This window comes from Trachypithecus francoisi, unplaced genomic scaffold, assembly GCF_009764315.1.
Source record: "Trachypithecus francoisi isolate TF-2019V2 unplaced genomic scaffold, Tfra_2.0 Lachesis_group12, whole genome shotgun sequence".
Classification (NCBI taxonomy): Eukaryota; Metazoa; Chordata; class Mammalia; order Primates; family Cercopithecidae; genus Trachypithecus; species Trachypithecus francoisi.
This window is the reverse complement of record NW_022681457.1, coordinates 69,566,581-69,850,190: the sequence shown is the minus strand read 5'-3', so window position 1 is coordinate 69,850,190 and position 283,610 is coordinate 69,566,581. Positions and strand designations below refer to the sequence as shown.

Below are 283,610 nucleotides of genomic sequence, written 5' to 3'. Positions count from 1 at the left end.
CAGAAAAACCCCATGAGGATGGTTTCATCACCCCCATGTTTGTCACAGGAAGTGAGGTTCAGACAGGGGAATGACTTGTCTCTGGCCATTCACCTAGGGAACAGCAGACCCGGAACTGGCAATCAAGTCTTGCTCCAAAGCCCAGGCACTTATCACCTTACTCTCAAGGGCAAAGGTCACTCCATGCCAGCTTTTAACAGGACAGAGGGATCCTCAGAAAAGTGAAGGGACTTGCCTCAGGCCGCCTGTATTTGTCAGGGTCTGGCCAGCCCAGCCCTCCTGCCTTGCATCCTGGAGAAGGCTGCATGACCTTCTCCAGGATGCCCAAAGCTCTTCTTGCTCCCCGGTCCGCTTAAACTCCTGGATTCACCATGGAGCCCTAGAATGAGGGGGGAAAGCACAAAGGCTGACTCCTTATCAATGGTGTGACTTCCTTCAGAACATCTAGGGAACTAAGAGTCCTCCTTTGAAAAGTGGGTTCTGGTGGCCGGGCGCGGTGGCTCAAGCCTGTAATCCCAGCACTTTGGGAGGCCGAGACGGGCGGATCACGAGGTCAGGAGATCGAGACCATCCTGGCTAACAGGGTGAAACCCCGTCTCTACTAAAAATACAAAAAACTAGCCGGGCGAGGTGGCGGGCGCCTGTAGTCCCAGCTACTCCGGAGGCTGAGGCAGGAGAATGGCGTAAAACCCGGGAGGCGGAGCTTGCAGTGAGCTGAGATCCGGCCACTGCACTCCAGCCCGGGCGAAAGAGCAAGACTCCGTCTCAAAAAAAAAAAAAAAAAAAAAAAAAGAAAAGTGGGTTCTGGCCGGGCGCGGTGGCTCAAGCCTGTAATCCCAGCACTTTGGGAGGCCGAGACGGGCAGATCACGAGGTCAGGAGATCGAGACCATCCTGGCTAACACGGTGAAACCCCGTCTCTACTAAAAAGTACAAAAAACTAGCTGGGTGAGGTGGCGGGCGCCTGTAGTCCCACAGTCCCAGCTACACGGGAGGCTGAGGCAGGAGAATGGCGTAAACCCAGGAGGCGGAGCTTGCAGTGAGCTGAGATCCGGCCACTGCACTCCAGCCCGGGCGACAGAGCAAGACTCCGTCTCAAAAAAAAAAAAAAAAAGAAAAGAAAAGAAAAGTGGGTTCTGTCCCAGAAGGTGGCTGGGAGACTCCATGAGATGGTGGAGGCAAAGGTAAGTGGCACTGACCAGGTGCTCAATGGAGGCCGGTTCCCTGCTTCCCTTCCTCCTTTCCTCTCCCTCCCTCCTCTTTGTGGCACTTTGGCCTTGAGGTTAGGCTGGGCCTGATTAATGGGCTGACAGGAAGCTAGGTCAGCAGGGGCTGGAGGAGAGCTTTGTCTCAAGTTCCTGTTTAGAGGCAACGTTCATTTCCTGGGGGCTCACGCCACTTGAGTTACTCACTCCTATCTCAGCCTCCAGAAGCCCAGACTGTCTGTCCTGGAGGGGCATGATAGCCTCTCCTCGCTGCATAGTCAGGTGGGGAGACCAAATCAGGGCCTGGGAAGGCCTTGTCCGAGCTCTGGCAGAGCAGTCACAGGGGAGGGCCCACCCCAGGCCTGCCAGGGTCTCCCCGCCACATGGGCAGGCCACCCACTGGCTGAAAGGAAGGTGAGCCAGAGGTGGTGTGAGAGCCTGCCTTGAAGCCAGCGAGCACCCCCTTTCCTCAAGTCAGTGCTTATTTAGGGTGGCCCAGGGAGACTGGTGGATCCAAAGCTGGACCAAGCCCCTCACCTCAGGGTTTCCTTGGACCCCCATTGAAGAGTCTGTTCTACCTGCTCCTAGCCCCCCCCACTTAGTCTTAAAAATTAAAACCTTCGGCCGGGCGTGGTGGCTCAAGCCTGTAATCCCAGCACTTTGGGAGGCCGAGACGGGCGGATCACGAGGTCAGGAGATCGAGACCATCATGGCTGACACGGTGAAACCCCGTCTCTACTTTAAAAATACAAAAAAAACTAGCCGGGCGAAGTGGCGGGCGCCTGTAGTCCCAGCTACTTGGGAGACTGAGGCAGGAGAATGGCGCAAACCTGGGAGGCGGAGTTTGCAGTGAGCTGAGATCCGGCCACTGCACTCCAGCCTGGGCGGCAGAGCGAGACTCTGTCTCAAAAAAAAAAAAAAAAATTAAAACCTTCAAATTAGGGGCGAACCTTCTCCTTAAGTTGCCTCTGTGTCCAGCTGGATTGATTCCTGGGCCTCCTGCTGAAGACGCTCAGGCCCTTTAAAAATAAATAAATAAATAAATTGAAGACCAGATTTAAAGTCTTGCCTGAACGCTCCCAGCCCAGCTTCTCCTTCTCTCCCTCCTCCCACTGGAACTCTCACGGCCCCCACTGCCTGAGCCCCTCCTGGGCATTCAAGCCTTCCACTAGAGTGGGAAGAGCAGGGTAGGGGGGAGTTGGAAATCTCCTGTTCTTTGAGGGCCTCTTGTGTGCCTGGGCTATGCTGAATGCTTTTCCTCTCTTGTTTCAGCCTCCTGACAATCTCACCAGGCAGGCAGTCGGTCCCCATTTTTACAGGACCTGGCAGCGGAGAAGAGTCAGGCTGAGAGAGGGTGGGGAACTTGCCCTGCAGCCACACAGAGGCAGAGCTGGGACTTATCCTCTGGTCTTGCAAGTTGTGTTCATTGCCAGAGCACCCTGCCCAGGGTCTCCAGGGTGAAAGTGCAGGTTGAAATGGCAGGCATCTGCTGGAGGGGGCCTCCCCGACCAGCTCTGATGACCCCTCTTCATATGGATGGGAAGACCGAGGCCCAGAGAAGGCAATAAGATTATCCTGGGTTCCACAGCAAGTTATTCTCAATGCCACATGAGGTCCTAGGGACTGGGGAACCACTGTGAATAAAAGGACAAGATTCTGGTCTTGTGGAGCTTTTTTTTTTTTCTTTCTTTCTTTTTTGAGATGGAGTTTCGCTCTTGTTGCTGGAGTGCAGTGGCACAATCTTGGCTCACTGCAACCTCCGCCTCCCAGGTTCAAGTGATTCTTCTGCCTCAGCCTCCTAAGTAGCTGGGCTTACAGGCATGCACCACCAAGCCCGACTAATTTTGTTTTTTTTTTTGTTTTTTGTTTTTTTTGAGACAGAGTCTCGCTCTGTTGCCCATGGTGGAGTGCAGTGGCTGGACCTCAGCTCACTGCAAGCTCCGCCTCCCGGGTTTACACCATTCTCCTGCCTCAGCCTCGCGAGCGGCTGGGACTACAGGCGCCTGCCACCTCGCCTGGCTAGTTTTTTGTATTTTTTTTAGTAGAGACGGGGTTTCACCGTGTTAGCCAGGATGGTCTCGATCTCCTGACCTCATGATCCGCCCATCTCGGCCTCCCAAAGTGCTGGGATTACAGGCTTGAGCCACCGCGCCCGGCTAATTTTGTATTTTTAGTGGAGATGGGGTTGCTCCATGTTGGTCAGGCTGGCCTCAAACTCCCAACCTCAGGTGATCAGCTCGCCTCGGCCTCTCAAAGTACTCGGATTACAGGCGTGAGCCATTGCACCCGGCCTCGCGGAGCTCTTATGGATGGGGGACCAGCAGTGCAGACCACCTAGGACTTCAATAAAGGAATTATGATAGCTTCTAATTACTCAGAGCAGCCCTTAACCCCACCTATGGATATTTTGGAAAGCTTCCAGGAAGAGGTGATTTCTGATAATTGAAGGGTAGCAGGAGATAGGCAGAGAAGTACCGGTGAGGGAAGAATGCTCGGAGCTTATGGGAGTTTTGCTTATCCTCTGTCTCCCAGGAAACCTCTAGAGAGTTCAAGTGATGAAGTTATTGGTTTAAGATTGCCAGGTGAAATACAAGACACTCAGTAAATTTAAATTTCAGGTAGATAGCAATAAATAGACTTTAATATAAGTACATCTCGTATTGATATGGTTTGGCTCTGTGTGCTCACCACCCAAATCTCATCTTGAATTGTACTCCCATAATTTCCCACATGTTGTGGGAGGGACCTGGTGGGAGATCATTTGAATCATAGAGGCGGTCTCCCCCATACTGTTCTTGTGGTAGTGAATAAGTCTGACAAGATCTGATGGTTTTATCAGGTGTTTCTGCTTCTGCATCTTCCTCATTTTATCTTGCTGCCGCCATATAAGAAGTGCCTCTCACCTCCTGCTATGATTCTGAGGCCTCCCCAGCCATGTGGAACTGTAAGTACATTTAAATCTTTTCCTTCCCAGTCTTGGGTATGTCTTTGTCAGTAGTATGAAAACAGGCTAATATAGTAAATTGATACAAGTAGAGTGGGGTGCTACTGAAAAGATACCCGAAAATGTGGATGCAACTTTGAAATTGGGTAACAGGTAAAGGTTGGAACAGTTTGGAGAGCTCAGAAAAAGACAGGAAAATGTGGGAAAGTTTGGAACTTCCTAGAGACTTGTTGAATTGCTTTGACAAAAATACTGATAATGATATGGACAATGATATCCTGTCTGAGGTGGTCTCAGATGGAGATGAGGAACTTGTTGGGAAGTGGAGCAAAGGTGACTCTTGTTATGTTTTAGCAAAGAGACTGGTGGCATTTTGTGCCTGCCCTAGAGATCTGAGGAACTTTGAACTTGAGAGAGATGATTTAGGATATCTGGCAGAAGAAATTTCTTTTGTTGTTGTTGTTGTTGTTGTTGTTTTGAGATGGAGCCTCACTCTGTTGCCCAGGCTAGAGTGCAGTGGCGCCATCTCAGCTCACTGCAGCTTCTGCCTCCCAGGTTCAAGCGATTCTCCTGCCTCAGCCTCCTGAGTAGCTGGGACTACAGGCACACACCACCACGCCTGGCTAATTTTTTGTATTTTTAGTAGAAACAGGTTTTCACCATGGTAGCCAGGCTGGTCTCCAACTCCTGACCTCAAGTGGTCTGCTCCTCCTTGACCTCCCAAAGTGCTGGGATTAAAGGCGTGAGCCAACACTCCCAGCTGGCAGAAGAAATTTCTAAACAGCAAAGCATTCAAGAGGTGACTTGGGTGCTGTTAAAGGCATTCAGTTTTAAAAGGGAAGCAAAGCATAAAAGTTTGGAAAATGTGCAGCCTGACAATGCAATAGAAAAGAAAGTCCCATTTTCTGAGGAGAACAAGGAGCTTAATGTTAATCCCCAAGACAATGAGGAAAATGTCTCCAGGGCATGTCAGAGAACTTTGTGGCAACTTCTCCCATTGCAGATCTAGGTCTAGGAGGAAAAAATGCTTTTGTGGACTCGGCCCAGGGTCCCTGTGCTGTGTGCAGCCTAGGGACTTGGTACCCTGCATCCCAGCCGCTCCAGCCATGGCTGAAAGGGACCAGTGTAGAGCTAGGGCCATGGCTTCAGAGGGTGCAAAACCCAAGCCTTGGCAGCTTCCACATGGTATTGAGCCTGTGAGGGACACAGAAGTCAAGAATTGGGGTTTGGGAACCTCTGCCTAGATTTCAGAAGTGGTATGGAAACACCTGGATACCCACACAGAAGCTTGCTGTAGGAGCGGGGCTCTTATGGAGAACCTCTGCTAAGGTAGTGTGGAAGGGGAATGTGGGGTTGGAGTCCCCACACAGAGTCCTTACTGGGGCACCACCTAGTGGAGCTGTGAGAAGAGAGCCATGGTCCTCAAGACCCCAGAATGGTACATCCACTGACAGCTTGCACTGTGCACCTGGAAAAGTCACATACACTCATTGCCAGCTCCTGAAAGCAGCTGGGAGGGAGGCTGTACTCTGTAAAGCCACAGGGGCAGAGCTGCTCCAAACCATGGGAACCCACCTCTTGCATCAGCATGACCTGGATATGAGACCTGGAGTCAAAGCAGATCATTTTGGAGCTTTAACATTTGATTGCCCCACTGGATTTCAGACTTGCATGGGGCCTGTAGCCCCTTTGTTTTGGCCGATTTCTCCCATTTGGAATGGCTATATTTACCCAATACCTGTACCCCCATTGTATCTAGGAAGTAACTAGCTTGCTTTCGATTTTACAAGCTAATGGGTGGAAGGGACTTGTCTTGTCTCAGATGAGGCTTTGGACTGTGGACTTTTGGGTTAATGTTGAAATGAGTTATGACTTTGGGGGATTGTTGGAAAGGCATGATTGGTTTTGAAATGTGAGGACATGAGATCTGGAGGGGCCTGGTGGCAGAATTATATGGTTTGGCTCTGTGTCCTCACTGAAATCTCATCCTGAATTGTATCTCCCATAATTCCCATGTGTTGTGGGAGGGATCTGGTGGGAGATAATTTGAATCATGGGAGCAGTTTCCCCCATACTGTTCTTGTGGTAGTGAATAAGTCTCGTGAGACCTGATGGTTTTATCAGGGGTTTTGCATTTGCTTCTTCCTCATTTTCTCTTGCCACCACTATGTAAGAAGTGCCTTTCGCCTCCTGCCGTGATTCTGAGGCCTCCCCAGCCATGTGGAGCTGTAAGTCCAATTAAACCTCTTTTTCTTCCCAGTCTTGGGTAATTCTTTATCAGCAGCATGAAAATGGACTAATACACATGTGACATTTGGGATATACTTATACCAAAAAATATTTATGGCTTATCTGAAATTCAAATTTAGCTGATTTGAAATTTAATTTAAATTTTATTTTATTTCATTTTATTTTATTTTGAGATGGAGTCTAGCTCTGTTGCCCATGCTGGAGTGCAGTGGCATGATCTTGGCTCACTGCAATGTCTACCTCCCAGTTTCAAGAGATTATCCTGTCTCAGCCTCCCGAGTAGCTGGGATTACAGATGCCCACCACCATGCCCGGCTAATTTTCGTATTTGTATTTGTATTTTTATTTTTATTTTTTTATTTTTTAATTTTTTTTGAGACGGAGTCTTGCTCTGTCGCTCACTGCAAGCTCCGCCTCCCGGGTTTACGCCATTCTCCTGCCTCAGCCTCCCGAGTAGCTGGGACTACAGGCGCCCGCCACCTCGCCCGTCTAGTTTTTTGTATTTTTTAGTAGAGATGGGGTTTCACCGTGTTAGCCAGGATGGTCTCGATCTCCTGACCTCGTGATCCGCCCGTCTCGGCCTCCCAAAGTGCTGGGATTACAGGCTTGATCCACCGCGCCCGGCAAATTTTTGTATTTTTAGTGGAGACGGGGTTTCACCATGTTGGCCAAACTTGAACTCCTGACCTCGTGATCTGCCCGCCTCAGCCTCCCAAAGTGCTGGGATTACCAGCGTGAGCCACCAATCCTGGCCTAAACCACCATGCCCAGCCTAAATTTTATTTTAGCCTGTATTCCCAACACTTTGGGAGGCCGAAGCGGGCAGATGGCTTGAGCTCAGGAGTTCAAAACCAGCCTGGGTAACATGATGGAAACCCTCTACATGGTGGAAAGTCTCTACAAAAAATACAGAAAATTAGCTGGGCCTTGTGGTACATGCCTATAATCCCAGCTACTCTGGAGGCTGAGATGGGAGGAACACTTGAGTCCAAGAAGTTGAGGCTACAGTGAGCCGTGATCGTGCCCTTGTACTCCAGCCTGGGCACCGAGAGTGCGATCCTGCCTCAAAAAAAAAAAAAAAATTGGCCGGCTGTGGTGGCTCAAGCCTGTAATCCCAGCACTTTGGGAGGCTGAGGCAGGCAGATCATCTGAGGTCAGGAGTTCAAGACCAGCCTGGCCAAGATGGTGAAACCCTGTCTCTACTAAAAATACAAAAATTAGCCGGGCCTGGTGGTACACGCCTGTAATCCCAGCTACTTGGGAGGCTGAGACAGGAGAATTTCGGTTGAACCCAGGAGGTGGAGGTTGCCGGAGCTGAGATCGTAACATTGCACTCCAGCCTGGGCAACAGAGTGAGACTCTGTCTCAAAAATAAATAAATAAAATACAAAAAGTTAACTGGGCATAGTGGCACATGCCTGTAATCTCAGCTACTTGGGAATTTGAGGTCAGAGAATTGGTTGAACCTGGGAGGTTGAGGTTGCAGTGAGCTGAGACCTTGCCATTGCACTCCAGTCTGGGTAACAAAAGTGAAACTCTGTCTCAAAAAAAAAAAAGAGGCCTGGCGCAGTGGCTTATACCTGCAATCCCAGCACTTTGGGAGGCTGAGGTGGGTGGATCACAGGAGTTTGAGACCAGCCTGGCCAACATGGTGAAATCCTGTCTCTACTAAAAATACAAAAATTAGCCAGGCATGGTGGTGCGCGCCTGTAGTCCCAGCTACTCAGGAGGCTGAGGCAGAAGAATCACTTGAACCTGGGAGGTGGAGGTTGCAGTGAACCGAGATCATGCCACTGTACTCCAGCCTACATGGCAGAACAAGACTCCGTCTCAAAAAAAAAAAAAAAGAAAAAGAAAAAGAAAAATAAAAAATATCATTTTAATTTTAATTTGGACTCTGTCTCCTACCAGCTTGGTGATCGCTGGGCAAGTTACCTCTCCTTCCTGAGCTACAATGTTCTCACCTGTCAACTGGGAATAATTCTGCCGGAGTCAACAAGGAGGCTAGCTGGGTTCCAGGCCAGAGAAGAGGGGCTGGGGTAGGGTGGTGGGCTGCAGAAAAGATCTTAGAGGAATTGGGAGATTGAGTTTGGATGCATGGGTGACAGGGAGAAGAAAGGGGCATGACTAGCACTTTTACTTCAGAATGGACTAGTGGAAGATGAAGGTGGCACTCGAGGGAGGGTGCTGGGAGGCTGGCAGGGGGTATGGTGAGTTTAGTTCAGGAATTTAGCAGTTCTCCAGGGGTCTCCAAGTGGAAACGTTCAGGTAATAGTTGGGGACAGGGTTAGAGGATAGCAGTTGACATATGCTGTTGGCAGACGGGGGAAGGAAGATTCCAATGGCGGGAACAGCAGGGCCTGAGACATAGCGTTGTCTCCTCCCAGCGCCCCATCATGTGCCCCAGGTTTAACTACCGACTCAGGGAGGAGTTTGTGGGGGCAGGCGCCTGGCTGCAGCTGGCCCCCGTCCCTGGTGGTACCACCCCAGGTCTACCTCTGCTAGTCTGTTACAGCCTCAGTTTTGAGCACTGGAATTCCACTTTATCTCCCCAAAGGTCACCTTGCCCAGGGACTTGCCCTGGGGATGGACATTCCTCACATTCCGTGGCCCTCACCAGGATGGTAGGCCCAGGTTTCCAACTATCCTCAGCCCCTCTTGGCAAGACTCATGGAAGGCCTACTGTGGATCCCTGGGATCTGAGCCAGGGGTCTAACCAGCCTGAGTTTAAATTCCTACTCTGCCTCCTACCAGCTGAGTGATCCTTAGGCAAGCTACCTTCCTGAGCTACACTGTCCTGTCCTCACCTGCCAAGTGGAGATAGTTCTGCCAGGTTGTGAGGGGCATCTTATGGTGGAGTTTTTGAAAGCACCGAGCTCAGCGCTTGGCATTCAGTAGCTGCTCTACACTGTCACTCCTCCTTTGCCTTCCCTCAGGCTCTATTTCCTCTATTTTTTTTTTTTTTTTTTTTTTTTTTTAGACAGGATCGCACTCTATCACCCAGGTTGGAGTGCAGTGGTGTGATCTCCACTCACTGTAACCTCTGCCTCTTTGGGCTCAAGCAATCCTCCCACCTCAGCCTCCCAAGTAACTGGGACTATAGGCATGTGCCACTATGGCCAGCTAATGTTTTGTAAATTTTTTTGTAGAAACAGGGTTTCCCCATGTTGCCCAGACTGCTCTTGAACTTCTGAGCTCAAGCGGCCCGCCTGCCTCAGCCTCCCAAAGTTTTGGAATTACAAGTGTGGGCCACTGTGCCCGGCCTGTTTCCTTTTTTTTTTTTTTTTTTTTTTTGAGACGGAGTCTTGCTCTGTCGCCCAGGCTGGAGTGCAGTGACCGGATCTCAGCTCACTGCAAGCTCCGCCTCCCGGGTTCACGCCATTCTCCTGCCTCAGCCTCCTGAGTAGCTGGGACTACAGGCGCCCGCCACCACGCCCGGCTAGTTTTTTGTATTTTTTAGTAGAGACGAGGTTTCACCGTGTTAGCCAGGATGGTCTCGATCTCCTGACCTCATGATCCGCCCATCTCGGCCTCCCAAAGTGCTGGGATTACAGGCTTGAGCCACCGCGCCCGGCCTGTTTCCTTATTTTTAAAGGAGAATTATTAATATATTACCTCCCATGACAAGTAAGGGACTGGGCACATGTGGGATGTGATGGCCAGGAGGTAGTTGTGTGGGAGGCCTCAGGATTCCATCTTCCCCAGGGCCAGCAGAAGCTGGCTGTGGCTGGAGGCAAAGATTGAGGTGACCTCAGCTGGTCAAGGAGGACACTTGGCTACAGCCTCTGTGATACGGCTGCTGGGAGCCATGGGCTGGCCAGAGGCCCTTGGTGGGAAAGGCTGATAGGAACAGAGGCAAGGCGGAGCCCATATTCCCAGGTAACTGGGCTCCTGCTCTGAACTCTATTTCATAGAGATCCCCGATGCCTTCCTCCAGCTCCACCACTCCCTACAAGGTGAGGTGTGCCCCCCTTGAGGTGAGGGGATATGCCCACCTGGGGCCCAAGCTCACCATTGTAGATCACATTTCGGGTATCTGAGATCTGGAATTCCCTGCCCCAAGGGCTGTGAGCCTGTTCCCAGGACTAGGGTCTGTCCTCCCAGTGGACTGTGCTATAGGCGTGTGCAAACCTGCACCAAGGGGTGCACCAAGAAGCTGTTGGGGGACAGGAGGAAATTAGCTCAGGAGCTTGGATATGGGGGCTGGGGTCCAATGCATGCACACAAGGACGCTTGTGGTAAGGGATGAGGCAGGTGGGAAGAGACGGAGGAACCTGGTAGGAGGACTGCCATTTGACTTTTGTCCCAGGCTGTGATGTTAGGGGTGGGCCATCTGCTGGAGGGCCTGGTGCCAGGGGAATCCCAGGGTGACAGTTGGAGGCTTTGATTCAATGGTGGGCAAGTCTTAACAGCAGATTCCCAGACCCTCCCTTGGAAATGCATATTCCTGATTCTTAGGAGGGATCCTGGAATTTATGTTTAACAAGAGTGCCTTCCTTGTGCCAGAGGCCATGCTGGGAGCTTTGTGTCCAGCATCCCATTTAATTATGACAGTAATCCTGCATGGTAGGTTCCAAGGAGGAAACTGAGGCTTGGTGAGAAGACTTGCCTAAGACCTCACACAGATAAACATCCTCCTTGTATATACTATCTCCTTGTATCCTTCTGCCCTGCTCTGACTCCAAAACAGCCCTCTAAAACCCCAAAAAGCTCAGAAACCCAATGGCACACATAGAGTTTGTGTCAGAACTCCTGAATTTCTTTTGGACAGATTCCACTTGGACCCCTGGGAAAGGATACTTAGAGCTCAATCGGAAGACTGGTCCTCCTCTTTTGGAGGACAGAAGTCTTCTCAGTTGGACAGCACCTCCAACTCTTGCTATACACATACAACTCCTCATCTTCCTCCCCACCCCAGACCTGCCCCTCTCCCTGCCACCCTCCCAGTGCCCAAGCCAAGCACCTGAGCGTTCTTGTCCGTTGCTACATCCAATCCATAGGTCACCATTCTGCCATGTTACTTCCTTAGTAGCTCCTAATTTTGTCCCCACCTTCCAGTGATTTTGCATCTCCCCTTGTTCAGGCCTTATCTTTCAGAAGGACCACAGGTCCTTCCAAGCCATTCCCCATATGGCAGCTAGAGTGGTCTCTGGGAAAGGAAGGGGCCACATCACACCTCTGTTCAAAATCATCCATGGCTCTTGTCCCAGGGTTCTCCTTCTAAAAGTCCAGTCCTTCTACACTCCCCAGCAACACTCAGGGGCTTTGCCCATCTCCCTCCCCACCCACCTACCCTCCCATACTATTTTCCACCTTTGTGCCTTTGCTGATGCTGTTCCTCTTCACCTTGGCTTCCTCAGTAACTACTACTTCCAGCCAGCCTCTCTTGCTGCCCTAGGCTACGTTAGGGCACTCCACTTCTCCCTCTTGCAACACTTGCCCCTGCAGTAGTAACAATAACTGACATTGATGGAGTGCTAACTCCATGCATTTTTCTTTATTGACCCATTTACTCCTCCTCATAAGCATTCTCTGAGGCAGGTTCTATGATCACCTGCATTTTCCAGATACGTAACAGGTTAAGGGGAATGCTTGCAGTCACACTGTTTGGGGACTGGAACCCAGGCCAGCTGCCTCCAGAAAGCTGGCTTCTAATTCCAACATGCTGCCTCCTGCCGCAATGGGTGGGGATTCGGGGTCTCTCTGCCTCCAGGGTTAGAATGTGAGATCGCGGAGGGTTGAGTGGCTTCTGCCCCACATCCTGCGGCCAGCAGCCAGTCATGGCTAGGAGAGGTGCCCGACGGCTGGCGCTGCCCGTACGGGTCTCCGGCCGCTAAGAGGCTGTGAGGGCCCCCGGCAGGACCGGCCGCGGGTGGCCCAGCTGGGGTGGGCTTGGGGCCAGATGGGCTGCGCAGCGGCGGGGAGGCAGGGCCGGCAGGCCCAGGCCGCGCGTTGCCATGGGGACGGGGGGGGGGGGTTCGGCGGCCCCGCCTTGGCGCAGGGGGAGCAGGTGGCGGGACGGTGCGCAGGCTGGGGGAGGGGCCGGAAGGGGCCCGCGGGGTCGGGGCGCACCCCCGGCTTCTCCGCCTCCTCCCAGCCTAGCGCCTCCGGCTGCTCCCTCCGCGATCCGGACCCGCCGTCGTAGAGCGGAGGGCTGGGTAAACAGGACATCCAGGCTTCAGTCCCGGTTTAGGCTCTGATTACCTGAGCATCTTGGGCAACTCACCACCTTCCCCCGTCCGCCTCCTAGCCTCAGTTTCCCCGACTATGAATGGAGGGGTTGGACCAGGTTTCCAAGGACATTCCCAGCACACACTACTTTTTATGGCTCTGGGGTAGGGCGGGGAGGACTCAGGGCTACGTAATTTTTCACCCTCTTCCCAGGTGAAGACTTTATTTTTTCAACAGATGACACCCACCATTGTATCCTGAACCGGGGAATGTCAGTTGTAAGAGCGGAGAGAGTCTCTGTACCCACCACCTCCATTGTACAGAGGGGGCCGGCAGCTCAGAGACAGTGCGGACCATGTGGGTCACACAGCGCATGGGAGGCAGGGGCGGGGTGAGAAACCCGGCTGGAACCTCACAGCACCCCACCATCAACTCCTGACTTGGAGCCGAAACCGGGTTTGGGCGTGGGGGAGGGGCCGTTGCTGTGGGAAGAAAACAAACACCCCTGCGCTCCGGTCTGCAGGCGCCAGCTGCCAAGATGGCAAGGAGACTGCCTGAGCACAGAGCCGAGGCAGGGGCTTCCTGTCTGCGAGGAGGTCCCGGTGGATGTTCTCCCACTGCCCATACCCTTCTGGTCTCCATCAGTGACTGCTACAGCGCCATGGCCCTGTTGCCAGCCTCCATAAGAGGTGTGGAGGTGGTAGCCTCCCTCCACCCACCCTAACCCTAGTAAGCGGACAGCCAGGATCCCAACCAGACAGTTTTGCCCCAGTGCTGGGCCTCCTCTCTTCCCGGCCCCCAGTTCTCAGGGGAGGCCCAGCTTTCCTGAGGAATAAAACCCCTTTCTATTTCCTCCTCTTGGAGGACCCATTTTTGAGTTCTCAAAGCCTTGGCTGTGGAGGCGGTGGTTCTGAGAGGGCTGGGCTTGCTTCTCTGCCCTCTGACTGGAGTCGCTGGGGACTGGCTCTGCTCGGGTTCCCAGCTGAGGGTGGTGGGAGGTGCTGCTGGGGATGGGGGATGGTAGAGGGGAGCAGGCAGAGGCAGGGTCTGTCCCTTTAAGGTACAGCTTGCTGCTGAAGCGCCACACACACACACTCCCCACACGCCAGTCTCTCCCTTGCACACAGCCACACACACACACTCCCCACACGCCAGTCTCTCCCTTGCACACAGACACACACACACACTCCCCACACGCCAGTCTCTCCCTTGCACACAGCCACACACACACACTCCCCACACGCCAGTCTCTCCCTTGCACACAGCCACACACACACACTCCCCACACGCCAGTCTCTCCCTTGCACACAGCCACACACACACACTCCCCCACGCCAGTCTCTCCCTTGCACACAGCCACACACACACACTCCCCACACGCCAGTCTCTCCCTTGCACACAGCCACACACACACACTCCCCACACACCGCCAGTCTCTCCCTTGCACACAGCCACACACACACACTCCCCACACGCCAGTCTCTCCCTTGCACACAGCCACACACACACACTCCCCACACGCCAGTCTCTCCCTTGCACACAGCCACACACACACACTCCCCACACGCCAGTCTCTCCCTTGCACACAGCCACACACACACCTCCCCACACGCCAGTCTCTCCCTTGCACACAGCCACACACACACACTCCCAGGCTCTGTTCTCTTTCCCTCTCCCTCTCTCCACACAGGATATACACACTCAGCCACACACACAGAAGCATCCACACGCTCTCTCTGCCTGTCTCCCCAAGGTCTAGTTTTGAAAAATATAGGCAAGGGGAGGAAGAGCAGGGGCAAGGAGTTCTGACCTAGAAAATGGGCCTGGCCTCCTTCTGTCCCTCCCACGCCCAGGAAAGGGGGCTTATTTTTCCATTTGGTTTCACTGCCCTGGGTCAAGGCCGCAGGGAGAAATGGAGGCCCCCATGCAGAAGGTGGGGGTCATGCTCCTGGAGAGGGAGGGAAGGGGGCTCCTGGGCTATGGGCCCAGCCTGTTGGACACAAACCCAGGAATCAGGGAGGAGCCTCCCCCTTCCTTCCCTACTCATGCAACATGGGGCTTGTTTCTAGCACAGAAGAAGCAGGTTTAGAGACAAAGTAACGAGGGTAGCTTAGCCACAGAGGGATGGACCAGTTGACCTTTTGACCTGACTTATGACGAAAGGGCCCTTGACCCTTCTCAAGTCATCTTACACCTAGAGTCAAATCCTGGACTAAAATTCTTCCCAAACCCCTGGGATAAGTCCTTCCTTATTTTTATTTTTTAGAGACAGGGTCTCACTATGTTGTTCAGGCTGGCCTTGAATTCCTGGCCTTAAGCAGCAGTCTCCCTGCCTCACCCTCCTGAGTAGCTGGGACTACAGGTACAGCACCACCAAACCTAGCTCCTCCCTTCTTTTTAACGAACATTCTTGCTGTGGTTCCCTGTAGGGGCTGGGAGTGTACTCTGTGTGTGACTCTCAGCCTCCTCATTTCATTTCCTCTGACCATGCTTTAGTTCCTAAGCCTCATGGCCGACTCAATGGGGAAACTGCTACTAATTCTTTTTTTTTTTTTTTTTTTTTTTTTGAGACGGAGTCTTGCTCTGTCACCCAGGCTGGAGTGCAGTGGCCGGATCTCAGCTCACTGCAAGCTCCGCCTCCTGGGTTTACGCCATTCTCCTGCCTCAGCCTCCCGAGTAGCTGGGACTACATGGGTCCGCCACCTCACCCGGCTAGTTTTTTTTTTGTATTTTTTAGTAGAGACGGGGTTTCACCGTGTTAGCCAGGATGGTCTCGATCTCCTGACCTCGTGATCCGCCCGTCTTGGCCTCCCAAAGTGCTGGGATTACAGGCTTGAGCCACCGTGCCCGGCCCTACTAATTCTTCAAAGCCCAACTCAGAAGTGCCCTGGAAGTAGAGAGCTTTTCCTGCTTCAGCCCCTTGGGCAGAATGAGTTCCTGTTTCCTGAAGGCATCTGGGCTTTCTGTGCATTCTGTAGTTGGAACGCTTGCATAGTTTAATAAGCAGCTGTGTATCTCACCGGTGGGTGTTGCTATTCTCACAGTATCTAATTTATCCATCAGAGCCTTTCTATCTCTGTTCGGGGGGGAGGATTAGGATCACTACTTAGCACACAGGAATACTCTGGCTCAGCTAAATCAGCTAAAGACTCTGGTTGAACAGTGAAACAGGATCTGAACTCATTTCTATCTGGTGTTAGATCCGGCATTTCCATTGCCTCTTGAAATTCTTCATAAACACCTTCATCTACAGGAGACTTGATGGAGGAAGAAGAAAGATCAGATGGGAACTGATAGCACCACAGTGCCTGCTAACATGTCCCCTTACCGTCTTCAATTCAGGAAAGGTTTTTTTCTGCTTTGAAACCTGATGAGAGCTGCTCTCCACTCTAGGGGCGTGGAAGTCCCAGATTCTCTCCTTAGGGCCCCCAATATCAAGTGAATGAGGTTGATAATGGCCTAAGACCAGCCATCCCAGCTTGGGGTTCCTTCCTTATCTCCATTTCACAGGAGATGTGGCCAAGGTGTTGCAACTGGCACAGAAGTGTGCTAAGGGAAATTTAATTGATCCCATCAGTAAATGCCCAGGGAGACACATACCTTCTCCTGTTTTTTATTTTATTTTATTTATTTATTTATTTGTTGAGACAAAGTCTTGCTCTGTCGCCCAGGCTGGAGTGCAGTGGCACGATCTTGGCTCACTGCAAGCTACGCCTCCCGGGTTCACACCATTCTCCTGCCTCAGCCTCCTGAGTAGCTGGGACTACAGGTGCCTGCCACTATGCCCAGCTAATTTTTTGTATTTTTAGTAGAGATGGGATTTCACCGAGTTAGCCAGAATGGTCTTGATCTCCTGACCTCATGATCCGCCCGCCTCAGCCTCCCAAAGTGCTGAGATTACAGGTGTGAGCCACCACGCCCGGCATCTCCTGTTTTTTAAAAAAGATAAACAACAGCACCTAGACTCTTAGGCAGTTTCCTAGAAAAACAGTGATGTTAAAACTGAAGAGTCATAGGTGCTTAGGATCCGACCTAGGACTTCCCCAAAGCCCGGTCATTTGTACCCCATCCATGAATTTTGCCATATCTGCTTACCTCACTTCCTGTTTTTCTTTGAATTAACTCACTTTGCAAAACTTCAGTAAGGAAACTTTATCGGTATTCTAAATGGAAAACCAGTATTGCTTTCCAGAAACAGAAGGTAAATATAAAATAAATGTAATGAAAATGAACCAGTGCTGGCTTAGATACTCTTGCTTGCTGGGAGGTCTCTCTCTTCTATAAAGGGAGATTCACAGGTGTTAGAAAGGCGTTAGAGACCTACCAGCCCCAAACTGAGCCTTTTTCCTTCTCCCAGACTTAATCAGAAGTAAGAATTGAAAAAGAATAACTTTCTTTCTTTCTTTTTTTTTTTTTTTTGAGGCAGAGTCTTGTTCTGGCGCCCAGGCTGGAGTGCAGTGGTGGGATCTCGGCTCACTGCAAACTCTACCTCCTGGGTTCAAGTGATTCTCCTGCCTCAGCCTCCCAAGTAGCTGGGATTACAGACACCCGCCACCACGCCCAGCTATTTTTTAGTAGAGAAGGGGTTTCGCCATGTTGGCCAGGCTGGTCTCGAACTCCTGACCTCAGGTGATCCACCTGCCTCAGCCTCCCAAAGTGCTGGGATTACAAACATGAGCCACTGCACCTGGCCGAAAAGGAATAACTTTCAAGAAGATGAGATAGAGGTTCCATTTTGGTATGGCCAGGCCTGTGGACTCCCTGACCTCATCCCTCATCCCGCTGGATGTACCTGTCCCACACTTTGGGAGACACTGCCTTAGCCTAAGCCCTTTGGTCCAGAGAGAGGAGGAGAAATACCCAAGGCCGTTCATCAAGGGAGGTGCCAACCCAGGAATGTCTGACAGAGGGTGGGTCCAGCAGGGAGCTGAGGGGCCTGGCACCGGGAGCAAGCATTGGGCTGTGCATTGCCAAGTACCAGCTCTGCTTTCCTACATGGATGTCCTTGAGCAAATCCCAACATCTCTCAGAGCCGCAGCTGTAGGGTAGAATGAACCGTTGTTCTTGAGGACTCCTCTAGTCCAAGCTCCAGTTGTATTACTTGATTACTCCTGAGGAGACATGAACCCCTCTAGACGTCCCTGTAGCTGGCAGGGCAGAGTCCTGACTCCCTTGCAAGACACACAAGCCCCTCCCCATCTCACGCCGGACACTGCCATGGTCTGGCCCCTGCCTACTCCTCCAGCGTGAACCCTTTCAATCCAGCACAGCAATCTGGTGAGCACGGTGCCTGGAACATCACAGGCATGCCATCACCATTCGGGTGCATGAATGAGTCAGTGAAGACTTTGCCATGTGCTCCATGCTGCCTGCTCTCTGCATCAGCTGTTCCTTTTGCTTGGAATGCCCTTTCTCCCTTTCTTGGTCTCCAAGGTGTTACTCATTTCTTAAAACCCTGCTTAGATGCACCCTTCTTCTAAGAAGCTTTCCCTGAAATTTCCCAGAAGAGCTAATCACCCATTAATTCAACAAATATCTGTTGAGTGCTCATCATATGCCAGGCATGATGCTAGGTGCTGAGGAGGCAAGAGTGAGCAGGACAGACAAGAGTTCTTCTCTCTTCAAGCTTCTGTTCTCGAAGCTTTCCAGCATCAGCTCTGGTTGCACCGTAGCAGTTATTTGTTTGTGCCCAGAGCTCCTAGATTGTACAGGAGCTCCCAGCTTCAGACAAGTTGGTGCCCCAGCTCACGGCCCTCAGCTTGACAAGCTGGGTTGCATTGTCAACCACCAGACAGCCTTCCCCACCCCCAGAACTGGGATTTATGGAGCAACGTGAGCAAGAGCAGAAGCAGTGCTGGCCACCATTTGCTGAGCCCCTGAGAGCCCACTGTGTGCCAGGAACCTGACCTACATTCTCCACCGCCCTGACAGTACACTGTAAGTCGGTGACCGTGAACTGGGACTCCACCCTGGCCCTGCAGGCCACACTTCTTCCCAGCGGCCCCCCAGCCCTATGGGAGCCTCTTTCCGAGGCTGAGGCCGGATTCCAGGAGCCTCCTCATTCTTAGTCCTGCTCTGCGATCCCCCATCCCCCCAGCACTGGCCTGGCTTCCTGGAATTTGTCCTCCTAATTGAAACCAAACACCAGGGCTCCTCAAGGGCTGTGCCCCAGAGGCCCGGTGGGTTTCTCTTTTCCTCCCTCCTCCCTTCCCCAGCTGGGGGTGGGGTGCTCAACCAAAGGCAGCATGTGGGGCGGCGGGGGTGGGGTGGAGGGGCACTTCCCCTGCAGAGTGTGGGCTGAGGTGCACTCCCTGCCTCTGGGGTCTGAGTTAAACTCTGCCGACTTCTCAGAGGCTGAAGAACTAGAGACCAAGCTTGTCCAACCCGTGGCCTACGGACCACATGTGGCCCAGGGCGGCGTTGAATACAACCCAACATAAATTCGTAAACTTTTAAAAAACATTATGAGATTTATTTTTGCATTATTTATTTGTTTTTGTAGTTCGTCAGCTGTCGTTAGTGTTAATGTATTTTATATGTGGCCCAAGACAATTATTCTTCCAGTGTGGCCCAGGAAGCCAAAAGATTAGACACCCCCAGTATAGATGAAGGACAAGGCAGCAAAGGAGGGGGAGAGAGTAGGGGTGGGCTGGTCAACTAGGATGGCCCTAGAAAGCCCAGGACTGGCTGTGTCTCAGGCTGAAGGTCTGGGAACTAGAGGATGGATTTGTGAAGGTCCATTCCCCCCAGACCGACTGTGTGAGCTTGGGCAAGTCACTTCACTTCCCTGAGCCTCAGGTACAAAAATGGGGATACGTGGAATCTATCTCACAGGATTATGGAGAAGTTTAAACAAGATAACCCACGTAAGTGTCATGTGGTCTGTGGTCGGTGCTCAAAAAAGGAAACCCAGCCACTATCACTGTTACCCACAGAAAAATGGGTCAATAACGTTGGCAGAAGGGTCTGTAACATTGCAGTTGTGGAAGGACCTACTTGGAAAAGATACTCAGGGTCAATAAATGTTTGTTGAACAAAGAAATTCACTCGATTTTCAATAAACATTTACTGAACTGAGGGTCTCTCCTGCCCCAAGCCCTGGAACACAGCCTGAGGAAGCAAGGCAGGCACTGCCCTCAAGGCCCGGAGTCTGGGCAGGGAGGGGCGGATGGGCACACCCTTTAAAGGCGGTGACAACTCAGACTGCTCAGTGCTGTGGCAGGGAAGTAGAGGGGGTTCGGGGGGCTCCCAGGAGGGCCTGACCCAGGCTGGGCAGATCCAGGGTGGTCAAGGACAGCCTTCCAGAGAAAGTGATGGGGTGACAGCTGAGCCTGACCTTCCCTGACGCACTGACTTCAACAAGTACTTGTCATTCTGTGCCATTTGGACTCAGGTACTGCCTGAGGCATTCAGCTATGCTAGGAAGGCTGAACTGACCAGCATGGGAAGGAGGTAGCTGCCTGCCCCTCCCTCCCCGACCCTGCCCGTGCCTCCAACACTCTTGTTTCTCACCATGCTATCAATGCTCCTCTCACGTGACCATTGCTCCTACTTGTTTGCATGTCTGTGCTGCTCACAGCACTGTCCCATAGCATATAATACAAGTCACAATGGGAACCACATCTGTCATTTTAATTTTTATTTGTTTATTTAGAGATGGAGTCTCGCTCTGTCTCCCAGGCTGGAGTGCAGTGGCACGATCTCGGCTCACTGCAACCTCCGCCTCCCAGGTTCAAGCGATTCTTCTGTCTCAGCTTCCCAAGTAGCTGGGACTACAGGTGCCCACCACCATGCCCGGCTAATTTTTTGTATTTTTAGTAGAGACAGGGTTTCATGATGTTGGCCAGGCTGGTCTCGAACTTCTGGCCCCAACCTCCCAAAGTCCTGGGATTACAGGCGTGAGCCACTGCACATGGCCGTCGTCTGTCATTTTTAATTCCCTAGTAGATACATTTAAAAAATAAACATGTGAAATTACTTTTTTTTTTTTTTTGAGACAGGGTCTCATTCTGTTGCCCAGGCTGGAGTGCAATGGTGCCATCACAGCCCACTGCAGCCTTGAACTCCCAGGCTCAGATAATCCTCCCACCTCAGCTTCCCAAGGTGGGACTGCAGGTGTGCACAATCAGGCCCAGCTTGCTTATTTATTTATTTATTTGTTTATTTATTTATTTATTGAGACGGAGTCTTGCTTTGTCGCCCAGGCTGGAGTGCAGTGGCATGATCTAGGCTCACTACAACCTCTGCTTCCAGGGTTCAAGAGATTTTCCTTGTACTTTTAGTAGAGACAGGATTTCACCATGTTGGTCAGGCTGGTCTCCAATTCCTGACCTCGTGATCCACTCGCCTTGGCCTCCCAAAGTGCTGGGATTACAGGTGTGAGCCATCATGCTTGGCTTCAGGTCTAGCTAATTTTTATATTGTGTGTAAAGATGGGATTTTACCCAGTTGCCCCAGCTGATCTCGAACTTCTGACCTCAAGAGATCCACTTGCCTCAGCCTCCCAGAGTGCTGAGGTTATAGGTGTTAGCCACCATGCCCGGTCCTTGAAATTACTTTTAATAAGTTATATTAAACTCAATATATCCAAAATATCATAAACATCCAATATATCCAAATATCATAAACATATAATCAATAATAATAATAACAACTTCTTTATATTTTTGAGACAAGGTCACTCAGGCTGGAGTACAGTGGCGTGATCACAGCTTACTGCAGCCTCATCCTCCTAGCAAACCTCTCGCCTCAGCCTCCTGAGTAGCTGGGACTACAGGTGTGCACCACCACACCTGGGTAATTTTTTATTTTATTTTTTTACAGAGATGGAGTCTCACTATGTTGTCCAGGAAGGTCTTGAACTCCTGGCCTCAAGCCACTCTCCCACCTTGGTCTCCCAAAGTGCTGGGATAATGGGTGTCAGCCACCATGCCCGGCCTAATATAAAGAAACTATGGGCCAGGTGTGGTGGCTCACGCCTGTAATCCCAGCACTTTGGGAGGCCAAGGTGGGTGGATCATCTGAGGTTGGGAGTTCGATACCAGCCTGGCCAACATGGAGAAACCACATCTCTACTAAAAATACAAAATTAGCCGGGCATGGTGGCACATGCCTGTAATCCCAGCTACTTGGGAGGCCAAGGCAGGAGCATTGCTTGAACCCGGCAGGTGAGGTTGCAGTGAGCTGAGATTTGCACCACTGCACTTCAGCCTGGGCAACAAGAGCAAAATTCCGTCTCAAAAAAAAAAAAAAAGAAAAAAAAGAAACTATGAAGAAATTAATCTATGTTTTTTGGTACTAAGTCTTTCAAATTCTGGCACGTAGTTTACACTCACAGCACCTCAATTTGGATTGGCCGCATGTTGTGGGCTCATTAGCTACATGTGGCAAGTGGTTGCTATACTGGAGAGTGCAGCTCTAGAATATGGGCTCTTCTTGGTCAGGGACTCTGTATTTCTCATCTCTTTCTTTTTTTTTTTTTTTTGAGACGGAGTCTCGCTCTGTCGCCCAGGCTGGAGTGCAGTGGCCAGATCTCTCAGCTCACTGCAAGCTCCGCCTCCTGGGTTTATGCCATTCTCCTGCCTCAGCCTCCCGAGTAGCTGGGACTACAGGCGCCCGCCACCTCACCCGGCTAGTTTTTTGTATTTTTTTTAGTAGAGACGGGGTTTCACCGGGTCAGCCAGGATGGTCTCGATCTCCTGACCTCGTGATCCGCCCGTCTCGGTCTCCCAAAGTGCTGGGATTATAGGCTTGAGCCACCGTGCCCGGCCCATCTCTTTCTTTTTTTTTTTTTTTTGAGGCGGAGTCTCGCTCTGTCGCCCGGACTGGAGTGCAGTGGCCGGATCTCAGCTCACTGCAAGCTCCGCCTCCCGGGTTTACGCCATTCTCCTGCCTCAGCCTCCCGAGTAGCTGGGACTACAGGCGCCCGCCACCTCGCCCGGCTAGTTTTTGTATTTTTAGTAGAGACGGGGTTTCACCGTGTTAGCCAGGATGGTCTCGATCTCCTGACCTTGTGATCCGCCCGCCTCGGCCTCCCAAAGTGCTGGGATTACAGGCTTGAGCCACCGCGCCCGGCCTCCATCTCTTTCTTTAGTGGCTAGAAGGGTGTCCTAGGTAGAGAACACAGCATTTGCAGATACAGAAGCATGAAAGAACAGAGACTATTCAAGGAACAGTACACTGTTTGGTGTGGCTGGCGTGTAAGGTAAATCAGTGGGGAGGCTGTGAGCTGTGGGGGCTGCATGTGTGCCTGGAGCCAGGTGAAGAAAGGCCTTAAATAATGTGCAAAGGAATTTGGACTTAGGTTATATGGGCAACTCAGGTCATCGTTTATAAGCAGAGGCATGTTGCATTCAGGTTAAGGCTTCAGAAAGAGACTTCTGGTAGGCAGCCTGGAGGGTAATTTGGAAGGGATGGTGAGGAGGCAAGGAGACCAGCTAGAAAGCTGATGCAACAATATACGTAGGTGAGGAGTGATGAGGCAGCAGGGAATGCCTGGAGAGGGACTAAGAAGGCAGAACCTCAGGACTTGGAGACTGGCTGCCTGGAGGTGGAGTGGGAAGTCAAGAATAACTCCCAAGTTTCTAGCTTGTGGTGCCAGTTTTCCTAGCCAGGACACATAGGAGGAACGGGAGGAGGAGCAGGTCTGATGAGGACATGAAGAGTTCCATCTTGGTAAATGCTGACTTTGAGATATTAGCAAGACGCCGGGCGCGGTGGCTCAAGCCTGTAATCCCAGCACTTTGGGAGGCCGAGACGGGTGGATCACGAGGTCAGGAGATCGAGACCATCCTGGCTAACACGGTGAAACCCCGTCTCTACAAAAAATACAAAAAAACTAGCCGGGCGAGGTGGCGGGCGCCTGTAGTCCCAGCTACTCCGGAGGCTGAGGCGGGAGAATGGCGTGAACCTGGGAGGCGGAGCTTGCAGTGAGCCGAGATCCGGCCACTGCACTCCAGCCTGGGTGACAGAGCAAGACTCCGTCTCAAAAAAAAAAAAAAAAAAAAAAAAAAAGAGATATTAGCAAGACATCTTGGTGGATACCAGCAGCAGTGGTTAGGATAGACTGTGCTAGAGTTCATAGATGGTAAGTGAGCTCTCTGTCACTTGTGGCATTCAAGCGGGGGATGGACACACACTAGCCTGTGATGTTGTAGAGGGCCTTTGTGTATCTCAGGTGAGCTGGGCCCCGTGATTTCTCAGCCTGGACAGTTTCTGACCTTAGGGTTTTGTTGCATGTGTGTAGGGGATGCTATCTATCAGAGCTTGAGCATGTCTGTAATTTGGGGACCTCTGTGGTCTAGAGGTGGTTTGTTTTTTTGGACCTTAGCTCACAATTGAAACTGGGGCAGGATTACAGGCATGACGGCTGCACCGGGGCAGAGGCTCCATCTCAACAGGCCACAAGGCACAATCACCCCACAGTCCTGTTGGACACATATCTAAGAACCACAGAACATGAAAGATCCTTGATCTTCGAATAGCCTTCCTCCACCCCAGTTTGATTTGTGGGCAGACTGAGGTCCTCGCTCAAGGTCACAGGACAGGGCATGGCTTCGCTGAGGTGGATTCATGCTAGATCCTGGTACCATCTCCTCAAACCCCCAGGGACCTCTAGTGTTTGCCTCTCCTTGCCTTTCCTTAGCATGAGAGATGTTCTTTAACACACGTGGAAAGAGATCCTAATTCTTTTTAATTAGGAGGATACAAAGGGAGAAGTCAGGAGACTGCCCCCACCCACAGTTGGGAGACTAAGTGCTCCCCAAATTACACAGCAGATGCCAGGGCTCCGGCAACAAGACCCAGCTTGATAGCTTTGCGGTAACCACAGCCAGCACAATTTTATTTTATGTTTTAACTCCTCAGTGATATATAGACCTCTCACAAGCAGGAGAAATGGCATCCAGAACTTCTCCCTTTAAAAAAAATAATTTTTGAACTTGCGCAACACACGCCCAGTTTAATTAACCCTTTTGTCAGGAAGCTTGGTCTGCCCCAGGCGGTGTGAGAAAACTGTTTCTGCTCTGTGCGGTGGGAGTAGTACAAAAAACATGTGCCAGCTTGGGCACTGCCTTGCCCTGGGACCCATGGCTGCCCCTCTGGGTCTCTGCGCCCTCTGGGTCTTCACTGGACAAATTACTCTATGGGCAGTTTTATGTGCCTCCTCTGGGGTTTTATGTGCCTCCTCTCTTATTTTCTTCTGCTTTTAAAATTTCAGTCTCAGTTGTGCCACTGCTCTCCAGCCGGGTGACAGAGCAAGACTCCATCACAAAAAAAAAAAAAGTCAGCCTCTGGTGCCTGGGTGCCTGTTCTGTAGGAGACTCTGCATCGCATCTCTGCACCCCTCAATCCCTATTCCCACACAGCCTTGCTATTCAGAACTAGAACCACAATGTTTCTTTTTTTTCTTTTTTTCTTTCTCTTTTTTTTTTTTTTTTTTGAGACAGAGTCTGGCTCCGTCGCCCAGGCTGGAGTGCAATGGCACAGTCTCCGCTCACGGCAACTCCCACCTCCCAAGCAGGTTCAATGGATTCTCCTGCCTCAGCCTCCCAAGTAGCTGGGATTACAGGCGCCCCCACCACTCCCAGCTAATTTTTTTTTTTTTTGTATTTTTAGTAGAGACAGGGTTTTGCCATGTTGGTCAGGCTGATCTAGAACTCCTGACCTCAGGTGATCCACCCGCCTCGGCCTCACAAAGTGCTGGGATTATAGGCGTGAGCCACCCCACCCGCCAGGCAACCACAATGTTTCGAATCAAAGCTCACTTCTGACCCCCTCCCACTCCCTCATCTGCATGTACTAAAGGGACTGAGGAGCCCCCACCCCACCACACCCCACCTCACCATCTCTGACTGTGTCCATTCCTCCCTGGCCGCACTAACTCTGTTTAACGTTGCTGGTTTTACTGCACCTCTCTCTGCCCTCTGGTCTCTTTGCTTTTTAACACTCAGCTCTGTTCTGTCACTTCCTTGGCCAGAAAGCTTCAGGCTCCCCACTCCCCAAATTGGCTGAGGGATAAAGCCTCACCTTCTGCCCCTCCTAGGCCTGGGGTCCCAAGACCTAGCCTATTCCCAACCCCTTTCTGTTTTCCATGCTCCATTCATTCAATGTGCAAATATTTGTTGAGCCCTTACTATGTGCCAGGAATTATGTTGGGCATTCAGGAGATTGTTGATGCACAAATGCACAGAAACCAAGTGTGTTTTGAGAGCTCAGGGGTTCAGGGGCTCTGAGGAGGGGCACCGACTTGAGAGAGGGACTGGGCTGCCGCCAGCTCTCTTCTCACTGGTTTCCTGTTTACCATTAGCAGCTGCCCATCCCTCCTTAGCGCACAAATACCCAAGTGAACCTTGGTATGTTTTCAGACCCGCAGCTCAATCACAAGCACGAAGCAGGCGACTTGAAATCCATCTTTAGCTGCCTTGAAAACCTGCACAGGACCCCCTTTAGATTCTCCCTGCCCACACTCTCCCCAAGTTCTGTCTTCCTCTCCCCCTTTTGAGGACATATGGCTCCTTGAAATTTTTGTTTGCTTGCAGTAGGGGAAAAATATCTTTAAGTGTAGAGGATTTTTCCTTTTTTTAATTTTTTTTTTATTAAGCATCAAGAGACACAGCAATCTGCTTGGAGATACTGTACGTGCATAATTAATAAAATCGCATTATTTATTTATAAAGAGACACACGAGGAACGGGAGAATTAGGGCTATCCCCATTATATATGAAGAGAGGGAGAGAGAGTGGAGAGGCAAAAATACTTCTTGAACATTAGATCCTTCCAGAGAAGTGTCTCGTAATAGGCAGTGGATAAAACGGCCTGTACTCCTCATCGAAGCCCTGTGCCCAGAAGGCATCAGAAAGCAGAAACCTGGTTCAGGGGCTTAAAAAAGGAACAGGATCGATGTGGCGCTCGCAGTGCCCAGCATGCCGGCGTTGGGTAGTTGGCAGGAGAGCAAGAGAGAGAGGAGGCGCGGTTGAGGGTTTGGCCGCCGGGATAGAGGCTTGAGAGCCAGTCTGGGGCTTCCAAAAGAGGGGGCCTTGGGCCACAGAATCTCTGGCAGGTGGGGGAGAAACGGCTACCCCACTGGGCACCGCATAAATAACCCAGATGCCGGCGAAGGGGAGCCCCTGGTTTCGATGAGACCACTGCAAGCCAGGTCACATGAACTTGGTGGTGGTGAGGGGGTTCTAGATAGCAGCTTTGCCCTTGGACCTCTGCATCCCGGATGCCCGGGCAACACCGCCAAAATCAATAACCCAACTTATTATATAACAGCCTCGGAGACCGGGAGGCAGGGGTCAGGTCCTCCCAGGCTTCTAGAGCTGTCGGTGGACCTTCTTTCTCCTTGTCTCTCTCCCTTTCATTTTTTCTTGAGACATGCTTTAAAATAGAAAACAGGCTTGTGTAGGAACCAAACACATAGAAAGGGGGTGGTTTGTAGGGATTTTTCCCCCCATCTCCCTCGAGGGCAAGCAACTCCTGCAGCGCCACTCTCGGCCTTCCCCGGGCTGTGGGCTCGGCGCGGGGGGCGGCGTCGGCCGGGGCAGCAGCCTCCGCAGGGTTACCCGGGCGCGTGCAGGGAAACGTCTCAGCAATTCCAGCGCCCGAGCGGAGCGCGCGGGGGGGTGGGGGCGCGCGGCGCGGGGCACCTTGAAACCGCCGGCGGCCGTGCGCTGATTGGCCGAGCCGCCACCTCGGCGTTCCAGCCCGGCTCCCCTCCCCCCGCGCCGTCCACCCCGGAAGGAATTTCCTCCTCTGGCGGCCGCTATTGTTGTCCACCTTCGCTGTTTGGGTCGGATGGCGTAACCATAGTATCCAAACTGTGACTGTGCGGGGCCCCAGCCTGGGACCCCTGTGCCCCCATCCCCCAGCCTACCCCCCACTTTTTTTTTCTTTTTGCAGCCTACTTATCATGACTTCATCGGACTCCCGGGAGCGGGAAAGGGGGTTGGGGCGGGGAGCGGGGAGCGGGCCCGCTTCTGGCGGCCCTTCGAGATGTTTTCAATTATAATTTTTCAAAAAGTCTGCTTTGTGGGTTCGGGGCTTAAAAATTCTTCCTATTTGCCCCCCCCCCCATGAAACCGTTGGACCAAACTTGAATGGGGGTTTCCTCCTTTTCCCCTTTACGGTCTATGCTCCAGCCCCTGACTTCACGGCTCACGGCTGGGGGTGGGGGGAAATTCGCAGCAGGAGTCGCCTCCCCCACCAAAACGCTACCCTTCAGATCGTGGCTGTCCTAGCCCCTGGGCCTGGGTTTGAGCTGGGGAAGCGAGGCTAGTGGTGGGTGGAAACATCACCCACTGCAGCAACCCCCACTCTGGGGCGCTTCCTGGCAGGCTTGGGGGATCCCCGGAGATGGATCTGGGGTAGGTGGTACTGGGTGGATGCCCATCAGACATCGGGGAGGGGTGACAGGGGGTTAAAGGGGAGACAGGGGAAGCAGCTGACAGGTTATTGGAAGAACAAGCCCCCTCGCCCCTCGAATTTCTCCCACGAGTCTCTGAGCTCAGACATCCTAGTCCGCGCAGGCAGCCCGAGCCGAATGCCTGCTCCCAACCCCGGCCAAAAAAAAAAGGAAAACCAACCCCAAAAACCCTGTCCCCAGAAGTACATTCGGCTAGGAGAGGTGGGGAGCCAGCAGCAAGTCCGCACCGAGCCGGCTGCGCGCAGCGCGGGAGCCCCCGGGCTGGGGCCGGCAGCGGGGGGCGGTGTGTGTGCGGGGCGGAGGGGGGGTTGTCCAACGTTCCCAGAACTCAAGTATTCTCCCGGCGCTGGGCCGGGCGGGGGCAGTGGCGGCAGCGGCCCAAGTTCGGGGCAACACTGCCCCCTAGGGGCTGCCACGGGAGGTTTGCAGCTGGGGCGGCGAGGGGTCTGGAGGTTTGGGTCTAGCCCTGGGACCAGGCACTTTACTTTTTGGCCCACTGTGTTTCACCGGCCAGCGGAGCCGGGGAGTACCTGGGCGGGGCTACCGTGATCCCCTGGCAGACCACTGACAGGCCAGAGGAGAGTCTTCAAGTGCCAGTTCAGGGAGCTGAGGAGATACGGTAGTAGGGTTTGTATTTTTGCTCTAGAATTTAAAACTTCGGCAGTTTCCCATATGCTCTCAGTGATGGATGGGAACTTAAGATCATTGACTGAGTCCCTTCATTGTGCATTGGGGAAACTGAGGCCCAGAGAGGGGAATGATTTGCTCAGGGATATGGAGTTTGAATCTAGTCCTCCTGGTTGTCATCTGGGGCCCTGTGGCTTTTTTTGTGCTCACGGAGCCCTCTTTGATTCCTCTGACACTGATGGCTCCCTGTCAGAGAGGCATCACCGCTCTCATTTTACAAATGAGAAATCAGAGAGGTCTCGACTTGCTCAGAATTTCTCCCACGGTTCTCTGAGCCTGCTATGCTCCCTGGGCTCACACAGCCCATCTTTTTTCTAGCCCTGTAGACCATAGGAACTTGGGGGACTTGAACCTTAGGGTCAATCAGCAGGCTGGCTTTCTGCTCTGGGGCCCTATGGTATTCTACAGTCATCCCTGCCAGACCCGGGTGGAGGTGGCTGCTCCAGACTGGTGGTGGGGCAGGGGTAATCCAACAGTAGGGTTGAGTTTGCTGAAATCTGGGCTCTTGGCCTCTAAACAGCTGCCATCTCTGGGCCTCAGCTTCCCCATCTCTAGAATGGTTGGTAGCAAGGGGATGGAGAAGGCGTCTGGCAACTCCCAGTCGGGGGTGACACTGTACGGCCCCGCCTCTTTGGTCTGCCACGCCCTCTCCTCTCCTTCCCTTCCAGGTTGGAGGTCTGCAGGCTAGCTTCCTCCTGCCCTCCCTTCCTCCCTCCCTGCAGGGCTCCTGCGGCCGCCCCTCCCTCCTTCCCCTCCCCTCTCCCCTCCCCTTCCCTCCCCTCCTCTCTTGGCAGGCGCAGAGCTGACTGCGGGAGGGAGCGTTGGGCACGGAGCCAGCAGAGCGTCAAGTCAACCCCTGGGGAAGACGGGGCGTGGGGGGCTGCTGGCTGCTGCTGAGGCGCTGTCAGAGGCTGCAGCTCTGCGCTGGCGGAGGCAGAGTCTCTAGGGGTTATTTGTGTCCAAGATAACTGGTGTCCGAGCTTGCTGCTAGCCTCCTCCCTGTCCCTAGAGACCAGGGGAATTGCTCTGGGAGTCATCTGGAGACCTCCCTCTCCCTCACTGCCCATGAGCAGTCAGGCATCAAGTCTGGGCCTTTCTCCCCTTAAATATCTCTCATCCGGTTTCCTCAGCCACTGCCCCCTGATCTCCCAGGGGCTCCAAACTGTCCTCTCCAGGCTTTCCTCCAACACTGGGAACCTCTCCTGTGAAGCCTGGCCTCCTGCTGCCCTCATGGCCAACCCTCTGGCACCTGGGCCTGCCCGCCTCTACAGCCTCATTTGGATTATCTCCTTGATACAGATGTGCTGTCCTGGTGACATTGCATGTGACTTCTGGAGCCTGCCATGCTCCCTGGGCTCACACAGGTCATCGGTCAGGTCCTGCCCGGCCTTGGGGACACTGAGGTGGGTAACTCCAGTCCTTCCCTGCAAACAGCCCACAGACCCGTGGGGGAGACCCCTGGCCTGGTCACGGAATGATTATTGCAGAATGGGGTCTTAAGAGGACCCTTATCCACCCTGGGGGGAAATCAGGGAAGACTTCCTGCAGGAGAGGGGGCTTGTGCTGAGTGCAGAGAGAGGAGTAGACGTAAATGGGGAAGACTCCAGAGAGAGGGAGCGTGGTGGGTAGGCATAGTCCTGAGAGAGCATGACTCCTAGGGCAGTGATAAGACAGTGTAGCTGAGGTGTAGAGAGAGATGAAGCTGGAGGGAGGCAGGTCCAGGTGGTCCCTGTGTGTTGGCCTAAAGCACCGGGACTTCCGTGTGCAGGTCACCGGGAGCCACAGAGGGCCCTGAGCCCTGGGCTGGACTGCATGTTGGGAACACTCTCCCTCTTGAAACCAGAGGGAGTGTTCTGGGGATACAGAAATGACTTTTTTTTTTTTTTTTTTGAGGCAGAGTTTCGCTCTTGTTGCCCAGGTTGGAGTGCAATGGCACGATCTCAGCTCACCGCAACCTCCGCCTCCTGGGTGATTCTCCTACCTCAGCCTCCTGAGTAGCTGGGTTTACAAGCGATTCTCCTGCCTTGGCCTCCTGAGTAGCTGGGATTACAGGCATGCACCACCATGCCTAGCTAATTTTGTATCTTTAGGAGAGACAGGGTTTCTTCTTGTTGGTCAGGCTGTTCTTGAACTCCTAACCTCAGGTGATCCACCCACCTTGGCCTCCCAAAGTGCTGGGATTACATGCGTGAGCCACAGCACTGGACCTTTAATTTTTGTATTTTTAGTGGAGACAGGGTTTCACCATGTTGCCCAGGCTGGTCTTGAACTCCTGACCGCAAGCAATCCACTCGCGTCAGCCTCCCAAAATGCTGGGATTATAGGTGTGGGCCACTGCGCCCCGCCCAGAAATGATTATTTTTATCTACCCAGCCTACCTTCTTATTTCCTGCCTCATTCCAGAAAGAATCTAAAAGGCCACCAAAGAAGAATCAGATCTGGTTCTTGCCTTCAAGGAGCTTGCAGACGGGGGTAGGTAAAGAATAAGGTGGCTCAAGGCAAAATGAAGAAATCACAGAGAGAACTTTCTATAAGACGTACCTGGGTCGGGTGTGGTGGCACATGCTGGTTATCCCAGCACTTTGGGAGGCTGAGGTGGGAAGATTACTTGAGGCCAGGATTTTGAGACCAGCCTGGGCAACATAGTGAGACACTGTCTCTGCAATGATAAAAACAAAAAAGAAAATGAAAAATATACCTGGAAGCCCTGTTAATCACTCCTTTAAATCTCTTCTTTGGGATGGGTGTGGTGGCTCACGCCTATAGTCCCAGCACTTTGGGAGGCTGAGGTGGGTGAATCACCTGAGGTCAGGAATTGGAGACCAGTCTGGCCAACATGATGAAACCCCGTCTCTACTCAAAATACAGAAATTAGCCAGGCATGGTGGTGCACGTCTGTAATCCCAGCACTTGGGAGGCTGAAGCAGGAGAATCCTTGAACCCGGGAGGCAGAGGTTGCAGTGAGCTAAGATCGTACCACTGCACTCCAGCCTGGGGGACAGAGTAAGACTCTGTCTCAAACAAACAAAAAAATAGCTTCTTTGGCTCCTATCCGCTCTGGCGGCTGTTCCATCTCCTCTCAGTCACACCCCTCTCATTCCCTTTACTCCAGCCAATTGAGTTATTTGCAGTTCCCCCAATATAGCACATTGCCTCCACCCAGCAGGTCTGTGGCCAGTATTATTTGTTCTGCCTTGGATTCTGTTCTCCAGGCCTCTTGCCCTTTCTTCATTCAACCGTGGCTCTTTCAAGATGCCACTCAGGCATCACTGCCTTCAGGAAGCTCTTCTTGATGCCCAAATTTGGGTTTGGTTTCTCCTTTGAACTGCCATTGTCCCTTGTGCTTCCTTTGATCATAGCACCCATCCTAATATAACATAGTTTAATCATCCTCAGGAGACTGGCAACCTCCATCTCTGATTCACCCTAGGTCTCCTGCAGATCATACATGCCTGGGCTCAGAGTAGATGCTTGGTTAATTTGTTGTTGTTGAAGACTGTGCATAAGCTGCTGTGAATAATAATAATAATAATAATAATAGTAACAGACATTTATTGACTGCTTGCTGTGTGCCAGGTACTGTACTAGCCACTTGTCATATGTTGTTTTTCCTCCTTATTTTTTTTTTTTTTTTGAGACGGAGTCTCGCTCTGTCGCCCAGGCTGGAGTGCAGTGGCCGGATCTCAGCTCACTGCAAGCTCCGCCTCCCGGGTTCACGCCATTCTCCTGCCTCAGCCTCCCGAGTAGCTGGGACTACAGGCGCCCGCCACCTCACCCGGCTAGTTTTTTGTATTTTTTAGTAGAGACGGGGTTTCACCGTGTTAGCCAGGATGGTCTCGATCTCCTGACCTCGTGATCCGCCCGTCTCGGCCTCCCAAAGTGCTGGGATTACAGGCTTGAGCCACCGCGCCCGGCCCTCCTCCTTATTTTTTTTAGAGATGAGGTCTTGTTATGTTGCCCAGGCTGGTTTCTAACTCCTGAGCTCAAGCAATCTTCCTGACTTGGCCTCCCAAAGTGGTGGGATTACAGGCATGAGCCAGTGTGCCCAGCCAGTTTTCCTCTTTTACAACAACCCTGTAAGGTTGACAATACCCCATTTTGTAGATGGGGAAACTGCAACTAAGGGAAAATGACTGTCAAAATGACAAAGGTTATTTGTCAAAACTCATTGAATTATCTAAAGTTAAGATCTATGGATGTACATTATACCTCAATTTTTTTTTTTTTTTTGAGACAGAGTCTTGTACTGTTACCCAGGCTGGAGTGCAGTGGCGTGATCTCAGCTCACTGCAAGCTTCGCCTCCTGGGTTCACGCCATTCTCCTGCCTCAGCCTTCCGAGTAGCTGGGACTACAGGCACCCACCACCTCGCCCGGCTAATTTTTTGTACTTTTAGTAGAGACAGGGTTTCACCGTGTTAGCCAGGATGGTCTTGATCTCCTGACCTCGTGATCTGCTCGCCTCAGCCTCTCAAAGTGCTAGGATTACAGGCATGAGCCACCACGCCCGGCTATACCTCAATTAAAAAAAAAAAAGAGCCAAGAGAGCAACTAAAGCTTGTAATATTCCTTATGTCTGAAAAAACACTGAGAAATAGTTATTTCGTTATTACAAAACAAAAAACAGAAGCACAGTTGGTGAGGGGCGGGCCAGAACTTGACACATGTAACCTGTCTGTAAAGCCCTTGTTGGCCAGACCTGATTCTAGTCCCCTGTGCCATCTGGAGGGTCCAAGGAGGCCTCCTAGGGAAATGTGGTCCTTACAGGATGGGGGGCCCATCATGCTGAGAGAAGGCGTTCAAGGAAGGTTTTGTGAAAGTCCACGGTGTGCCAAGGCCAGAAGCTTAGTCTAACGTGGTGTCATGGTTAGAAGCATGAAGGGGAATAGTGGTGAGGCGAGACTGCCCAGATCAGCTGGGTCCATTTGTGGAGGGCACTGAATGCTCAGATAGAGTTGGTAGTGTCCAGAGCCAATGACTCCCATAGAGCACTGACCTGAGCTGGTTTTAGAGGAATCAGTGCTTTGGGGGTGGAGGGTGCTGGTTGCTGGCCAGTATTTGTTGGTCTTGATTTGGAGGGGCCAGAGCTGAAGGTGGGGGGCAGCCAGGGCACAGGGGCTCACAGCGGAAAGGTGGAGGCTGCAGCAAAGGCTGGGGTTCGAGTCCCAGCAGGGCCAGTGGGCACCCGAGGCCACAGCATCCGATGGAGAGGAAAGGCTGGCTGGTGTAGCCAAATCCAGCATTCAGCAGAGATGGTATTGGGGTGAACTCAGGTAGGGAGGAGGCCAACAAAGTGGCCAAGGCCCGGGTCAACACCTGGCCCTTCTGCTCACTTCCACAACTGTGTGACCTTGGACAATATAAGCCTGTTTTCTCTGAAAAAGTGGACATACTAATAGTACCCACCTCATAGAATTATTCCAAAGATTAAATGAGCTGATACAGAGCTCTAAGTGCTATGCCTGGCTCATATAAATGCGTAACACATACTGGGTTTTTACCTCTTCTCACCCCCTCCCATCCCTAGTCTCCTCTTTCCATGAGCACTCACTCCAGCGAATCTCACTTATGACCTTAAATATGCATGCATCCTGGTAAAAGATGTTCTGTTGTTTTGGGTGCTACAGGTCTCCTGCAGCATTTTCCCCCCGACTCAGATCCGTGTGTTTGAAGATCTCAGTGTTGCTTCCCGTTGCTGTAGAGTTTCCCGCTTGCACATTCACTGCATTTTACTCATCCATTCTCCAGGTGATGGACATCTCGGCAGGTCACGGTGGCTCATGCCTGTTATCCCAGCCCTCTGGGAGGCTGAGGCGGGTGGATCACTTGAGGTCAGGAATTCAAGACCAGCCTGGCCAATACCACAAAACCCCATCTCTACCAAAAATACAAAAATTAGCCAGGCGTGGTGGCATGTACCTGTAATCCCAGCTACTCAGGAGGTTGAGACAGGAGAATTGCTTGAACCCGGCAGGCGGAGGTAGCAGTGAGCTGAGATCACGCCATTGCACTCCAGCCTGGGTGACAGAGCGAGACTCCGTCTCAAAAAAAAAAAAAAAAAAAAGATGGAGATCTCTGTTGCCTCCAATGTCCTCATCTCACTTGGCAGAACACCCTTGGACGTGTCCCCTGCGGACCTGTGTGAGAACTGCCCTGGGATATGCAGGGGTGCAATTGCTAAGGGTGGGACACGCACATACTTAATTTTACTCAATATTGTTAGGCTGCTTCAAGAATGATGGAATCATTTTGCACCCCACCAGGAGTACATGATGGTTCCCACCACCCCACATGGCTGTCAGCACTTAGTATTATCCACTGTTCTAATTTCTGCCACTGTGATGGGTTATAAAGTGCTAATACATTAATTTGTGTTTCTTGGTTTATTACTGAGTATTGCCCAACAAGTGTATGAAGAGGCACTTACACTCACTAAGAATCCAGAAATTGCTTGTTATTCTGTGAATTACTTTTATGTCCTTCGTCCACCTTCTGTTAGGTTTCATCATGTTTTCCTGTTGGGTGCTCCACAAACAATTGCCATTGAAGGCAGTCTCTGGCAGCTGCCTCAGAGCGGGTCGGTCCTCTGGCTACAGGGTGGTCAGGTGGGCTTCATGGGCCTGAGGTCGGGCAAATGATCCACCTTGATCCAAATGGCATCTGCCATCTGAATTGCTGTTATTTCATAAACCTTTCCTGAGTGCCCTGTGTAGGCCCCCAAGACCCAAATAAGTCAGACTGCCCTGCTGCTATGAATTCACAGTGCAGTGAGGGAGCAGACTAGACAGAATAGAGTTATTCTAAAGATTAAATGAGATGATGGATCCAAAGCACTTCCCCACTAGAGACCCTGTCCTACTAGATGGTCCTGGCTTGGGCAATGGAAGAAAACATGTATCACTGCACCAGGGAGTCCACACCAACCTACTAAGGAGACTAAGGAGGCAGCTCTGAACTTGGAAGACCTTCGGTTTATGCTGAGCATCCTGAAGGGTGCCTGGGGCTGAATTCAGGGCAAGGAACCCTGGAGAACTGCTTAGCTTAGCTGATGATAATTTGAATTGGGGTTGGAGTTGGGAGGAACAGGTGGAGAGAGGAGATAAGAGCTAGGGTGAGGTATACCAAGTGAAGAGACCCAGGCATAAACCTCGGCCATGAACAGGGATGTCTAATATTCCATTTCAAGTCACTTGAGTTGCTCCTCTGTCTCCTTAAGTCCTTAGCAGAGCCCACATGCCCTCATTTGCCTTAGGTGAACATTTTGTGGAAACCGAGGAAGGGATTGAGTTTCTGTGGAGGGCATGTAGCTTGTGACAGAGTCAGCCCCCACAGGATGGTGAGAGAGTCCAAAAATTGATCAAATACAGCAGAAGTAGGAATTTGGAATCAGACGTGATCATGGAAATATAAGTCAGACCCTGGGGGACTTGCAGAAATGGGGAGGCGTTAACTTGTAAAGGTGAAGGGAGGGTTTGAGGTGGTCTTATTTAGATCTAAGCGGGTTTTGTAGCAAATTGTATTTTCCCAAAATGGTCACAATAATGTCTCTCATCTCACATGGCTCCTCTTTCAATGTGACTTTGACACCACCATCAAATCAAGAGGCCGGGGCTGTATCACCTCCCTTTGAACCTGGGTGGAACTTTAAGGTTGCCTTGACCAACAGAGTGTGGCAGAAGTGGCACTATTTTTATGACTGAGGCTAGGTCATAAAAACGCTCTGTACTTCTGCTTTGTTCTTTTGGGAAATTCACTGTGGAGGAAGCCAGCTGCCAGGGAAGCACTTTGAGTACCCTGGAACTGCCATGCTATGAGGAAGCCCAAAGGAGTTTAGAGAGATCACATGGAGAAGCCCAGAAGCTAACCAAAGAGACAGTGCCCAGCCATCTCCAGCTGCCCTGGCCTCTGCTGTGCCGTCTCCAGTCACTGTCTGACTGCAGTGCATGGGAGACCCCGAACTAGGGCTGCCCAGCCATGCCCTTTCCCAATTCCTAATCCACAGAAATCATGAGGGATTCAAAAACGACTGGCTATTTAAAGCCACGAAGGTTTGGGATATTTGTTACACAGCAGTAGATAATCCAAATATGTTTATATGTATTCTATTATCAGTCTTTCCTGGTATTCTGGTTACTGTTTTCCACTCTATTTCTAGCACTTAGTTTGAAACATACTAGGTGCTGCACCTATATGTGTTGTATAAATGAACGAAAGTGAACAGACTATATCACATGGTGTTGGGGGAACCAAGGGGGCTGTGGGAGCCATAGGAGTCTCCTAACTTGCTGGAAAGATCCAGGGAGGCTTCCTGGAGAGAGTGGTGCTGCTCCAAGTCCGAGCTGGCTGCCCTGGGTAGGAGAGGCACACAGGAATATCTGTTCCTCTTCTCTAGGTGCTGCTTGTTTGTTTATGGCCCACATGACACTGCCCAGCGTGGTGTGTGTCCAACAGGCCGGTCCCCATGTCCCCATGTCCACTGGGGGCTCTCCTTCCCTGTTCCTTCTCCTGCTCTCTTTTCTCCCTCCCTCTCTGGGCCTGCAGCTCACTCCTCCTGCCTCCTCTGACTCTGGGTCTGGCTAGAGAAAATTAAGTCAATGGGGAGGGAGGAGTTGACAAATAGACGTCCAGTAATTGAATTTTTTTCTCTCTCTCGCCCTCTCTCCACCCCTCAGAGAGCAGGAAGAATTAGCTCTCTAGACAGTGGTTTTCCCTGCATAAGGAGCTCTGGTGGTTGCACCACCCCCTCCCCCACCTAGACCAGCAGGAAGGAGAGTAGAATGGCAGGCAAGAGCCTTCTTAGGCTCCTCCAGGGCTAAGCCTTGTACAGAGGAGGAAACTGACGCCCAGGGAGGGGCGAGACTTGCATCAGGCACTCAGGAGTTTAGAATTTGGTTGGGACTAGAAGGGAAGGGCCACCTAGGCCAGCTCTTGCACGGCCCCGGGAAGGCAGGGAGCAGAGACTGGGAAGGGTTCACTGTCCCGCAGAGACACAGGATTTGGCCAGTAGCAAAGAACCTGGGGCTCCTGAGTCCCACGCAGGAGGCAGCCCTTTTGCCACAGCAATTGGTTGGGGTTTCCTTGGCTGGGAGCCCTTGGATTTGGTAGGCGCCAGCCTGTTGCTCTGCACATCCAGCTGCCCTGCAGCATCTGGCTGTGAACAGGTCTTTTTTTCTCGCAGAGCACCCTCTGGGGCACAGGTGGGGGCAGCCAGCTCGGTACTAACCATGGGCAGAGGGTACCAGGACTGAAAAATAATTGGCCACAGGCTCCAAGACTCATTATGGTGAAAAATGGAGATGGCAGTTTGGATCTCACCGGGCTGCAATGAGTCAGGGAGGGCATCGGCACTTAGTTGGCCCTCAGTCAACAGTGTGTTATTGGTTCATCGTGGAGATGAAGATACCGAGGCTCCGAGGAGACCCCAGTTCTAGGTAGCAATCTAGCCAAGTGACAGTGCCGGGATTCCGGCGTCCTGGGGCTCCCAAGGCCTCTCTCCATATAGGCAACTTGACTCGGAGCGAGGAGGTGGGGGACGAAGGCGGCGGCGGGATGGGGGTGCAAAGCGTGGCTCCGCAGGGCAGGAGGGAGGAGGCCTTCTGGACCCCCAACCCCAACTCCACCTCCGCCACAGGCCCAGCGGGAGTGGGCGCCGCGGCCCCGCCTCGCTGAGCGGCGGCGGCTGCCGGGCTCCGGGAGCGCTTGATTTATTAAGCTAATGTTCTAGCACATTTTCTCCATCCCGTAATGAGCTGTTTCCACCAGGGGGTGTCTGCAGAGCGACTGCGGCTTCCGGCTGCTCCAGGAGGGAGCAGGGCCGGAGGGCGGGCGGTCTGCGGGAGGCTGGGGGCGTCTGGTCGCCCGGGGAGGGTTGGGGTTGCAAGGTCTGGGTAGAAAAATCACCCCTGGTGGGGTGCCTGTGAGGGGAGGTGGGAAGCGGGATGCCTGTCCCTCCGCGCTACAGCCTAGGAGCGAACCCCACACTTACCCCTCTGCCAGCTTCCCACTAACCTCAGGGGACCTGAGAGGGACCCCTGCCGGCATCCTGGCCTGGTCCTTTCCGCGCCCCCTCCACTCCAACGACCCCTCAACTTGTGAGGATGCCGAGCTCGGCCTGCCTGCCGCGTGCTTGTTATCTCCCCAGAGCTGGCATTTCTGTGGCTTCAAGCGTCAGTTATGTCCTTTGCAGTCAGACAGATCTAGGTTCAAATCCCAGCCCAGCCACCTGTGACCTCTGGGGAACCTGTAACTGTGACCTCCGGGGAATCTCTGGGCCTCAATTTCCCATTTGGTGGGGTTGTTGTGAGGATCTGTGATAATGTATGTGATAATGTATGTATGTGATAATGTATGTGATAATGCACAGTGATAACCCTGTGTATGTTGGTTGGGGTGGATCTGCTGGGTGCATAACTCCGCCCTGGCTCATGGGGTGCACAGCAGAGACAACTGGGGACCGTATCCCGACACAGGCAGCCTGCACCTACAGCTCTTACGTGCTGACAAGCCCCACTCCAGAGGCTTTGCTTTCTTCATGCCGGGCAGGGACAGTAGGTGGTATTTGGGCTTTAAAAGACCAACTTCATTTTTCCTCAATAAATTCACATCCCCCAGAATCTGGACTTGCTGGTGGATTGGGGATCTGCTCAGCAGTAGAACTATTGCACTTAGTGCTCGTTCTTTTTTTTTTTTTTTTTTTTTTTTTTTTTTTTTTTTTTGAGGCAGAGTCTCGCTCTGTCGCCCGACTGGAGTGCAGTGGCCGGATCTCAGCTCACTGCAAGCTCCGTCTCCCAGGTTTACGCCATTCTCCTGCCTCAGCCTCCCGAGTAGCTGGACTACAGGCGCCCGCCACCTCGCCCGGCTAGTTTTTGTATTTTTAGTAGAGACGGGGTTTCACCGTGTTAGCCAGGATGGTCTCGATCTCCTGACCTCGTGATCCGCCCGTCTCGGCCTCCCAAGTGCTGGATTACAGGCTTGAGCCACCGCGCCCGGCCTTTTTTTTTTTTTTTTTTTAAGAGGGAGTTTCACTCTTGTTTTCCAGGCTGGAGTGCAATGGCGCGATTCTCGGCTCACTGCAACCTCCGCCTCCCGGGTTCAAGCGATTCTCCTGCCTCAGCCTCCTGAGTAGCTGGAATTACAGGTGAGCACCACCATGCCCGGTAGTTTTTTGTATTTTTAGTAGATGGGGTTTCATCATGTTGGCCAGGCTGGTCTTGAACTTCTGACCTCAGGTGACCGCCCGACTCAGCCTCCCAAAGTGCTGGGATTACAGGCACGAGCCACCATGCCCGGCTGGTGCTCTTTCTTGTGTTTTTAGTTTTTTTTTTTTTTTTCCTTTTTGAAATGAGTCTGGCTCTGTCGCCCAGGCTGGAGTGCAGTGGTATGATCTCGGCTCACCACAGCCTCTACCTCCTGGGTTCAAGCAATTCTCCTGTCTCAGCCTCCCAAGTAGCCTCCCAAGTAGCTGGGACTACAGGCACATGCCACCACACCCGGCTAATTTTTATATTTTTAGTAGAGATGGGTTTTACCATATTGGTCAGACTGATCTTGAACTCCTGACCTCAGGTGATCCACCCACCTCGGCCTCCCAAAGTGCTGGGATTACAGGTGTGAGCCACTGTGCCTGGCCTGTGTTTTCTAGTCTTTATTGCTGTGTTTTCTTTAGCATGTGCCTGACACCTAGAAGGTGCTCAGCAAGGAGTAGCTGTCACTGCTCTTCTCATTGGAGAACATACTGACTGTCCTACTGACCCCGTCCCCCAAGAAGGACAGAAGGATGACCATGGGCCTCTTGGGATTCATACCCCATTACACAGTGCCAAAGTCCACTCACCCTTCCTAGGAACTGTCACTCTATGGTATAGGGCAGGGTGGTTGAGTGCCTTGCCCAAGCACCCAGGATATAAATGGGAGAGCAAGATTGAAACACTATCTGCTCAACTGACGCCCAAACCAGTGCTACCCCCACTCCTCACTGGAGGCCACTGAGGGAGACTCCTGGCCGTTAGCAGGCCCTTAAGACAAAAGTGACTTCTCTCAGCTTCTTCCTTGCAGAGGGCTAACCAGTCTTGGCCCCTGGATGAATATGGACTTTTGTGGAACCTTTTCAGGAAGGGCTGAGATTGGAGTCGGATGGGCTTGCAGGGACCTGCCCGGGACCCCTCTGTGTACTCACATCTGTTCTTTGGTTTTTGTTCTTCACTGAACTTCTCTGACTCCTTTCCCACAAGAGAATTGAGCCACCCAAAAGCATTAATGAGCAAGTGGGATGAACTGAACATTAAAGCAAAGATGGACAAGGCCATTTCTGTTCATGCCCTACAGCAAAGAACCTAAAGATAGCCACCTTTTCTTTTTGTTCTCCCATTCCCCTGCTCAGCTGCCTGTCCTGGGGTGGCTCCCCTGACCTCACACACCACTCCCTGCCTTGCTGGGCTCTTTCTCTCCCGCCTCCCTCTCCAGCCTTTGGTCTCTCCTTGTGGCTTCCCTCTGCATGGCTGGTGCCTTTAAGCATTTAATCCTCTCTTGGCGACCTCCTCCAGGAGGCCTTCCCTGACTGCCTGATCCAGAGAAGCTTCCAGCCAGCCCCCATCACATTACCAGCATCTGTTGTCTTTGTGGCATCATCTGAAGGTTCCTTATTTATTGCCTGTTCCCCTCTGGGATTGAAACTTTGCTGCCTGGTACCCAGAACGTGCTCTGAAACACAGTAGGAGGAATATTCCACTTTCAAGCTCTTTCTTCTCAACTTCACCTGTGCCTCAGCTCCTGGCTTCAGACTTGCATGCCTCAGTTTCCCCCAGGACTCCAGTTAACAGGGATTGTATGTCAACAGCGTTTTCTGACTTTTGCTAACACTTGGGTGTTTGCTAGTTAACAGGCACTAAGTACTTCCCATCTACTAACTCAAGTGAATCCTTTCCACAGCCTGGTGAGGTGGGTACAATTATCATCGTCCCCACTTTACAGATGAGGAAACCAACACCATAAATAACCAGCCCAGTCTCCAAGCACAGTCAGTAAGTGGCAGGGGTGTGGCTGAAACTGAGATGGTTGGTTCTCAGGAGCCCCCACTCCAGACTACTGTTAGAAGCAGCACAGTGCCCCTGTCTGCCTCTCGGAAGGCAGCCTCCCCACTTTGTGGAATGTGGACAAGCCCTTGGAACTTGTTCCCCCATGTCCCCACCACACTCCAAATGGCTTTTCAAAGTATTTCTTCCAGATACATATGGTGTTTCTTCCAAACTAGACATGTTTGGGAGAACAAAGTTTTCTCCATTTTGTTACACGTTTAACAGAAACCAGCTTAACTGGCCAGGCATGGCGGCTCACCTCTGTAGTCCCAGCAACTAAGGTGGCTGAGGCTTGCTTGAGCCCAGGAATTCCAGGCTGCAGGGAGCTATGACTGTGCCACTGCACTCCAGCCTGTGTGAGAGCAAAACCTTGTCTAAGAAAGAAAAGGAAAGAAAAGAAAGGAAGGAAGGAAGAAAGTGCCAGAGGCGTGTGAACCAGAGCAACTCTGTCTTGAACAGGAGCTGGGTAAAATGAGGCTGAAACTTACTGGGCTGCATTCCCAGACGGTTAAGGCATTGTAAGTCACAGGATGAAATAGGAGGTCAGCACAAAAGGCAGGCCATAAAGACCTTGCTGATAAAACAGGTTGCAGTAAAGGAGCCGGACAAAACTCACCAAAACCAAAATGGCCACGAGAGTGACCTCTGGTCATCTTCACTGCTACACTCCCACCAGTGCCATGACAGTTTACAAATGCCATGGCAACATCAGGAATTTACCCTCTATGGTCTAAAAGGGGAGACTTGAATAATACCCCCCTCTCCCGTTTAGCATATCATCAAGACATAACCATAAAAATGGCCAACTAGCAGCCCTCTGGGCTGCTCTGTCTATGGAATAATCTTTTTTTTTGAGAGAGAATTTCACTCTTGTTGCCCAGGCTGGAGTGCAATGGCGTGATCTTGGCTCACCGCAACCTCCACCTCCCAGGTTCAAGCGATTCTCCTCCCTCAGCTTCCCAAGTAGCTGGGATTACAGGCATGTGCCACCACGCCCAGCTAATTTTGTATATTAGTAGAGACAGGGTTTCTCCCTGTTGGTCAGGCTGATCTTGAACTCTCAACCTCAGGTGATCCGCCAGCCTCGGCTTCCCAAAGTGCTGGGATTACAGGCGTGAGCCACTGCACCCGGCTGCCATTCTTTTATTCCTTTACTTTCTTAATAAACTTGCTTTCACTTTGCACTGAGGACTCGCCCTGAATAATTTCTTGTAAGAACCCTCTATTGGGGTCTGGATGGGGGCTCCTTTCCTGTAACAAAGGAAGTCAGGAAGGAGGGAGGGAGAAGGAAGGGAGAAGGAAGGAAGGAAGAAAGGAAGAAAGAAAGAAAAGAAAGAAAGAAAGGCTAGGTGCTGTGGCTCATGCCTGCAATCCCAGCACTTTGGGAGGCTGAGGTGGGCTGATCACTTGAGACCAGGAGTTTGAGCCCAGTCTGAGCAACATGACTCTACTAAAACCCCATCTCTACTAAAAATACAAAAATTAACCAGGCATGGAGGGCATAGGGTTTGTAATCCCAGCTACTTGGGAGACTGAGGCATGAGAATCACTTGAACCTGGGAGGTGAAGGTTGCAGTGAGCTGAGATCACACCACTGCACTCCAGCCTGGGTAACAGAGCTAGATTCTGTTAAAAACAAACAAAAAAAAGAGGCTGGCCGCGGTGACTCACCCCTGTAATCTCAGAACTTTGGGAGGCCAAGGCGGGTGGATCACGAGGTCAAGAGATCGACACCATTCTGGCTAACATGGCGAAACTCCATCTCTACTAAAAATACAAAAATTAGCTGGGCATGGTAGTGTGCATCTGTAGTCCCAGCTACTCGGGAGGCTGAGACAGGAGAATCGCTTAAACCCGGGAGGCAGAGGTTGCAGTGAGCCAAGATTGCGCCACTGCACTCCAGCCTGGCTACAGAGCAAAATTCCGTCTCAAAAAAAAAAAAAAAAAAAGAAAACCAAGCTGGGCGTGGTGGCTCACACCTGTAATCCCAGCACTTTGGGAGGCTGAGGTGGGCAGATTACGAGGTGAAGAGTTTGAGACCAGCCTGGCCAACGTGGTGAAACACTCGTCTCTACTGAGAATACAAAAATTAGCCAAGGGTGGTGGCAGGCGCCTGTAATCCCAGCTACATTGGAGGATGAGGCAGGAGAATTGCTTGAACCTGGGAGGTGGAGGTTGCAGTGAGCCGAGATTGCGCCACTGTACTCCAGCCTGGGTGACAGAGCAAGACTCCATCTTGGGGGGGAAAAAAAGAAAGAAAGCTGGGCATAGTGGCTCACGCTTGTAATTCCGGTACTTTGGGAGGCCAAGGCGGGTGGATCACCTGAGGCCAGAAGTTTGAGACCAGCCTGGTCAACATGATGAAACCTCATCTCTACTAAAAATACAAAAAATTAGCTGAGTGTGCTGGCAGGCACCTGTAGTCCCAGCTACTTTGGGAGGCTGAGGCAGGAGAACCGCTTGAACCTGGGAGGCCGAGGGTGCAGTGAGCTGAGATCATGCCACTGCACTCCAGCCTGGGTGACAAGAGAGAAACTCCATCTAAAAAAAGAAAAAAAAAATTGCCAGCTGTGGTGGCACACGCCTGTAGTCCCAGCTACTTAGGAGGCTGAGGCAGGAGAATTGCTTGAACCTGGGAGGCAGAGGTTGCAGTGAGCCAAGATCATGCCACTGCACTCCAGCCTGGGTGACAGAGCAAGACTCTGTCTTGGGGGGGTGAGAAAAAAAAAGAAAGAAAGCTGGGCATGGTGGCTCACGCCTGTAATCCCAGCACTTTGGGAGGCCGAGGTGGGTGGATCACCTGCGGTCAGGAAGTTCGAGACCAGCCTGGTCAACATGGCAAAACCCCATCTCTACTAAAAATACAAAAAATTAGCTGAGCATGGTGGCAGGCACCTGTAGTCCCAGCTACTTTGGGAGGCTGAGGCAGGAGAATCGCTTGAACCCAGGAGGCGGAGGGTGCAGTGAGTTGAGATCATGCCACTGGACTCCAGCCTGGGTGATGAGAGAAACTCCATCCCCCCCCCAAAAAAAAGAAAGAAAGAAAGAAAGAAAATTTTGCTGGTCGTGGTGGCACATGCCTGTAGTCCCAGCTACTCAGGAGTCTGAGGCAGGATAATCACTTGAACCTGTGAGGCAGAGATTGCAGGGAGCCAAGATTACGCTACTGCCCTCTAGCCTGGGTGAGAGAGAGAGAGAGAGAGAGAGAGAGAGAGAGAGAGAGAGAGAGAGAGAAAAGAACAGAACAGAACAGAACTATGGTTAAAGGAGACAAGAGCCTCCCGGATCCAGGGGAACCAGGTCTGGAGAAGGCATGGAGTAGGCTGGCAGAGCCACCTGAATGCGTTTTGTCTCTTGGTGCCCCTCTTTCTTTTCTTTTCTTTTCTTTTTGTTTTTTTTGAGACAGAGTCTCTTGCTCTGTTGCCCAGACTAGAGTGCAGTGGCACAATTTCGGCTCACTGCAACCTCTGCCTCCTGGGTTCAAGCGATTTTCCTGCTTCAGCCTCCCGAGTAGCTGGGACTACAGGTGCCTGCCACCTCATGCCCAGCTAATTTTTGTATTTTTAGTAGAGACAGGGTTTCACCATATTGGCCAGGCTGATCTCGAACTCCTGACCTCACGATCCGGCCGCCTTGGCCTCCCAAAGCACTGGGATTACAGGCATGAGCCACTGAGGCCGGCCACAGGAGACCCAAGGGGGCCAAAGTCAGTCGGGGGTGGGAGCAAGGGTCTGGGCCATATCCCACAGAGTTTTAATGCAGGCCTGGAAGAACTGGTAGAAGTTGAAAGCATGGAGCTGGGATGAAAGGCTTTCCAGGTGGAGGAATGGCAGAGGCCAAGGAATGGAGCTGGGAACATTTGAGGTGCAGCTGGGGACGCGGGCAGTTCTATTGCAGGGTGTGTGGAGTGGAGTGATGGAGACGAGACTGGAGGAACGTAGGGAGCTTCCTCTGTGGAAGTTCATAGGCACAATCATAGTGCACTATAGTCTTGAAGTTCAGAATTCTCCCACCTCAGTCTCCTGAGTCACTGGGACCACAGGTGTGCACCACCACATCTGGCCTATGCTGTGGCAGTGGGGAGCCACTGGCTGTGAGCAGAAAGGGATGCGGTCGGTGTTTCCCTTCAGGATGCTGATGGCATGAGTTTCATACATTAAACCAGGGGGAGAACCCTCAGGCCTTCAGAGTGCCAGGGTCTTGGGGAAATGCCCACAGATATGCCCATTGCTGTGTCCCAGGGCATTTGGCAGCACGACTGGGTGGTTGATGAAGCCAGGAGTAGTATGTGCAGGTACAGGGTAGCCGTGGCAGCCGTCACATGGCAGAGGACCCGCAGAAGCTGCTGATGGCTGGAAGGTAATTAACAATTGTAATCACTCCTGTCATGACATCATTAAACTCCAATCGTGCCGGCTGGGTGGCTGATAGATGGGCCTGGGAGTCACAGCTGGGGGTGGGGGACAGTCAGCATCATTTGTCAGCAGGCAGAAGACCAGCAGTGGGGGCCAGGTCTCTCTATATGGGGGTGCTGGTGGGCCCTGAGGTGCACCCTCTACAGGCCCAGACTCCATAGTGTCTGATAGTAAGTCTGGGCTGGATGATTTTGAGAAATCATGTAGTAGAGGTGTCCTGGGTGGGGGTGCTGAGGGAGGGCAGAGGTTGTGGGGCTCCAGGCATATCCCCTTGCTTCAGACCTCTCAGAATTCTTTTTACTTTTTTTTTTTGAGACAGGGTCTCACTCTGTTGCCCAAACTGGAGTACAGTGGCGCGACCTTGGCTCACTGTAACCTCCGCCTCCCAGACTCAAGCGATTCTCCTGCCTCAGCCTCCCAAGTAGCTGGGATTACAGGTGCATACCACTACTGCCTGGCTAATTTTTTTTTTTTTTTTTTGAGACACAGTCTTACTCTGTCACCTAGGCTGGGGTGCAATGTTACGTGATCTCGGCTCACTGCAACCTCTGCCTCCCAGGTTCAAATGATTCTCCTGCCTCAGCCTCCCAAGTAGCTGGAATTACAGGCACCCAATGCTACACTCAGCTAATTTTTTTTTTTTTTTAAGACGGAGTCTTGCTCTGTCGCCCAGGCTGGAGTGCAGTGGCCCCATCTCGGCTCACTGCAAGCTCCACCTCCCAGGTTCATGCCATTCTCCTGCCTTGGCCTCCCGAGTAGGACTACAGATGCCTGCTAACATACTAATTTTTTGTATTTTTAGTAGAGACAAGGTTTCACCATGTTAGCCAGGATGGTCTTGATCTCCTGACCTCATGATCGGCCCACCTTGGCCTCCCAAAGTGCTAGGATTACAGGTGTGAGCCACTGCGTCCAGCTACACTCAGCTAATTTTTTAGTTGAGACAGCGTTTCACCATGTTGGTTAGGCTGGTCTTGAACTCCTGACCTCAGGTGATTCACCTGCCTAAGCCTCCCAAAGTGCTGGGATTACAGGGGTGAGCCACCCGTAACGCCTGGTCCACACCTCTTTTTTCTCTCTATCTTTCTTTGGGAAGGGAGACAGAGTCTTGCTCTGTTGCCCAGGCTGGAGTGCAGTAGCATGATCTCAGTTCACTGCAACCTCTGCCTTCCGATTCAAGCAATTCTTATGCCTTATCTTCCTGAGTAGCTGGGCCTGCAGGTGTGCACCACCATGCCTGGCTAATTTTTGTATTTTTGGTAGAGATGGAGTTTCACCTTGTTGGCCAGACTGGTCTCAAACTCCTGACCTCAAGTGATCCACCCGCACTGTAACCCCAAACTGCTGGGATTACAGGCGTGAGTCACTGCACCCAGCCTCCTCTTTTCTCTTTCTAAATGGAAATGTCATCCCTGTTGATTTTACATAATTATTGAGAAAGAACTCCAGACAATATGAAGGAAGCATAAGTCCTCTATGATCCCATTCCCTAGCCATAACCATTGTTAAAAGTTTTGTTAATGTCCCAATTCCAAGGGTTCCTGGAACTACCATCCAGATTTATGCCAAGATCCTTACTGTTCTGTGGGGCTATCTCAGTAACCTCGCAAGAAATCTCCCTGTTTGGTTAAAAATAGGTTGATGCTTTTCCTTCTAGGTGTGGTCAAACTCAAGACATAGGAGACTTTCCCTCCAGCTGCAATCTACCCACTTCCACCCTATCCACACGAGGCTGGTTGCATAGGTCAAAGCCTGCTATTTTCATTCAAGATAACCTCAGGAACAAGCTGTAATGTCCCAGCTACTGCTGGTTCTTGGTGTTGCCAAAAGTGGAAGCTGAACAAGAAGGCTCTGTTTCACCAGGTTACTGGCTTGATTCCTTGGGTAGTGGGGAGGAAGGAGAAAGATCTAAACTGCATAAAGAAGCAGCAGGAAGGCTGAGTGCAGTGGCTCACGCCTGTAATCTCAGCCCTTTGGGAGACCAAGGTGGGTGGATCACGATGCAGGAGATCGAGACCATCCTGGCCAACATGGTGAAACCTCGTCTTTTTGTAAAAAATACAAAATTTAGTTGGGCATGGTGGCATGCACCTGTAGTCCCAGCTACTTTGGAGGCTGAGGCAGGAGAATTGCTTGAACCTGGGAGGCGGAGGTTGCAATGAGCCGAGATTGCACCACTGCACTCCAGCCTGGCAACAGAGCGAGACTCCGTCTCAAAAAAAAAAAAAAAAAAGCAGCGGGAATTGGGGATCTGTACCCAGCTGGGCAGAGGGTAGAAAGAAAAAAGGCATAGGTATGTAAGTGTGTGTTGCAGGGGTGTCTCCTCCTGCCTCTATTTCCCCTTCTCGGCCCATAGTTGAAGGTATGTTGGAATGAACATTCTCAGTCTCTCTCTCTCCACTACTCTTGTTTATTCTACATTTCATTGATAAAATCACAGGGAGGCAGGTGAGCTTGGGGTAGAATCACTGCTTTAAAATGTGGTGTATTTGGGTCAGCTGTGGTGGTTCACACCTGTAATCCCAGCACCTGGGAGGCCGAGGCTGGTGGATCGCAAGGTCAGGAGTTTGAGACCAGCCTGACCAACATGGTGAAACCCCCGTCTCTACTAAAAATACAAAAATTAGCCAGGCGTGGTGGCAGGCACCTGTAATACTAGCTACTCAGGAGGCTGAGGCAGGAGAATCGCTTGAACCCGGGATGTGGAGGTTGTAGTGAGCTGAGATCATGCCACTGCGCTCCAGCCTGGGTGACAGAGCGAGACTCTATCTCAAAATAAATAAATAAATAAATAAATAAATAAGTAAGTAAATAAATACAATAAAATAAAATGTGGTGTATTTGGGGCCAGGCGCAGTGACTACGACTGCAAACCCAGCACTTTGGGAGGCTGAGGCAGGCGAATCATTTGAGGTCAGGAGTTTGAGACCAGCCAGGCAACATGGTGAAACCCTGTCTCTCCAAAAAATACAAAAATTAGCCGGGCATGGTGGCGTGCACCTGTAATCCCAGTTACTGAGGTGGGAGGATCACTGGAGTCTGGGAGATCAAGGCTGCAGTGAGCCAAGATTGTTCCATGCACTCCAGCCTGGGTGAGAGTGAGACCCCACCTCAAAAAAAGAAAAAAAAAAAGCCGGGTGCGGTGGCTCACACCTGTAATCCCAGCACTTTGGGAGGCCGAGGCGGGTGGATCATGAGGTCAGGAGATCGAGACCATCCTGGCTAACACGGTGAAACCCCGTCTCTACTAAAAATACAAAAAATGAGCCAGGCATGGTGGCAGGCGCCTGTAGTCCCAGCTACTCGGGAGGCTGAGGCAGGAGAATGGCGTGAACCCGGGAGGCGGAGCTTGCAGTGAGCCGAGGTGGCGCCACTGCACTCCAGCCTGGGGGACAGAGCGAGACTCTGTCTCAAAAAAAAAAAAAAAAAAAACCCAAACCAACCAACAAACAAAAACAAACAAAACAAAATGTGGTGTATTTGGAGAGAGGGGGTGTCTGGTTATTTTGTGCTTTGTATCAAGTTAGCTCAAAACTTAGTGGCATAAAACAATCAAGCATTGTTCTTGCAGATTATGTGGAACTGCTAGCTGGGCAGTTCTTACTTGGAGTCTCTCCCTTTGATTTATAGGCCTTCAGGTGAAGTGCAGGCAGCCTCTGGACGGCAGATTCTGTCCTTTTTTTGACTGTTGTTGGGGTCAGAGGACTGTTGTCCTGCAGTCTGTGCCAGTAGCTGGGGATAGGTAGAAGGCCCCCATTGACCAACCTAGCCTGATTAGTAATACAGCCTATTGTTCCCTGCAATCTTCCCAGGGCTCCAGAGGCCCACGGACAGCAGGTAGGTGATGGGGCTTCCCTACGGACAACATGGGCGAGGAGGGATGGGTTAGCAGAGTCCTGTGAGCCTGTGAGAGGAACATGGCCTGAGAGAGGGACACTGTGAGGGGATGGCTGATTAATGTTCCTGACAGTGACATCTGACAAAGGCTTTGGAGACATTTCCTGCTGCAGACCCGTGTGCTTCTACTGCCCTGAATTCTCAGAATACATGACTACACACAGTAATCCTGAGGACTTAAATTATGCTTCCTGTGGTAGCCAGCCCCCAGGATGGCCCCAGTGACCCACACGTCCTTGTGTAGTTCTGTCCAACACTGAATCAGGGCTGGCCCTGTGGGACCAATAGCATAAGATGAAAGTGAAGACGTGACTCCCAAGACTGGGTCATAAAAGGCATTGTAGCTTCTTCTTTGGATTCTTGGGTCTCTCGCTCTGGGGGAAACCAGCGACCATGCTATGAGAACACTCAAGCGACCCTGTGGAGAAGCCCCCAGGGAGAGTAGTGGAGGCCCTTGGCCAGCAGCTGGCACCTGCCCGCCAGCCATGTGAATGGGTCACCTTAGAAGTACATCTTCGGGTCTGGTCACGCCTTCACATAACCGCAGACCTGGCTGACATCTGCCTGCGGCCGCATGAGAGGCCCCAAATGAGAAGTGCCCAGTTTCCTGAAGTCCTGACCCACAAAAATTTGTAAGCATAATAAACAATTGTGTTACATTACTCAAATTTGATATTATTTGTTGCACAGCATGTGATAACTGCATATCCCCTTAGTTCAGCCTGCTATAACAAAATACCTTAGAATAGGGTAATATATAAACAATAGAAATTTATTGCTCAAAGTTCTGGAGGCTGGGAAGTCCAAGATCAAGGGACCAGCTGATTTAGAATCTGGTGAAGGCTCCCAGCTTTTTTTTTTTTTTTTTTCTTTTTTTTTTTTTTTTGAGATAGAGTCTTGCTCCTTTGGCTGGAGTGCAGCAGTGTGATCTTGGCTCACTGCAACCTCTGCCTCCTGGGTTCAAGCGAGTCTCCTGCCTCAGCCTCCTGAATAGCTGGGATGACAGGTGCGTGCCACCATGCCCAGCTAATTTTTGTATTTTTAGTAAAGACAGGGTTTCACCATGTTGGCCAGGATGGTCTCGATCTCCTGACTTCGTGATCTGCCTGCTTTGGACTCCCAAAGGGCTGGGATTATAGGCATGAGTCACCATGCCTGGCCCAGCTCTCTGCTTTAAAGACGGTGCCTTCCTGCTATATCCTTACATGGTCGAAGGGGCAAGCTAACTGTCTGGGGCCTCTTTTTTATTTGAGATGGAGTCTTGCTCTATTGCCCAGGCTGGAGTGCAGAGGCGCGATCTCGGCTTACTGCAACCTCCGTCTCCCAGGTTCAAGCAATTCTCCTGCCTCAGCCTCCCAAGTAGCTGGGATTACAGGCGCCTACCACCACACCCAGCTAATTTTTGTATTTTTAGTAGAGACGAGGTTTCACCATGTTGGTCAGGCTGGTCTCAAACCCCTGACCTCGTGATCCACCCCCTCGGCCTCCCAAAGTGCTGGGATTACAGGCATGAGCCACTGCGCCCGGCCAGGGGCCTCTTTTATAAGGGCACTAATCCCATTTATGAGGGTAGAGCCCTCATGACCTAATCACCTCTTAAATCCTCCACCTCTTAATGTTATCACACAATATTAAGGATTATGTTTTAACGTACAAATTTTGGGAGGGGACAAACATTCAAACCACAGCACCCCTATTTCCAAATACCCCAGAGGAAGATTACCCTTGAGAGGGAGAGGGAGGGGAGGCAGATGAAGGGGATAGAAGGATAGAGTTCCCATATCCCCCATGATGCTGGGGGAGAAATCCAGTACTCAATTAGCCTGGACCCCTTTGACACGGTCCTCTCCAATGTTGGGTTCATGCAAGAGGGTTCTGTAAAGTTTCTTAGGGTGAGAGAGGGGTGAGAATTCCTGCAGCACAATTAGGCCAAAGTTACATTATCAGAGAAAATATGTAGACATAGTGAGGGTTTTCAGCAGGAAACTAGTTTTTGAGGTGTGGGATGTGTCTGTTTTTTTTTTTTTTTTTTTTGAGACGGAGTCTTGCTCTGTCGCCCTGGCTGGAGTGCAGTGGCTGGATCTCAGCTCACTGCAAGCTCTGCCTCCCAGGTTTACGCCATTCTCCTGCCTCAGCCTCCTGAGTAGCTGGGACTACAGGCTCCCGCAACCTCGCCTGGCTAGTTTTTTATATATATATATATTTTTTGAAACGGAGTCTCGCTCTGTCGCCCAAACTGGAGTGCAGTGGCTGGATCTCAGCTCACTGCAAGCTCCGCCTTTAGGGTTCACACCATTCTCCTGCCTCAGCCTCCGAGTAGCTGGGACTATAGGCGCCCGCCACCTCGCCTGGCTAGTTTTTTGTATTTTTTAGTAGAGACGGGGTTTCACCGGGTTAGCCAGGAGGGTCTCGATCTCCCGACCTTGTGATCCACCCGTCTCGGCCTCCCAAAGTGCTGGGATTACAGGCATGAGCCACTGCGCCCGGCCAGGGGCCTCTTTTATAAGGGCACTAATCCCATTTATGAGGGTAGAGCCCTCATGACCTAATCACCTCTTAAATCCTCCACCTCTTAATGTTATCACACAATATTAAGGATTATGTTTTAACGTACAAATTTTGGGAGGGGACAAACATTCAAACCACAGCACCCCTATTTCCAAATACCCCAGAGGAAGATTACCCTTGAGAGGGAGAGGGAGGGGAGGCAGATGAAGGGGATAGAAGGATAGAGTTCCCATATCCCCCATGATGCTGGGGGAGAAATCCAGTACTCATTAGCCTGGACCCCTTTGACACGGTCCTCTCCAATGTTGGGTTCATGCAAGAGGGTTCTGTAAAGTTTCTTAGGGTGAGAGAGGGGTGAGAATTCCTGCAGCACAATTAGGCCAAAGTTACATTATCAGAGAAAATATGTAGACATAGTGAGGGTTTTCAGCAGGAAACTAGTTTTTGAGGTGTGGGATGTGTCTGTTTTTTTTTTTTTTTTTTTGAGACGGAGTCTTGCTCTGTCGCCCTGGCTGGAGTGCAGTGGCTGGATCTCAGCTCACTGCAAGCTCTGCCTCCCAGGTTTACGCCATTCTCCTGCCTCAGCCTCCTGAGTAGCTGGGACTACAGGCTCCCGCAACCTCGCCCGGCTAGTTTTTATATATATATATATATATATTTTTTGAAACGGAGTCTCGCTCTGTCGCCCAAACTGGAGTGCAGTGGCTGGATCTCAGCTCACTGCAAGCTCCGCCTTTAGGGTTCACACCATTCTCCTGCCTCAGCCTCCGAGTAGCTGGGACTATAGGCGCCCGCCACCTCGCCTGGCTAGTTTTTTGTATTTTTTAGTAGAGACGGGGTTTCACCGGGTTAGCCAGGAGGGTCTCGATCTCCCGACCTTGTGATCCACCCGTCTCGGCCTCCCAAAGTGCTGGGATTACAGGCTTGAGCCACCGCGCCCGGCCTTCTGTATTTTTTAGTAGAGACGGGGTTTCACCGTGTTAGCCAGGATGGTCTTGATCTCCTGAACTCGTGATCCGCCCGTCTCGGCCTCCCAAAGTGCTGGGATTACAGGATTGAGCCACAGCGCCCGGCCCTGTGTCTGATTTTTTAGATGCATGCAGAGAGAGCAAACTGCAACCCATACTCCATGGCCTCCTCCATTACCAACCCCAGGACCCAAAGCTTCTGCCTCCCCTCAGTAGACAACCTGGCAGAGAAGAAAATGCCTTTGACTTAGAAGATGCCAGGGACTGTGAATTCACAAGATTTAACAGGCGATCTGGGACATTTGGGACTTAATGGGAGCAAAGGAGAGGAAGGGAAGAGTGCTGGAGTGCAGGAGTGGGGAGAGGTAAAAACAAAAGAGACAGGGAAGAAAAGCATTTGAAAAAAGGATTCTACTAGAAATATACTTGAAAATCATCTATCTAGATGAATCCCTTCAGGCTTCCCCTACCCTCATTTTGTAGAAGAATGGGGGGTGCCTTAAGTTGTGTTTTCCCATAAACAGATCCCACTACAAGGATTAGAATGCAAGCTTGTTTGGGACAGAGAGGGGCAAGTGAGACGAAGGGAAGACAGTGACGAAGGGTGTGTGATCAGGCTCGTTACCATGTTGGGGCTCTGGGTAAAACAGACCCCACCTTGTAATCCCACCCAAGAGGCAAAGAAGCTGGGGTATATATCTTCCAACTGTCACTGGTCATTGCTGAGAGCTGATTCTGGACCCTTCTGGCCTGCCCTATAGCATACCTGGGGCAGAGAGAAAGCCCCCTGGGAGATGTGAGTTGCAGGCTTTCAGCTTGTTCTGGAGTGAGGACAAGCTGGGGTCCTGATGCTTTGTACAGCCAGCTAGCTCCTATTCGAGTGCCCGGCCTTGGAGGTCTTTCTCATGCAGTCGGCAGGCCCATATCCTTGGCTGCAGAAAGCAAAGCCTGAAGAAGTTGGTGTGTCAAAGATTGGATGCCTGGTGAGTATTGCTGGATGCTTGCTGCGGAGAAGGGCTCAAGGTGGAAGTTAAGTCAAATTGGCTCAAACCCTGACTCAATTCCTTCCCCTATAATTCGTATTAGGCATATCTCCTTTCTCAGCCTTAGCTGCAAAATGGGTTCGATAATCCTTACCCTGCTTGCCTTTAAAACTTACAACACTTGGCTGCTCATGGTGGCTCACACCTGTAATCCCAGCACTTTGGGAGGCCGAGGCAAGCGGATCACTTGAAGTCAGGAGTTCAAGACCAGCCTGGCCAACATGGCGAAACCCCGTCTCTACCAAAAATACAAAAATTAGCCGGGCATGGTGGCGTGTGCCTGTAATCCCAGCTACTCGAGAGGCTGAGGCGCGAGAATCACTTGAACCCGGGAGGCGGAGGTTGCAGTGAGCTGAGATAGCCCCACTACGCTCCAGCCTCGCGAGAGAGCAAGACTCTATCTCCAAAAGCAAACAAACAGACAAGAAAAAAAGAAACCTTAGAACACTGTAGTGGATATTGGTAGTTTGCCTCCTGGTCCCTCCCTGTCCAGTCCTCCTCCTCCTGACATTTAGGGGTCGCCACTCCCTATTGTCAGTCCAAGTGGTTTGGGTGGGACTCCACCCCTGGATCCAGCCAATCTGAACATACCATTCTGCTGGCTGTGGTGATTGGCTCAGAGGTAAGCATGTGACCTGAGTCCATCCAATCAGAGTGAGTCCCAGTGCTACCTTAGGTGCTCTTGGAAAAGCCCCAGGCCGGGCTCCGTGGCTCACATCTGTAATCCCAGCACGTTGGGAGGCTGAGGCGGGTGGGTCATGAGGTCAGGAGGTTGAGACCAGCCTGGTCAATATGGTGAAACCCCATCTCTACTAAAAATACAAAAATTAGCCGGGCGCGGTGGCGGGTGCCTGTAATCCCAGCTATTCGGGAGCCTGGGGCAGAATTGCTTGAACCCGGGAGGCAGAGGTTGCAGTGAGCTGAGATCGCGCCACTGTACTCTAGCTTGGGCGACAGAGCAAGACTCCGTCTCGAAAGAAAAAAAAAAGCCCCTCTTTCCTGGTGGACTTGACTGAGATGTGATGTGAAGCTGGAGCCGCTGCTGCCCTGTCATCATTATGTGGATCCTTAGAGTGAAGCCAACACACAGAGGCCAGTAAGAGAAGGGGTGGAGAAAGACGGCTTGGTGACTTTGCTGGAGCCCCTGAATCAGCCATGCCTGAAGCAGCACAACACCCCTGGGCTTCCCAGTGATGTGGGCCTCAGAACCAACTCATGGAGTAAGGTACTGACTGGGCTAGTCCCTTCCCAGGGAGAATGGCATTTGTGTTAGAGTCCCAACTGCATGTCTCTCTCTTCTATCCATCTTCTTTCTCATCAGTATTCAATTTTTCTTCTCAGCCCTGTGGAACAAAGCCTGTGAACAGCCCATTTTCACTCCTGAAGCAGTTGGTCCCCCACAAAAAAATTATTTTCTCCAAAACAGATGAAAATCCCCTTTCCCTACCCCTGCTCCTGCAGCATGTGGTCATGGAGGCAAAGAAATCAGCCCTTCCTCTGCCACTTACCAGCTGTGTGGTCCTGTGCAAATGTCTTAGCTTCTCTGAGCCTCTGTTTCCTTTCTGTAGAGTGAAGATAATTCATTATTTGTGAGATTATGTAAAGATTAAATAATACTGTATGTGGAAGGGCTGAACACAGTGCTTGAACAAAGTTGGGTGCAATAAGAGAATTCCCTTCTTCCAGCCTCCATCAAGCATAGCACTGGACTAAGAACGCTTCTGTGAATTGATCTCACATGATCCCACATGTCCATTACTTGAGTGTGTCCATGTGTGTGCACATCCATGTACATTGTACCTATGGATATGTGCATGTTATGTTTGTGTGCATCTGAGTGTGGGTATATATAAACAGACACATGCGTATGTATGCTTGTCTGTGCACATGATCGTGTGTGTGTGTGTGTTCTCCCAGCACTATTAGTAGGAAGCTGTAATTATACTTTATGGCAGTAGCAGCAGCAACAGCAGTGGCGGTGGCAGCTCTGTTCCCCCAGCCATTAAGCTGCCTCCCTCCACTCATCTGGGGGTGGGGAGCTGGAGCCACTGCCCGCCCTCCCCATCCCTGCATGCTGCATGAGCACCCAGCCACCCCACTTTCTCACCATATGCCTGTCTTTTACAGTTCTTTGGTGCGTGGTGCTCATCAAGTGGCTAATTAGCTAAATGAATTAATTGACATCCATACATGTAATTAGCAAATGGTTATAAGCAGCTATTCTCCTTGGGATGTCTAAAATTCTAAGGGTCAGATGCTGAGAGGGTTACTTTAGTGAGTGAATAAGAGATAAGAGCAGCTAGTGTAAGTACCTGGGGGGGGGCTCTATGAACCTGATGGCCTGGCTGTGGGGGGATGGGACCCAGGAAGGAGGGAGGAGGTGCTTATGAGCCTAGTAGGGGAAAACTGACTCCATTCACCAGGAATCAGGAGCCTCAGGTTCTGGCCCTATTTATGCAACTTTCTTTATGACCTTGAGTAAATCCCTTCCCTGCTCTGGGTCACACTCTCTGCTTCTGATGGGGATGGACGGGACCAGTTCATCTCAGGACTCTCCCTGCTCTGATATCCTTCCTTGCCTTAAGCCAAAGTTTCTAATAAGAAACAGGGCTGTGTAGAGATAGGGCAAAGTGTCCCATTTCTTTATTCCATGGCATACCATTATTGTGCTCTCCCACTTGTAGGTTTTGGTACATGCTGTGCCCCTGCTCCTAATGCCTGGTCCACCTTCTCTGCCCCTAGGATCATGTAGAACAGCGCTGTCCAGTGGAATGTCCTGAATGACAGACATGTTCTATATCCCTACTATCCCATATGGCAGCCACGAGCCACATGTAGCTGCTGGGTCCTTGAAATATGACTAGTGCAACTGAGGGGCGGAATTTTTACATTTATTTACTTTTAATTCATTTAAATTTAAATAGCCACGTGTGGCTTGTGGCTATCGTATTGGGCAGTGCAGCTTGAGCTCCTTTAAGATCCAGTTCATTCATTCATTCATTCGTTTTCTAATTAATTCATTCATCCAACGAATATTTTTTGAATATCTGCTGTGGCCAGGCACTGCGGAGACTATTGAGAATAAGCAGGCATGACCCTTGCCCTCATGAAGCATTTGTCATGGGAAGGGATAGGAGAGACAGGAGAGAGAACAAGAACTAGACAAAATAATTGGAAGTTATAATAAAAGCTAGAAAGAAACAAGGGCTGAGACAGAGAAAAGAAAGCCTGGGGCAACCTTTTTCTTTTTTCTTTTTTTTTGAGATGGCAGCCTTGGTCAGAAAGGTGTCTCTGAGGAGGAGCCATTAAGCTGAGACCCAGGGGTGAGAAGGAGCTTTCCAAGGACAGTGTGTGTGTTTATGTTGGGGGGTGCAGGGGCTGCTCCAGTCAGAGAGCCCAGCAGTGCTGCAGTGGAGGCAGGAGAGAGCTGGGTGAGTCTGAGGAAATCAGTGGGGTTGGAGTGTAATGAGTGTGGGGTGAGGCCAGGAAAAGAGGGGCAGGGGCCAGATGAAAGACCATGGGGAGGACTACAGATTTTGTCATAAGGGCAGCAGAGGTCACTAAAGGGCTCTAGACAGGGGCACATCTTCGGAAGTTGACCTGGCCGCTTGCTAGGGCTGGGTTGGAGGGAGCCCTAAGTGAAGGTGGGTGATGGTTGTCTAGGGAAGGGGAACTGGCCAGGGTGGTACAAGATGCCACTACAGGGGCCAGGCGTGGTGGTTCACACCTATAATCCCAGCATTTTGGGAGGCCAAGGTGGGCGGATCATTTGAGGTCAGGAGTTTGAGACCAGCCTGACCTACATAGTGAAATCCTGTCTCTACTAAAAATAAAAAAAAAATTAGTTGAGTGTGGTGGCACACACCTGTAATCTCAGCTACTCAGGAGGCTGAGGGGAGACTTGCTTGAACCCGGGAGGCAGAGATTGCAGTGAGCCGAGATCATGCCACTGCACTCCAGCCTGGGTGACAGAGCAAGACTCTGTCTCAAAAAACAAAACAAAACAAAACAAAAAAAACTTTGTTGGATTTGTTTCAAAAGAAAAAAAAAGATACCACAACACCTCTACCTAGAAGCTTTCCCTGGCTTCCCCGGGCTGGACCAGGCTCCTCTCTGTGCTCCTGCCACCCCCAGGCCTGACTGTGTCATGGCACTTTCACCCCTTGCTATCACCATTTATTAAGGTCAGACCCACTAGATGTGGGCCTTCCCCCATATGGCCATGTCTGATTCTCTGTCTCCACCTTGGTCAGCCCAGGCTCTGGTGCAGAGTAGTGTTAAGCAGACACAACCTCTCCCCAGTTCGGCCTGGGGGGGTCCTGTATCTCCTGGGAAGAGGCTGCTTGAGCTAGCAGTGATGATGGGAGAGAGGCCTGGGTCTTTGCCAGCTCTGCAACCCTGGGCCCTTGCCTTCTCCGCTACCTCGCCTGCCTTGTGGCAGCACTTTAGAGCTTATGGAGCCTCTTTTCCATCTGTGGCCTTAGCGACTCTCCAAAAAGCCCTGAGATGGAGGTGAAGAAGTAATCCTTTTCTCCATTTTACAGATAAGCAAACAGGAGCCCAGAGAGGCCAAGTGCCTAGGCCTAGAGCAGGGCCCCTCAGGCTCTCTGAAGGCTACCAAATACAGAGGTTAAGTGTACAGCTTTGAGGTCAGACAGCCTGGTTTGAATGCTGGCTGTTACTTTCTTAGCTGTGTGACTTCAGGCAAGGTATTTAATCTGTGTGAGCATGAGTGTCCTCATTCAGAAAATGAGTTTTTTAGTAAAAATACAAAAACATTAGTTAGTTAGGCATGGTGGCACACGCCTGTAATCCCAGCTACTCGGGAGGCTGAGGCATGAGAATGGCTTGAACCTAGGAGGCAGAGGTTGCAGTGAGCTGAGATTGTACCACTGCACTCCAGCCTGGGCGACAGAGCAAGACTCCGTCTCAAAACAAACAACAACAAAAAAACCAGTGCTAACCATAAATGATTGATATAGGCCGGGCATGGTGGCTCATGCCTGTGATCTCAGCCCTTTGGGAGGCTGAGGCTGGGAGTTCAAGGTTACAGTGAACAATGAATTACGATAGCGCCACTGCACTCCAGCCTGGGTGACAGAGCAAGACCTTGTCTCTAAAAATACATACATACATGCATACATACATAGAAAATTGATGTAGTTGACTACATTAAAACCCAGAACTTCTTTTTCTGAAAAGGAATCTTAAAGTACAAACACTCCAGAGGGCTGGGTGTGATGGCTCATGCCTGTAATCCCAGCATTTTGGGAGACCAAGGTGGGAGGATCACTTAAAGCCAGGAGTTTGAGACCAGTCTGGACAACATAGCGAGACTCTGTCTTTACAAAAAATCAAAAATTAGCTGGGTGTTGTGGTGTCTGCCTGTGGTCTTAGCTGCTCAGGAGGCTGAGGTGGGAGAATCACTTGAGCCTGGGATGTTGAGCCTACAATGAACTGCCCTCTAGCTGGGACAACAGAGTGAGACTTTGTCTCAAAAAATAAATAAATAAAATAAAAATTAAAAATAAATGGATGCAGGCCGGGCGCAGTGACTCACGCCTGTAATCCTGTAATCCCAGCACTTTGGGAGGCCAAGGCAGGTGGATCACAAGGTCAGGAGATCGAGACCATCATGGCTAACTTGGTGAAACCCCGTCTCTACTAAAAATACAAAAAATTAGCTGGGCATGGTGGCGGGCACCTGTAGTCCCAGCACTTTGGGAGGCTGAGGCAGGAGAATGGTATGAACCCAGGAAGCAGAGCTGGCGGTGAGTTGAGATCACGCCACTGCACTCCAGCCTGGGTGACAGAGCAAGACTCCGTCTAAAAAAATAAATAAATAAAAAAAATAAATAAATAAAAAAATAAATAAATAAATGGATGCAGATGGTTGTGGAGAAGCTCTCTTCACAGGATCCGCAAGTTTGCCACTGACGCAGTGAAGCTGGAGCAGATGCTGACAGAACGAATGTTCAATGCACAGAATGGAAAGTAGTGCAGCCCTGAGGCTGGACTCCAGTTCTGCACTGCCGGTCAGCTGGGGTCTGACTGCACATGGCTTCTGATGAATCTTGCATTTTTTACAAATTGGAGCAGGGACAGATCATAGATTTCTGATTTTATGTAAAATTTTGCCTAATACATTAAAGCAGTCACTTAAAGAAATGGATGCTTGTCAAAACCCATAGAATGTATAAGAACCCTAATGTAAGCTACGGACTTTAATTAATAGTAATATATCAGTATTGGCTCATCAATTGAAATAAATACACCCTACTAATTCAAGATTTTAATAATAAGGGAAATTGGAGTGGGGAATAAGGGTATATGGGAACTCTCTGTGCTTTTCACTCAATTTTTCTGTAAACCTAAAACTGTTAAAAAAAAAAGTCTATTAATTAAATAAATTAAAAAGTGGATAAATAAATGAGGAATAAATAAATATAAAACACAGCTATGAGTGTGTAGAGCCAAGGATTATAATTAATCCAGTTCTATGCATCTGAGAGTTATTAAAAACAAATAAGTAAATCAAAGACAAACAGATTCCCAGAATGGAACCCAGAAAAATCTAACATTATGAAATAAAAGTAAAATCGTATGCTTTGCACTCAGATATCAATTATGTAAACAGAATGCAGAGATTCACAGGGAGTCATATAGGAAGAGTTCTAGAAGTTTTCATTGATAACACAATGATCTTTTGTTGTTGTTTTTATTTTTATTTTTTTATTTTTATTTGAGACAGGGTCTTGCGCTGTCGCCCGGGCTGGAGTGCAGTGGTGTGATTGCAGTTCACTGCAAACTCTGCCTCCCAGGCTCAGGTGATTCTCTCATCTCAGCCTCCCAAGTAGCTGAGACCACAGGTGGGTGCCACCATGCCTGGTTAAGTTTTGTATTTTTTTGTAGAGATGGGGTCTTACCATGTTGCCCAGGCTGGTCTTGAACCTCTGAGCTCAAGTGATCCACCTGCCTTGGCCTCCCAAAGTGCTGAGATTACAGGTGTGAGCCACTGTGCCTGGCCCGTTGTTTTTAAAGATGACAAAAATATAGTCTCAGGCTGTTTGAATATTATTACTAATTGAGTTCAGAATGGTGTTCTGACAATATTTATTTATTATTATTTTTTGAGATGGAGTTTCACTCTTGTTGCCCAGGCTGGAGTGCAATGGCGTGATCTCTGCTCATTGCAATCTCTACTTCCCAGGTTCAAGCAATTCTCCTGCCTCAGCCTCCCAAGTAGCTGGGATCATAGGTGCCCACCACCATGACTGGCTAATTTTTTGTATTTTTAGTAGAGACAGGATTTCACCATGTTGGCTAGACTAGTCTCAAACTCCTGACCTCAGGTGATCCACCCGCCTCGGCCTCCCAAAGTGCTGGGATTACGGGTGTGAGCCACCGTGCCCAGCTGACAATATTTATTTATTTTTAAAATTTCCCCTTCTTAACAAGACTACACTAAAATGACAGCAAAGAAAATAAAAAGGTACAAACCCACAATAATGAAGAGGCTGGAAGGGAAAGATATCAGTAAATAAGAAATTTCAACAAATTGTAGCAGTTAACCAATATAAAAGACATAAAAGAGATAGAGGAGTAGCCTAGCGTACTGCGGAGGTGGATGCAGCTAAGGAGAAAGGTGATATGTCTTGCAGAACTGACTGACATGGTTTGGCTCTGTGTCCCCACCCAAATTTCATCTTGAGTTGTAATCCCTGCATGTTGGAGGAGGGGCCTAGGGGGAGGTGATTGGATCGGGAGGTGGTTTCCCCATGCCGTTCTCATGACAGTGAGGGAGTTCTCATGATATCTGGTTGTTTGATAAGTGTTTCGCAGTTCTCCCTTCACTTTCTCTCTCCCGCCACCGTGTAAGACATGCCTTCCTTCCCCTTTGCCTTCCTCCATGACTGTAAGTTTCAGGAGGCCTCCCCAACCATGAGGAACTGTGAGTCAATTAAATTCCTTTTCTTCATAAATTACCCAGTCTCAGGTAGTATCTTTACAGCAGTGTGGAAATGGACTAATATACCAATAGTCACAGGACTGAAGGTGAGGATAAGACTTGGGCAGAGAGTTAGGGACTAAATGAAGGTCCTGTTGCATCTGAATGCACAGAAACTAGGTATCTACCACACAGGAACACCATTTGAAGACTCTCCTCCAAAGAAATTGGATGGTCCCAGAAAAAAGACCTTTGCAAAAAGCCCTCTCGGGTCTCCCAGCATCATGACTTGTTTCCTACCCCAAATCCTGAATCTGCCTACTGGTAAGCCTCACCCTATTCAGACAGAGCTCCCAATCTATTGTCTCATTCTGAAATATGAACTGACAGCTCATCAGCATACATTTGAGAAAAGTCTGCATAAAGCAAAGGTCAGAAACAACCCTAGAGGAAACAGAACTCATTCAGGAGACAGAAGAGAACTCTAAAATACTTAATGTCTTCAGAGAGATTCAAAGTCATGCTTGCTTTGGCAGCACGTATACTAAAATTGGAGATTCAAAGCCATCTTTGAATAGATGCTTTGAAAAAGGAACAGACTGGCTGGGCCTGGTGGCTCACGCCTGTAATCCCAGCACTTTGGAAGCCTGAGGCAAGCGGATCATGAGGTCAGGAGTTTGAGACCAGCCTGACCAACATGGTGAAACTCTGTCTCTACTAAAAATAAAAAAAAAAAAAAATAGCCGGGCATGATGGTGCTCGCCTGTAATCCCAGCTACTCAGGAGGCTGAGGCAGGAGAATTGTTTGAACCCGGGAGAGGCGAGGTTGCAGTGAACAGAGATCACGCCACTGCACTCCAGCTTGGGCAACAGAGGGAGACTCCATCTCAAAAAATAAAAATAAAAATAAAAAAACCCAAAAGACAAAAAACAAAAGAGAAGGAAGAGACTGGCCAGGTATGGTGGCTCACACTATACCCAGCACTATGGGAGGCCAAGGTGTGTGGATCACCTGAGGTCAGGAGTTTGAGGCCAGCCTGGCCAACATGGTGAAACGCCATCTCTACTAAAAATACAAAAATTAGCCTGGTGTGGTGGTGCGTGCCTGTAATCCCAGCTACTCAGGAGGCTGAGGCAGGAGAATCGCTTGAACCTAAGAGGTGGAGGTTGCAGTGAGCCGAGATCGCGCCACTGGACTTCAGCATAGACGACAGAGCAAGACTCTGTTCAGGGGGGAAAAAAAAAGATAGAAAAAAGAACAAACTAAACAACAATGGCAACAAAAAGAAAGTATCCTTGAAAAGTAAAAAATATGACTGCTAAAATAGAAAAGTAAAATCATCTTTTAGTTAAAATCAAATATTCCAGAAATTAAAATGAGACAAAACAATGGAAATAGCAGTGGAAAGATAAGAGACACAGGATCAATATAAAGAGTTCAACAACAAACTAATAGGCATTCAGGGATAGAACAGAGGAGCTTATCAAATAAATAATATAAAAGAATTTCCTGGGCATAAGTCAATAGTTGGAAAGGGCCTACCAAGTGCTCAGAAAAATGAATGAAATGAAACTCACATCTAGAAACATCATCAAGACTTCAGAAAACCTATGATAAAGAGAAACCCCTAAAAGCTTCTGGAGAGAAAAAAATAATCCAGATTACTTACTGTGTTAGGATTAGTTTCAGTTGCAAGAGACAGACTTCCTCAAATATCAATAGCTTAAGTAAGGCAAATGTTTACGTAATAATAAGGCAAATAAGGTAAAAGTCTTCCTCTTTCTCACATGCAGTAAACACAGGCAATTCAGGCTGGTATGACATCTCCATGACCACCAGAAACCTGGCTGCTTCTTTCTTGAGTTTCCACCATCCCCAAAATGCTGCTTTCACCTATGGTCCAAGATGGTTGCTTGGGCACCTGCCAACATGTTTATATTCCAGGTAGCAAGGAGGAGACGGCAGGGGAGAAAGGCATGACCCTCCCTGCTTTAAGAATGCATACCAGAAGCTCTATACACCACTTTCATTGACATCCTACTGGTCAGATCTTGGTTATCACATATCTTCTGGTCATGCTTAGATGCAGGGAAGGCAGGCACATGCAGTCTTTATTTTGAGTGACATGTGCACGGTTAAAATTCAGGATTCTTTTTTTTTTTTTTTTGAGACGGAGTCTTGCTCTGTCGCCCAGGCTGGAGTGCAGTGGCCGGATCTCAGCTCACTGCAAGCTCTGCCTCCCGGGTTCACGCCATTCTCCTGCCTCAGCCTCCTGAGTAGCTGGGACTACAGGCGTCCGCCACCACGCCCAGCTAGTTTTTTGTATTTTTTAGTAGAGACGGGGTTTCACCGTGTTAGCCAGGATGGTCTCGATCTCCTGACCTCATGATCCGCCCGTCTCGGCCTCCCAAAGTGCTGGGATTACAGGCTTGAGCCACCGCGCCGGGCCAAAATTCAGGATTCTAATAGTGAAGAAGAAAAACAATAGATATTAGGGGATGATCAGAAGTCTCTGTGTCACATTTACAAAGGAAAATAGTCAGAATGGATTTTTTTTGGAGGCAGGGTCTCACTCTGTCACCCAGGCTGGAGTGCAGTGGTGAGATCACAACTCACTGCAGCCTTGACCTCCCAGGCTCAAGCAATCCTCCTGCTCCAGCCTCCCAAGTAGCTGGGACCACAGGTGTGCACCATTATGACTGGCTAATTGCCAAAAAAAAATTTTTTTTTATAGAGATGGAGTCTCCCTATGTTTCCCAGGCTGGTCTTGAACTCCTGGGCTCAAGAGATTCTCCTGCCTTGGCCTCCCAAAGTGCTGAGATTACAGACGTGGGCCACCACATTTGGCCCCTCCTTGATTTAAATGTGTGTATCTTGGTCCAGCAGCCTTTGTTGGGTGTGCTGGTTGTTTTCCTATAGTCTCCCAGCTCTAAGCTCACCCTTGTGTATTTTGGTCTGTTTTGACCAAAACTCAGCAAACCACCATTTCCCAGATATCCTTGCCAGTTGGCTTTCTGTTAGATTCTTCCACTGGGAGGAACTGGCAGATGATCTCGAGGTAAGAGGAGAAACAGGACTTCCCTTCAGCAACAAGGGACAGCGATGGCTTCAGCCTCTGGCTTCTTTTGGCTGTCTCAGCACCAGCCATATCCAGTCCCCTCAGAAGTTTCAGTGCCATCTGGCCACACCTCTAAGCGGTGTGAAGACCAGTTCTCCAGAGGTCACATCCCCAGCTACTCAGATGTCCAGACACCAGCCGTGTGATGCCCCTTCAAGGTCTGTAGCAGCCATCCAGGGCCTCCCCTCCAAGCTCTTAGGTTCTGGTAGCCACGCCTCTTCCATTTTATTCCGCTGATTTAGCACTTACTATTATCTGACTACTTCAGTCCCAGGGGTGGCAGCTGCTTTTTGTAGTTACTAATATCTGGGTGATAGTGATATCCCCTTTTTGTTTTTGCAAACTCCCAATATCTGTGTAACACCAGTTCCCTACATTAAATCACCTGGGTCTGAGATTCCTTAGTTTCTGTTTTCCTGGACCTGATACAGTGGGAAAGCCACCTCTTTAGCTCCCTTTCACTGAATTATTTTGTCCAGTTGAAAGATTTACTGGATGCTATACTCTTTTTTTTTTTTTTTCTTTTTTTGAGATGGAGTCTCGCTCTGTTGCCCAGGCTGGAGTGCAGTGGCCGGATCTCAGCTCACGTCAAGCTCCGCCTCCTGGGTTTACGCCATTCTCCTGCCTCAGCCTCCCGAGTAGCTGGGACTACAGGCGCCCGCCACCTCACTCGGCTAGTTTTTTGTATTTTTTAGTAGAGACGGGGTTTTAGTAGAGATGGGGTTTCACCGGGTTAGCCAGGATGGTCTCGATCTCCTGACCTTGTGATCCGCCTGTCTCGGCCTCCCAAAGTGCTGGGATTACAGGCTTGAGTCACCGCGCCCGGCCGGATGCTATACTCTTAACTAGACCTTTACTGTGAGATGCTGTAATGCATTTAGAGGTTTTATTTTATTTTATTTTTTGAGACAGGTTCTGCTGCCCAGATCATGGTTCACTGTAGGCTCAAACTCCTAGGCTCAAGGGGTCCTCCCACCTCAGCCTCCTGAGTAGCTGGGACCACAGGTGTGCCACCATGCTTAGCTAATTTTTAAATTTTTTTGTAGAGATGGGGGTCTCACCATGTTGCCCAGACTGGTCTTGAACTCCTGTGCTTAAGTGATTCTCCCACCTTGGCCTCCCAAAGTGCTGGGATTACAGGCTTGATTCAGTGTCTGGCCACACTTAGAGGTTTTATCAAGAGGGTGATGGCAATAGTTCTGCTTCTGCTTAGGCTTTTTCACTCAAAAATCCCCTCACTTTCATCTGCTACAGATTGAGATTGAGAAGTAATCCTATAAATCCTGATTTCTGGATTCTTTCTGTTTCATTTCATTCTTGCTGGTAAACTGGCCAATTATTTTCTGAGGCTAATAATTTTTGGAGTACCTTGCCAAATATAGCCAACAGCAACCAATACACACTACTAATGTTCTGTTGCTAACCTCTTTTTTTTTTTTTTTTTTTTTGAGGTGGACTCTCCCTCTGCCATTTAGGCTGGATTGCAGTGGCATATGTTGGCTCACTGCAACCTCCGCCTTTGAGCTCAAGCGATTCTCCCGCCTCAGCCCTCGAGTAGCTGGGGCTATAGGTGTGCACCACCATGCTTGGTGCACACCTATAATATGAAATATAAAAATTTTCATATCTTTAGTAGAGACAGCATTTAACCATGTTGGCCAGGTTGGTCTCGAACTCCTGACCTCCAACGATCCGCCTGCCTTGGCCTCCCAAAGTGTTGGAATTACAGGCGTGAGCCACCACGCCTGGCCATATTTCAGGTTTGGTTACAGTGCCACTCCACTTCTGGTACCAATTTCCACATCAGTTGGGAGAAGCTGGGTTATGAAGAGTTAACAAACACCCCCACAATCTCAATGGTTTACCACCAACGAAGGTGGTAATGAATGAGACCTAATGAATGAGAGTATTTGTGAACAGCACTGATGATCACCATACCAGTAAGCTTAGAAAGCAACCAGGCCAGATTGATTAGGAGGATGGAGGGCTCTGAGAAGATAAAAAGGGGATCCGTTAGACCATCTGACACGAGAGAGCACAGAGAAGTGCAAGTGTCCAGACCTAATGAATGAGAATAACTTAAGGAAAACAGTACAAGAGAAAAGAAAGTAGAAACTCTGGGAAAAACAAACTGCTCTATAAGAAAGGAAGGGAAATGATAGTACCTAATTTATCTCTGAAATAAACTAGTTATTATTATTTTTTTTTTGAGATGGAGTCTCGCTTTGTCGCCCAGGCTGGAGTGCAGTGGCCAGATCTCGGCTCACTGCAAGCCCCGTCTCCCAGGTTCACACCATTCTCCTACCTCAGCCTCCCGAGTAGCTGGGACTACAGGCGCCGCCACCTCGCCCGGCTAGTTTTTTTGTATTTTTTGGTAGAGACGGGGTTTCACCGTGTTAGCCAGGATGGTCTCGATCTCCTGACTTCGTGATCCGCCCGCCTCGGCCTCCCAAAGTGCTGGGATTACAGGCTTGAGCCACCGCGCCCGGCCTAAATTAGTTATTTATCAGCTATTCTCGTAGCTGATAATAATGTAAATGCTGACAGGTGCGGTGGCTCGCACCTGTAATCCCAGCATTTTGAGAGGCTGAGGCGGGCCGATCACTTGAGGCCCGGAGCTCGAGACCAGCCTGGCCAACATGGTGAAACCCCGTCTCTACTAAAAATACAAAAATTAGCTGGATGTCGTGGCACACACTTGTAATCCCAGCTACTTGGGAGACTGAGGCAGGAGAATCACTTGAACTCAGGAGGTGACGGTTGCAATGACCTGAGATGAAACCACTGACTCCAGCTCTGTGCGACAGAGCGAGACTCTGTCTCAGAGAGAAAAAAAAAAAGACTAGCTGGGCATGGTGGCGCGCACCTGTAGCTACTTGGGAGGCTGAGGCAAGAGAATTGCTTGAATCCAGGAGGTGGAGGGTGTAGTGAGCCAAGATTGTGCCATTGCACTCCAGCCTAGGCGACAGAGATAGACTCCGCCTCAAAAAAAATAAATAAATAAATAAATAAATAAATAAATAAATAAATAAAAATAAAATAAAAGTAACATACAGTTTGTTTTGTTTTGTTTTGTTTGAAACAGGGTCTCACTCTGTCATCTGGGGTGCAGTGGTGTGATCATGGCTTACTGCAGCCTCGACCTCCGTGGGTTCAGGTGATCCTCCTACCTCAGCTTCTCAAGTAGCTGGGACTACAGGTGGGTGCCACCACGCCCGGCTATTTTTTTGATTTTTTTGTAGAGACGAGGTTTTGCCATGTTGCTCGGGCTGGTCTCAAACTCGTAGGCTCAAGCGTAGTGAGCTGGTTAGTGGCAGAACTGGATTCAAACACAGGTCTTTTGACTTTCAGTCTAGGTCTTGTCTCGCTTGCTCCACAAGCTACTCAATAAACATTTATTGAGCACATACTTTGGTCTGGATATGGTGCCAGGTGCTAGGGCCAAGATGAATAAGTCCTCTTGTATTGTTCATAGATTGCACAGTCTAGAGCCTATTTTTTTTTTAATTGACACATAAAAATCCTATGTGGCCTGGCATGGTGGCTCATGCCTGTAATTCCAGCACTTTGGGAGGGCAAGGCAGGCGGATCATGAGGTCAGGAGATCGAGACTATCCTGGCCAACATGGCGAAACCTTGTCCCTAGTAAAAATACAAAAATTAGCTGGGCATGGTGGCGTGTGCCTGTAATCCCAGCTACTCAGGGGGGTGGTGGGGCTGAGGCAGGAGAATCCCTTGAACCAGGGAGTCAGAGGTTGCAGTAAGCCAAGATTGTGCCACTGCACTCCAGCTTGGCAACAGAGCAAGACTCTGTCTCAAAAATAAAAAAAAAAATCATATGTATTTATGGTATACTACATGATAGTTTGAAATATATATACATTGTGGAATGGCCAAATAAGCTAATTAACATACATATTACCTCACATATTTATGTATTTGTAGTGAGAACATATGTCATTGGTATTTTGATAGGGGTTGCATTGAATCTGTAGATTGCTTTGAGTAGTATGGACACTTTAATAATATTAATTCTTCCACTTCATGAAATGGGATATCTTTCAATTATTTGTGTCTTCTTCAATTTCTTTCATCAATGTTTTTAGAGTTTTCAGTGTACAGCTCTTTCACCTCATTGGTTAAATTTATTCTTAAAATAAAATAATACAGTTCTAAATAATGCATGGGTCAAGAAGTCATAAGAGAGATAAGAAATTATTTCAACCTGAGTGAAAATACAATGTTGGCCAAATGCAGTGGCTCACACCTGTAATCCCAGCATTTTGGAAGGCTGAGGTAGGCAGACCAGTTGAGCTCAGGAGTTTGAGACCAGCCTGGGCAACATGGCAAGACCCCGTGTCTACAAAAAATGCAAAAATTACCTGGGCCTGGTAGCATACATCTGAAGTCCCAACTACTCAGGAGGTTGAGGTGGATCACTTGAGCCTGGGAGGTGGAGGCTGCAGTGAGCCAAGATTGCACCACTGCACTCCAGCCTGGAAACAGAGCCAATCTGGTCTCAAAAAAAAAAAAAAAAAAAAAAAAAAAAAAAAGAAGAAGAAGGAGAAGAAGAAAAAAGTTAATTCAGCTAAGGGAGTGTTTGAGGAAATTATATAGCATTAAACACTTAAATTAGAAAAAAGGAAAAGTCTCTTATAAATTACCTAAGCTTCCATCTTTACAAAACCAGAAAGTGGCAGAATAAAAGATATAATAAAGATAAATGTAGAAATTAATAAACATAAGACAAAAAGGCAATAGGAAAAAATCAATGAAACAAAAACTGGCTACTTTGAGAAGATTAATGAAATTGAGCAACTGGCTGATTAGGAAAAAGAAAGAAGACATAAATTATCAATCTCAGAAATGACAGATTTCTACAGATTTGATGGACATTAACTAGGTAATAAGGAAATACTGTGAGTAACTTTATGCCAATAAATTTGAAATTTTTGATGAAGTAGAGAAAGCTACAAAGCACTAAAGCTCATTAAAGAAGAAATAGGTAACTATATAGCTCTATATCTATTAAATAAATTGAACATGTAGTATAAAAATTTCCCATGAGGCTGGGCGTGGTGGCTCACGCCTGTAATCCCAGCACTTTGAGAGGCCGAGGAGGGCAGATCACGAGGTCAGGAGATTGAGACCATACTGGCCAACATAGTGAAACCCTGTCTCTACTAAAAATACAAAAATTAGCTGGGCATGGAGGCTCATGCCTGTAATCCCAGCTACTTGGGAGGCTGAGGCAGGAGAATTGCTTGAACCTGGGAGACGGAGGTTGCAGTAAGCCAAGATCATGACACTGCACTCCAGCCTGGTGAAAGAGCGAGACTCCATCTCAAAAAACAAACAATCAAACAAACAAACAAAAGTTTCCCATGAAGCTTACTTCACATAATGATGACTTTGCTGGTGAATTTTATCAAACATTTAAGGAATAAATAATAGCAATTCACAAACTCATTTGGGAAACTGAAAAGAAGGTAACACTTTCCAACTCATTCTATGAGGTTAGCATCACCCCGATATCACAACCAGGTAAAAATACTACAAAGAAAAAAATCTGCAGAACAATATCCATAATTAAATAGATGCAAAAAGTTTTAACAAATCAACACCACTAATATATAAAAAGTAAGATACATCATTATACAATGCATAATCTCAAGAGTGAAAGATTAGTTTAGTATTTGAAAATTATTCAGTGTAGGCCGGGCGCGGTGGCTCACGCCTGTAGTCCCAGCACTTTGGGAGGCCGAGGCGGGTGGATCAAGAGGTCAGGAGATCGAGACCACGGTGACACCCTGTCTGTACTAAAAATACAAAAAAATTAGCCGGGTGTGGTGGCGGGCACCTGTAGTCCCAGCTACTCGGGAGGCTGAGGCAGGAGAATGGCGTGAACCCGGGGAACGGAGCTTGCAGTGAGCTGAGATTGTGCCACCACATTCCAGCCTGGGCGACAGAGCGAGACTCTGTCTCAAAAAAAAAAAAAAAAAGAAAAAAGAAAATTATTCAGTGTAATTTACCATGTTAATTTACTAAAAAGGAGAAACCATATGATCATCTCAATAGATACAGGAAAGCATTTGGTGAAATCCAATATCTATTCATGACAAAAACTTGCAGCAAACTAGGAATAGAAGGAAGGGAACCTCTGAACCTGATAAAGTGCATCTACAAAAAAACTCTCTCTAATGTTATGCTTAATTATGAAAGAGTGAGTGCCCTTCTCCCTTAGATCAGGAACAATGCAAGGATGTCCTGCTTTTCCCACTTCTGTTCAACATCATGCTGGAGTGTGTAATCATACTATGGAACTGTGATAATGAAATCCAGAATAAAGAAGATGCTATCCAGAATAAAGAAGGGAGTTAATCTCTACACAATAAATAAAATATTCCTAAATTGGGAGAAATCTAAAAATAAATAAATGAATAAAAATAAAGGCATACAGATTGGAAATGAAGAGGTAAAACTGTATTTGCAGACAACATGGTCATCTATAAAGAAAATTCTAAAGAATCTACAAAGTACTGCTAAAAGTATGTGAGTTTAGTAAGTTTCAAGACACATACTCAACATACAAGAATCAATTGTATTTCTACATGCTGATAACCTTCTGCTTGAAATTGAAATGTTAAAAGTACATTTATGATAGTATTAATATGGGAAATACTTAGTGACAAATTTGCCAGAAGATATACAAGACCTGGATCATTAAATTCTCTCTTCCTCCTGCCATCATGTCTAAGTCAGAGTCTCCTAAAGAGCCCAAACAGCTGCAGAAACTCCTCACTGGAGGGTTGAGCTTTGAAACAACTGATGAGAGCCTGAGGAGCCATTTTGAGCAATGGGGAACGCTCATGGACCATGTGGTCATGAGAGATCCAAGCACCAAGTGCACCAGCGGCTTTGGGTTTGTCACATATGCCACTGTGGAGGAGGTGGATGCAGCCACGAATGCAAGGCCACACAAGGTGGATGGAAGAGTTGTGGAAACAAAGAGCTGTCTCAAGAGAAGATTCTTAAAGACTAGGTGCCCACTTAACTGTGAAAAAGGTGTTTGTTGGTGACACTAAAGAAGACACTGAAGAACATCACCTAATAGATTATTTTGAACAGTTTGGAAAAATAGAAGTGATTGAAATCATGACTGACCGAGGCACTGGCAAGAAAAGGAGCTTTGTCTTTATAACTTTTGACAACCATGACGGCGTGGATAAGACTGTCATTCAGAAATACCATATTGTGAATGGCCACAACTGTGAAGTTAGGAAAGCCTTGTCAAAGCAAGAGATGGCTAGTGCTTCCTCCAGCCAAAGAGGTTAAAGAGGTTCTGGAAACTTTGGTGGTGGTTGTGAAGGTGGTTTCGGTGTGAATGACAACTTTGGTCGTGGAGGAAACTTTAGTGGTCATGGTGGCTTTGGTGGCAGCCAGAGTGGTGGTGGATATAGTGGCAGTGGGGATGGCTATAATGGATTTGGTAACGATGGAAGCAATTTTGGAAGTGGTGGAAGCTACAGTGATTTTGGCAATTACAACAATCATTCTTCGGATTTTGGACCCAAGAAGGGAGAAAACTCTGGAGGCGGAAGCTCTGACCCCTATGGTGGTGGAGGACCATACTTTGCCTAACCACAAAACCAAGGTGGCTATGGCAGTTCCAGTAGCAACAGTAGCTACGTCAGTGGCAGAAGAGTTTAATTACTGACAGGAAAGAAAGCTTAGCAGGAGAGGAGAGCCAGAGAAGGGACAGAGAAGCTACGGGTTACAACAGATTTGTGAACTCAGCCTAGCAGGGCCTAGCTGCTACAAAGAAAACATGGTTTAGACCATACTTATGTGTATGGGTGAAAAACTTGAGGACTGTATTTGTCACTAATTGTGTTAACAGGTTATTTTAGTTCCTGTTCTGTGGAAGGTGTAAAGCATTCCAACAAAGGGTTTTAATGCAGATTTTTTTTTGCACCCTTGCTGTTGATTGCTAAATGTAATGGTCTGATAATGATGCTGAATAAATGCATCTTAAAAAAAAAGATATACAAGACCTGTAGCCTGAAATTATAATACACTGCCGAGAGAAATTAAAGAAAATCTAAATAGAGAGATTTACCATGTTCATGAATCAAAATTATTAATCTCAGTTCTCTCCAAATTAACCTATAGATTCAACATAATCCCAACCAAAATCCAAGCAGGCTTTTAAAAAAGAAATGGATGAGCTGATTCTAAAATTTAAGTAAAATGCAAAGGACTCAGAATAATCGAAACAACTTTGAAAAAGAAAAACCAAGTTGGAGGACCTACACTACTTGATTTCAAGATGATAGAGTAATCAGGGAAATGTAGTATTGGCTTAAACATAGACATATAGGGCCAGGTGATGTGGCTCACTCCTGTAATCCCAATGGTTTGGGAGGCTGTGGCAGGTGGATCACCTGAGGTCGGGAGTTTGAGAGCAGTCTGGCCAACATAGCGAAACCCTGTCACTACTAAAAATACAAAAAAATTAGCCAGGCATGGTGGTGTACACCTGAAGTCCCAGCTACATGGGAGGCTGAGGCACCAAGATTGCTTGAACCCAGGAGGCAGAGATTGCAGTGAGCTGAGATTGCACCACTGCATGCCAGCCTGGGCGACAGAGCAAGACTCCATCTCAAAACAAAACAAAAACAGTAGACATGTAGATTAACACAACCAAAGTACAGAGTCCAAAAACAGACCCAAGCAATTGAGTCTATTACTCAAGACTTGAGCTCCTGTGCTTAAGCAGTCCTTGTGCCTGTCTCCTGAGTAGCTGTGACTACACGCCACTATTAGGCACTTATTTAAAACAAATAAAAGTACACGTCTGCTGGGCGCAGTGGCTCATGCCTGTAATCCCAGCACTTTGGGAGGCCGAGGCAGGCAGATCACCTGAGGTCAGGAGTTCGAGACCAGTCTGACCAACATGGAGCAACCCCATCTCTACTGAAAATACAAGATTAGTCAGGCATGGTGGTGCATACCTGTAATCCCAGCTATTTGGGAGGCTGAGGTGGGAGAAGCACTTGAACCTGGGAGACGGAGGTTGCGGTGAACCAAGATCATGCCACTGCACCCCAGCCTGGGCCACAAGAGTGAAACTCCATCTCAAAAAAAAAAAAAGCGCATGCCTACACACAGATTTGAACACAAATGCTCATACAAGCTTTATTTGTATGCTAGCCAGTAACTAGAAAAAACCAGAAATCCATCATCAATAGGTGAATGGATAAGCAAATTCTGTTATATTCATACCATGGCATTCTGCTCAGCAATAATAAAAGAGAACAAATTATTGATATATGCAACAAAACATATGAATTGCTAAATAATTATGCTGAGTGAACAAAGGCAGACAAAAATAATACATACTGTATGCTTCCATTTATATAGAATTCTAGAAAATGAAAACTAATCTAGGGAGAGAAGGCAGATTGTTATTTGCTTGGGGATGTGGGGAAGTGGGCAGTGTAGGGCCATGAGGAAACTTTGGCAGTGATGAATAGGTTCATTACCTTGACATGGTGACGAATGAGATGATGGAGATATATACATATATATACACACACACACATATGTATATATATGTAATTTATATGCATATGTATATATTATATAAGTATATCAAAACTCATCAAACTGCACACTTTAAATATGTGCAGTTAATTGTTTATTAACTATATCTCAATAAAGCTATTAAAAACAAAACAGGCTGGGAGTGGTGGCTCATGCATGTAATCCCAGCACTTTGGGAGGCCTAGGTGGGTGGATCACGAGGGCAGGAGATCAAGACCATCCTGGCCATCATGGTGAAATCCCGTCTCTACTAAAAATACAAAAATTAGCCGAGCATGATGGTGACCACCTATAGTCCCAGCTTCTCAGGAGGCTGAGGCAGGAGAATTGCTTGAACCCGGGAGGCGGAGGTTGCAGTGAGCCAAGATTGTGCCACTGCATTCCAGCCTGGGACAGAGTGATACTGTTTAAAAAAAAAACAAAAAACAAAAAACAAAAGAAAAGGAAAGAGATTGGCTAAATAAATGGAAATAAATCCACGTAAAGAAATACTGTGTAGCAAGAAAAATCATGGAAAGGCTCAGCATAATGGTTCATGCCCGTAATCCCAGCACTTTAGGAGGCTGAAGAGGAAGGATCACTTGAGGCCAGGAGTTCAAGTCCAGCCTAGACAGATGGGTAGATCCCATCTCTACGATTGGAAAAAAAAAAAAAAAAAAGAAAAGAAAGAAAGAAAATCATGAAAAGAGAATTGCTTAATATTTGATAATTAAGAGAAAAAGCAGATTACAAAACAGTATACCCAATATGGTTAACCTGAGTATTCTCAGGATTCACCACTTGATGAGAGTGGCACATTAAAATTAAATCATGGTTTATGCAGACCAGATTCATCTTGCCAGTGTGGGAATTCCCCTTCTCAGCACAGTCCACCTGCCCCAAATGTTTCTGGGTGTTCCCACATGTGCCTCACTTGCACTTGGAAAGTGATCTAAGATGTCCTTTTGTAACAGGATGAGCCGCAGACAAAACTCCTTAGGCACTGGATTAAAGAAGGAAGAGGTTTTTATTCGGCCCGAAGCGTAGGCACTTTGCTGTTGCTGACACCTGGGGCCTCTGCTGAGTTGAGACTCCAACACTGATGAGGACAGCTGAGCAAGAGATGGCTGGAGTGGCCATCCAGGGTGCTGTCAAAGCCCTGTGCACGGGGTGTTCATCATTCTGCCATGACACTGAACCCTTACCGTGCTCTCAGAAGATAGTGGAAGCAAGTGACAAAGGCAAGGCCCCCGTTTTGGTTACACCGAGAGGCCCTCCACAAGGAGGGCTGCTTGGGCCCCAGGTGGCCAAGCTCAGCATGGCTGCTCTCTTTGTACATAAATTGCCCTTTTCTCCCCAGAGTTGCCAGGGCAGGATGAGTTCAGGTGCCAGCCTCTGTGGGTGCCTGGAATGCCTAGCCCCCTCTGAATCCCTGGTTCTGGTGTGTGGAATGCACTCCACTTGCCAAGTGTCTCCTCCTCCGGGGATTCACTTCCTTCTTAGAAGGGACCACCACTGTGTTTTGTCCGGACCCTTCTAAGTTTGCCACCTGAGCCTAGATCCCAAACATGACAATGATGGACGTTTTTCTTTTTCTTTTTTCTCTTTTTGAAACAGTTTTGCTCTTGTCGCCCAGGCTGGAGTGCAGTGGCCCGATCTCAGCTCACTGCAAGTTCTGCCTCTCGGGTTCAAGCAATTCTCCTGCCTCAGCCTCCCCAGTAGCTGGGATTACAGGCGCCTGCCACCACGCCCGGCTAATTTTTTGTATGGTTAGTAGAGATGGGGTTTCACCATGGTTGCCAGGCTGGTCTCGAACTCCTGACCTCCGGTGATCCACCTGCCTCGGTCCCCCAAAATGCTGTGATTACAGGGGTGAGTCACCGCGCCCGGCCTGATGGACGTTTTTCTGCGCGGCTCTTTTCAGACCGTGATCACACATCGTAGATTTCATATCATCTCTTACATAACAATACATACACGGGGGAGGGAGGGGTACCACCGTCTCTTACCAACCGCGTCTGCATCTGCCAGCTCTAGTCTAGCTTCTCTCCGAGGAAAGACATCATGGGTGGTATGCATTTGCTTTGTGCTGTGCAAAACTATCCGCTTTTTCCCCCCCTTTCTATCAACACCCATGAGGGCAAGGACGGTGCATCCTGCTCAGAACGTCATCCCAGGACACAGTGCAGGGTCTGGCACATAGTAGGTGCTCAGTCAAGGTGTGAACGAATAGCAAATATCCCTTTGGAAGGCTGAGTGGCCGACTCCGCATCGCAGAAGGCGGCTCAGGGGCACTCCGCCTGGACCTTGCCTGGTGCGGCCGCCCGCGTTTCCGCCTGTGCCCAGCGCCCGGGGATTGACGCCTTGCGGGTGGGGAGCCTGGCGCCGGCGGGGCCCGGGCCTGTGTGATGTGCAGGCTGGGCAGCCCCGGGTGCCGCACCCGCGCCGGGGAGGGGCCGGGAGGGGCAGAGCCGTCCAGGAACTCTGCCGCGCCGCCGCCTCCGCGCCTCCCTTCAGCCTGCCCGCAGCTTCCCGCCTCCGGCTGTGCTCGGGGACCTCGGAGGCCTGTTTCTGAGCCCCTCCCCGCGGACTCGCTCCCCCGAAGCCCCCAGCGGGCTCCCTCGGCCTCTGCCCTGCACGCCGCCGGGGCGGAGCCTCCTATCCTTTGGGTAAGAGCCGCTTCCCTGCCCACCGCCGGGGAAGGCCACGTTTCTTGGGCTCCTCCTCCGCTCCAGCACGCTGCCTGGGGAGATCAGCCTGAACCCTGGCCCTGGCCTCCAGACAGACAGGTGCTGCCTTGCACGGTCTTACTTTCAGGCTGGGGCATGAAGCACCCTGGGATTTACGCTGCGATGGGTCTCTCACTAGGGTTGGGGCGGGCTGGGGTCACCCGGCACGGCGCGCTGCAGAGGCTGGCTCCGGAGAGGACCTGGGGGCGCAAGACTCAGAGGCCAGAGTGTGCAGCCTCTGCTGACTCATTTGGGGACGGGGCGGCTGGGAGGAGCACTAGCCCCTGTTGTGAGCAATTCGAGAGCCAGGGCCAAATCCGGGAAGTCACTCTGGATCCAGACGGCCAACTGGGCCAGCGAGGGGATTCCAGTCCCCAAAGGAGGAGGTAGTGAGAGAGGGAGAGGGAGGGCATATCTGAGGCCCCTAGGCAGGATGAGTTCAGGGCTGGGCCCCACAGCCTGCTCATCCATCCTGAATCTGGCCTCCTGGACTTGGCGTTCCCGCCCTCCATCCCCACCAGGCTGTGTCTTCTTTCCTCTAGACACTTCTTTCCCCCTCCCCTGGCTTCTCACTGCTCTCCTTGCCCCAGCTTCCCCATAAAGAAATGTGGCTGTGAGGAGCGCCAGGCTTTGAAGCCAGGTCACCTCCACTTCCTCTAGTGCTGGTATCACTAACCCCTTCCTCTGTCCTTCCTTCCTTTGTCCCCCTGCCCCGCATTTATCCCACAACTTCCTTTATTCTGTCATGCCATGCCTAAGGGGCCCCTAGGAGGGGGCCAGGAGCAACTGGGAGTTTTTGGTTTGGAGAACAGGAGGGAATGAGAACGTTGTTGTATCCACACATTCACTTGAGCATGCATTTACACATGCGTTTACTTCTTTTCACTCACACATACAGGCCTTCATTCTTTTGCAGTTACTCATTCATTCATTTTCTGGACACTTGCTGAGCATCTACTATGTTCAGGGCCTGAGTGTTCAGGGGGAGGGGCCAGGATACTCTGATGGGTCAGTCGCATCCCTGATGCTGGCTAGCTCAAGGTCAAAAAGGGGGAATTACCACAAATCAGTCCAATTTAAGAGAAAATGCTCCGAGAAAGGGCTGTGAAGTGTGTGTGTGTTGTGTGTGTGTGTGCGCACACAGGCGTTGGGGCACATAGCGGGAGAATGTAATTCCACTTGGGAGGGGCCAAGAAGGCTTCCTGTAGGCAGTGGCATTTGAGCTGGCCTTGATGGCGGGCAGGGTTTAGATGTAGACTTATTAAATGGGCGTCGGGGTGGAGGGAACAGAAGAAACAAAGGACACTCCAGGGGTGTGAGGGAGCAGTGGGTGGTTCTATTCATGGCATGAGGGGATCAGAAGAAAGAAGTCTGGACAGGGAGGCCAGGGCTGAGTGGAGGACAGGAGAGAGGAGCAGCCTTGTTCTGAGCAGCCCAGAGCCACGGTCATGGCAAGACCCTTCTGGCCCTTGTGTGTGTGTGGAGCTGTAGGCTCTGGTAGGAGCTGCAGGAGTTCGGCTAGGACAGTACTGTAAGTGGAAGTTGGTGTAGATGGTGTCAGAGGTCCCTCCTCCCCAGAGAGTCTGTGGTCCTGTCTGGGAAGGCCAAAGACCCAGGAGAGGGAATTCCTGGGAGTTTGGTTCTTTATTCACTCATTCATTTCCTCTTTTGCCCTTAAACCCACTCATTCATTCATTTATTCTTCACTTAGTCACTAAACCCTTCCTCTGGGCAGGCCTTGTGCTGGGGACTCAGATGACTCAGAAGAGGTCCCTGCTCATGTGAGCTCCCAGTCTGGTGGGAGAGACAGACCCGTGCCTGACAGCGACAACCCAGAATCACTGTGGAATATAAGTGGAGATAATTTCATTGTGTTTTGTCACTGAGTGGGGAGGCAGAGTTAAGACATGGACCAGAAGAATTAATGCAGATGTTTGGCCTCTAGCCAGAAAGGCCTGATCCGTGGGGCCAGGTGAAGAAGGTTGTAGTCTGGGAAAATGAGTGTTTGAAAGAGAAAATCCTCTGGGTTCACAGGTGTGAAGAGGCAGGCTTTCTCTGGATGCGAGACTCCCCAGAGGCCCACTCAGGGACTGGGCCTTTGGGCTGAGGGCACCACAAGCTCCCCTCACACTAGAGATGAGCCTGTGGGATTTGGGAGCCCCTAGAGAATTATTTGGCTGGTCAGCATCAGCTGTAAGCAGGTTGAGGAGGATGGTGGTTAAATTTGTGGGCTTTGGACTTAGGTCAGGGTTCAAATCCCGATGTTCCCTTCCCATTGATGTGACTTTGGACAAATGACTTAATACTCTTTGCCTCCATTTTTTCCTCTACAGGAAAATAATAATCATAATATCTTCCTTTTAGGGTGAGGCCTAAAGGCAATAACATACATGATGTGCTTGCGCAGTGCTGGACATTGAAAAGGGCTGTAATGACAGGGTTATAATGATAGTGACTATGATGATGACAGTGACATACCGTCAAGTGCTGCCTTTAAAATCTCTGGGCCTTCGCCGGGCGCAGTGGCTCATGCCTGTAATCCCGGCACTTTGGGAGGCCGAGGTGGGCAAATCACTGAGGTCAGGAGTTCGAGAACAGCCTGGCCAACATGGTGAAATCCCATCTCTGCTAAAAAATATTAAAAAACAAAATTAGCCAGGCCTGGTGGCACGTGCCTGCAACCCCAGCTACTCAGGAGCCTGAGGCAGGAGGATCGCTTGAACCCAGGAGGTGGAGGTTGCAGTGAGCTGAGATTGTGCCACTGCACTCCAGCCTGGGTGACAGAGTGAGACTCTGTCAAAAAAAGAAAAGGAAAGAAAAAAAAATCTCTGGGCCTCATTGTCCCCATGTGTAAAATGGGAGGGCTGACCTAGCTCGCCAGTTCTCCAAGCGCGGTCCTTGGACCAGTGGCATCGGCATCTTTTGGGGTCTTGTTAGAAACACAAATTCTTGGGTGCTACTTCAGTTCTACGGAATCAAAAACTGTGGGGACAGGGCCCAGCAATCTGTATTTTAACAAGCCCTCCAGGTGATTCTGGTGCAGGCTGGCGTTTGAGAACCACAGACCTCTTCTTGATCCACTGTTCCGGACTGTGATCCAACCGTGTGTGTTTCATGCCTCTTGCACAGAGTGTCCGAGTCTGCAGTGTGGTGGGGAGGGGCACAGAGATGGGTAAGATGTGGTCCAAGCCCTTGGGGAGTTCCTGAGAGAGTTGGAAAGGAGAGGCAGACACCCACGGGAACATTCACTGGAGTAACAGACTGCACAGAGCTGTTGTGGTGACACAGGAGTGAGCTCTGTAATAGTGCAGAGAGAATAGGGACCTTCGTGGGCTGGAGGGGGCCCTGTAGAAAGATCTAGCTCTCTGCTGCTTGTTTCTGACACTAAGATTGATTCAGCCTTTCTGGAAGTCCTTAGTTAGTCTAACGGAAGCCTCTCTCATTTCATGCCTTGCTGTGTGGGGGGTGGACAGGGCTCTGGACTTGAGGTCAAGAGTGTGATTCTAGCCAACTTCCTCACTGTGTGTCTTTGGGAGGCTCACTTTCCTCTGGGCCTCAGTTTAGCCATATGTAAGATGTGGGGGTGAGCCGAATCCAGTGAGTGTGGGGCATTGCAGTTGTCTGGAGAAAGGGTAGGCTTGGGGGCCAGGAGCTCTCTGGGTTTTCGTTCCTCCTTCTGCAGAGGGAGGATTCTGAAATTGCCCTGGCTGCCTGTCAAGCTATCTTGGGGACCCAGTAAGATGAACTGTCCCCTCTTTGGGCTGGTTTCCTTACCATCCAGGGAAGTCTTATGATACCTGTCCAGTCCACCTCACGTGGCTTTCCTCATGTCAAGTGTACTCATCATTCCGTCATTCTCAGAGGCTCCTTAATGCCTCAACTCCAATGTCTGACATTCGAACCCTCCATGACAGGTTCCCAGCTTTCCTGCAAGGTGATGCTCCTCACAGCCTGTGACTGCCTCCTGTTCTGTGCCTGTCAGGACTTCCACCTCACCCCTCTTCTCAGCCTATCCAAGCCCATTCAGTCTTCGGGCCAGGTCTAGCACTACCTCCTCCAGGAAGCCTCCAGGATTGCCCCAATCCTCAGGGCCATCCATGGGCCATCTTGCAGTCTTTAAGGTGTGACTTTAATTTCTCATTTGTAGACACGGAATGGCTGACCACTGACAAGCTGTTTGAGGGCAAGGCCTGAGCTCATGGGGATGAACATTATTAAAGTCCTTGACTTATGGAGCAGGGAGGCCCAGAGAAAGGAGGGAACTTGCTCAGAGTCACGTGGTACATTAGTGAAAGAAGGAGAACCCAGGCCTCTTAGGCAATACAGGCCTGGAGGAGGCATGATTAGATCTGTGGTGAATGAGCGAGAGGCCCTGAGGATGGAAGGAAGGCTGTGGCCTCGGAATCCAGCTGGTCTGTCTCAGCTGGGCTGTGCACTCACTGGCTGTGCCACCTGGGGCATGTTACCTACCCTTCCTAAGGACTCTTGCCAGTGGGGTCGGAGGAGGACCAGTCCAAGGCCTGGCACACGGCAGGTGCTTGGTTATTATGGGGTGCATGCTATTATTTTCCATGTACTTGTCCATCCCAGCCCCCATGCCTGAATCCTTTCCCTGCCCCCCCCCACCCCTCACTTCCCTTAGCCACCAATCACTCATTGTCCTGTCCTTAGTCCAACGTGAGTGTCAAGACCTCCTGATCAAGCCTGTGGGCAGAAGTCAGACAGAGAAGGGAAAACCCTGGTGGTCTCTCAGTTGGTGGTGGCTAGAGAGAAACTGGAGTGGGTGTCCCAAGGGGCTGAAGCCTGCATGGCCGCTGGGGTGGAATTTGGCAGGTGCCACTTTTAGAAAAGTCATACTGCCTATTTAAAGGAAGTGAGGGGTGTGTCCTGTCCCCAAACAGCAACTGCTGGATGCCTGCGGCCTGGAGCTGAGGAGCTGGTGGGCAGCGCTCCCGGGGTGAAGAATCCTAGCAGGTGGGTCTGGTTTCTCTCCGGGAGGTTGCTGGCAGCTCCTTGGCCTCCTGCCACCTTCTAGCCTGACCCCTTGTGGATGGATGGAAGCCTCATGGCTCTTTTGCCTATCTGCTGGCTGGGATCAGGGACCTGGACGCCCCCCCAGCCCCCTTCCCTGGGAGTGATCACAGAGCCAAGAGACACTGTTGGCAGGATGATGGGCTCTGGGACTGGGGATGCCTGGAGTTTGACTGGGGCTGGGTGCCCAGTGGGCGGGCACAGGCCCCTTGACGTGTCTGTGGCCTAGCTGGCAGCCCCGTCCTTCTTCTCCGCTAAGCGGGCACTGGAGCTTTCTGTGCAGGGCTCCTAGGAAAAGGGGGGCCGAGGGCAGTCTGAAGAGAGGCGGGACACGGGGTGATAACAGCTGGCTCTGGTGGGCGGGCGGGAGCTGGGGAGGAGGAGCAGGAGAGGCCCACAGTCTTCATTTGGAGCCAGGCCTGGCTGTTGCTCAGGTGACCAGCTTGTGTCTCTGGGAGAGTGCTGCTTTCCCCGGCCACCCGGCGCGATGATCCAGAATGTCGGAAATCACCTGCGACGGGTATGGAGGGTGGGCTGGGGCAGCGGGAGGGCTCTGGAGGCTGGGCACCCAGAAAGAGATTTTCCATTTTAACTCATACGCTCTGCATCTCCTCACACTCTCCACGGGCCATTTTCTAGCTCTTTTGGAAGGAGAAATCGCAGAGCCCCTGGGCTGGTTTATTATCAGCAGCAGTCTCCAAACAAGCCCGAGGGGCTATCAGATCCCCTACGGGCTGGCTGTGCTGAGTGGAATCACCTTCAGCAAGTGTTGGCCTCTGGAATTCTATTTGGTGGGTGTATGTTTCTCCCTGCAGAGTTCTGTACATGTTTCTGGGGGACGTCTGAGCTCCATGGCCTTGCGATCTTCATGCTCAGAGCTCAGGACCCCAAAGCCACAGAGCTGGTGGGAGAGACAGGGTGTGAGGTATGTGTGGGAGTGAGTATGTGTGGTGGAGTGAGGTGGGCGTTCTCGGGGAGTGGAACCTCTTTGGGAGAGCAAGCACAGGATCACATGAGGGCTGTGGAAAGCTGTCCTGCAAAGTGACCTTGAAGAGAACTTTTCTCTGCACTTTGGAGCTGAGATTAGGTGCTGAGGCACACGGCAGACCTAAGTGCCCAGCAGCGCCTGGCAGTGGATGGAGTGTATGGAGATGGGCTCAGGACAGACTGGCAGAGGTTGTAATGGGTGTAGTGTGGCTGACCTCCGAGGATATTTTCAGGAAAAGCCTTTTTTTTTTTTTAAAGGGGCTGGAACAAATAAATGTCTTATCCATCCCCTCCCTCCATCTGCACAGCCACTACAGAACTCAGCATCTGCACCGGACGCTGTGCATCTTGTCTCCCCTGGCTGCCCCGTCCCATGTCAGCCCCTTTCACTCCGCTCTCCATACTGGAGGGATGCTTCTAAAAGGTAAATGTGCTGACTCCTCACCTGCTCAGACAGCTACCCGAGGATGATTTTCACATTCCTTACTTGAGACAAAGGGATATTGGCACTCTGGCCCCTGCCCACACCTCCCTTTTCCTTCCACCATCCCCACCCCTCTGTTGTCTCTGCCTCAGCCATATCGAGCTGCTCTCCACGGCCTCGGTGTCCCACCTTTGTTCTCTCCTCCGGGATGTTGTACTTGCTGTGTCTTCTGCTGGAGCTACCCCCAGCCTTCCTGCATCTCCCCAAACTTGTCTCCCCGGCAAGTTCCTTCGAAGTCCTCAGATCTCAGCTCAGGTGCTGCCTCCTCTGGAAGTCCTTCCCAGATCTCATGGCATCATGAGCCTCTGCCTTAACTGTTTTCACACTGGATTGTGTGCTAGACTGGCACACACATCCCTCCCACCAGCCAGGGAGCAACACAAGGCTGCTCTTGGTATACCCAGCATAGGGACGGGTGTGGCCAGAGGCCAGGGAATGCTTAATGAATGAATGGGGACAGGCAGCTTTTCAGCAGCGAGGCCAAGGGTGGGATCTGAGTAGCAGGGCCGCTTGCTCTTGTCATCTGAGTGCAGGGCAGAGCGTCTCCCAGGTGGGAGGGGCTGCTCGTATCTTCTCCTATGCCTTGTTGTATTTAACGCTTTATGACTTTTTCCTTCATCAGTAAATGGGGGCAAGGCGCTGGGGAAGGGACATATCATCATCACCGTTTTACAGAGACAGCAATAGTAACCAATCTTCACAGAGCTTTTTTGCATATATGAACTCATTCAGTTCTCTATGAGGTAGGTGCAGTTATCATCCCTGTATCCCAGATAAGGAATCTCACAGAGGGTAAGTGACTTGCTCAAGATCACACTGGTAGGAAGTGGCAGAGCTGGGATCTGAACCCAGCAGTTTGGCCCCAGAGTCTGAGCTCTTAAGGAATCTGAGGCTCAGCCAGATGAAGGCGCAGATGTGGGATTCCAACCCACATGTCCCGACTCTGAGCCCAGTTGGCATTCAGCTTCCTTGCACTGCCTCTATTGAGTCTGGGGGTGGAGGTGGGTGTTGGGAGTGGAAGTTGGGCTCTTGAGGACACAGGTAGCCTCCTGTCAGCTAAGAACACTCTGGCCTTGATTGCCACCTCTGCAGCACTGCCTGGATGGCGGATCTCTTTGAATTTCTCTTGAATTTCGTTAGTTCCTCTGGAATACAAGAGGGTTTGGGAACATTTTCTGTCTTGGTGCCAAAGCTGTTTTTAATGAAAAGCAAACAAGCAAACAAATAAACAAACAATCCCTGGCCAGGCATGGTGGCTCACACCTGTCATCCTAGCACTTTGGGAGGCTGAGGCAGGTGAATTGCTTGAGCTTAGGAGTTTGAGACCAGCCTGCCCAACATGGTGAAACCCCGTCTCTACCAAAAATACAAAAAAAAAAAAAAAAAAAGCTAGGCACGGTGGCACGTACCTGCGGACCCAGCTACTCGGAAGCCTGAGGTGGGAGGATCACTTGAGCCCGCCTGGGAGGTGGAGGCTGCAGTGAGTCAAGACCATGCTACTGTACTCTAGCCTGGATGACAGAGTGAGATCCTGTCTCAAAACAAAAACAAAAACAAACAAAAAACCCCACCAAGCTGGGCATGGTGACTCATGCCTGTAATCTCAGCACTTTGGGAGGCCGAGACAGGTGGATCACTTGAGGCCAGGAATTTTTTTTTTTTTTTTTTTTTTTTTTTTTTTTTGAGACGGAGTCTCGCTCTGTCACCCAGGCTGGAGTGCAGTGGCGCGATCTCGGCTCACTGCAAGCTCCGCCTCCCGGGTTTACGCCATTCTCCTGCCTCAGCCTCCCGAGTAGCTGGGACTACAGGCGCCCGCCATCTCGCCCGGCTAATTTTTTGTATTTTTTTAGTAGAGACGGGGTTTCACCGTGTTAGCCAGGATGGTCTCGATCTCCTGACCTCGTGATCCACCCGTCTCGGCCTCCCAAAGTGCTGGGATTACAGGCTTGAGCCACCGCGCCCGGCCGAGGCCAGGAATTTGAGACCAGCCTGGCCAACATGGTGAAACCCTGTCTCTACCAAAAATACAAAAATTAGCTGGGCATGGTGGCACGCTCCTATAGTCCCAGCTACTCGGGACACTGAGGCAGGAGAATCTCTTGAACCCAGGAGGCAGAGGTTGCGGTGAACTGAGATCGCACCACTGCACTCCAGCCTGGGCAACAGAGTGGTCTCAAAACAACAACAACAACTCACCAAACTGTCTTTAATAGGGACTAAACTGGAAACAGAAGAGGGGGTGTCAGATAATCCACAAACTCCACTTTGCATGGTTGGGGGCCATTTTCAGTGTCCTGTGGCACTGTAGACAGAGTCAGCGTTGGAGTTCGAGGGCTCTGGTCAGTACTTGTCCCTGGGTACCCAGCAAGTGAGTGGGTGACTAAATGAAGTGGCCAGCCTGCTGCCATGCTTGGGGCTGGGAGAACTGCTGGGTGCCAGTGTGGTGGTGCCGGAAAGGTCTCCCTGTCCTGCTTCAATCCTTGCCTCTCCCCGTGGAGAACTCTTCTCCTTTCCCTATCCAAGATGTCAGTCTACACTGGGCACTGAGTCTCACATTTCTGGGCTAGCAGGGACGCACTGGTGCCCTTGTAGGAGGTGGGCAGGGGTCCTGGGAAGTCTGGGAGGCTCTGCCCAGCCTCAGGTCTAGCCTGGCCCAGATCAGCTCTCAGTGGGGCTCAGAAGCTTTTTTTACTCCAGAAATGGTGATGGGGCTGGTTGTTTTTGTTTTTGGTTTAAGACGGAGTCTCACTCTGTCACCCGGGCTGGAGTGTGGTGGTGCAATGTTGGCTCACTGCAGCCTCCGCCTCGCGGATTCAAGGGATTCTCCTGCCTCAGCCTCCCGAGTAGCTGGGATTACAGGTGCCCACCACCATGCCTGGCTAATTTTTGTATTAGCCTCCAACCACACAATGCAATCCTACTGCTTTACCTTGAACCTGAGGACAGCTGGAGAGCTCCCCATAACCTCCTCAGCTTCATAAGGGGTCTAACACAGAGTGTGGGGAGGTTCAGGGCACAACGATTGGATGTTCACCCCACTGCTCATGGTGTGACCTTTGGCCAGGAGTTCCTCTCTCTAGTCCTCAGGGTGCTGGGTGATCCCTGAGGTCCCCGCCAGCCTGGACATCCTGGGGCTGTGAATGTTTGTGAAGGGTTTGTCTGCCACCATGAAGTTGATCGTGACAGTGAGAGGCAGGGTCCCGTCTCTCCTGAGGACCCTACTCTGTGTTGGAGGTGGGAAGACCTTAGACATAAAATGATGGACCTTTCATATACAAGGAGTCCCAAAACTGCTGAATGAATGAGTGACCACAGGTGCTCAGAAGCAGACTGAGTTGGTCCCAGAAGGCTTCCTGGAGGAAGAGGTGAGACTTGAATGTGTAGCATCAGCCTGTTCAGGAGCCATATGTGAACCTCAGGCTCAGCCATGGGCAGACACTCTTAGTGTTTTTTTTTTTTGGAGACAGAGTCTCACTCTGTCGCCCAGGCTGGAGGGCTGGAGTACAGTTGTGCCATCTCAGCTAACTGCAACCTCCGCCTCCCTGGTTCAAGCGATTCTCATGCCTCAGCCTCCTGAGTAGCTGGGACTACGGGTGGGTGCCATCACACCTGGCTAATTTTTTGTGTTTTTAGTAGAGATGGGGTTTCACCATGTTGGCCAAGCTGGTCTTAAACTTCTGACCTCAGGTGATCTGCCCGCCTTGGCCTCCCAAAGTGCTGGGATTACAGGCGCGAGCCACTATGCCTGGCCCACTCTTAGTGTTCTGAATCTATTTGGAGGACTCTTTTTTTTTTTTTCTTCTCTCCAAAATGTTATTTTAATATGCATAGCATAAGCGAATGATTACCTCATTTAAAAAAAAAAAATTAAAATAGGCCAGGCGTGGTGGCTCATGCCTATAATCTCAACAATTTGGGAGGCCAAGGCGGGTGGATTACTTGAGGTCAGGAGTTTCAGACCAGCCTGACCAACATGGAGAAACTCCATCTCTATTAAAAATACAAAAATAAGCAGGCTATGCTCAGTTGAACCTGGGAGGTGGAGGTTGCAGTAAGCCGAGATTGTGCCACCGCACTCCGGGCTGGGTGACAGAACAAGACTGTCTCAAAAAAAAATTTTTTTTAAATGAATGGACAGATAACATTCTATGTTTTTATCATGTACAAGTGATGTTTTGAAGTATATATACATTACGTTATGATTAAACCTAATTAACAGATGCATTACCTCACATCATTTTCATTTTTTTGGTGATAGTGCAGAACATCTACTCTACATTTTTCAAGAATACAATATGTTGTAATTAACTACGTCACCTTACTGTATAATAGGTCTCTTGAAATTTATTCCTCCTAAGTGTAATTATGCATCCTCTGACCAAGATCTCTCCATCCCCGCTAACAACCCCTGCCTCTGATAAGCAGCATTATACTCTATTTCCATGAAATCAACTTTTTAAGATTCACATCTGAGTGAGGTCATGTGGTATTTGTCTTTCTGTGCCTGGCCTTTATTTCACTTACCATAACATACTCTGGGGGAGGAGGCTCATGCCATAATCCCAGTACTTCGGGAGGCTGAGATGGGCGGATGGCTTGAGCTCAGGACTTCGAGGTCAGCCTGGACAACATGGCAAAACCCGATCTCTACAAAAACCACAAAAATTGCTTGGTGTGGTGGCGTGCGCCTCTAGTCCCAGCTACTTGGGATGCTGAGGTGGGACGATGGCTTGAGCCTGGCAGGTGGAGGTTTTTGTAAGCTTAAGTTACTGCATTCCAGCCTGGGCAACAGAGCCAGACCCTGTCACACACAAGAACAAAAGAAAACAAAAGAAAACGAACAAACAAAAAACCCACCATAACATACTCCAGGTTCATCCATGTAGTTGCAAATGGCAGGATTTTATTTTATTTTTATGGCTGAATAGTATTCCATAGTCTGTGTGTGTATGTGTGTGTGTGTGTGTGTGTGTGTGTACATACATACATACATATATATATATATTTTTTTTTTTTTTTTTTTTTTGAGATGGAGTCTGGCTCTGTCACCCAGGCTGGAATACAGTGGTGCAATTATGACTCACTGCAACCTTGAGCTCCTGGGCTCAAGCAAGCCTCCTGCCTCAGCCGCCTGAGTAGCTGGGTGTTAGAGGTATGCACCACTGTGCCCAGCTAATTTTTTTTTTTTTTTAAGTTTTTGTAGAGATGGGTTCTCTCTATGTTGACCAGGCTGGTCTTGAACTCCTGGCCTCAAGCTATCCTCTCCCCTTGGCTTCCCAAAGTGTTGGGATTGCAGGTTTGAGCCACCACACCCGGCTTTATACCACATTTAAAAAATTCATTCATCCACTGGTGGACACTTAGTTGGTTCCGTATCTTGGCTATTGTGAAGAGTGCTGCAATAAACATGGGAGTGCAAGTATCTCTTCAATATACAGATTTCATTTCCTTTGGCTATATACCTAGTAGTAGGACTGCTGGATCATATGGTAATTCTATTTTTAACTTTTTGAGGAACCTCCATACTGTTTTACATAATGACTGTACCAATTTACATTCCCATCAACAGTGTCAAAGGGTTGCCTTTTCCCCAAATCCTTGCCAACACATATTGTCTTCTGTTTTTTTTTTTTTTTTTTTTTGGTTTGTTTGTTTGTTTTTTGAGACGGAGTCTCGCTTTGCCTCCCAGGCTGGAGTGTAGTGGCGCAATCTTGGCTCACTGCAACTGCTGCCTCCCGGGTTCAAGTGATTCTCCTGCCTCAGCCTCCCAAGTAGCTGGGATTACAGACATTGTGACACCATGCCTGGCTAATTTTTTGTATTTTCAGTAGAGAAGGGGTTTCACCATGTTGGTCAGGCTGGTTCCGAACTCCTAACCTTGTGATCCATCTGCCTTGGCCTCTAAAAGTGCTGGGATTACAGGCTTGAGCCACCACTCCCGGCTCTGGTTTTTTGGTAGTAGGTGTGAGATGCTATTTCATTGTGGTTTTGATTTGCATTTCCACGATGTGTAGTGATGTTGAGCATTTTTTTCATATACCTGGTGGACATTTGTATATCTTCCTTTGAGAAATGCCTATTCAGGTCTTTTGCCCATTTTAGTTTTTTGTTATTGTTGTTGCTATTGAGTTGTTTTACTTCTTTGTATATTTTGGGTGTTAACCCCTTGTCAGATGTGTAGTTTGTAAATATTTTCTCCCATTCTGTAGGTTGTCTCTTTTTTTTTTTTTTTTTTTTGAGACGGAGTCTCGCTCTGTCGCCCAGGCTGGAGTGCAGTGGCTGGATCTCAGCTCACTGCAAGCTCCGCCTCCCGGGTTTACGCCATTCTCCTGCCTCAGCCTCCCGAGTAGCTGGGACTACAGGCGCCCGCCACCTCGCCCGGCTAGTTTTTGTATTTTTAGTAGAGACGGGGTTTCACCGTGTTAGCCAGGATGGTCTCGATCTCCTGACCTCGTGATCCGTCCGTCTCGGCCTCCCAAAGTGCTGGGATTACAGGCTTGAGCCACCGCGCCCGGCCTAGGTTGTCTCTTAACTCTGTTGATTGGTTCCTTTGCTGTGCAGAATTGTTTTAGTATAAAGAAATCACATCTATTTTTGCTTTTGTTGCCTGTGCTTTTGAGACCTTATCCAAAAAATCTTACCTAGCACAACGTCATGAAGTGTTTCCCCTATGTTTTCTTCCAGTAATTTTGTAGTTTGGGGGTTGTACATTTAAGTCTTTAATACATTTTAAGTTTTTATTTTTTATTTCTTATTTATTTTTTTGAGATGGAGTCTCGCTCTGTTGCCCAGACTGGAATGTAGTGGCATGATCTCAGCTCACTGCAACCTCTGCCTCCCAGGTTCAAGTGATTCTCCTGCTGCCTCATCCTCCCGAGTAGCTGGGATCACAGGCACATGCCACCACATCTAGCTAACTTTTGTATTTTTAGTAGAAATGGGATTTCACTATGTTGGCCAGCCTAGTCTCGAACTCCTGACTGAGTGATCTGCCCACCTCAGCCTCCCAAAGTGCTGAGATTACAGGTGAGCCACCACACCTGGCCTGAGTTGATTTTTTATACAGTGAGAGATAAGGGTTTGATTTCAGTTTTTGTATTCATTTCATTTGATTTTTTACATGTGGGTATCCAGTTTTCCCAACATCAATTGTTGAATAGACCGTCCATTCCCCAGTGTGTGTTCTGGCACCTTTGTTGAAAATCAGTTGGCTGTAAATGTGTAGATTTATTTTGGAGCTCTCTGTTCTGTTCCATTGATCTATATGTCTGTCGATTAATGTAGCTTTGTAGTATATTTTGAAATTAGGTAGTATAGTATGATGCCTTTGGCTCTGTTCTTTTTGCTCAAGATTGCTTTGGCTATCTGGGGTGTTTTGTGGTTTCATATTAATTTTAGGCTTGTTTTTTCTATTTCTGGGAAGAATGTCATTGGCATTTTGATAGGGATTGCATTGAATCTGTAGATTGCTTTGAGTAGTATGGACATTTTAACATTAATTCTTCCAATCCATGAATGTGGAATCTTTTCATTTATATCTTCTTCAATTTCTTTCATTAATGTTTTATAGTTTTCATTGTAGAGATCTTTTTTTTTTTTTTTGAGATGGAGTCTCGCTCTGTTACCCAGGCAATCTTGGCTCACTGCAACCTTTGCCTCCTGGGCTCAAGTGATTATCCTGCCTCAACCCCCCGAGTAGCTGGGATTACAGGTGTGTGCCACCATGCCTGGCTAATTTTGGTATTTTTAGTAGAGACAGGGTTTCACCATATTGGCCAGGCTGGTCTCGAACTCCTGACCTTAGGTGATCCACCCACCTCAGCCTCCCAAAGTGCCGGGATTTCAGACGTGAGCCACCGCACCTGGCCTTCACTGTAGAGATCTTTCATCTCCTTTATTTAATTTTTAAGAGACAGTGTTTCCCTCTGTTGCCCAGGTTAGAGTACAGTGGTCTGATCATAGCTCACTGCAGCTATGAATTCCTGGGCTCAAATGATACTCCTGCCTCAGCCTCCCAAGTAGCTGAGACTACAGGCATGTGCCACCACACCTGGCTGATTTTTTTTTATTTAAAAAAATTTAAAAAAATTTATACTTAGGCCGGTGGTGGTGGCTGACGCCTGTAATCCTGGCACTTTGGGAGGCCGAGGCAGGCGGATCACAAGGTCAGGAGTTTGAGACCAGTCTGGTCAACATGGTGAAATCCTGTCTCTACTAAAAATACAAAAATTAGCCGGGCATGGTGGTGCGTGCCTGTAATCCCAGCTACTCAGGAGGCTGAGGCAGGAGAATTGCTTGAACCCGGGAGGCAGAGGTTGCAGTGAGCCGAGATCGCACTACTGCACTTTAGCCTGGGCGACAGAGCAAGACTCTGTCTCAAAAGAAAAAAACAAAAAAATTAGAATGCTTTATCTACCCATGTGAGCACTGAAAAAAAAAAATTTTTTTTAAGAGATGGAGTCTTGTATGTTGCCCAGGCTAGTCTCATATTCTTGGGCTCAGCAATCCTCCCACCTCAGCCTCCTGAGTAGCTGGAATTACAGGCATGAGCCACCACTCCTCGCTTTTTACCTCCTTGGTTAAACTTATTCTCAGGTATTTTATTTTATTTCATTTTATTTTATTTTTGGTAGCTATTGTCAATGGGATTGTTTTCTAGATTTTATTTTTTAGATAGTTTGCTATTAGTATATAGAAAGACTACTAGGTGGGCATGGTGGCTCAAGCCTGTAATCCCAGCACTTTGGGAGGCCGAGACGGACGGATCACAAGGTCAGGAGATTGAGAACATCCTGGCTAACACGGTGAAACCCCATCTCTACTAAAAAATGCAAAAAACTAGCCGGGAGAGGTGGTGGGCGCCTGTAGTCCCAGCTACTCGGGAGGCTGAGGCAGGAGAATGGCGTAAACCTGGGAGGCGGAGCATGCAGTGAGCTGAGATCCGGCCACTGCACTCCAGCCTGGGCGACAGAGGGAGACTCCATCTCAAAAAAAAACAAAAAAAAAAACAAACAAAGACTCAAAGACTACTGACTTTTGTATGTTGATTTTGATCCTGAAACTTTACTGAATTTATTATTCCTACCAGTGTTTTAGTGGAGGATTTAGGGTTTTCTGTATATAGGATTATGACATCTGCAAACAGGGACAATTTAAATTCCTTCTTTCCAATTTGGATGCCCTTTATTTCTCTCTCTTGCCTAATTGCTCTGGCTAGGACTTTCAGTATTATGCTGGATATAAGTGGTGAAAGTGGGCATCTTTGTTTTATTCCACATCTTGGATGAAAAGCTTCCAACTTTTCCCTGTTCAGTGGAGGACTCTTCTTCATCCTTCAAAAGCCAGCTCAGCTATCATTTCCCCTTTGAATCCTCATCTTGCCTGTCCCTATAGTTGATGACATCTCCTCAGGATGGTGTACACGCTTCACTTGTTCCCTCCACAGGTACTTACTGTACTGGGGGATTAATAGGTAGCAGGTGCTGGGTATGCTGTGGCCTATGATGCAGCCTGTCTCCTGGAGCTGACAGCTAGTGCAGGAGAGATAGGGAGAAGGTATTCAAATAAACAATGCTGAAAATCTGCAATAAATGCTGTGAATATTAGTAATAAGAGTTAATGCCGTACAAGTGCTAGCTGTATGCCATGCCTGCATTAACTCATTATTCCTTATAACAACTCTGTGAAGTAGATAATTGTGTCTGTGTTAAAGATAAAACTGAGACAGACAGGTTAAGTAAGTTGCCTGAGGTCACACAGCTAGTAAGTAGCATTGCTGGGATTAAATTGAGACTGTCTAGAGAACAGAGAACTGTGAGAGAATGATGAGGGGGCCAGGGGAGAGCTCTCTGAGCAGACGACAGCTGAGCAGAAACCTAGCAGCTAAGAAGGCAGCCTTGGGACGATCTGGGGGAAGAGCGTTCCAGGCAAGGGGAACAGCATCCATTTGAAAGCTCCAAGGTTGGGGTGAGCTTGGTGCATCTGATCAACTGAATAGGGGCCCAGCAGCCCCTGCTGCTCACTCCTCACTCCACTTGGAGTGGAGGGAGCAAAGGGAACAGTTGGAAGAGGCTGAGGGGAGGCTTCCAGGACCTGCAGGCTGGGGGTCCAGGCCTCATAGGCTAAGTTTGGGCTTTTGAGCGCTGTAAGTCATGTTGTCCTGCCTACCTGACTGTGAGAGCCATGAGGGCTCTCTGGTCCCCAGGGTTAGTGCCAAGGTGTGCAGTCCCTGCATGCTGGGCTCAGCGACCCAGGGAAACACATCATCATGGTTCCTCTTCTCTGTACGGCCAGCACCTTGAAGGTCTCAGCTTCCTCCCTATTCACCCCAACTCCTCACAACAGGGAGGTGGGTGAAAGGCTCAGCCCGCGTGAGAGACGAGGCACAGAGAAGTGAGATGATGTGCCTGGGCTCACACACCTGGCGAGAGACCCAGAGCTCTCATCTGCTAGACTGGGTCTCCCTTTCCAGCCCTTGTCTTGGCTAGGGGGGCATCTGGAACTTCAGTGCACCCAGAATGTGGCCTCACTGTTACATGTGGACCCACTCCATCCCAGCCTCCTCTGCCCACCCTCGCACACTGACAGTGTAGATTCAGGGCCCCAGGCTGAGCTGACCCCACCCCACACACCTCAGGGTCAAGGGAGGCTGCCCACTGCCCCTCACCTGTGCCTGGGCTGGAGCGGGGCTAAGCTGGCATCCCGGGAGCCTTCGGAGAGCTGCTCATCACTCAGCCTGACGATGAAAAGGGTGCTGCCTTAGAGGCACTAACTCACCTCATCTCTGTGGGCATCAGTTTCCTAATATGAACCAGTTCTCTTCCTGCAGATCATGCCAAATTGTTGGCAGGATTAGAGATGTTGGAAAAATGGAGAACTCGGCACATAATTGGCCATGGTGAATATTTTTTCTTTCTTTCTTTCTTTTTTTTTTCCATCTCATGTGAATCTCAGTTTTCTCAGTGGTTCAATGGCAGGGTCAGTTGGTCAGATGAGATGGTAAAAGCAAACTTTTCTGTTGAGGACCTACTAAGTGTCGGGCATATTTAAACTTCCCAACAGCTTTGCAAGGCTTCTGGTATTTACCTGGCTTTACAGGTTAGAAAACCAAGGCTCTGATATTAAGCCACTGTGATCTAATTCGATAATTCAAAGCCTCGTCTGACCCCAAGCTCCAGCTGGGCAGAGGCCCTGGGTGCTGAAGCTCCTCTCCTTGTCCTGGGCTGACCTGGCTGAGCCAAGGAACTGACACCTCTGCCTGATGCCTGCTGTGTCCCGTGGCTCCAGGGACAGATGGTGCTGCTGACTGGGTCCTCTGCCAGCTCCCTGGCTGCAGGCCTGTGTGCTCCTGCCATTCCCAGGGGCAGCCTTGCAGGTTGGAGGTGACATTGGGGCAGTGATGGACTGGGACAGACCAGAGTCTGACACTTTGGGGACACAGGGATGAGCCAGACTAGACTTGTCCTCAGATGCCCTCAGGTTGATGGAGAGACAGAGGGAGATACAAACCTACTATGGCAGCACAGCACGACCAGGATGGGACAGAGGGAAGCATCAAGATAGCTCCTTACCAGCCCAGTGGTCAGGGTGGGCTCCCTGGAGGAGGTTGTGGGTTAGGTCGGCCCTAAAAGCTTTTTTGGGTTAGGAAGAATGATCCAGGCAGAGTCACCTGTATGTGAGAGATGTGCCAGGTCCACAGAGAAATGAGGAGGGAGTTAAGGGCACCCTCCTTGACCCCCTTGTTCATGTAATATGTATATCCTGCCTAGGGCTTCTTCTGTAGTAATAATTTGTCCTCAGTAAATGATGCATTAACTAATTAATATCAGTGGACCTGAATTATTAAGCATCTGTTTTTGTTTTCTCGAGACGAGGTCTCGCTGTGTTGTGCAGGCTGGAGTGTAGTGGTGTGATCATAGCTCACTGCAGCCTTGAATTCCTGGGCTCGGGTGGTCTTCCTGCTGTAGCTTCCCCTCTCAGCCTCCCAAGTAACTGGTACACCTGACCTAGCAACCAAAAGAACAATGTGTCAACTATGCTTGTCTATTTTTTATCTTTTTCTTTGAGACAGAGTTTCGCTCTGTTGCCCAGGCTGGAGTGCAATGGCGTGATCTTGGCTCACTACAACCTCCGCCTCCTGGGTTCAAGCAATTCTCCTTCCTCAGCCTCCTGAGTAGCTGAGATTACAGGCGCCTGCCACCATGCCTGGCTAATTGTTTGTATTTTTAGTAGAGACAGGGTTTCACCATGTTGGCCAGGCTGGTCTCGAACTCCTGACCTCAGGCAATCTGCTCACCTTGGCCTCCCAAAGTGCTGGGATTACAAGGCAATCCGCCCACCTCGGCCTCCCAAAGCACTGGGATTACAGGTGCAAGCTGTGCCCGGCCACTCAGCTAATTTTTTAAAAATGTATTCTAGAATGGGGTTTTGCCATGTTGCCCAGGCTGGTCTTGAATTCTTGGCTTCAAGTGATCCTTCTGCCTTGACCTCTGAAAGTGCTGGGATTATAGGTGTGAGCCACTGCACCCAGTTTAAGCAACTTTTGGAGAGGCAGCCCAGTGACTAGAAATGGCTTTGGTATTGAGAAAAGCAAAATCTCAGCTCTATCGCTCACTGGCAGAGTGCCATTAGACAAGTCTTTTAGAACCCAAGCCTCAGTTCCCTTTTCTGTGCAGGAGGAATAATTGTCCCTCACAGGGTTTTGGTGAGGATGTATGGTGTTATGGATACAAAGCAATTTTATATAATGTATAGAAAGGCCTGAAACTTAGTAGGTGCTTAGTAAGGATGCACCAGGATTCCAGAGACACATGAGACGCGGCCGCTGTCTTCAAGGAGTTTCTATTACTATATGTGTGTATTCTTTTACAGCCTAGAAAGCTCTGTGGGCCAGGCTCAGTGGCTCATGCCTATAGTCCCAGCACTTTGGGAGGCAGAGGCAGGAGGATCCCTTGAGCCCAGGAGTTCCAGACCATTCTGGTCTGGAACAACATAGACCTTGTCTTACTAAAAATAAAACTTAAAAAATTAGGCTTGGTGTGGTGGCTCATGCCTATAATCCCAGCACTTTGGGAGACAGAGAGGGAGTGGATCACTTAAGGTCATTAGTTCGAGACCAGCCTGGCCAATATGGTGAAACCCCATCTCCACTAAAAATATAAAAATTAGCTGGGTGTGGAGGCTTGTGCCTGTAATCCCAGCTACTCGGGAGGCTGAGGCAGGAGAATCACTTGAACCCAGGAGGCACAGGTTGCAGTGAGCTGAGATTGTGTCACTGCACTCCAGCCTGAGCAACAGAGTGAGATGCCGTCCCAAAACAAACAAACAAACAAACAAAAAAACTTAGCCAGGCATGGTGGTATGTGCCTGTAGTCTCAGCTACCAGGCATGGTGGTATGTGCCTGTAGTCTCAGCTACTCAGCTACTCAAGGGGCTGAGGTGGGAGGATTGCTTGAACCTGGGAGGTAGAGGCTGCAGTGAGCCATGAAGGTGCCACTGCCCTCCAACCTGGGTGACAGAGCAAGACCCTGTCTCCAAAAGAAAAAGAAAAAAAAAAAACCCAAAAAACAAAAAGGAAGAAAGCTGTATGCAGCTTTACCTCATTTGTTATTCAGAAGCCTAGTAGGTCGGCGCTTGGCTAACAGCACCTGGGCTGTGGCCTAGGGAGGATCACATTCAAGTTGCTTGCTGCGGGTGGGGAATCTCAGGTCTCTCCACTCCTTGGCATTGCCTTATTTACAACGTCTAGAATAGGCTGTGATCTGCCCTGGGGTGTAGCCCTGCCCAGGTGTGGCCCTGTTCCAGACCTGGACTAGGTGAGAGGTCGGAAGGGGAGTGGCCTTGGGACTTCCTTTAAGCAGCCTCTGGTTTCCAGCACCACACCTGGGCTGAGCTGAAGCAGGTGGGTTTGAGTTTTCTTTCGATTCTTAGGGAGGATAGGGAGAAACCCGATTCCTCTTTTTCTTCTCCAGGGATACAGCCCCATGAGTGGTGGGAGGGGAGGTCTGAAGCCAGAAGACTCTGGCTGGTTCTTGACCGGCTCTCTTCCCCAGCTTCAGCTGCCTCATTCATAACATAGAGATGTGGGGGGTGATAATGGTCGCTCGAACTGGAGCCTGCTTCGTGCCGGGTAGCTTAATGCCACGCCAGGTATTTACAGAGAAAGGGTGTTAAGAGATCAGATGTACATGTGCCTATAGGCTTTGAAAGCAGGGCAAACATGGGAGAGGAAGGGGCCCAAGCATTAAATGACTTTGGGGCCAAGGGAGGGGCCCTCTCTGAAGAGAGTCCGAGGGGAAAAGCACAGCCTTGTATCTCAGCACCATCTTCCCCCACACCACCCCAGGCCCTCCTTGGCCTTTGAGTTTACTTGGTCCCCACCCTCTCCTTGGTTTTGAAGACTAAATTAGAGCCTCCAGGTAGCAAGGCGAGGAGAAGGTATGTCTGTGCAGACTGGTTCTCAACTGGGCAAACAGGAAGGCAGGCCTTCTGGATGGGGAGTGGTGGCAGTGATACTCTTTACCCAGCAGATCCCACTGCCTGGGTGGGATCCACAGGTCAGAAACCACTTCTGCAGTGAGCTCTTTTCCTATAGGCTCATGTCACCTAGAAGGTAGGAGTGCAGGGAGGCAACGGATACAAGGTGTCCAAGGTCCCAGGCTGTGTATCAGAAGTTCCAGTTGTTGGGTGACCTGATCTCCCTCCCGCTAATGTCCCTTCTGCTGCACTCCTGCCAGGCTCTGGAGTCAGAAGGACCCAGGTCCAGTCTCCCCTTTGCCTTTTACTGGCCAGGAGTACATGGGTGGCCCATTCCTTGTTCCCTGTCCATTTCCTTTCTCTCATCTGTAAAATAAGGAATGAGGATTCCTGCTTCAGAGTGAGAATTAAAGGCCCCCACGAATGAGACCTGGCATACAGTAAGTACATGATAAATAGCAGTCATAGATTTCTGAAAAGGGATCTTTGAGCTTCTGCGAAGGCAATTCTTAGACAGCCCCTGTCCTGTAGAAAGCTCTCTGTCTCAGTAGAATCCCTCCTACTGCGTCTGTCCCAGGACCACATGAACCAACCAGCTCTAGTATCTCCCAGCCTCTAGGCAAACAAAGCCCCTTCCACCTGCTACCTTGTTTCATTGCTCCCTGTTCCCACACACATTTTGGAAAGAGTTTTCTCTGTTCCCACTGTATTACCTCTCATTCTTTTCCTACTTCACTCTAACTGGACTCCTCTCTTCCCCCTCCCTCCTTCCTTCCTGTCAAAAATCAGTGATAGCTTGTTTCCCCATCTGCCTTGACTCAGAGCTCATGCACCAGCAGGGCCCCCTTCCCTCTGGAGAACCAGTCTCTTCTGGGGTCCTTCCATCTCACTGACTGCTTCCTCGCAGTCTCCTTTGCAGGTTCCTCCACCCCACCTGACTTCTAAATAGCTGAGTGTGAGGGCAGGCATGGTGGCTCACGCCTGTAATCCCAGCACTTTGGGAGGCCAGGCGGGCAGATCACTTGAGGTCAGGAGTTTGAGACCAGCCTGACCAACATGGTGATACCACATCTCTACTAAAAATTCAAAAATTAGCTGGGCATGTTGGCGTGTGCCTATAATCCCAGCTGCTTGGGTGGCTGAGGCACGAGAATCGCTTGAACCTGGGAGGTGGAGATTGCAGTGAGCCAAGATTGTGCCATTGCACTCCAGCCTGAGTGGCAGAGCAAGATTGTCTCAAAAGAAAAAAAAAAAAGCCAAGAGTGAATGTCTCTGTCAACCCATCTTCTTGGATGATATCTGTTCTAGTTACAGTGGCTGCGTAACAAACTACCCTGAACCTTAGTAGCTTAAAGCAACAACTGTTTTATTACATCTTGTGATTCTGTGGGTCAGGAATTCTGGCGGGGCTGGGCTGGCTGGTTCTTCTGCTCTATGTGGCATTGATGGAGGCTGCTTGGTGGCACTTAGTGGTGGATGGGCTGAACTGGGGGCTCCATGATGCCTTCACTGGCACCTCATAGGGGAGGGCTGGAAGATTGGGCTTAGCTGGGACTGTCATTCAGAGCACCCACATGTGGCCTCTTCAATATGACAGTCTTGGGATAGTTAGATTTTTTACCTGGCAGCTGGCTCCACCAGAGCAAGAGTTCTAAGAGGCCTGGGGGGAAGCTGCAAGGTGTGTCATGATCTAGTCTCAGAGTCACTGTTGAAATGTCACTAAAAATGACTCAGATTCAAGAGGAGGAAGTTAGACTCTACCTTTCAATGGGAGGAGTAGCAAAAATTGGCAACCTTCTTTCATTTACTACAAGGTCTCAAAATCCTGTGGATCTTTTTTGTTTTGTTTTTGAGATGGAGTCTCGCTCTGTCACCCAGCCTGGAGTGCAGTGGCGCGATCTCAGCTCACTGCAAGCTCCGCCTCCCAAGTTCACACCATTCTTCTACCTTAGCCTCCCGAGTAGCTGGGACTACAGGCACCCACCACCATGCCCGGCTAATTTTTCGTATTTTCGGTAGAGACGGGGTTTCACCATGTTAGCCAGGATGAGTCTCGATCTCCTGACCTCGTGATCCACCCACCTCAGCCTCCCAAAGTGCTGGGATTACAGGCATGAGCCACCACGCCCAGCCCCAATCCTGTGGATCTTAAATACCCATATATGTTAGTGTCTCCAGGTGTAGCCTCTTCTGCAGTGAGCTCCAGGCCTGAGTTCCTTCATTTCTCTCTTTAAATGTTCAATAGAATCTCACAAATTCTTGTCCCCTACTTATTTCTACACTGATCTCCCCCAACTCAGTAACCAGTACCACCATCTGCCAGTCACTCATTCTAAGCTTGGATCCTCCTTTCTTATTTATTTATTTTTATTTTTTTCCTATTTATTTATTTATTTTTTGTGATGGAGTCTCACTCTGTCTCCCAGGCTGGAGTGCAATGGCGCGATCTAGGCTCACTGCAACCTCTGCCTCCCAGGTTCAAGTGATTCTCCTGCCTCAGCCTCTGGAGTAGCTGGGATTACAGGCACCCACCACCACACCTAGCTAATTTTTATGTTTTTAGTAGAGACGGGGTTTCACCATGTTGGCCAGGCTGGTCTTGGACTCTGAACCTCAGGTGATCCGCCCACCTCAGCCTCCCAAAGTGCTGGGATTACAGGCGTGAGCCACTGTGCCTGGCCTTTTTTTCCTAATTTTTATCCTGCCTACCACCTCCCATCATCTCCACCACCAAGTCCCCTAGCCCCTCGCAATCCCTCCCTCTATACTGCCCGCAGCTGTAGCTGCTGCTTCCCTCAACCACCCACTCCAAGCGGCACCACCCTGTCCCTTCTCACACACATGGAGTCCTTCAGCAAGTCCTGTTGCCTCTACCTCCCAAATACATCCTGGCTCCACCTCTTTGCCCAACCAGCCCTCTCCCCTGACTGCGGTGGCCCGCTGAGGAGTCTGCCTGCTGCTTCTCTCCATCCTAAAGTTCACCTCCACACAACAGCAGAGTGACCTTACAATGCAGGACGGACCACCACCCTCCCCTACAAGCCTCCAGTTCTTCCCCTCACACTTGGAATAAAATCCAAGCTCCATTGGGACCTACAAGACCTTAAGGGATAGGGGCCCTGCCTGCTCTCTGCATTTCTTAGGTGCTTCTCTCTCAACACCTCCTCGTTCTTCCTCTGACAGCGGGTCCCCGCGTTTCCTTGGGGTTTTTGCACTCTCTGTTCTCTTGCCTGCAACCCTGCACACAGTCTTGTGAAATTGCTCCTTCTCATCATTCCTTCGGATCCTAGCCAGGAAGCCTCCTTGATTACACAGCCTAAAGAAGCTCCTCCTCGTCCATTACCTTCTCTCTGTCACATCCCGTTTTTTCTTTCTCATAGCACTTTCCACTCTTCTTGTTCCTCTATTGTTTATTGTCTGTTCATGTGAGAAGACACTATGTCTGTTTAAGGTGTTCCCAGCACCTTTTCTTTCTTTCTTTTTTTTTTGAGACAGAGTTTTGCTCCTGTTGCCCAGGCTGGAGTGCAATGGCGTGACCTCAGCTCACTGCAACCCCCACCTCCCGGGTTCAAGCAATTCTCCTGCCTCAACCTCCCAAGTAGCTGGGACTACAGGTGTGTGCCATCATGCCTGGCTGATTTTGTATCATTAGTAGAGACGGGGTTTCTTCATATTGGTCAGAATGGTCTCCAACTCCCGACCTCAGGTGATCCACTCACCTCGGCCTCTGAAAGTGCTGGGATTACAGGCATGAGCCACTGTGTCTGGCAGTGGAAGTTTTAAAAAAGATCTATGTTGATTCCCAGCTAGAATCGGCCCCTTCCTAACCTTGTCCACCCCTTTGAGGTCTTGATTTTACACTTTACTAGGCCTCTTTCTGTCCTCTAATCCAGCCAGCCTTCAGATTTGCAGCCAGAGGCCTGACACCCAGGCCTCACATAGCCTGGCCCCTCACTGTCCCTCTGACAGCCTGGTTGTCGCCCTAAGCCATTCCTTGTTCACTCTGTTTTCTCCTTCACAGGACTGGGCCTCATGCTGCCTGCCAAATGCCAGTCTTGGGCTGTCTCCTCCCTGCCACTGAGTCATTCCTTCCCTAAATGCACCCCCTTCGCCTCCCAACCCCTCACCACAGGGTGAAGCCTTCAGCAGCCACAGGGTGCCCATTTGGTTACAGCAGGAATTGTCATTGTTAAGTGTGTGGACAGATGAAATAATAAGGCTGTTTTCCCGTAAACAACTATTAAACTGGAGCCACCCCAGCATGCATACAACTTAAAAAGTGATAGCAAGAGAAAAGCCTAAATGCAGGTTGATAGAATGAGTCTTTTTCATTTTCATCTGCTTGGTTTTAAGTTTATATTTTACAACCTTTCAAGTGGTCATCTAGGATCAGGTGTGTCTTCAGGTAAGCCATTTGATCACATGTTGAATGGAGCAGGTACATGTGGTATGTAGTTGGAGACAGCTCCCAGGTTCCATTGAACACATTTTTACTGAGCACTTATAATGTTCTGGGTCTATGCAAATGCAAATTATGTCCATTCCTAACCCAGTGGTCTGCTCCTGTGTGCCCAGCATGCCTTGTTCTCAGTGAACCTGAGCTGCTTTCTAGTGATCGTTGCCTTCTATCCTAAGAATCCATTTCCCTCATGAGGTGTCTTGAGCCTCTCGGGGCCCTGTGAAATGCAAAGGCTTCCCAGCAGTCGTGGAGTCTGGTTAGACCGTATGTGGGTGTCTGTGGAGTCTTCGTGGAGTGCCACAGACTCTGTCCTATTCAACATCTTGACTGTCAGTTGAAATGAACCGCGAACCAATGAATTCTGTTTTGGTAGAGAGGATGTGTTCACCTGCAGTGCCAGGAGGGAAAGCAGATGCCATTGTCATAGCCCAGGGCTGAAAGGCTCCATCTGACCCTCACTGCTCTGCAAAGGCCATCTGGCCAGTCACAGCACTTACCCTTGGGACCTGTTTAGGCCCTTCCTCACTGGAATGGTTTCCTGGGTCTTTCTACAACACCTTGCTCTTTTTATTTTTTGAGACGGAGTCTCGCTCTGTCACCCAGGCTGGACTGCAGTGGAGTGATCTCAGATCACTACAACCTCTACCTCCTGGGTTCAAGCGATTCTCCTGCCTCAGCCTCCCAAAGTGCTGGCTGGGAGTACAGGCGTGAGCCACCGTGCCCAGCCTTTTTTGTTTTTTTGAGACAGTCTCGCCCTGTTGCCCATGTTGGAGTACAGTGGCACAATCTTGGCTCACTGCAACCTCTACTTCCCAGGTTCAAGTGACTCTCCTGCCTCAGCCTACCGAGTAGCTGGGATTACAGACACATGCCACTACACCCAGCTAATTTTTTTATATTTTTAGTAGTGACAGGGTTTCACCATGTTGGCCAGGTTGGTCTCGAACTCCTGGCCTCAAGTTATCTGCCTGCCTCGGCCTCCCAAAGTGCTTGGGTTACAGGCCTGCCTTGGCTTTTTAACAACATGAAGGGTTGTAGTTTTGGGCATTTCCTATGAGTCAGATCCTGTTCTAAGCACTCTACATGTATAACCTCATTGAATCTCAACTATGATATTCTCTCTCTCTCTCTTTTTATTTATTTTATTTTTTTAAGAGACAGGGTCTCACTCTGTCACTCAGGCTGGATAACTATGATATTCTTTTTTTTTTTTTTTTTTTCTGAGACAGAGTCTCGCTCTGTCACCCAGGCTGGAGTGCAGTGGCCGGATCTCAGCTCACTGCAAGCTCCGCCTCCCGGGTTTATGCCATTCTCCTGCCTCAGCCTCCCAAGTAGCTGGGACTACAGGCGCCCGCCACCACACCCGGCTAGTTTTTTGTATTTTTTAGTAGAGACGGGGTTTCACCAGGTTAGCCAGGATGGTCTCGATCTCCTGACCTCGTGATCCGCCCGTCTCGGCCTCCCAAAGTGCTGGGATTACAGGCTTGAGCCACCGCGCCCGGCAAAACTATGATATTCTTATTCCCATTTTACAAATGTGGACACTGAGGTTCATAGTGGCTCAAGTAAAATGGCTTAGGGTTATCTGGCCAGACAGTCTGAAGCCCTTGGGCTTTGCTGCCCTCTTTGCCAGCCTCCATGCCATCCTGTTTTTTTCTTTCTTCTTTCTTTCTCTTCACCCTTCTGATTGTTTCAATACACTTTCTTGTAGGCTCAAATTCCTCTGAGACAGTGTAGGAAAATATGGGAATGGGAGTGGAATTGGGACAGGTCTGATAGGGCTACTTTGCAGCCAGAGAGCTTGAGGCTGAAGGCGGCATCTGGAGTGTGGATGGTGCCCCTGAGAGAGTTGCTGGCACACCTGCTGAGCTCAGCTGCCTCTGCCAGAGACTAGGCTCTGCTCAGCTCTGGACCTCCTAATGCCCGGATTTGGCAGCTTGGGCCTTAGAAGCAGCCCCACTGGTCAATGTTTCTCTGCTAAACCTTGTTCTGAGACCCGCTCTGCAACACCTGCAGTGTAAGGGCATGCATTCAGTGAGGAAAATCACAGCTCCTCTCCCACCACTCTGCTCTGCTCAAGAATGTTTTCTTGCACACTCCTGGGAAAATGAAAATGTTGTTGTGTTGTGCAAGGGGAAGCTGGGTAAGGTGGGAAGGAAGAGAGCCAGAGGATGGCAGGCCTGGGCAGGCAGGAGGGCCCTGGGAACCAGGGGGAGTGAGGGGGATGCTGAGTGGGGAGGTGCTGCTGGAGGGGCTGGGAGAGGGGTCCCCACTTTCTGGGGAGCAAGAGGACATCATCCTCCAGCAGGAGGGGCCCACAGGACCCTGGAGCAGCTGCTGGGGTCTTGAAGGGCCCCACTGGGCTGCTGGTTTCCTGGGGCAGGAAGTCCTGGCTGCAGCCAGAATTTGGCCAGGGAAGCGCAGCTCAGGCAGGAGGAATGTGCATAGTGGGAGAGGTCTGGAGCCTCTCCTCCCTTCCTGCTCACCTCTCTTTTACTTGCTTTGTTCCCTGCCAGCCTCTATTTTTCTCTCACTCTGACCTCTGCATTGTTCCTTCCCTCCTGTCTTTGCCGCCTTTCCTTTCTCTCTCTCTGACTCTGGTTTCTTCTCCCTTCCCTCTGCTCTCTCTCATTCTCTCTCTCTTGCTCTCTTGAAGGGGAATTGTGATGCAAGTAGCTGCTGTGCCCAGCTCCAGGGTAAATGGAGTTGCTTGCAAGATGGCGGGGCCCGGGTCCATTGCCTGGCCACCTGTTGCCATGGTGACCCAGAGGCAGCACAGGCAGCAGCCTTGGCTGTCTGGCAGGGAGGGCAGGAAAGGGGTCTGAGGAGGGGAGAGGCTGGATCTGTTCTTCACAACCCCAGAACGGCTCACCCCACTGTCAGGGCCTGTGGCATGGGGGTGACTGCCTGTGAACGTGGGTTCTGTACTGGGTGCTGTCAAAGCAGCTCCCCTGAGGGGGGTCACATGGGAATGGGGGGTCATTCATACTTGGGATCAGACTACCTGTGTTCTAATTGCTTCTGGTCACTTTCTGGGGTCTGCTGGAGGTAGGGGGTGGGAGGTGGCAAATAACCCCAAGGGAGGAAGCCACAGGGAAGCAGCTAGTGAGTGGGACAGAGGGAAGAACAGGCAGATTTGCTCTTCAGCAGAAGGGTCTCCCTTGGAAGGGAGTGAGCCCTCTGCTTCTGGGAGCAAAGAGGCTCATGCTGGACAGCCACCAGAGGCAGTGTGGCGGCTGAGATTCCTGCACCTGAGAGGAGCCCATCTAGCTGAACGTGAGGTTGCCTCCCACTCTGAGAGCTGAGGATTTATAAAGCACAGTTTTCAGCTCCTTGAGAGTTTGCAATTTCCTCACTGACAGTGGCCCAGTGGGACAGTGTTCTGGAAAGTGCCTTGACCCTGGACCATGCTGGAAAAGGGTACTGGCACCATCACGGCCTCCTGCAGAGGACATGAGGGTAGACAGGGAAGGGAGCTTCTTGGAAGTCCTGGCTCCAGGTATGGGTCCTGGCCTGGCATGTCTGGGTAAGGAAGGGCTGGTGGCTGTCACAGATGCCCGGGATGCAGCAGCAACTGTCCTGCCTGCCAAATGAGAGAGAGACAGTTGTACAAAGTGGTCAAGCAGTCTTAGCTTTTGCGGTAAGCAGACTTGGGTTGATGTCCCAGCTCTGCCCTTTCCTGGCTGTGTGATTTTGTGTGTGTATATGTGCAAGTTAACTTTTCTGAGACTTTCTTTCCCCATCTGTAAAATGGGAATAATAACAACATTCAGGTATTAAGGCTGTGTGATGATTAAAAGAGATAATGCATAAAAATATTCAATACGGGGTAGGCATAGTGGCTCACACCTGTAATCCCAGCACTTTGGGAGGCCAAGACAGGAGGATCACTTGAGGCTAGGAGTTTGAGATCAGCCTGGCCAACATGGTGAAGCCCCATTTCTACTAAAAATGCAAAGAGTATCTGGGCGTGGTGGCACACACCCGTAATCCCAACTACTCGGGAGGCTGAGGCAGGAGAATAGCTTGAACCCTGGAAGTGGAGGTTGCAGTGAGCCAAGATCGAGCCACTGCATTCCAGCCTGGGTGACAGAGTGAAACTGTCTCAAAAAAAAAAAAAAAAAGTGGCTGGGCGCGGTGGCTCACATGTGTAATCCCAGTACTGTGGGAGGCCGAGGCGGGTGGATTATCTGAGGTCAGGAGTTTGAGACCAGCCTGATGAACATGGTGAAAACCTGTCTCTACTAAATACAAAAAAATTAGCCGGGCGTGCTGGCGCGTGCTTGTAATCCCAGTTACTTGGGAGGCTGCGGCAGGAGAATCGCTTGAACCCAGGAGGCGGAGGTTGTGGTGAGCCAAGATTGTGCCATTGCACTCCAGCCTGCGCAACAAGAAACTCCATCGGGAGGAGGGAGGGATTGCATTGGGGAGTTATACATGATATAAACGTCATGCACATGTACCCTAGAACTTAAAGTATAATAAAAAAAAATAATAAATAAATCAAAAACAAACAAACAAAAAAGTTCAGTACAGTGCTTGGCTCTATTAATTAAATATACAAGGGAGAATGATTGTTTTCAATCTTACCTGCACACCCACAACTTTCAGTTTTGTAAACTGAGGAAGCTGAGTCCAGAGAGGTTGAAACACTTGCTCCTGTTAGGTTGTTCTGGGCATACTGCAGGGCAGCGCCCAAACAATACGGAGGAGCTGAACCCCAGCCCACCCAGCCTGACCCCTGTCCTGCAGGTTCCTGTCCATCTGCACACAGGGTCAGACTCTGCTCACACTCCGCAGCCCTGCTGCCCCTTGGCACAGCAGATCTCCTAGAGAACTTCTTGTTCAGTGGCTGTCTCCCCATCTGGACCTTGGCTCTGTGAGGGCGGGGCTCAGGCTTGCCCACATTCTCCGCTCCCTGCAGGCCTGACAGTCTCTCAACACGTGCTGGCATAAAAGGAAGGCAGGAACATGGCAACTTACAAAGCTGTTCATGTTCCCTGCTCTGCACCTCACGAGGGTCTGCAAAGTACTTGGGATTCCCATTTTGCAGATGAGGAAACTGGTCTGTAGGGGGTGCTCACTTGCTGAATGAATGAATACAGAGTGGGGAAGCAAGTTACCCAGAGACCTCCCCACCATCCCCACTCACCTCCCCACCATCCCCACTCACCTCCCCACCATCCCCACTCACTCCCCACCATCCCCACCACCTCCCCCACCATCCCACTCACCTCCCCACCTCCCCACTCACCTCCCCACCATCCCCACTCACCTCCCCACCATCCCCACTCACCTCCCCACCATCCCACTCACCTCCCCACCATCCCCACTCACCTCCCCACCATCCCCACTCACCTCCCCACCATCCCCACTCACCTCCCCACCTCCCCACTCACCTCCCCACCTCCCCACTCACCTCCCCACCATCCCCACTCACCTCCCCACCATCCCCACTCACCTCCCCACCATCCCCACTCACCTCCCCCCATCCCCACTCACCTCCCCACCATCCCACTCACCTCCCCACCATCCCCACTCACCTCCCCACATCCCCACTCACCTCCCCACCATCCCCACTCACCTCCCCACCATCCCCACTCACCTCCCCACCATCCCCACTCACCTCCCCACCATCCCCACTCACCTCCCCACATCCCCACTCACCTCCCCACCATCCCCACTCACCTCCCCACCATCCCACTCACCTCCCCACCATCCCCACTCACCTCCCCACCATCCCCACTCACCTCCCCACCATCCCACTCACCTCCCCACCATCCCCACTCACCTCCCCACCATCCCCACTCACCTCCCCACCATCCCCACTCACTCCCCACCATCCCCACTCACCTCCCCACCATCCCCACTCACCTCCCCCCATCCCCACTCACCTCCCCACCATCCCCACTCACCTCCCCTTACTGAGGGTGGGGCTGGGACTCAAATGCAGTCTGCCTGTCTCAAGAACCCACTGTCCCCTCGCAAACCCTCTTCCCACATTTCTGTTTCCCAAAGTGAGAACAAACGCTGCCAGAGTCTGGTTGTTTAGGAAAGACAAGTCCCCATCCAGCCCAGCTGCTGCGTCCTCTCCAGCCTCCTTGACACCGCTCCCTCACGTGTGCACAAAACTGCAGTTAGCCAGGTGCCTTTAGGTTCTCTCCTTTCATCCGCATGCAGCTCTTGCATGGAGCTGGGTGGGAGTGCTTGTCCTTCTTTAACCAAGGAGGAAACAATAACTTGCCCTAAGTATGCCTAACTAAGCCCTTTCACTTAAGACCTTAGAGAGCCCCCTGGGCCTCAGTTTCTCCACTCATACAACCAAGCAGGTGTAATCAGTCTTCAAAGCCCTACTCATCTCATAGTGCCGAGGAAAGGGCTGCGCTCAAGCTCTGGCTGGGGACCTTAGGCAGGACTTGAGATGTTTCTGAGCGCGGGTTCCCTGTGTACCCCACCAGTGATAGCACCTCACATATTTGCTCATGGGTCAAATGAGATGTGAATGGGAAAGCATTCAGGAAATGCCCTCCCTACTCCCCCAGGCCCCTGGTGGTCACCTCTGGGACAGGGGTACTCTCAAGATGACCTGCAGAGGGTAGGTGTCAGGTTTCAGACAAGGTTATTTTTACCCTTGGGGGTGGAGGGAGGCAGGTGACATTTGGACTCACAGTTCTAGAATGGGGTGAGGGGGCAGGGATGGGAGCAGGGCTTCTAGTGGATAACCTTGTCTGACCTCAAGGTCCATATTGTCCCTGCCAGCGTGGGGTGACACTAGTGAGAACTGGGAATGCACTGAAAAAAATCTCATGCATTTGGTCCACAGCGAGCCAGGCTCTGTCCCCTCTGGGCCCTGGAGATACCAGAAGTAGAAAGAGAGGGTTTCTGCATTGTAGATCTTCTGGTCTGGTGTCAAATTCTCCCACAGTTAACTGAACCTTGTCACAATGGAGAGCACTGCAGAAACCAGGTACACAGGTGCCCGGGGTGCTGAGGGATAAGGAGCATTACAGAGATGGCAGAGTAGGACAAGTGTTCCAGGCAGAGGGAGTGGCACAGGCAAAGGCCCAGTGCTGGGAGATGCAAGCTGCACTTGAGGACCTGAAAGAGAGCCAGTATAGCTGGGTCACACCATGGTGCTATATAGGACCACAAGGTTCATGTCCGCTGTGTGTGCAGTAATGGAACAATGCACCGAAACAGCAGGAACTGGAGCAGAGAAAGTTTCATAATCAAAAGGCAGCCAAACAGGGAGGTGGGAGAGAACCTCAAATCCATCTCCCTGGGGAGTTTCTCGGACTGGGGTATTTAAAGGAATTTGGAGGAGCTGGGGGTTGCTTATTGGCCAAGGAGTGAGGGGTGGAGTCATGAGACAGGGAGAGGAAGAAACTACATTCTTGTGCTGAGTTGCTTCTTTGGACGGAGTCTTTAGACTGGCTAGTGTCAGTGGACCCATTGAAATGCAGGATTTGGGGCTGGGTGCAGTGGCTCACGCCTATAATCCCAGCATTTTGGGAGGCTGAGGTGGGCAGATGGCTTGAGCTCAGGAGCTCCAGACCAGCCTGGGCAACAAAAAATTAGCTGGGCATGGTAGCACGTGCCTGTGGTCCCAGCAACTCTGGAGGCTGAGGTGGGAGGATCACCTGAGCCTGGGAGGTGGAGGCTGTAGTGAACTGAGGTCACACCACTGCACTCCAGCCTAGGTGACAGAGCAAGACCTTAAAAAAAAAAAAAAAGCAAGGCAGGATTTTGTAAATATCTCAAAATAGAAACCTTGAGGGTTTTTTTAATGTTAGAGATGTTATCTGTAAAAGTTAGGACCTTGTGGCAGGGGCTATGTGAATTTTAAGCAATAAGCAGCTATAAGAAAATGGGCTATAGGGTAAGTTGGTTAATGCTTAGCTATGCTTTTACTTATAGCTTATGCTCTTGTTAAAAACTTAGCAATTCAGCTTGATTAATTTTGTGAGGATGGCTTCAGTGTGAGCGAGACTGGAGGTGTGGGCAGGGGTGGTTCATGAAGGGCCTCAGAGACCTTGTTAAGGAGTTCTTCCTGTAAGCCAAACCCTTTCAGGATTGGAAAGAATCTTAGAGACTCTCTGGTTAAATGCCCCATTTGACAGATGAAGAAACTAAGGCCTAGACATCTAATAATAAAACTCACCTTTTTACAATCACTTACCATGTGTCAGAGATCAGGCTATACATTCTGCTTTCTGCTTTCACCATATTTTGCCCTTAAAATATAGCTGGCATTTAACATCTTATTTAATTTAAATTAGCAGACTGACTTGATATGTGCCAAAAATGTTTTCTCTCAATAATTAAAAAAATTAATTAATTGAAGTAAAATTCACACAATGTAAACGTAACCATTTTAAAGTGGCCAGTTCCCGTGGTATTCAGCACATTCACGGTGTTGTACAACCACCACCTCTGTCTAGCTCTGAAAATTTCCATCACACCAAAGCCCTGTAATCCCTTACTCTTTAGGTAGTTTTTCCCCGTTTCCCTCTGCCTCCAGCCCCTGGCAACCACCAGCTTTTTGTTTCTGTAGATTTATCCAATAATATGGATACACTCAATATGCGACTTTCTGTGTCTGGTATGTTTCACTTAGTATATCTTTTTGAAATTCATCTACATTTTATCATATATCAGTACTTCCTTTATTTTTATGTCTGAATAATCATTCATTAAAGTTACATATCTAGATATACATAAATATTATAATTTGCTCATAGATTCATTTATTAATGGATATTTGGGCTGTTCCTACCTTTTGCTTGCTGTGAATAGTGCTGCTATGAACATGTGTGTGCATGTATTTGTACTTGTTGTAGTTCTTTTGGGCATATAACTAGCAGTGGAATTGCTGGGTCATGTGGTATTTCTATGTTTAACTTCTTGAAGAATTGCTAAACTGTTTTTCATGGCACCTCAACCATTTTACATTCCCACCAGTAATGTACAAGGGTCCCGTGAATTTCCTGGCAGCAGGCCCAGGCCAGAGACCTCACGTGACTGTGAGGCTGGAGCAAAGCTGCCTGTGTACTGCCCCACGCAGCTCTGGTCCTGTTCCTCTTTCCAAGTTTTTCAGTAGCACACAGCCCTGTGTACTGGTTTTTCTCCCATTCTACATGTCCTTGGTTCCTTGGGATCCCTCTCGGGGCTGCATGAGCCAGGCACCCGGGGGTCATGATGCTTCAGCCTACCCAGGCTGTGCAGGGAGAGCTCTCTCCTTCCTTTGACACTTAGAAGTCCTGTGTCAATAGTACCAGTTCTATGAGTGGGGCTGTCACACATGCAGACTCCTTTCTGATCCCCATACCAAGGAAGATGCCAAGGTGACAAGGGGAACAAACACACTGGCCTGGCAGTGCTGGAACAAACACACTGGCCTTAAGAATCTGGCTTAGCCTTAGCCTGGTGACCCTAAACAGCAATGGCAGGGTCTGGATCAGCAAGACACAGCTGTCTCCATGCAATGTTGGAATGAATGTCTCCAGTCTCTTATTGCTGATAGGAACCTTGTGAAAGGACCTGCATCTCCTGGACAAACCGAGATACCCATGGCAGTGCAGGCCCCACCACCTGAAAAGCCATCACACTACTTGACTGACCACGTCAGCATGATGGATAAACCTCAAGCCTTTTAGGTTAACTCCTGTCTGCCACAGATTCTCAGGAAAAGATATCATCTTTCTAAATCCGGATTCACAGGCAGATGACAGTCCATGACCTGAATAACCCCTTAGTGAAGATTTTCAGATTCTCACCAGGAATTCAGATTCAGGAGGAGAAAGTTTTTTTTTTTTTTTTTTAATTTTATTTATTTATTTTTTAGTATGACCTCTATCCAGACCTCCTTTCCTTGGATGCAAAATCAGTGTGGTAGAAAGGAGAATGAGCAACAAGCATATTGTGGCACTAGTGAAAGAAGGAAGCCCAAAGGGGAGTGTTTATGTTTTTAATTTTTATTTTCACTTGTAAAAATAAAATATTTAATTTATGATCTTGAAAAAAAAAAACAAAAACAAGAATTGCTGGGGTAATACATATGAGAACTGCTAGCATAGGACCCGAGACTTAGTAGGTGTTCAGTAACTGTTCACCAAGTGCATACATATAGGAGGAGCTTCATAAAAATGTTAGTTCAATTCTCTACCTTTCCAACTCCCAAATCTTGAAGAATGTCAAGTGTGAACACACTCAGTAGCTGAAGGAAAATGAAGATTTTCCTATTATTTTTTGAAAAATCTATTTTGTTTGAAAAATAGAATGAAGATATGATCTGATATTACATGACAATCAGAAGCCTGTGAAACAGCGCCTGATATCCTTCCTCCTACCCCTGGGGCTAGCTTTGAGGACGTATGCTCCCTCTTTTACCCATAAGTTTGCTGCCCACCACTACTACCCTTTTTTGCCTTGTCTATTGGGAACCTCAAGGCCAGTGTAGCTCTCTTTGGCAGCATCTGGATTCATAACAATCCTCTCCTCTCTTATTTGGTTCCTTAACTTTATTTGTTTGCATTTTGGTTCCTAGTGCACGTGCATCCTGTGTGTGTCCCGGGTGTGTGTGTAGGCTGCCTCAGAGCCTTTTTTGGGAAGAAGGTAGAGAATAGGCCGAAAGAGGAGATTTGGAATGTTGACACATACTCCTGCCTTGCTGGTGGGGAAAGTGCCAGGAGGCTGCCCTTCGGTTTCTCTGAGACTCTGGGGGAGGGGGAGGGGGCTGGGGCCACCTTTGTGGGGACAGAGCATGGAATTTAGTCAGCTCCCTCACACTGCTCAGAGTGACCTGGTTCAGACAATGGGGCCTTTCATGGGGCCTGGCCCACAGCTCAGGGGTGGGTGCAAGGCCCCTTCTCCCTGCCCGCCCCTGGGGCCCGCCTTCTAGTACCTTGTGAGAGGCAAGGGCGGGAGAGTGGGAGGAACAGGGGCTTTGCAGTTTTGCACCCTGGGTTTGAAGCCCTGCTCCATAATCACTGGCTTTTTGAATTCTCACAGAACCTCTCAGACAAGCTCGTAATTTTGCCCTGCACAGGGTTGCTGTGAGGCTCTGGTGAGCTCATGGGTAGAAAGCCCTGTGGCAACAGTCTACTTTGAACTATGTTTGGGTCCCTCCCAGCTGTGTGTCTGTAGGAAGCACAGACTCAGCTTTGTAATGCTAATTGTAAGCGCTCAATACATGTTAGCCACAGGGTATATGTGTGCTAGGAGCTTCATATACTTGGTGTTGTTTAATTTCCTCTCTACGATGATTCTTGAAAGTGAGGATAATAATCCAATTTTTATAGACAGGAAACCGAGGCCCATAGAGGTGGAGCAGCTTGCTCAAGGTTATCCAAGTTAGTTGTGGAACTGGACTTGAACCCAAGCTAGGCTGATGCCCAAGGCCTATGCATAGCCTGTGTCATGGTGGGTTACTCCAGAGGTCACCCAGGCCTGCTCCTCCCCTTCAGGGCAGGTAGGTCTCCTTTGCACCAGGCCTGTTGCTCCAGATGGGGCCTGCAGGCACTGTGATCTCAGCCGGCTTATCACTGTAGTCCATGCCTTCTCCAGGAGTCTTCCATGGTTTCTGGGGACCTCTTGGCCTGGCCCCCAAGTGCCTCTCAGTCTGTCTCTGCCCATCTGGGTATGTGGAGCATTTTCCCACCTGCTCTCATTTGCCCCAGTGTTCACATCACCTGAACCCTTTGCCCTGACATTCCCATCACCTGAACCACAGACGTTCTGTTTCTCCTTTTTGCTGTTCCTTATGGCCTCTCTGCACCTCAGACTTTCCTCCCACTGTGAGTCTCAGCTCTCAGGCCATTAGTCTTTTCCTTTCTCTCTTCCATGGGCATTTATTTAGCTCTGACTCTGTGCCAAGCATGTGTCCCTGTCCTGTGGAAACATCTGTCTGATGGGGGTGGCAACTATGAGGACAGTGACTACCCAGCTTGGTCAGTGCCGTGATGGAGATGGTGAGGCTGCAGGGGCATTGTAACTCTCCCTGGGGAAGAGAGACGCAGGATGAGGAAGGGCTCACTTAGCAGACGGGGGCAGATAAAGGGATTCTAGGTGGAAGCGGCACCTTCATGGTGGGGAAGACAGTGGGAGTGAGAGTGGTGCTCTAAGGAAATGCATATGGTCTGGAGCTGAGAGAGTGGCTGCTAGGGTGAGTGGCAGGAGCTACAGTGGCTGGTTCTTGATCCTGAGAGCAGTGGGGAGCCAGCAAAGTCTTGCGCAGGGGAAGTACCTGGTGAGGCTTGCTCTGTAGAAAGGTCTATGTGCTCCTAAGGGGCGGAGCAAAGTCCCATGGGGTGGAGTTATGAGGACCAGGTCTCCCTGAAAGGCAGGACGTAGTAAGCAGTAGTTGTTGAATTGGATTTGCTTTTTGGAAAGATCCCTCTGGTGCTGTGTGGAGGCTGGAAGGAGTTAGACCAGAGGCCTCTTTAAGGTCGAATCATTGGGACTTGGATACTGGGCAGAGGGAGGATACCAAGGTGAAGCCTTGGGCCTGTTTCCAGCCCCAGTAGCCTGCGGGCCTGTTGTCAACTTGCCTAGAAGGAGCCATGACCCAGGGGTGCTTATCTTGGCCCCCACACAGCTGGGTGGCCCTGGGCCAGCTTTTCCCTCTGGGCCTTAGTCCCCCAGGCTGTGAAGGGATTGGGTGAGGGGGTCTCTCCTGCCCTGACCCAGCAGGTCTGTGACATGACTCTGGCTCAGGAGGAGGGACACAGAGCCCATGGTGTGGCTAGCTGGGGCCTAGTCTAGCATGATCAACTCTGGCCAGGTCTGCCAGGGCCTGGGGCCAGCACTTGGCACAGCTGCTGTCTGAGAGGGCATGTCTCTGACCTCTGGGTGCCCTCCTACCCTTGCAGTAGTTCAGCCCCCGCCACCCTGGCAGCTCTCTTGGCTCAGCCTGCCTGTCCGCCCAGGCCCTGACTCCATCCAGGGCCTCTGCTCTCCCTGTGACTGGCCCTGGGAGGAGTGGCCCAGCTCTGGAGCCCCATTGGCCAAACCTTGCCTGGGCTGCACACATCCCTGCCTCCCAGGCTGGCTACCTGCCCACCTTGGGACTAAGAGGCCTGGCCTGGCCTGCCCTAATGTGGGCAGACTGCCTTGGAGCCCAAGGAAGGAGTAGAGTCTGAAAGGCTCTGCCTGGGGCCACCTGCTGCTCTGTCTCTGCCGCCTGTGCTCCAGCCCAGGGCTTCTGCACCCCTCTCTTTGAGGGGAGTGGTGGGGACAACAACTGCAAGGCTTGTCTCTCAGTGTGCTTCCGGGGCGCTGCTCAGAGGAGCACACAGTATTTCCGTTCTGACAGGGTTCTAGAGCTTCCTCACTGGGACTCTCAGCTGGGTGTGCAAATTCCAGGCTGAGTTAGGCCCCGGACTCCTGGAACCAGGGGTACCTTAGGGACTGGCAATTCTCTGTCCTACCTGGTGAGTGACAGATGTAGCTTGGGAAGGGGGAGACCCTGCTCAGGATCACACAGCACCTGAGGGACACAGCTAGAATTTGAACTCAAGTCCGTCTCTGGTTGTCCCTCCACAAACCTTTGACGATGTCCTCCTGTGTGCCAGGCCCCTCTACGCCCAATTTGTCTTTGTATTCTCCATGTTTGGCCCAGGGCCCCGTACGGAGGAAGTGTTTGGTGAATGAATAAGTGAATGAATGAACCAGTGAGCAGGGCACAGATACTGGCTCCTGTGGCATAGGGTCCAACAGAAAGGTAGAGACTCCTGATTCACAGAACAGGAAACGGGAGCGCATGGGAGGAGGGGTCAACCAAGTGAGAAGCAGAGAGAGGACCAGAGCTCAGGCATCATGACTGCTGGTCCAGGGCTGTGTCCATGTTCCCTTGTTGGTGAAATGGGTTAGTAGTTCTCATCCTTATCCTCATGAGGACTCAGAAAGGTGGCGGATGTGCCCAGGCTGGTAAAGCGGGGACATTGTGTGTGGGCGTCCCTGTGTGTGTGTCCAGACTGCCCAGAAACCCCAGGCGGTCTGCCCCAGGCCATCTTCCCCAGGTGGTCTGCCCCTTTTGGTCTGCCCAGGTGCCCTCTGCAAGTGGGCATTGTCTCCCCATTTCCTCAGCTCTCTCTAGGGCTTCTTTCTGGAATTTCTTCCCAGTACCCCTGGCTGTGGGAGGGATTTGGGAAGAGTGTGGGCAAATGGTGTCTTGCCTACCTCCTCCCTCTACCCGTTCCCACACCCAGAAAGCCAGCCACCCGTATCCATGCAGGCCCCCAGTGCACCACCAAGCAGGAAGTGCCTTGGCAGTAGTTACCATGGCGACGGGTCCTGCTGCTTGGACCACATCAGCCTTCCAGCTACCTGTGAGAGCCTGCAAGCCAGGCAGCCTGGCACCCTGTAGGCCTCCACCCAGGCTGAGAGCTCCTGGGATGGCTGCCCTCCTGTCTCCCCTTGGTGCCCAGCCTCCTGCCCAGGGGCTCTTGGGAATAAGCAGTGTTTCTGGGAACCCATAAGCCGTTCTGGGTCAGACAGGCCTAGTTCAAATCCTGGTTCTACCACGTAGGGGTCAGTGACCTTGAACAAGCTACCTCGGTGCGTTTGGAATTGATTGAATTAGCTATGGGAGGCTCATCGGTGGGAATTGTCTAAGGAGTATAGACCAGGTGCAAGAGCTGCCACGACCATCATCCTGCAGCCATGGCAGGCTTGCCACTGGGCCATGGTGCTCTTTGCCAGTACAGTCAAGCCCAGGCTCTGGACTCCTCATCTCAGCCCCAGGAGGCCCTACAAGCAGTGTAGTGTTGGGGGTAGGAGTTCAGACTGCAGCAGACCTCTGGGGTCACAGCTGAGCTTTGTCACTTACTTGGGCTCCTCATCTGTAGGATGAGGATAATAATGCATCTGTCTCATAGGTTTGTTCTGAGGATAAAATTGGATTAGTACATATATAGTGCTTGTAAAAATATGTGACACCGGCCGGGCGCGGTGGCTCACGCTTGTAATCCCAGCACTTTGGGAGGCCGAGGCGGGTGGATCAGGAGGTCAGGAGATCGAGACCATCCTGGCTAACATGGTGAAACCCTGTCTCTACTAAAAATACAAAAAATTAGCCGGGCATGGTGGCGGACACCTGTAGTCCCAGCTACTCGGGAGGCTGAGGCAGGAGAATGGCGTGAACCCGGGAGGTGGAGCTTGCAGTGAGCTGAGATCTGGCCACTGCACTCCAGCCTCAGCTACAGAGCGAGACTCCATCTCAAAAAAAAAAAAAAAAAAAAAAAAAAGAAACGAAAATAAAAATATGTGACACCTAAGTGCTATATAAACATTAGTGGCGACTGTCATCACCACCACACAATTGGCATTGGCCATGAGAATCGGAACCCATATGCCTGTCCCTCCTCATTTTTCTCACACATGCGGGTGTGCCCAGCTCTTGAGTTCATGGTCTGCTTAGGGATGGCAGGCTGCTAGCCCCTTTCCTCTTCCTCCCTTCCAAAGGACTGATGGGCACACCCCACCTCTTCTGCCTGCAGAGTAAGACATGCTGGCTCCAAGCAGAAACCCCGGCTCTAATTCATGAATTGGAGAAATTTCTCAGCCAGTTTTCCAGCTGGCAGCTGCTGTACCCAGCCCTGGATCAGACAGCTGGTCAGTGACTGCCCACGGCCCTCCCAGTCAATAGATCCAAGTGCTAGACATTAGCAGGCCACAGAAGCTGTCCTGATGGCCTCTGAAGATGGAGGGAGCCCAAGAAAGGAGCCCTTTGGGGATGAAATCAGAGCAGCTTCTTGAAACACTGTATTAGGAACAGTTCCCTGGGCGTGGCTGCTAAGGAGCTCTCTAGGCCACCCTGCACAGAGAGGGGACTCTTTCCAGAATGAAGGTAAATCTAAGGCAACACTTTAAAAAGTAGGCCCAGGAGCTGAAACGAGGACTGACTTCTCCTCATGGTTTTGTCTCCACTGCCCCACTCGGGTGCAAGGCCGTGTTCACGTGCAGTTCTTGGCCAAAAGGAAACCTGGCAGAAGCAGGATCTACAGATTCCCTGGGATCCAAGACCATGGGCTGGAGGGTGGTGACCACTCTCTCGTTGGGGTCTGGTGGGAGGTGGCTCTAGGTACTCTCTTTCCCCCAGACCCTAAGTTCTCAGGGCTGGACAGACCTGGGAGACCCTGCAGCAAGCAGACCTCTCTGTCCCCATCCGTCCCCCAGGGGTTGGCCTCTGTGTTCTCCAGCCGCACATCCCGGAAGTCAGCCTCACGTGCAGGGAACGACAGTGCCATGGCAGACGGCGAGGGATACCGGAACCCCACGGAGGTGCAGATGAGCCAGCTGGTACTGCCCTGCCACACCAACCAACGTGGCGAGCTTAGCGTTGGGCAGCTGCTCAAGTGGATTGACACCACGGCCTGCCTGTCCGGTGAGGCTGCGCTCCCCATGGCTCCCCACCTGCCCCTCAGGCCCATAGCAGGGGCTGTGCTTTCAGAGATGGTCACTGTCCACCTAAGTGCCACACTTGTTTCTCATCTTGGCCTTTGCTCATGCTGGTCCATCTGTCTGAAATGCCCTTTCTGACGTCTCGATGCTCAGCACAGCCCACCTTTCTCTTACTCAGACCCCCTCAGCCCTGAGTGTTGGTCCCAGGCCCTAAGTCCCTGCCTCAACACAGTGCAGCCTTTCACATGGCTGCTTCAGATTGGCTCGGAGATGCTGTTGAGCAAAGCCCATGACTGCCTGCCTTGCAGCGCTCCTTCCCTTGAGTTGAGGTGCACCGGATTGAGCCCATTTCATTCCTTTTGTTGCACCGGTGTTCTCCAACCCACAGAGCTCACAGCCTGGGGGGGTGGGGGTGGGGGACAGACAGGTGACCTGACTGTCCTCCAGCACTGTTTCAGAGGCCCTGACCCAGGCCTGGGGGCAGGGAAGGGATTCCTGAGGGACTAAGGCACCTGAGTGGAGTCCTGAGGGTGAGAATGACTCAGGCAGGGAATAGGTGGTTGAAGGGACGGGGGCTCCAGAAGGCTGAGAAGCAGGCCAGTGTGGCATGATCACTCATTCAACAGCTACTTACTGAGTGTATACTATGTGCCAGACACTGTTCCAGGACTGGGGTACTGCAATGAACAAGACAGGCAAAAATCCTCGTCCTCAAGTAATTTACACTCTAGTTGGAGGGAGAGACAATAGACATGAAAAGCAGATATACAGGAAAGGGTCAAGGGTGGTGTCCGTGGTGAGGGAGCGTAAGGAAGGGTGGTGGCAGGATGTGGTGGGAGTTGTGGCCTTGACTTGGGCGGCTGGAGAAGCCTCTTGAGGAGGTACCATCTGAGCAGAGGCCTGTAATGGGGGGAGGCTACTAATGTCTGGCTTTCTTCTCCTGACACCAGCGGAGAGGCACGCTGGCTGCCCCTGCGTCACAGCTTCCATGGATGACATCTATTTTGAGCATACCATTAGGTAAGTAGCCCCTCTGCCTTAGGGTCCTCTGGTCTCTCTCCCATCAGCCTGGGGCCCGTGCTCCTGACTCCCTGCCTGGTCAGCCTGTGTGCTGCCTAGAGCCTGACTCAACTGACTGAAAATGAGATGGGGGCAGCCTCTGGGGAAGCATGAACCCCTCTGCAATGTTTCTGGGGGCTAGGAGTTGACCGGCTGTTCAGTGCGGTGGGTGGGTGTTCCCTCAGCCAGGGTGTGGCCGAGATAGCATTGTGGGGTGCTGCGTGACTTTGGGGAAGTCAGTCTCTCTCTCTGGGCCTCAGTTTTCTCATCTGCAAAATGGAAGGGGTTAGACTTAATCAGTGAATGCCTTTTTGAGCTTGGACATTCTCTTTGGGTCCTTGGTCACTGGGCTATAGGGAGGCCCCTAGACAAGGTGCGTTGGCAAAGTCTGAGCCAGAAGCTTGGGCCATTCAACCTCTGCTCACATACTTCCAGGGATGAGGAGCTCATTACCTCATTACCAAAGTAGCCTTTTTTCTTTCTTTTTTTTGGAGAAGGAGTCTCCCTCTGTCACCCAGGCTGAAGTGCAATGACATGATCTTGGTTCACTGCAATCTCTGCCTCCCAGGTTTAAGCAATTCTTGTGCCTCAGCCTCATGAGTAGCTGGGATTACAGGCGCCTGCCACAAGGCCCGGCTAATTTTTTTGTATTTTTAGTAGAGACGGGGTTTCACCATGTTGGCCAAGCTGGTCTCGATCTCCTGACCTTAGGTGATCCACCCACCCTGGCCTCCCAAAGCGCTGGGATTACAGGCATGAGCCACCGTACCTGGCCTTTTCTTTTCTTTTTTTTATGGCTGTACAGAATAGAAGAATATTCATCACACACACTGAGCTTTGCCTCCCCATAGCTTTGCCCATAGATCCTGTTTCTGGGATCCAAGGAGCAGGCTGAGCCCTTGGCTCAGGACAGGCTGCAGGGCCACACACAGAGCTATTGTCTCTGGGCCTGATCCTAAACTCACTAGCACTACTAGGACATCAAGTGCCAAGGGCTTATTTGGGACTCACTGGGTGCTCAGTGTGTCACCATTAAGGAAGAAGACTGGCCAGTCCCTGTGCTCACTCATTCAGTCATCAGTCATTCCCTCACCACACACTTAACATTAGATGAGCACCTTTTCCAGACCAGGGGCCTTGCTGAGACTGGGCATGCAAAGTCCACTGGAGCACAGCCTCTTCCCAATCTTCAGGGAGGCAGATGTAGGAACGTTATTCAATTCGCAGTGAGAAGTTCTGTGCAATAATGGGCTCTGGGCCAGGTGGGGTGGCTCATGCCTGTAATCTCAGCACTTCGGGAAGCCTAGGCGGGTGGATCACGAGGTCAGGAGTTCAAGACCAGCCTGGCCAACATGGTGAAACCCCATCTTTACTGAAAATACAAAAAACTAGCCGGGTGTGGTGGTGGGCACCTGTAATCTCAGCTACTCGGGAGGCTGAGGCAGAGAATTGCTTGAACCTGGGAGGCGGAGGTTGCAGTGAGCTGAGGTCACACCACTGCACTCCAGCCTGCCAGCTTGGGCGAGAGGGCGAGTGAGCAAGCCTCCGTCTCAAAAAAAAAAGGGGGGGCTCTGCTTTGTAATTTTTTTTCGTTGTTGTTGAGACAGAGTCTTGCTCTGTTGCCCAAGCTGGAGTGCAATGATGTGATCTTGGCTCACTGCAACCTCCATCTCCCAGGTTCAAGTGATTCTCCTGCCTCAGCCTCTTGAGTAGCTGGGATTACAGGTGTGTGACACCACACCCAGCTAAGTTTTGTATTTTTAGTAGAGACATAGTTTCACCATGTTGGCCAAGCTGGTCTCGAAGTCCTCACCTCAAGTGATCTGCTTTCCTTGGCCTCCCAAAGTGCTGGGATTACAGGCGTGAGCCACCCTGCCTGGCCTCCTTTGTAATACCTTTTATTTTAGAGTAGTTCTAAATTCATAAAAACATTGTATCTCTAAAGATAGTACAAAGCCGGGCGCAGTGGCTTGTGCCCGTAATCCCAGAACTTTGGGAGGCTGAGGCAGGCAGATTACTTGAGCTCAGGAGTTTGAGACCAGCTGGGCAACATGGCAAAACCCTGTCTCTACCAAAAATTAGCTGGGCATCGTGATATACGCCTGTGGTCCCAGCTACTTGGGAGGCTGAGGTGGGAGGATCACTTGAGCCTGGGAGGTAGAGGTTGCAATGAGCCAAGATCACACCACTGCACTCCAACTTGGGTGACACAGTGAGACCCCATCTCAGGATAAATAAAAAAATAAAAATAAAGATAGTACAGAGAGTTCCCATATACCCCACACCCAGGTGCCCCATGATTAACATCTTACATTTGTAGGGTACCTTTGTCACAATTAGTGCACCAATACTGATACATTATTTTGATGCCTTTTAAAATACATTAACTTATTTGATCCTCAAAACAATACTATGTGGTCAAAGCTATTAGTATCCTCATTTTACACATGAGGAAACTGAGGCACAAAGAAACGAAGTACCTTGTTGAAGGTGGTACCTCTAATGGAGGACCCAGGATATACTACCAGGCAGGCAGTATGGCCCCAGAGCCCTTGCTCTTAACTAGTGGACTGTATTTCCTATATGTCTGGGGGTAGGTGTTGTGGCACTGAGGGTAGTCAAGGAGGGGCTTCCTGGAGGAAGTCTTTGAGCTGACTTCAGTACTGTCAGCTCTGTACATAGTGATACTTTGAAGCCAGTGGAGCTGTGTCTGGGCCAGCTCCAGGTTCCCGTAGCCAGCACAAGTTCTTTTACTTAGGGGAGCAAGGAATAGAGAGGGCTGGGGTACATGCACGATGGCTGGACCTGCTGCAGGGCACAACAGAGTGAAGGTGAATCTGGGCAGAGGAGGCTGTGGGTGGAAGGGAAAGCCAGAGAGGATGCCGGGAAGAAGGACAAGCTGGGGAGGGGCCTGGAGCATGGTTGGTGGCCAGGGAAGGCCTGGACACACCTGAGGAAAGATTAAGAAGTTTTTTTGTTTGTTTCTGCTTTTGCCACTTAAAAATATTTCCAAATGTATCTCTAAGGGCTAAGGACTCTTTTTATATTTATTTATTTATTTTTTGAGATGGAGTCTTGCTCTGTCACCCAGGCTGGAGTGCAGTGGCACAATTTTGGCTCACTGCAATCTCTGCCTCCCAGGTTCAAGCAATTCTCCTGTCTGAGTGTACTGAGTAGGTGGGATTACTGGTGCCCGCCACCAAGCTGGGCTAATTTTTGTATTTTTATTAGAGATGTGATTTCACCATATTGGTCAGGCTGGCCTTGAATTCCTGACCTCAGGTGATCTGCTTACCTTGGCCTCCCAAAGTGATGAGATTACAGGTGTGAGCCACCACAGTTGGCCCTCTGTTTTTTTTGAGAGAAGGATTCTTTTTAAACAAAACCTTAACATTAACATCATTACCACATCTAAAAAATTAACAATAATTTTCACTAACATCACTAGTCAGTGTTCAAATGCCCAAACTGTCTCATGAATTTGTTATTATTTTGTTTGCTTTGCAGTTATTTATTTTTTCAAGATGGAGTATTGCTCTGTTGCCCAGGTTGGGATGCAGTGGCACCATCATAGCTCACTGCGGCCCTGAACTTCTGGGCTCAAGCGGTCCTTCCACCTTAGCCTCCCTAGTAGCCAGGACTACAGGCATGTGGTGCCATACCTGGCTAATTAAATTTTATTTTGTTATTATTATTTTGTTGTTGTTGTTGTGATGTGGTGTCAGTCTCCCTATGTTGATCAGGCTGGTCTCAAATTCCTAGCTTCAAGTGATCCTCCCACCTCTGCCTTCTAAAGTATTAAGGTAACAGGCATGAGCCACCACACCCAGCCTGCAGTTATTTTGTTATTCAAGTCAGGATGCAAATAATTGTAATTGGTTGTTTCTTAAAAAAACTCTATAGGGAGGCCGAGGTCGGTGGATCATGAGATCAGGAGATCGAGACCATCCTGGCTAACGCGGTGAAACTCCATCTCTACTAAAAATACAAAAAATTAACCAGGCATGGTAGCGGGCGCCTGTAGTCCCAGCTACTCGGGAGGCTAAGACAGGAGAATGGCATGAACCTGGGAGGCAGAGCTTGCAGTGAGCCGAGATAGTGCCACTGCACTCCAGCCTGGGTGACAGAGTAAGACTCTGTCTCAAAAAAACCCCCAAAAAACCAAAAAACTCTATAGATACCCACCAATCCTCCACCAGTTCTCTGGCACACTCTGTCTCTCTCTCAAAATGTATTTGTTGAGGAAAGCTGGCCATTTGACCTCTAGAGTCCTTCATCATCTGGGTTTTCTGTTTGAATTTCTGTGGTGCAATTAACATATTCCTCTGTCTCCTGAGAGTAAATTGGTCTAGGGAAGGTCTTGATGGGGGTCAGATTTATTTATGGGGGGTTGCTTGTCTGCATTGTGAAGAACACCTGGAGGGGTGTCCGGGAACTCCGGGGCCCCTGAGGAGGCTGGGCAGTGGCCCTGGGGAGGGATATGGTTTGGGCCTGAGCTGTGGGGACAGAGGGCAGTCAGGAAGGAGGAGGAGCTTAGCAACCTAGATAGGTGTCTGGTTGACTTTGAGGGAAGGTAGAGAGAGAAGGAGAGAGAGGAGGAAAAATCACAAATTCCTCTCAGCACCAGAGAAAATAGACTTTTATTTTTATTTGGGGGACCACAGAAATTTTTTGCCCTAATGTTTGATCATGAAAGCTTTCAAACATATAGAAAAGTTGAATAGTTCAATGATCACCACCACTGAGACCCAATAATTAACACTTTTCTAAATTTGCTTTATCTATGTATGGACAAATAAATAAATACATATACTTTTTTTTCTTGTTAAAAGACAAAGTCTCACTCCATCACCCAGGCTGGAATGCAATGGTGCAATCTTGGCTCACGGCAACCTCCGCCTCCTGGGTTCAAGTGATTCTTGTGACTCAGCCTCCCAAGTAGCTGGAATTATAGGTGTGCCCTACCATGCTCGGCTTATTTATTTATTCATTTATTTTTGTAGTTTTAGTAGAGTTTCATCATGTTGGCTAGGCTGGTCTCGAACATCTGAACTCAGGTGATCTGCCTGCCTTGGCCTCCCTAAGTGCTGGGATTACAGATGTAATATATATACTTTCTCTCTCTCTCTCTGCTAAATGATTTGAAAGTGAGATACATTGGCCGGGCGCGGTGGCTCAAGCCTGTAATCCCAGCACTTTGGGAGGCCAAGACGGGCCGATCACGAGGTCAGGAGATCGAGACCATCCTGGCTAACACGGTGAAATCCTGTCTCTACTAAAAAAATACAAAAAACTAGCCGGGCGAGGTGGTGGGCGCCTGTAGTCCCAGCTACTCGGGAGGCTGAGGCAGGAAAATGGTGTGAACCCGAAAGGAGGAGCTTGCAGTGAGCTGAGATCCGGCCACTGCACTCCAGCCTGGGCGACAGAGCAAGACTCCATCTCAAAAAAAAAAAAAGAAAAAGAAAGTGCGATGCAGACATTGTGATGCTTCATCTGTCACTATGTCAGCATAGAGCTCCTAAAAATGACCCTCCCCTCCGTGATCATTAGTATTACTAAAAAAATGAACAGGAATCATATCAACAAATGTCTGGCAAATGTGAGCTTGTGGTATTTATTGAGCTCCTGCTGTGGGCCAGGCCTGGCGCTTGGCTGAGTCCCACTGTCTCTCACTTGACCCTCAGAACCACAGGCAGTACTTTACACAGGAGGAAAGGGACTCCGAGAGGCAGAGTGACTCACCCAAGGTCACACAGCTCTGTAGTGTGATGGTCAAGGTGGAGCTTGACTGGAACCCAGGCCTGTGTGGCTATTCCCACTGCATTCATGGTGGCCCCTTGACCAGCAGGCCCCTTGGAATGGACCTTCCTAGACTTGGCCAGGAGACTGTCATTTGAGAAAGAAGTCGGCATGGCACTCTCCATGTTCATGAGCCAAGGCTGACGAACCTTGAAAGTGAAAGGACCTGCTGGAGATCACACAGCCATTGAATGGGGCCAGCCTTTAGCCTCCTGTCCCTCCTCCCCACAGTCCATCAGCTGGGCACCCTCTGCCCCCTCCATTAGGTACGGCCTAGGCTAGGAGGCTCCCCTGGGGATTCATTTGGATGTGGGAATCATTCCAGAAGGACAGGTTGCAACTGGAAAGAGTGGGGCTGGTGCAGTCAACAGAGTCAGTCTAGAAGCCTGGCGCTGCCAGTTTTTAGCTTGGTGACCTTGGGCAAATGACTTAACCTCTCTAATGCTCAGTTTCTCCTAAACCTACCTGCCAAGCTTATTCTGAGGCTCCAATGGGGCAGTGCACAGTGCCTGGCACCTCGCAGGCATTCTTTAAATATTTCCATTTCTCTCCCCGCCCTTTGTTTATAGCATCTTGCCCTTACTAGGCATTCAGTACATGTAGAATGCATTAATTCAGTCAGCTACCCTTTATGGGAGACCCACCCTGTGCCATGTGCTAGGCCTTGGAGAGTCAATGGGGAGCAAAACACATGGCCCTTACCCTAGTAGAGCTTAAGAATTGTGGGGGACAGAGGTCAGTCTGCCAGGAGAGTGCTGCAGGGTGAGCCTCTACAGGGTCTCTGTTGGTGGGTGGGCCACTGCAGGGCAGGGAGGGTTCCCCTGAGGAGGGGACCACTGAGCCAAGCACAGAAAGAAGCACAGGCATTAATTGGACAACAGGGAGTAGGGAACGGGGGAGCAGATGAGTGCAATCATGCTACTTCTCTCTGCCTCAGCTTCCCCATCTGTGAAATGGGGTGCTGACAGTATCTTGCTGGCTGGCTTTGAGGACTTGGTGACATCGCAGATGTGAATATGCCCTGCAAACCATGGAGTTCTCCTGCCAGCTCCCCACAAGAGAGGCGCTGCAAGTATCTGAGGCCCCTGTTCCTCCCTTTGGCCCCTCTGGAAGGCTCACCTCCTGCTTTCCTCTCCCCAGTGTTGGACAAGTGGTGAATATCAAGGCCAAGGTGAACCGGGCCTTCAACTCCAGCATGGAGGTGTGTGGGGTGGGCACTGCTTGGGAGTGGGTGCGTGGGTGGGTCCTCTACCTCCTCTATCCATTCTTCTCCCTGCAGCCCAGGGCCACTCACCCTCGCAGGGCCCTGATTAGAACAGCAGAGTTCTGTAATTATTGGCAGAGCAGGGGGAACCCCAAAGATCTTCCTGTCCCAAATCCCGTAACACAGACAGGAAAATCGAGGCCTGGGAGGGGAAGGGACTTGTCCCAGGTCACTGAGCTACACAGATTCCAGCGTGGGACTTGACTTCCAGGCCCCTGAGTCTTCAGATCCAGCCTCAGCAGCCGGGTGTTTGTGAGAGTGGAGGGAAGGCAGCAGGAGCACCTGATCTTGGAGGAGGAGCTGGGGCAGGGAGAGTGCTGGGTTGGCCCATGAGCTTGCCTCCCACAGCCCATCTCCGCATCTGCAAAAGGAAACGTGATTCCCATGTGGCAGGGTTGTCGAGTTAATGGAGGACTGCTGGTGATGCCCAGGGCTCTGTGAGCTGTGGGGGAGGGCTCTATTTCCCGCCTATGGACTTCAGGCCCAGACAACTTCACCAGCTGGATCCATGGTTCCTGAGGGAGCACTGAGGCTGGGTGACATAGTCCTGAGTATGCCTCTGGGCACCCCATAAATGCTCAGGTACTCCCAGGTGCCTGTTCTTGATCTTTTATTTTTATTTGTATTATTATTTTGAGATGAGGTCTTACTCTGTCACCCAAGCTGGAGTGCAGTGGTGCAATCATAGCTTGCTGTAACCTTGAACTCCTGGGCTTCAGCAATATTCCTGCCTCAGCCTCCTGAGTAGCTGGGACTACAGACATGCGCCACCACATCCAGCTAATTTTTGTGTGTTTTTTTTTTTGCAGAGACAGGGGTCTCACTGTGTTGCCCTGGCTTGTTTTGAACTCCTGGCCTCAAGTGATCCTCCTGCTGCAACCTCCCAAAATTCTAGGATGACAGGCCATTGAGCCTGGCCTATCCTTTAAATTTAGCCAACATTCTACCTATAGTAAGCCCTGTTGTAGACGTAGTCTCATTTTAATTCTCTCAGCAATCCCGCAAGGGTAGGTCTGGTCACTCCCACTTCGTAGATGAGGAAACTGAGACCCAGAGAAGGGAAGTGTCTTGCCCAAGGTTTCCCGGGGACCCAAGGGCAGAGTCAAAACCCACCTCAGATCTCTGGCCTCCCAGACCTGGTAGATGGTGCAGAAACTCCAGAGGCCTGGCTTGGGCTGGAACTTGCTATCTGGTGGAGCTGCGGGCCTTCTCGCTGGTGAGTGCAATGTTGTCCCTCATTCCTTTGCCCTTACTGTTCCTCTCCAGGTGGGCATCCAGGTGGCCTCGGAGGACCTGTGCTCTGAGAAGCAGTGGAATGTGTGCAAGGCCTTGGCCACCTTCGTGGCCCACCGAGAGATCACCAAGGTAACTGGGTGCACCTGGCTGCTGGACGCTGCTCAGCGACCTGGGCACCTGCCATGGCAAGTCTGGATCAGGGTGGTGAGGTTGGGGGTTGGCAGAGGGGATGGGGAGGGACACAGCAGGAATCCACAGCTCCCAGAGGAAGGCCCACCCCGCATTGCATTTGGACCCCCTAGCCACCTCCCCACTCCTTTCCCCCACCTCTCCCTGTGCTTCTCCAGCGAAGATTCTTCTGATCTCGCCATTGTGCATGTCCTACAGTGACACCTCCCATCCTCTGAGCCTTTGCCCAAGGAAGGGACCTGGGTGGGAGCTGGAGGATGGATATGTGTCAGGTCATCATGGAGGCAGGAAAATGGGGCAAAGGGGGAGGAAGCCTTGGAACTAAGCAGCAGCCCAGGCCTGCCGTGTGCTAGCCTCGGGCATGGGATGGTGCTGGGGACAGGCCCTTGTGCTATTTCAGGAGACTTGCCCTGAGTGTCCCCCACCCTGTCCCCTGGCTGACAGGTGAAGCTGAAGCAGATCACGCCACGGACAGAGGAGGAGAAGATGGAGCACAGTGTGGCAGCCGAGCGCCGGCGCATGCGCCTTGTCTATGCGGACACCATCAAGGACCTCCTGGCTAACTGCGTCATTCAGGATGGTGAGCAGCTGCCAGCCGTGCATGGGGAGGGTAGCTGGAGTCCTGCATGGCCTCTCTGCCCCAGGCCCCCACTGGGCAGAGGCAGGAAGGGAGGCTCCAGGGACTTCCACCCACTGGTGGCCCTGGGCCTCTCTAGCCCTCTTGGCCCCGAGGTCTCCTCCAGGGAAAGGGAGTGTTTGGGCCTCTCTACCAGCTCCCAGCAGCCATGAAACTGCGGTTAGGTCATGTGGAAATCCCTTTTTAGTCCACAAAACACATTTGGGTCTCCAGAAGCCAAGGTGTTTGGGAAGATAGTATTGAGCTACACCTTGAAGACTCTGTGGAATTTTTTTAAAAGCATATATATATATATGCATCTATAAAAAAAGCATATATAGGCCAGGTGCAGTGGCTCATTCCTGTAATCCCAGCACTTTGGGAGGCTGAGGTGGGTGGATTGCCTGAGGTCAGGAGTTCAAGACCAGCCTGGCCAACATGGTGAAACCCCGTCTCTACTAAAAATACAAAATTAGCTGGGTGTGGTGGCAGGCACCTGTAATCCCAGCTACTCGGGAGACTGAGGCAGGAGAATCGCTTGAACCTAGGAGGCGGAGGTTGCAATGAGCCGAGATTGTGCCATTGTGCTCCAGCCTGGGCAAAAAGAGCAAAACTCTGTCTCAAAAAATAAAATAAAATAAAATATAAAAAGCATATATAAAATATATGTAAAAAGCATATATATATGCTTATGTATATGTGTGTGTGTGTGTAGATGCATACACACATAAGGTGTGTATATATAAAGATATAAAATAAAAAGCAAGACTCCTTTCTATCCCAGAATCCAGGTCCTCTCCTCAGAAGCAACTACTATTACCTGTTTTAGGGTATCTTTCCAGAAGTATTTCCTGCGTATCTAAGCATAGCATGTATTATTTAGCCCCTGAAAAGGGGCATTCAGTACATACTGTTCTGTATCTTGTAGTTTCCCCTTAGAAATGTATCTTGGGGGTTGTTCTATACCAGTACAGAAAGATCTACTTTGGATTGGGTGGGATTTTGATAGGTGGGATATAAGAAAAGGTTCTTGACAGAGGGCACAGCCTGGGCAAAGGCCCAGAAGGGAGACCTTGGACTTGTTTACTCATCTCCAGAATGTTTAAATTTGGGTCTTCCTTGAAACCAAAAGCAGGTGATTTTAGGAGAAAATCTCCTCGGAGTGGGGAGAGAGCAGGCAGAACTTGCAAAGCCCAGTGGAAGCAGCAAGCTGTGCCCTGAGTTCCATGTGCCCTGGTTATGCTGGGCTTGGAGGCTGGAGCTGAGGAGGCCCAGCTCTTCCTACAGTCATCAAGGCCCCCTTGATCCATCCATCCCCTTGCAGCCCTCCTAAATCTCTTCTGTCCTAACAGCCCTCCCACCTAAGAATCAGTTTAAGTGCCTTTGCCTGGCACTGGGCCTTCTGGCTGGCCACTCAGCTTCACTGGGTACTGTCTCTTGACCCACTGCAGCTCCTGCTAAGCCACAGGCTCCATTGCCCTGTGAATACCCTCCCCGTCCTGTCTCCAGACCTTGGCTCAGGCCACCCTCAACTTCCCCTCCTGTCTGCCCTGACCCTATCTGTGGCATCTCTGAGAGTCTGTAAGCCAAGCCAAGGGCAATGCCAGCTCTTTGATGGACCCTCCCTGAAGAAGTCTCTCCATGGGAGATGGGAGACAAATGACACCACCTTGGATTTGGTGGGGCATACCAACGTCTGCTGCCCTGAAGCCCAAGGCCCCACTCACTGCCTGGCCTCTCCTATTAAGGATATCCTAATTCCATTGCTGCCAAGGATACCAGGGCAGAGGGCGGGGAAAAATCGTCCTTTTTGAGAGCATATTTACTGGAGCCAAGCTCTTTGTGATTATTATTATTTTTTGATACAGAATCTCACTCTGTCACCCAGGCTGGAGTGTAGTGGTGTGATCTTGGCTCCCTGCAACCTCTGCCTCCCAGGTTCAAGTGATTCTCATGGCCCAGCCTCCAGAGTAGCTGGGATTACAGGCGCATGCCACCATGCCCCGCTAATTTTTTTGTGTTTTAGTAGAGACAGAGTTTCGCCATGTTGGCCAGGCTGGTCTCAAACTCCTGGCCTCAAGTGATCTACCCACCTTGGCCTACCAAAGTGCTGGGATTACAGGCATGAGCTATTATGCCTGGCCTTGAGTCAAGCACTTTGTGACAATAATAACATTTCATCTTCACACAGTCCTGTCGGGTCGGAGTTCACATCTGCCTTTACAAATGAGGCAACCGAGGCTCAGAGGGATAACTCGATTTGCCCAAGGCCATGCAGGCAGTCTGGAGTGGAGCTGAGACTCAGACCAGCTGTCTTGTCTCAGAGCTGGTGATGGGTCCACTGCACTGAACTGGCTCATCTCTCTCACCCAGGGCCACCCTCTGCCTCATGTGCACTTGGTGCCGAATAAATAAAAGAACCTGAGTGGGGTGGAGTGGTGGGGGTCCCCGGGCTGCCTGTGGGGAGGGGCTGCCCTTGGGAATGTGCTCACCTCTCTGCTTCCCTCCCTTACCCCATCCCTGGTCAGATCTGGAGAGCAGAGACTGCAGCCACATGGTGCCAGCCGAGAAGACTCGTGTGGAGAGCGTGGAGCTGGTCCTGCCTCCCCATGCCAATCATCAGGGCAACACCTTTGGGGGCCAGATCATGGCCTGGATGGAGAATGTGGCCACCATTGCAGCCAGGTGAGGGCAGAGTGTACTGTCTCTGCCTCCCCTCCTTTCTCCTCCTCCTCCCCTTGGCCACCTCCCTCTGGAGGGGAAACCCCAGCTTGGGGTTGGCATTCAAGGCTTCAGAAGCTTGGCTGTTCCAAATCAGATAGAGAATTTTTGTGAACTGACCATTTCTTGTTCTACTCAAAAAGCTCTCATCTTTTACGTGGGAAACAACAGCTCTCTTGGCCTGACACTAGATCCTCCCCTTGATCTGGCCCTACCTGTACTCCTTCTAGTATCTATGTTCCCTTCACATCATGCCATTTGCTGCTCTGTGTTGCCATCCTCCGCTTTCCCAGCCCCTGCCTTTGCCCCTGGTGTAGGCTCCTGCTGTGTTTCCCCTACTCTTCTTTGTTTGCTAATATCCTGCCCACTTCTTCCATAAAGCCATCTCTCACTGTTCCCTTCTTCCAAGGGGTGAAAATTGTTTTCTCTCCTATAACCTCTCTGCCTGTCTGGGGCTTGTTCTACCCTAAATATCAGGGTGTTTTTTATAGTTACAGTAACTGACCTTCACTAATTGACACTCTCACACCTCCATGACTTTGCTTTTGCTGTTCCCTTTACCAGGAATGCCCTTCCCAACCCATGCCCTTCCCAGCCAGGCGGATTCCTCCTTATTCTTTAGAGCCTGGCTTCAATGGCCCCTCCTCCAGTTTAACCTGTGGGAGACAGTGCATAAGCAATGCCCTTTTGGGCAGCCTTGGCTATAAGTGCAGTAAGATCCCAGAGGAGGGTAAGAGCCTGATGGTCAGGGAAGGCTGCCTGGAGGAAGAACACTTCAGCTGGGCCTTGAATGCCAAGTAGCTTTGGGTTGGGGGGGCTTCTAGATAGTAGGAACAGCAGCTACCAAGGTGTAAATGTTGGAAGGAAAATGGGAAAGGGATTTACCCCAAACCCTGCTTTCTTCTGTCTCCTCAAACTTGGCTCCTTTCCTACCATGCATAGACCTCAGTATTCTAAGCTATGAAATGGGACTTCAGTTCTGTGCCTCTGAGCAGAACTGCCACTGATTTGGGTGGCAGTAGATGGGTCAGAATGTGTAGTTCCAGGCTGGGTCTGGGGATGGGACTAGGGTAGAAAGCCGGCCCAAGCTGGCCTAGTGTGGTGGCTCATGCCTGTAATCCCAGCACTTTGGGAAGCCGAGGCCACTTGAGGTCAGGAGTTCAAGACCAGGTTGGCAACGAGGTAAAACCTCATCTCTACTAAAAATACAAAAATTAGCCAGGTGTGGTGGTGCATGCCTGTAGTCTCAGCTACTTGGGAGGCTGAAACAGGAGAGCCGCTTGAACCCGGAAGGTGGAGGTTACAGTCAGCCGAGATAGCACCAGTGCATTCCAGCCTGGGCAACAGAATGAAACCCTGTCTCAAAAAAAAAAAAAAAAAAGCCGGGTACAGTGGCTCATGCCTGTAATCCCAGCACTTTGGGAGGCCAAGGTGGGTAGATCACCTGAGGTTAGGAGTTTGCAACCATCCTGGCCAACATGGTGAAACCCCATCTCTACTAAAAAATGCAAAAAATTAGCCGGGCATGGTGGCGGACACCTGTAGTCCCAGCTACTCAGGAGGCTGAGCAGGAGAATTGCTTGAACCTAAGAGGCAGACGTTACAGTGAGCTGAGATTATGCCATTGCACTCCAGCCTGGGCAATAAGAGTGAAACTCTGTCTCAAAAAAAAAAAAAAAAAAAAAAAAACCTGGCCCAAACTAGTGTCTGAAGCACTGAGGGCATTCCTTCTGTCTCCCCCCTCCAAACCTCCTCAGCCGGCTCTGCTGTGCCCACCCTACACTGAAGGCCATTGAGATGTTCCACTTCCGAGGCCCGTCCCAGGTCGGCGACCGTCTGGTGCTCAAAGCCATCGTGAACAATGCTTTCAAACATAGGTGAGGGTCTGGGATGGGCGCGGCCAGGGCCATTCAGGGCTGAGGGCTCTTCCTGACCCTAGAAAGGGCCCTACTGCAAACCGTCCAGGAGCCCTTTGGCCTGCAGACAGGGTCTAAATCCTCACCCGGCTGCTGGGTTCCTTCACTGTCTCTGAACTTCAGCTCTGATGTTCCCTTCTTGGGAGGCTTCCCTGGCTCCCAGTCCTGCCTATCCCTGGCTGGGTCAAGGACCCCTCCTGTGGGATCCCCCAACCCCTGTCTCCCACTGTCTTAGATCAGTGTCTCTGTCCCTCTCCTTGACTCCCGGCTCCAGGCCTGGACCGCTATAGATGCTCAGATCACAGGGCCACTTCTTGCCAGTGTTTGGTTGTTTATCAAACCCTTTCCCACACATTTCCTAAAATAATTAGTCTACAGAGTCGTTGCCTTTGCAATGAATTCTGATACCTACTCCCATGAAAGCTGACTTTAAATAAGTAAATTTTTTGAGAATTTCAGAGATTATTATTTAATCATTAAAAGTGAGGGGTCAGGAGCCAGGCTGCTGGGTTCGAGTTTGGCTCCACCTCTTACTGGCTCTGTGACCTTGGGAAGCAACTTAACCCCCCTGAGTCTCGGTTCTTCCACTTGTAAAATGGGGCTCATCACAACTACCTCGGAGTTATGAGGATTCAATAACTCCGTTGCTAGTAGAATGCCAGAGAAAATGTCCAGTAAAGGTCAGCCATTACAGCTGCTCTTACTATTACTGTTGTTATTTGCAGTCTGACTTGCACCCATTTTGCCGCGGTGCAGGGGAAAAGCCTTTCGTAGGAGCTGTGAAGCCCGGTTTTTAGTCCAGATTCCGGGAATCTGGAATCCTTGGAAAAATTATTGCCCAGTTCTAGGCCTTGGTTTCCCCATCTATATAATGTCCACATTCTGCAATTACAGAACTTCCCAAGTGAGGGGGAATTTATTTATTATAATTAATAAAGATGATAAGTGACTGGGTGCAGTGACTCATGCCTGTAATCCCAGCACTTTAGGAGGCCGAGGCAGGCAGATCACTTGAGGCTCAGAGTTCAAGACTAGCCTGGCCAACATGGCGAAAACCCATCTCTATTAAATAAACAAAAAATGAGCCAGGTGTGGTGGCACACACCTGTAATCCCAGCTACTTGGGAGGCGGAGGCACAAGAATCCCTTGAACCCAGGAGGTGGAGGTTGCAGTGAGCCGAGATTGTGCCACTGCACTCCAGCTTGGGCGACAGAATGAGACTGTCTCAAAAAATAAATAAAGGAATAAAGAAGTAAAGATGGTAAGATACACATGAATAGCAGCAACTGGGCTGTTGGAAGCCAGGCTGCCATAGCACTTGTAAATATGCACATGATGAACATTTTCTAATTAGGCCGTGCACCTCCACCTCCTTGTTTATGTTCTCATGCCCCTTTGCGGTTCATGATGGCATATTTATACCTTTGCTTTCTTGTTGGTTGCCTCCTCCCCCAGCTGTTAGCCCACGAGGCATGGACTGGATGGGTTTATTCACTCCCGCATCCTCACAGGGCCGGACGCACACACGAGGTGCTCTGTAAACATTAGTGGAGGGTGTGGTCCCAGGTGTCCTGTCATTGGGACTCCGATCCAGGTTGCTGGAAGAACTGCAGGAGTGTGTGTGCATGCATGTGTGTGTGCATGCATGTGTGTATGTGTGTGCATGCATGTGTGTGTACGTGTGTGTGTGAGTGTGTGTTGGGGAGGAGGCATGGCCCTTGGGAAGGTCTGTCCAGGTTGGAAGCTGCACTCTTTCCCCGCAGCATGGAGGTGGGTGTATGTGTGGAGGCCTATCGCCAGCAGGCTGAGACCCACCGGCGCCACATCAACAGTGCCTTTATGACCTTTGTGGTCCTGGACGCAGATGACCAGCCCCAGCTGCTGCCCTGGATTCGGCCCCAGCCTGGGGTAAGTGGGACCAGCGCCCTGCCCCACTAGCAGCTCCCCTCCCCTCCCTCTCTGCCTGCCAGCCCCCTACAGCCTAGAGGCGTGAGGGGCCCGCCCTACCCCTGTGCTGGGGCACGGCTAGCTCTGAGTGTCCTGGCTGTGAGCCCCGGGATGCCCCTTGTGCAGGGCGGGTTTGTTCTGCCTGACAGAACTTGGAATATGTGTGGGTCTGGCTTGGAGTTGGGGATTAACGGACTGTCATGAGCCACAGGGTTGGGAGAGTACTGGCTTTGGAGTCAGATGTGGATTGGAACCTCGCCTCTACCACATTCAAGTGATGTCCCCTCGAGCTTTCAGTCCCCATGTGTAAAATGGGTGCATCTGCAGTCCCTGCCTCACAGGACTGTGGGGCGATAGATGCGGTACTGACTCCATGCCTGGCTGCGTCCTGGGAGCGGTCAGGAGGATGGTGAAAGCGACACAACGGGCACGGGAAGACAGTCAGGAGCCTGGTGCAAAGGTCCTCTCTAACAAAATGCTCCCTGTGCCTCCTGTGGGCCAGGCCTTGGAGAGGCCGCTGCCTCCCTCGGGGGAGGTCCCCTGCCCTGCCTGCTGGCCTTCCAGAGCCTAGCGTGAGCTGTGGAGTTGGGTGGAGCCTCGGGACCAGGAGCTGGGGATCACAGCCACAGCCGCTTCCCAGGCATTTTCCGTGTTGCGCTTGGGACTGGGGGACGTTAGATGTGGTGGTAAAGAGGGTGGGCTTGAGGCAGCCACTGGGGTGCTGATCCTGGCCTCGGCCCTTACCCCTGTGGCCTTGGCAAGCCCTCACCCTTCCTTGTCTCAGGTTCCTCCTCTGTAGGATGGACACAGCACTAGCCCCAGCCTCGAAGGGTTGTTTTAGGGATTTGGTGCAATTCCGCATGGAAAGGCCTTGAAAAGAGTGGCTGGTGTGTAGTGAGTGCTCAGCAAATGTGGACTATCATTACCATTGTGAGAGACCTGTAAGGATCCCCATTTTACAGAGGAGGAAACTGAGGTCTGGCCAGGAGAGATGGTGTTCCCAGGTCACTCAGAGTTTGAGGGGAGCTGGGGCTACAGCTTAGTTTCCCACTTTCCTGGCCAGGAGATTTTGATTCCAGCTGCCCCAGTGACACCTGAACTCCATGTTAGGGCTGCAGGATCTCCTTGGGCCCTGGGGGATGGAGGGGGCAGGACGGAGGGTTGGGGTAGCTGGTTGCTCCTCCCACAGCACAGCCTATCCTGACTTCTTCCCCAGGATGGCGAGCGGCGGTACCGAGAGGCCAGTGCCAGAAAGAAGATCCGCCTAGACAGGTGAGCAGGGGCTGAGTAGTGGGCAGAATGCGGATTCGGGGCTGTTCACCCTCCACTGACCCCAGGGCACTCGCTTTTCTTCAGAGCTGCCTGTGTGCTGGGCCCTGGGCCAGGCCCTCTTCATCCTCTCGTTTAGGTCTCATTACACAGCTGTCTTCTGGCCTGTTGTACAGGCAAGGACGCTGGAGACAGAGGGGTTAGGTGGCTTGCCCAGGGACACACAAATAGCATCAGCAGAGTCAGAATTTGAACCTGACTGAGTCCAGCTGATTTTAAATCCTGTGTTCTTCCAATTGATTATGATGCCTACTTGGCAGATGAAGAAACATTCAGAGAGGAGATGCAGTTGTTCAAGAGGTACAGCCACTTTGGGTGGCTGAGGCAGGCAGATCCTCTGAGGTCAGGAGTTCGAGACCAGCCTGGCTAACATGGCAAAACCCCGTCTCTACTAAAAATACAAAAATTAGCTGGGCATGGTGGTGGGCGCAGATAGTCCCAGTGCACCTATAGTCAGGAGGCTGAGGCTGAGACAAGATAATCGCTTGAACCAGGAGGTGGAGGTTGTAGTGAGCAGAGATTGTGCCATTGCACTCCAGCATGGGCAACAGAGCAAGAGTCTGTCTCTAAATAAATAAATAAATAAATAAATCCAGGTGTGTCTCACTCTGCTGTGAAAGCATTTACAGACTTTGGAGGCTATAAGCACACCAGGGATCACAAGCTGTTGTTAATAAGAAAGTGTGCATCTATGGCATTTACTGAGCATTTACTGTGTGCCAGGCGCTGTTCTCCTTGTGATGACCCCTGAGGCAGGGGTGACTGCTGATCCCATTTCACAGATGAGGACACAGCAGCATCAGGGTGAGGTCAGTCAGCCAGGATGTGGGGTCTGGGGACCGAGCCTTAGACGCCACACCCTTCCTTGCTGGCTCGCTCCCGCCTCCGAGCTTTCCCTGGTGTAGGGGCCGAGCTGGTGTGCTCTCAGCTGCTGTGTCCTGTGTGACCATCCAGCCTCCCTAGCCAGACAGGAGTCTCCCACTCTGCCGGGCTCAGCGCAGGGCCTAGCACACAGTAGGCCTGCAGTAGAGTCTGTGGAAAGTGCTGGACTTCCAGGGGACCCAGGTTGTCATCTTCCCTCCTTCCCAGGAAGTACATTGTGTCCTGTAAGCAGACAGAGGTGCCCCTCTCCGTTCCCTGGGACCCTAGCAACCAGGTAAGGCCCTCTGCTCCAAGGGGACAGTCTTCAGACCCACTGGGGCCCCCACCCTTCCCTGCCTGTCAGAACAGGTTTGGGGGAAGGCTGGGGAGAACAGTATATGAATGACACACCTCATGGTTGCTACCATTAGCAAAGAGCTTGCCTGTGTCCTTATTTGGCAGGTGCAAGTGGAGACCTTGAGAGGCAGAGCAGCTTGTCCAGGGTCACACAATGGGTCTAGCCAAGCCCAAGACTGGACCTCCCTTCCCAAAGTCCAGGACTCTTTCCTCAGCACTGCCCCCCACGCCCCCCATTCATTGTCCAGGTTCCTCTCTGGCACACCCTTGGCCTCGGCTCAGGGGCCCTGGAGGAAGGGGGCATGGTAGTGGTAGCACCTGTGTGCTCTTCCAGGTGTACCTGAGCTACAATAACGTCTCCTCCCTGAGGATGCTCGTGGCCAAGGACAACTGGGTGCTGTCCTCGGAGATCAATCAGGTAGCTGACCCCACCCACCCAATTTTCCTTTCACCTCTGAGCCAGAGGTGGCTGATGGCAAGCAACAAGAACTCTCCCATACCACTTATGTCAAAAATGGATCTCTTCAAAGAATTGGGTGAGATCAAGAAACCAGTCCTGTTGTGGAAACGTACCCACCTCTGCAGGGCCTGGAGTTGAGAACCCCTAGATCCTTCTCTCCTGCCTGCCCCACTTCCTGTTCTCAGCCACTCGGGTCTGCTGCTGTCTCACCAGGCACTTCCTCTCTGTTCTTCTGCAGTGATCGCTGCAGGGATGGGGGCAGCCAACAGGCACGGGCTTACAGGAGACCTAAGCTCTGCCAGCTGCCTGTGCCCTTGGACAAGCCGCCTCCTGCCTGTGATGCTAGGGCTTGGATTCTCAGCACAAATGTGCTGAATTCATGGGGATGCAGCTGAGACTCAGAGAGGCTGAGCTGTGTATTCATAGTCACACAGCAAGTCAGCCATAGCCCTGAGCTTCCAGCCTCAGCCTCCAGCATCCCCATCAGTCCACTCCACCACCCAGCAAATGAGGCTGCCCTCTGTCCCATGCAGGTCCGCCTGTACACTCTGGAGGATGACAAGTTCCTCTCCTTCCACATGGAGATGGTCGTGCATGTGGATGCAGCCCAGGCCTTCCTGCTGCTCTCAGACCTGCGTCGGAGGCCAGAGTGGGACAAGCACTACCGGTGAGGGGCCAGGGTGAGGGCAGGGCAGTGTCCCTTCTCCAGCCTGATGAGGGAGAAGGTGTCTCCTTCTGCAGGTCATCCTCCATGATGCTCTGCCCTGCTGGCCATTAGCAGGGCCTGGGAGTGGGTTGGAGTTCCATGTTGGGTGGGGGGTCAGGGTCGTGGGTATTTTGAGCCCTTAAGGAAGAGACTGAGCATGGAATTGGAGCTGGAGGCTTGAGTTGAAGTCCTGCTTCTGTCCCAACCAGCTGTGTGATGCTGGATAAGTCAAAGTCACTTCCTTTCTGGCTTCAGTTTCTCTCTTCTTAAAATGCATACTTTTTAAGAAGCATGGGTCATGGATTCACACTCAGAGATACTGATTTTCAAACCATGTGCTCTGGAGTTCTGTGTCCCCAAAGGGGCTTCCGGAACTGCTTGGGGTAGAGTCAGAAGGCTGAAGGGTGAGTGGGATATAGCATGGCCAGTTTGCTGAACTTAACAAGTTTGCTGATTTTCCTCACAAATATGTTATTTTTGAATATAATGAATGATTATGAATAGAAATATATTATTCCTTTACATACATTTGTTCCTCCAAATTTGTTGATTGTTCGGCTATCTTCTTCTCGAATTTAGTCAAGGAAGATAAATATGTTCTTAGGAAAATAGCAAAATTTGTGTTTTTCAAGTCCCCTTAAAGTCATTTTCTATTCTGCCAACACCCTGGCTTGGGGAGGTTATTTGATAATCACTTGTTATGAGGAGCCTACATTATGGAGGATTTCCATAAGGAGGTTCTGTGTGTTTGGAAATTCAGTGTGCCGGTCGTTTGGCGAATTGTATTTTGACAAACTGGCCTTCTCCTTCCTACCCCATCTGTCTTCTCCCGAGCAGGCTTGTAGCTCTTTATACATGGGCTTCCTGCTGAAGGTTTCTTTGCAAAAAGGGCCATGTTGCCTTAAAAATCCCTGGCCCAGCTGACTCGGGCCTGCTGGTTGTCCCCTTCCAGAAGGCAGAGAGGTGATTTGGTGGTGGGTGTCGTGTAGGAGGAGGGCGGTTGTGCATGTGGTAGGTGAGCTTCTTGGAGGGAGGCTGGGGTGGGCCTTGAAGGCCAGACCAAATCTTGATACTTGATCAGATTTGTGGGGAAGTGGCCTGAGGGGAAAGAGAGCCCCTAGTTTCTTCCCCATACCCTGCCTATTGCTGGGTGCGGGCAGGGGAGTGGGGAGGAGGAGGTGGGTCTGGACATGGCCATGTCTGCCTCTGTGTGGGTGTCCTTGTGTGGGTGCACGTGCTGATATGAACCTGTGTATGCCCATGCATGTATGTGTCAGGTGCCTGGGCCTGGGGATACATCTCTGCCACCTGATAGCCTGAACACACCCCAGCCCTGCTTCCTTATTAGCTCTGTGGCCGTGGGCAGATTATCTTCCTCATCTGTGAGATGGGAACACTAAAAGCGTCTACAGCATGGGGCTGTTATAGAGATTAAGCAACACATGTAAAGCACTTAGAACAGCACCTGGCACTCAGTGGGTGCTCAGTAAATATTAAGAACAACTGCTAAATCATCGCACATCCTTGTGGTGTCTGTCCATGTGCCTGTGCACATATGACCACATGTGTTCATGTATGTGCACATCTTTGTTCCCATGTCTGTGTGTATGTGTTCATTTACTTGCATGCATGTCTATGTGTGCCTGTGTGTGCACATGCACATGTGTGTCCATCTTGACTGGGCCTTGCTGCCTTCCTACTGGTCCCTGCTGAGCAGTACGGGGGGTGACATCCCACCACAGAAGCTGTTCAGGCGCTGCACCGTGGCACCGGCTGCCTGCATGGGAGCTGGAAGCTTCCTGGGGCCCTGAGATCCCGACCTCCCCACAGGAGTGTGGAGCTAGTGCAGCAGGTAGACGAGGACGATGCCATCTACCACGTCACCAGCCCTGCCCTTGGAGGTCACACAAAGCCACAGGACTTCGTGATCCTGGCCTCGAGGCGGAAGCCTTGTGACAATGGGTGTGTGCCTATCTGCTGTGGGGTGGGAGACACAACTGGACGGAGTGGTAGGGTGGCCGCATCTCCCTCCCAGGGAAGGCCATCAGCCTGGAGCCAGAGCTCTGCTTCCCATTGGCTGTGGGGCCCCAGGCACCACTAGACTTTTCTGGGCTGCTGTGGCTTTACCATGGGTAAAATGGGGGACAGGGGCACACACTTCCCTTCTTGTCACATTCCCTACAGCAGGGCTGCCCTTGCCCAGGGTGGCTTAGGCTGCCTTGATGCAGGCCTTGGACAGGATATTTCTTGGGTGGCCACCTCCTTGGCCTCCTCCCTCTGACAGCCCTGTGTGGGCTGGAGGGCCTAAACATCTCTTTTGCTGGAGAGACAGGGACAGAAAAAAGATCCCAAAGCCCACGAGCCTTCCCCTGAGTGTTGAAGTAGAGTGGCTTTTCCAGAAAGTCCACTGTGGAGTCAGGTTGGCTGCTGGTGAATTTGGTGCTAACCCACAGGCGCCTCCTCCCTCCAGCCTGGCCCTGAGCCCCGTATCGGGGCTTTAAGAATCGATGTGCCTTGCATCCCCTGGTGAGGAATCCGTGCCAGAGGGGGCAGGGTCTGGGCTTTGGTTGGGCAGAACAGGCCCCCACTTTCTTCTGTGGCTGACCCCTGTCCCCTTGCTACCCTTCCTTCACTCAGGGACCCCTATGTCATCGCGCTGAGGTCGGTCACGCTGCCCACACACCAAGAGACACCAGAGTACAGACGCGGAGAAACCCTCTGCTCAGGCTTCTGCTTCTGGCGCGAGGGGGACCAGCTGACCAAGGTGAGGCCGGTCCCCCTCACCACGCCCCCAGCCTGGCTCCACCCCAACACCACACGTATATTGAGCTTAGCACTACTGGGCTAGGATAGTCCCAAAGCTGGGCCCCCCAGCAGGCTCCCCCTTCCAGCCTGGGGGAGCCTGGAGTGTCAGGGACTGAAAATGATCTCATCTGTGTAGAGGTAAGTCAGAGGCTGCTGCATGGTCTTGGAAAAAGCTCTGGGTGCTGAAGTCAGAAGGCCTGGTTTCTGAACTGAAATTCCATCTCACTCGTCATTCCCTTGGATAGCCCTTCTCATCTAGGAAGGCTTTATATGGGCTCTCAGGGCCCATAAAACCCAGCAGTGCAGTCCGTGTTGATGGGCAGGAGGCTGAGGGAAAGCGAGGGTGGGGTACTGCAGCCTCCCCACGCACAGCTTCTGTTAGGGCCCTGCAGCCGGGCCCTGAGACTCACTCAGCAGAGACTTAGCCGATGTTTGCTGATTTCATATGCTTGAACCCATGAGCACCTCAGAACCATCCCTGGGCTAATTTCTCATGTGTCTCTATGGCCAAGATTCAGAGCAGGGCCTCTGGCTGGCGGGGAAGATGCATGATGACAATGTGGTGTGTGGTGGCGGGAAGCCAGGGTTGTTAGCGCCCCAGGAAGGGTTGGGGGAGATCAGCTGGAGGAGGCCATGCTGGCCAACTGTGTAATCTAAGACCCTGGGGAGCTGGGTTGAATTTTCTGCCCTCCCAGAAGACAAGCAAGGCTGACTCACCACCAGCCTGTGCCCACTGGGCTCCCACCCCTTCCCAGTACCCTCCCCTAGCTCGGTCCCCCTGAGCCTGGCTTCCCACCCTGCAGGTGTCCTACTACAACCAGGCTACCCCAGGTGTTCTCAACTATGTGACTACCAATGTGGCCGGCCTCTCCTCTGAGTTCTACACCACCTTCAAGGCTTGCGAGCAGTTTCTCTTGGACAACCGGAATGATCTGGCCCCCAGCCTCCAGACCCTCTAGATGCCCTCAGTGGCCACATCATGCCCACTCCCACTCCATCCTGCCCCCAAGGACTCACATACAGTGCCTGGAGAAAGCCAAAGGCCTTTATTTCTTCCTGCCTCCCCGTGGGAAGCCTCCGCCCTGGAGTCCGCTGGCCCACCACCCCTGGGTGCTCAGTTTCTGCCAACATCGGCCAGCAAGTCCTTGCGGTACCCCTGGGGCAGCCTGTAGTAGACTCGGGTCCTATCCACAGCCCTGGCTGCCAGCAGCGCTGTCCTCACAGAGGCATAGTCTCCCCCAGCTGGGCTGTGCTCCACTGTGACGGTGGCCCGGGGGGAGGATGCCAGCAGGCTGGCTATGGCTCCACCTGTGCTGTGGCCCAGCAGTATGGCCTGCATCTGGAAGGACACAGGTTGCCAAAGCCCCTGGCACAGCTCTAGCATATCTGTGAGCAGATGTTCTCTGTAGCCACTGCCCAGCACCTCCTCAGGCCAGCCTGGTGCCACAGTCACGTGGGGGAAGATCTCAGCCACAGCTGTAAGCAATTCTCTGCCAGCCACATGGCCAGGGACTGAAAAACTCCCGTGGGAGATTTTGGCCCCAACCCACACAGGCCAATGCAAGAGGCCAAGTCTGGAGAGGCGTGCCAGCAAAGCCAGGGACGGCCGGAGGGCTGCGGGCTCTGCTATTTGCAAATGGATGCCCCAGTGTCCGGGATGTGTGGCCAGCTGTTGCAGGCAGGACTCTAGCGTCAGGATGCTGCCACTTGGAGCATGAACAATGGGCACGGGGTTTTCAGCCACAGTTCCCTCGAGGCCAGCGTTCAGCAGGATCATGCCTTCTGTGTCTGGAAGAGGCGGCAGAGGCAACAGGGTTTAGGATTTGGGTTATCATAGGTGTTAGAGTCCCTTGTTAAAGGGGTAGTGGGAGTTATGGAGTCATCAAGGACCTTGCCTCTCTGGAATCTGTCAACCCAATTTTGGGCTCCAGGTGGATAGGTTGCTTTATAAATGTGCCTGGTGCATGAGAAACTCTTGCTTCAGCTCTTGGCCTTTACCCATGACTCAGTCTGGGGGCTGGTGCCGGCCTTGCCCGTAGCACTGTGGCTGAGGACTGGTCTGAAGGCCAGGAGCCCTGTGCTCTTGACATCACTGTACTCCCTCTCCCTCTCCCGCAACCCTGCCCCACCTTGCATCCAGAGTATGGTGTAAATAAACCCATGTTGTCATGGCAATAGAGACCGGTGTTACCTGCCCCAAGCAAAGGATATCCCTGCAGATGAGCTAGGAGCACCGGGGTTGAAGGGTTGACCTTACCTGGGAGGATCATTGTTGCTGTTTTACCACTGCCCTGGACGTCAGGAACCAGCCACTCCACATTCAGACCATCATCCCCAGGCAGCTGGAGAAGAGGGATCAGGCTGCCTCCTGTGTAGTACATTGGTTTCCGTGTGGCATTCACTGTGGGGCCCCAGATTGCCAAAGTGAAGCGGCTGCCATTCATGGAACACCTTCTGTAGGCCACAGCTCTATAGGCATCCTCTCTAAACCTCATGGCACCCTGCCAAGTAGCTCTCATTTCCTTGTTTTGTAGACTAGAAGAAGTGACTTGCCCAAGGTCTTATAAGCAGTAAGCAAAGTTGCTGGGAGTAGAACCTGATGGGACCAGGTCTGCCTGGCCCCAGAGCTGGTATCCTTCCCCCTCGCTTAGGTGGCTTCCATGGCAGGAATGCAGAGTCTGAGGGGCCCCTTTTGAGATGGCTTAACTGCGGCTCTTCTGGGTTTGGGGACAAGGGAATGAGGGGTTTGGATGATGACATCTGATCACTGCTAAGCAAATACAGTGGAGGCCTCTGAAGCATTAGAGTAATCCACAGTGGAGCTGTGCACCAAGGGAAATAATGGGGGGTTTGGAATTTGCTGGTTTCCTGTCTGCTGGGCCACATATAAGCTGAGTGACTGTATTGAGCCGCTGTTTCTCTATAAAATGGAATCCCTCGGTTTCTCTATAAAATGAATGTGTGGGTCAGGCAGGTGGCTCACGCCTGTAATCCCAGCACTTTGGGAGGCCAAGGGGGGCGGATCACCTGAGGGCAGAAGTTCAAGACCATCCTGGCCCAACATGGTGAAACCCTGTCTCTATTAAAAATACAAAAATTAGCCGGGTGTGGTGGTGCAGGAGAATCACTTGAACCCAGGAGGCGGAGGTTGCAGAGAGTTGAGATTGAACCGCTGCACTCCAGCCTGGGTGACAGAGCCAGACTATGTCTCAAAAAAATATACAAATAAAAATAAAATGTATGTTTGAAGCTTAGCATACCATCCCAAGGCCTGGCACACAAAATGCAGCTGCCTCCTGTCCCATCCTGGCCTTCCCCCTTCTGATATCCCTTCCGCCCAGCTCTGCTCCAGTGCCTACCAAGTGCTGCCCCATGCAGAATCCAGCCCACACCGCCCTTCCCAGTTTCTCTCCTTACAGGCCAGCTGCTTGAACTGTGACAGGAGAGGCTCAAAGATGTCATAGTAGACTTGGTGGACAGCAGTGTTATCCCGGACGTAGAGCAGATCCTCCACTGACATGGGGTCCAAGGCAGCCTGCCACAGCGTCAGGCTGTACCTGGGGCCACGAGAGCTGACTCAGTGCCTGTCTGAGCCCAGCAAGACCCTCAGCCCCACTCCTGTGCTCAGAACTGGATGTCAGCTGGGCCCAGGGTAGAGCATCTGTCCTCCAGTCGCCCACCCGCCACTTCTCCCTGAGTCCTACCCCTTCCCAAGGGCAGGAGCCAGAAGGAATTCAGGAAAGATGACAGAAAGCAGAGGCCCAGGAGGGAGGGGGAGCCTGTCCTGCCTCCTCATTTGCAGTGTCTATTTCTGAGTCCTGTCTTAGGAAAGGGGCAGGACAGATGGGGCAGTGTGTGGAAGGGTAGGTCAGGCATCAAGAGGGGGAGGGGGCAGCTTTGGGAGTACTGTGGAAGGTAGGGGGGATAGTGGGGGCAGAGAAGTCTCTAAATTCCTGTAGGGCTATCCTAGCGCAGGGGTTGAAGGCACAATCTGTGTAGCCCCAGGGGTACAGCTGGCTCCCATTGGAGGAAGCTGTGGGGAGACAAATTGTGTCTTGGTATAAATATTTTCCAGAGGGCAGAGAATTACCCACCAATGAAAAGGCTCCTGCAGGAGGTAGTGAGTAGCCCGTCACCAGAGGTATGCAAGCAGAAAGCAGGGACTGTAGACGGCATGAGCACCAGCAGGGGTTGGACGAAATGACCTTTAAGACCCTTCCAGCTATGAGCTTCTGGGATCTTGCTGGGGGTATCAGTGCCTCCAGGAGGGTGGGGGTGGGTTTGGTGGTTTTCACCTTTCAGATTGGCTCAGCAGCCAGCTGAAGTGGGGCCAGGCAGCCCGCACCATGGAAGACCGCACAGGGAAGGTGACCCTCTGGGGTACCACTCCCACCAGCTCGTGCATCTTCTCCACCATGGCTCGGGTGTAGGTCCTGTTTGGGGATGTGGATATGTAGAAGGTGGTCCAGCCTGGAGACAGGGTAGCCTTGGGATACTTCTCCTGGACCAGGGCCAGGAACCTGCAAAAAAAAATCAGAGATGTTGGTATCATGGAGGTGCGGCGGCCCCTTCCTCTCCTCTGGGTTCTCATCACAGTGCTAGGGAGTGGCAGGGCCTATTGGATCTACGATAAGGTCAGAAGCAGAGTCCCAAAGAACAGAATGGCTTGTTTCAGGTTCCATAAATTGGGCATGGACTTTGGAGTCAGGGAAGTCTGGGTTCAGATCCTGATTCTGATCTTGGGCAGGTAACTCAACCTCATAGACAGCATCCCTTCTAGCAGGGCCGGCTTCTTAAACATCCACTTATAGACAGGAAACTGACTCAGAGCCCCAGCCTGTGGGAATCTGAGCTCTGCCAGCTGGGAGTCTCTGAAGTTTCTCAGGTTTTCTTTAAAAATTTCCCTCCTGCTGGGTGCGGTGGCTCACGCCTGTAATCCCAGCACTTTGGGAGGCTGAGGCGGGTGGATCATTTGAGGTAGGGAGTTTGAGAGCAGCCTGACCAACATGGAGAAATCCCATCTCTACTAAAAGTACAAAATTCGCTGGACGTGGTGGTGCATGGCTATAATCCCAGCTACTTGGGAGGCTGAGGCAGGAAAATCGCTTGAACCCAGGAAGCAGAGGTTGTGGTGAGCTGAGATCGCACCATTGCCTTCCAACCTGGGCAACAGAGTGAGACTCCGTCTCAAAAAAAAAAAAAAAAAAAAGTTCCTGCCTTCCTGCTTTCCTTCCTCCCTTCCTTTTTTTCTTCCCTTCATATATTCTCTCTTTGCTTTCTATATGGGGTCTCGCTGTGTCGCCCAGGCTGGTCTCAAGCTCCTGAGCTCAAGGGATCTGCTCACCTTGGCCTCCCAGGGTACTAGGTTTATAGGTGTGAGCCACTGTGCCCAGCCTAAAATTGTATTTGAACTTTGCCTTGATGAAAATATTTTAATTTTTTCTTTGTACTTTTCTTCTTCAAAAGATGCAAATATTAATAGGCAAATTATGTTGCCACCCACTGCCCACCAAAAAAAACCTACTGAGTAAAATTAGCACTCCAAGAAGACAGGTCATATTTATCTTGGGTCATTGATTACATTTTCCAAACTGCTACTTTTGGAAGGCACTTCAGCTTGAGAAGCACAATAATAAATACTAGATGGATGGATTGCTGGCTGGTTGGATCGATGGAAGAAGAGATGGATGGGAAAGAGCCTGGAGCTTAGAATCAGAAAGGCCTGGGTTTGAATCTTTGCTCTGCCACTTACTAGACTTAGGCAGGTCTTTTAACTTCTATAATATAGTTCTTGCATTAATAAAATGGAAGTAATAGTACCTACCTCATTCTCGTAAGAGTTAAATGGTGTTCTGCAAGTCAAGTGCTTAAAACGGTTCTGGGACACATAATATACATTGAACGAATTGAGCTTCCACTATTGTTAGCTTTATTATCTGCAAAATGGGGAGAAAGCCTTAACCTGGCAGTGCTATGTAAGGATCAGATCAAAGACATTCTCTTCTTTTATGTTGTCTCTTTGTAAGCTGTAGAGCACTGTGCAACTACTGTACGTGAGGGCTGTGAGCAGCGGTGCTGGAATTCATGAGGCCTGGGGAAGGAGTCAAGCTATATATAGTATGACTGGAGACAAACTCAGAGGTCCCCTAAGATCCCCATCCGTGGTAGGTGTTGACAGAAGAGGGCTGGACACAGCTGGGACAGAGAGGCAAACACTCACTGTGTGGCATTGACCTCAATTGAGATGAGCATGTTGGGGCCCTTTAAGATGTCAGCATTGATCCACACGGGCCGCCGGACTTTGCCTTCCTCTGTCAGCCTCCGCAGGAGGTCCAGGGAAGGGCCCACGGCCTTGATGTTCTTGAAGTCCAGTTTGATGCCTGTGGGGAAAGGGACAAGGGCTTGGGGAACTGGCGAAGGAACCAGGAAGATGTGACTCCCTGGGCAGAGAGCAGAGAGCGTGTGTGTGTGTGCGCGCGCGCGTGCGCGCTGTGGAGTCAGGGGAGGGCGGAAGGACAAGCACCACATCCCTGCAGGGTTGGGGAAGGCCTTTCAAAGAGACAGAGCTAACTCAGAGAAGAAGGGCCTGCCTCTAGAGGAGTTCCATCTTCTGCGGGGAGGAAACAAAGGCCAGGTAAGGACTTGGGCTTGTGGCTGCTGCAGCTGGGAATGAAGTCTCTGCTGAAAAGGGGCTGTGGTTCCTGAGCAGGGTAGACTCAGAGGGTCCTAAACCACCAGAGCCTGTAGGGAGGTCACTCAGCGTCTGGGAAGGTGCATTTGAGTAGAGGAGGAAATCTCTGCAGAGGAAAGACCCGGTACTTTTCAGGGTGGTGAGGAGATGAGGCTGGGAAGATAGAGAGGGATGTTGATAGCCAGGCCAGGATCATACTTTTTCCTGAGGATTTTGGGGAGCCATGGAGGGTTAACACAGAGGTGTGGCATGACAAAACTGGTGTTTTGAAAAGATCCCTCAGGTGTGTGTGTGTGGTCATGGTAGTCAAGGGAAGCCTTGGAGGGGCTGAATTTGGGGCAGGAAGCCGGTGAGGAGGGAGGTCCTGGAGAGATACAATGTGGCTGCAACTAGATGGGGGCAGGGTTAGGGGTTAGGATTGGTGGATGCAGCAACGGAGAGGCCGTGAGGATGAGGGAGAGGGAGGCGTTATGGTGACGCCTGGATTCTGACTGTGACTGGTGAAGGGGTGCAGAGGGGAAGGGTGGGGCTGGGCTTTGAACATGTTATGTCCAGTTCTGTGGATACAGGGGGAAGCACTCTGAGCACGCGTGACACTTTGCAGTTCATACTCTACTGCCTGCTGTCTCCCCTGTGTGTCCAGGAGAGAACACCAGGACCTGCACTGACACGCTCCCCATCTCGCCTAGTCCTCACTGAGCCTGGGCATCTGTAACATTGTGATGACAAAGCCAAGGCAATGAGCACCTCGTGTCAGGGCTGGACTTGCTTCCCAGTGAGGGATCTCTGCACATGCTGCCCCAGGACCAGAGGGCTGGGGCCCGGGGAGGGTTTCCAGAGAGGCCCTTACCCTTTTGAGAAGAGCCCAGCACAGCATCCAGCCACTGCTCCAGTGTGTTGTCGCTGTAGATAGCCGGGGGGTGTGCCATGATGGGAACTCCTGTCTCATTGGCTGTGCCGAGCCCTTCTACATTGACGTCAGCCTCCAGGACTGTGATGTTGCCTGTGGAAGAGGCAAAAACTCAGTTCCTTTTTTCAGAAAAAGAAAACTTTTTTTCTCATCATAAAAGCATTACAAATTACAGAACATTTGAGAAATACAGAAAAGCAGAAGAAGAGAAAAATATTCACCCACACTTCCATCATAGTTTCACATTCTGATGGATTTTCCTCCCATTTTTTTCTATGCATAGGTTTTTTCGGAGACAGAGTCTTGCTCTATCGCCCAGGCTGGAGTGCAGTGGTGCGATCTTGGTTCACTACAACCTCCACCTCCCAGTTTCAAATAGTTCTTGAAATTCTTCTGCCTCAGCCTCCCAAGTAGCTGGGATTTACAGGCGTGTGCCACCACGCCTGGCTAATTTTTGTGTTTTTAGTGGAGACGGGGTTTCACCATATTGGCCAGGCCGCTCTCAGAACTCCTGACCAATGATCCGCCCACCTCAGCCTGCCAAAGTGCTGGAATTACAGGTGTGAGCCACTGCACCTGGCCCTATGCATAGTTTTTACACAGTTGAGACTCCACTGCATTTATACGTTTTTATGTTTTTTTTCAACATTATCACACATTTCCAGATCGTTTTTTATACATCTCATTAGAGCAAACGAGGCAAAGAAACAAAAAGCTTCAAAAGCCCTGGTTGATGGTGCTCACTACCATGTAGCTGATCATCCCCCATTCCTGAGATGCTTTGGTAGTTTCTGATTTTTGCTATTAGTCTTGCTATGTTGCCCTGTCTGGTCTTGAACTCCTGGGCTCAAGCAATCCTCCCACTTTGGCCTCTCAAAGTGTTGAGATTACAGGTGTGACCCTCAATGCCCAGCCCACGGGGTCATTTTTAAAGCCCATGTTATCAAACTGCTTTCCAGAAAAGTTGTTCTGATTCCTGTCCTCGCCTGTAGTACACAAGGTTGCCCATCTCACTGCATCATCACCAACACAGAATTATCTTTTAGCTTCACACAGTTAACTCAATCGGGCGGACATCTGACTCCTGCCTTGGAGAATTCAGTCTTGTAGGGAGCGCAGACCTTTCTAATGGGAAGCAGTCTCTAGAAAACCACGCAAGGGGCACTCACACTTGAAGAGTGTAGTGGAGGGGAGAGGGGTCGCTTTTGGCCCTTGCGGCATCACAGACAACTGATGCCAGAAGGGGCCTTTTCTCCTGCTTTTTCCCTGACTCCTGACCATTCTTTTCACCTCTAGCACTGCTTCCCTGCAAGTCTATTCTCTGTAGAGCCACCAGAGTGTCCTAAACATGTACCTGATCATGTCACTTCCTGTTACAAAAGGCCAGAAAACCTCCCCATTGCTCTGAATGTGAAGCCCAAACTCTTTATTATAGTCTTTGAGGTCTGTACAATCAGAGCCTGCCAGATTTTCCAATTTCATCTCACGTTCCACTCTCCTTCATTCTCTGAGTTCCAGGCACCCAGCTTCTCCAACTTTAATGTGCACATAGATCCCCCAGGGACTGTAAAAATGCATGTTCTGATCACTAGGTCTGCGGCAGGGCCTGAGATTCTGCTTTTTTTTTTTTTTTTTTTTTGAGACGGAGTGTCGCTCTGTCGCCCAGGCTGGAGTGCAGTGGCGCGATCTCGGCTCACTGCAAGCTCTGCCTCCCGGGTTCACGCCATTCTCCTGCCTCAGCCTCCCGAGTAGCTAGGACTACAGGCACCCGCCACCACGCCCAGCTAATTTTTTTGTGTTTTTAGTAAAGACGAGATTTCACCATGTTAGCCAGGATAGTCTTGATTTCCTGACCTCGTGATCCGCCGGCCTCTGCCTCCCAAAGTGCTGGGATTACAGGCATGAGCCACTGTGCCCAGCTTTCTTTTTTTTGGGATGGAGTCTCGCTCTGTTGCCCAGGCTGGAGTGCAGTGGCACGATCTGGGCTAACTGCAACCTCTGCCTTCCAGGTTCACGCCGTTCTCCTGCCTCAGCCTCCCAAGTAGCCGGGACTACAGGCGCCCGCCACCACGCCTGGCTAATTTTTTGTGTTTTAGTAGAGACAGGGTTTCACCATGTTGGCCAGGATGGTTTCAATCTCCTGACCTCGTGATCTGCTGGCCTCGGCCTCCCAAAGTGCTGGGATTACAGGTGTAAGCCACTACGCCTGGCCTTTTTTTTTTTTTTAGATGAAGTCTCACTCTGTCGCCCAGGCTAGAGTGCAGCGGCACGATCACAGCTCACTGCAACCTCTGCCTGCTGGGTTCAAGCGATTCTTCTATCTCAGCCTCCTGAGTAGCTGGGACTACAGGTATGCGCCACCACCATGCACGGCTAATTTTTGTACTTTTAGCGGAGATGCGGTTTTGCCATATCAGTCAGGCTGTTCTCGAACTCCTGACCTCAGGTGATCCACCCGCCTCAGCCTCCCAAAGTGCTGGAATTACAGGCATGAGCCCGAGATTCTGCCTTTTTAACATACTCCCCAGGTGTGTGTGTGCTGCTGGTCCACGGACCACATGTTGGGTAGCAAGGCTTTACTTTGTTTTGTCCTCCCCATCTCTGGGCTGTTGCCTGGCAACACTCTTCTCTCAACGTTACTGCGGCACCTCCTGCTCATCCTTTAGTGTTGGCTTAAAAAAATAACTTCCTCAGCCGGACGTGATGGCTCAAGCCTGTAATCCCAGCACTTTGGGAGTCTGAGGTGGGGGGATCACTTGAGGTTAGGAGTTCAAGACTATCCTGGTCAACATGGTGAAACCCTGTCTCTGCTAAAAATACAAAAATTAGCCAGTTGTGGTGGTGGGCTCCTGTAATCCCATCTACTCGGGAGGCTGAGACAGGAAGAATCACTTGAACCTGGGAGGCGGAGGTTGCAGTGAGCGAAGATCATGGCACTGCACTCCAGCCTGGACGACAGAGAGAGATCCTGTCTCAAAACAAACAAACAAACAAACAAACAAACAAACAAACAAACACTCTCTTCACCTTAAAAGTGTGACTTTCCTTCCAGAGGCTGAACCTGGGGGCTGACTTGCTTGAGGGTGGGAAGTGAAGAAGGAGCAAGAGATGAGATAAAAGGATTGGTTTCCGATGGCCACAGCAGCAGCCCTGGTCCTCAGGGAGCCACATAGTCAGGAGGGAAGGGGACATGCAGTCACTAGCCCTCCTCATGCCAGCTTTACCCATCTGCAGGAGAGCATGGTGGCTGTGTGCGGACTGTGAATTGACACTGCTGGCTTCCAGTCCCCACCCTAACACTTTCCAACTGTGTGATCTTGGGAAGGTTGTTTGACCTTTTTGTGCCTATTTCCTCATCTACAAGAATTAAACAATAAAATATCCCTGGTTAGGCATTCACTAAGTGTTAATTATTTATATGGAGTTGCTTGCTTAACTAGTATAAGGGGCCATCTGGTGTATTTCTGTTGCTTCAGCATAATTATTAATAATGACCTCAAAAGATCCCTGCTTTGGTTGATTTGGTCATTCTAACAGCCCTCAGACCCCAATTTCCTTGTCTGAAATGGAAGGAGTTTGCTTGAGCAGTGATTTTCAAAATGTGATCTCGGGGCCAGCAGCCTCAGCATCACTTGGGGTGGGGCCAGCAGCCTGTGTCTTCTGAAACGTGTCCGGGTTTGAGGACTGTTCCCTTCATCTTTTATAGCTACTGCTTTAAAGTTCACTAGCACATTCATGAACGTTATCTACTGAGCTTCCCAACAGCCCTGAAGGAGAGGGTGGGGGTCAGTGGCTTGGAGTGCGCACTCTGGGGCTGACCACTCTGGGCTCCAATGTTCGCTTAACTGCTTTTGGAGAGTGTAACCTTGGCCAAGTCACCTAACTTTTCTGAGCCTCTATTTTTCTCCTGTGAAATGGTACCCATGAAACAGATTGCATGGCAGTCCCAGGAGAACCTGTATGAAATGTGCATACCGTGAGCCTTGGCCAACTGGTTACTATAACCATTTTTGAAGTGCAGATTTCTGGCTTCTTGAGGCTTTGAAGGCAAAGGCTTCCTTACAGGTCGGTCCCTGACAGGTCGAGGAAAGGGTAGCTGGGAGAGAAGGCAGTATAGTCATGACTTTGGAGTCAGACATGTGGTTTAAATCTAAACTCCGAGTTTATCAGCTGCACAACCTTGAGCTGGCCACTTAACCCCTCTGAGCCCCTACTTCCTCGTGTGGAGAGACATGTAAACAGCCGTCATGCCACCACAGTGACCAGTGGCTTATCCTCACTTCTCCTCCCTCTGTCTTCTCCATCCTCTGCCCTGGCCTGCCTCAGTCTTGGCAGCTGGACTTACTGTTCAGGGCAGCTGTCATGGCTTCCTTGCTGTTGGCTGCGTGGTACCAGGTGACCTCCAGGGCATCTCGGCGGCTGATCTGGCCCAGGCTCAGCAGGTAGTCCAGCATGTCGGCATCGGGGCTGCAGGCCTCCAGCTCACAGTCTGGAAGGAATCCCAAGGGGCTGTTAGCGTCTGTCCTCACACCAGCCCAAGACTTATGTTGTTCATCCCATGACCCTCCCTGGGCTCCCACTGTGTCCAATACCCCATCTGGCAGAGGGACGGTGAGGCTCAGACTCACTGGTGCTGCAATAGAGGGAAATGAATGGGCTCCTGGGGCCCACGGAGGCCTCAGTACCAGCCTGGCAGTCAGGAAAGGGGGGTAGGTTCATAGAGAAGGAAACACTTAAGGAAGACTTGAAGGATGGGTGTAAATTTCACAGAAAAAAAGGGAGAATAGGTTATTCCAGACAGAGAGAAAGCAAAGGCTTGGCTTCAGGAGAGTGCAGTTGCCTGAAGGAAGAGCCATTGACCTGGTAGAGATGGAACATAAAAGTGGAATGTGGAAAGATTGGAAGAGGGGGCCGGGCGTGGTGGTGGCTCACGCCTGTAATCCCAGCACTTTGGGAGGCCGAGGCGGGTGGATCACCTGAGGTCAGGAGTTGGAGACCAGCCTGGCCAACACGGTGAAACCATTTTGTATGTGGTATAACCACGTACAAAAATTAGCTGGACGGATGTGGTCTCACATCCTGCCTCAGGAGGCTGAGGCAGGAGAATCACTTGAACCCAGGAGGCGGAGGTTGCAGTGAGCCAAAATCGCACCACTGTACTCTAGCCTGGATGACAGAAAGAGACTCCGTCAGAAAAAAAAAAAAAAAAAAGGCTGGGTTCGGTGGCTCACACCTGTAATCCTAGCACTTTGGGAGGCTGAGTTCAAGACCAGCCTGGGCAAAATGGTGAAACCCCATCTCTACTAAAAATACAAAAATTAGATGGGCTTGGTAGCATGTGCCTGTAATCCCAACTACTGGGGAGGCCGAGGCAGAGAATCACTTGAACCTAGGAGATAGAGGTTGCAGTGAGCCAGAGATCATGCCACTGTATTCCAGCCTGGGTGACAGAGTGAGGCACTGTCTCAAAAACAAACAAACAAAAAACTCTTCGCAGTGGCTGTGGCCCGTAATCCCAGCACTTTGGGAGACGGAGGCAGGCAGATCACCTGAGTTCAGGAGTTCATGATCAGCCTGGCCAACATGGTGAAACCCCATCTCTACTAAAAATACAAAAATTAGCTGGGCGTGGTGGTCCATGCCTGTAATCCCAGCTACTGGGGAGGCTGAGGCAAAAGAATTGCTTGAACCTGGGAGGCGGAGGGTGTTTTGAGCCCAGATCATGCCACTGCACTCCAGTCTGGGCAACAGAGCAAGACTCTGTCTCAAAAAAAAAAAAAAAATTATAAGATTGGAAGAAGGTTGGGATCAGGTTGTGAATGGCCTTGAACTTTAGCAAAGGAGTTGGTGTGTGCTGAGGGCAGCGAGCAAGGGTTGCTTGGAAAGATCTGGGCTGCAGAGCTAATATGAGCTGACAAAAGCAGGCAGAGAGACCTTGTAAGAGGGGTCCAGGAGGAGACTTCGAAGCTTCTCAGAGGGCAGGGCTGGAGGGATGGAGGACAGAGGGTGGAAAGGCAGAGCCCTCGAGGCTCAGGACTGAGGAGCACAGGCACGAGGTGGGGGCATGGTGGCTACTCCAGGTACCTGTGTGAACTGAGGAGCCCTTCACTGAGAGGCTGCAGGGGTGAGCAGCTGTTGGGGCTTAGAGATGAGCTCAGCCCAGTCTGCTGAGTTTGAGTTGCTTGTGTGACTCCTAAGAAGGGCACAGGAGGAAGGTCTGGGCTGAAAGCCAAGATCTGATGGTCTTCAGGCAACTGAAGAAAAAAAAGTTGAAGGGGGACAGGCACAGTGGCTCATGCCTGTAATCCCAGCACTTTGGGAGGCCAAGAAGGCAGATCACCTGAGGTCAGGAGTTTGAGACCAACCTGGCCAACATGGTGAAATCCTGTTTCTACTAAAAATACCAAAAAAAAAAAAAAAATTGGCCCAGCCCAGTGGCTCACGCCTACAGTCCCAGCACTTTGGGAGGCTGAGGCAGGCAGATCACCTGAGGTCAGGAGTTTGAGCAGCCTGGCCAACATGGCGAAACCCTGTCCCTAGTGAAAATAAAAAAAAAAAAAAAAGTCTGGTGTGGTGGTGCCCACCTGTAATCCCAGCTACTTGGGAGGCTGAGGTGGGAGAATTGCTTGAACCCAGGAGGTGGAGGTTGTGGTGAGCCGATATCATGCCACTGCACTCTAGCTTGGGTGACAGAGTGAGAGTCTGTCTCAAAAAAAAAAAAAAAAAGAAAAAAGAAAAAAAGAACCAGGTATGGTGGCTCAGGCCTGTAATCCCAGAACTTTGGGAGGCCAAGACGGGCAGATCAGGAGGTCAAGAGATCAAGACCAACCTGGCCAACATGGTGAAACCCCATCTCTACTAAAAATACAAAAATTAGCTGAGCATGGAGGAGCACGCCTGTTGTCCCAGCTACTCGAGAGGCTGAAGCAGGAGAATCGCTTGAACCCAGGAGGTGGAGGTTGCAGTTAGCCGAGATTGCATCACTGCACTCCAGCCTGGCGACAGAGTGAGACTCCATTTCAAAAACAAAACAAACGAAAAAAAACCCACAAAAAATTAGCCGTATGGTTGCACATGCCTGTGATCCCAGCTATTTGCAGTGCTGAGGCAGGAGAATCGCTTGGATCCGGGAGGCGAAGGTTGCAGTGAGTTGAGATTGCACCATTGCACTCCAGCCTGGGGGACAAGAGTGAAAACTCCGTCTCAAAAAAAAAAAAAAAAAAGTTAACGGGACTTTCTGCTGGGGATGAAGTCAATGGGACTTTCTGCTGGGGATGAAGCCAACGGGACTTTCTGCTGGGGATGAAGTCATATAGGGTTGGGGGATGGAAGAGAGAAAAAACTGCCGGTGGGGAATGAGGCTTGGTAGGGACGAGGGCTCAAGAAGAGCTGGTCGGCCTGGCATGATGGTTCACACCTGTAATCCCAGCACTTTGAGAGGCTGAGGTGGATGGATCACCTGAGGTCAGGAGTTCACGACCAGCCTGGCCAACATGGTGAAACCCCATCTCTACTAAAAATACAAAAAATTAGCTGGGCGTGGTGGCGGGTGCCTATAATCCGAGCTACTTGGGAGGCTGAGGCAGGAGAATCGCTTGAACCCGGGAGGCGGAGGTTGCAATGAGCCAAGAATCGCGCCACTGCACTCCAGCCTGGGGCAACAAGAGCGAAACTCCATCTCAAAAAAAAAAAAACAAAACAAAAAAGGGAAAGCTGGTCAGAGCTGTAAGTCAGAAGTGGGGATAAGGAGCGAGCGATGCGGGAAGCCACTTAGGATGGCATGGGGGGAGGCACCTACCTGGCCGCCGCAGGGTGATGGCAAGGACTATCGTGGCAATGACCACCAGAGACACACAGGTAATGCCAGCAAACACCCACTTGACCTGATTCTTTGATAACTGCTCCCTGCAGGCCATGGCGATGCTCTCTGGGGAATGCCCCCAACTCTGCACGGCCCAGAGTCCCCGAGGCTCCCTGCAGCTGGGATGCTGTGGAAGGCAGGAGCTCCCAGCAGCACCTAATTCTCCACCAGGTCTGGTCCACTCTGCAGCCCTGTAATATCTCTGACTGGAGATAACCCCTGAAGCCCCTCCTCCCTCCCCACCCCACTCCTCTTTCCCACACCCTCCCAGGATCTTAACAGGCTAACCAGAAAGTCTACCATCCCTAAAATGACCTTTGAGCACAGTAAGAGGCAGCAGAGAATGCTGAACCAAGCTTCGACCCCTGGCTGTCTGCCCCTGCTTGGGAATCAGGAGACCTGTCCCAGCCCCTGTTGCTTTTCTGGAGTCCTGGAGCAAGTGTCTGCCCCTCTCTGGGCCTCATTTCCTTCTGTGTAAAAGGAGACACTAGACTGGGTGATCTCGAACATTCTGTTCTTTCCCTTTCTAACTCCAGGCTTTCTGCCCTGCCCTCAGGGAATCCTGCATTATCAGGCAAGGGTGGTGACAAAAACAGATTAGATCTGCATAAGGGGCAAAATCTTCCTTTCATCTGAGATTATGGCTAATAGATTATCTACCTGGGATATAAATTGATAGTCCTGGCATGCTGGCATGGGTTACTGCAGGCCGGTTCTGGGGCAGCGAGTCCATGGGGAAGGGACTGAGTCACCACTTCATGCAGAGGGAGTTCTGGGGGCCCTGGTATGGGAAGTGAGTTAGAGGCTGTCCCTATTCTGAGGACCCCAGAATTTAAATGAGTCCAAGAATCACCTGTAACATGCACGGAGACTTCAGCATCTACATGCTGGGGCTCGTGGAGAGATCCGGACTGTGAGGCTGTGGTAGGCCACCCGAGGCAGAGCAGGGCACTTGGTGGCTTTGACTGTGTGTGAAAGGGTGTCTAGAATCATGCCCAGGTGGGCAGACATCAGGGACTGAGGGTGGAGGGCAGGGCGGGAGAGATTTTGGTCATGGGGCTTGTCGTGGATCATTCCTGAGTCAATTTTCCTGCCTCAGCCTCCCCAAGGAGGGAACTGGATATAGAGGCTGTGGGCTCAGGACTGAGATCAGGGCCAAAGACAAGGGCATGAACATCATTTTGTGGCCAAAGCAAAGAGAGAAAGGAATAGAGGCTGACTTCTGGGGACCACTGACAGGCGGACAGGTGGGGGAAGGGGCATCAGTAGAGGAGAGCGGACAGCAGAGGGCAGTGGGGGGTGCCAATGGAAAGGTCAAGAAGAAAGGAGTGGTTAGCCAGGCCAGGAAATGGAGCCCCAATAAGGACAGCAAGGCCCCTGATGCTGGCCATGACCGTTTCCCTGGATCAGTAGGGAGGGCAGAGGTCAGAGCAGAACCTGTTTAGAGGGGCCAGGAAAGACTAGAGAGGATGAAGGTATGGAAGGGAGAGGCCCTGGGATAAAGTGAGGATGGGAGCAGGAGGACCTGGTGCTCATGGGGTGCTATTCCACAGGATGTGGGGAAGGGTGGGCATGGTGAGTGGTGAGTCTGGGGGTGCTGGTTGGGAGGTGATGTGGTGAAGGGGGATAATGAGGGAGAGGTTTGGGACAGGCAGTTTCTGTTGGCTGGTTGAGGCATGTGTGGTATGCCTACAGGGATCCAAAGAGACCCAAGCTGTGGGCTGCTAGATGTACAGGACCCCACTGAAGACCCCCTCCCCACCACTGTACATCAGGAAATGTGAGGCTGTGATGGGCCACCCGAGGCAGAGCTGGCCCTGGAGCCCAAGCTCAATTCTCGTTCTTGGAGCCTCTAGAGAAAGGGAGATCTAGTCTCTCTGGGCTTCTGGTTCATTCTCCAAATCAACTCAACAAACTCAGCAGCTGCCAGGAGCCAGGCCCTGGTAGGGTATCAGGACTGCTGGCTGGAATGGAGCAGGGTCAGTGCTGTGGGGTCTTCTCAGGAGACGGTAAAGGGGCTGTAGACAAGCAGGAACATGTTTTGTGAGTCACCTTTTTTACGGGGGCTGCCTTCCCAGGCCACCCACTCCGGATTCCAGAATCCAGTTGGTAATTGGGCCTCACCCAGATCCCTTCTGTAATAAGGCATGGAAGGGTGTGTTAACTGGAATATTATGACAGCCGCAAAAAGCTAACAGAATGACAGAAGCTACATCTTGAGTAACAACCACATATGCTTTACTCTACAGTTAAAGTCTAGAGGAAATTTCTGTGTAAGAGCTGGCCATAAAAAAAAGAAAAAAGAAAAGGCCGGCAGGGTGGCTCACACCCATAATCCCAGCACTTTGGGAGGCTGAGGCGGGCGAATCACTTGAGGTCAGGAGTTCAAGACTAGCTTGGCCAATACAGTGAGACCCTGTTTCTACTAAAATACAAAAATTAGCTGGGCACAGTGGCACGAGCCTGTAATCCCAGCTACTCGGGAGGCTGATGCAGGAGAATCACTTGAACGTGGGAGGTGGAGGTTGCAATGAGCCGAGATTGCACCATTGACCTCCAGCCTGAGCGACAGAGTGAGACTCTGTTTCTTTTTTTTTTTTTTTTTTTGAGACGGAGTCTCGCTCTGCTGCCCAGGCTGGAGTGCTGTGGCCGGATCTCAGCTCACTGCAAGCTCAGCCTCCGGGTTCACGCCATTCTCCTGCCTCAGCCTCCCGAGTAGCTGGGACTACAGGCGACTGCCATCTCGCCCGGCTAATTTTTTGTATTTTTTTTAGTAGAGATGGGGTTTCACCATGTTAGCCAGGATGGTCTCGATCTCCTGACCTCGTGATCCGCCCGTCTCGGCCTCCCAAAGTGCTGGGATTACAGGCTTGGGCCACCGCGCCCGGCCGAGACTCTGTTTCAAAAAAAAGAAAAGAAAAGAAAAGAAAAGAAAAGAAAAAAAGTCTAGAGGAACACCAAACCACCAGAATTATACAATGTGACTCCAGAGTTGTCCCCAAGCCCCATACTGATAAGTCTCACCTAGTCTGGCTTGCATTTTTTTCTGCTTTTATTAATAATATTATTTGTGATTTCCTACAAAGTGTCCCACATTTTAATTTCATCCACGTGTCACACAACACTGCCAAATGACTCATGATCCGTGGGAACATGTTGCAGGCAAAGAAATCAAGGCTTGGAGAGGTTGAGACTTGTCCCAAGTCACCTCAGTGTTAAGTTCAAATGCAGGTCAGGCTGACTGTGGGCCTATCTGCCTGATTTTATCCGTCTACTTGTCCCTTCTTATTCACACCCATTTACAATGGGACAGTCACTTATTTTGGCAAGAATATTTAACAGCAATGCTGGACAAATCTGTTTTTGAAAGAAAAATCAAGAACTTAGTTCTTACAGTTCATGAGGGCACCCCCTGCACAAACCATCCTCATTTTGGAGCTGCTGCTTATTTAGTGTTCGTGACACATTTATGAGGGAGGCATTCTTTTTTTTTTGGCAGAGTCTCGCTCTGTTGGCCAGGCTGGAGTGCAGTGGCACAATCTTGGCTCACTGTGACCTCTGCCCCCTGGGTTCAAGCGATTTTCCTGCCTCAGTCTCCAAGTAGCTGGGATTACAGGCACGCACAACCATGCTCAGCTAACTTTTGTATTTTTTAGTAGACACGAGGTTTCACCATGTTGGCTAGGCCGGTCTCGAACTCCTGAGCTCAAATGATCCATGTGCCTCAGCCTCCCAAAGTGCTGGGATTACAGGCATGAGCCACCGTACCCAGCCAAGGAAGACATTTTTATGCCCCCTTTTCACAGAAGGGAGCCAGAGTCAGTTTGCAGCCGAAAGGGATGCCCGTGCCCCGTCATTCCTACTCCACAGGCCGTGTGTCACTTGTCGTCCCTGGGAAGGAAGCCGGGGAGCCGAGCTCTCAGGCGCGGAGCTTTGCCACCTCTCTTGGCTCCAAAGAGCTCTGCAGACTGTCTGGGAGGAAAGAGACTTCATCTGGCTCTGGTTTTTGGCAGGAGGAACAGCCCTGGAACCGACTCCAAGCTGCAAAGACTCCTCCATTGTCTGTGATACTTCTTGTTGGGTTATAAATCACTAAACAAGTTACTGAGCACACATTCTGTGCCAGGCACTGTGCTAGGCTCTGGAGATCCCTCCCATGGCATACTGTGGGAGAGAAGAAAGCAGGGGCTGTCAGGAGGCTCCAGCATTTCAGATGTGAAACAGCCATTTTATTAATAGAGTTGGTGCACATCAAAAACACAGAGCAGGCTTATAGCCTGTAAGGATGTCAGACATGGAAAGTGGCAGTGGGCCCAGGTTGGGACATGCAGGATGGAGAAAACATAGGTTAGAAACCCCAAACTCCTGGGTGGGCCAGGAGGCTTTCAGAAGAGGCTTGGTTGGCCGAGCGCGGTGGCTCAAGCCTGTAATCCCAGCACTTTGGGAGGCCGAGACGGGCGGATCACGAGGTCAGGAGATTGAGACCATCCTGGCTAACCTGGTGAAACCCCGTCTCTACTAAAAAATACAAAAAAACTAGCCGGACGAGGTGGCGGGCGCCTGTAGTCCCAGCTACTCGGGAGGCTGAGGCAGGAGAATGGCGTTAACCTGGGAGACGGAGCTTACAGTGAGCCAAGATCCGGCCACTGCACTCCAGCCTGGGCGACAGAGTGAGACTCCGTCTCAAAAAAAAAAAAAAGAAGAGGCTTGGCTGACTCAGAGAACCATCAGGGACGGGGGCTAGGGAAGACCTTCCAGACAAAGGGTGCAGTGTGTGTGGGAGAGGGCCCAGGTAGGAAATGGGGGGAAGCAGAGGGGGAGAGAGATGAGACTGGGGAGCCCTGGAGGGTTGGGTCACCCTGATGAAGAATTTGGCTTCAACCTGGAGGGGTTGGGGAGCCCTTACCCACGGAATAAGCAAGGAGCACCACACTCTGCTTTGCATTTGGGAGGTGGCTGGAGGCTGCAGTTGAGAAATGGCTCCTGGAGGCCTGACTGCCTCTGCATCCAGGCTGTCCTGTTTAGCACTGCCCATCCCTGCACCCCCGAAGAGCCACGGGACTTCCCACACTGCATTGCTCAGAACAGCAAATGGCCGAGGGAAGTGTGTGCCTCAGGCTGTGTTATGTGGGTTACTCTGATACTCTCCCCACTTCCACACCGTGACATGTTCAGAGACTCCAACGTTTCAGATATGGAGCTGTCATTTTTAGGACTGGTGGCTCACACCTGTAATCCCAGCACTTTGGGAGGCTGAGGTGGGAGGACTGCTTGAGCCCAGGAGTTCGAGACCAGCCTGGGCAATGCAGGAGGATCTCGTCTCTACAAAATAAAAAAATAAATTAGCAAGACGTGGTGGTGCATGCCTATAGTCCCAGCTACCCAGGAGGTGGGAGGATGGTGCCACTGTACCTATCCTGGGCAACAGAGCAAAACCCCATCTCTAAAAAAAAAAAAAAGAAAGAAACCCATTTGCCTATTTTGACACTGTCATGCTGCAGGAGAAAAAACAAATTCTTTTAAAAATTAATGACCACAAGCTGGCCCTCACACAGCTATTTGGTCCTAATTTGTACTGCTTAGGTGGTCTCAACACTCTAAATGGTGGAATTTTATTTAAAGTATTTTCATGTTGGTGGTGTCCCAAGATAACTACTATAAGCAAAAACAAGTTTTCTCCAGAGGAACATAGAGGCTGGGCGCGGTGGCGCACACCTGTAATCCCAGCACTTGGGGAGGCCGAGGCGGGCAGATCACTCAAGGTCAGGCATTCGAGACCAGCCTGGGCAATATGACAAAACCCCATCTCTACTAAAAATACAAAATTACCGGGGTGTGGTGGCTCATGCCTGTGATCCCAGCTACTTGGGAGGCTGAGGGAAGAGAATCACTTGAACCCAGGAGGTAGAGGTTGCAATGAGCCAACATTGCACCCCTGCACTCCAGCCTGGGCAACAGAGCAAGACTGTCTCAAAAAAAAAAAAAACAAAAAACAAAAAACAAAAAACCATAGCTTAAATCCAGGCCTTAAGGAATTCTGTGACAAAGTTTCAGGGAAAATAAGCGGTTCCCAGTCAACAATCCCAAAAGTCATAAGAAAATAAGGCACCATGGGTGAAAACCAAGAGACAATGTAAACAGCAGAATCAGACCCACAATTTTGTTCAGAATACAAAATTATCAAAAGCAAAATAACATGGTTTTTTTGTTTTTTGTTTCTGAGATGGAGTCTCGCTCTGTTGCCCAGGCTGGAGTGCAGTGGCGCGATCTCGGCTCATTGCAACCTCCGCCTCCCAGGTTCAAGCAATTCTCCTGCCTCAGCCTCCTGAGTAACTGGGACTACAGACACATGCCACCATGTCCAAATAATTTTTTGTATTTTTAGTAGAGATGGAGTTTCATCATGTTAGCCAGGGTGGCCTCAATCTCCTGACCTCGTAATGCACCTGCCTCAGCCTCCCAAAGGACTGGGATTATAGGCGTGAAACCCCGTGCCCAGCCTGTTTTTTGATTTTTTTTGAGACAGTGTCTTGCTCTGTCATCCAGGCTGGAGTGCAATGATGCGATCATGGCTCATTGCAGCCTTGAACTCCTGGGCTCAAGCGATTCTCCTGCCACAGCCTCCCAAGTAGCTAGGACTACAGCTGTGCACCACCATGCCTGGCTAATTTTTGTGTGTGTGGAGATAGGGTGTCACTATGTTGCCAGGCTGGTCTTGAACTCATGGACTCAATCCATCCTCCTGCCTAGGCCTCCCCAGAGGGGAGGGACTAAGGGGTGGGATTAAGGCATGAATTATCACACCCAGCCTGTTTAATATGTTTAAAGAAATAAAAAGCAAGCCAGATGTGGTGGCTCACACCTATAATCCCAGAACTTTGGGAGGCCGAGGCTGGTGGATCATTTGAGTTTAGGAGTTTGAGACCAGCCTGGCCAACATGGTGAAACCCCTTCTCTACTAAAAATATGAAAATTATCCAGGCCTGGTGGCACAACCCTGTGATTTCAGCTACTCAGGAAGCTGAGGCACGAGAATTGCTTGAACATGGGAGGCGGAGGCTACAGTGAGCTGAGATCATGCCACTGCACCCCAGCCTGGTCAATAGAGTGAGACTCTGTCTCAAAACAAACAAACAAACAAACAGCTTTAGGCCAGGTGTGGTGGCTCACACCTATAATTCCAGCGCTTTGGGAGGCCAAAGAGGGCGGATCACCTGAGGTCAGGAGTTTGAGACCAGTCTGGCCAACATGGCGAAACTCCATCTCTCTCTACTAAAAATACAAAATTTAGCCAGGTATAGGGGTAGGTGCCTGTAATCACAGCCGCTTGGGAGGCTGAGGCAGGAGAATTGGTTGAACCCAGGAGGCAGAGGTTGCAGTGAGCAGAGATCGTGCCACTGCATTCCAGCCTGGGCGAGAGAGCGAGACTCTACCTTAAAAAAAAAAAAAAAAAAAAAGACGGAAGGCTTAGTGTGTAACTCATCAGAGTTACACAGGGCAGAGAAAGAATGGGAAAAAAGAAATTTCTAGAAAAGTTTTCAAAATTTCTGATCAATACCAATATTCCAAATAGGAAAAATACAAAAAAAAATCCATACTTATATGTGGCATAATACGATTGTAGAACACCAAAGTAAAAGATCTTATTTATTTTTTATTAAAATTAAAAAAAATTAAAACAGAATCGGGGTCTCTCCATGCTGCCCAGGCTGGTCTTGAACTCCTGGTTTCAAGCTATCATCCCACCATGGCATCTTAAAACGCTAGGATTACAGGCATGAGCTGCTGCATCTGGCCCAAAGTAAAAGATCTTAGAAGCGGCCAGAAAAAATAGATTCGGGCTGGGCACGAATAGATTGATCACCAAAAAGGTGGCAGACTAACTTCTCGACAGAATCCACAGAAGCCAGAAGGCAGTGGAACATTAGCTTTGATGCACTAAAATAAGATACCACTCTAGGCTGCTACATACAGTAAAAATGTTTCGAGAATGAGAATTATAATTTTTTGGCAAACAAAACTAAAGGAGTTTACTACTAAGAAACTCTTTTTTTTGAGATAGCCTCGCTCTGTTGCCCAGGCTGGAGTGGGCTACAGTGATGCAATCTTGGCTCACTGCAACCTCGGCCTCCCGGGTTCAAGCGATTCTTGTGTCTCAGCCTCCTAAGTAGCTGGGATTACAGGTGTGTGCCACCAGGCCTAGCTACTTTTTATATTTTTAGTAAAGATAGGGTTTCACCATGTTGGCCAGGCTGGTCTCAAACTCCTGACTTCAAGTGATCTGCCCACCTTGGCCTGCTAAAGTGCTGGGATTACAGGCGTGAGCCACGGTGCCTGGCCAGTCCCTGTGTTTTTCTTTTGTTTTTGGAGGTAAGTGATCCTCCTGCCTTGGATCTCCCAAAGTGCTGGGATTACAGGTGTGAACTGCTGTGCTCAGCCCATTTTTTATTTGTTTCTTGAAGGAGGGTAGCAGTATTAATTAATTTTGGACTTTGCTAACTAAAGTTTGGATGTTAAGAATAGATGTATACAGGCCAGATGCAGTGGTACATCCTTGTAATTTTAGCACTTTGGGAGGCTGAGGCGGGAGAATTGCTTGGGCTCAAGAGTTTGAGACCAGCCTGTGCAACATGGTGAAACCTTGTCTCTACAAAAAAATTTTAAAAAATTAGCAGACATGATGGTGTGCACTTATAATCCCAGCTACTTGGGAGGCTGAGGTGGGAGGAGGTGGAGTTGAGGCTGCACTCCAACCTGGGCGACAGAGTGAGACCCTGTCTCAAAAGAGAAATAAAAAAGAATAGACATGTAATATATAATTTCCAAACAAATGGAAAAGGAAAGAAAGGAGTTTGAGAAGAAAGGCAAATTTAATAATCCAAAACAAAGTGAGAAAAGAGAAAAACAAAACGAAAAAGGAGACGTTCTGCTTGTATTAATGGCAGAATAGCTCCTAACAGATCAATTTTCATACTGGTAAAAATTATGAGCTCTGAACAAAACAAACAAACAAGCAAACAAAAAAACCTCCTGAAGACTCTGGAAAGAGCGAAAACAGGGAGAACCTAAAAGGAAACCGACACTTACAAGAAAAGAAGAAATAGCTACTGGGTGCAAAATATATTTAAAATCTCACAAACATAATATTGAACCAAGGAAGTCAGAAGAAAATAGTTTGTGTTGTATAATTCCATTTATATGAAGTATGAAAACAGGCAAACCATATTAAAAGTCAGGATAGTGGTTCCCCTGACGAGGAGGAGGATAGTGATGGGAAGGGGGACATGAGGAGGATTTCTGGGGTCCTGGTAACGTTCTATTTCTGGATCTGGGTGCTGGTTTCATGGGTGTGCTCACTCGGTGAAAATTCATGAAAATAGACATGACATATGCAATTTTTTGCTTCAGTACAAACCTAAAAATCAAAAGGGAACAGAGACAAGAGGGATAGGCAGGCAGGGCAGACTGTGAAGAGGCCTCAATGCCAGACTAAGGAGCTGGACGTGACCCTGGCAGCAGTGGAGGACACTGAAGGTGTTAAGAAGGGAAATGAATTGTCAGGGAAGCTGCCTCTCTGCCTAATGTGGGTGGCTGGGAGAGGGGAACACCTGCCCCATGGGACATTATTTACAGGACTGGCCAGAATCTGGGCTTTCAATGACGAAGACCTGAGCTAGGATGGAGGGTGTGAGGTTGGAGGCAAAGAGCGGATTTGGAGGTAAAATTGGAAGGACTGGCTGGGTGCAGTGGCTTACGCCTGTAATCCCAGCACTTTGGGAGGCCGAGGCGGGCAGATCAAGAAGTCAGGAGATCAAGACCATCCTAGCTAACACAGTGAAAACCCGTCTCTGCTAAAAAAAATACAAAAAAATTAGCCGGGCGTGGTGGTGGGCTCCTGTAGTCCCAGCTACTCGGGAGGCTGAGGCAGGAGAATGGCATGAACCCAGGAGGCGGAGCTTGCAGTGAGCCAAGATGGCGCCATTGTACTCCAGCCTGGGCAACAGAGCGAGACTCCATCTAGAAAAAAATATATATATATTGGAAGGACTTGGGAGTTTACATGCAGGAGGCCAGGGAAGAAGAGGGAGGAGTCAAAAATGATCCTTGGGAGAGGCTTGTCACTGGAGCTAAAGAGCGAGGGAGGGGACGCTGGAGGAAGAAGCAAGTTTGAGGGAAGAATTTGTTTGTTTTTTTTTTAAATAGGGTTTTGCTCTGTTGCCCAGGCTGTAGTGCAGTGGCACCATCATGACTCACAGTAGCCTCGATCTCTCAGGCGCTGGTGATTTCCCCCACCTCAGCCTGCTAAGTAGCTGGGACTACAGGCGCATGCCACCATACCTGGTTGATTTTTAAAAAATTTTTATTTTTACTAGAGATGAAGTCTCACTATGTTGCCCAGGCTGGTCTTGAACTCCTGGGCTTGGGTGATCCTCCTGCCTCAGCCTCCCAAATTGCTGAAATTATCGGCATGAGCCACTGCACCCAGCCAAAGGAAGGATTTTTGCTGGGGAAGGTGCAAGTGGAGGAGGAATCCTCGGTGACACAAGGCCTCTGAAGCAGCAGAAGGAAACTGGGGGTACAGGAATCCTCCTGTTCAGATGTGGACAGCAGAGGAGAAGAGCAGAAAAGGTGAGATCCAAGGTGGACTGGAGGGAATTCAGGAGAGCCCATCAGCTGCTCGCTAATGAGAAGTCGCAGTCAAGTGTGGGGAGTGAGTCTGATGAAGCTGACTTCTAGGTAGCTTGTCTGAGAACAGGTTATGCAGTGTATCTAAGGACATCCTGACCTGGGGGAACAGGAAGACAGGAAGACTCCGTTATCATTTTGTAAATGGTGCCCAGTGAAGTTTCTATTAGTAAATTAGCTGAGCTATTGCTTATCATTAAAAAGATTTTCTTTAGAAAGATAGCCGTAGAGTCCTGCTTTTCTTATCAAAAGAGCTAGGTGACACTGCTATGCCCCGGCCCGCCCTGCCCTCATTCCTGCCCTGCTCCACACACTCTTATCGGCACATGGAACAGGAGCCAGGGTGGGGTAGGAAAAAGATCAAGGATTTGGGTGCACAAGGACAGGCAGGCATCCCAGCTCCTGACCTTGGGCCAATATTTTCTTACTATGGGTCTCAGTTGCCTCGTCACAGGCCACCTGATTTCAAAGCCCTTGTCACCCTGAAATAAACAGAGGTCCAAGGTCATAGGGCAAGGGGCTTTTGTGGGAAGACTTGAATTCTGGATGAGAAACTCGGTGTTTATTAGCAGTGAGGTCCTTTCTGGGAGGCTGAAGAGGGTCTCAGGGCAGGTTGTTCTTTGAAAGGACCCCATCCCTTCTCCCAGCTGTATAGGTGGCAGCAGGGGTCTCATTGGCTGAGGGACTTCTGGGTCATGGTGACGTCATAAAGCCCATAGCACTGGCCTGGGCTGGGGAAGCCTAGGTAAGCTGAGGGGCGGCTCTAGGAAAGCCCTAGGGGTGGCGGCAGCCTCCACAGCCTCCGCAAGGGACTTACCACCTTCCCCCACTGGGTAAAAGCCCCCTGCTCTGGTTGTATTTCCACAGTTAGAACTTCATACCTTTGGCTTAGAGCTGAATTTTCTGTTACCATGTGGATGCTCCAGGTGGAGGTAACACATTGAACTCTACAAGAGCAGCTCAAGGCTCACAGAGAAAGTTTAGGCTCTCAGGTCCTGACAGTGTAGTGGCTGGGAGTTGGGGGGAGGGGAGGGGAAGAGAGTGAAAAGATGCAGGGAGGGAATGCCATAGATCTGGGGAAAGAAGAGGCTTGGAGCCTGGAAACCAAACTTTGTCTTTTTTCCAAGCCTCACCAGCCTGCCCTCACCCAGAAGGAGGAAGGGATGGTGGGGATGAACATTTATTGAGGGCTTTCTGTGGGCCAGGTCCTGTGATCATCACTTTATGTGGGCTATCCCACCTGGAATATTAAGATAGAGGCTTAGAGTGGTGAGGGCATCTGTCCAGGTTCACACAGCTGGTGAGAGAGAAGGTTTTGAATTCAGGTCTGCCTGACTCCAAAGCCTTGGATTTTGGCATTATAGCTGGGTATCAGGAAAGTTGCCTTGTTTTCACTGAACTTGTCCTTTAGGATAGGGACCTAAAAGTGGCAGAGGGAATGGGGAATAAGAAACAGGAAGACACGGTTCCACTGAGTGATTCACGTCTTGGGAATCTCTGTGGTATTATAGGGAAAACTGTGGGTTGAAGGAACCTGGGTTTGAATCCAGCCTCTACCACTTGCTTGGGACTTAGTAGAAATCAATTTATTTTATTTTTTGAGACAGAGTCTCTCTTTGTCACCCAGACTGTAGTGCAGTGACATGAACACAGCTCACTGTAGCCTCAACCTCCCTGGCTCAAGTGACCCTCCCACCTCAGCCTCCCGAGTAGCTGGGACTACAGGTGCACACACCATGCCTGGCTAATTTTTGTATTTTTTGTAGTGACGGGATTTTGCCACATTGTTCAGGCTGGCCTTGAACTCCTGAGCTTAAGCAATCCTCTTGCCTCAGCTTCCCAAAATGCTGGGATTACAGGTGTGAGCCATTTTGCCTGGCCAGAAATGATTTTAGATCCCTGCACAGTCTGAATTAACATGCCAGCAAATGAGATAATGATATCTCTCTTGAAGAGTTGTCATTCATTCATTCATTCATTCATCCTTCCCTCACTCCCTGAATGTTTTCTGAACCTTCCCTGTGTGCCACGTGCTATGTGCTGGGAAAATAGGGGTAACAAGATAGCCAGACACTCACCAAACTCATTTTCAGAGTAGACGCATATAAGTAAACAGACTGATCCTCTGATACAGAGTGATCACATGAGGAGGGTGCCTCACTCACATTTGGGGATTCCAGGAAGACTTCCTGGAGGAAGGGACATCTAATCTAAGCTGGTGTCTAGACTAGATGTTAGCTAGAGGGAGCAATTGAAGTTTAGGTGAGTAGTCTTGGAGAAGTTTATAGGAAGAGGAAAGAGTATTTGCAAAGGTCCCAAGGCAAGATGGAGGCCAAAACATTGAGGATCCTGGGAGAAGTTGAGAGTGGTTCAAACATGTGGTGCAAGGCCAGGGAAGGGAATGAATGTAGCTGGAGAGATGGAGGGGCTAGGCCTGTGGGCTGAGGATTCTGACAGAAGAAACACAGATATCAGACTTCAGATTAGGGTGTCTTCACTCCTGGCCTGTCCACCAGTCATGCAAAAGTCACTTAGGAGAGGCGGGGTAGGGGAAAGCTTGATGAAAGGGTGATTCCTGGATCCCTTCAGAACTACAAAGCAGAGTCTCTGAGAGTGAGGCTTGGGAATCTATCTTTTTAAAAATATAAGCTACACTCACACCCCACCATTTGAGAACCTACAAGAAATCACAGAGGGGTTACAAGAGGGGAATGTCTTAGTTAGACTTACATGCATTTTTATTTCATCTGAGAATGTCTTTATTTCCGTTTGATTACTCAAGGATAATTTTGCCTAAAATAGAATTGTGGTTGAGAGTTCTTTTCTTTCAACTCTTGAAAAATGTGTGCCACTTCCTTTTGGCCTCCATAGTTTCAGATGAGAAATCTGCTGTCATTCAAATTGGTGTTTCCCTATAAGTAAGGCTCTCAAGTTGCTTTTAATGTATATATTTTTAAAGTCTTTATTTTTCAGAAGTTTAACCATGATGTGTTTTGGCATGGATTCCTTTAGATTTATCCCATTTGAAGTTTCAGCAGTTTTCTGAATCTGTATATTTATGTTTTTCACTAAATTTGGGGAGTTTTCAGCCATGACTTGCTTGTAATGCTTTTTCAGCATTCTTTCTTTTCTCCTTCTGGAACTCTGATGATATAAACAGTATTTTCTTATTGTTCCTGAGGTTCTGTGGTTTTTTTTGTGGGAGGGAGATCTATTTTCTCTTTGTTGTTTAGATCTTCCTTCCTTCCTTCCTTCCTTCCTTCCTTCCTTCCTTCCTTCCTTCCCCCCTCTCTTCCCTCCCTCCCGCTCTCTTTCTTTCTCTCTCTCTTTCCTTCTCTCCTTCTCTTTCTTTCTCTTTCTTTTTCTTTCTTTCCTTTTCTTTCTCTTCTTTCCCTTCTTTCCTTCCCTCCCTCCCTCCCTCCCTCCTTTCTTCTTTCTTTCTTTCTTTCTTTCTTTCTTTTCTTTCTTTCTTTTCTTTTTCTTTCCTTCCTTTTCTTCTTGTCTTGCTCTGTCACCAAGTCTGGAGTGCATGATTTTGGCTTTCTGCACCCTCTGCCTCCTGAGTTCAAGCGATTCTCCAGCCTCAGCCTCCTGAGTAGCTGGGATTACAGGTGCCCCACCATACCTGGATAATTTTTGTATTTTTAGTAGAGATGGGGTTTCACCATGCTGGCCAGGCTGGTCTCAAGCTCCTAACCTCAGGTGATCTGCCTGACTCAGCCTCCCAAAGTGCTGGGATTACATGCATGAGCCACTGCGCCTAGCCTATTTTTCTTTCTTCTTTTATCTTTTAATGTTAAAAAAAAAAATAGAGATGAGGTCCCACTATGTTGCCCAGGCTGGTCTAGAACTCCTGGGCTCAAGTGATCCTTGGCCTCCCAAAGTGCTGGGATTATAGGCATCAGCCACCATGTCCAGCCAAATAACTTTCTTTTTTCTGAGATGGAGTCACACTCTGTCACCCAGGCTGGTGGCTGGAGTACGGTGGTGCAATCTCAGCTCAATGCAACCTTTGCCTCCCAGATTCAAGCAATTCTCATGCCTCAGCCTCCCTAGTAGCTGGGACTACAGGCACCTGTCACCATACCTGGCTAATTTTAAAATTTTTAGTAGAGACGGGGTTTCACCCTGTTGGCCAAGCTGGTCTTGAACTCCTGGCTTCAAAATATCTGCCTGCTTCAGGCTCCCAAAGTGTTGAGATTACGGGCGTGAGCCACCATGCCCAGCCAAAGCATTTTTACGATGACTGCTTTGAAATCCTTGTCAAAAATTCCAACATCTGATTCATCTCAGTGTTAATGTTGGTTGGTTGTCTTAAGATGAGATTTTCCTAGTTTTTGGTATGAGTGATTTTTACTGCATCTTTGACATCTCAGGTATTACAATAATTTTTTTTTTTCTTTTTTCTGAGACAAAGTCTTGCTCTGTCACCCAAACTGGAGTGCAGTGGTAGTGGTGCAATCTTGGCTCACTGCAACCTCCACCTCCCAGGTTCAAGTGATTCTCCTGCCTCAGCCTCCTGAGTAGCCGGGATTACAGGTATGCACCACCATGTCCAGCTAATTTTTTGCATTTTTAGTAGAGACAGGGTTTCACCATGTTGGCCAGGCTTGTCTTGAACTCCTGACCTCAAGCGGTCTGCCTGCCTTGGCTTCCCAAAGTGCTGGGATTACAGGTGTGAGTCACCGTGTTAAGGTTTAGCTTGTAGGTTCTGGCCTACTTTTGTGGACTGTAGCTCCAGTGATTTTTCTTTTTTCTTTTCTTTTCTTTTCTCTTCTCTTCTCTTCTCTTCTCTTCTCTTCTCTTCTCTTCTCTACTCTTCTCTTTTCTTTTTTTGAGACAAGTTCTCTCTCTGTTGCCCAGGCTGGAGTGCAACAGCAAAATCTTGGCTCACTGCAGCTTTGCCTCCTGGGCTCAAGCAATTCTCCTGCCTCAGCCTCCCAAGTAAGCTGGGACTCCAGGCGCACACCACCGCACCTGGATAATTTTTGTATTTTCTGTAGGGATGGGGTTTTGCTGTGTTGCCCAGGCTGGTCTTGACCTCCCAAGCTCAAATGATCCACCTGCCTCTGCTTCCCAAAGTGCTGGGATACAGGCATGAGTCACCGCATGCAGCCAAAAGCTATTTTAAAGTAGAGAAGTTCTTGGCACTGTTCCGTACTCTGACAGTCCTGGCACAGGCCTGGTCTCCAGTGATATTTACGAGTCCTCGTTTGCTTCATTTTTATGGTAGTGCTGGGGCTCCTGTTTATTCCTGCTGGTGCTGTCTGCAGAGGTAGAAGGCACTTCCCTGGGCCACTTGTTATCACTGGAGCAGGTGGGGGAGGCCAGAAGATGTCGGGTCTGGTAAAATGTCTGATACTGGGTGGAGGGCCCAGAGATCCAGGGTTCTGCTGACATTGTCACTGCGGGTTGGATTGGTCTGTCACTGCTCCAGGTATGGAGAAGGGATTGAGGCTCCCTACTGGGAGACCCTCTCTGTTGGGCTTCTTCTTTCCTGGTCTTTTGGCTGGAGAGAGCAGGTTTTTCTTCTACTTTTGAGTATGTGTTTATGCTGTCAGTAGATCTGTGTGGCAGGCTTCTTCGGGTTATGTGAGTGATAAAACAAAAGCTCCAGGGAACTCCCCATAGTGTCAGCCTTCAAGTCCTGAGATGCCTAGTCAGTCACTGCCTTCTTTCCAGCCGTCAGAGTCCTTTTATGGTTATCTGTTGAACTGTTTCCAGAGTATTTAGTTATTTTTAGAAGGGAAGAACAGAGAAAAGTGAATTGACAACCTGTCCATTACATGCATTAAAAAACCATTGTGGTATAATGCACCCACCATAAAGCTGACCATTAGTGGCAATTAGTGTGTTCATAAGGTTGCACAACCATCATTACTATCAGACATTGTTCTGGTCCAGAAGGAAACCCTATACCCATTAAACAGTCGCTTCCCATTACCTGCTTTCCCCTTCCCCTGGCAACCTCTCTCTGTCCTGCTTTAATCTACTGTCTCTGTAGATTTGACTATTCTGGATATTTTAGATAAGTGGAGTCTATAATATGTGGTCTTTTGTGATCAGCTACTTTCACCTAGCATAATGTTTTCAAAGTTTATCCATGTTTAGCATGCATGAGTACTTCGTTCTTTTTAGTGGCTGAATAATCCACTGTATGGACATACCATATATTGTTTATCCATTAATCAGTATGTGGCTATTTGGGCTGTTTCCACCTTTGGCTCTCATAAGCCCTAGCACCCGGCTAGCAGTGTCTTTTGAAGCAAAAAAGTTTTAAATATTGCTGATGTCCAATTTATCTATATTTTTCTTTTGTTGCTTTTGCTTTTGGTGTCATGTCTAAGAAACCATTGCCAAATCCAAGATCATGAAGGTTTACTCCTATGTGTTCTTCCAAGAGTTTTATAGTTTTAGCTCTTCTATGTAGGTCTTTAATGCATTTTGAGTTAATTTTTGTATAGAATGTGGGATAGGAGGCTAGGTGCAGTGGCTCTTGCCTGTAATCCCAGCACTTTGTGGAGGCTGAGGCAGGAGGATCACTTGAGGTCAGGAGTTTGAGATCAGCTTGGTCAACATGGTGAAACCCCGTCTCTACTTAAAAAAAAAGGCCAGGCATGGTGGTTCATGCCTGTAATCCCAGCACCTTGGCAGGCCAAGGCGGGTGGATCACCTGAGGTCAGGAGTTCGAGACCAACCTGACCAATATGATGAAACCCCGTCGCTTCTAAAAATACAAAAATTAGCCAGGCCTGGTGGCATGCACCTATAATCCCAGCTACTCAGGAGGCTGAGACAGGAGAATCACTTGAACCTGGGAGGCGGAGGTTGCAGGGAGCCGAGATTGTGCCGTTGCACTCCAGCCTGGGCAACAAGGGCGAAACCCTGTATTAAAAAAAAAAACAATTAGCTGGGTTTGGTGGTAGGCCCCTGTAGGCCCAGTTACTTGAGAGGCTGAGGCAGGAGAATCGCTTGAACCTGGGAGGCGGAGTTTGCAGGGAGCCGAGATTGCGCCATTGCACTCCAGCCTGGGTGACAGGGTAAGACTCCATCTCAAAAAAAAAAAAAGAGAATGTGGGTTAGGAGTTCAGCTTTATTCTTTTGCATGTCAATATCCAGCTGTTCCACTGCCATTTGTTGAAAAGACTATTCTTTTTAAATATATAATCTATTTAATTATTTTATTATTATTGTTTTTGAGATAGAGTCTCATTATGTTGCCCAGGCTGGTCCAGGCTGGTCTTGAACTCCTGGGCTCAAGTGATCTTCCCACTTTGGCCTCCAAAAGTGCTGAGATTATAGACATGAGCTGCCTACTGAAGAGACTATTCTTTTCCCTATTAAGGGAGGAGTTATCACCCTTGTCAAAAATCATTTGACCATATATGCATGGATTTATTTCTGGACTTGCAATTCTATCCCGTTAGTCTATATATTTATCCTTATGTCAGTACCACACACTGTTGCATGCAATTTTATTTATTTATTTATTTATTTATTTGAGATGGAATTTCGCTCCTGTTGCCCAGACTGGAGTGCAATGGCACAATCTCGGCTCACTGCAACCTCCGCCTCCCAGCTTCAAGCAACTCTCCTCCCTTAGCCTCCCAAGTAGCTGGGATTACAGATGTGTGCTGCCATGCCTGGCTAATTTTTTGTATTTTAGTAAAGACAGGATTTCGCCATGTTGGCCAGGCTAGTCTCGAACCCCTGACCTCAGGTGATCCACCCAGCTCGGCCTCCCAGAGTGCTGGGATTACAGGTGTGAGCCACCGTGCCTGGTCTGCATTCAGTTTTTTTTTTTTTTTTTTTTTTGAGACGGAGTCTTGCTCTGTCGCCCGGGCTGGAGTGCAGTGGCCGGATCTCAGCTCACTGCAAGCTCCGCCTCCCGAACTTCTCTGCCATTCTCCTGCCTCAGCCTCCCGAGTAGCTGGGACTACAGGCGCCCGCCACCTCGCCCGGCTAGTTTTTTGTATTTTTTAGTAGAGACGGGGTTTCACCGTGTTAGCCAGGATGGTCTCGATCTCCTGACCTCGTGATCCGCCCATCTCGGCCTCCCACAGTGCTGGGATTACAGGCTTGAGCCATGCATTCAGTTTTAAAGGAAGATCTCTATGGCTTACTTTGGAAAATGGTTTGTTGGAAGTTGGCCTAGATACAGGGACCCCTGTTGAGTAAGCAATTCCAAGATCCAGCCCCAAAACAATGGGAACTGGAATAGGGTCTGGTAGTGGTGATGAAGAAATGGGGAGAGATTTCAGAGCTGTTCTGGAGCCAGAATGAGCAGAACTTGGCCAACATTGGGTGCAGCAAGTGAGAAAGAGAGCACTCAAGGAGGATGTTGTTTCCGAAGGCTTGGATGATAGATGGTGCCAGGTCCTTGCAATGGGGGAGAATAGAAGAGTCCTATTTGGGGGAAAAATGGAGAGTCTGTTTTGGATGCTCTGGGTCTGAGGTGTCCCAATCTCAGGTGTTCTGTGTGTGCACACGTGTGTGTGTGTATAGGTACTTGTACAAGTGCCTAATACATTCCAGACCCTTACATCTGATAACAGTGTGTTCTCAATGATGAACTGGACAATCTATTGATAGTTCCACCCCTGAAGACTCTAGCAACCCTTGTCCAGGGCCTGAAAGGGTTAATTGAGGTGGAGAAGGGAGGATGGCAATTGGTCAATGATTCTCTCTGTCTTAGACAACACTAGCTGTTTTATGGCTGTGCTCTGCCCTTTCCATTTGGGGCCCCAGGATTGTAGGGCAAAGGCCAATAGGCAGTTTGTGGCTGTCAGCAGGAAGTAGTGAGCTCCTTTAGCTCCTGTAGATCCCATCCAAGCCCCTCAACAGCCATGGCTCCTCCTAATGCACAGTGTCCGTTTGGTAGAGGGCAAGCCATGGGCTACCCCAGTCACTGCCAGGCAGCTCTGAAGCCTTGCCTGTCTGTTGCAGGAGGGAGGAGGAGGATTGAGGGCAGGGCGGCTGGGGTTGAGGTCTGTGGCCTTCTGCCCAGCGACCTGGTATTGTGCATCTGCTGGGTTGCTGGGGTAGAGATGAAGTCTTTTTTCCTCAGCCCAAACAAGTTAGGTCTTTTTTTTTTTTTTTTTTTTGAGACGGAGTCTCGCTCTGTCGCCCAGGCTGGAGTGCAGTGGCCGGATCTCAGCTCACTGCCAGCTCCGCCTCCTGGGTTTACGCCATTCTCCTGCCTCAGCCTCCCGAGTAGCTGGGATTACGGGCGCCCGCCACCTCGCCCGGCTAGTTTTTTGTATTTTTTTAGTAGAGACGGGGTTTCACCGTGTTAGCCAGGATGGTCTCGATCTCCTGACCTCGTGATCCGCCCGTCTGGGCCTCCCAAAGTGCTGGGATTACAGGCTTGAGCCACCGCGCCCGGCCACAAGTTAGGTCTTTGAAGATCTTACTCACTGCCTCGTAGGCTGTAATAGCCATATTTTCCAGGTTAAAAAATGCCTCCCTTTGGTAACTATGGTCCATGTGTGTGCATGTGGCACGTTTACATATGGGCGGGAGAGATCATTAAGGGAAGATTCATGCTCCTCAAGTAAAAAGAGACAAAATTATGGACATGAAATTAAGTACAGGGCTTTGGAAAGGGACTGTGAAATCAAGGAACAATCAGAGTTTACATTCAGGGTAAAATTGCCTCTGATGCTGATGGTACGTGAGCATTTCTTGCTTCCAAGGCAGATGCAAAGCTGTGCAGGAACTGCTTGCTTGGAATGAAGGCAACTTCCACAGGGTTCTGAGTGCCTTATTCCTCTCTGTCCACAGTGTCTGGCAGAGAGGACTAAAACAAGTAGCTACCATTTTGGTAAGGGCTTTGGTGGGCCATGTACTCCATGCCAGGCACGGTAACTACAATCACCCCTGTGGAAGGCTTTCCAGATGGGGAGGACAAGGACCAGAGGGGAAAAGTCTCTTGCCCAAGGTCACCCAAACTAGCAGAGGTTGAGCTGGGCTTTAAACTCAGGACTACATAAATACAAATCTATGGTCTTTCCAAAGCCACGCTATAAAGATACACAGCAAAATTTGTGGAGTGAGTAAATGATTCACTGAACGAGTTAGCACATGAATGGATGATAAATGAAGAAATGATGAAATGAGTTAGTGAAAGAATACATCATCAAATGAAGAAGAGTCCCCCTCACCACCCATTGTCCTTCTCTTATTTCCTCCTCTCCCTCTCTTTGGCCTTCCTCTTCCCTCTCCTCTTTACTGCCTCTTGTCTTCTCCCTTATCCCTCCCTTGTCTTCTCTTACCTCTCCTTTCTTCCTTCTTCTCTTTCCTCTTGCGTTTCTCTCTCCTCCCTTCCTTCCTTGTTCCTCTCTTGTCTCCCTACTTTCCTTACCACTGTTTAGTATTTCTCCCTATGCACGTTCATCGCCATCCCGCTTTTTTTTTGAGTCAAGGTGTCACTTTGTCACTCAGGCTGGAATGCAGTGGTGCGATCACAGCTCATTGTAGCCTCAACCTCCTGGGCTCAAGTGATCCTCCCACCTCAGCCTCCTGAGTAGCTGAGACGGCAGGCACCTGCCACCACACCCGGTTAACTTTTGTATATTTTTTTGTAGAGACAGAGTCTCATTATGTTGTCCAGGCTGGTCTCAAACTCCTGGACTCAAACAATCCTCCCGCCTCGGCCTTCCAAAGTCCTGGGATTACAGGCGTGAGCCCCTGCACCCAGTTGCACTCCCTGTTTCTTGCATTTTTTTTTTCTCTTCCCCAGCTGTCTCGTCTCCCTGGCCCTTCCCCCACCACCACTGTGTGGTTCTGTCCTCACCCCTTGCCAAAAGAAATTAAAAACAAAACAAAAACTACAAACAAAGAAGAGAGAAAAATAATGAAATAACACAAACAGGCATTGGACATTTACTGGTGTCAGGTGCTATACTAGACATTAGAAATTGGCAGAGAACAAGGCAGATGCAGTTTCTGCATCAGTGGACCTCATCGGCTAGTGGGGAAGCCAGATACTGTGAGCCAAGAGATGGGAAGGAACAAGGTGGCCTGAGAACTTTCAGGTGGCCCCCACCTGTCTAGGGGATCTGGAAGGCTCTTAGCATTTGAGCTGAAACCTGAAAGGGTGAAGCAGCAGGCATTAGCTGGGGAAGGGGAGTGGAGATGGATGCCCAGCCTATGGAAGACCCAGACCTAACTGGGAGAGCCTTCCTCGTTGGAGGAAGTCAAAGGAACCCTGCAAGGGTGGAATGGAAAAGGAAAGGGACATATGGAGGGGCAAAAAGGGTGAAAAGGGGCCTGGGACCAGATACAGAAGGGCCTTTTGGGTCTGCTAACAACTGGAGGACTCTATCCTAAAGATAATGGGAAGCCATGGAGGGGTTTACCAGGGGATGGCTTAGAGATGGTGCTGGTTGCCTGGAGGGCCAGTGGGGTGAGTGGCCTTCCTCTCTTTGACCTTCACTTATGTATAAATATTTAACTTACTCTGTGTGTGTGTGTGTGTGTGTAGTGGGGAGCTTGTTAACAGATGTGCATGCCTGGCCTGTGGACTGTGCAGTAAGTGTTGATAAAGGCACTCTTCCCTGACTTGATTTCCTTCTGCATCTCCTCCCAGGGGCCCACTTCTGCTTAAAAACACCATGCATGCAGGTGAGCTGTCCCTATGATTCCCACAGGGAGGGTGGCCCCAGATTGAGGGTGGGGGTGGTGGGAGGACTGGGGAGTTCATCCAGCAGTTAGATTGCTGCATTGAGGCAGGTGTTTGACAGCTGCCCCATGGTCTCCTCCACATAGCCCGCTTCACCCAGAACAGGCAAACTGTTAAGGCTATAGGCAGCTTTGCCGGGGTTGCTCTGAGAACCTAGTGCCATGGGTACTGGCAGAGTAGTTCTAGCAACTTACGAGTTTGTCTCTGGCTTGGAGCACCCCAATCTTGCAAGGCTCAGGGCTCCTTGTTGGTGCACTTAGGTTACCCTGCCGCATGTGGCCAGCTGGAAGTGGGGTAACTCATAACGAGGCTCTTCCTTCCCTTTTTCTGCCTTAAAGTAGAAGAGATTCCTCATTTGGCTGTGTGTAAGCTTCCAATTGTGTAACTGGCACTGGGCTAGGAGCTGGGGTTGCCCCAGGGGCCAAGGTATACACAGTTTTTGTCATTGCAAAGTTCATCTCTAGCAAGAGCTAGACCACTAAATGAGTCACTGGAATGAAATGTGCTGAGTATTTTGCTAGAAGTAGGATTAAGCAAAGGATAATGAGAATTACCCCCATGCAATTTCACAAGCTGAGGGGATTGAGTTTGTTCAGGATCATGAGCCAGGAGGGAGCAGGTTGTGGTCAAATAATGGAACTGAGAGACCGCGGAGGCAAGTGGCGAGTGATGGGATGGAAAGGTGGGCTGGGCACAGTCACCAGGGCCTTGTGAGTCACAGCAAGGGGCTTTCATCCTAAAAACAGTGGGAGCCCTGGAAAAGCCTTCACAGGTGTGGTATGGCTGCATTTGTCTTTTCTCTCTCTCGAGACTGCTTCTGGGAGCGTGACAGTTGGCTGCTGGAGAGAAAGGGGCACTGATATTGAGAGACCTCCAGACTGGACATGGCCCTGAGTCCAGGGGCTAACCTGGTCTTCCATGAAGACCCAAAGATGACACCAAGTCTCCCCTCCTGTGGGGCCCCAGGATTAGGGTCTGGTACCATCCCTCGGCCCCACCCAGACATGGCTCATGTGCCTATGTTGAATCTACTCCCAAGTCCTGGCTTGGCTCTCGTTCCAGATCTTAATCCTTCTCTGAGTCCCGTCTCAGGGGAGGCCTCGGGCCTTGTGCCTGAAAACACCCCCAGACCTGATGACAGCAGGGCCATAACTCCAGCCTCCCTCCAGATCACCAGTTCTTGCTCTGGTGAAGCACTGGACCTGGATTCCATGGATGTCTCAAGGCCTGAATCACGGGGGCACCTCTGTCCAGCCTCAAACCCCATTCTGAGTCCTAGCTCTACTGAGGCCCCTGATCTGAGCTCCGGGAACCACCCTCAGTCAAATTCTGAAGATGCCTTCAAGTGCCTCTCAAGTAAGATTTTTGAGTTGGGTCAGAGAAACTCCAACCCTTCTGGGCATGAATTAAACCCATTTATAAGGCACCATTCCAGAGAAGGCCTGGTTCTGGGCCACTGCATCTCTAGGCCAAGCTCAAAAGCACTCCTTATTCCAGCCTCCAACTCTTCTCTCGACCTTGACTCCAATCCATTGCCCAACATGGGCTCAAGAAACACCTCCAAGCTGAACCTGAATGTAGCTCCAGATTCTCGTGGGACCCTAATCCCAGACACAAACGAGACCATCACTTTGGCTTCACATAACCTCTCTGTGTCTGTTTCAAAAGGAGCCTTTAGTACCACCTGGAGCACAAGTTCCAAGGGAACCATGAATGTGGCTTCCACCAGCCACCCCAGATCTGATTTGAACATGACCATCACTCAAGCCTCATATGTGACCCTGATTCCTGGCTCCAGTGATGGTATCAGCCTCCATTCCAGCACCCATGGGCCCAACTCCACCATCTCTCCACCCTCATGCATGACTCTAATCCTGGGTTCCAATGAGACTCTGAGCCTGGACTCCAGCCTCGTGTTCAGTGATACCTCCACCTTGACACTGAGCAGTCAGCAGGATGATGCCGAGGACAACAGCATCCACACTGTACCCCTGGAGGAGAATCTGGAGAGTTGGAATGAGATGGCCAGCATTAAGGTGGGCCAGTTCCCGCTGGGACTCCCCACCTCCAACCCCGCAGGCAAGGACGCCATGACCTTGCAAGGCATCCCTGAGGGTAAGACCAGGGCCTCAGCCCTAGAAAAAGCACTGTCCTGGAGGAATTCTGTCTTCAGACTCGTAGGGCAGGGAGAGGAGAAGGAAGGAAGGAAGGAAGGGGACAGCAGGCAGTTGATAACATATGATCTATTAATTCTATAGTAGACATCTAATAATCGGCCTCTGCTAGCAATGTGACTTGGGACAAGCTACTTAATCTCCCTGAGCTTCAACTTCCTTAACTGTAATATCAGTATACAGCCGGGCACAGTGGCTCACACCTGTAATCCCAGCACTTTGGGAGGCTGAGGCAGGTGGATCATTTGGGTTGGGAGTTTGAGAGCAGCCTGGCCAACATGGTGAAACCCCATCTCTACTAAAAATACAAAGAATTAGCTGGGCATGGTGGCGCATGCGTGTAATCCCAGCTACTCGGGAGGCTGAGGCAGGAGAATTGTGTGAACCTGGGAGGCAGAGGTTGCAGTGAGCTGAGATCTCACCATTGCACTCCAGCCTGGGCAATAAGAGCAAAACTCGTCTAAAAAAAAAAAAAAAACACTGTATAATAATACTTTGACTCTGTCCAAATTATAAGTCTATTGTATCAACAGAATATCCCTTCCATTCAAAATGTATGTCTCTTTCTTCCTTGATACATTTCAGACCTGGCTTCTCAGGTCTGAGCAAGGCCTTGGGGTCCTGTCTGGAACCTGCGCCTCCCTCCTGATATGTAGGATTTCTGTAAATTAATCCCCTGTCAGTTTCTGATGCTATAAATATCTTTTCTTAATCAGTTTTTATTTGTTCATTCACCAATACTGTATTAAGATTTTTTAAAAAGGACCATGGTTTTGTAAGTAGGTGTTCATATCTAATGAGAATCCCTTTTTTTTTTTTTTTTTTGAGAGGGAGTCTCATTCTGCAGCCCAGGCTGGAGTGCAATGGCTCGATCTCGTCTCACTGTAACCTCTGCCTCCTGAGTTGAAGTGATTCTCCTGCCTCAACCTCTTGAGTAGCGGGAATTAGAGGCTCCCATCACTCTACCCAGCTAATTTTTATATTTTTAGCAGAGACAAGGTTTCGCCATGTTGGTCAGGCTGGTCTTGAACTCCTGACCTCAGGTTAGCTATTAGTAAATAACATTTTATTTTATTTTTTGAGACAAAAGTCTCACTCTGTTGCCCAGGCTGGAGTTCAATGTTGCAATCATAACTCCCTGCAGCTTCGAATTCCTGGACTCAGGAGACCCTCCTGCCTCAGCCTCCCATGTAGCTAGGACTACAGGTGCACACCACACCACCACACCTGAGTAATTTTATTTTTTATGTTTTGTAGACTTGGAGCCTTGCTATGTTGCCCAGGCTGGTCTTGAACTCCTGGCTTCAAGCTATCCTCCCAGCTCATCCTCCCAGAGCTCTGGGACTACAGGCATATTCTACCACACCCAGCCTCTGCACATTTTAGAATGCATTTCTAGGGTTTCTTAGGGATTTTTTTAGGGCCTCAAAAAAGTCTTGCTGGCATTTTTTTAAGAATGTTATCAACGTATTTACCAATTCGTGTTTTCCTTTACGTAGGATATATGCTTTATAGGATTTAAAAAATTCTTCTTAGAAGTCTAGTGCACCCTGGGATGGGTTAATCGTAGATACTTTACAGTATTTTTTTTTTTTTTTTTTTTTTTTGAGATGGAGTCTTGCTCCATCACCCAGGCTGGAGTGCAATGGTGCGATCTCCACTCGCCACAACCTCCGCCCCCTGGGTTCAAGTGAGTCTCCTGCCTCAACCTCCCGAGTAGCTGGGATTATAGGTACGTGCCACCATGCCTGGCTAATTTTTTGTATTTTTAGTAGAGATGGGGTTTCACCATGTTGGCCAGGATGGTCTCTAACTCCTGACCTCGTGATCTGCCCACCTTGGCCTCCCAAAGTGCTGGGATTGCAGGCGTGAGCCACCGCGCCCCAGCCTATAGTATCTTATTTTCTAATAAAATTTTTACTTAGTATTGATGATGCTGGTGATCTAGAGGAACTTTTTTTTTTTTTTTGCAAGTTTTTCTTTTTTTGAAAAAAACTTTGTGGAAATATAACTGTAAATACAATTTGCTCTTTTAAAGTATGTAATTTAATGGCTTTTTATATACACAGAATTGTGCAACCATCACCACAATCAATTTTAGAACATTTTCATCATCCCTAAAAGAAACCCTGCACCCCTTAGACATCATCCTCAACCCATGCCAGCTCTCAATCCAGCCCTGGGCAATCACTAGACTACTTTTTGTCTCTATAGTTCACCTATTTTGGACATTTTATATAAATAGAATCATATAATATGTCATCCTTTGTGACTGGCTTCTTTCACTTAGCAGAAGGTATTCAAGGTTCGTCTTCTTTGTAGCATGTATCAGTACTTCATTCCTTGTTATGGCTAAATAATATTCCATATATAGACACACCACATTTTGTTTATGTCAGTTGATTGCCATTTGGGTTGTTTCTATCTTTTGGCTATTTTATTTTGTGTTTTTATTTTGTATTTTTTTGGGACAGGGTCTCACTCTGTCACCCAGGCTGGAGCACAGTGGCATGATCTCGGCTCACTGCAACCTCCACTTCCCAGGCTGAAGCAATCCTCCCACCACAGCCTCCCAAGTGGCTAGGACCACAGGCATGCACCACCACACCTGGCTAACTTTTGTATATTTTGTAGAGGCAGGGTCTCACTATGTTGCCCAGGCTGGTCTTGAACTCCTGGGTTCAAGCAATCCTCTCTCCTTAGCTTCCCAAAGTGCTGGCATTACAGGCATGAGCCACCATGCCTGGCCAATTTACTAATATTTTTCTTCTATTCTGTTGATTGCCTTTTCATTTTCTTGATGGTGTCCTTTGAAACACAAAAGTTTTAAATTTTGACATTGCCTAATTTGTCTAATTTTTCTTCTATTGTTTGTGCTTTTGGTGTCATATTTAAAGAAACCATTGCCTAGTCCAAGATCATGAAGACTTATGCCCATGTTTTCTTCTAAGAGTATAATAATGTTAGCTCTTACCTTTAGGTCTTAGGTACAATTTGTGCTAGTTTTTGTTTATGGTGTGAGGTGGGGGTTCAGCTTCATTATTTTGCATGTGGATGTTCAGTTATTATTGTCATATAATTCACAAGCCATATAATTCACCCATTTAAAATGTGTCAGCTGGGCGTGGTGACCCATGCCTGTAATCCCAGCACTTTGGGAGGCTGAGGCAGGTGGATCACTTGAGGTCAGGAGTTCAAAACCAGCCTGGTCAACATGGTGAAATGCTGTCTCTATTAAAAATACAAAAAATTAGCTGGGGCTGGGTGCAGTGGCTCATGCCTGTAATCCCAATACTTTGGAAGGCTGAGGCAAGCAGATCACGAGGTCAGGAGTTCGAGACCAGCCTGACCAACATGGTGAAATCCCGTCTCTACTAAAAATACAAACATTAGCCGGGCGTGGTGGCACACACCTGTAATTTCAGCTACTCAGGAGGCTGAGGCAGGAGAATTGCTTGAACCTGGGAGGCAGAGATTGCAATGAGCCAAGATTAAGCCACTGCACTCCAGCCTCGGTGACAGAGTGAGACTCCATCTCAAAAAAAAAAAAAAAAAAAAAAAAAATTAGCCGGGTATGGTGGCACATGCCTATAATCCAAACTATTTGGGAATGGCTTGAAACTGGGAGTCGGAGGTTGCAATGAGCCAAGATTACGCCACTGCAGCCTGGATGATGGAGTGACACTTTGTCTCAATAAATAGATAAATAAATAAATTAATTAAATTAAAAATACATAAAAAATAAAAATAAAATGTGTCATTTGCAGAGTGTAGTGGCTCATGCCTATAATCCCAGCATTTTGGAGGCTGAGGCAGGAGGATTGCTTGAGCCCAGGAGTTCAAGACCAGCCTGGGCAACATAGGAATACCCTGTCTCTACAAAAAAAAATAAATAAATAAATTAATTAAATTAAAAATACATAAAAATAAAAATAAAATGTGTCATTTGCAGAGTGTAGTGGCTCATGCCTATAATCCCAGCATTTTGGGAGGCTGAGGCAGGAGGATTGCTTGAGCCCAGGAGTTCAAGACCAGCCTGGGCAACATAGGAATACCCTGTCTCTACAAAAAAAAATAAATAAATAAATTAGCTAGACACGATGGTGTGTGCCTGTGGTCCCAGCTACTCAGGAGACTGAGCTGGGAGGATTGCTTGAGCCCAGGTACTAGAGGCTACAATGAGCTGTGATTGTACCACTGCCCTTCAGGTTGGGCGACAGAGTGAGACCTTGTCTTTTCAAAAAACAAAAACAAAAAAAAACAAAGTGTGATTCAATGGTTTAGGTTATATTCCATTTTTTAGTGCCTCTGTTTTTGGTGCCATATCCAAGAAATTGTTGTGAAATCCAGTGTCATGAAGATTTTCCCCTGTGTTTTATAGTTTTAGCTCTTAAATTCTTTGAGTTAAATTTTGTATATATATATAAGGTAAGAGTCCAAATTTATTCTTATTTTTTATTTATTTTATTTATTTATTTTTTGAGACAGAGTCTTGTTCTGACACCCAGGCTGGAGTGCAATGGCATGGTCTCGACTCACTGCAACTTCCACCTCCCAGGTTCAAGCAATTCTCCTTCCTCAATCTCCCGAGTAGCTGGGACTACTGGCAGCCACCACCACACCTGGCTAATTTTTGTATTTTTAGTAGAGATGGGGTTTCACCATGTTGGCCAGGCTGGTCTCAAACTCTTGACCTCGTGATCTGCCCACCTTGGCCTCCCAAAGTGCTGGCATTACAGGCGTGAGCCACAGTGTTCGGCCCATTTATTTATTTATTTATTTATTTATTTAGATGGAGTCTTGCTCTATCATCCAGGCTGGAGTGCAATGGTGCCATCTTGGCTCACTGCAACCTCTGCCTCCCAGGTTCAAGCCATTCTCCTGCCTCGGTTTCCCAAGTAGCTGGGACTACAGGCATGCATCGTCATGCCTGATTAATTTTTGTGTTTTTAGTAGAGACGGGGTTTAGTAGAGACCATGTTGGTCAGACTGGTCTCCAACTCCTGACCTCGTAATCCACCCACCTCGGCCTCCCAAAGTGCTGGGATTACAGGTGTGAGCCACAGTGCCCGGCCTATTTATTTATTTATTTATTTATTGAGACAGAGTCTTGCTTTGTCATCCAGGCTGGAGTGCAATGGTGCGATCTCGGCTCACTGCAACCTCTGCCTCCCAGGTTCAAGCCATTCTCCTGCCTCAGCCTTATGCAGCTGGGACTACAGGCATGCATCATCATGCCTGGCTAATTTTTGTACTTCTAGTAGAGACGGAGTTTCACCATGTTGACCAGGCTGGTTTTGAACTCCTGACCTCAAGCGATCTGCCTGCCTCGGCCTTCCAGAGTGCTGGGATTACAGGCATGAGCCACCACACCCGTCCCAATGTGTTCTTTTATAATTGGAAAGTTTTTTTCCCCCCGGCTGAGTGTGGTGGCTCACGTCTGTAATCCCAGCACTTTGGGAGGCTGTGGTGGGCAGATCACCTGAGGTCAGGAGTTCCAGATCAGCCTGGCCAACATGGCAAATCCCCATCCCTACTAAAAATACAAAATCTGCTGGTGTGATGGCACACTCCTGTAATCTCAGCTACTCGGGAGGCTGAGGCAGGAGAATCGCTTGAACCCCGGAGATGGAGGTTGCAGTGAGCTGAGATTGAGCCACTGCACTCCAGCCATGGTGACAGAGCAAAAAAGAAAACTCCATCTCAAAAAAGAAAAAGAAAAGTTTTTTTTTCAGGTTGGGTGTGGTGGCTCACGCCTGTAATCGCAGCACTTTGGGAAGCTGAGGTGGGTGGATCACCTGAGGTCAGGAGTTTGAGACCAGCCTGGCCAACATGGTGAAACCCTGTATCTACTAAAAATACAAAAAGTAGCTGATGTGGTGGCCAGGGCCTGTAATCCCAGCTACTTGGGAGGCTCCCGCTTGAACCCGGGAGGCAGAGGTTGCAGAAAGCCAAGATCATGCCACTGCATTCCAGCCTGGGTGACAGAGCGGGACTCTGTCTCAAAGTAAATAAATAAAGAAAATAAAAATTAAAAAGTTTTTTTTTCCAATTTTTTAATTGTGGTAAAATATACATAACAAAATTTACCATCTAGGACAGCACAATGACTCATGCCTGTAATATCAGTGCTTTGAGAAGCCAACGCAGGAAGATCACTTGAAGTCAGCAGTTTGGGACCAACTCCGGTGACATAGCAAGAGTCTGTCTGTATAAAAAACAAAAAAATCCTTACCATCTTTTTTTTTTTAAGAGATGATCTCACTCTGTTGCCTGGGCTGGAGTACGGTGTCATGATCTTGCCTCACTGCAACCTCCACCTCTGGGGCTCAAGTGATCCTCCTGCCTTAGCCTCCTGAGCAGCTGGGACTACAGGCACGTGCCACCACACTTAGCTAATTTTTTTGTATTTTTAGTAGAGACAGGGTTTCACTATGTTACCCAGGCTGGTCTTGAACTTCTGTGCTCAAGTGATCCACTGCCTCAGCCTCCCAAAGTGCTGGGATTACAGGCATGAGCCACCATGTCCAGCCAAACCTTACCATCTCAAAAATTTAAAAATTATTATTATTTTTTAGGGTCAGGGTCTCACTCTGTCACCCCAGCTGGAGTGCAGTAGAGCAATGATAGCTCACTGCAGTCTCAAACTCCTGGGATCAAGTGATTCTTTCACCTCAGCCTCCCAAGTAGCTACGACTGTAGGCACACACCACCACATCTAGCTAATTTTAATATTTTGTAGAGACGAGACCTTGCTATGTTGCCCAGGCTGGTCTTGAACTCCTGGCTCAAGTGATCCTCCTGCCTTGGGTTCCCCAAGTGCTGGGATTTCAGGCATGATCCACCACACCTGGCCCTACCTTAACCTTTTTTTTTTTTTTTTTTTTGAGATGGAGTCTCACTCTGTTGCCCATGTTGGAGTGCAGTGGTATGATACTAGCTCACTGCAACCTCTGCCTCTCATTTTCAAACAATATTCCTGCCTCAGCCTCCTGAGCAGCTGGGACTACAAGTGTGTGCTACCATGCCTGGCTTATTTTGGTAGTTTTAGTAGAGATGGGCTTTTACCTTGTTGGCCAGGCTGGTCTTGAACTCCTGACCTCAGGTGATCCACCTGCCTAAGTCTCCCAAAGTGCTGGGATTACAGGTGTGAGCCACTGTAACTGGCCAGCCATTTTTAAGTGAACGGTTTAATACAGTGGTATTAAATATATTCATAATATGCAACTATTGGTACCATTTCTTCTCCGTAACTATTTTCATCTTATGAACTTCAAACTCCATATGCATTAAACAATAGCTTCCCGTTTTCCAGTCCCCCAGCCCCTAGTCACCACCATTCTACTGTTTCTATAATTTTCACTACTCTAGGTACCTCATATAACAACTTCATTCTTTTGCATGTGGATAGCCAGTTTTTCTTGCTCTATTTGTTGAAAAAACTGTCCTTTCCCCCATGAATGTTCTTAGTATTCTTGTGAAAAACAGACTTACCATAAGTGTGTTTATTTCTGGGTACTCTACTTTGTTTCATTGGTCTATATGTCTGTCCTTATGCCAGTACCATGCTGTTTTGATTATTATAGCTTTGTGGTATGTTTTGAAATCAGGAAATATGAGTCCTTCAGCTTTGTTCTTCTTTTAAGATTGTTTTGGCTTTCAGGGTCACTCTTTGCTTTTTTAATAGGAGCATTTTGTCCATCAGCTCAGTTTAAAACAATGTATTTTCAAATTATAGTAGCCTTTTAAAAACTTTTTTGGGGTATAACATGGATCAGTAAAATATGTAAAGTGTGCTAGTCATCTCAAATGTATAGCTTAATGAACATTTATGTAAGTATACACTGTGGTAGCTACCACTCAGATCAAGTCCCAGAAGCCCAGAAGCTTCCCTTGTGTCCCTTTTCAATCAGTATCCCTTCTTCTGGGGCAAGATTTCTCAGCTTTGGCACTATTGGTATTTTGTGTTGGGAAATTCTTTGTCGTGTGTGTGTGTGTCTATGTTGGTGATGGGGATGGGGGTGCTCTTCTGTGCATTATGAGATGCACTCATCCCTGGACTCTACTCAGTAGATGCTAGTAGCAACCTCCCATTGCCACCCTCAAGTTGTAAAAACCAAAATGGTTTCCAGACACTGCTGAATGTTCTATGGGGGTGGGGGGGGAGGGGAACAACTGCTCTTGGTTGATAATCACTGTCCCGGAGGTGACAATTCCGATTTGCATCACCATAGACTAGTTTTGCCTATTCTTGAACTTACCGCCAATAGAATACTACTGTATTTACTGTGTGTGTGTGTGTGTGTGTGTGTGTGTGTTTTCTGAGACAGAAGTTCGCTTTTGTTGTCCAGGCTGGAGTGCAATGGTGCGATCTCGGCTCACTGCAACCTGTGCCTCTCAGGTTCAAGTGATTCTCCTGCCTCAGCCTCCTGAGTAGCTGAGATTACAGTCATGCATCACCACGCCCAGCTAGTTTTTTGTATTTTAATTTTGATTTATTTATTTATTTTTTGAGATGGAGTCTCACTCTGTTGCCCAGGCTGGAGTGCAATGGCACAATCTCGGCTCACTGCAACCTCCACCTTTGGGGTTCAAGCAATTCTCCTGCCTCAGCCTCCTGAGTAACTGGGATTAGAGGTGTCTGCCATCACACTTGGCTAATTTTTGTTGTTGTTTTTTGTTTGTTTGTTTTTGTTTGTTTTTGAGATGGAGTTTCACTCTCGTTGCCCAGGCTGGAGTGCAATGACACGATCTAGGCTCACCACAACCTCTGCCTCTGGGTTCAAGCAATTCTCCTGCCTTAGCCTCCTGAGTAGCTGAAATTACGGGTGTTAGCCACCACATCTGGCTAATTTTGTATTTTTGGTAGAGACAAGATTTCTGCATGTTGGTCAGGCTGGTCTTGAACTCCCGACCTCAGGTGATCCACCTGCCTTGGCCTCCCAAAGTGCCAGGATTACAAGCCTGAGTCACTGTGCCCGGCCGTATTTACTGTTTTGACTCTGGCTTCTTTAGCTCAACGTTATGTCTGTTGGATTCATCCATATTGTGTATTTCAATAGTAGATTGTTTTTTGTTGTTCTGTAGTATTCCATTGTATGGATATACCACAGCTTGTTTATTTATTCTGCTGCTGATGGACATTAGAATATTTCCTATTTTTTGGATGTTATTAATAAAGTGGCTGTGAACGTTGTTAACCATGACTTTTGGTGCAGAGATACACTTATTTATCTCGGAGTAGAATTTCTGGGTCATAGTGCAGGCATATTTATAGCTTTAAAAGATACTGCCAAACAGTTTTTCAAAGTGGTAATCTTAGTCTTTTTGTGCTGCCATAACAAAATGCCTGAGACTGAGTAATTTATAAACAACAGGAATTTATTTTCTCACAGTTCTAGAGACTGGAAGTCCAAGATCAAGGCAGCAGCATTTGATGTCTGATGAGGGCCTGCTTGCTGTATCCCTACATGGTGGAAGGTGGAAGGACAAAAAGGGGCTGAACTCTGTATGAAGCCTCTTTTATAAAGGCCTTAATCCCATTCTAGACGGTGGAGCCCTCACAATTTGACCACCTCCTAAAGTCTCTGCCTCTTAATACTATTGCATTGGAGATTAAGTTCAACATGAATTTTGAAGGGGACACAACTATTCAAACCACAGCAATGACTGAATTAATTCACGCTTCCACAAACTATGTGAGTTTCAATTGTTCCACATTCTCACCAACATTTGGCATTATCAGTTAAAAAATTTGTCATCAGGCCGGGTGCAGTGGCTCACAACTGTAATCCCCGCACTTTGGGAGGCCAACTCACCTGAGGTCGGGAGTTCGAGACCTGCCTGACCAATGTGGAGAAATCCCGTCTCTACTAAAAATACAAAAAATTAGCCAGGCATGGTGGCACATGCCTGTAATCCCAGTTACTCAGGAAGATGAGGTAAGAGAATCACTTGAACCTGGGAGGTAGAGGTTGCAGTGAGCCGAGATTGCACCATTGCACTCCAGCCTGGGCAACAAAAGCGAAACTCCATCTCAAAAAAAAAAGAAAAAAAAAGAGAAAAATAAAAAATAAAAAAATAAAAAATTGTAGTCCTTCTAGGGGATTTCTGTCTAGTGATAGTTCATTGTGGTTTTAATTTGCATATCTTGATAACTACTGATGTTAAGCACTTTTTTACATGATTATTGGCAATTCGCATATCCTCTTTTGTGCAGTACCAGTTCAAATATTTTGCGCTTTTGTTTTTTTTTTTTTAATTTCAGAAGGGAACAGCATGTACATTTTGCTCATTTAAAAACATTGGGGTGTCTCTTTTTCTTATTGGTTTGTGGGAATTCTTTATGTAATCTAGATATGAGTTCTTTGTTAGATACATGAATTTTGACTATTTTTTCAGAGTCTGTGGCTTGAGGAAGCCTTTTATTTATCTTTAAATTAAATTAAATTAAATTAAAAATTTCTTAAAGAAATGAGGTCTCATTCTGTTGCCCAGGCTGGAGTGGAGTGGAGTGGCACAATCATAGCTCACTGCAGACTCAAACTCCTGGGCTCAAGTGATCCTCCTGCCTCAGCCTCCCAAGTAGCTGGGATTACAGGCATGTGCCACACGCCTGGCTAATTTTGTATTTTTAGTAGAGATGGGATTTCTCCGTATTGATCAGGCCAGTTTCGAACTTCTGACCTCAGGTGATCTGCCCACCTCGGCCTCCCAAAGTGCTGGTATTACAGGCATGAACCACCACGTCTGGCCCTGTTCACTTTTATTAACTGTGCTTAGAACAGTACTGGTCATATAGTAGGTACTTAAAAATAATATTTGTTTGTTTGTTTGTTTATTTATTTATTTTGAGACAGAGTTTCGCTCTTGTCGCCCAGGCTGGAGTGCAGTGGAGCAATCTCAGCTCACTATAACCTCTGCCTCCTGGGTTCAAGTGATTCTCCTGCCTCAGCCTCTTGAGTAGCTGGGATTACAGACGCCTGCCACCATGCCCAGCTAATTTTTGTATTTTTAGTAGAGACACCACGTTGGCTAGGCTGGTCTCGAACTCCTCACCTCAGGTGACCCACCTGCCTTGGCATCCCAAAGTGCTGATATTACAGGTGTGAGCTGCCACCCTCGGCCTTAAAAATATTTTTTAAATGATTTTTAAAAACCAACCTAGGGCTGGGCATGGTGGCTCACACCTGTAATATGTAGCACTTTGAGAGGCCGAGGCAGGAATATTGCTTGAACCCAGGAGTTCACAACCAGCCTGGGCAACAAAGTGAGACCCTCATCTCTACAAAAAATTTAACAATTAGCCAAATGTGGTGGCATGGGCCTGTAGTGCCAATTAGTTGGGAAGCTGAAGTAGGAGGATCACTTGAGCCTAGGAGGTTGAGACTGCAGTGAGCCATGATTGCACCACTGCATTCCAGCCTGAATGACAGAGCAAGACTCTGTCTGCAAACAAAACCAAACAAAACTTAGAGAAAAGTTGAGCTGGGTGTGGTGGCTCATGCCTGTAATCCCAGCACTTTGGGAGGCCAAGGTGGGCAGATCACTTGAAGCCAGCAGTTCAAGACCAGCCTGACCAACAAGGTGAAATCCTGTCTCTACTAAAAATACAAAAATTAGCCAGGCAGGGTGGCACACACCTATAAACCCAGCTTCTCAGCAGGTGGATGTGGGAGAATTACTTGAACCCGGGAGGTGGAGGTTGAAGTGAGCCGAGATCGGCGCCACTGCATTCCAGCCTGAGCAACAGAGTGAGACTCCATCTCAAAGAAAAAAAAAGTTGAAAATGTACTATAAATTTTTTCCTTGAATCATTTCAGAATAAGTTTCCAAATGATGCTCTATCACCCCTGAATTTCAGAGTGTACTTACAAAAAAGGATAAAATATAACTATCACAATCAAGTAATTAATATTGATACACAGCTACCATGTAATCCTCAGGCCCTATTCAAAAGTCACCAATTTTCCCAGTAATGTTCTCTACAGCAAGAGGATCCAGTTCAGAACCACTCATTGTACTTTTTTTCTAGTCTGATCTGTCTCCTGCAGTCCTCAGCCTTTCTTTGACTTTCCTGTCCTTGATACATTTGAAGATGACAGGCAAGCTATTTTTGTAGGATGTGCCTCAGTTTCAATTTGTCTGATGCTTGCTCATGATTAGATTCAGGGCATGCATTTTTGGCAGGAATAGCACAGAAGTGATGCTGGGTTTTTCTCATTGCGTCCTGTCTGGTGCCTTATAATTTTGATTTGTTCGTTACTGATGCTGTTTGCTTTCATCACTTGAGTAGGATGGTTGCTGCCAAGGTTTTCCATTGTGAAGTCAGTATTTACCCCTTTGTAGTAAATATCATGTGGTCAGGTACTTTGAAACTATGTGACTATCCCATTCCCATCAAACTTTCAATTTATTTATTTATTTATTAGTATAATATGGACTCAATTAGTTTATTTAATGGGCTATAATCCATTTTCTTAGTTTATTTAATGGACTATAATCCATTTTTTTCACAATTTATTGTGATACTCAAATTTTCCTCAATTTGATCAGTGGAATCCCCTTCAAGCAAACTTTTGTAGAGACCAGCCTGGCCAACACGGCAAGACCCCCGAGCTCTTTCTTTTTTTGAGACGAAATATTGCTCTGTTGCCCAGGCTGGAATGCAGTGGCATAATCTTGGCTCACTAAACCTCTGCCTTCTGGGTTCAAGAGATTCTCCAGCCTCAGCCTCCCTAGTAGCTGTGATTATAGGTGTGCACCACTATGCCCAGCTAATTTTTGTATTTTTAGTAGAGGTGGAGTTTCACCATGTTGGCCAGGCTGGTCTCAAACTCCTGACCTCAGATGATCCACCTGCTTCAGCCTCCCAAAGTGCTGGGATTACAGGCGTGAACCACTGTGCCCAGCCCCGATCAGCTCAAAACAAATAAAACAAACAGACAAAAAAACAACAAAAAAAGCATGCTTTTGTATTCCTTTGACATTTGACATGTCTTTATCATTCAGGTGTCTCAGGTTCATCCTGAGCTTTCCCTGCTTGAGTCCTGGAATCAAACATTTCTCCAAGGAGCCTTGTTCCTTTTAGTGGAGAATGGTGTTTAGAAGCTAAGATCTTGGTGTTCACTACAATTGGGGTATCTGTACTTCTCCATCCTCTAGCATCCTCTGGTGGTCGAGAATCTGAAGTTCCAGGTTTTCATAGGCCCCAGTGACCTTGTCCTCAGAAGGAGAAAGATCCCCTCTCCTTTCGTGTTCCCCTCAACCCCCTTAAATAAAGGACTCTATTGGTCCTGCCCAGTCAAGTTTTCATCCCTGGACCAATCGCTGTGGCTGGTGGCATGGGACACTCTTAGGAGTGGAGCTTGGGTCCCAGGCCCACCCCTATCTGAAGAGTGGGTGCTTGAGGAATCCAGCTTCACCTAGCTACATGGAATAGGGTGCACACAGGAAAGATGAGGCTCTTTCACCAAAAGAAAGTGAAGAGATTGGGGGCTGACAGAATGGCAGATGCCTCTCATAACAAGTAGGTGTTTAGCTATGAATTATGATAACTGCTGAAAGAAGAGATTCAGACAATGCACGACAAGACCATATTGGCCCTTGCAGAGCCAGAGGGTGGGGGTGGCCTTTCTCAGGACTGGCAGGCAAGCCTAGGCCTGAAGGAGAGCCTTAGCGGGGCAAGGAGGTATGGCGAGCAGTGGCCCGGGTAGAGGGAACCACCATGCAAAGGCCCTGAAGGGAAATGTGCCCAGTTCTGGAAGGAAGCTGGTGTGGCCAGAGCATAGTGAGGCGGGCAAGTGGTAGGAGATAGGGCCGCAGAGGAGGGCAGGGCACAACCAACCAGGCAGGGCATTGAAGGCCTCGGCAAGGATGCTGGCTTTGTGCTCAATGAAATGCAGTGTCACTGAAGGGTTTTAGGGAGTGGGTGACATGAGCTGATGTACACTTAAAAGCTCAGTGTAGGCCAGGCGTGGTGGCTCATACCTGTAGTCTCAGCACTTTGGGAGGCTGAGATGAGTGGATCACTGGAGGTCAGGAGTTCGAGTCCAGCCTGGCCAACATGGTGAAACCCCGTCTCTACTAAAAATACAAAAAATAGCTGGGTGTGGTGGTGGGTGCCTGTAATCCCAGCTACTTGGGAGGCTGAGGCAGGAGAATCACTTGAACCCGGAAGGTGGAGGTTGCAGTGAGCCAAGATAGTGAGTGCCATTGCACTCTAGCCTGGGCAGCAAGAGCGAGACTCTGTCCCCCCCCCCAAAAAAAAAGCTCAATATGGCTACTGGGGTGCTGGGGTAGGGTAGGGATTGGAGGGGCCTAGAAGGGGAGGAGAGAGATGGCATGATGGCATCCTAGGTACATCACAGCTTTATCCACCTTCTCATTGAAATTGTGCCCTGCAGGAGCCTTTGATGAAGTGACCTCATGCCTGGTGAAGGTGCCAGAGAAGACAGAAGGTGGCAAAAACATGGCTCTGGTATGCCTCCTGCCCAACCCCTAGCTGACTGTCCCAGGGTACTTCCGTGCTGCCTACCCCCTCCCCAACCCCCCCACCCAGCCTAGCAGCCTCAGCATTCCCCGTGCCTCTGCCCGGCTCTCCTTTTCTTCATAACATTCATTGCTGTCTGATGTGCCATATGCTTTGTTTATTCATCTTCTTTCTTGTTCATCTGCCCCACAAGGACATATCCTCCATTACTCGGGCATTTTTGTCTGTTATTCACAGCTGTAACTTCAGCATCTAGAACAGTGCCTGGCACATAATAGATGCTCAATAAGATATTTTTAAACAATTGAATGAATTGTGGGAGGGGCTCTGAAAGGGGCAGAAAGTCTAGAAGTGGCCTTTTTTCAGGACAGTCAGGCCCAACCCAGGTCTGGGCCATGCAGCAGGCTCAGGAGGCCCAAGAAGAGCAGTCCAGCAGGTGAGGCACACTTGCATTTGCAGGACTTGGCAAGGGCCAGTGGGGAAGACTAGACAAGCCGGTGGACGTGAGTGTGACACAGGGAGTGTGGACAAGGGTGCTTGGTGGACAGAATGTGGAGGAGGGGGGGTATCCATCCAGGCCCAGACATGCAGGAGGCAGGCCCTGCCTCCAGGCTGCTTCAGGGCCAAGCTTCAGTCCCTGGGGCAGTGCAGGGTGGGGATGGGGAGAGGTGACTGGACTAAGAGGAAGCCCTGCATTTGGGGAGCATTTATCCTCATCCCATGGCGTCCTTCTAGTTGTCCACTGTGTTCCTGCCACGCTGACCTTTTTCTGTTTCTCACACATGCCAAACTCATTCCTGCCCCGGGGCCCTTGCACGTGTTTCTGCCAGGAAAGTTCTATAAAATGAGCACAACAAAGCAGAAGTGAGGCCCATGCCGGGTGATATGCACAGCACCTACCATGGCGCCTGCAAAAAGAAGACTTTTTATTGCTGTCGCAGGGGCCAAGGGAAAACGTCCCCTTCATCCTCTGAAGGTTTGATGGAAAAAAAAAATCAACTAACAAAGGCAGATTAATTGGAGGAAATGTACATGCATTTATTAATGAGTACATGGAGAGAAGCACAGAGTGATTACCTGCCCCCCAGTGAGGACTCAGAAGCTTATATACCATTTTGAGGTTACAGAAAAATGGGGGCTTGGATCCTGGCAAAACAGGTTATAGGAGGCAGGAGAAGATAATTTTTTTTTTTTTTTTTGAGGTAGGGTCTCACTCTGTCACTTGGGCTGGAGTGCAGTGGTGCGATCTTGGCTTGCTGCAGCCTCAACTTCCTAGGCTTAAGCGATCCTGTCTTCTAGCTTGGGCTTCCTTGCAGCACAGTGGCTGGGTTCCAGAAGGAAAAAGTGGAAGCTTCCAGTTTCCTTAAGGACTAGTCCAGGAACTGGCCCAGCGTCACTTCCACATTACTCTACTGGTCAAAGCAAGTTGTAAAATGAGCCAAGATTCAAGAGGAATCTGTCTTTTGGATAGGAGGAGCAGAAAAGAACTTGCAGCCATTTTCAATGTGCTACACTCCTCATCAAATTAACCTGTCTTTTCTTTCCTATATGAAGTTAGTTTTCTTATTTCATGGTCATTGTTTATTTTCCTTCTTCTCCCTTAAGATAATGAGAACGGAGAGATTAGTTGGATATTGGTTAATGTGTTCTCTCTCAGGTAGCAGAATGCCTCAGTCTGACTTATATGTACTGGAAGACCCATATGAAGCGTTACTAATGGTGCAATTTCAGGTTGAGGGATTGGGGCCCTTTCTGTCCCCTCCTTAGTTGACTGGAGAAGGGGGAGTACTTTGCAGTCCCTCATATCTGGTCCTCTTCCAAATGTTGGCATTCAGGATTAACTCCTCCAATCCCTCAATATTCTCCAATCTTTACCTCACTCCAAGTTCCCCTTGTGGGAACCTCTCATTTCTCTTGTGCCAATTCTGGCTTGCCTGCAGGTGTCAGGTGGTTAACAGTGCTGTATGGGCAACCCCTGAGGACTGGGCTCAGTGGGGCTCTCACTCCGAGGTTTTGCCCTCTGCTGTCCCCTAGGTTGAGAATGTCACCACCCTTCAGAAGAGCCAGGATCTGTTGGAGGCAGAAAGAGAAAAGAAGACCATGATGAAGAAGATGATGGTGGGGGAGCCACAGGCGGGTCTGCGGCATTGGGGTGGGAGGGGGCAGAATTCCTGAGTCCACCCACTGATGAGACTGCAGGGGTGGGAGGCTGAGGTGGGAAGAGGACAGGATGAGGAGGCAGGACACCGGGAACTGAGTCTCAGCTCCACCTCGAACTGCCCTCCACCTACATGGAGGGAGCTCAGGCAAGTTCTGAGCCTCACTCTTCTCATCTCACGGATGAGTGTGATAATACCTGTGCCATTGGCTTGTTGGGAGGACACAACCCAATGCTTAGTCTACAGTAAAGCCTTGCACACCCAGAAGCAGTTCTTATTACTTAATATATTCTTTTCCCAGCCATTCCTTCTGGTGGGCAACTTTAGACAGTTTCCTCATCATTTTGATAAATACAGCCACTCCACCAGAATGGATTGGGCAGGAATAACCAATGAAGCTTCCAAAATTATATTTGTGTTCGTGTACTTTACAGAGACAACCGAAAAAGTCCTTGCCCTCCATACCTTCATTTAACTAACATTAATTGAGCATCTGCTGTGTGTAGGTGCTAGATCAAAAATGAGAAGCAGGCCGGGCGCGGTGGCTCACGCCTGTAATCCCAGCACTTTGGGAGGCCGAGGCGGGCGGATCACAAGGTCAGGAGATCGAGACCATGGTGAAACCCCGTCTCTACTAAAAATACAAAAAAATTAGCCGGGCGCGGTTGCGGGCGCCTGTAGTCCCAGCTACTCAGGAGGCTGAGGCAGGAGAATGGCGTGAACCTGGGAGGCGGAGCTTGCAGTGAGCCGAGATCGCGCCACTGCACTCCAGCCTGGGCGGCAGAGCGAGACTCCCCCTAAAAAAAAAAAAAAGAGAAGCAATTAGAAGGACATCCTTTATTTTGAGACAAGGTCATGCTCTGTTGCCCAGGCTGGAGTGCAGTGGCGCCATCACGGCTTACTGCAGCATCAACCTCCCAGGCTTACAGGATCCTCCCGCCTTAGCCTCTTGAGATTTGGGACCACAGGTGTGTGCCACCATATCCAACTAATTTTTTATCTTAAAGAAATGGACATTTGGCCAAGTGTGGTGGCTCACGTCTGTCATCCCAGCACTTTGGGAGGCCGAGGTAGGCAGATCCCTTGAGGTCAGGAGTTCGAGACCAGTCTGACCAAAATGGTGAAACCCCATCTCTACTAAAAATACAAAAAAAGCTTAGCTGGGGATGGTGGCATGTGTCTGTGGTCCCAGCTACTCAGAAGGCTGAGGCAGGAGAATTGCTTGAGCTAGGGAGGCAGAGGTTGCAGTGAGCTGAGACTGTGCCACTGCACTCCAACCTGGGCAACAGAGCAATACTTCGTCTCAAAAAAAAAAAAGAGAGATTTCGAGATGAACCTGGCCAACATCATAAGACCCCATCTCTAAAAAGAAAAAGCAAAAAAAAATTTAAGGGAATGCAACTGGGCAGTTTTCAAGGGCCGCGCATGGTGATTTTTGCTTTGGGCCAGTTCCATGGTTTCAATATGCCTCCTGGAGGCCAGGCATGGTGGCTCATGTCTTTAATTCCAGCATTTTGGGAGGCCGAGGCAGGAGGATGGCTTGAGCTCAGGAGTTTGAGACCAGCCTGGGCAACACAGCAAGACTCTGTCTCTACAAAAAATAAAAATACTTAGCCAAGTGTGGTGGCATGAGCTTATAGTCCCAGTTACTTGGGCAGCTGAGGTGGGAGGAGCACTTGAGGGGCTGCTGTGACCTGCTCCTTGTGAGGGGGGCAGCCTTGGCCCTGGTGGCCTGCAGTAGCCCTGTCCTCATCAGCCCTTCTGTGGCCCCCTGTCCAGAGGCAGATCCAGGAGGAGCCACTGGATTCTCTCTCAAGCTCCGTCCGCAAGCAGGCCATGGAGATCCTGACCCAGCTGAGGTGTCCATGGCCCTTTCCCTTTCCCCACAGCCCCCTCCTCTCTTCCTCCATTTCTGCCTCCCTCCGTCTCTCTGCTGTACCCTCCACCAACCCGCCTCCACCCCTCCCCCGGTACCCTTTCCCCTCCCCTTGCCCAGTCCCTGCTTCTCAGCTCAGCCCCCATCTTTAGCCATAGGGCCCCTTTCTCACTCCCTTTCTTTGTTTTCTGCCTCTTCTCCAGCCACACGCAGCCCACCCTGGGCATGCGGGAGAGGTCGGAGCTGGTGAACATGTGTGTGCAGAGTGTGTTCTCCCTGCCCTCCGTGCAGGCCATGCAGGAGAAGGATGAGACCAAGGCTGAGACCATCCAGGTGAGATGGGCCTTCCCAGCAGGGCCTCAGGGCTGCCCCAAGTTCTGGGAGGAGATCTGGAGCTGCATCCTCCAGCTCATTGGTCTGTGGCCTTGGGCAATTCAACTCACTTCTGTTGGTCTGAGTAGGTACTTCATAAATAGTGAATAGATGAATCATTCAAATAAAGACACCCGGCTAGGCGCGGTGGCTCACGCCTGTAATCCCAGCACTTTGGGAGGCTGAGGTGGGTGGATCACGAGGTCAGGAGATGCAGACCATCCTGGCTAACACGGTGAATCCCCGTCTCTACTAAAAAAAAAAAAAAAAATATATATATATATATATATAAATAGCCAGGCATGGTGGCAGGCACCTGTAGGCCCAGCTACTCAGGAGGCTGAGGCAGGAGAATGGCTGGAACCCTGGAGGCGGAGCCTTCAGTGAGCAGAGATCTTGCCACTGCACTCCAGCCTGGCTGACAGAGTGGGACTCCATCTCAAAACAAAACAAAACAAAACAACACCCATCCTGTCCACTTCTGGGCCCTGCCCTATGGGAGGGATGTGGGCAGATGATGGCATGGCCAAGGGAAGTGGCCAGGATTGGGAGGGGCAGGGCTGAGGGCCTAGGCTATAATGAAGACAGACTGGGGCTGAGGCCTGGAGAAGCAGAACCTCAGGAGGCTCATGCGAGCATCTTCAAACCTCTCCAGGCGTTCCTGGAGGAGGAGTGGAGGTGACCCTCAGGGTAGGATGATGGGTAGAGAGGGTCAGTGGGGAAGGTTAAGGCAAAGGGTTTCAGCCCAGGGTGCAGCACATTCATTCATCACTTCATTTAGCAAATAGTAACTCAGTAACTACTCCGTGCTGAACTCAGCACAGGAACCTTACAGCCAAGGTGAGCGTGGGGGAGATGGATGGTATCAAATAAATAAATATGAATAAATGAAAAATTACACCAATCATAAATCCTGCAAGCCGGAAGTACGTGGTGCTATAAAGAGCCTGCAATGGTGGAGTGGGTCAGGGGTTGTGATTGTGAAGCTGAGAGGTTAATAAAGAACTAATTAGCTGCAGAGGGTGGCAGAAGGAAGAGCATTTCAGGCAGAGAATGACAAAGTGGCAGTGTGACTGGAACCCAGAGGGTTAGGCGAGAGTTCTAGGAAGTGAGGCTGGAGAACCAGGGTCCCGGAGGTGGTGCCCTTGTAGAAGACTGGGGTGGAGCCGGTGAATGAAAAAAGCAGGCAGCCCTTTTGTAGTACCAGATTTAGCCAGCAGAGGACAATGCTGCATAGTAATCTGCAGAGATGGGCGGGAAGGAGGAGGTAGGTAGGTGGTGAGCCAGGCTTTCTTGGTGGTTACGGTATATCCCCAAGGACCACTGGCTTCACTGTGTGTGCAGACTCAGGAAGTCGGACAATAACAACCTAGGAGGCACACTTAGGGAGCTGGCAGGAAGAGGGGAGGCAAAAAAGAGAGGGTCTTCTCAGAGTAACTCAAACCCACTGCCCAGCCTTGTGTACATGTAATGCCGGTACCCATAAGACAATTCCAGGATGGTGGTGTGGTTAAGGAATGAGAAACCTGGGCAGGGGAGAGATGGCTTCCTTAAGGGGCAACTTGGAAAACCTATTTGGGTCTAGTAGAAGCAATTCAAAAAAGAATCAGAGCATTTCCCCAGAGATGATGAAAGTAAGATTGGCTCTTTCATTGATCCAGCTCTTGCAGTTCCAGAGCATTTTCCCATCCATCCTCTCATTTGCTCCTCATGACTTGAAACTTCTTGTTCTGTAATCTTGGACAAGTGTCCCTGTCCCTTCATTTGTAAAATGAGAGAAACAATTTGTGGACAGGGTGATATGGTTGTGCAAATCACCAGGTAGCGGTAGATTCTCAGTGTATGCTGGATCTCCGCTTCCTCCGTCTTTAAGGTAGAAAGTGCAGAGATAATAATTAGCAATTGTTGATAAGGAAACTGTAATCCACGAGGGGAAGTAATATGCCCGACATTACACATCAAGTTAGTCTCAGAGGTGGGACCAGAAAGCAACTCTCCTGGGTCCAAATTCCCCCTCCTCCCCGGACCCACAGCAGGGGATGCCTGGGGCTGATGTTTACTCCAGAGGTGCCCTAGTGGCTTGGTCCTCCTCCTGTCCACAGACTCTTTATCATCAGACCCTGGAGGCCCTGCAGTCTCTGCTCAAAGCCCTCTTTATCGAGGACCCCACTCCTGCTGGGCTGAAGAGCATCTTGGAGGTGCGGAGATGGGAGGGGCAAGGAAGGGAAGGGAGGAAGGGTGGAGGGAAGAGAGAAATTGGCTCAGGAGCAGTGGAGGCCAGACCCAGGAGTGATTTGGCTTTAGGATGTCATTGTGTGTGAGTGTTCTGCCTCTCTGTCTGTCTCACAGGCCCTGTCCCAGACTCTTACTCTCCCCACTCTCTCCCCATCCTCCCACTCTCTAAATGGCTGCCCATGGTTATAGCTGCTACCATATCTGTGCTCTTTCCATGCTTGTCCCTGCATCTCTCTTCTGTCTTCATGACTCTTCACATTTCATCTCTCTCCTCATTGACTTCCTTCTTGCCTATAGTCTGTCGGTCCTATTCTGAACTCCATCTCTCTCTAAACCCCAAGAAGAGGAGGAGGGCTGTGGTGACCTTTATGCCTTCTCTGGAAGCTTCCTGCTGATGGGTGAAGGCTGGCCTGTCCACCCAGCAGCAGGGGCTGGCATCTAACCTGTAGTTCTGAGTCTTGCTTTTGATCCCACAGGCCCTGGGGCCTTGGATGAACTCTGGGAAGGCCCATGAGCGAGCACGGGCTGTGAAGAGCAATGTCTCTGTGTTGAACCACGTGCTTCTGACTCTACCTTTCTTTGTGAGTGGCCCCTGGGAGGGGTAGAGACTCTTAGGGAGAATCTTCCCACTTCTGAAGGAGCCTGTGCCTCTGTTCAGGGATTCCCAGGTGGCTCTTGCCATCTTCAGAGGGCTTTGTTTTCTGGGCCAGACTATCCACCTGTGTTCACCATTTAATGTATAGCATTGTTGAACCTATAACACTCAATCCCTAAGATTGCAATACAAACAGATGCCCTTGGGGTTCCCGGCGCTGGGGCTTCTGCTGGGGAGACTCATCCTTCGCATTGGGGATCCTGATGAGGAGATTGGCCGGGAGGCTCTGGACGGCATCATCATCCTCTACACTATCCTGGAGCTCCAAAAACGTAAGCCTTATTGCTTCTGAAGGAAGTCTTCTGAGTTGTTGCTCAGTCTGGATTCAATAAAGAATCAGCTGGAGCCTTGGCATTAAGACACTGGTGGGAGATGGGGGAAACCAGCACAGGGTCAGATGGGGACTTTGGAAACTGGTGTGAAGCCCAAGACCCCATAGAACAAGGGGACAAAGGCTACAAACAAAACTATTTTGATTTAAGCAATCTTGCTTTTTCTCATCCTTCCAAGCTTAGTTTGTGACTATCATTTTCATATTCCCTTAATACTAGGTATACCTAAGGATAGTTCCCCTAACACCTTGTTTTCCTGTCTGTTTTCCCCACTAGAGACTATAATACTATGAGGGAAGGGCAGGGCTGTATCTTGGTTAGCCCTGTATTCCCCAGAGCCATCTCTGGGCTTGGCACATGGTGGGTGCTCAGTGAATATCTATTGAATGAATGAACAAAGAACAGCTTCTGTCTTAGAATCCAGAGCAGCTAAAGCTTGTAGTTGAGAGAACTTTCCTTGATTCAGCTTCAGGGAGCAGTTAGTGATGTGGTATGGGCTGATACAGGTATCCAGAGGCACTGTACCTAGAGGTGCACAGTATCGGCTGTCACTTGCCTCCTTCCTTTCTCCATCACCCTAGCTCTGCCCTAAACCAGGGGACCTTGGTATGTGGTTTAAACTCTTCTGGCTCTGGGGGTAGAGTGATCTATGCATAAGAGCTGCTTCTGTCCCTGCTTAGTGGTGTGACCTCAGGCAAGTGCTTTCTATAGGCCTAGATTTCCTCATCTGTGAAAAGGGTGCACTCAGATATAGTTCATAATTCATACTTTTTTTTTTTTTTGGACAGAGTCTGGCTCTGTTGCCTAGGCTGGAGTACAGTGGCACAATCTTGGCTCACTGCAATCTCTGCCTCCTGGGTTCAAATGATTCTCCTGCCTCAGCCTCCCTAGTAGCTGGGATTACAGGAACACATCACCACACCCAGCTAATTTTTTGTAGTTTTAGTAGAGACAGGATTTCACCATGTTGGCCAGGCTGGTCTTGAACTCCTGACCTCAAGTGACCTGTCTTCCTCGGCCTCCCAAAGTGCTGGGATTATAGGTAGAAGCCACCGCACCTAGCCTAAATTCATGCTTTTTGAAAGATTAAGTGAGATCTTTTCTAAGAGCATATGTGAAGGTACTAGCTCAGTGCTACACATTATAGGCACTTGTCATATAGTTCACCTTTTCCTGTCCCTTCAGGCTTTTGGGCTTTATCTGGTATCCTCACTCTTCTTGATCTCTAGCATTTGGGACAAAGATTTGGTCCCTGGGAGATTTACCCTGTTGGCCAGGAGCCACTCACATCTCTGGAGGGTGGGTGAAGGTGGTATAAGCCATGTTAATAACTGGCTTTAGGGGTAGGAATAGGAGCCTCTGTGAGTCTATTCTGGCTCGGGAGGCTGCCTTTTTTTTTTTTTTTTGAGAGAGAGTCTTGTTCTGTTGCCCAGGCTAGAGTGCGGTGGCATGATCTCACGGCAGCCTCAATCTTTGAGGCTCAAGCAATCTTTCCACCTCAGCCTCCTGAGTAACTGCGACTACAGGAGCCCGCTATCATGCTTGGCTAAATTTTTTTTGTATTTTTAGTAGAGATGGGGTTTCGCCATGTTGCCCAGGCTGGTCTCGAACTTCTGGGCTCAAGTGATCTGCTTGCCTCGACCTCCCAAAGCGCTGGGATTACAAGCATGCAACACTGCACCCTGCCAAGGCAGCTCATTTGAAAAAGAAAGAAAGAAAGAGAAATAAGTAGGAATTATAGACCCAATTAGGGTTGCCAGATTTAGCAAATAAAAAATACAGGATACCCAGTAAAATTTGAATTTCAGGTAAACAATGGATAATTTTTAGTATATTTGAGACGTAATTTCACTAAAAATGATTTGTTTATCTGAAATTCAAATTTAACTTGTTATCCTGTATTTTATTTGGCAACCCTAGGCCAAACTTGTACTCTTAGATTTTATTTATTTTTTTCTTTTTTTAGCAGGCAAGAACCATACTCTTAGATTTGTTTGTTTATTTATTTATTTATTATTATTATTTATTTATTTATTTTTTGAGATAGAGTCTTGCTCTGTTATCCAGGCTGGAGTGCAGTGGCTCAATCATGGCTCATTGCAGCCTCAACCTCTCAGGCTCAGGTGATCCTCCCACCTCAGCCTCCAGAGTAGCTGGGACTATAGGCACACGCCACTATGCCCAGCTTATATATTTATTATTATTATTATTTTTTGAGATGGAGTCTTGCTTTGTTGCCCAGGTTGGAGTGCAGTGGCACGATCTTGGCTCACTGCAACCTCCGCCTCCCAGGTTCAAGCGATTCTCCTGCCTCAGCCTCCTGAGTAGCTGGGACTACAAGTGCGTGCCACCGTGCGCGGCTAATTTTTGTGTTTTTTAGTAGAGTTGGGGTTTTGCCATTTTGGCTAGGCTGGTCTCGAACTCCTGATCTCAAGTAATCTGCCTGCCTCAGCCTCCCAAAGTGCTGGGATTACAGGTGTGAGCCACTGCACCTGGCCCAGCTAATTTAATCTTTCTCTCTCTTTTCTTTCTTTCTTTCCCTTTCTTTCTTTCTTTCTTTCTCTTTCTTTCTTTCTTCCTTCCTTCCTTCCTTCCTTCCTTCCTTCCTTCCTTCTTCCTTCCTTCCTTCCTTCCTTCCTTCCTTCTTTTCTTTTCTTTTTTCTTTTCTTTCTTTTTCGGAGTCTCACTCTGTCTCCCAGGCTGGAGTGCAGTGGCGCGATCTCAGCTCACTGCAACCTCCACCTCCCAAGTTCAAGACATTCTCCTGCCTCAGCCTCCTGAGTAACTGGGATTACAGGCGTGCACTGCCATGCCCGGCTTATATATATGTGTATATATATATATATATATATATATATTAGTCAGAACCTGAGTCTGCCTGACTCCAGGTCTTAAGCTCGACTCCAGGTCTTAAGCTCCTCTCCTTTACAAACAGCACATACACTTGGTCCATGTGATCACTCTGCCTCAGTGGCCCTTTCTCGTGCCCAAGTCCTGTATTTCTTGAGGGGATCCAAGCTGGGCTGCAATAAGGGCTCAGGAAGTGCACCTGAAATGTGTTCCCTTCAACTGAAAATATGAAGCCACTATGTGCCGGGTACTATCATAGGATATGGGGACACAGGAGTGGGGGAAAGAGATTAAATAATCCTTCTTTGGTGAGAGTACCTTCTTGTTGTCGGGAGATAGGCAGTGAACAAAATAAACAAGTAACACATATAGCAAGTCAGATGATGATAAAAACTGAAGAAAAGTAGATAAGGATTGGTACTACCAGGGGTAGGGGATTGCAATTTAAAAGAGGTATTGCCGCACGTCCACCAGAATGGCATAAATGAAACAGACAATGACATGTGCTGCCAAGAGGTGGAGCAATGGGAACTCTCATGCGCTGCTGGTGGGGTACGGTTGATTTCCCATCATAGAAAACTGTTTGGCAATATCTCCTGTAGCTGAACCTATGCTTAGACTATGACCCAGCAATCCACTCCTACGTATCCAACTAACAACTGTGTAGATATACTCACCAAAAGACACACTAGAATGTTCTTAGCAGCATGACGCTTAGTAGCTGGTAATAACCCAAATGTCCATCAAAAATAGAACTGATAACTAATCATAGCCTTTCATACTGTGGGAAATTATACAGCACTGAGAATGAATGAAAGAACTAATGCTGGTGCAACTGTGTGGATGAATCTTATCCATGTAACGTTGAGTGGAAAGAGACAGACATCAAGAATAACACGTGTCCATTTATATCAAGTTCAAAAGCAAAAACATCTCTCTAAGGGTTAAGAAATTAGAATAGTATTTAGCCAGGGTCAGGGAGAGGACTAGTGATCGAAAGAAGTGCACAAGAAGGGCTTCTGGGGTGCTGATCAGGTTCTGCTTCTTGACCTGGGGGTGGCTACAATGGTGTGTTCACTATGTGAAAATGTATCAAGCTGGTTCCTTATGATGTAGGGACTTCCTACATGTATGTTTAACAAAACTAGGGAGATCTGGCCTCAGAAGGTTCTCTTCTTGCAGGAGCCAGAGATAAGGAAGAGACCAACAAGAAGGAGCTATATGAGAGCAACAAGCATTTCCTGGGGCCCTATAACCCTGTGAGCCCGTGCCAGAACATCCTGCGGGTGATCGTGGTGACTGCCTGGTGCCCATCCAGCAGCGGAGGGTGGGGAGTGAGGGGGGCAGCACCACCTGGTCCCAAAGCCTTCTTCCCTTCCAGCTTTCCAGGCTTTGTAGGACGCCTTCCCAGCCACCCACACCTGTCCTGAGTGCCCTCCTGCTCCGTCTGTGCCACAATGCCTGGACTTCCTTCTCCCTTACGCATGTCACCCTGTACTGGGTGCAGGGACATGTTTCTCCTACATTTGTAGCTCCTTCCCTAAAGGTTCAACACTTATCTGTTAACTGAATATTCCTGGCCCTCCCTGCTGACCTCTGCATGTGGGCGTCAGGCAGTGTTTGTGCCTCTGTGCACAAAGCTCGAAGCTCAAAGCTTGGGCTACCCATCAGTGTCATGAACTCAGCACCTTTGTTTCAGGAATTTGGAGACTTCCTGGGACCCCAGCAGATAAAGGACCTGTTGCTGGCAGCCCTGGAAGGGTTGAAAGGCAGCTCAGAGGCTCCAGGGAAGGACTCCAGGGAGATGATGCAGCTGGCCTCGGAGGTCACGCTCAGCTCGGTGCTAGAGTGGTACCGCCACAGGGCACTGGAGGTGGTAAGGCCTCCTGGGGCCAGGGACTGAGCTGTCACTGGGGCTCGGGAGCCCCCTGCCATGGCCTGCTCATCACTGGCCTACCTGACAGTGGGCAGGGTGGGGAATACCTGAGCCCCCTAAGCTATGGGGCAGGGAAGGGGTGCTGGTGGCTGAGTTCTAGATGCTCCCACCTTGAAGATTTTCTCTTACCAGCCCTGAAGGAGCTCAACTGACTTGGTGGCAGGTGGAGGTGGGTTTGGCGGTGGAAGAGGGTGTAGGGAAGCATAGTAAAGAGAAACTAGCTCACTCCCAGGGAAGGGCAGGCGCTCTGCTTGCCTCTTCCTCTCTCTCTCCTTTGGGCCTTCTCCCCTGTCTTCTAGTCTGTCACCCGCCTCCCTCTCCTCTCACCTTCCTGCTGCCCCCGTGCCTCCCTTGGCTTCTCCATTGGGCTGTCCCCCTGCTCATGGTTGCCCCGGCTGTGCCCCAGATCCCAGAAATCATGCAGGGCATCTACATGCAGCTGAGCCACATCCAGGAGCCTCGGGCCCGCCAGGTGGCCCTGCTGCCCATTTCCCTCCTGGCCAGCTCCTTCATGACCGAGGTGGTGGTGGCCCTGCTCATGTGCCCCCTCCCACTGAACAGGTACCAACTGAAGGGGTTCCCAGCCACTGCATCTTACAGGGTTCAAGCAGCCCCCACCCCAGGTTGGGGACCCCCTTCTGCCCAGATAAGCCCCTCGCCCTCCCAGATGGCCCCTCTTCTGTGATCTGGGTGTTTATGACAACCATTAAGCACTTCCTGAGCACTGCTGCTGTCAGTGCCGACCATTACAGTAGTCTCTCCTTCTCACAGCATCCCATTCTGCAGATGAGGAAATTGAGGCTTAGGGAAGTTTCTTGCCCTAGGTATTTACTGAGCAAGCAATAGAACAGAGGACCTAAACTCAGGTCTAACTAACTACCAGCCCAGAGCTCTTTAACAATGCCATTGAAAGGAGGTCTGAGTGCCTGTCCTGGCTCTGCCTCCAGTTGCCGTGTGGGTCTTGGGTAGCCCACCTGTCCTCTCTTTGCTCCATATGCAAAAGAAGGAAATGATCCCTGCAATCCCACCCCCGGTGGGTGGTCATGGCAGAGTAATGCAGTCAGCCGTGTTGAGAGCCTGCTCGGGCCTGGGCCCGTGTGGAAGGGTGCTCCATGCTCATTGTCTTCAGGGAGCTCATGATCTGATGGGCAGAGGGGACTGTGGTCAGATGGTGAGCTCGTGGGCAGCAGAGGTCAGTCTGGCTGGCCTCAGCCTCCCAGCCCAGAAAATGCTCCACCATGTCTTCTTTGAATGAGTAAAACAAGGCAGTGAGTGATCCACACCTTCGGTCGGTTGTTTGAGAGCCAAAGAACTGTGCAGAGCTGTACAAATGGGGTGTGCTTCAATAAGGACAGTTGATGTCATTCATAGAAACCAAGAAGGTCAGTCGGGAAGGTTAGGGTCCAGCTGGCACATCCCAGTCTCCCACTTGGAAGAATTAAACCCTTTCTGGCTCTACTCCCCACCAGGGTTTTTTTTCTTGGGTCCACTAAGCAGTCAGACTCACAAGACTACCGGGGACCTCACCTGACATCCGTCACTCAGGATACAGCACAGGGCAGGGTCAGGAGCTCCTCTTTGTGGGGGTCCTTGCAGCAGCCCCCACAGCAGGCCAGACAGAGGCATCCAGGGCACAACATTTAAGGAGATAGTCTCAGGTGCCAAGTCTGCACTTGTGTGAGCCGGAGAATGAGGGCTTCCTTAAAGTTGGCACCCTGGATGCCTCACTTTCCTTACCCTAGTCTTGGCCCTGAGTCTAGGAGCTGGTCTCTTGGGCCTCCCAGGTGAAAGCTCAGGTGTGATGAAAAGAGACCCATAGGGTGTATATGGGAGCTGCCCTGGCTTAAATGGCACAGGCCTCACAGGGACCACTATCTTTTACAATATCTTGGCTTTGCTTCCAGGGTCCCCACAGGGACAAACCCAGTTACAAGGGTAACTGCATCCTGGGAAGCTCAATGCTATAGTGTCCCCATCAGTTTTTATAGTTAATTTATAGTTCCTCCCAGTCCAGATGTAATTTACCAGTGGAGTCATTATTACCATAAGTAATGTTGCCTAGCAACATAGTTGATATACTATATCAGGTTTCCAGGGGAACAGAGCTAGAAAGTGAATGGAGGGTTGAAACACTCTTGTAGAAGGGGAAAGGTTTTTGTTAACCCTTTAGCACACTGGTCTGCCAGTGTTTACAACACCCCATGACAGGAGTTTGGTTGGGTGCAGATGCTTTTCCTTGCCTGGTGTACTGCCTTTTAAGGGATGGGAGCAGAGGCTCCCTGATATTATATGACAAGTTCAGGATCCTAGCCCCAGGCTGCTCAGCTGCCTCCATTCTTGCTCCTTGGTTAGAGGAATGAGCACAGGCTTTGAAGACATCAGACCTGGCCACATCTTGACTCTGCAGCTGTGTAATCTTGGACTGGTAATTTCATCTCTCTGAGCCTCAATTCCTCATTTGTAAAACGGGAATAACAACACTCACATTAGGGTTATTGTGAGAATTCAGTGATCTTGAGTGTCTTGAATTCTTGTTCATGTCTGTATTCCGCAAGATTTGCCCAGGGCCTGGTGTACAGTAAACGCTTAGCTAATATCTGCCGAAGTCATACATTGCATGTGAAACATTTGGCATAATACCTGGGAAATACGGTTTCTTTTTTTTTTTTTTTTGAGACGGAGTCTTGCTCAGTCGCCCGGGCTGGAGTGCAGTAGCGCGATCTCGTCTCACTGCAAGCTCCGCCTCCCGGGTTCACGGCATTCTCCTGCCTCAGCCTCCTGAGTAGCTGGGACTACAGGCGCCCGCCACCTCGCCCGGCTAATTTTTTTGTATTTTTAGTAGAGACGGGGTTTCACCGGGTTAGCCAGGATGATCTTGATCTCCTGACCTCGTGATCCGCCCGCCTCGGCCTCCCAAAGTGCTGGGATTACAGGTGTAAGCCACCGCGCCCGGCCTTTTTTTTTTTTTTTTTTTTAATAAGACGGAGTTTCGCTCTTGTCTCCCAGGCTGGAGTGCACTGGTGCGATCTCGGTTCACTGCAACCTCTGTCTCCCGAGTTGAAGCTATTCTCCTGCCTCAGCTTCCCGAGTAGCTGTGATTACAGGCATGCACCACCATGCTCAGCTAACTTTTTTTGTATTGTTAGTAGAGACGGGGTTTCACCATGTTGGCCAGGCTGGTCTCGAACTCTTGACCTCAGGTGATCCACCCACTTCGGCCTCCCAAAGTTCTGGGATTACAGGCATGAGCCACCGTGCCCGGCCAGGAAATAGGGTTTCTCATCCTTCTAGATCCTGACTTTTTGGGAGTGTGTTCTGGACTATTCCTTGCAGGTGTGCCCATGGATGCCATTTCATTGGCATCTTACCTTCCCCCTCCTGAAACCATTTGGAGGCTGGGTGAGCCCCACTGCCTTGGCCACCACTAATTGCCCCCATCCCTGACCTCTCAGCAATGGAGCAGAGATGTGGAGGCAGCTGATACTGCGCAAGCCCAGCTGTGATGTCCGAGATCTCCTGGATCTGCTCTTGGGCAGCCTGAAGGAGAAGCCTGTCACCAAGGAGGGCCGCGCTTCCATCGTGCCCCTGGCGGTGAGCGCCCAGTCGGCCAGCCCCTATCACTGCCTATCCTGCCCTTCCTCTCTCCTTCCCTCCTGCTGAGCTCAGCACACCCAGCCTCCAGTACCGCACTCTGCCAGTAACTAGTTGTGTGGTCTTGGGCAGGTCTCTGGCTCTGGCTCTTATTTGTGGTTCACTGGGGACAGTAACAGTAGTGTTATCTATGGTGACAGCAGCAGCCTGAGATAGGGGAAAAGAGTGACTTGGAGTCACAGACAGTCTAAATCCTGGTTCTGGCTGGGCATGGTGGTTCATGCCTGTAATCCCAGCTCTTTGGGAGATGGAGGCAGAGGATCACTTGAGGCCAGGAGTTTGAGGCCAGCCTGGGCACTATAGCAAGATCCCTTCTCTATTTTTTAAAAAAAAATCCTACATTACCATTTTGTGGCCTAGGTAAGTCACTTCCACCTCTGTGAGGCTCAGTTTCTACATATGTGAATAGAAATAATATATTTCTCATTTGGCGGCTGTGAAGATTATGAGATAACACATTCATTCATTTAGGTGACACAATGTTTAAGCACTTCTTGCTGCCACACTCCGAGCTTGACACTGGGAACACAGAGGGAAAGGCAGCTCTGACTCAGGAAGCCAACTGGGCTGAAGGGATGGATTTCCCTCTGCCTCTATCACCACCCTGGTCCATGCCAGTTGGGTAATACCCCTGCTCACCTTCCTGATTCTGCTCCTGCTCCTCCAATCTGTACTGCAGCCAAAAAGTCTTTGAGAAATGCACATCGCCTTTTCTCAGCCCCCTGATGGCTTTTCATTGTCCCCAAGAGTGACACAGTGCTCCTACCTGTGGTGAAGGCCCTGCATCCCTGGCCGGCTTCCCCACCCTCCATGGTCCTCTTGTTTGCTTTGCTCCAGCCCTCGGGTCTTTGCCAGAACTTCATCCAGCCATGCTGTCTTGTCACAGGGCCTTTGCACATGCTGTTTCCTCTACCTAGAATGCTCTCCACCAAGCTAGCTTCTACTCATCCTTCGGCTCTTAACTCCAGCATCACTTCCTCAGGGAAGCCCTCCCCGATCTCCCTGACCTGGCCAAATCTGTACATATTGTATTTTGCTTCACATACTTTGTATGAAAAGAGTTTACACCAGTTGTCATTTGACAACACCGCAGAGGATCCTTTGGATAATCTGTGAGATGCATGAAGACAGTGCTGTCCCGCTGTGCTCCACGATATCCCCAACGTCTTGCATACACCTGGCGCATAGTAAGCACTCAGAAATGTTTTTGTTGGGCTGATTTATTTATTCAACAAATGTTTAGTGAATACCTCCTCTATACTATGTGCCAAGCACACTTGTAGGTTCTGGGGATTCAGCAGCGAGACATTCTGGTGAAGGGAAGCAAATAAAGATACAGTAGATGAAGGAGAGGGTAGTATTATCCCATTACAGAGGAGGATGCTCCTGCTTACAGACATTCCATGTCACCCCCAGGTCACCTAGCTAGCAGTGGTGGTGCTAGGACTCAAACCCAGCAGATCTTCTGCTTCCAAATCCTGTGCTTCACTCCCGTATCTCTCTGCCTTTGTCCTCCAACACTGAGTTCTGTGCATAAGGCACCAGCACTCCTTCCCTTGTAATTTGGGCATTCATCCTCTTCTACAATTGGTGTATGTTAGTGTATTCTTTAGTCACTCATTTGTGCTTCTTGTTCAGCAAGCATAGTTTAAGCGTGGATACAGCCTGAACTCATTCTTATCTTATGGCCCTGATAAATCATTTGAGCAACTTAGAGCCAAAAGCAGAGCCCTATGACACATCACTAGGGACTTTTCCCTTACACCACAGACTGTGTTCTTTGGATGTAGTCATTAGCTTTGGGCTGCTGAAAAAGTACAAGGGCTTTGAGTTCAAGAGACCTGTCTTAGCTCTGCCACTGCCTCACTATATAACCATGGTCAATCACTTCCCCTCTCTAGCCTTGGTGTTTATGTCTGTAAAACGGGCTGTAATAACTCCTGCTTTGTCTATCTTACCTGTTGAGAAAGGGGAGATAGTGTGTGTGGAAGAACTCTTAAGCTGTAAAGTGCAAATTAACTGCCATTTATTGTTCTCATCCACCACATGTTAGGTCACTTTTCTCCAAGGGAACGTGTCAGGGGTCCTTCCACTTTGCAGTTAAATGCTTTCCTCTTGGCCCAGATGCGTGGAGTCTTTTTTTTTTTTTTTTGAGACTGAGTCTTGCTCTATTACCCATGTTGTTGGAGTGCAGTGGCACGATCTTGGCTCACTGCAACCCCTCCACTTCCCGAGTTCAAGCGATTCTCGTGCCTCAGCCGCCGGAGTAGCTGGGACTACAGGCACCTGCCACCACACCTGGCTAATTTTTGTATTTTTAGTAGAGATGGGGTTTCCCCATGTTGGCCAGGCTGGTCTCAAACTCCTGACCTCAAGTGATCTGCCCGCCTTGGCCTCCCAAAGTGCTGGGATTACAGGCATGAGCCACTGTGCCTGGCCTGCATGGAGTCCTAATGGCACAGCTCAAACCATTGATGTATAAAGCATGCTTTCCTTCGCCCTCTCATTCAGGCTCTAACACTCCTGTGGGACTGGAAGGATGATGATCAGTGACTCCACTTTTCAAAGATCTGAGGCCCAGAGGTGCCAGGGAGTGGTAGAGCCAGAATGAGCCATGAGTCTTGTGACACCAGCCCATCATCCGCTCCCCACCCCCTAGTATTGCCCTTCTGCCAGTTAGAGAGGACTTGGTGGGTCAAGTATGAGGGTGGGCCCAGGCCAGATCCAGAGCTGGACTGGCAGGTGGAGAAGTTGCCCCAGGTCACCAGTCCTTGGGGGTAGAGCTGGCATTTGAGCCAGGTTCTTGCTCAAGGCCTGGTGTTGTTTTTCTTGGCTGCTGGCCTCATGGGAATGGGAGTGAGGACAGCCTAGTTTAATGGCCCGGGGTGAAGAGGCCAGCCTGGTGCCCCTTACATTCTGTTTACCTGTGTTGTGAATGAGGAAGAGGCACAGCATGCTGTAGTTGGTATCAGAAAACCTGGGTTCAAGTTCCAGCTCGGCCCCAAGGGGCTGGTGACCTTGAGCTAGCAGCCTCACCCCTCTCAGTCTGCTCCTCACCTGCAAAATGAGATCAAGACTCTTTACCTCTCAGGAGGTAGAAGCGATTCTTCCACCATGATTCTTCCAAGGTTGCATAAACATCAAAGCCCTAGACCAAAACTAAGGGGTGGACTGTTGTCCTTGCTCTGGGACAGGGCCTACCCAGGGAGTCAGAGGTCTGGGTCTGTGGGGTGGGGAATCCTAGCTTCCCCAGGCTGGGCCAGAGAACAGCAAAGACCCAGATCCTACCTCCCAGAGAGGCAGTCCAGGCCCCAGCCAGGAGTGCTGGGAAGATGGGCCACAGCATCCCAGCAGCCTCTTCTCTGCCCCATAGGCAGCCAGCGGCCTGTGCGAGCTCCTGTCTGTCAATAGCTGCATGGGCCATGTGAGGCGCATCTACCCCCAGCTGCTCCTGGCCCTGCTTATTCAAGTCCATTACCACATTGGCCTCAACCTGCCTGGCTACGTGGCTTCTCCCAAGGACACCAAGAAGGGCGCACAGCCCTCTGCCTTCGTACCTGTGCGGTATGCTCTGCCGTCTCTCTTGACCCTGCTGTCCCTGGTGGTGGGAAGGGCCATCCAGCCGGAGCCTCCAAAAGTCTCCAGGCAATCAATCAATAGAAATTAGCTTTGGGACTAGAAGAGAAAACAGAAGCACACTTTTATTAGAGCCAATAATTCATTAAGCAACTGTTTTTGAGCACCTGATCTGTGCATTACACACTGTGTTTAGTCTGGATCACAGGAAAGAATCAGCCCTCCCCAAGGAGTTCACTCTGTACTTTTTCTTCCTTCCTCCCTAGAGATATTATGTGTATTAGGTTTGTATCCAAGGCCCAAATACTTTATTTTTTATTATTAACTGAAGTAGATAATATAGGCATATGGGTAAAATACTCAAAAGACATTAAAAGGAAGCTTCCTTCCCTGTCCTTACCCCAGTTACATTCCCAAAGACAACCAAGTTCTTCATGCCCTCCCAGAAGAGGATTATGCAGGGATAAACACATTTGCTTATATTCTGTATTTTTACAACAATGGCAGCACCTCACACTGCTACACATTTTTTGCCTTCATTATATACTGTGTCTTAGAGACCTTTGTATTTTAGAGCTGTCTCCTTGTTTATTTATTTGAGATGGAGTCTCACTCTGTGGCTCAGACTGGAGTGCATTGGCGGGATCTCGGCTCACTGCAACCTCCGTCTCCTGGGTTCAAGCAATTCTCCTACCTCAGCCTCCTGAGTAGCTGGGATTACCAGTGTCTGCCACCATGCCCAGCTAATTGTTTTCATTTTTAGTATAGACAGTGTTTCACCACGTTGGCCAGACTGGTCTTGAACTCCTGACCTCAGGCGATCCACCTGCCTTGGCCTCCCAAAGTGTTGGGATTATAGGCGTTAGCCACTGCACCCAGCCAAGCTGTCTCCTTATTTTTAACAGCTGCATAGTATCTCTACATATAGGATCCCAGTGCACCATAATTTATTTAACCAGGCTTCTCTGGATTTCAGTGATTTCCAGCCTTTGGCAATTACAAGGCTGCAGTGAATTTGCTTATTTATATGTCTTTATGTGTACATGCGATTGTATATGTAGGACAATTCCTGAAAGTAGAATGGGCACATTAAAGGGCTTCTGCATTACATATTAAGGTGATAGAAAAAGCTCCTGACCATTGCATGATAAAGGATAAAATGGAGTGACTCCTAAAACATCCAGTTTGCCAAATTGCCTCCCAAAGAGGACACTGCCACCAGCAGTGCAGGAGTATCTATTTCCCCACACCCTTGCCAACACAATGTGTTATAAAACATTTTTATCTTTGCCAATATTAGAGTTAAAAAATGGAATTTTGCTGTAGTTTTAGTATGTGTTTCTCTTATCATGAATGACATTGAGTTTGCTTTTTTTCTTTTTCTTTTTCTTTTTCTTTTTTTTTTTTTTGAGACAGGGTCTCACTCTGTCGCCCAGGCTGGAGTGCAGTGGCGCAAACATGGCTCACTGCAGCCTTGACCTCCCAGGCTCAAGCAATCCTCCCACTTGAGCCTGACTTCACTGCTTGAAGTCAGGAGTTCAAGACCAGCCTGGCCAATATGGTGAAACCCCATCTCTACTAAAAATACAAAAATTAGCCAGGTGTGGTCGTGGGCGCCTATAGTCTCAGGTGCTCAGGAGGCTGAGGCAGGAGAATCACTTGAACCTGAGAGGTAGAGGTTACAGTGAGCCAAGATTGCACCAGTGCACTCCAGCCTGGGCATCACAGCGAGATTCCGTCACATCGTTTGTAGAGATGGGGGTCTTGCCATATTGCCCAGGCTGGTCTCAAACTCCTAGGCTCAAGTGATCCTCCAACCTTGGCCTCCCAAAGTGCTAGGATTATAGGTGTAAGCCACCATGTCCAGGCCAGAAATCTTTAATTTTCATATAGCCAAGTTTATCAGTTTTTACTTCTGTGACTCCTATTGTGTGTTATGCACAGAAAGGTGCATTTAGAGAGGCAGAGGGCAAGTAGTTGTGTAGTGGCCTTGTGTCTGAAAGTCTTGGATTCAAATCCTGGCTTCATCACCTAGAACATTGTATTTTGGGTAAATGAATTTTATTTCTTGACACTTGGTTTCCTTGCCTATGAAATGGATAAATGATTCCTGCCCCACTGGTGTGCTGTGAGGACCAGATAGGGTTGCATCCCAGCAAGACACCATTTGTCAGCAGTGCGGCCAGTTCCCATTCCCCTCCTGCTCATGCTTTTAGGTGCCGCCCTGAGAGCATCACCCAGAAAGCTGACGGGCTCTAGGGAAAAAAGGAGGCACTGGAGGGGGAGGAGGAACACATATGGGAAAAAGTTCTTGACCTTGGAGTGATGAAAGGTGTGAACTGCCAATGCAGAGGCTGTGGCTCAACTGAGGACATCAAGGAGAAGCTGGAGGAGTGCCCGAGTATCCACCTTACCTCAGCGTCTCAGAAGCAGCCTGAGAGGCAGAAAAAGCAGAGGCAGGCATGTGCCAGGCTGAAGGGGGGCCAGAAAAGCCATGAGATGTAGTGGTCTAAATGGTGGCCCCCAAAAGACATGTCTGTCCAGAACCTATGCAGGTGACCTTATTTGGAAAAAGTGTATTTGCAGATATAATTAAGGATCTCAAGATGAGGTCCTCCTGGATTAACCATGTGGGCACTGAATCCAATGCCAAGTGGCCTTATAAGGAGAAGAGAGGCCCAGACACAGGGGAGAAGGCTGATGAAGAAAGAGAGTGAGTGATGTGGTCACAAGCCAAGGAGTGCTGGGAGCCACCAGAAGCCAGAAGAGGCAAGGAAGGATTCTCCCCTGGGCTCTTCAGAGGACTGTGGCCCTGCTGACACCTTGATTTCAGATATCTGGTCTCTAGAACTGTGAAAGAATTTGTTTCTGTTGTTTTGAGCCACCCAGGTTGTGGTGATTTGTACAGGAAATGAATCCTCAGGGGTATGGCACCGGAACAAATTGTCGGTGCTCCAGACTGCAGTGATGAGGTGCACAGTCTGTGAATAGCTCCACAGAGCGTTAGCGCACAAGGCGGTCACATCTTCCCTAGAAGAGAGGCAGGCTCTGGTAATAAGTGCAACAATTACCCCTGCAAACAGCTTGGGTTTGAAGGAGGAGGAGGGAGTGGCCTGAGAGCTTGTCCTGTGAAGCCCGGTTCCTGTGCCTTCCAGGAACGTGAAACTTTCAGCAGCCCTGGGCTTTAAAGCAGCTCCAGCTGGATGCAGTGGCCCACACCTGTAACCCTAGCACTCTGGGAGGCTAAGGCAGGAGAATTGCTTGAGGCCAGGAGTTTGAGACCAGCCTAGGCAACATGGCGAAAATCCATCACTCCAAAAAAATAAAAAATTAGCCAGGTGTGTGGTCCCAGCTACTCAGGAGAATAAAGCAGGAGGTTCGCATGAGTCCAAGAGGTCAAGGCGGCAGTAAACCATGTTCGTGCCACTACACTCCAGCCTGTGGGACAGAGCTAGACCCTATCTTAAAAAAAGGAAGCAACTTCATGTCATATCAATCATTGGCTCTGGTGTCCCAGTGCAGGTACAGAGAATGAATATTTGAAGGTGTCCCTTGCTCCACTTTGCTGAGAATGCCTTTTAGAAGGGTGAAACTTGCAGAGTGAGTGTTTGGGGACACAAGAGCCACCCCATCACCCATAGCACAGCCCTCCTCCCAAGAGTTTCCACTCTATTTTTCCACCAAGCAGCATGGGCGCCATCTGGGCTGTCGCAGGTATAACTTTGGGAATGGGGTGAGAAGGGAGGGAAGTGAGGCCCGGGATCACCTTGGGGTCAGGGTGGGAGGGAGGGGGAGGGGAAACCCAGGATCATTTTTGTGAAAATATGAAGCCTGACTGAGGGAGTGAGGTGAAGTGACAGAGAGGATCAACTACGAATGATGCAGTTCTGAGTTCAGAAGTTTTGGCCCAAATACATATTCGTCACGCAACAAATGAGGACTGGGAGGGCTGGCCAAGCCGTGGCTACCTAGAACCTCTAAGTCAGGTCATTCCCTTCTGAGCTCCGGAGATCAATCTGTGCCCAAGCCAGTTTGTAAGAAGGTGTCCAAAACGATGACCCTGGAGATAGGGACACACAGGGAGGGGAGGGTGGTCCAGTCACCGGATGAACATATGCAGGAGGCTCATTCTGTTTTAGGTGAAGGTGCTAGTGCCCGAACTTGAAGAGAACAACCTTTCTTCAAACAAAAACCTGTACATCTCAGCTTAGCCATTCAGCCAGTACTTGCAGAGGGAAGAGATTGGTGATGGGGGAATTGGACAACGCTCTGAGCCTGCCTGTCTTTCTCCCTCCCTTTTGTTTGTAACTCTGAGTGCTGAAGGCATTGCCAGTGGGGGACTATCATTGATAGCACACATTTCAAACAATAAGCACAGAGGTTGAATGATTCCAAAATTCTGGCCTCAGGAGAAGCTTTTATTTTCACACTGGATTAATATTCATTACAAAAGCAAAAACATGAAAATGAAGGGCAAGTTTCTGAGGATTACCTGATTACTTAAGTCCTTTCTTTGGAATCATGAGAGCCATCAGCTCTCAGTATCATCTGAGGTATGTCCACAAAGTGCACCATAAACTCTTTCAGCAAATGTTTAGGTTTCTGGAAAACTTTGTTTAAATGTAAGCTGTGTTCTATACAGTGTCAGTTTTTATTTTAATAAAAGTCTATGTAGGCTGGGCGCGGTGGCTCACGCCTCTAATCCCAGCACTTTGGGAGGCCAAGGCGGGCAGATCACTTGAGATCAGGAGTTCAAGACCAGCCTGGCCAACATGGGAAATCCCCATCTCTACTAAAAATACAAAACTTAGCTGGGTGTGGTGGCGCAGGCCTGTAATCCCAGCTACTCAGGAGCCCCAGTCTGGTCAGTTGGCGGGTCATAAAAGCTCCCCAAGGGCTGCTGCTGGGCATCCAGTTTGAGAATCATTCCTTAAGTGTCCTGAGTTGGAGAGGGACTCGGCCCAGTTAGGAGACTGTGAGTGAGCAGAGAAGCTGCCTGCCCAGCCCATGGCTGATGCGGAGTGGAGGGTGAGAGAGAGGCTGGTCCCAGAGGTAAAAGCACAGCCTTCATAGGGAGGTGGACTTTGCTTCTGTTTCCTCTCTTGTTCTAAAAGCTAATGATTATTTGTAAAAAGTCACCCTTTGTGGATACACTGAATACCCCTACCTAACATGGTGAGGAGAAGTTTGTCAGGCCAGATGGCAGGAACGGTCGGGGTGGAGGGAGGCTTGGCCTGCTAGAGCCCGGGTAGGCATGAGGTCTCAATTGCCTTGTCTTGGCAGCTGGGTGGTGAAAGTGGTGAAAACCCTGCTGCTGAGGATGGGCTGCTCTTATGAGACCACCTTTCTGGAGGACCAGGGTGGCTGGGAGCTCATGGAGCAGGCGGAGAGCCACCACCGCGGAGTGGCCCTGCTGGCAAGGTGAGTCCCAGGACCACCTTGGGGTTGGGGTGGGAGGGAGAAAGAGGGAGACCTCAGGATCTTTAGATGGACTTGGGTTTGCATCTCTCTCTGGGCAAGACCCTTTCCTGTCTGTCACCTCTTCGCTATAGTGGAGAGGGTGCTGTCTTCCTCAGCAGGTAGACAAAACAAATGTTAAAGATGGCACTCACTCTTCAGCCATTCCTGGCCATTGTGGAGCACTTAGGCTATCCACAAAGCACCTTTCCTTAGTGCATTATGAATTTAGTTCCCATGCCAATACAGAAACGGTAGTATAACTGAGTTGTTGAGGTGTGGCCTTGGAGATGGCCTGACTGCATCTGAACCCCAGCTTGCCACTTGCCACCTGTGTGACCCGGGACAAGTTCCTTCCCTCTGAGTCTCCACTCTCCCTCAATAGCATGGAAATAATAGTCAGACCTACCTCTGAGGGTTGGGGAGAGGATTAATTAAAGTACTTTGAACAGCCCCTGGCATATGGTAAGAGCTCCACACAGGCTAATTTTTACTATAGTTATAGTCACTGGTGGGGCAGGGGTGATTAATATATATTTTGCACAGGAACATGCCAAGTCGGGAGAGGAATTGTCATGTGTCCAAAGTCAGACAGGAAGTGGCAGAGCTGAGAAGTGACCTGCTGACCAAAGCTCTTCCCTAGGCCACGCACAACTTCCCATGGGGTCAAGAGGGAACACCTTGATTCCAACGCTGTGGCTCCTGCAGGAGAGCCTGCATCTTAGCCCTGCACCCTGAGTGCTCCTGGTGGTGCTTTCCCCAGGATCTCAGGACACAATCACATTTGTTGAGCACTTACTATGCTCTAGGCACCATGCAGAAAGCTGTCACATGGATGATCCTATTTAATCCTCACCATGACCAATGAAGTAGCGTATTTATTTATTTATTTTGAGACAGAGTCTTGCACTGCCGCCCAGGCTGGAGTGCAGTGGCGCGATCTCTGCTCATTGCAACCTTTGCCTCCTGTGTTCAAGCGATTCTCCTGCCTCAGCCTCCAGAGTAGCTGGGATTACAGGCATGCGCCACCATGCTGGGCTAATTTTTGTATTTTTAGTAGAGATGGGGTTTCACTATGTTGGCCAGGCTGTTCTCAAACTCCTGAAATCAGGTGGTCTGCCCGCCTTGGCCTCCCAAAATGTTGGGATTACAGGCGTGAGCCACGGCCCTTGGTGAAATAGCACTATTATTATCCCAGCATTATACATGAGGAAATGGAAGCCCAGAGAAGTTAAGCATCTTTCCCCAAGTGACACAGCTAGTGCTGTGGCCAGGATTTGAACCCAGCTGTCTCATTCCAGACTCCAGGCATGGTTGTCAGACTGCACTACATTCACTGAAAGTGGAGCGTAACGCGGTGCTCCTCAGACTTGAATGTGCAATGGAATCACCTGCCGGGCCTGTTAAAACACTGGTTGCTGTGCCCCCACCCTAAGAGTTCCTGCTTAGTAGATCTGGGATGGTGCACTTCTTTTTTGAGATGGAGTCTCACTCTGTTGCCCAGGTTGGAGTGCAGTGGCAGGATGTCGGCTCACTGCAACCTCTGCCTCTGGGGTTTTAAGTGATTCTCCTGCCTCAACCTCCCAAGTAGCTAGGATTTCAGGCATGCGCCACCACACCCAGCCAATTTGTTTTGTATTTTTAGTAGAGACAGGGTTTTACCATGTTGACCAGGCTGGTCTTGAACTCCTGACCTCAAATGATCTGCCCGTCTCAGCCTCCCAAAGTGGTCAGGCCTGAGCCACCATGCCTGGCCTGGGATGGTTCACTTCTAACAAGCTTCCAGCTGATGCTGATGTTCTGGTTGGGTGGGGGTGGCACTTAGAGGACCACTGGCTTAGTAGAATGAACCAGGCAGCTGGAACGTGAGCCCTTGGTTGGGGCTCCAGCTCTGCCATTTTCTAGCTCTGTGACCGTGGGCAGTTCACACTTAGAGCCTCTGTTTCCTCACCTATGAAATGGGGATAATAACAGTAACCTGCTTCGAAAGATCAGATGGAGTAACAATGTGAAAGCGTGTGCCTGCTGCCTGGTGCTTGGTGAGTGGGCCTTCACATTCTCTCCTTCCTCTCTCTGCTGCCTGACGTGGTCCTGTGCAGCTGAGGGTCTTCAGCCTGCCTCTCTTATTGATTTGTGCTGTGCCCTCAGGCAAGTCTCTTTCCCCTTCTGGGCTTCAGTTTCTTCATCTGTTAAATGAAGCAGTGAAACCAGATGACCTCTGAGATCCCACCCAGGTGGAAAATCCTGGGAATGCAGGAATCCAGGTGATCCTGGCTTACCCAGGATTTCCCGTGTCACAAGCAAATTCCCCCCACCGGTCCCCCTGGGGCTGGAGACCTGAGGGGACTGCTCCTCCTCCCCACCCCCAGGGCCATGGTGCACTACTCCTGCCAGGAGCTGTGTCGCATCCTCTACCTGCTCATCCCGCTCCTGGAGCGAGGCGACGAGAAGCACAAGATCACGGCCACCGCCTTCTTCGTGGAGGTACCAACAGGGGCAGCGGGTACACAGTGGGAGCTCCTCCTGGGTCTCGGTTCACGTCACTGGTCATTTCTCCTATGCAAACAGTACTTTGTGGTTTACAAAGCCTTCCCATGGGCGTGATTTCTCTTGACTATGATGACCTTGTTGGTCTCCTTCCCTCCTCTCCCTGTCTCTCCACCCTTTACCCTGTTCCACTCTTTTTTTTTTGAGACAGAGTCTCGCTCTGTCGCCCAGGCTGGAGTGCAGTGGCTGGATCTCAGCTCACTGCAAGCTCCGCTTCCCGGGTTTACGCCATTCTCCTGCCTCAGCCTCCCAAGTAGCTGGGACTACAGGCGCCCGCCACCTCGCCCGGCTAGTTTTTTGTGTATTTTAGTAGAGACGGGGTTTCACCGTGTTAGCCAGCATGGTCTCGATCTCCTGACCTCGTGATCCGCCCGTCTCGGCCTCCCAAAGTGCTGGGATTACAGGCTTGAGCCACCACGCCTGGCCACCCTGTTCCACTCTTAACCAGACTCCCCTAGTGCCCAGGGAACCAACAACCTTTGCTAGGCACCTCTGTGTATCAGGCACCAGACATATAAAGGTGAATTTGACTCTACCCTGCCCTCAAGGAATTTTTGGTGTGGCAGAGGACACAGAGGACACCCCAGTTATAACATGGGAGTGATGCTAGTGAGTGATTGGGCTATGATGGGGCCATCCAGGCTGTGGTAGGGAAATAAGGGACTTGAGGGAGGGAGGCATCAGGGAAGGAGGGTTTCCTGGAGGAGGTGACATCTAAGCTGAGTGTGTGTTGGGGAGGTGCTGGGGAGAGGTGAGTCAGGAGAAGTTGGTAGGGACAGACCCAGAAGAGAGGGACTTGCTAACAATAATAGTTAATATTTATTGAGCACTGACTATATTCCAAGCATGTTCTAAGAGCTTTACACACATTGATTCATTTGGTCTCATACTAATCTTATGACTTAGATACTATTCTATGCCCCATGTTAGAGAAAAAAAAACCCTGAGGCATCAGTTTAAGAAACTTTCCCAAGACCAGACAGCTTGTAAGTGGCAGATCAGGATTCAAATCCAGACATTCGGGCTCTAAAACCCTCCCCTTTCCTTTTAGTTTTTAAAAAAACGTGGTAAAATATACGTAACATAAAATTGGCCATTTTAACCATTTTAGGTGTACAGTTCAATGACATTAATATACTCATTGTTATGCAACCATCACCACCATTCATCTCCAGAACTTTTGTATCTTTCACTACTGAAACTCCACACCCACTAAATGCAAACTCCCCATTCCACCTCCCCACAGCCCCTAGTAACCTCTGTTCTACTCTCTATCTCTATGAATTTGCCTCTTCTAGGTATCTTATGTAAGTGGAATCATACAATATTTGTCCTTTTGTGCCTGGCTGTTTCCCTACACATAATGTCTTCAAGATTTATATATATTGTTGCATGCATCAGAATTTCCTTACTTTTTTTTTTTTTTTTGAGATGGAGTCTTGCTCTGTTGCCCAGTCTGGAGTGCAGTGGCGTGATTTTGACTCACTGCAACTTCTGCCTCCCAGATTTAAGCAATTCTTCTGTCTCAGCCTCCTGAGTAGCTGGGATTACAAGCAAGTGCCACGATGTCCGGCTAATTTTTGTATTTTTAGTAGAGATGGGGTTTCCCCACGTTGCCCAGGCTGGTCTTGAACTCCTGACCTCAAATGATCCGCCCGCCTCGGCCTCCCAAAGTGTTGGGATTACAGGCGTGAGCCACCGCCCCGGCCAAAATTTCCTTTCTTCTTAAAGCTGAATAACATTTCATTTCATATACATACCACATTTTGTTTATCCATTTGTCTGTTAACCACCATGCTTACCTAGCTCTTGTGACCTGATGGTTGTCATGAGGCAGGTCTGGGCTATCACCAGGGTCTGTATAGTGAGAATCAGAGGCAGGAGGCTCATTGTCTGCTTGGATAGTGTGAAGGTTAAGGAGGGCTTCCTGGAGGAGGTGACATTTAAGCTGAACCTTAAAGTTTGCCAAATGAACAAGAGGCAGCATCGACATCCTAGGTGCTTTTGTCGTCTTTTCTGCCACTCCAGGTGGGCTGTGAGTTGGGAGAAGGGACCATGTCACATTGGCATTGCACCCCCAGGTGCCCCAAGAAGTGGGGATGGGATGGATGAATAAACACTGCCTGGCTCTGCAGGTACCAGCAGAATGTGTCACCTCCAGGGAGAACAACCCTGGCCTTGGGGTTGGGAGTCCTGGGTTCCAGCCCCAGCTCCACCCAGTTCTAACTCTAATTTCCCTGACCATGGTGAGGGAAAGAGAAAGGGAAACTACCATTTCTTACAGGCCTACAATGTGCCAAACACTTGTGTTGACCTCTTTCAAATGTTATCTAACTAATCTGCACAGCAACCCTGCTGAGAAGGATTTGTGACACCCATGCTTAGGGGAGTTAAGGGGAATTTTTCAAGGTCACAGAGCTCAGAGAGTCCAGAGAGATTCAGAGCAGGCCTGCCGGACACAGTCCTCCATTTTGGTCAGCCTCTTGGGAGAGGCACTTCTAAGTCTGTCAGTGGCTACCACATGGGTTCTTGTATGAGAGGAGGGAGGTTGGATCTTGCCAGACCTTATGGGGCATTCCTGTGTCCACCACAAGGTCAGGGACTCTAGGTTTAACTTGTCCCCAGCATTCCCTGGACTCCTGAGCAGCGGCCCTTCCTCCCTGCAGCAAGGGTCTTTGCCCAGGTTCAGTCTTCTCCACCTCCCCAGAAGAGGTGCCTGCTCCTGGCCAGAGTCAGCCTCCATTAAAGCCGTGGTGCTTTGATGCAGCTCAGACGCTGCCCCCCACCCCCAGCTCGTCCCCTCTGCCCTGGCTTCCTGTCACCCTCTCTGCTGTGATGGTGTGTGTGCTCCCTTCTCCCAGTGGCAGTGAACTCCTTAAGGGAGCTGTGCCACCTTGGGCAAGTCACTTCACCTGCCTGTGCCTCAGTTTCCTCACCTGTACTATGGAGATGATGACTTGACCATCTCCTAGAGTTTTGATGAGGATAGTGAGTTCACATAAAGCACTTAGAACAGTGCCTGGCACATAGGAAATCCTATCTGTGAGTCAGTTAAATTGCTGTTAGGGTTCTCTGCACAGCAGGCCTGAATATTGGTGGTGTAAATTGGTGGAGGGTGGGGGATAGGTGGAGCCCCTCCTTTTCTGCCTCCTCCCCCTGGTGACCTGTCCTGCCCCTCCTCCAGCTGTGCCTCTCCCCAGCTCTTTCCTCCCACAATGCAGAACCATGGGCTCCACAGTCACAGCAGATGTCAGGCAAGAGCATGGAGGGGAGAAGCATTTATGAGAGTGATGCAGCGGGCATCGAAGACCTGTTGGCTGCTGTGGGTGTGGAGGCCAGTGGGGGAGAGGAGGGAGATGAGGGTGAGGCTGGTGTGCAGCTTGGACGATGAGGGGCTGGTAGTGCTAACCCTGCCACAGGGAGTTCAAGAGGAGGGCACGCCTAAGGAGGAAAGGAGTCAAGTTTCTTTTTTTTTTTTTAGATGGAATTTCGCTCTTGCCATTCAGGCTGGAGTGTAGTGGGGCCATTTCCGCTCACTGCAACCTCCACCTCCCAGGTTCAAGTGATTCTCATGCCTCAGCCTCCTGAGTGGCTGGGATTACAGGCACCCGCCACCATGCCCAGCTAATTTTTGTGTTTTTAGTAGAGATAGGGTTTCCCCAAGTTGGCCGGGCTGGTCTCAAACTCCTGACCTCAGGTGATTTACCTTCCTCAGCCTCTCAAAGTGCTGGGATTATAGGTGTCAGCTACCTCGCCCGTCCTTCCTTCCTTCCTTCCTTCCTTTCTTTTTTTTTTTTTCTTGAGGTGGAGTCTCGCTCTTGTTGCCCAGGCTGGAGTGCAATGGTGCAATCTTGGCTCACTGCAACCTTTGCCTCCTAGGTTCAAGTGATTCTCCTGCCTCAGCCTCCCGAGTAGCTGGGGCACATGCCACCACGCCCGGCTAATTTTTTGTATTTTTAGTAGAGACGGGGGTTTCACCATGTTGCCCAGGCTGGTCTCGAACTCCATACCTCAGGTGACTCACCCACCTTGACCTCCTGAGTTGCTGGGATTACAGGCATGAGCCACCGTGCCCAGCCCGAGCCAAGATTCATGTTGGACCTGAACTCATGCAGCAAGCAGTCCCTGAGCACATATTCCACACCAGAGTTGATGTCAGCTAACAGGGGCCCATGGAGGAACAGCTCAGGTTTTGTCCTCAGGGAAGCACCCCGTTGGATAGGGGAGGCAGATGGAGGCACTGAAGGTTTCCAGGTGTTGCTTCGGGAGGAAGCCCAGGGCACCCAGGGGCCCAGGGAAGGAGGCACTCAGCCTAAATGAGGCCAGGGGCAATGTCAAGCCTAGCTTCAAGGCTCTGAGTTTTGGTTGGAGCCCTGTGAGGTGGCAGGGGTCAGAGTGGAGGTGGCATCCCAGCAGAAGGGCATTTTGCTAGCACAGAAGAGGTGGAACAGCCTGGGTAGTTCAGGGAACAGGGGACAGCTTGGTTGGAAGCTGGCTGACTGGTGGTGAGGGTGTGGGCTGGGGGGTGGGCATGCTGCTGTTAATGAGGCCACAGGGCAGGCAGAGGCCTGACAGTAAAGGCAACAACAGGCAGTTATAGGGGCTTGGAGCTGGAGAGTGACACACTCAGCTTTGCCACATGGTGCTGATGGACATCAGACGGAGACTTCCAGCAATCTGTTGGTTTCGCAAGTCTGAAGCTCTGGGCAGAGCTGAGCCTGGTATCCAATGTGCAATCCCAGTGCATGGGAGGCCAGGGGCCTGCCCTGCCTGCCTCAGCCTGGGAAGTAATGACCTTTTGCTCCCTCAGCTCCTCCAGATGGAGCAGGTGTGCCGGATCCCTGAGGAATACTCTCTGGGGCGGATGGCAGAAGGCCTGAGCCACCATGACCCCATCATGAAGGTGCTGTCCATCCGAGGCCTAGTCATCCTGGCCCGCAGGACTGACAAGGTGAGTGGGAGGCAGAGGAAAGCCTGGCCCACCCAGGCCCCAGGCTGGAGGAAGGACAGAGCTTGGCCATTATAGTCCCTGAGAAGCCCACAGCTGGAATCAGAGACCATTTCTATCTCAGCCTCAGTTGCTCCATCTGTAAAATAGATATCCTTTAAAAATCTATTTTATTCCTTTTGAATAGTTTCTAATCTAGGTTTTTCACAATGATTCTAAAGACAGTGTGTATAGGAAGGGCAACGGGTGGCACAAGTATTCCTATTTTACAGATCAGGAAACTGAGCCCAGATTGTTGGTGCATCATTAGCATTTTTAAAAGTGCTTTGTTTTTCTCTACCAGGCATTGTTGCAGTTCATGATGTAGCTGCTATGAAAGGACAGAACATAGACTCAGAAAGCTAACTAATGAAATAATGTGTCATCTACCTAGAACCAAGGAAGGGGGTGGACAGCAAAGGGCCTCAGGGGTCCCAGCCAAGGAGTCAGTGAGGCCAAAGAGGGCTTTGAGGAGCAGCAAGAGGTTGGGTGAGGGTATTCCAGGCAGGTGGGATGGCATAGGCCAAGGCCTGGAAGTGGGGATTGGGTCACCAAGTTCATTTCAGTGAATCAGAGGCTGGGTCTCTTCCTACTTGCTAGCTCAGGTAGGAGCCCTCATCCCAAATGCTCCTGCCCCATAGACCGCCAAAGTGCAGGCCCTCTTGCCCTCCATGGTGAAGGGCCTGAAGAATGTGGATGGGATGCTGGTGGTGGAAGCACTCCACAACCTCAAGGCCGTCTTCAAGGGGCGGGACCGGAAGCTGATGGACAGTGCGGTCTATGTGGAGATGCTGCAGATCCTGCTACCGCACTTCAGCGACGTGAGGACCCTACAGAGCGAAGAAGCGGGAGGGATCGAGAGGGGATCCTTTACTACTTGGGGGCTGCATTGCCTCCTGTGCCCCCACTGGGACCTGGGCAGGGATGGGTCAGCCTACTGGGAGAGGAACTTTGTCCCAGCTGGTCCACATCTTTTTGTAAAGGTTCCTTATTCTAACTGGTTCTGATGGAGGAAGCCCTTTCACAATCGAGTCTCCCCAGAGAGGATCATCTTGTTGTGACTGGTTCATCGAGAGGGGGTACTTTTTGTTTTAAAGACAGGGTCTTGCTCTGGCACCCAGGCTGGAGTGCAGTGGCAAGATCCCAGCTCGACCTCCCTGGCTTAAGCAATTCTCGCACCTCAGCCTCCTGATAGCTGGGACTATGGGCATGCACCACCAATGCGCAGCTAATTTTGCATTTTTTGTAGAGATGGGGTCTCCCTATCTTGCCCAGGCTGGTCTTGAACTCCTGGACTCATGTGATCCTCCCGCCTCAGCCTCCCAAAGTGCTGGGATTACAGGCATGAGCCACAGCACCTGGCCAGATTTTTTTTTTCTTTAAACTGCCCCTAGCAGAGGAGGGGAGGAAGGCATTTTCCTACTTAGCACTCAGGTGCCTTTTAGGTTAGTGGGGGCCTGGCTGGGAAGAGTCGGGAGATCACCAGACCTAGGCTTGAGTGAGGGGAACAATGGCTCTGGATCAGCCGCAGTGAGTGGTGTCCCAGAGGAGGGATCCCCTCTGAGCCTTTGGTCTTCCCCAGTCACGAGACGACGTGCGCTCTTCCTGCATCAACCTGTATGGGAAGGTGGTCCAGAAGCTTCGGGCACCACGCACCCAGGCCATGGAGGAGCAGCTGGTCAGCACCTTGGTGCCCCTACTGCTGACCATGCAGGAGGGCAACGCCAAGGTGAGCCAGGTGAGTGTGCGTGAGCCCTGCACCCTCTACCCCTCCTTCGGGCCCTGTGGGTGCACCTCTTTTTACCTTAACCAAGCCAGAGTCGCAAACAATCCTGGGGGTGGTTATGTATGTCCAGCCACGTCTGTTTTCTAAAGGCGCCCACATCAGGATTCTTCCTCAACATGGCCAGCTTCTGGTCATAGCTGATGTATAAAAAAAGAAAAAGGTCCTAAATCATGTGCAAAATAAAAATAAAATAATAGTAATTTAAAAAATTAAAAATGGTCAACTTCACTTGTACAATTTCAAAAAGAAACTGAGTTTTCAAAATCCCTTTTTCTGGACCGTAGTCTGGCTGTCCACAGTTCTGATATTTTCTTCCTATTGGTTCCCAGAAATGTGTGAAGACCCTGTTACGCTGTTCTTATTTCATGGCTTGGGAGTTGCCAAAAAGAGCTTATAGCCGGAAGCCCTGGGACAACCAGCAGCAGACAGTAGCCAAAATTTGCAAGTGCCTTGTGAGTGCTCCCAGAGAGTAGAGTGGTTCCTTACAAGTGTGTTGGAGGTGGCTAATTCTGTGTCTCTCTATTCCTTCTTTTCCCACCAGCATCCTATTTCCATGACCAACTACAAGTTGTTGGCTCTGGAACGTTCATCTCCACCTCTGGCTTCTCTCTCGACTTCTAGTGTTCTCTGTTCAGTGGCTTCCTGCATACCTCACAGGCACTTCAAGCTCAGTTTGTCTCTTTTGAGCCTGTGCCTTTTCCTTTCAATTCCTCCTTTTCCCTCTATATCCCCTAAGCAGAAACCTAGAATCATCTTGGGTTCCTTCATCTCCCTCACCCTCCACACTTGATCAATCTTGAATATCCCGAGTATCTTGGAATCTGCTTTTCCCTCCCCACCCTGCCACCGTCATTGCCCTTAATTCAGGGCACCAACATCCCTTGGTTAGGCTATTGACCCAGCCACCCAAGGGATCTCCCAGCCTTTAACTTCATCCGCTCCAATCCATTTCCTACCCAGGCCATCAGAATGGTCTTGTTAAAACACAGTCTGCTTGTATGAGATCTCTGCCTCAAGGGCCGCAGTGGCTCCTTTCCTACAACATCAATTCCCAGAGTGTATTACCTGCAACACCAGTCTCATAAATATATGCCCCAGAGGGAGGAAAAGAAGTTTGAAGACAAGTAAGTTTAGGAAATACTACACTGACATTCTGCTCTTGGAGATTTGCAATGACATCAGGAGACTAAAGGCTCTGAGATGTTTTGTGCTGAGGAAATGTGTTCATGGTTGTCTATATAATAGTTTCCCAAGCTTATTTAACCACGGAGCTTCCTTTCTCGGTGACACCTGTGAAAATCATGAGGTAGGAGCAAGCCGCACTCATGCACACACACACACACACACACACACACACACACACACAGAAGCACAACTCTGCAGGATACACCCTAGTCCTCCACATGGCATTTGGGAAGCTTTGCCTGCAGTCTCAATCTACCTTCCCTGTTGTTGTGGGCAGCAGTGAGCATATGAGGGAGTGCCCCTGGGACCAATACCCGTGGAAGGGAGCGGAAGAAACAGGAATAACAAAGGGAGAAGTCAAGTTGCAATGTAGCTTCAGCAGAGGTCTCAGCCAACACTGCCATGAGATTCCCAAATTTGGTCCGGGGTCAGGTCTGTACACTCCTGTGTTCATCTGTCACTGGATGCCAGTCACCCTGGGAAGGACTTGACCTTGGGCCAGGCAGTTCTCAGTCCAGGCGATGCCCAGAGCTGGGGGAATTAATCCCTCCCGTGTGAAGAGACATCTGAGTGGGGAGTCCATGATTCCCCACACCAATCTAACATAAATACACAAAGCCACAAATTGTTATTGGACTGAGAAAAGCTCCTTGGCCACCACTGTTATCAGTAATGCTCAAAGCCTCTGCAATTGAGGGTCTAATGATATTACCATCACATTCCAGTGGGAAATAGAGGTCTGGAGGAAGTGCCTGCCAGGGTCACTAATTCAAATGCTTACGGTGGTCAGTGACCAGGCAGATAATCATGAGTGGTGTGGAAGTGGTGGTCCCTGAGCAACCTAGAGAGCCCAGGCCCCATTGAAGGTAGGGGTGAAGAGCTCAAGCTCACCGTACAGGCCCCTCACTTGCCAGCTCCTCTGGTTTCACGAGAAAAGCTAGAAACTTTTTTTTTTTTTTGAGACGGAGTCTCACTCTGTCATTCAGGCTGGAGTGCAGTGAGTAGTGAGATCTCTGCTCACTGCAACCTTCACCTTAGGGGACTCAAGAGATTCTCCTGCATTGGCTTCCCAAGTAGCTGGAATTACAGGCGTGCGCCCCCACACCCAGATAATTTTTTTGTGTTTTTAGTAGAGATGGGGTTTCACCATGTTGGCAAGACTGGTGGTCTCGAACTCCTGACCTCAGGTGATCTGCCCACCTCCGCCTCCCAAAGTGCTGGGATTACAGGCGTGAGCCACTGCACCCGGCCTACATTTTTATAGGACATGAATTAACATTCAATGTAGCTCCTTTTTTTTTTTTTTTTTTTTTTTTTTTGAGACAGAGTCTCGCTCAGTCACCCAGGCTGGAGTGCAGTGGCGCTATCTTGGCTCACTGCAAGCTCTGCCTACCGGGTTCACGCCATTCTCCTGCCTCAGCCACCCAAGCAGCTGGGACTACAGGTGCCTGCCGCCACGCCCGGCTAATTTTTTGCATTTTTAGTAGAAACGGTGTTTCACCGTGTTAGCCAGGACGGTCTCGATCTCCTGACCTCATGATCCACCCGCCTTGGCCTCCCAAAGTGCTGGGATTACAGGCGTGAGCCACCGCGCCCGGCCTTTTTTTTTTTTAATGGAATTTCCCTCTTGTTGCCCAAACTGGAGTGCAATGGTGTGATCTCTGCTCACTGCAACCTCCAACTCCTGGGTTCAAGTGATTCTCCTGCCTCAGCCTCCTGAGTAGCTGGGATTACAGGCATACGCCACCACGCCCTAATTTTGTATTTTTAGATGGGGTTTCTCCATGTTGGTCAGACTGGTCTCGAACTCCTGACCTCAGGTGATCTGCCCGCCTTGGCCTCCCAAAATTCTGGGATTACAGGCATGAGCCACCACACCTGGCCAGATGTAGCACGTTCTAAACACTGTGCTTGTCATTGCTCTGCAGGCTACTGTAGCCCGTGGCTGCCAGCTTGTGACCTCTACAGGTCCTCGGTTTCTTCTTTGAGTCCTCAGTTTCTTCTTTGAGTCCGCAGTTTCTTCTTTGCTCTTCAGGCCATCGAGAGCTTGCTCATTTAAAGGTCAACCTCCAGGCTTAGCTTTAAGAAGGGGCTGGTAACCAATTCATTCATTTGTTTATTCATTCATCTGATACTTTTTGGGCACCTGCTGCAAGCCAGGCCCTGTCCAGGGTGCTGAGACTCTGAGCTGAGTGAAACGACCCTTCTCTTGGGGGAGCTCCAGATACAGTGGGGGGAGATAAGTATAAATAATTACAGCATGGTGTCATAGGTGTCATGAAAAAAGATGAGCAAGATCTGCTAGAAACATCAAGGGTGGTGGGATGGAGCTCTGCCTAAGGGCTGTGGAAGGCTTCAGGGAGGAGGTGGCATCTGAGCTGAGGTTTAAAGGGTGAGAGGGAGTTTATGACGTGAAGAAGAGTGGGAAGGGCACTCCAAATAGGAGCAATTTCTTGTAGAGGGTGCAGATCTGGGGATAGCTGGCCATGTCCTCGGAGTGCAGCATGGTGGGCATGACAGGTGGAGTCAGTGGAAAGAACTGAGACTTGGAAGGAAGGTCAGACCCAGAATATGATCATGAAGCTTTGCATGCCAGGCCTAGGAGCTCAGACCTTGATATACATAGGTCATCAACAGGAGAGTTATCAGATCAGATTTCTCATCTTCTCCCTCAACAGCTCCTTAGCTGGACAAGCTCCTTAGCTAGACAAGCTTCTTAGCTGGACAACTTTCTCCTACTTTCTACCTGTCAAACCCATCCTGACTATCTCTGTCAGACTATTTTACCCAAAACATGGCTTTCTCACTGTCCTATTACGAATAAATCAATGTTGCCTTCCTATTTCCTAATGTACAAGTAAGCCCTATTTTTGTCTGGCTTTTAAGGGCTTTTAAGACCCCCTAACTCTCCAGTTTATCCCCATTGCTCTATACCTTGAATCCTTCACCCTTGTCAAACTGTCTCCTTACCTATGTCCCTCACATGCCATGTCCATTCCCATCTCTGGCTGGATCTGCATTTTAGAACTTTCACTCTGACTGCAGCAGGGGGATAAATTGGAAGAGGAGACACCCAAGGCAGGAACATCATCGAAATGATTGTTCTAATCAGCTAAGAGGAGATAAGCTCTGGCCTCTGGGGGGCTCATGCAGAGGCAGCAGATGTATTTAGGAGGCAGGGGGCGAGGGTCACCATTCCTAGCTTCAAGAAGAGTGGATGAGCAATTGGTTCCTCTGAGGGGCCAGCACTTTTGGGGTTTCTTTTTGTCGTAGGTCAACACCCACCAAGACAGTGCCTTCATATTCCTCAGCCAGAGCCTGGAATATGCCAAGAACTCACGGGCCTCCCTCCGGAAGTGCTCAGTCATGTTCATAGGTAACCTGCCCTGGCATAAGTCATCCTGCTGCCAGGGCTCTGCCTGCTCTCTGATTTGTTTCCTCCCAGGCTGCTAGCCCTTCCAGCACTTGGGTGGATGCCCCTCTTTGGGTGCAAGGCTTGGCCAGCAGACAGCCATGGTGCAAACTAGAATGGTTTTCCCCGCTCTAAGATCATAGCTTAGGAAGTGAGCCACAGGCTGGATTCAGTCTGAAGTCTTTGTGCAGGTCACAGCCTTGACAACTGTACATGGCAGAACTGCGGATGTACATTTTCTCCGGAGTACAGCATGGGTACAAGCCTAGCAGGATCCTGGGCAAATCCCCCATTGACAACAGCAGGAAGAGCCAATTACCATGGTGAAAAGAGTCAAGTAGAATCTCAGTTCCATGGTTCCCTTCCTGTATCACCCTAACCGGATCATTTATTCCTACTGAGCCTCAGTTTCCTCATCTGTAAGATAGGGATCACCTCCTGTTTCACAGACTGAATGAGAATATTTTTTAAAAGGAGGAGAGGGATGGCACATACAGGTGCTCAATGTTAGCAATCTTCCTTCTTCCATTTCCCATATTCCCAAACTCTGCCTTTTTGAAACAAACAAACAAACAAACAAATAAACAAACAAACAAAAGCACATTCCCCTTGACCAGAGCCCCCACAGGACCCTTCTGATGGCAAGTGGGTGTGTCTCCTCCCATTACTCACCCCTCCCTCCAAATGACCACATGCCCTTCACCAGGGGCCAGGAGACCTTGTTGCAAAGAGGCTTGGAAATGATCCCATTTGTGAAGCGATATTTCTTTTAGTACCTTCCCAAGTTAATTTGCTGTTTTAATCCATCCAGTCATCTATCCACCCATCTGCTGGTTTATTTAGCAAACGTTGATTCCCTACTCTGTGAGAGGTATGATGCTTAGGCTAGAACAACAAAGAGCCCTTCAGGAGGTGATGCTGATGAAGGTGTGTGGTGATAGGGGGTGGCTGTTAACATGATCATGCTGGGGCAGAAGAAAAATGCCCAGGACTGGAGGCATCCCTTAGAATGTGAGGGCTGCACAGAGACATCTACTTCCTATGTGCTGATCTCTTTAAATCTTGCTCCAAATTAATCACTTCTAAAATGGAAGGTCGAACACCCCGGGAATCATCTCTATATCAGGGCCTGTGCTGGGGAAACAGAGTTGAGTAGAGCCTGGATCTGCCCATAGATAACTCCCAGAGCAGTGTTGTGATTATTAACCTGTTTTGGGTTATGGCTTTTTTGTGAGACTCTGAAGAAAATTATGAATACCTCCCTGAAAAAAGTGCATGTATGTATACAATTTTGCCTGCAATTTTAGGATGCTAAGATCCTTGCCCTCCCACTCTCACCCCTCAGTGGATCTAAGATTAAGTAGCTTCTGGTCTGGTGAGAGATAAAATTAATAAATCACAAGTAAAATACACTATGGTATGAACAGATAGAGAAAAGCTCACAGATACTCAAGAAACCTAGGGAAGCACCTAACTTATCTGGAGCAAGGAAGGACTTCCTGGAAGAACCACTTATTAAATTGAATGTTCAAGGACAAATAGGAATTACCAGGAAAAGAAGTGAGGGGCCAGGGAGGGTGGCTCACTCCTGTAATCCCAGTCCTTTGGAGAGTCAAGGTAAGAGGACCATTTAAGGGCAGGAATTTGAGAGTAGCTTAAGCAATATAGCAAGACCCCATCTCTACAAAAAACAAATACTAAAAAAGTTAGCTGGGCATAGTGGCAAATGCTTATAGTCCTAGCTACTCAGGAGACTGAGGCAGGAGGACTGCTTGAGCTCAGGAGTTTGAGGCTGCAGTGTGCTATGATCATGCCACTGCACTCTAGCCTGGGCGACACTGTCTAAAACAAACAAACAAACAAAAAACAATAGTGAGGGAAGGACCTTCTGAGAGGTACAGCCCATTCAAGGACCTGCAAGTACTGCAGGAGCCAGGCTCACAGACTGGGAGCAAGGGAGGGATGAGCAGTGCATCAGAGAAGTCATCAGAAACATATCCTTGACCCAGCAGAGCTGAGTCTCAGCCCTCCAGGGCCCTGCTATAGCCATGCCTGACAAGCATGCAAGGTGCTCAGTGTCTTACATGTTATTACTGCTCAAACTCCCCGTAGAGGTGGACAGCAGAGGCAGCACTTCCCTGTGTCACAGATGAGGAAACTGAGACCCAGCCTGGGTACTGGGCTAGCCTGAGGCTGCACTGCCAGAGTCAGTTGCAGCCCAGATACTGCCCCTATCCTGGTGCCATCCTGCCCACTGGACCAGCCATCCTTTTCAGGACCCCTCTTGGGGAATCTGTCCCAGGGTTCAAATGAAGCTTTGTGTCCTCATGTGTGGGGCTGGAGGATAATGGGAAGAGCATCTCTGAGGAGCTCTGGTCTAAGAGTGGGTTGGGGTGGGGCCGAAGTCAGAAGACAAATGCCCTCACTTCTTGGATTACACTCAAGGGTCCCTGGTCCCCTGCATGGAGAGCATAATGACGGAAGATCGTCTGAATGAAGTGAAAGCTGGTAAGTCATGCTCCGCGTTGGTGAGATTTCAGGGGATAGTGAGAGAGTGAGTAGAATCACAGTGGGTAATAGGGAAAGGGAAGGGATGTGTCCCAAGACAAGGGTCTTCAACTCAGTTCAGTTGTACTAGTTTTTTGTTTGTTTGTTTGTTTGTTTTGAGACGGAGTCTCACTCTATTGGCCAGGCTGGAGAGAAGTGGCACGATCTTGGCTCACTGCAACCTCCCCCTCCTGGTTCAAGCGATTCTCCTGCTTCAGCCTGGCAAGTAGCTGGGACTACGGGCATATGCCACTGCGCCTGGCTAATTTTTGTATCTTCAGTAGAGACAAGGTTTCACCATGTTGGCCAGGCTGGTCTCGAAATCCTGACCTCAAGTGATCCACCTGCTTCTGCCTCCCAAAGTACTGGGATTACAGGCATGAGCCACTGCGCCTGGCCAGTTTTACTAGTTTTTAATCCAGGATGAGTAAAGCATTAAGTACCACTGGGTTACCAAGAGACAGAACACAGCCTCACCCTAGGGGAGCTCACAGTCTCATTAAGGAAATGAGGCTCAAAAGCGAGACCGAAAGCCGTTTAGTGCAGGGTGACTCTTAAGTGGGGACTGACTCACTTTGTAACCAAGGAATATGATGACAGTGTTAAGGTAGGCTGGGACAGTCCAAGAAGGCTTCCTGGAGGAGGCGGATTTTGACTCAGGCTCTGAAAAATGTGAATAATTTGAAGTGCCAGGAGGAAAGTGAGATGAGGGTATGCCAAGCAGAGGGTGCTTAAGCCAAGGCACGGAGATGGAAAAGATTAGGTATGAGACCCGCATGGGGTCCTGGGTCTTAACAGGAGGCTTCTCCCTTCCCCTTGATGCAGCTCTGGAAAACTTGAGACATGACCCAGAAGCATCAGTGTGCATCTACGCGGCCCAGGTCCAGGACCACATCCTGGCCAGCTGCTGGCAGAACTCCTGGCTGCCACACGGGGACTCGTGGGTGTGTAACCCGGCCACCACGCACCACTGGAGCCCCAGCTGTGAGAACCTGCCCACTTCCCACCAGCGGCGCTCCTGGATCATGCAGGCACTGGGCTCCTGGAAGATGTCCTTGAAGCAGTGACGTCCCTGAGTCCCCAACCCTCCTCAGGGTGGTTGAGCTCCAGCCATGCTCCCTATAAATGTCATGTGGCTTACTTCTCTATCTTGATTGTTTCCTTTTGGGACATCCCCCAGGCTCTGGAGCAGTCATCACTTTGAGAGGAGTTTGCCTTGGTTTGTTGGCTCAGTTAATAACTATTGACCTACGTAGTCTGTTTTGCCCATAGTGTATAAGTGAGGAAGCAGAGGGATGAAGTCGTTTCCCCAGGGCCACACAGTGGGTCTGCTGGATGTCTCAGTTTCCCCTGCCCCATATTATAAGAACAAAAGGAGATGATGATTTGGGTGGCTTTCGGGGAAAGGGAAAAAAGGGAAAGAAGAGACAGCCCCACCCCCACGACATCATGCATATCCCAAAACCCTGAATTCTGAGTCCCGCCCTTGGGTCTCTGCCCAGTAATTGGCCACCACAGATTCTAGCAGCACTTACTGAGCACCTAATCTGGGCCAGCCCTGCTCTGGGTGCCACGATACACACATGAATAAGACCCAGCCCCAGGCCCTAGCAGTTCATAGTCTGATACAGTGGTTCTCAGCCAGGGGTGATTTTGATCCGCAGGTAATATTTAACAATGTCTGGAGATGTTTCTGGCTATTACACTTGTGGGGGCTGAGGGGTATGCTATTATCATCTAATGGGTAGCGGCCAGGGATGCTGCTAAACATCCTACTCTGCTCAGGACAGTCCTTCAACAAGGAGTTCCCCATCCCAATTGTTGAAAGTGCCATGGTTGAGAAACTTTGGTCTAATGAAAGTGTCAGAAACATAGAGAGACACCAACAGCACAGCAGGTCAGTATGGGGGCCGCGGCGTCCCGAGGAGGCACATAGACCATCTGGCGGTGAAGTGTCAGATAAGGCTTCCCAGGGAAGAAACTCCCCTGCAGGGGGTTTGGAAAGAGCATGTATGGGAGGGAGCAGGACACACGGGACCAAGGAACAACTGCAGTCCTGCAGTGCACAGAGCCCAGAGAGAGAGGGGAGAGGAGTTCCAGGCTAGAGCCAGGGAAGCCTTGGAGGCTGTGTTAAGGAGGGAGACTTCATCCAGATAGGAGTGGGAAGGCACTGTGGGCTGCTAAGCAGGGGAGGGATGTAGGCAGATGCCTGCTTTAGAAGGCGCCGCCTCCTAGGGATACAGGAAACCTCAGGCACTGCTGGTGAGATGGTAAATTGGCGCAGCTCTTCTGCAATCTGTACACATCTGTCATTATTTGGTCACTTCAGTCTTACTAAGTTCATGTATACCCACGACTGAGCAGTTCCACTCGTAGATACCTAGCTCGGGGGAATCTTCCACAGGTCCATAAAGAGAGATGCATGAGGAAGTTGATAAGTGTTCTTTGTGGTGGTGGGGAAAGGAGGCAGCCTGGGTATCCATCCCTTGGGAGAAGATGTGTGCCGTGGGGCCCTGCGCAGCAGTTAGGGGCTGCTAGATGGGACCTAAAACCCAGTGCTGTGGGGAAAAAGTGCATCAAGAATGTATACACAGAAGGTGACCAGGCGCGGTGGCTTACTCCTGTAATCCCAGCACTTTGGGAGCCTGAAGCAGGTGGATCACCTGAGTCAGGAGTTTGAGACCAGCCTGACAAACACGGTTAAACACCATCTCTATTAGAAATACAAAATTAGCCAGACATGGTGGCACATACCTGTAATCCCAGCTACTTGGGAGGCTGAGGCAGGAGAATCGCTTGAACCTGGGAGGCAGAGGTTGCAGTGAGCCAAGATTGTGCCATTGGACTCCAGCCTGGGCAACAAGAGTAAAACTCTGTCTAAAAATATATATATACACATACACACACACACACACACACACACACACACAAGAATTCACATTTTGCAAGAACACTTAGAAACTGAGAAGACACAGTAAACACACTAGAGGCCAGGTGTGGTGGCTCATGCCTATAATTCCAACACTTTGGGAGGCCGAGGCGGGAGGATCGCTTGAGACCAGGAGTTCAAGACCAGCCTGGGCGACATAGTGAGACCTCCATCTCTATAAAACAAAACAAAAAAAATGCTAATAAAACATGCTAGAATGATTGGCTAGGGTAAGGAGGAGGGCTTTGGGGTATAAAAGGGAGTAAATAAAAAAGGAAGCAGAAGCAGCTCACTATGTCGTGGAGTGAAAGGACTGGATGGCAGTGTGGACAAGAGCACCATCAGGGAGACTTAGCCAGAAACTGCTGAGGGAACAGTGGCCAGACCTTGCAGCATAAAATGGAGAGGATGGCCAGGCCTGCAGGAGACTGAGGAAGGGGACTTTCAGAGCCTAGTAGTTGACAGAATGGAGGAGGGAGGAGGGAGAGGGAGGTGCTGAGTCTGGCACCCAGGTCTCTGGGTGGATGACTGAGCCAGTGGAGCCCACATCGAGTGGTGAACCCAGGACCAGGAGCAGGCTGTGGGGTAGGGGATGAGTTCAATTTGGACATGGTAAGCTTAAGGGACTGTGCAGCAAGCTAGTGGAGATATCCACAGGGCCACTGGCTGCTGCTGTGGTCTGAACACTGTGTCCCCCCCCAAATTCATATGAAATCCGAACCCCCAAGGTCATTATATTAGGAGGTGGGGGCCTTTGAGAGGTGATTAGGGATTAGTGAATGGGATTAGTGCCCTTATGAAAGAGCCTTCACAGAGCTCCCTCACCACTCACACCATTGGAGGACACTGAAAAGATGGCATCTATGAACCAGAAAGCAGGCCCTCACCAGACACCAAATCTGCCAGGCCCTGATCTTGGACTTCCCAGCCTCCACAACTGGGAGAAATAAATGTTTGCTGTTTACACACCACAGAGTTGATAGTATTCCATTATAGCAGCCTGAACAGACTATGGCGGCCACAAAGGGACACAGATGGAGCTCAGTTGAGGGACCTGAGACGGAAGCAGATTTGAGATTCATCTGTGTGTAGGGGCTGGGGTACGATTTCCCTGGGAGAGTTTGTAGAGTGAGACATCAGCCTGTGGAGCATCTAACTTAAGCTCCTGTTGGGGGTTAGGAGCCCATGATGTTGACCACACAATCATCTTCTAATAAATGGTAGCACAGGCCATTGGTATTCTGGGCCTGGGAGAGAGTGTAGGAAATGGGGGAGATTCATTTGCACAATCCTTTCCATCAGGGAGAATGTTCACAAACATTGCCTCCTTGGAGTCTTACAGTAGCCCTGTGGATTATGGTGAAGGCAGACTGGCTTTATTGCCCACATTCCACAGATGAGGACACAGCTTAAAGAGGGATGGGCCTTCCCCAAGGTCCTGCAAGGGAACTAATGGAAGTGTAGGTCCCAAAGATCTCAAGACTCCTATACCTGAATCCTTTCCACCCAGAACCACTTCTGCTTTCATGGGCTAGGACCCAGGTCTAGAGTGGCCCTGACAGATGACAGCTGCTATATTTTGGGTCTGGGTGGCCCCTAAGCACAGCAAAGGCTGATTGACTCAATTATCGGCCAAGACCCCTAATTAGTTTTGAGTTGGAAGGTTCAGAGTGTGCTGGGCAAGTCACTTTGCTTCTCTTAGCTTCCCCTATTGTTACCTGTAAAATGGGTTCATACCTCACAGTGTTCTTACGGGAATCAAATGGAAAAAAAAAATGAAAGCAAAAAGACTCTGTAGGCTCTGGACTTAGTAAAGGAAAAGATGATGAAGAGGAGAATAAGGGAGGAAACCAGGGTTGGGGAGCAGGGCTGGAGGAGGAAGTGTGGAAAAGGAGTTTGGATTTGGAGGAAAGGGAGCACTAGGACCAGGTGTTCTGCTGGGTGTGGGAGAATCAGAAGGGAAAAGATAAAGTCCCGGCACTGGAAGGCTCATGGTCCCCATGCGCCACCCTTAGCCCTGCTGTCTCCATCCTCGTATCAAAGAATAACCACCCTGCCAGCCCTGCTGCTGGGCTTTAGATCTCTCCCTTCCCTTGGTCTCTTATCAGCATCCTCCTTGTCAATCTCTTAACCAACCTCCCCCCATCAATGCTTCACCTGGCAGCCCAGGCCTTCCTAAGACAAATGTGCTCATGGCCTGTGGTCCTTTTAGGTGTTTTCAGTGGCTCATCATCCTCTGCAGGACCAAGGCTAGTAAGGTAGGCAGGCCTTCTGGCCCCTACTTACTTGCCTGTCACATCTCTTTTTTCTTTTTTTTTTTTTTTTTGAGGTAGAGTCTTGGTCTGTTGCCCAGACTGGAGTGCAGTGGCGTGATCTCAGCTCACTGCAACCTCCGCCTCCCGGATTCAAGTGATTCTCCTGCCCCAGCCTCCCCAGTAGCTGGGACTACAGGTGCGTGCCACCATGCCTGGTTAATTTTTTGTATTTTTAGTAGAGACAGAGTTTCACTGTGTTAGCTAGGATGGTCTCGATCCCCTGACCTCATGAACTGCCCGCCTCGGCCTCCCAAAGTGCTGTGATTACAGGCATGAGCCACCGGCCACACCTCTTAACACTTGCAGTACCCACCATGGCGGGCCGGTGCACACCTCCATGCTTCTCTCCACATGTGAGTTCCCACCGCCTAAAACGCTAAGTCCTCTATCCATCTGCAGAGACCTTCCTCAGCTCTGATCTCAGCTCTGCATCACCTTGAATCCCACCCCTCTGAGCCTTTACTGAGCAGACCTGTGACCCAAGGCCAGTTTAGATTGGTGTGCTTCCTGTCTGCTTTTCATTTCAGACGAGGCTAGGAGCTCCCCAAGGCTGTAGCCCTGGGGAACTTCAGCCATTTGCTGGCCGGTAGGGCAGCCGCAGGAAGCCACAGGGGCTGCCTAACCAGCCTTGCAGCACCTGGACTGGAGACCCTGTTTCCATCTGAGCTGTGGGAGTTAGGGGTGGCTAAGCTCAGAGACAGAGGTCTGATCAGACTCTCCTTTCCTGGAAACTCTCCAAAAGGTCCCATCCCACTCTGAGGAAATGGCCAGATCCTCATAGTTACAGCCCTTTTGTCCTCCCACTTCATCATCTCCTTGCCCCCTTCCTCACTCTGCTTCAGCCCCACTGGCCTCCTTGCTGTTTCCCAAGCACAGAAGACCCTCCTTCATCAGGGTTCTGGCCTGTTCCCTGTTCCCTCTATGGGAATGCCTTTCCCAGACTCCCAGGCCTCTGGCAGAATGTCTACCCATCCTGTTTAAAACTTTTCCCCAGTAGCTCTTGCTACCCCTGACAAACTCTTACATCTCAACTGTCTATTGTCCTTTCCTCTCCACTGCCTTAGCAACTCCTAGAGGGCAGGGATTTCATCTGCTCTGCCCACCACTATATAGCCAGCCACTAGAACAGGCCGGAAGCGCAGAAAGAGTTAAATAAGTATGTGTTGACTGACTGACGAACAAATGAATGAAGTGAGATGGGGGCTTTGGGGATTCGGGCTTACGCACCACCCCAAAAGCATTCGGGCCAAGAGAGGCCCGGCATCGCCGAGGAGGGTGGGCCGGGGGAGGAGCGTATTGGCCACGCCTGGTCACGCTCCCGGGCCGGCGGAACCCAAGGCGCGCGGGCCTGCGTCTCCGGGAGGATTGAGGAAAGGGCACTCTCGCCGCCGGAAGGGGTGCTCGCTTCAAGGCGCCGGGACCCGGGCTGGAAGGCAGGGCATCAGCTATGGAGCAACCTGGGCAGGATCCCACCTCAGACGACGTCATGGACTCCTTCCTGGAAAAGTTCCAGAGCCAGCCTTACCGTGGCGGCTTTCATGAGGACCAGTGGGAGGAGGTGGGCTGTCCTGGGGTCTCCGCATGTGTGTAGGGGCGTGGGGCACGGACTTGTGGGGCACCCGGGCTTTGGGGCGCCTCCCTCAATTCCAGATCCCTGGCGCTGCCAGCCGATGGCTGGTTTCTAGTTGAGTATTGAAAATCGGCCTCGAGGTTTTGAGTTGCTTCTTAAGCTGTCAGTACATTTGAGAACCTGGGTCTTGGAGTCAGGCCTGTGACTTAACCACTTACTGGCTCTGATATGGGTCAGTTACTTAACTTCTCTGAACCCGTTTCCTCATCTGTAAAACTGCCCGAACTATATCACCAATAGCAAAGATGAAATGAGACAGTTGGTAAAGTGTCAAGACCATAAGGGCGCTCAATTAATGGTAATTCCTGCCGCTCTTGTAGTATACGAGAACTAAAACAATCATTAGAGACCATTACACCGCACTCCCATTTTACAGAAGGGAAGCGGAGGCCTGAATGGATACAGCTAGCTGTGATGATTTGCAAATCATGATGAGTTAAAAAAAAAACTTTGATAATGAGTCATGGAATTGGATCTGCTCAGTAGAAAAGCTTATTCATGTAGTTCATTCTTAACCATTTCCAGGAATTTGAAAAGGTCCCCCTATTTATGAGGAGAGCGCCATCAGAAATTGATCCCAGGGAGAATCCTGACTTGGCTTGTCTCCAGTCAATTATTTTTGATGAGGAGCGTTCTCCAGAAGGTATCTTAACATGACTAATACTTGTTTTGTGTTTCCACTGAATTAAGTGTGGGTTAGAAGTGTTCTGATTGATAACAAGAAGTTAACCTGAGCTAACTTGCCATTATTCACTCCAACATACTTCTTTGTGTACCTACTAAGTGGTAGGAATTGGGGATACAGGGGTGAATAAGACACAATTCCAGCCTCCAAGGTCAGGGTCAATGAGAAGCCTATTGTCTTAAAGAATCAAGACAAACTTGTGTTATAAGTGTCAACATGTAGGTGTATACTACAGCGGTAGTGGGTCCTGTTGGAACACTTTAAGGAGCAGGAGTGGATTCACAATAGATAGGAAATTTGAGCTGAATCTTTGTAATTTTATAGGCTTTTGCTAGGGTGAGGAGGGGAATTTGCACTCCACAGAATAAACAACATACGCAAAAGCAGAAGTATAATCAATCTCCGTGTCCCTCACTGATTTCTTCAGTGATTAAAAAAAAAATTCTTTCCTTCAATAGCTAGGATGAGTATACTTTTTTCCTTTATGCTTCTTTTTTTGGAAAACAGTAATCTATCTTGTAAGATATTTGGAATTAGCATTAAATTTGTGTGACTTTGTCCATGTTGATACCCACTTTTATCGTAACATTGAGTTTCCTTTCCCTATTGGTTTCTTCCCTTCGGTGTATCATATAGTATATTATTGCATGATTTAGAATCTATTTTTAATGAGCCTTTTAAAAGTAGGCAATAGTGATTATTTTTCCTCTTCTTTGCAGAACAGGCCAAGACCTATAAAGATGAGGGCAATGATTACTTTAAAGAAAAAGACTACAAGAAAGCTGTAATTTCGTACACTGAAGGATTAAAGAAGAAATGTGCAGATCCTGATTTGAATGCTGTCCTTTATACCAACCGGGCGGCAGCACAGTACTATCTGGGTAATTTATAAGTGCTTTCTGAAGAATAAACTTATGATACAAGCCATTATGATGGTTAGTGGAGGTTTGAGAACATCAGAGGATGAGGGGCTGTTATCACAGAAACCTAGACTAAGGATAGTTTACTCTGATTGAACTCTGTTCTTCCAAGTTTACATGATAAAAAGAGAAACAGAATGGATTGTGTAATTCTTACTATCTGAACCCAAAAAGTGACTTGGTCACTCTAGTAAGGTGTTTGATGTATGAGGCAGTATGTTCTGAGATTTTTGAGCCCAAGGGCTTCTACTCTCTCAAAAAATGTGTGTTTCTGCCTTTTATCCTCTTTTCAAGGATGCTAGCAGGATTAAGGCAGTAGAGATCTTTAGGTGAGAGAAGCCGTTTTAATCTAAGGGAGAATATCTCAGAGTGTTCTGTGGGAGGTAAAAATATTTTTTGGTTGGGTGCAGTGGCTCACACCTGTAATCCAAGCACTTTGGGAGGCTGAGGTCAGGAGTTCAAGACCAACCTGGGCAACATAGTGAGATCCTGTCTCTACAAAAAAGTTAACTGGGCATAGTGGTGCCTGCCTGTAGTCCTAGCTACTCAGGAGGCTGAGGCAGGACGTTTGCTCAAGGTTGCAGGGAGCCATAATCATGCCACTCCACTCCAGCCTGGGTGACAAAGTGAGACCCTGTTTCTAAAAAGTTGCTTGGATGAGGAATTTTAACTCTTTTATTTATTTATTCATATTTTTTACCTTATTACATTTTTTGTAGAGACAGGGTTTTTCCATGTTGCCTGGGCTGGTCTCGAACTCAGGCTCAAGTGATCCATCCGCCTCAGTCTCCTAAAGTATTGGAATTACAGATGTGAGCCACCGCACCCAGGAGGATGAGGAGGTTTGGAAAATGCTGCTTCTTAGAGATTTGCAGTACACATTAACATGTTAAAGACACTGAGATAGCCTGCAAGAAAATAAATTTACCCTGGGTTTCTCACATTTTGTAAGCTTCCTCTTCAGTTAACACTAACCTCATGCAGGTTCTGTAGTGGTAAATTTGGGAAATGATTATTTAAGTAGTATTGCTGGTGACTAGTCTTGGTTATGTTAGACCTGTGGGTTTTTTTTTTTTTTTAATTATTTTTTTAAATTGAGACAGGGGTCTCACTATGTTGCTCAGGCTGGCCTTGAACTGCTGAGCTCAAGCGATCCACCTGCCTTGGTCTCCCAAAGTGCTGGTAATACAGGCTTGAGTCACTGCACCTAGCCTAGACCCGTGTTTGTTATCACAGAATTTAGAGAGGACCTAGGACTCTGGGGCTGGTGTGCTGAAATTTCATAACATTGTGCCTTGTGTTGGGTACTTGGTAGACTTTTTCAGTCTGGAAACTCATGTTTCTAGGAAATTTTCTTGAATTCTTTGATATTTTTCTTTTTCTTTTTTACTCTTTTTTCTCTTTTTGGAAATCCTGGCTGCTAATACTTTGGGAATCAAGTAGGAGAAGAGGACCAAGGGCTCAATCTTTAATATTTCCTTTACTGAATCACCCTTGTGCCTGGGGGTTCCAGTCCAAAGACCCACCGTTTTGTTGTCTGCTAGGGTCTGTTGTCTTCCAGCCTTCCACCTGGTGGAATAGGGGAGGAGTAGGTCACTGGTGCAGCAGAGGGGTAAGGAATATGGGACTCTGATTAAGTAGATTTTCAACCCACCTTCACCCCCACTTCCAGAGGTACCTGGTGCCGTCAGTTCCTGAGTCCTGGGTACTTTGTAGTTTCTGCAGTACAGCTTGGTAGCTTTTGGGCTTTCCCTCTGCTGGTTTAGAATTCAGTTTCCTTAAGCCTGATACATCAGTTACTTGTCCCTTTGTTTTCCAGCTTTCAGACTGTGTTCTGTGTCCTTCTCATTTTCTTTGTCTCTATGGGCGGGAGAATGGGGATTGAGTTAAATATATGTGTTCAGTCTGCCTCCTTTAACTAAAAGTGCTTGGATCACTTTCATGTGCATTTTTTTCCATGGTTGAGATCCTACTGTTCTTCCAGTTTGATATTCAGGTTTTTCACTTAATTTTATAGCAAAACAATTTCACCCATCATTAAAAATCATTTTTGAATGTTATTTCAATAGCTAAAGTTGCATCATATGGACATGACACTATTTATACTGTTTGCTTTATTAGTCTACTATTGTTGACTATATAGGCTGCTTTTTGGTTTTTATAAATAATGCAAAAACAAAGTCATAATATATTTCTAATAATTCTGATTATTCATTAGGCTAAAGCAGGATTTGGCAAATTATGACTCAGAGTCCACCTCTGGCCCCTTGGCTTGCCATGAACTGAAAATGTTCCATACTTTTTTTTTTTAATTTAAAAAAAATTTTTTAAAGAGATAGGGTCTTACTCTGTTCAGGCTGGAGTGCAGTGGTGTGATCATAGCTTAGTGCAATCTTAGACTCCTGGGCTCAAGCAATTCTCCCACTTCTACCTCCCGAGTAGCTAGAACTATAGGCATGTACCACCATGCCCAGCAAATTTTTAAAACTTTTTTTGTAGGGAGAGAGTCTTGCTATGTTGTCCAGGCTGGTCTTGAACTCCTGGTCTTAAGCAGTCCTCTCACCTCGGTCTCCCATAGTACTGGGATTGCAGGAGTGAGCCACCTCCCCAGATGTTTCTGACATTTTTCAAGAATTGTGATAAAACAAAGAAGAATGTGCAGTAGACCACATGTGGCCTGCAAAACCTAAAATATTTATCTGGCCCTTTACAAAATATTTTGCTGACCCCCTGGGCTAGAGATTTAGGTAAATACTAAACCATTAAGTAATAATTACAGTATACTCCAAAAAGTTAAAGTATACCTCATGGCTTCCTAGTTTGGGTAACTGGTATGTGTGTGATTGCATACCTTTTTTTTTTTTAATGCACTTACAAATATATATGTGTGTCTAGATATTTAGTTTGGTTTTTTTTTTTTAAAATAGGCTTCTTCTATACTCATAGAACTACCACTTAAAACAATATAGAACAGACATCCTACCATGTCTCTTACATGAGGATCTATCTCATTCTTTTTAATGGCTGCATAGTATTCAATAGTATGGATTTACCATAATTCATGTAATCATTACCAAATCGAGTATATCTCTGGGTTATCTCCAGCTTTTCACAATTAAAGTAATGCTGTAGTTAACATGCTTTTACATTTATCCCTGCACATTTGTTCAAGTATTTTTGATGATTTTCCAGAAGAAAATTGTTGGGTCAAAGTATATGCACAAAGTACATGGTGATTTGCTTTCTAGTTTACCCTGAGAGTGCCCCTTTTCCATATCTTTTCTAATACTAGATATTATTTGTCTAACTTTTAGCAATTTCTTAATTTTAATTTCCTAATCATTAGTGATCTTGAACATCTTTTCATGTGCTTACTAGTCATTTACAGTTCTGTGGATTGCCTGTTACAGACATTTCTAAGGCTCTTGACGAGTACAACCGTATTTTTTCGAAAAAACAGTTGCTCTCATTTGTGTTTCCCCAAGATTGTACAACAGTGTCTTTGTCACTATGTATAAAATTTTGGAAACATTTTGATCTCAAAACTTCTCTCTTTTACTAAATGGTGTTTTGTTAGGCAATTTTCGTTCTGCTCTCAATGATGTGACAGCTGCCAGAAAGCTAAAACCCTGCCACCTCAAAGCAATAATAAGAGGTAAGTCTTGTAGAACTACAGTATGACATTTAAAGCTTTGATATGGAGGTGCTAGGATACTAATAAAGTCATCTGATTTTTGCAGTCTGGGTATTAAATTCCTGTTCCTTATCAGCAGCAACATGCCACTTTTAAAAGAATTCCTCAGAGAATGACTTAACCCTTTATGTTTTAAGAATTTGTAGAGAAATAGAAACCCGTCATTTTAAATTAATAAATAATAAAATTAATTAAAACAAAGCAGTTGCAAAGCCACATTCTGATATTTTTTTCCCCCCAAATTAGCTGATTGAAAGCAAAGGTCTTCAAATGCCATGTTAATGTTAATTAAAAGATAAGTTATGGGACCTTTGCTGATGACTCTGGTGCTGAGATGTTCTCAGATTATGTTTTCTCTTGTAGTCTGACCTTTCTATGTAATAATAGTGCTTTTATTACTTTTATACTTCACCTTTTCTTTCAGAAGCTCATAGGTGCTTTGCAAACTTTAATTTATTCATCACATATTAATCTTCCCTGCATCCCCATGGACCAGCTTAGAATGCTTTATCAAAATTATGCCTCTTTAAATGTTCATGGTTAAGGGCAGTAGGCAGATCCATGTCCCTCAGCTGTAGGAAAAGAAGGTACTGAACAAAGATTGACTGATAAATTGAATCTAGATAGTCCTGTGGAATTTACTTCAGGCTGGAAGTGTGTAATCCTTAATTCAGTTGTTGGTTTAACTTACAGTGTGACCTTGGCAAGACAACCACTTTGAATGTCAGTTTGCTCATCTCTAGAAGATGGGGTTAGATTCTGTTGACATCTAAGCCCTTACAATTCTTATATTTTGAAATTCTGTGGAAAACCTAAAGAGGCTAAATGGAGAAAGATGTACATGATAATATTATTATTATTATTATTATTATTATTATTTTTGATGGGGGAGAGGCAGCTTCAACTGGTAGCCATAAAGAACAAAATTAGGAAAGACCTAATGTCTTTGGCCTTGCTGCTGCCTTGATGAATAGCTGAAGCAAATTCTGCTTTTTCCTCCTTTAAAAAATCATCTGGGATGGACTTTATCCTTCCTGTCTGTAGATGAGGAACCTAAAGCTTGGATATGCTTGGTCTTTTGTCTAAGGTCTAGCTGGTAAATGACACAGCCAGATTTCTAGCCTTGATCTATGTGGTTTGCCACTAAGTTATAGCTTTTCCTACTTTAAGAGCCCTTAATACCAGGGAGACTTACAGGAGTTTTGAACTAAATGGACCTTAGGGATTTTTCTGATTTAGGACACAAAAAATAGTCTTCCTTGTCTGAGGACTGCAGTATAAGGGGCATTATCCTCCATTTTGCCTTCAGGGTACTGGCTAGTAGTTGGTAGGGGTGGGAGATCTTGCTCAAAGCAGGCTCTTTCCATGCATGTTGTTCTTGGATCCTAAGGGTTCTGGGTTCTGCAGGTGCCTTATGCCACCTGGAACTGAAGCACTTTGCCAAGGCCGTGAACTGGTGTGATGAGGGATTGCAAATAGATGGCAAAGAGAAGAAGCTTCTGGAATTGAGGGCTAAAGCAGACAAGCTGAAGGTTGGTGACTGTCAGCAGCCAATTAGCATTTGCTAATTAGCATTAAGTAGCATTCCCAAGATTGTGTCTCTCAAGTCATTGTAACTTTTTAAAAACAAAACCCAAAACTAGTCTCTACTCTTGGAACTCTGTGGAGAATACAGACAAGTAAACAGTTACAGTGTGATATAGAGGTAAGCAAGGATAGATGGTGTGTATAGTGGTAGTACAGTCATGTACCACATAACAGTGTTTCATTCAATGATGGAACTCTGCATATATTACAGTGGTCCCATAAGATTATAATGCCATATTTTAACTGTACTTTTTCTGTGTTTAGATGTGTTTGGCTACACAGATAGTTACCATTGTGTTATAGTTGCCTACAGTATTCAGTGTAGTTATGTGCTATATAGGTTTGTAGCCTGGGTGCAATAGGCTGTACCATATAATCTAGGTATGTAGCAGGCTATACCATCTCAGTTTGTGTAAGTACATTCCATGATGCTTGTAAAACAATGATTGTGCATTTTTCAGAATGTATCCCCATCAATCTGAATGGAGATATGTCTTGTCCAGGGCAAAATTAGATACCTTTACTATATACAGTCACATAACAATGTTACGTGTTCAGGGCCAGCTAAAGACTCCCAGTATATATTATATACTTCCATTCCATAGTATAAGCCGTGAAGAGAGACCGAAACCAGGAATTAAGAGACCTTAAGACTAGTTCTGGCTTTCTATTAACAGGCATGTAAGGCAGTATTGCACGGTGGCTAAGAGCTTAGACTCTGGAGCCACTGCCTGAATTTGAAGACTGCCTTCACGAGAGTTGTGTGACTTGGACAACTTGCTGATCTCTTTGTGCTTTAGCTACCTCATTAGTAGGAAGAGGATTAAAATACTTCCTACCTTATAGGGCTATTATATAGTTTAGATGGTTTAACATAAGTAATGTTTTTTAAATAGCACCTGGAACATACACACAGTAATGCTATTTAAATGTTGGATATTATTTTGGGTAGTGATGGTATTCTGTTATTATTACTGTTTTTAATCATTATTTTAGCTATTAAGTGCCAGAAATGTCACATGTCATCAGCAATGACCAGAGGTCATTCTGGTCATATGAAATGGTAGAAAAGGTAGATCTCTATGGACCCACATGGCTCAGTAACAGAATTCTGAGCCTAGGTAATTGGATGTGGTCAGAATTTCTGAAAGTGGTATATACAGGAATGAATGTCTAGAGGGCTACTGGGGACAGTCACAATTAAAGGGAGATTTCAAGGCCCAGCCAACAGACTCATGGCTATATTAATATCAGACAGAGTAGACTTCAAGGCAGCAAGTATTACCAGAGATGAAGTGAAGCCTTTTTTTTTTTTTTTCTTGAGACAGAGTCTTGCTCTGTTGCCCAGACTGGAGTGCAGTGACATGATCATGGCTTACTGCAGCCTTTACCTCCTGGGCTCAGCTGATCCTCCTGCCTCAATCTCCTGAGTAGCTGGAACTAGAGGCGTGCACCACCATGCCAGGCTAATTTTTTTTTTTTAATTTTTAAATTTGTAGAGATAGGGTTTCACTATGTTGCCCAGGCTGGTCTCAAACTCCTGGGCTCAAGCAGTCCTCCTGCCTTAGCCTTCCAAAGTGCTAGGATTACAGGCATGAGCCACTGTGCACAGCCATTGAAGCATTTTTTTAAATGATAAAAGGACCAGCTTATAAGAATATTTAACAATTCTAAATCTGCAGGCACCTAATAACAGCTTCAAAATGCGTGACACAAAACTTGACAACTCGAAGAAAGAGACAAATCCACAAATAGGTGGATATATCAACTCTCTCAGTAATTAATAAAACCAGAATTTACAAAATAGAGAGGGGTAGTGTTAGTCACAGTGGTGGACTAGAGACCTTCAAAAATTTTCTCCAGTTGGGCGCAGTGGCTCACGCCTGTAATCCCAGCACTTTAGGTGGCCGAGGTGGGTGGATCACGGGGTCAGGAGATTGAGACCATCCTGGCTAACACAGTAAAACCCCGTCTCTACTAAATATACAAAAAAATTAGCTGGGTGTGGTGGTGGGTGCCTGTAGTCCCAGCTATTTGGGAGGCTGAGACAAGAGAATGGTGTGAACCCAAGAGGCGGAGCTTGCAGTGAGCCTAGATGGCACCACTGTACACCAGCCTGGGTGACAGAGCGAGAATCCGTCTCAAAAAAAAAAAAAAATTTCTCTATAAGACCAATGAGGAAACTGGCAAAAATGGTCAGAATTAACTTTTCTAGGACTCTGGAAATGAACCAGAGGTTTGCAGCAATCTGGGGCATGTTTATTCAAGAAAAATGATGGAACCTCAGTAACAACAGCAAGCTTTGTGACATTTTAACTTGCTCTGTTTTCATCTCCCTCCTCCCCAGTTCCACAGTAGCCTTGAAAGCCAATAGCTTTGTGACATTTTAACTTACTCTATTCTTATCTCCCTCCTCCCCAATTCCACAGTAGCCTTGAAGGCCCATAGCCCACAGTCATGGTGAAAATGAGCAGCCTGCAGCCACCAAAGGAGGCAGAACAGGCTCTTTCAAAGCCTTTCCCCAGAGAATTGTCATGATTTTACCATCTGGTGGATCCCTGGAAGACCCTGCTCACAGGGCTATTTTTATATGACCTGACTTGGAGCTTACCCAGTATAAAAAGCTTTTTTTACATAGGGCCAGAAAATAGGCGGAATGAAAAGGTGGGAGAGAATTTGTCAAAAACAATTTAGAGGCAATTGTTAAAGACTATAGAAGCTGGAGCAGTGGATAACACTTGGAGCAAACAATAGGTGCATCATAAAGCTTAAAAGGAAAAACTGGGGAATGAAATTCTGTGGAGGCTCCAAAAAGCTCCAGTATTCCTGGAGATCTAGATGGTCACACATGTGCCCAGGGCTATACACGTGCTCAGGAAAGACCTGAGAAGATCCTAAGCTCTCAGAGTCTCTGCAAGCAGGAGGTGAAGTCTAAGGTAGAATTGTAAACTGCTTGGGTGAATGATAAAAGTGTGCTTCAACATGTACATAAAGCCTCTTGACAAAGATTGGAAGACTTACTGTCTGGTCATTAGCTAGAGGAAGCATAGATGTGGAACTTACTAGACAAAGACTTTAAACCAGCTAATTTAAATATCTTCTCAGAATGAAAGGAAATAGTGTCTAAAGAACTAGAAAAAGTATGAGAATGATGTCTTCCAAATAGAGAATATCAACAAAGAGAAGTTACTAATAAGAACTTAACAGAAGTTCTGTAGTTGAAAAGTACAATAATTGAAGTGAAAAATTCACTAGAAGGGCTCAACAGCACATTTGAGCAGGCAGTAATAAGAATCATCACACTTAAGATGTATCAGTTGAGGCCGGGCACAGTGGCTCACGCCTGTAATCCCAACACTTTGGGAGGCCGAGGCGGGTGGATCACGAGGTCAGGAGATCGAGACTGTCCTGGCTAACATGGTGAAACCTCATCTCTACTAAAAATATAAAAAAATTAGCTGGGCGTGGTGGCACGTGCCTGTAATCCCAGCTACTCGGGAGGCTGAGGCAGGAGAATGGCGTGAACCTGGGAGGTGGAGCTTGCAGTGAGCCAAGATCGCACCATTGCACTCCAGCCTGGGCGACAGAGCGAGACTCCATCTCAAAAAAAAAAAAGATGTATCAGTTGAGATTATCCAATCTGAAGAACAGAATGAGAAAAGAATAAGGATGAAGAGAGACTTGTACTATGCCATCAAGCATACCAACAAAGGCATAATGGGGGTCCTAGAAGGAGAGGAGAGAGAGAAATGGGCAAAAGAATACTTGGGGAAATACTGGCCAAAACTCCCCAAATTTGGTGAAAAACACTAATGTATACATCTAAAAAGTTTAACAAACTCTAAGTGGGATAAACTTAAAGTGATCTATACCTAAACACATTGTAATCAAACTGTTGAAAACAAAGAAGAGAAACTTAAAGGTAGCAAGAGAAAAATGGCTCTTCATGTACAAAAAATCCTAAGGAAAATGAACAGCTTTCTCATCAGAAGCCATGAAGGCCAAAAGGCAGGTAAATGACGTATTCGAAGAGCTAAAAGAAAAAGACTGTAAGAATTCTATATCTAGCAAACCTATTCTTCAAAAATGAAAGAGTGGCTGGGCACAGTGGCTCACGCCTGTAATCCCAGCACTCTGGGAGGCCGAGGCAGGTGGATCACGAGGTCAGGAGATCGAGACCATCCTGGCTAACACGGTGAAACTCTGTCTCTACTAAAAATACAAAAAATTAGCCGGGCGTGGTGGCAGGCACCTGTAGTCCCAGCTATTTGGGAGGCTGAGGCAGGAGAATGGCGTGAACCCAGGAGGCGGAGCTTGCAGTGAGCCGAGATCACGCCACTGCACTCCAGCCTGGGCGACAGAGCGAGACTCTGTCTCAAAAAAAAAAAAGAAAGAGTGGAAGAGAAGTAGTAGTAAAACCATCTATAGGCAGACAACATGACATTATGTAGAAAATCCTAAGGGATCCACTAAAAAACTCTTGGAACTAATAAACAATTCAGCAAGCTTGTTGGAAACAACATCACCAGTACACAAAAATTGTTTGTATTCTATAGATTTTTAATGAACACTGAAAATGAAATTAAGAAAACAATTCCATTTTCAATAGCATCAAAAAATACTTAAGAGTACATTTAACAAAAGTAGCTAACACTTATACTCTAAAAATACAGAAAACATTGTTGAAAGAAATTAAAGAAGACTTAAGTAGGAAGACATCCCATGTTCATAGATTAGATCTTAATATTGTTAGATGGTAATACTCCCAAAATTAATATATCAATTTAGTGTAATTTTCTTTTTTGAGACATGAACTTGCTCTAATATTCAGGCTGGAGTGCAGTGGCAAGATCATGGCTCACTGCAACCTCAAACTCCTGGGCTCAAGCAGCCCTCCTGCCTCAGTCTCCCAAGTATCTGGGACTATAGGCATGTAATGCCACATCTGGCTAATTTCAGTGCAATCTGTATGAAATGTCCAATTGGCTTCTCTGTAGTAATGGACAGGCTAATCATAATATTCATATAGAAATTCAAGGGACTCTGAATAACCAACAATCATGAAAGACAAAAACAGAATTGGAAGACTCACACTTCCCAATTTCAAAACATACCACAGAGCTACAGTAATCAAGGCATTGTGACGATGGCATAAGAATAGACATATAGGTCAATGTAATACAATTGAGAGCTCAGAAATAAACCCTCACATTTATGGGGAATTTATTTTCAACAAGCATGCCAAGACCATTCAATAGGGAGGTAATCTTTTCAACAAATGACAGTGGGACAACTGGATATTCACATGTGGGAGAATGAAGCTAGAACCTTACCTCATACTGTATAAAAAAGTTACCCAAAGTGGATCAAATACCTAAATGTAAGAGCTGAGACTACACAACTCTTAAAAGAAACATAGATATAAATATTCATGAACTTGGATATGACACAAAGCACAAGCAACAAAAGGAAAAGTAGATCGATTGGACTTCATCAAAAGTAAAAGCTTTTTGCTTCAAAGGATACCATCAAAAAAATGAAAAGGTTAAGACAAATGTGAAGAAAAAAGTGAAAAGGGCCCGGGTGCAGTGGCTCACACCTCTAATCCTAGCACTTTGGGAGGCCAGGGCAGGAGGACCACTTGAGGCCAGGAATTTGAGATCAGTCTGGGCAACAAAGTGAGACCTTGTCTCTCCAAAAAAAAAAAAAAAAAAGAAAAAGTCCACAGAATGGAAGATAATATTTGTAAGTCATAAGGGAGTTTTATCTGCAATATATAAACAACTCTTATCATCTCAATAAGACAGGTAGCTCAGTTTTTCAAATGAGCAAAGAATGTGAATAGACACTTCTCCAAAGACACACAAATGGCCAAAAAGCACATGAAAAGATGTTCAACATCATTAATTATTAGGAAATGCAAATCAAAACCATAGTAAGATACCATTGCATACCCACTAGGGTGGTTATAATTAAAAAAAAAAAAAAAATCTATAGCATCTATAGAGACAGGGTCTCTATCACCCAGGCTGTGTTTCATAGCACTCGGTTCACACCACCAGAGTAGTACATAATCTACCTGTTACACTTGGCTCTTTACTTGTCTGTACCCCTCAACCCCTCAGTAGACTAGGAGTTCCTTGGGTACACACAGGAAGTAAATTTAAACTTTTGCTGCCACTGGGTCTGACATCTAGGCATGTACTTTGTAAATGTTTATTGAGCTGAAATCTGGCCACTGGTATTCCTTAACACAGGAGCTTGGGTTGGATAGAGATCAGAGATAATAATTTAGGAGCAGGCTGGGGCAATAGAAGAGGAAGCCAGGTCTCTAGAGCTGATGCATCTAAATTTCATTTTTAGCGAATTGAACAGAGGGATGTGAGGAAAGCCAGCTTGAAAGAAAAGAAGGAGAGGAATCAGAATGAGGCTTTACTCCAGGCCATCAAGGTGAGTTCTCAAACCTTAGGTTTTTATGGTCCTGCTAAATCCACTAATCCTGTGAAGCTTGTTGGGAACCTTTCTTGGGATGCTTTACCTGAAGGAATTTGTTCATTTTCTTTCTACTTAGTAAGGCAGTGTGACAGAGGAGACCAGGCTGTGGAGTCAGGCCACCCCAGTTCAGTCAGCTCTCTCACTCGTGTGCATGTGTTGGTCTCAGTAACATAGACAGTTGTCTCCACTTATCTGAGGCAGATATGTTCCAGGATCCACAGCAGATGCTTGAAATCTCAAATAGTACCAAACCTGATTGCCATCAGTCAGAACACATTTCTGTTTGTGTCTTCCACCCACAAATATAATGCCTTTTCCATCTTAGCTAAAGCACTTATCACACATTGTGGCCATAATTTTTGCAGTTTGAGGTACATCAGCAACAGCAAAACTAGCATTAATTTCTTTTTCCTTTTTCATAATTTCACAGATAGAAGGTTGCTCTTACCATAGATCTTAGCAACCTCAGCATACAATTTTTCTTTTAATTAAGCTGAGAAGTTTCACCTTTTTACTTAAAGGAGGTAGTTTATAGCTTCTGTTTGGCATATCCAAATTGCCAGCATCAGTACTCTTGTGCTTTGGGGTCCTTATTAAGTAAAATGAATGTTACTTAATACAGGGACTATGATACCATGACAGTCAATCTGATCATTGAGATGGGTACTAACTCACAGGTGGGTATCATCTACAGCATGGATGTGCTGGACAAAGGAGCAGAGCCTGTGATTTCATCATCTGCTACTCAGAGCAGTACATAATTTAAAACATACAGGTTGTTTATTTCTGGAATTTTTCATTTCATATTTTCAGACCATGGTTGACCACTGGCAACTGAAACTATGGAAAGCAAAACCTTGGATAAGGGATGCTACTGTACTGAATACCTGCTTTGGGTTAAGTGTTATTTAATCTTCACAATGGCCTTCTGAGATAGGTTATATTGCTTCTGTTTTGCTGGATAATAAAATAGTTTCAGAGAGGTAAAGAAACCTCACATAGCTAACATGTGTTAGAGCCAGGTCCTTGCTCTTAACCACTGGATTACACTGCATCTTGAGAAAGTTTGACATTTTTGGATGTTGCTCCTATAACAACAACAACAACAATAATAAAATCCTACCCTCCCTTTCTGTTTTCTGTATTTTGAAATGTATGTAGTCTGACCCAAATCTTGCTTTAACCTTGATACCTAGGGAGTCACCTGTTTGAGCTTGTTTGGTCTTCATAAAGGAGAGAGTATCTGCTGGGAGATTATGGGATAGGTTTTTTTGTTTTTATTGTTGTTTGTTTGTTTTTGTTTTTGAGACAGAATGTTGCTCTGTCGCCCAGGCTGAAGTGCAGTGGCGTGATCTTGGCTCACTGCAACCTCTGCTTCCTGGGTTCAAGCAATTCTGCCTCAGTCCCCTGAGTAGCTGGGATTACAGGCACACACCACCATGCCCAGCTAATTTTTGTATTTTTAGTAGAGACAAGGTTTCATCATATCGGTCAGGCTGGTCTCGAACTCTTGACCTCAGGCGATCCACCTGTCTCGGCCTCCCAAGGTGCTGGGATTATAGGCGTGAGCCACCATGCCGGGATAGGTTTTTTATTATTTGTTTAGCTAAATTATGCACCATTTATATTACTTGTTGACTGTAAGAAACTTAACACTGCTAAAACATACTGCACTATTCCCTCCCCACAACAGTCTGTTTACATGTATTAACACATCAAACAGATTAGAATACTCCAGATTTTTCATCTAATTCTCATTCACAGTGAAGGATTTGTTCGTTTTCTTAAATGTAGAATATGGGATGCCCAGACACCCAGACGTTTGCATACATACTTTTTTTGTTTTTTTGGTTCTCTCCTTTAGTGTAACCCTTCATCTCAAACTTAACATACATAAGAATTACTCTCAACAGTACACAAAGCCATGCATGCTGTATTTACTAATGGTTTAAGGGAGGAGTCAGCAAATTGCAGCCATTGGAACACAGCCCTGCCTATTTGTTTATGTACTACTTATGGCTGTTTTCACACTACAGTGGCAGAGTTGAGTAGTTTATTTTGACAGAGACCATTGTCCAGAACTCTTAAAATATTTCATATCTAATGCTTTAAGAAAAAGTTTGCTAACCTCCAATTTAGGGAATATCATCAAATCTAATTTTGGTTGCATGTCATTTCCCCTCATGTGCTAACCTTAGGAACCCCTGCACATTTACATAAGAGGTGACCCTACCATTTCGGACCCTTGATTTACGCCCATGTCTAGGAGACAGTCAAGATTAAGTCAGTGCACACTGTTTCTAATATTCCATGTCCCAGCTAAACTGAAACATTTGACATTTCTGTACAGGCTACCTTCTTGATCTTTTCTGTGCTTTTGCACAGGCCGCTCCTTGGAGTGGAATGCTCTTCCTCCCTTCTAAGTGCCCTTCCCTTCCAACTTCTCTGCTTTTCAAAGTCATTGTTCAAGGCCTAGCATATCTTAGTCACCTCCAGCCCCCAAGGCTGAATTAATTATTCCATCATCTGTGGTTCCCCAACTCCACTTCTTACCTTATATCATCATTATTTTCATAGCTGTCTCACCACTTGATATTGAGCAGAGGCTTGAGGGCAGGTAACCATGTCTAGGTCTCTGTGACACAGGGTCCAGCACAAGGTAGATGCCCAATGAAGGTGAGTTAAGTAAGTGGTACCTACTATGCACCAGGCCTCAGGGATAATGAAGATGGATTGTGTGTAGCGTTGTCCCTCGGAGCTCCCATTGTTATGGTTTTTTTCTTTTTCTTTTTTTTTTTTTAGTGTGTTAAAGATGTCCATGTTCGGCCGGGTGCGGTGGCTCAAGCCTGTAATCCCAGCACTTTGGGAGGCCGAGACGGGCGGATCACGAGGTCAGGAGATCGAGACCATCCTGGCTAACATGGTGAAACCCCGTCTCTACTAAAAATACAAAAAACTAGCCGGGCGAGGTGGCGGGCGCCTGTAGTCCCAGCTACTCGGGAGGCTGAGGCAGGAGAATGGCGTGAACCCGGGAGGCGGAGCTTGCAGTGAGCCGAGATTGCGCCACTGCACTCTAGCCTGGGCGACAGAGCGAGACTCCGCCTCAAAAAAAAAAAAAAAAGATGTCCATGTTCATTCAGGGTATGGATGGGGAAAATTAAATTAAAAATAAAGTTAGTCGTGCAGCCTGGACGATATAGTGAAACTCCATCTCTTCAAAAAATAAAAATAAATAAAAAATAAAAAAATTAGCCAAGTGTTATGGTTTCTTTACTTCAGTAAAATGGGTTTGCATCCTCCCACACAATAAGATGTGCATTATGTGTGTGTTTCTGTCTTTAACCCAGGCTAGGAATATCAGGCTCTCAGAAGCTGCCTGTGAGGATGAAGATTCACCCTCAGAAGGTCTAGGTGAGCTTTTCCTGGATGGACTCAGCTCTGACAACCCCCATGGAGCTAGGCTGAGTCTAGATGACCAGGGCAGGCTGAGCTGGCCTGTGCTCTTTCTGTACCCAGAGTATGCCCAGTCGGACTTCATCTCTGCTTTTCATGAGGACTCCAGGTACTGACTTGCCCAGCAGCCTTCTGCTTTTACTTGCATGCTGTTCTTTTTGTGACAGGAGGGACAAGTGGATTTTTGGTTGAGAAGGGAAGATAATGGTTTAGAGGGTTTCACACAATCTGGTTTGATAATAACCTCTCTATCCTGTAGCTGACTGAACCTTGACTAATTAGGTTTGCAACGACAGACAAAAGTCTCATCATCATACTGACTGGGCTAGTATGTGTAACACCACAGTATTGTGTTTGCCAAAGAGTGGTATACATCACTGGTGAAATATGAAGTCATTTTAGGTAATACATGCATAGCAACTTAAGTGAATATTAATTAGAAAAAAAATAGAGAGGCCGGGCACTGTGGCTCATGCCTGTAATGCCAGCACTTTGGGAGGCCGAGTCAGGCAGATTACTTAAGGCCAGGAGTTCGAGACCAGCCTGGCCAACATGGTGAAACCCCGTCTCTACTAAAAATTTAAAAAATTAGCTGGGCGTCTGTAATCTCAGCTACTCAGGAGGCTGAGGCATGAGAATCACTTGAACCTGGGAGGTGGAGGTTGCAGTGAGCCAAGATCATGCCACTACACTCCAACCTGGGTGATAAAGCAAGACTTTGTCTCAAATAAATAAATAAATAAAGTATATATATATATATGTATCTTGTGATTTCATAGGGTTAATGCATAGAATGAGTCTAATTGTAAGACAATTTTTTTTGTACTCTTTTTTTTTTTTTTGGAGACCAGGTCTCGCTCTGTTGCCTGGGCTGGAGTCCAGTGGTGTGATTATGGTTCATCACAGCCTCCATCTCCCAGGCTTAGGTGATCCTCCTGCCTCAGCCTCTCAAGTAGCTGGAACCACAGGTGAACACCACCACATCTGGGTAATTTGTTAATTCTTTGGTAGACACAGAGTCTCTCTATGTTGCCCAGGTTTGTCTTGAACTCCTGGGCTCAAATGATCCTCCCACCTCGGCCTCCCAAAGTACTGGCATTACAGGCGTGAGCCACTGCACCCGACCAGAAATGTTTTTAACCCTGAATCTGTTTAAAGAAAATTATGTCAGCTGGGCACGGTGGCTCACACCTGTAATTCCAGCACTTTGGGAGGCCAAGACAGGAGGATCACTTGAGGCCAGGAGTTCAAGACCAGCCTGGCCAACATGGCAAAATCCCATGCCTACTAAAAATATAAAAAATTAGCCGGGCATGGTGGCACATGCCTGTAGTCCCAGCTCCCTGGGAGGCTGGGGCATGAGAATTGCTTGAACCTGGGAGGTGGAGGTTGCAGTGAGCAGAGATCGTGCCATTGCACTCCAGCCTGGGTGACACAGCAAGACTTTGTCTCAAAAAAAAAAGAAAAGAAAATCCTGTCACTCAGGTGCAGGGCTCCCACCTGTAATCCCAATACTTTGGGAGGCTGAGGCAGGAGGATCATTGGAGCCCAGGAGTTTGAGACCAGCCTGGGCAATATAGGGAGACCCCCGTCTCCACAAGAAAAAGAAAAAAATTAGCCAGGTATAGTGGCATGTACCTGTAGTCCCAGCTATGCAGGCGGCTAAGTTAGAGGAATTGCTTGAGCCTGGAAGTCGAGGCTACAGTGAGCTATTATGCCACTGTACTCTAGCCAGGGTGACAGAGTGAGACCCTGTCTCAAAAGAAAAAAAAAATATGTCATAATAGGACAAGTGATACATATGCACATTTTGGGTATTGCTGTCAAATGGGTTAAGTCTGCATTTCATGTTTTATACATGCTAGATAACTCTGAATTAGTGTCTGGGGACTGATGTGGGAAAATTGGTCATGAGTTATTGATACCCAGAAAGTACACGTTTTATCCTTAGGTTTATTGATCATCTAATGGTGATGTTTGGTGAAACACCCTCTTGGGACCTAGAGCAAAAATATTGCCCTGATAATTTGGAGGTAAGAGAAGTTTTATTTCGTTCCTCTATGGAATTAATTTTTTTTTTTTTTTTTTTTGCGGTGGGGGGAAGGCTGGTAGAGGGAGGAGAAACTGACTGCTTTATTTGTTTTGAAAATTATAGTAAAATATACATGACATAATATTTACCATTTTAACCATTTTTAGGTATATAGTTCAGTGGCATTAAGGACATTCACATTGTTGTGCAACTATCACCACCAGCCATCTCCAAAACTTTTTTATCATCCCAAATTGAAATTCTAAGTACTTCATATAAGTGGAATCATACCGTATTTGTCCTTTTATGTCTGGCTTATTTCACTTAACATCGTGTCTTCAAGTTTCATACATATTGTAGCATGTGTCAGAATTTCCTTTTTTTTTTTATTTTTGAGACAGAGTCTCACTCTTTCACCCAGGCTGGAGTGCAGTGGTCTGATCTTGGCTCACTGCAGCCTCTGCCTCCCAGGTTCAAGCAATTCTCCTGCCTCAGCCTCCTGAGTAGCAGGGATTACAGGCACGTGCCACCACACCCAGCTAAGTTTTGTATTTCTAGTAGAGATGGGGTTTCACCACATTGGCCAGGCTGGTCTCGAACTCCTGACCTCAAGTGGTCCGCTCATCTCGACCTTTCAAAGTGCTGGGATTACAGGTGTGAGCCACCACGCCCACCCAAAACTGTCTTCCTTTTTATTTGTTTTTTATTTTTTGAGACAGAATCTTGCTCTGTCACCTAGGTTGGAGTGCAGTGGTGCAATCTCAGATATTGTAGCGTTGCCTCTAGGGTTCAAGTGATTTTCATGCCTCAGGCTCCAGGTAGCTGGGATTACAGGCATGCGCCACCATACCTGGCTAATTTTGTTTGTATTTTTAGTAGAGATGGGGTTTTGCTATGTTGGCCAGGCTGATCTTGAACTCCTGGCCTCAAGTGATCCACCCTCCTTGGCTTCCTAAAGTGCTGGGATTACAGGCGTGAACCACCATGCCCAGCCAGAATTTCTTTCCTTTTTAAGGCTGAATAACATTCCATTGTTGGGATTTTTTAAATAAAAAATCATAATTTCCAGCATAAAGAATTTTCTTTTTCTAACATTTGTGAGTAGGATGCCAACTGATGTCCCATCACCCCTGAATACTTTAGTGTCATTTCCTACACAAAAGGACATTTTTCTTTATAATACCCATATAGCTATCAAAGCAGGAAATTTACTTTAATTTACTGCTACCATCTAACCCTCCATTTGGGTTTCACAAATTCTTTATAGCAAAAGGGTTTTGTTCAGAATCACTACTGTATTTAGTCATCATGTAGCTTTAGTCTCCTTTGGCATGGAAGAGCTCCTCAGTCTTTCCTCCACTTTTTTTTTACTTAAAAAGTTTGTATTCATATTTTTGTGATCATGTGACTCAACTGCAGTACACTTTCTTGATCTTAACACCTTTGAAGATTACAGACCACTTATTTTGTGGAATGTCTGTCAGTATGGGTTTGTCTCATGTTTCCTTCTGACTAGATTTGGATTATACATATTTGTTTGTTTGTTTTGAGACAGAGTTTTACTCTTGTTGCCCAGGCTGAAGTGCAATGGTGCGATCTCGGCTCACCGCAGCCTCCGCCTCCGAGGTCCAAGCGATTCTCCTGCCTCAGCCTCCTGAGTAGCTGGCATTACAGGCATTCGCCACCATGCCCAGCTAATGTTTTGTATTTTTAATAGAGACGGGGTTTTGCCATATTGGCCAGGCTGGTCTCAAACTCCTGACCTCAAATGATCTGCCCGATTTGGCCCCCACAAAGTGCTAGGATTACAGGCATGAGCCACCGCCCCTGGCCTGGATTATGCATATTTGGCTGGAATATTACAGAAGTGATGCTGTATTCTCATTGCACCTATCAGGTGGTATGTGATCTCTCTTTGTCCCATTACTCATGATGTTCTCTCTGATCACCTGATTGAGGTGGGTGATCTGCCAGCCTTTTCCACTGTACAGTTACTTTTTCTTTATGATTAATAAGTGTTTTATAGGGAGATGCTTTGAAATGGTATAAATATCTCATTGCTTGTCAGACATTCTACATATTTATTTATATTGGTGGATTTATAGTTTCCTGTTTGATTTAATGAATTTTAATCTGTTACTATGATTGTTTCTTTTATGCTCAGAATATCCCAGATTTGGCCAGTGGGAATCTCTTCAAATTTGTTTCTGTGTCCTTTTGACTCTTGTCTATTTTTTAAGTGGTTGGTACACAGGATGTTCTAGGTTCAAATTGTGCTTTCCTTGCCCCAGCTCTGGAATCAGCTATTTTTTCTCGAGGAGCCCTGGTTCTTTCTAGTGAAGAATGGTATTTAGAAGCCGAGAACTCTGTGCAATAAGTGTATTGATTAATACAGTGGGGGTAGACAGGCAAGCTTACTGCCTCAATGCCTTCTCAGTGCCTCAGCTGAGGTGTGTGTGTGTGTGTGTGTGTGTGTGTAAAACCGTGATGTCTCATTGGTATCTCCAACTCTAATCCAACATCCACAGGATTTTTTCTCCCTTTCTATATATGTAACAATGACTTTCTTCTTCTTTTTTCTTTTTCTTTTTTTAAAAATCTTCTGTTACTAGTAGAGATGGGGTTTCACCATGTTGTCCAGGTTGGTCTTGAACTCCTGACCTCAAGTGATCCGCTCATCTCGGCCTTTCAAAGTGCTGGGATTACAGGTGTGAGCCACCACACCATAGCCTGGCTCTGTTGCCCAGGCTGGAGTGTGGTGGTGAGATCTTGGCTCACTGCAGCCTCAACCTCCTGAGCTCAAACGATCCTCCCACCTCAGCCTCCCAAGTAGCTGGGACCATAGGCATTTGCCACCGTGCCCAACTAATTTTTGTATTTTTAGTAGAGACGGGGTTTCACCATGTTGCCCAGGCTGATCTTGAACTCCTGGACTCAAGTGATCCACCTGCCTCAGCCTCCCAAAGTGTTCAGATTACAGGTATGAGTCACCATGCCTGGCCTGACTTTATTATTCTTTTTTTTTTTTTTTTTTTTTTTTTTTTGAGACGGAGTCTCGCTCTGTCGCCCAGGCTGGAGTGCAGTGGCCGGATCTCAGCTCACTGCAAGCTCCGCCTCCCGGGTTTACGCCATTCTCCTGCCTCAGCCTCCCGAGTAGCTGGCACTACAGGCGCCCGCCACCTCGCCTGGCTAGTTTTTGTATTTTTAGTAGAGATGGGGTATTATTCTTAATATAGTTATTTGTTTGATCAGTTCCCCTCCTGTCATCACCGCTGGCCCCTCTCCTATGTAGAGCCTTCCTCACCCTACTTGGACTCTCGACTCCACATGTTAGGCTACTGCCCCCGTGTGGGTGCCTTCCTCACCCTGCATAGACTCTGACATCCTGTACTGCTCAACGACCCTACATGGACACCCTCCTCATCCTGCTTGGGCTCTGACCCCCCACAGCAGGCCACCCCCTGCCATGAGTGGTCACCCTTCTTACCCTAGTTGGGCCTGTATACTCCATATTAGTTGTCCCCATGCATGGATACCTTTTCTTTTTTTTTTTTTTTTTTTTTTTTGAGACGGAGTCTTGCTCTGTCACCCGGGCTGGAGTGCAGTGGCCGGATCTCAGCTCACTACAAGCTCCGCCTCCCGGGTTCACGCCATTCTCCTGCCTCAGCCTCCGGAGTAGCTGGGACTACAGTCGCCCGCCACCTCGCCGGCTAGTTTTTGTATTTTTAGTAGAGACGGGGTTTCACCGTGTTAGCCAGGATGGTCTCGATCTCCTGACCTCGTGATCCACCCGTCTCGGCCTCCCAAAGTGCTGGGATTACAGGCTTGAGCCACCGCGCCCGGCCATGGATACCCTTTTCACCCCACATGGCCTCTGACACCGCACCTTGGACAGCCATCTTAGAAGGGAGCACTTCTTCCCCTGCTCAGGCCTGCTGGTCCACAGCATGGATGCCCTTCTCCACTGGTCTTGCTCTGACACCCTCTGCAGCTTCCTGTGCAGACGTCTTCCTCACCCTGCTTGGGCTTTGACACGCTGCCCAGACATCCTTCTCACCTTACTCAGGCTCTTTTCTGCTCTGAGCCACCATAGCTTTCTCCTCCACATACCTGATGGTTTTAGTCTGAATTGTTAGGGAAAGGAGGGCTACATAGGCCTGGCCCTGAGTCTTGACTCTTCTGTTTACTAGCTGGGTAATGTTGGCAAGTTGTTCTCCTTCTCTGAGCCTTCATTCTGTCTTTGGAAGATGGAACTGATAATAGCCTCTTACAGTGGCATGGCGGGGACTAAATGCAAAGCACCCAGCTACACAACCATATAAAGGAGGCATTCAACTGCTAACAGTTACCATCTTTTAAATTTTCCCTGGGCTTAGCCTTAACTAAGGCTGCCAAAGCGCTTTATCTCTGACTCTTGCCCTTCTCTTAATCTTGCAGGTCTACTTTGAAGATGAGGACAGGGCAGAACTATATCAGGTGCCTGCCAAGAGCACCTTGCTGCAGGTTCTACAGCACCACAGGTGAGTTACCTCATGGCACTGAGTAGACTGGGAAAGATGCTCAGTGTATTAGTCCATTTTCACACTGCTGATAAAGACATACCTGAGACTGGGCAATTTACAAAGAAAAGAGGTTTAACAGAGAACTCACAGTTCCACATGGCTGGGGAAGCCTCACAATCATGGCAGAAGGCAAGGAGGAGCCAGTCACCTCTTATGTGGATGGCGGCAGGCAAAGAGAGAGCTTGTGCAGGAAAACTCCCTATTTTTTTTGAGACAGAGTTTCGCTCTTTTTGTCCAGGCTGGAGTGCAATGGCGCGATCTCGGCTCACTGCAACCTCCACCTCCTGGGTTCAAGCAATTCTCCTGCCTCAGCCTCCTGAGTAGTTGGGATTACAGGCACCTGCCACGACACCCGGCTAATTTTTGTATTTTTAGTAGAGACAGGGTTTCACCATGTTGGCCAGGCTGGTCTCGAACTCCTGACCTCAGGTAATCCACCTGCCTCGGCCTCCTAAAGTGCTGGCATTACAGGCATGAGCCACCGCTCTCAGTCAAGAACTTCCATTTTTAAAAGCATCAGATCGGCCGGGCGCGGTGGCTCAAGCCTGTAATCCCAGCACTTTGGGAGGCCGAGACGGGCGGATCACGAGGTCAGGAGATCGAGACCATCCTGGCTAACACGGTGAAACCCCGTCTCTACTAAAAATACAAAAACTAGCCGGGCGACGTGGCGGGCGCCTGTAGTCCCAGCTACTCGGGAGGCTGAGGCAGGAGAATGGCGTAAACCTGGGAGGCGGAGCTTGCAGTGAGCTGAGATCTGGCCACTGCACTCCAGCCTGGGCGACAGAGCGAGACTCCGCCTCAAAAAAAAAAAAAAAAAAAAAAAAAGCATCAGATCTCGTGAGACTTAGTCGCTATCACAAGAACAACACAGGAAAGACATACCCCCATGATTCAGTCATCTCCCACCGGCTCCCTTCCACAACACATGGGAATCATGGGAGCTACAAGATGAGATTTGGGTGGGGATACAGAGCCAAACTGTATCACTCAGGCACCATCCCAGGAGTACAGCCAGGTTCTGATTCCGCTGCTGATTGATTGCCTCATACTCCCCTTCCTTCTGCCCTGAGCACAGAGGTGTATGAGACAGCAGCCATGGTGTCTAGCCTGGCCCATTAAACTTAGCCATTAGTCAAACATGCTCTAGTGTGATGATAGCCCACTGCACCACAGCCATAACACTCCAGACCAGGGGAGATAAATGGGGCTGGTCTGAGAATGGAAAAGCTGCCTCGCTTTTGTATATGAAGGCTGCTAGGGTGGCCTTCTTTTTTTTTTTTTTTTTTTTTTTGAGACAGCATCTCGCTCTGTATGCAGTGGCGTGATCTTGGCTCACTGCAACCTCTACCTCCCCAGGTTGAAGTGATTCTCCTGCCTTAGCTTCCTGAGTAGCTCGGTTTACAGGGGCCCGCCACCATGCCTGGCTAATTTTTGTATTTTTAATAGAGACTGGGTTTCACCATTGTCCAGGCTGGTCTCAAACTCCTGACCTCCGGTGATCCACTCACCGCCAGTCTTCCAAAGTGCTGGGATTACAGGTGTGAGCCATCACACCCGGCCAGCCTTCCTTTTCCTAATTGTACCTATACCTATATCTCCTGATGCTCTTTCTTTCTTTTGTTTGCTTTTTCTTATTTTTAATTTTTTTTTTTTTTTAATAGAGATGGGGATTTGCCATGTTGGCCAGGCTGGTCTTGAACTCCTGGGCTCAAGCAATCCACCTGCCTCAGTCTCCCAAAGTGCTGGGATTAGAGGTGTGAGCCACCACACCCAATTTAATTTTTTTTTTTTTTTTTTTGAGATAGAGCTTCACTCTCTCACCCAGGCTAGAGTGCAGTGGCATGGTCTTAGCTTACTGCAGTCTCTACTTTCTGGGTTCAGGCAGTTCTCCTGCCTCAGCCTCCCGAGTAGCTGGGACTACAGGCATGCACCACCAAGCCCAGCTAATTTTTGTATTTTTAGTAGAGATAGGGTTTCACCATATTGGCCAGGGTGGTCTCGAACTCCTGACCTCAAGGCATCTACCTGCCTCAGCCTCCCAAAGTGCTGAGATTACAGATGTGAGCCACCACACCCAGCCCCCCAAATTTTTTAAAAATTATTTTTATGATAGAGACGGGGTATCTTCTCCAGGCTGGTCTTGAACTCCTGGGCTCAAGCAGTCCTCCTGCCTCACCCTCCCAAGTAGCCGGGATATCGAGTGCATGCCACTGTCCCGGCTCCTGATACTGTCATATGAAGAGAGCACTGGCTCTTGAAGTCAGACCCATCATCATTGACTGGCTGTGTGACTCTGAGCACACGCTGCCTCTGGGACTGCCGCCTCATCTCTGGAACGGAGTCATACATGCTTACACATTTCTCAGGTATTTGAGAGCCAGTGAGAGGATAGGAGTTGAAGTGCTGTTGTGAACTGCACAGGGCAGTCCTGCTATAGGAAGGCATCTTTATCATTAGCAGTGGCAGCAAGATGGATTTGGCAGTTGTCTCAGAGAAGCTGTGAGGTGTTCCTGGGCTATAAGGGAGTGCCTTCAGCAGATTTGCAAATTGACTCTTGGACTACTTTCCTTAAGCTTTGACCAAAGCAAAGAAGAGAAAAGCAGATGCTTTTGCACTTAAGCTAAAAGAGCCCAATGTATTAGTGTAAAGAGAATGGTTGGATGTGGTAGGAAATGAGGCTAGAAAGCTAAGTTTTAGGGTCATACATCTGGACGCGGTGGCTCACACCTGTAATCCCAGCACTTTGGGAGGCCGAGGCGGGTGGATCACGAGGTCAGGAGATTGAGAACATCCTGGCTAACATGGTGAAACCCCGTCTCTACTAAAAAAAAAAAAAAATTAGCCGGGTGTGGTGGTGGGTGCCTGTAGTACAGCTACTCAGGAGGCTGAGGCAGGAGAATGGCCTGAACCCAGGAGGCGGAGCTTGCAGTGAGCTGAGATTGCACCACTGCACTCCAGCCTGGGCGACAGAGCAAGACTCTGACTCAAAAAAAAAAAAAAAAAAGAAAGCTAAGTTAGGGCCATACAGGAAGGCCTGAATGCCCTGCTAAGGAGCGTAAACTTTATCCTGATTGTGGTGTACACCAGGGTTGATTTTTTAAAATTAAAAAGATTTTAAAAGATGTACACAATAGGCTGAGTACAGTGGCTCACACCTATAATTCCAGCATTTTGGGAGGCTAAGGCATGAGGATCACCTGAGCTCAGGAGATCATCCTGAGAAACATAGTGAGATCCTGTCTCTACAAAAAAAATGTTTATGGTGTTGTGCACCTGTAGTCCTAGCTATTTGGGAGGCTGAGGCAGGAAGATTGCTTGAGCCCAGCATTTCGAGGCTGCAGTGAGCTATGATCCACACCACTGCACTCCAGCTTGGGTGAGAGTGAGACCCCATCCTCCCACCACACAAAAAAATTACAGAGTAATGTAAAGATTTGAAGTGTACTGTCCAGTGGCGAGGCCTGAAGTAGGAGGAGGTGGATTAGAAAGAGGTTTAGGAGGCAGATTGGATGGGAGCTGGTGTAGTGTTGAGTGATGTGATAGGGGTGTCCAGCTAGTCTTAATGCTTTGGCTTTGGCTTGGTAGGCAGGAAGGAAAGGTTTTTCCAGATCTGATTGATACCTTTGGTGGTGTTTTACTCTGGTCCCAAATCTCTCTTCTTCTAGTTTGTAGACACATTTTTTAGCTGCTCATTTTCTCAGTTGTTAGCAAATTACCCAGAATTCTTTAAAGGCCTGTGTTCTGCCCTACCCCAGAGGAGAAATCTAAGTAGAAAGCAGAATGAAGGCCGGGCACGGTGGCTCAAGCCTGTAATCCCAGCACTTTGGGAGGCTGAGATGGGCGGATCACGAGGTCAGGAGATCGAGACCATTCTGGCTAACACGTTGAAACCCCATCTCTACTAAAAAAAAAAAATACAAAAAACTAGCCGGGCGAGGTGTCGGGCGCCTGTAGTCCCAGCTACTTGGGAGGCTGATGCAGGAGAATGGCGTAAGCCGGGGAGGCGGAGCTTGCAGTGAGCTGAGATCCGGCCACTGCACTCCAGCCTGGGTGACAGAGCCAGACTCCATCTCAAAAAAAAAAAAAAAAAAAAGAAAGCAGAATGATGCTTGGAGGAAACCAGATTCATGCTTCTCAGAAAATGTAAATGCTGTTGGAAGTTACTACCTTTAAAATTATTGCCATAGGCAAGAGCCTACCCAGGACTGGTTTCTGGCAACTTCAGACCCTAAACTGGGTGGAGCTACAAAATAGGCCCTCTGTCTCAAAGCAGGCACACTGAGTAACGCAACGCCGCTATCCCCAGGAGGCCAAAGCCCTCCCTGCCTCTCCAGCCTGCCTCACCCCTTTTGCTTTGTGCCCTAGCCACAGCAAACGTTCTGATTACTTGCGCCTCCTGGCTTTTGCTCCCCAACCCCCATAACCACTCCTTCCCCAAATTAAAGCCAAGTTCAGACATGGCATCTTCCAAGAAGCCTTTTTTGATTCCCTTCCTCATAAAGGGAACCGTGCTTCCTTGGGATAATGCTGTGCCTCACAAATGCTTCTGCAGTTGTACCTTGCTGTCATTAATTGGTTCCTCATCTCCCTCCCCTCCAGGACTGAATTTGAGAACAAAGATGATGATGTGTGGGTGTTTGTTTTTTAATCTCTGTGTTTTCAGCATAGGGCCTGGCTTACCACTGAATGCTGAATGAATGAATGAATGAAACCATGCTTTATAGTTTTATTTCATATTTAGCCACAGACATGCATGATGCCAGAGGACTGGCCTAAAGGTTCTGGCAAGGTTGTAAGGATGAGAATGTCATGCTAATTTGCCAGATTTATGAACAACCAAATAACTGTGCTAAACTTGCATTTTCATGTTGACTCCCATCGAAAGGCTCACCTTGAATGTTGTTAGGAAGGTGCATGGATGGTTAAGATTGTAATTAAATTAACACCCTCTCTTTTGTTGTGTTCATGGCAGGTACTTTGTAAAAGCCCTGACACCAGCATTTTTGGTCTGTGTAGGATCTTCTCCTTTTTGCAAGAATTATCTCCGGGGGAGAAAGGTGTACCAGATACAATGACCGAGCCAGGGCCCCTGGATCTCCTCCCTCACCCTCCTCTGCTGGGAACCTAGCACGCCTGAATCAGCTGGACATACTGCTGGAGTCCAGTGCTTTATTTCTGTCACCCTGGGGATAGTCCTTCCTAGCATCATGGTAGGGGAGGAGCCTCTGGATTCCCCAAACTGCAGCCTCTCTGGCTGGTCTTCACTTTCCTCAGTTGATGTAAAACTGTGTGCCTTGGCCATGATGTCCCTGGACTCCATCTCTGAAGGGACCGTCTGCCGCAGTGACCACAGCAACTGACCTGAGCAGCACCCTGGTCTGTGGAGATGGACTCAGGATCCAGTGACATGATTCTGAACTTGTGTGGAGTTTGACACCTTAGAGAAGCTACCCCTCAAACTGCACATATAGACACAAACAATGCATAGAATTCCAAGGCTTTAAAGCTGAGAGACCCTGGCCTCAAGTTATTTCATGAGCACAGAGGGGGGCCATGTGGGGTTGCTGTAGATGCCTTGGGGCGGAATGAGGGCAGGAAAGCCACATCTTGCTCAGCATTTACAAAGACCATGTAAACTGAGATCCTTGGTACCCTAAAAAGATTGCCAGTTTTCTTCATCTTTGTCCTATGGAGGACTGTGACAGACTTGGACAGTGGCCTCTGAGTTCCTCTGCAGTTTTAACATTTTAGGATTTTGTCTTTTAAACTGGAAAACCTTCTAGCATGTTGGGTTGGTATAGGGTATATTTTTGTCTACAGCTGTTTGTTGCCCCGTTCCTAAGAGGAGTTTATCCATCCTCACCTGTAGCTGTGTGACTTCCTGCAGTGCCCTCACCCCGTCCCCCCGGGAGAGGGTACTTCCCTGCTTCCGATGCAGAGGGATATTCGCAGGCATGAGCTGTCCTGTGTCTGACAGAAGCCTGAAGAGTCATGTGTGGCCCATGCTCTTCCCTCTGCTGTGAGAACACATTTCCCACAGAGGAGCCGTTCCATGGAGCCGAGCTACAGCAACTGGCCTGCAGCCACTGAGTGTCACAGGAATGAGAGAGCCGTGTTTGCTGTAGTAAGCAGTGAGATTTGGGGGTTGGTTGTTATTATAGCAGAGCTAATGCATCAGTAAACTGAAACCAGCTGCTGTCCTTAAAGTGGACTAATTTGAGGCTGGGTGCGGTGGCTCATGCCTGTAATCCCAACACTTTGGGAGGTGGAGGCAGGTGGATCATCTGAGGTCAGGAGTTAGAGACCAGCCTGGCCAACATAGCAGACCCCATCTCTACTAAAATACAAAAATTAGCCAGGCGTGGTGGCAGTCTAATCCCAGCTGCTCAGGAGGCTGAGGCAGGAGAATCACTTGAACCCAGGAGGCAGAGGTTGCAGTGAGCTGAGATCGCGCCATTGCACTCCAGCCTGGGCGACAAGAGCAAAACTCTGTCTCAAAAACAAACAAACAAAAAAGGGGACTAATTTGGAGTTTTGCGTAGTGTGCCTCACTGTCTTTGAAAGGAAATTGGCTGTGGAATATTTACAAAGAACCGTGCAGCTTCCAGGTGCCGGTCCCTGTCTGTGGCTTGTGGCCAGGAAGCTGAAGTTCAGCCTCCTTCCTATGCCTGGTTTTGGCCACTTAAGTAAGGACCTGAGGACCAGTTGAGGGCCTGGTTTTGGTAACTTAAGGGCCTGAGGACCAGGAGGCTGATGGACATGAGGTCCTCTGTGCACTCTCTGCTCTTAGACCTAGGAGAGACTGAGAAAGTAATTTTAGGGATTGTTAGCACATAGGGATGGGAAAAGGAGAGAGCTTTGCCCCTGCTGAGACCTGATCCTGTATTCAAGTACTATTAGCCATATGGGAACCTGGAATCTTGACCCTGCCCTGACCCATCATGGGGGTCACATGACATTCCTTCTCTCTGAACATCTGTCAAATGGAGAGGGGACATGAGGGACTGAATGTTTGCTGTGTTCTTTCTGCAACCCTTTTTCATCCCCATCCCTGACATGGGAAACAGAGCCTGGCCCCTTATGGCCAAGACCTAGTGGGCAGTCCTTGCAGAAAAGCCAGAGGGGATGGGGCCCGGGACACCACTATGTTGTGGACACGTAAGGTCCATGGTGTGTCTACAGCTAGGGAGAAGCCTTTGTGGTTAAAAATGGGCCTACCATGAACCCTAGGTCAGTTGGGAAAGTGGATGCCAGCCTCCTCACTGACCTCAAGTAGACAAGCAGTTTACATGGCCCAGCTCTGTGGCCTGGAGCAAGCTCTGTCGCATTATGCGCGTCTACCCCCGCTGTGTTACAGAGAGGGTTGGAGAGATCCCTGAGACCCCCTGCAATTCTGCACTCTGGGTTTAGGAACCTTGAATGTGGATTTGAGGCCTTTTCAGCACAGCAGGCTTGCCAAGGGAGCCCCCTCCCCCAGCAGGGCCAGAGGCTCACTTGGGAGACAGCCACGTGGGACCAGGGTGTAGAGAGGTGCATGGCCAGGTAGTACAGGCTCAGGCCATTACAGGTGCAGCCCAGGTTGCAGAGAGGAGAGGCGATGGTAGTGGGATCTAGCTGCAGAGGTCCTGGTAGCAAGGCTTGGTAATGATTGTAGGACTTCCTGGAGAAGGGGCCAGTGTTGTGGCCCAGGCCATAGCTCTATTCATTGAGATGCATGTCACCCATGATGTCTGATGTTATCTGCCCAAACCACTGGGCACTCAACATGGCCATGGCCACACACACAAACCAGATGACCGGCGAAAGCATGACAGGAGAGAAAAGGTTAGGGCATGATCCTCCTGCTGTGGTCTCCCACCATGACAGGCACCTTGGGTGAGTTTTGTAACCTCTCTGAGCCCCAGAATCTTTTGCCAAATGACGTTAGTAATAGTAGCTGCACTCCGTATTACTGACAGTGAAATGCTCCTGTCTGTCCTCCATCAGGAAGCACAGGGAGCAGCAACTCAAGACACTGCAAGTGAAAAGTCTTTGCCGCAGGCTGCAGGGCATAATTCCGTAAGATGGCCTCCTTGCCCTGTTTATGACCCCTGGAATCAAGGACACCTCCAGTCCATCGGGTACCAACGGTACTCTAACTCTTGGGCAGGACTGCCTCCCCACCTGCTGCTGTGGAGGTTGTTGGATATTTCCGGCCACACCAGACTGGGGAGACCTATTTGCTTCTGTCATTCGGTCACAAGCCTCACTGAGGCTGGCCCTGGGTCAGCTCCCAACCTGGGCCCCGCCCTTGAGGACCTCCCAGGCCATCAGGGAGAGTGATTTGGAAACCAACCAGTATGAAATGAGGGTGCACAAAGGGGGCCCAAGCAGACTGATTTAGCTGAGCAGAGGTAGGAGAGTGACTAATCCTGATGGATGTGGAGGAGCTTAGAAAAGGCTTCCCAGAGGTGACCTGAACTGGAGCTCAGGGATGAAGAGGCCCAAGCTGAGCATTCCTGGCAGAGGGGTTAGCATAGGCAAGGATGTGGAAGCCTTTCCTTGACCCTCTGCCCTCCCCAGGTGTGGCTCGCCACATCTACATCCACTCGCAGGACTTCTTACCCCTTTGCCCCACCAGACTGAGCTCCTTGAGGACCAGGCCTGCATCTGGTGCCTGTACTCCCAGTACATCTCAGAACCGAGCACAGAGGTGCTCCAAGAATGTGGTGATGCCTCACTGGCATGTTTGAGGACTAGTGAGTGTGATAATGCTGGAGCAAAGAAGAGATGGGCCAGTGGCAGGAGGTGTAGCCTTCCTTGATCATGGGCCCAGGTGTTTGTTCCATACACCCTGGGCAGCCATGGATGCATTTGGCTCAGGGAGTGGTATGTCCACCGGGGTTTTCCAAAGCTCTGTCTGGCAGCCAGAGTACAGGCAGGGCCAGGAGGGTGAAGGGCCTGCATACCTGGGTGGCCTCCTCGTCGAGCTCCCTTGGCTGGCACATGACAAGACATCAGGTTGCAGAAGGCTCAGGCAGAGCTGATGTGGAAGCAGAAGGGGAACAGCCTGCTCTGGATGGAGCCGAGTTCGCCAAGGTAAGCTGCTTTCCCAAAAAGGCCGTGGGACATGGTGCATGCAGGATCAGTGGCTAGAAGTGACTGGTGGGCCCAGGGCCCCTCTTTACCCTCCCCCCAGGGCCCACTGACATCCAGGATCTGTGGATGCTGACACTCTAAGGCAGCTGGAATATAATAGTTCACAAACTCTCAAACCCAAGGGCCAGGGTTCAAAGCCCAGTTCTGCCACTTAATAGCTGTGTGACTCTGGGCAAATTTTGTAACCACCTTGTGCCTCAGTTTCCTTATATATAAGGAAATTTAATAATATATTTTCAGAGGATTGTTCTGAGGATTAAATGGCTGGCACCTGGCACACAGTAGGTGCTTAGTAAGCATTAGTTGTTATGGGTACCAGGCACTCTATTGCAGGGGTCCCCAACCCCTGGGCCGTGGACTGGTACCAGTTCATGTCCTGTTAGGAACCAGGCCGCACAGCAGTTGAGTGGTGGGCAGAAAGCATTACTGCCCGAGCTCCACCTCCTTTCAGGTCAGTGGCGTCATTAAATTCTCATAGGAGTGCGAACCCTGTTGTGAGGTGCACACACAAGGGATCTAGGTTGCATGCTGCTTATGAGAATCTAATGCCTGATGATCTGAGGTGAAACAGTTTCATCCCAAAACCATCTTCCTCCCCTGTCCTGTGGAAAAACGGTCTTCCACCAAACTGATCCCTGGTGCCAAAAAGGTTGGGGACCGCTGCTCTATAGGACAACTCTTTGCCTAGGACAATTCTCCCCTGACTTGACCCCAGATGAGGAACTGCCATGGCTCTAAGGCCCCATGAAGGGTGGGCCTCTCCACAAGTGGACTCAGCCCTCAGAGGCATCTCCCAAAATCCTGGATTCCAGAGGCATAGTCAGACTGAAAAGGGTCCTGCCTCTTTTATTTTTATTTAAAAAATTTTTTTAAAAGATTTTTTTAATAGTGATGAGGTCTTGCTCTGTTGCCCAGGCTGGTCTCAAAACTCCTAGTCTCAAGTGATCCTCCCACCTCAGCCTCCCAAGGCATTGGGGTTACAGGTGTGAGCCACTAACCTGTACTCCCCTGTTTTAGAGTGTCCTGGATAGAAGGCAGGAGCCCTAGGACCTGCTGACAGGGCCAGCGCCCAGGGACTGCCTAATCCTAGCAAGTCCCTGCCCTCCCTGGGTCTTGGTTTTACTATCTAAAAAATGGGAACAATATACTAGATCCTGTAAGGCTTATTATTCCTTTTAAACAGCATGTAGCATAAGTCCTCCCCAGAAAGGTAGTGTTCTGTTCCACAGACAGCATGGGTTGTGGGTTTTTTTTGTTTGTTTGTTGGTTTTGTTTTTCTTTCTATTCCTCTGTATGAGAGACAGCATGGTTCTTGATATTCAACAGATACTGGTTTGAACTCTGGCTCTGCTACCTAAAGGCTGTGTGCATGTCACTTAATCACCCTGAGCCTCAATTTGGTCATCTGTAAATCTGGGCAAAAATACTGCCGAATATGGGGGGTTAAGGAGTGCTGCAATGCCTCCAGGTGTTGCAGTCTATTCAGTACCTTTGCTTAATGCCTGGCATGTGATAAGTAGTGCTCAACAACCCTAGGAACCCAGCCAAAGTCATGGGCTGGACAAGTCCCTTCCCTGAGACATGCCTGAAAGAAATATCAAGCAGATCTGCATGCCCAGAAGGTGGCAAGGAAAACCAGATGCAAGGTCTTGATGATGTCTGCAGGCTCCCTGTCCAAGGACATGGCACCTGCCACCAGCAATCTCTCCATAGGTACTCCTGCTGCTTTAAAGGCCCAGAATGAGCCCTGCAGCTGAATCCTCAGCGAATGGGGTGAGGGGCTGCCTCTGCCACCTAACAGCAGTCCACCCGCATACCCTGGCTCTGCCCAAACCTTGGCCTCTCCAGGCTTTTTCCCAACTGCCCACATCAACCTGATTACAGTTCCTCTAACACACCAGATGCTTCATATGTCCATGCCTTTGCTCCAGTTCCCTCTACTTGCAATGTCCTTCCCCTGCCTGGTCTACCTGCCAAAAACCTACCTATTTTCAGAGAAGTCCAAAGGGCACCTTCACTAGGACGTTTCCCCTGTCAGCAGGGAACTGGCCCTCCCTGATGTGCATGCACACACTCCCATCCTCACCATCCTTCTGTCCTGCCCCTGTAATACTACATGGCGCCCAGATGTCCAGGTGTCTGCCTCCCCTTCCAGCAGGTGAGCGCTCAGCGGGCAGGGGCCAGATAGGGATTCATCTGAGTGCCCAGTGCCTGACACGTGGTGGAAGCTCCAAGCGTGTCAGTGTGCTGAGTAGATGGATGGATGAACCAACGAAGGAACTAATGAATGAAAGGGTAAAATAAGCCAGTGCCCTGATGAGGGTGAATGTATTTTACATGTAAGAAGTATATTAATTTGGGGGACCCATAGGATGGAGTGCTATAACTGAAGTGTTCCCCCAAATTTCTATACTGAAGCCTAACCCACCATGTAGTGTATTTGGAGATTGGGCCTTTAAAGATGTAATTAAGGGTCGAGCATGGGGGCTCGTGTCTGTAATCCCAGCACTCTGGGAGACCATGGCAGGTGGATCACTTGAGGTCAGGAGTTCAAGACCAGCCTGGCCAACATGGTGAACCCCGTTTCTACTAAAAATACAAAAAAAGTAGCCAGGCATGGTGGCACACGCCTGTAATCTCAGCTACTCAGGCGATACTCCAGCCTGGGCAACAGAGCAAGACTCTGTCTCAAAAAAAAAAAAAAGAAGTAATTAAGGTCAAGTGAGGTCATCAGGGTGGGGCCCTAGTTCAATATTAGTGATGCCTTCGTACGAAGAGAAAAAGCCCCAGAGTGTGTAAGTTCAGAGAAAAGACCAAGTGAGGACACAGTGAGAAGGTGACCATATGCAAGTCAAGGAAAGGCCGCAGGAGAAACCACACCTGCTGATATCTTGATCTTGGACTTCTAGCCTCCAGAACTGTGAGAAAACAAAGATCTGTTTTTTTTAAGCCACCTAGTCTGGTATTTTGTTATGGCTGCTGGACTAACTAATACAAGTGGTGACCTCTAGGGGTCAGGGTCAGAAAACTTTCACTTATTGTTTTACATAATTAACACATAAAAGGATGAGAATGGGGGTAATTTGCTTTCTTTTTCTTCTTATTTATTATTTTTTTGAGATGGAGATTTGCTCTTGTTGCACAGGCTGGAGTGCAATGGCGCAATCTCGGCTCACTGCAACCTCCACCTTCTGGGTTCAAATGATTCTCCTGCCTCCTAAGTAGCTGGGATTACAGGCCTGTGTCACCCACACCTGGCTAATTTTGTATTTTTAAAGAGACGGGGTTTCTCTCTGTTGGTCAGGCAGGTCTTGAACTCCCGACCTCAGGTGATCCGCCTGCCTCGGCCTCCCAAAGTGTTGGGATCACAGGCGTGAGCCACCACTCCCGGCCTCTTTTTTTTTTTTTTTTCCTGTTCTTTGTGCCCTAAGTGATATTCTTCATAACAGCTCTAAAAGGCTGTGTTATTACTATTTTTGACACTCTCCAAATGTAGCTAACACATGGGGAAGTGGGTTTCAACTTTCCCTTCCAATGTCTAGAATACAATAGAAGCAAGAATCCATTCTTTTCTGTCCTGCAATCATGTCACCATATCTCAATAAAGGATCAATAAATTCCTCAGTGATATTTCATTGCTGTGCTTACCCCTTGTTATAGAGTGCTAAGACTATAAATTTACTCAGTCACTCAAAAAAGAAAGCTTGGTGTCTAAAGTACTATCTGATGGAAAAGGTAATAGACAAATACTACTGCACAGGGGCACATCAACTCACCTTCAGAAAGGGGATTGGGTCCATAGATAATTTTAAAGTTCCAACTTTTGGCCCTGGGGGAGAAACCTTTACATGAAAATTTTTGCAAGTTACAGTCCTATGGTGCTTTGCCTTTTCTACGTTATAATGGTGCCATATTCAAGATCCAGAACCAACCACGTCTGCCACGTGTATGTGAGAGTTCGTGGTGAGATCACTTCTCTTTACTTTTCTGATTAATGTCCCAGCCACACAAATCTTGCCCGTCATGGTAGAGAAACATTGGACTGTTAAAGACCAGGTTAAAATGCTAAATCCTCCAAACCTCTCTGATAAAACAAAAACAAACAAACAAAAAAACCAAACCAAACCAAAACCAATATGGGTTTTTCTATCTTTCCTTTCTTTTTCTGTAGGAATGAGAACCAGTACTGCAGTAAACATTTTCTTAATTCCAAATGGTTTAATGATCCGGATGGTATCTTTTTGGTCGCTTATCTCTTCCTTATTCTGGATTTTATAGGTTTTTTTCCCCCTATATCAGGGATCATAATCCATTTCTTTTGACCATGGGTCTTGAAGTAATTACTTTACAGCTTGGGAATTTAATTAATCTGAGCAGAGCTCTGGGTCTTCTTTACTTAATCTTCATAATCTTTCCTAACATGGTCCCTGACATAGAACAGCCTGTTAATTCTAAGGTAATCACCCCTCTTTAGGCAGCTTCTAAGTGCATGCTTTAAATCCCATTTAATTGGACAAGATGTTGTAAATTCACTTACTTCCTTGTAACAGACACACAACAGAAGCTGAATCAGGCTGATTAAAAAATACAAAGAGTTTATTTTTTTAAAAAAGAGTTCCTTAACAAACCATTGGGAGTCTAAACTCCCCAGAACAATGTTCAAAACATGACAATGTAAAGGTCTGATGAGGAGCCAGGTGTGGTGGCTCAAGCCTGTAATTCCAGCACTTTGGGAGGCCGAGGCAAGTGGATCACCCGAGGTCAGGAGTTCGAGACCAGCCTGGCCAACATGGTGAACCCTCGTCTCTACTAAAAATACAAAATTAGCCAGTTGTGGTGGTGTGCGCCTATAGTCCTAGCTACTCAGGAGGCTGAGGCAGCAGACTCGCTTAAAGCTGGGAGGTGGAGGTTTCAGTGAGCTGAGATCACGCCCTTGCAGTCCAGCCTGGGTGACAGAGTGAGACTTTGTCTCAAAAATGAAATGAAATAAAATAAAATAGTGAATTCTCTAAACACAAAAAGGAGTCCATGTGCTAAGCAAC

General features: G+C 49.1%; 4 protein-coding genes and 1 pseudogene across 21 annotated transcripts; 4 read left to right on the top strand and 1 right to left on the bottom strand.

Annotated features, from left to right (window-relative positions):
• The first annotated feature begins 72,398 nt into the window (after window positions 1-72,398).
• On the top strand, window positions 72,399-73,359 carry LOC117093548 (annotated as a pseudogene).
• A 9,946-nt stretch (window positions 73,360-83,305) lies between these two features.
• Window positions 83,306-145,243, top strand: ACOT11 (acyl-CoA thioesterase 11). 2 transcript variants are annotated; one of them, XM_033226260.1, is made up of 16 exons: window positions 83,306-83,514; window positions 119,576-119,783; window positions 120,751-120,820; window positions 127,799-127,859; window positions 129,189-129,287; window positions 129,792-129,927; window positions 132,492-132,648; window positions 134,442-134,561; window positions 136,365-136,509; window positions 137,765-137,820; window positions 138,967-139,033; window positions 139,430-139,513; window positions 140,089-140,222; window positions 142,092-142,223; window positions 142,899-143,025; window positions 143,870-145,243. In XM_033226260.1, exons 1-16 carry the CDS (start codon window positions 83,482-83,484, stop codon window positions 144,023-144,025), a joined length of 1,785 nt encoding a protein of 594 aa, XP_033082151.1. In that variant the 5' UTR covers window positions 83,306-83,481; the 3' UTR covers window positions 144,026-145,243. The 2 variants fall into 2 exon arrangements, with proteins under 2 accessions (XP_033082151.1, XP_033082152.1); XM_033226261.1 differs by lacking the exon at window positions 83,306-83,514 and adding an exon at window positions 98,314-98,365.
• FAM151A (family with sequence similarity 151 member A) lies at window positions 144,090-158,739 on the bottom strand. Of its 2 annotated transcripts, none has more exons than XM_033226262.1 (8): window positions 158,466-158,739; window positions 155,013-155,156; window positions 150,608-150,760; window positions 149,287-149,446; window positions 147,362-147,586; window positions 146,484-146,623; window positions 145,324-145,467; window positions 144,090-144,854 (listed from the first exon to the last, which is right to left on the bottom strand). In XM_033226262.1, the coding sequence occupies exons 1-8, from the start codon at window positions 158,581-158,583 to the stop codon at window positions 144,181-144,183; spliced, it is 1,758 nt and encodes a 585-aa protein (XP_033082153.1). In that variant the 5' UTR covers window positions 158,584-158,739; the 3' UTR covers window positions 144,090-144,180. The 2 variants fall into 2 exon arrangements, with proteins under 2 accessions (XP_033082153.1, XP_033082154.1); XM_033226263.1 differs by lacking the exon at window positions 158,466-158,739 and adding an exon at window positions 156,752-156,829 and having other exon boundaries at window positions 144,098-144,854.
• Window positions 148,401-240,288, top strand: MROH7 (maestro heat like repeat family member 7). Of its 16 annotated transcripts, none has more exons than XM_033226243.1 (24): window positions 148,401-149,700; window positions 180,805-180,839; window positions 181,708-183,012; window positions 197,477-197,550; window positions 199,597-199,680; window positions 201,501-201,580; window positions 201,801-201,930; window positions 204,072-204,167; window positions 204,681-204,785; window positions 204,996-205,131; window positions 209,224-209,336; window positions 209,741-209,917; window positions 210,384-210,538; window positions 213,430-213,568; window positions 217,002-217,192; window positions 222,488-222,625; window positions 225,031-225,145; window positions 230,019-230,159; window positions 230,837-231,016; window positions 231,778-231,933; window positions 232,311-232,433; window positions 236,440-236,542; window positions 239,024-239,086; window positions 239,951-240,192. In XM_033226243.1, the coding sequence occupies exons 3-24, from the start codon at window positions 181,782-181,784 to the stop codon at window positions 240,190-240,192; spliced, it is 3,972 nt and encodes a 1,323-aa protein (XP_033082134.1). In that variant the 5' UTR covers window positions 148,401-149,700; window positions 180,805-180,839; window positions 181,708-181,781. The 16 variants fall into 16 exon arrangements, with proteins under 16 accessions (XP_033082134.1, XP_033082143.1, XP_033082149.1 ...); XM_033226252.1 differs by having other exon boundaries at window positions 148,403-149,700; window positions 181,960-183,012; XM_033226246.1 differs by lacking the exon at window positions 148,401-149,700 and adding an exon at window positions 169,940-170,146 and having other exon boundaries at window positions 209,224-209,327; window positions 239,951-240,265.
• A 5,436-nt stretch (window positions 240,289-245,724) lies between these two features.
• Window positions 245,725-275,290, top strand: TTC4 (tetratricopeptide repeat domain 4). Its single transcript, XM_033226240.1, has 10 exons — window positions 245,725-245,927; window positions 246,525-246,642; window positions 247,404-247,565; window positions 251,182-251,259; window positions 252,706-252,830; window positions 259,249-259,335; window positions 262,728-262,942; window positions 264,785-264,866; window positions 269,303-269,385; window positions 274,403-275,290. Exons 1-10 carry the CDS (start codon window positions 245,817-245,819, stop codon window positions 274,503-274,505), a joined length of 1,164 nt encoding a protein of 387 aa, XP_033082131.1. The 5' UTR covers window positions 245,725-245,816; the 3' UTR covers window positions 274,506-275,290.
• Window positions 275,291-283,610: the final 8,320 nt, after the last annotated feature.

What these genes read in the sequence shown, in the direction of transcription:
- ACOT11 (XM_033226260.1), top strand. Translation starts at nt 83,482, where the DNA reads ATGATCCAGAATGTCGGAAATCACCTGCGACGG. An exon ending in TCGGAAATCACCTGCGACGG is followed by an intron (nt 83,515 to 119,575) that starts GTATGGAGGGTG and finishes TCCGTCCCCCAG; the next exon opens with GGGTTGGCCTCTGTGTTCTC. An exon ending in CACCACGGCCTGCCTGTCCG is followed by an intron (nt 119,784 to 120,750) that starts GTGAGGCTGCGC and finishes TCCTGACACCAG; the next exon opens with CGGAGAGGCACGCTGGCTGC.
- FAM151A (XM_033226262.1), bottom strand. Translation starts at nt 158,583, where the DNA reads ATGGCCTGCAGGGAGCAGTTATCAAAGAATCAGGTCAAGTGGGTGTTT. An exon ending in CTGCTGAGCCAATCTGAAAG is followed by an intron (nt 146,624 to 147,361) that starts GTGAAAACCACC and finishes TCGTGGCCCCAG; the next exon opens with GTACAGCCTGACGCTGTGGC. An exon ending in AGCAACAATGATCCTCCCAG is followed by an intron (nt 144,855 to 145,323) that starts GTAAGGTCAACC and finishes CGCCTCTTCCAG; the next exon opens with ACACAGAAGGCATGATCCTG.
- MROH7 (XM_033226241.1), top strand. Translation starts at nt 181,782, where the DNA reads ATGGCCCTGAGTCCAGGGGCTAACCTGGTCTTCCATGAAGACCCAAAG. An exon ending in CCATGATGAAGAAGATGATG is followed by an intron (nt 199,681 to 201,500) that starts GTGGGGGAGCCA and finishes CCCCCTGTCCAG; the next exon opens with AGGCAGATCCAGGAGGAGCC. An exon ending in GGAGTGGCCCTGCTGGCAAG is followed by an intron (nt 222,626 to 225,030) that starts GTGAGTCCCAGG and finishes CCCCACCCCCAG; the next exon opens with GGCCATGGTGCACTACTCCT.
- TTC4 (XM_033226240.1), top strand. Translation starts at nt 245,817, where the DNA reads ATGGAGCAACCTGGGCAGGATCCCACCTCAGACGACGTCATGGACTCC. An exon ending in CTAAAGCAGACAAGCTGAAG is followed by an intron (nt 252,831 to 259,248) that starts GTTGGTGACTGT and finishes TTTCATTTTTAG; the next exon opens with CGAATTGAACAGAGGGATGT. An exon ending in CAGGTTCTACAGCACCACAG is followed by an intron (nt 269,386 to 274,402) that starts GTGAGTTACCTC and finishes TGTTCATGGCAG; the next exon opens with GTACTTTGTAAAAGCCCTGA.